At 33.4% G+C, this 288358-nt stretch overlaps 1 long non-coding RNA gene across 2 annotated transcripts; it reads right to left on the bottom strand.

Annotated features, from left to right (window-relative positions):
* Positions 1–91440: 91440 nt before the first annotated feature.
* LOC147825865 (uncharacterized) lies at positions 91441–253493 on the bottom strand. 2 transcript variants are annotated; one of them, XR_015439954.1, is made up of 3 exons: positions 253397–253493; positions 239737–239910; positions 91441–91545 (listed from the first exon to the last, which is right to left on the bottom strand). It is a non-coding gene; the product is annotated as an uncharacterized LOC147825865 (long non-coding RNA). The 2 variants fall into 2 exon arrangements; XR_015439953.1 differs by lacking the exon at positions 91441–91545 and adding an exon at positions 213408–214211.
* Positions 253494–288358: the final 34865 nt, after the last annotated feature.

Here is a 288358-nt window from a genome sequence, read left to right as displayed (position 1 = left end):
TTGTATTGATCCCTTACTCTGTAGGCACTGTTGGATACAATGGTGAAAGAAATGTTGCTGTCATGGGATGTATCTTCTGGAGTATAAACCAAAGAGAAAAAGGCCAAAGGTGGAATTTTAGAGAGCACTGAGGGATAGAAAATTAAAGAGGATCCATTTTTTTTTTTATTTTAGTTTAGTGCATGGTGAGAGATATGGGTCTGGTTTTAGTCCTTGACATGTACAGAGTCAGTTTTTCCAGCACCACTTATTGAAAAGGCTATCCTTCCAGTGCATGAGTTTGGCTCCTTTATCAAAGATAAGGTGACTTGAGTGTGTTTGGTATTGTTTTTGTGTCTTCTAGTCTATTCCATTGATCTTCAGGTCTCTTTTGTGCCAGCACCATGCTGTTTTCATCAAGGTAGGTCAGTAGTATAATTTCAAATCAGGAATTGTAATGCACCCCCTACCTTGCCTTTGTTTCCCAAAATTGCCTTTGCTGTTCTAGGTCTCTTCTGGTTCCAAATGAATTTTACAATTTTTTTTTCTAAGTGATTAAAAAAAAAAGAAAATGAAATGTGAGGAAGAGCAAAACAGCAGACAGAATACTGTCTTAGATGCCAAAGGAGAGATTAGTGAAACAATGAGTGCAAGTATTGCAGATAGAATTCTCTTGTTATACTGATTCCATAAGCACATAAACGTGCATTCCTTGAGCTTTGTAATCATTGGAGATTCAGATGAGGACCAGAAAAGGAGTCTGGGGGAATTGCAGTTTCAGTGAAAGGAAGCAAAGTTTAACCAAAGAAACAGGATAATCATCCATTGTTAAGTACTATAAGTTAATAAACAGAATGTGAAACAATTACGGAATGCTGGAAAAAGTAGGAAGTCTTACACAAGACTGGCAGGTGAGCTTTCCAAAAAAAAAACATTGAACTGAGACTTGAAGATCGTAAAGTAGTCCCACTATTTCTAGTAGAAAGAATACTCCAGGCAGAACAACAAGTGTAACCATCCAGAAGTCAGAAAGGTTCTGTGGTTGAATATAGTGTGTTCTTATTGAGGTTTAATTCTTCATGAAAACAATCTTGAAAAGGGGGAAGTGAGTAGGGAGGAATGGAGGAGTTGAAAGGAGGGCTGGGCAAGGGTGAAAAATAAGAACCAAGAGAGATTATGTAAAGGTGCAAATTTCCAATGATGAATGTCATTATATTGTATACCTAAAATGTACCAATGATTAGAATGAATGATTGATAATGCAAAATAGGAAGAAAAGGTCCAAAGGGGTAGGGGTAGTGGGAGGGGTAGGGAAAGGAAAGAAGGGAAAGGAAAAATGATGAGAAATAGAAAAAATGTAAATAAAGTCTTTGTAAATGGGGAAGGGTGGAGGTGGTGAAGGGAGGGCTAGGAATGGGGAAAAAATAAGAACCAAGATGCATTATGTAAAGGTACAATTCCCAATGAGAAATATAATTGTGTTGTATACCTACAATGTACCAATAAAAGAATTCAAGAAAAAAAAGGGGGGAAGTGTTAGGGTCATGGGAGTAATCCCCTTGTGAAAACTAATGACATCTTTAGGAAATGAGTGAGTTCTTACTCTCAAGACTGAATTAGTCATAATAAAAGTAGGTTGTTATAAAGCAAATTTACCCCTTGTTTGTTGACCTGCTTGCATGTGCCAGCTTGTCCTTCAGCTTTGACAATTTGCATAAAGCAGTATATGGCCTTCACCATTGGCAACCATGCAAAGTTGGATTTATGGACTCTAGAAAGGTGAGCCAAATATTCCTCTTATTTATAAATTAAAGAAAAAGTCACTTGAGACTGACTCTTTTGCTTTGTTTGCAGGTTGGCATTCTCACTCAGGATGGTGATGGAGAGATAGGCTACTCACAATTTCTCAGGGATTTTCAACAAATTAAGAGAGCTCACTATCACTGCTACAGGTTATTTAAGGGCACAAAAATATTATTTTTGAATGATAAACATGTTTCCTATAAATGCTCAGATCATCAGGGAAATCACTATACAGTCATTTGCACTTAAAAAACCCACACATTTATGTAAATATAGCTATCAGTTACATTATTTTGAACATGTTCTTTCAGGACCTAAAAATAATTTAAAATGAAAAGAATCCAATTAATTTCTCAAGGACCTCACAAAGGTTAGACTTTACCAAAATTGATTTCTCAAGGACTTTTCAAGAACTTGACTAAAATGATATGGGAATATATATAGAAAAGTTAAAAAGCTGAAATTGTAAAACCAGATTTCATATTTAAAGTCTGAGAAGCAATAAGGCACTGGATAATGCCAGAAGAAAGACAGATAGGAGTCCAAAACTTAAAGAGATAAAATTAACAACATAAAGAACCCATGAAACTGCTCAACCAAATAATTTGTATTGGCCCAACTGTTGTACACACACACAGACACACACACACACGCACACACACTTTGATCTAGATGGTAAGCGATGGTTTATATTTGGAGTTGAAGAAAATACACTGGAAATAAGTAGTGAAGATAAAGTGTGAAACTATAATGATCGTCAATGCAAATAAAGGATTAGATTATGAAATAAATCTCACCTCCTTAATTATCCCAATTATTCTTAAAGATAACCATGGTAAGCATATTTACTAACAAAATTGTGCTTGCATTTTTCAAGAATAAAAATTAATATTTATTCATAACAGGGTATTGCAGTGAGTACACTTTTCTATTGATCCTTTTATTTGTATTTTTCTCATTTAATACTTATCCAACAATAACTCTGACAGAAATTGTGGAGAGAGTATTTATTTTTTTAAAAATTGAAACAGATACAAATGAAATATTTACGGTAAGCTATAGGCTTTGGATTTTATGTATTACATATAAAATATAAAACTATATTTGGGGTAGTTTGGGGCATGTTTTGATCAATTTTCTTCTTTTTCACAGTTGATGGTCTCTTTCTTCTTTGATAATTGTTACTCTTTTATGCAAATATCTTCCATTGTAGATTTCATGGTGTTAATTAATATTTTCTATTCCTGCACCATGTCCTTGAGCTTTGTTTGTGAATAATGTCTAGTATCTTGAAAACAGATTCACCATTTTGAATCTTGTTTTATGACATATTAAGCCAGATCAGAACAATGATTGTGGCAAGGTTTATCAATTTCATCACAATTAATATTTTAGTGAATAATTATTTTATGTGAAAACCTCTTTGTATTGTACATGTTTATAAGTACATTTGGTTTGTACCCACTAGTTACCAGTGACACTCACTCTCTGCCCAGCTGTAACAACTAAAGCATGAACACTTTTTTGCCGGATTTGTGGTCCACAATTTCTATATCCTCCCAAAACTAGTTGAGATCTCTGGTTTAGGGCTATTTTTGATCCAAAACAGAGGCACTACTCTACTTACTACCTGTAGATGTGTTTTTCCAGTCTGGCCGGTAGAAACAGTCATGAGTGCCAAAGATAAGTGAGCATTGGATGCTGCTCCTTTCTATTCCTTTAGAGAAAGAAAGTTCTTTCCTTAACCTTGGACGGTTTTCTGGAAAATCAATATTATCTGGACCCTGTGGAGCTTGAAATTGGAACCTTCTTCAGCTTTCTAGTGTTCTTTCTCTGATGCTCTGTTTGGTGAAATCTAATCACATTGGACATCCCAGTCCTTTTGAATTTAGGTCTACCCCCTAACTATATTATAGGAGGCTCTTGGAATTCACTATCTGAAGTAGTTTGGGAACTCCCTTAAAACATTAATATGGGACAAATCTGGTATTAAATGCACTTTGCTCTTCTTTGTCTTGTGATCAGTTTCATGGTTACTATCTCAAGTACAGTTTTTTCATGTATTTTCTTTTATATTTGATTGGTTTGGGAAGGGAGATAAGTAAGTTCCATATCATTTTGTATAGGCTAGAAACAGAAGTTATCTCCTAAAACATTTTTCCTTTACCATGATGCTGGGGAACCAGACCCTTGTGGATCCAATGAAGGCACTTTCATTGGGCTATACCTCCAGTCTCTACAATACTTCCTAATCAAACAGATATCTTCCCTCTCCTAGGAGATTTTACATTAAGTATTCTGGATGAGGTCTCAGAAGGAAAATTTATAAAAGTTTTCAATTTATTCTAAGGTACACATATATTCAACATCTCAGCAGAGATGATTTGAGAGACTATTGTAAAATGAGAAAAGTCTTCAGGAGTGATTTTTCAGCTATCGTAATCACCTCAGTCATGTGATTATTGTATAGAAGAGTATCTCATGTAAAGGAATCTAGTAGAGTAAATGCTTTAGGTAAGGTTTTGTTTGACATGATATTTCAAAAATGCAATAACAAGCCAGAAAAGTTTCAAGCTAACACTAAGAAATCTTTTGGACATGCAAAAACAAAATGTAAAATTAGTAGTTACCCAAATGTCTATTTTCTTACTGAAAATGAATGGGTTTTGCAAATATTTCTTTCTGGCTCTAGGATCATGCTTACTTCATTAACAACTGATGGTGAAAATACCTATTGTCAAGACAATGAATAGCTTTCTAGGATAAAGCATTGTTGTATCTTCTATCCTTTGGTTTCAACTCATCATAAAGATCTCAGAGAAACATAATGAAATCCAGAAATTGTGTTTAAACTGTAGTTATGTTGTCTACAGGCACAAAAGGCATTTATTCTTTCATGATAAAGTTGTTATTGACAGAATCAATATGTAATTGAATTTGAGTAACAAAAATGGACTTTCAGTCAAGTAGCAATCACTTGAGAACAGTAGGCTTCCCTCAAAGTAGTTTGGTTCCTGTTCTTGTGCTATGAATCATAAAGTAGGTACTCTGACTTTCAGAGATTCTTCAAAACACATCTGTAGCTGTGTTTTCTATTGCTTATGGATCAATAAAATAACAACCACAAAATAACTTTAAACATTGAAATCTATACTATCAGAAAATAGTATCTGGGGAGATATTAGAAATGGCAAATTTAAAGTCTTAAGATAGAATCTCTGACAATGTGCACTCCAAGTTTGCCCTTCACAGGCCTTCAAATCAGATTATATTGTTAAGAAAATGTATGTTATGACTATCACTTTTTCTAAATCACTGTTTTCCTTTGACTGATTACAGCCTGTGTAAACATGTTATGAATAGAGGTTTATGATACTCCACTTTATTCTCACAAATGTTCCCCACTGGGCTAAGGGGAATATTTTTAACTTGTTTTTAGTTTTCACAAATGTTACTTCATCTTAAAACTTTAGGTAGCCAGATGTTTTGATTATTCTGTTTAAAGAAATAGCTTTACTTTTCATATATTTCAGGCATGTCCTTAAAAACATTAATTTTTCAAGCACAAGGTCCCGAGTTTGATTCCCAGTACCAAAAAAAAAAAAATTAATTTTTAAATTTTATCCTACTAGGTTTTGGAGGCAGTGAGAGCTCATAGGCTAAACATGTGGGAGGCCCTGGATTCAATCCCCAGCAACCAAAAAGAAACATCTTGCCAACTGTATTGTTTTATGAAATTTATCAGGCTTATGCTGAGAATAATTTCACATGGTATAGGTTTTTATTTCTTTTATTAACAGCTGCAGTTTTCTACTCACTGATGTGAAAGTTAATGTTATTTTAAAACATATGATTAAGTGTTTTTAAATAGATTAATTTGACACTTTTTTCTCTAACTCTTCTAATACTAGACCAATTTCATTGACAAATCCAGTTTTTCTTAATCTGTACTTGTAAAATGTATTTGAAAGATCAGAAAGTTCACATTGTCTCCTCTCACCCTGTCCGTTTCTATAAAATAAAAGAGGTCAACTACTTCCAATTTCTTCTATTTCCTATATTAAAACCTGTGCAAGTTGTACAATGCACATGTAGTACTTGAAAATGCCTTATATTTACTATATTAATTTCACCCCATGTAGCCTTACATTCTATATGGTTCTAGTTGGTCATAGTTTTGGAAAAATTGTAAGATTTATTGAATAAACTATCTTCATTGGTGCTTCATTTGATCTGGTAACTTATATAATTCCTTGGTCATTCATTCTAGATTTTCCTCAGACTCAACTAGTTCCTCTTCTAGTCTAAGTTATTTCCTTAGTAGGGTGACCCAGACTTTTAATTCTGAATGATCTGCTGTTCACCTATTCCATGATGTTATTATTTGCCCTTGTTTTCTTTGCTTGCTGCTTAACACTGGAAATGGGAGAACAAAAAGCTGGCCAACTGGATCAACTGCATATCAAACACATCTGGTCTTGCTTCACAAGGTAAGAGAAGCCCTGCCTCTCATGGTGGTTGCATTAAAGTAATTTCACAGTTATAGTAAACACTTTCTGTGTTTTCTAATTTAAAAAGACAAAAATGACCTTTTGAAAGTTAGATTTGAAGTTTAGTGGGTCTCTTCCTATGTCCTCAGTTAAAAGTATATCTCTCCTCGAAGATTGATATACTTACAGAGATTATATACCTATAGAATGAATTTTTCAGGTGAGACAGGAATGGTGGTGATTGGGATGACTCTTACTTTCTATCATATCAGTATCTTGAAGATAATGTAATATGTGAATAAAATCAAAGAAGCCTATGATCATATGTATGCTGTACATAGCACCTTTGCCATAAAGTAGGGTATTTGATCCTACTGTATACATTTTCAGATTCTACCTCAGGGGGCCATGTAACATCTAAGGTTTTGGATGTTAATGTTGAGTATAGGCAGGAAAGATCATTTATACTTGCAATATGTGTTAATCCTGTGCAGGATATATCTTTGTTATTTCAGGAGGAATAAGACTAATAGCACTGGCCACCAATTGTCTGGACTGGCTATTCTTTTTGAAGAGAAATTTCTATATCTGTGGCTTACTATAGTTCTTGATTCTAACAAGTCATATAATCAATATTGGTATTTTAAGTATATGTAACTATTCAGTTTTCTATTTCAAATTTCCTTTCTGCTTCCTTTACTCATTTACTGTTAGAACTTCACTAGAAACGCTAGCAAATTTGATATTTTCCCACATATACTTCATGATGGGTTCATTTCATTTTAACTTTATTCTCTGTTCTCGAGCTTAAATAATTTTTATTGACCTACCTTATGATTTTTAAAGCCTTTCTTTTTTTTGTAATGGATATCGAACTCCAAACCTTGCACTTGCGAGGCAGGTGCCGGAACCACTGATCTAAATCCCGGCCCTAAAGCCTTTCTTTTGAAGTATCCCTTCTATTATTATTGCGAACCATATGATTCTTAACTTTAGATGTTTTATTTTTTATTCCAGAATAACACAGTCAATGCTATCCATCCATTTCTTAGTTTTTCAAAACATAAAGTCCTCTTTGATATTTTATACCTGGGATATTTTTTATATACTTTAAAAAACATTTTCTCTTTTTAACTCTAGATCACATTTTTCTCCTTATTTGGGTCTCATATTACATAGTGCAAACTGGACATTATTACTTCAGGAAAAAAATTGTATAAATATAATATTTCACAGACAGGGAATATCCTTATTCTTTAATTTTTATTATTTTGTTTGTAATACACAATGAATGCATTCACCATGAACAGTTGGTACATATAAATATCACATCTTAATCCATTTTTTAAAGTTTCTCTTTATTATGGAGTACTACTATTATAGTAGTATGAATTCCATTTTCTTTATTCATTTACTTGTTGATGGACATATAGGCTGCTTCCAAGATTTAGATATTATGAATTATCCTGCTATACACATAGATATGCATGTATCACTGAAATGATATCTTTAATAGTTTCTGGAAGATACTAAAACAATAGATGAGTATAATGGAATTTCTAGCTTTATTATTTTTATGAACATCCATACTTATTTTGAGAATGTTTTTACTAGTGTACATTCCCACTGACAATGTAAAAGACTTCATTTTCCTCCACATTTTCTCCAACATTTGTTATTATTTGATTACTTTATGATGGTTATTTTTCTGAAGAAAGAAGGAATCTCAGTGTTTTTAATTTTTCTGTAATAGCTAGAGATGATGAACCTTTTTTTTGTATTTATTGACCATTTTTACTTATGAGAAATGCCAGTTCATCTCAGTTGCCCACTTTTTTATTGAATCATTTATTTTTAGAGGTCTGATTTTTTTTTTTAGTTCTTTATATATTCTAGATATGATCTCTCTGTCTGAGGAATAGGTGGAAAAATATTCAACTTTATGCTCCTTTTCCATCCCAGTTCACCACAAAGCAATAAAAATAGAGTATAGCTAAATAGCCTCAACATGAACCCATAAATATTCTAGTCAGAGGAACTTGAAGAAGAGTTATTTACCTACTCCATCAACTAAATCACAGCCTGCTCACAAACTGTCAGTGAAACTATGTTGTAACTGATTTAAACTATGTATTTCTGGATTGCTTGCTATGAATTTTTTATTTGAAAATTAATCATCAATATTGTTATAGAAAGGAATGGAATTAATATGAGAAAAGGACAAAATAGAAACAAAGTCTTTGTAAATAGGGAGGGTGGAGGGGTTAAAGGGAGGGCAAGGGAGTGGGGAATAAATAAGAACCAAGATAGATTATGTAAAGGTGCAAATTTCCAATGATGAATGTCATTATATTGTATACCTAAAATATACCAATAAAATTAATTTTAAAATATTGATATAGTAGATAGAATACTATCTGTTTAGCACAAGTAAACATTTACTGCTCAAATCAAGGGTGCAGTGGTCAAAGTACTAAGTAGGGGGAATATTTTAAAAACTCTGATAGAATGAAGTGTTTTAGATAAATGTCACTGCCACAGGCAAGTCTACACAATTTGTTTTCATCCAGGTGACAACTTGGCTGCTCCTTACATCATCCTCTCCCCAGGTTAATAGTGGAAGAAATAGATGTTGGACAACCAAAAATATACATTCATAATTCACTTTATAATTTGACTTTTATCAACATTGTGCTATTGATATATTCTGAATTCACATATTAATCATTCATCTCATTTGACATAAACAAAGGTGACATCTATTTTCTGATATAAAAATTAAAATCATGGGAAATTTTCAATTTTTTATCCATGGACTAGAAAGAAATAACCTCCATAGAAGGCGTTTGAGCAGACAATGTGATGAATAAATCTATTTTTTATTAGTTTCAAAGTGTGCCTCTATGAAGACTCATTATTTATATTAAACTGTCATCCTACTCCAACTGTCATTTATTAATAATTAAAATGTTTAGTAGTTTATGAATAACAAAAGTAAATTGTTTGCAAATGAGAAGGCATCCCAGACACCAAGGTCAAAAGAAAAAGTGAACTGTAAAAAGATTTAAGAAACATCATGTATATGTACCAAATGCTCGCAATGAATGTAAACATTGTATGCTGTAAACATGAGCTAAATAATAAAAAACTAATAATGAAAATGGGGAAAAGCATCTAGAGATGGAAAGGGGTGGGAAGGGAGAGGAAGGGAAATCAAAAGAATCAAGATATTTTATGTACATATACCTACTCCCTAAGATGAATGAAAACATCATGTCCTTCAAAAATTATAGCTGATTCTATTTTTTAACAAAATTAATTAAATGTGAAAATAATTTAAGTGAATAAACATGAGAAGTGATAGAGTTCCTAAAAATTTAGGGATGATCTATGTACATTCAGTTTATTTCTTTCTCTAAACTACATTGAAGTAAACAAAAATACTACACACATAAGTTGGAATTTCTAGTAGTGATTTTAGAAATCTTGGTTGTTATAATGATTAATTTGACTGTCAATCAGCATAAACGACATTATGCAGATATTTTGCCAAATACTGGTCTAGCTATCATTGGAAAATGTTTCTAAATGATATTAAAATTTTAATCAGTACACTTTGAGAAAAGGTATTATCCTGATTGGCCTTCACTAATCATTAGAGAAACAGAATATAATGGTTCTGTGAGAATGTAGGAAACCTATCCCCAATGGCACAGTGCCATGCACTGTAAGTCTTCCAACTCATCCTACTGAATTGTCACCACAAGGCCCCATAACCATTGAATCAATTCCTCAATATAGACAATGGAATATTATTCAGCCAAAAAAGAAATAAATCATGTAATTTCCAGGAAAATGGATAAAATGAAATTATCATGTTAAATGAAATATACTAAATACAGAAAGACAGCTGTCATATGTTCTCTCTTTCATGAGGAATTTTAGAAATATGATGAAAATATAAAATTAGAAGAGAGACTAATAGGTAAAGCAAAGGGAATGAAGAGCAGAAAAAAACGGAGTGAGGGCAAGTCACAGCATAAGGGAGGGTGATTTGAACAAAGTATGATATATGAGTGTTTAAATATAGAATGACAGAAAATCATTAATCTATACAATTAATATGAATAAATAAAAATTAAATCATATATATGGAGAGAGAGAATACTATCTTTTCCCAATTCTATTGGGTCTGCTTTCTCTGAACAATACTAACTAATACAAGTGTCGCTAGTGCACTAAAATTTTTGAGGCATTATAGAAAACATAATGTTAATCTGTTTGAATCGAGAAACAAATCAGAATGAGAAATCTTCAAAACAACAAAGTTTACAGAATGGGCTCTTGAAGCAAGCAGTAACCACTCTCCAACCTAGCCCCGAGAAAATCTTAAACTCAGTAAGGATAGAAGAAAAAACAAAAAGAAAAATCACACTGTGCATTTAGCTGGTACATGATAACAATGTTCAATCTTACAAAAATATTAAAATGGAATATTAACTTATTGGAAAAATAAGCACAATGATCAATGTCAAAACTGCTTTACTATGAACACTGTGATTTATTATTATTATATTTGTATTAAATTAAAATATAAAAAAATTGGAAATAATTCTAAATAAATTTGCAGTTAATAGTGACACTTGAAGTCATATATTCAAGATAATATGATTTTGCCTTGGGTAAAATATATCTTTTTATGGAGAGAAAACTAAAATGATGTGGAAAAAATAAAACTCAAGTAGGCTTGAATGCAGGGCATGTTTTGTTCATTTTATTGAAAGTTTAAAATGACATTATAAGTAGAATATTATTTTGTAGTAAATGTTACACAAAATTGTATAGGTAACAACTTAAACCAGCATCATCTTCCGATTCCATTGAGCTCCCTTTAGTTTGTTACTCTAGAAACTGGATCGATATTTCTTCCCTTATGATGGAAACAGCTCTGTAACAGAAGAGACGAGATATACAATAGTGTTATTTCAGCTTCTGAAACCAAATTTAAGTTTTATAACTAACACTCTTCAGTTTCTGTTAAACTTTATGCTGGAACTGAATTTTTACTACTAGAACAACAGCTATTCATATCATTCTATAAAAGATTATTTCATTATTATTGTTGATTTTGTAGAAATGGAATGGACAACATGCACTAGATACATCTAGATCATGCTTCATCATCACAACATCACAAATATTTTGCAAATTTTTCTAACAGTTCATGTATATCACGTTGCTTTGGGAAAATCTTATGTCTGCATTTGAGTTATTAGCGTTCCAAAGAACTTTTCCTCCTCTAAGGTTTATAATTTATTTTTTAAATTTCTGATGCTGCCAAACTGTACTATTAAAACATATTAAAAAGAGAAAGTAATGAATTAAAATTTTTTAAAAGCAGACATCGAAATATTCTTTATAATCTTTTCCCTGGATGGGAAATATAAGGAAAGTTATCTGAGAATGTTCTAATAACAATGGAATGATGAACGGAAAAGGAAGAACTAGTACAATATGTAGACCACAGAAATTTCTCTGCAAAGGCTAGTTTATTTCTCTCCCATTGTATACTGGCATAGTATGAATAAGTAACCTACAGAGTGGACAAAAGTTATTAAATTTTAGAGGAGAGACACAGAAACATATTAATTCACTTCAAAGAGTAATATTTGAGGTACCTCAGCATCATTTTTTATTCATTGTATTATTTATTTGGAATATAATAGTAAATGTGAATCAACCCTAGGTCAATAGTGACAGTCAAGAGAGGTGATCGAATAAATTTTGTCCAATTTATACCTACTGAGGACCCCTGAAACATTACCAGAAACCTCTGCAGTAGGCTCCAGTCTCCTGTTCAGTGCAAAATGCAGGCCTGAGAAAAAAAACTAAAAGGCAGAACTAAGAGAGACAGAAAGCAGGGTGTAAGGATGACCAATGCTGGTGAAACTGAGAAAGGCACTGCCCAGTCCAAGCCACTCATTATTGTTAGTAAATGTAAGTCACATGCAATGGGATTACTCTGCTTGAAGATAGACACTTTGCAGTTTCTATGGAGATTAATGTAAACAAGGCTAGTGAAGGGCAACACAAAACATTCTCAAATTAGGAACAGAATAGACAAAATATATGGTTGTAATTAGAACATTGTCCTTCTAGTAAGAAGGTTTTAGTTGTGGGAACAGAATTTGGGTGTGAGTTACTCTGACCTCAGCACATAGGCTTCGGCTGGACTCACTTCATAAACAACCCAATTATGGGGTTAACTCTTGACAGCCTGCTTTGGATATCACCAATATTACTGTCCCCTGAACAGACTAATAACTAGGTATAATCCTATTTTAATCACTGTAGTGAACAGAAAGGGTTAATAGATTGCATATTATCTCTAAAAGAAAGGTCCTAGTCATGAGATTTACAGAGACACCTAGGTCATACAACCATGCACAGATAGATGTATAGAAGGTGGAATTCATTTCCTCCTGAATTCTAATTGCACATTTTTCAATAAATAAGAATGGTAACAATAAACAAGGCACATACACGAGAAATTTTACAACAAGAACATTTCAAAGTGATTATCTGTAGTTAGATTATTCTAACTCCTCTACAAGATGTTTGAAATCAAAAGTTGACAATTTCCTATTATTAGTAGCATAAAGTGGCAAGGATATAAAAGACATGCAATGTATATTGTGATCTATACTATATAATGAAAAATGTGTAAATAAAATAAGAAAACTAAAGAGGTTTGTAATCAACTAAGGGCCTACATTTTAGAAGAAATATACTTAAATTCTAGAATCAAAATATTTATATTATAAAATACTAACCAAAATAATTTAATTACATGAGATTAGTATTTATTAATTATATATCATTTCCTCAGTTTATCTTTATTAACATTACCACCATTGATTTTAATCAATTACTCAGTTATTAAAACAAATGTGTATATGCATACATACACAAGCTCATATGTATATACATATACCTATATTAACATTAATATGTACATACATATACTAACAAATATATGAATGAGATAGATAATCAGAAAGGAAATATTCATTGATATAATATTCATTAAATGTATCAAAAATAGAAATTTATTAAAAGAAAAATTTGAAAATTTATAGATATTGAAAGAGAACGGAATAGAGAAAGAACCCAAAAGGTTTATAAAATAGTTTCCATTCTTGAAGCAATAATTGTGAAAGGAGCCAAAAATTCAGATATAAGCTGATTACTAAAATTTAAGGATTGAATAAAAACTGAAAGGGCTCATTTGACTTTGTTGTCTTAGAAGCTAACATCATCTCTATAATACTGAAACTTATTAATATAAAATATTACATGAAAAGCATGTTTTAATATCATATGAAAGATTTTGAGTACACAGAGTACCATTTTGGGAAAATGTTACAAACGGTACTTGTTGGTATTTGAAATGCAATACAGTTTCAAAAATTGAATTAAGTATCCATGTATCAAATTGAACGTGAAAACTGAGTAAAGACAACTTGCTAATGTATCCTCTGTTCATATTTTGACTAAAATATGAAATTTAATACCTGTAATACATCATCTGATTGGCAGCAGAAACTGTATGGAGATTTGATCAAGTACAAACTTTGATCTGTGTAAATATGCTTTGGAGAAGGAACATTATATATAGAAATTGGGGTGATTTTTAGATTTTTTTTCTCTATCTTCTGGCAGTAGTCAATTAGAATGATTGACAGGAATACAATAATGAATCAATGTGAAAATGATTTAACTCTTCTCTTGATGTTGAAATGAGGCAGAGGTCCTACCTGCCTTTCTTTGTTGCCTTAAGAAACCAGATCAACAAAAAGAAAAAGTCATGGCAATGACAAGTCAATATGTTTCAGTTAAAACCATCAATGTTAATGGTCTCAATTCACCAATCAAAAGAAATAGACTGGCAGAATGGATCAAGAAGCAAAATCCAACAATAGGCTGCATAAAAGAAACACACTTAATTCAAAAGGAAACTCATAGACTGAAAGTTAAAAGGTGGAGAACAATGCTCCATGCAAATGCAACAGGAACCCGAAAAAAGCAGGAGTAGCTATCCTCTTTGCAGATCAGGTAGATTTCAAACCAACACTGATTAAGAGAGATGAAGAAGGACACTACATCCTTGTAAAGGGAAGAATCCAACAGGAAGAGATGACAATCATGAATATCTATGCACCAAACCCTGGTGCACCCAACTATATAAAACAAATACTAATGGACAAGAAAAGTCATATATGCACTAATACTATTATAGTCAAGGATCTCAACACCCCACTGTCACAAATAGATAGATCAACTAGACTAAAAATAAGTAATGAAATACTAGAACTCAATCAAACTCTTGAACAAATGAACTTAACAGATGTTTACAGAGTTTTCCATCCCACAAAATCAGAATACACATATTTCTCAGCTGCACATGGGTCATTCTCCAAAATAGACCACATACTCACACATAGAACATGTTTAAGTAAGTGCAAAGGAATTGAAGTTATCCCCTATATATTATCAGACTATAGTGCGATGAAATTGGAGATCCATAGCAAAAGAAACTCAAAAAATTTCATAAAGACATGGAAATTGAACAACACACTTCTGAATAACCAATGGGTCATTGAGGAAATTAAAGAAGAAATCAGATTGTTCCTTCAATTAAATGACAATGACAATACAACACATCAGAATCTATGGGACACAATGAAAGTAGTCTTATGAGAGAAATTCATAGCAGTGTATATGCAAATTAGGAAAACAGAATGAGCCCAATTAAACAACCTGATGCTGAACCTCAAGCTTCTAGAAAAAGAAGAACAGGACAACCCCAAAGCTCATACAAAGGGGGAAATTAAAAAGATTAGAGGAGAAATCAATGCAATGGAGACTAAGAGAACAATACAAAAAATCAACGAAGCCAAGAGTTGCTTCTTCGAAAGAATCAAAAAAATTGACAAACCTTTAGCCAAACTTGTCAGAAAAAGGGAAGAAAAGGCCCAAATCCATGCAATTAGGAATGAAAAGGGTGAAATTACAACAGACCCAGCAGAAATCCAGAAGATCATCAATACCTACTTCCAGAATCTGTATGCCAATAAGAAGGACAACACAGAAGAAATGGACAGATTCCTAGATACATATGAATTACCAAAGTTGATTGAAAAAGACCTAAAAATTCTGAACAACCCAATATCAACCAATGAAATTGAAAATGTAATTAAAAACTTATCAACTAAGAAGAGCCCGGGCCCTGATGGCTTCACTGCTGAATTCTACAAGACATTTAGAGAGGAACTGCTGCCACTACTGTTTCAACTCTTCAGTGAAATTGAAAGGAAAGCAATACTCCCAAATTCATTCCTGGAAGCAAGCATCACCTTGATCTCCAAAGCAGAGAAAATCCCAACTGAAAAAGGAAACTATAGGCCAATCTCACTAATGAACATAGATGCAAAAATCCTTAATAAGATAATGGCAAACAGAATGCAGAAGATTATCAAGAAGATCATACACCCTGATCAAGTGGGATTCATCCCAGGAATGCAGGGATGGTTCAATATACACAAATCAATCAATGTAATACACTATATTAATAGAGCCAAGGACAAAAACCATATGGTTATCTCCATAGATGCAGAAAAAGCATTTGACAAAATCCAACATGCATTTATGATAAAAACCCTACAAAAAATTGGAATAGTTGGTCTCTTCCTCAAACTGATGGAAGCCATCTATGAAAAACCAACAGCCAATATCACACTAAATGGTCAAAAACTGAAATCCTTCACACTAAAATCAGGAACAAGACCAGGATGTCCACTATCACCACTCTTGTTCAATACAGTTCTGGAAACATTCGCCAAGGCAATTAGACAACAGAAAGAAAAAAAAGGGACAAAGATAGATAATGAAGAAGTCAAATTATCATTATTTGCAGATAACATGATACTCTATATAGAAGAGCCCAAGAACTCCACCAAAAGTCTTCTAGACTTAATAACCAAATTCAGTCAAGTAGCTGGTTACAATGTCAACACACAAAAATCAATAGCTTTCCTCTACAGCAATGATAGACTCACTAAGAGAGAAATAGGGCAAATAATTCCCTTCACAATAGCATTCAAAAAACTGAAATGCCTTGGAATCAACATAATGAAAGAAATCCAAGCTCTCTTCTCTGAAAATTATCCCACTCTGTAAAGAGACATTGAAGATGATATTAGAAAATGGACAGACATCCCCTGCTCCTGGGTAGGAAGGATTAATATAGTGGACATGGCCATACTTCCAAAACTGCTATATAGATTTAATGCAATTCCAATTGAGATCCCAGCAGCATACTTCATAGATCTTGAGAAAACAATCCAAAAATTCATTTGGAACAAGAAGAGACCCAGAATAGCAAAAGCAATTCTAGGTAACAGAGACATGGCAGGGAGTATCACAATCCCCAACCTGCTACTCTGCTACAAAGCTACTGTGATAGAAACAGCATGGTACTGGCAAAGAAACAGACTTGAGGACCAGTGAAACAGATTAGAACATGCAGAAACAATGCCAAACACACTCAGCCATCTCATCTTCAATAAAGGAGCCAAACACCCTCACTGGAGGAAAGATAGCCTCTTTAATAAATGGTGCTGGAAAAATTGGGTTCAACTTGTCAAAGATTAAAACTAGACCTGTATCTCTTGCCATGCACTAAACTAAAATCAAAACGGATTAAAGATCTAAATATTAAAATAGAAATGCTGAACCAGTTGGAACAGAGGTTAAGTAGAAGTGTTGAAGACATCGGTGTAGGAAAAGATTTTATGAACAAAACCTCAGTTACCCATGAACTAGCACAAACAATCAACAAGTGGGATCTCTTCTTATTAAAAGGCTTCTGCACAGCAAGCGAAACCACCAGCAGTGTGAAGAGACAACCCACAAGGTGGGCAAAAATCTTCAACTGCTCTTCCTCAGACAAAGGTCTACTATCTCGAATCTATAAAGGACCTAAAAAGGTCAGACCTCCCAAATTTAAATACCCAATTCAAAAATGGGCACCTGAAATGAACAGACATTTCTCAGAGAAAGAAGTAGAAATAGCAAATAAATACATGAAAAAATGTTCAACATCACTGGTCATTTGAGAGATGCAAATGAAAACAACACTGAGATTCCACCTCACTCCAGAAAGAATGGCTGCTATCATGAAATCAAGCAATAACAAATGCTGGTGGGGCTGTGGAGAAAGAGGAACCCTGCTCCACTGCTGGTGGGAGTGTAGACTGGTGCAACCACTGTGGAAATCAGTATGGAGATACCTCAAACAGCTAGGACTGGAAGTCCCATTTGATCCTGCTATTCCACTGCTGGGGATCTTCCCCCAAAGATTTGAAAAAATCATACCACAGTGATATATGTGCACCCATGTTCATAGCAGCACAGCTTGTGATAGCTAAAACTTGGAAACAGCCCAAATGCCCATCAACTGGAGACTGGATAAAGAAAATGTGGTTTTTTTTATAAAATGGAGTACTACTCAGCCATAAAAATTGAGAAATTAGAGACATTTAGAGCTAAGTGGATGCACATTGAGGTGATACTCTTAAGTGAAATAAATAGGACACACATGAATAAATTCCAAATAGTTTCTCTGCTGTGAGAAACTGAAAGTGTAAATAAGGACTAAATGTATAATAGGTAATATGAAATAGGAAGAAAAGGGGCAAAGGGGAAGGAAGTGGGAGGGCTAGGGGAAAGGATAGAAGGGAATAGGATTAATATGAGAAAATGGAAAAATAGGAACAAAATCTTTGTAAATAGGGAGGAATGGAGGGGTTGAAGGGAGTCCTGGGCAAGGATGAAAAATTAGAACCAAGAGAGACTATGTAAAGGTGCAAATTTCCAATGATGCATGTCTTTATATTGTATACCTAAAATGTCCCAATGATTAGAATGAATAATCGATAATGTAAAATAGGAAGAAAAGGTCCAAATGGGTAGGGGTAGTGGGAGGGGCAGGGGAAAGGAAAGAAGGGAAAGGAAAAATGATGAGAAATGGAAAATATGGAAATAAAGTCTTTCTAAATAGGGAAGGGTGGAGGGCATGAAGGGAGGGCTAGCAATGGGGAAAAAATTACAACCGAGATGCACTATGTGAAGGTGTAATTCCCATTGAGAAATGTAATTGTGTTGTATATCTACAATGTACCAATAAAAAAATTTAATTAAAAAAAAAAAAGAAACCAGATCAGTGGAAAATATGACTTGAACACTCCACAACTAATTTTTATAATAAAGAGATAAACACATGGTGTATTTTTTTTAGCTGTTAGGGGAAAATTAAATACAGAAATCACAGAAAAATGCAAAAATAAAAATGCCATTTAATTACTTCCCAATATATATACTATGTTCTCTCTTCCTGGGTGTGGGGGGAGTTCTGTCTGCTTACTTCTAATGCAGAATATTATAACTATACATTCACTGTTATATATAAAAACATAAATATTATCGACAATCCAAAGTTTTTATGGTCCTTCAGAAGTAGAAATATGGGGTTAAAATTGACTAAAATATTTTCCAAAGTCTGTATTTGTTATTCATTATAGATATAGGAAATACTTCTGATGTTTTATTGAGACTGAGAATTTAATTGAGTACATTAAAGTGTAGAGGTCTTATGGAACAAATCTGAAAACCCCTAGGATCTATAAGTTTTTAAAAGTCTTTGGAGAGGGGAAAATTGTAGTTCTAAGCAGCATACTCTGGTACACATCTGGAATAAGAAAAGAATTAGGCACACTGCTAGTTTTAAACTTATTTGGCAACAGGGATGTATGACTGTGATTTCAAAATTTAAGGTAATACAATATGATATATTAATGAAATTATTTTTACAATGTGATGAACAAACATGGACATATAGTCTTTAGCAACATGAAGATTTTTCTAAAATGGCATATTTTTACTTTGTCTCTTCAAAATTTCAAGACCTATTTCTAACCATGTGATACTCACCTCAATGTCTCTCTGATAGGAACATCTAAACCTTTATCTTCAGCTCTCTGCTTCTAATTCACCACTTAATATGTAATAATTTCATGCTTCATTTCTGCAAATTTTGCAATTAAAATTATGAAGTTGGGAGAATTAGTCAAATTGGGGAGATGAATATCTAGGAAACTTCATTTGTATTGCAAATTGTAGAAATGACAATTAGAGTAATTAGTATATTAATTCCCTTAAATTTATTATTTACTTTTGGTGAGCACATTCAAAATCATCTGTTCTATTTAGAGGCATAAAATCTATTATTATTATCATATAAATATATGTGTGAATCAAAACATCACAGCTTACCTCATGTATAAATAATGTATCAATCAATCAATCAATAAATAAAGTAATTGTAAGTTTAATCAGCTGTAGAATTGGAAACAGGACTCAGAATCTGGAAGATGAGTTGGCAGAAATAATACAGAAAAGTAGAAATGTGAGTACTCCTTTCTGCAGTCATAGTTCATAGAAAATCTGTACACATAGTTAGGTTAAAATAACTGTCCATGAGTTAGTGGACCTTTTGAGTTAGTCAGTCTTCTAGTAATCTAAATTTTCTTTTGTGACACTACTATAAACCCATTCCTTTCTCATTCATGAAATATTTAATATGTTCATTGACTCAAGTATGTCATTGTGTATTAATAGTGAACACAAGTAGCTAAAATTATAACCTAATACAACATGTGACTCAAGGGCATTGAGTGAGGTGAACTCTAGCCAATAACTGCAGAATGGGATAAGTAAATTTCCTAGCCAATCACAGACTTTCAGAAATTTTAAGCCTCTGCTTACATTTATTGGTTGTGGGATAATTACTTGACCCAAGGTAGATGAAAAGGACTTAAGAGAATTTGTTTAGAATCACTGTGACAAAAAATCTTTACATCCTTTAAAACTACTAACTATAAAAGTAACACCTATTTAGAATTCTGAAGGGTTATTAGCTAGAAAAGCTTATCTTAACAAGGAATCCCTTCAAAGGAATTATCAAGAAGGAAATATAGAGAGATTCAATTGACAGCATTATTGAAGCCTATTGCTTAATCTAAATTCAAAAGCCAACTAAACATAAAAGTTTGTTTTATAAGGTTATAGTATATATTGTTGGCTAAACAAATTTGACTTGATTTTCCAGAAAGAATAGCCAGAAAATCATGAATAATTGATTAAATAATTATTGACAACAAAATAATTGTAAAATCAATTCTCTTGGCCTACCAATAATAAAAAATATATATATTTAGGAAAGCTCAACAAAATTAAACCTTGGTGTAAAGTCAAAGATATATCTACATTTCATAATAACCATTTTAAAACTGAAAGAAATATTTATTTTAAAGACTTGAATATTTGTTCAAAATGTTTATCTTTGAAAAACCTGTAAATATTATGCCTTCATGATATGGTACCTATAAAATTTTTATAAATACTAGTATTTCATATTCCAGTAACATGGATGACAATGTACTCATGAAAAAGTAACATTATATCCCCGGTACCAAAAAAAAAAAAAAAAGAAAAGAAAAAGTAACATTAAAAAAAAAAAAGTAACATTATCTTATATTTTAATTATTCAAATCAAAAACACTGAAAAATATATGTAAGTGCACTGACTACCCAAATATATTCATTTTAAAAATTTCAATTAATCAAAGTGCTTCTAAAGTATGCAAATAGCCACTTTAAGTCAGGGAAAGTACTTTGGTAAATTTAACAACTACCAACTTCAGAAAACCAACATTTAAAACCAGTATTAACATATTTTAGATTGTAGGTTAGTTTGTGAACTTGTGCTTTGAACCCAATCAAGGCATAATTTCTAAAGTCAATTTACTTGTAGTTTACACTGAATTAAGTGCCATATGTAGTTGGTTCAGGTCCACTAGTTTGTAAGAATATTGTGTAATATACGAAGTTCTTGATGCTTTTTTAGTATCTAAATAAAATTTTGTTGCCAATTAAATATACCTAACATAATTTTCTCTTCACAGATGATGTTACCCTTATAGACTTATAAGCATTTTGTAATTCAAACTTCATTAATAATAAAGTATATGACAATGACATTAATCATTCACCAACTTTTTTTTGGTTTTTTACTTAAAATAAGCTAGTGAGAGCTTCTAAGATTTAATTGTCTTAATTTTCTTTTATAATACATATAAAATTGGTATTTTATCATTCAAATACACTTTGGCAGAATTAGCATTCTTCTTCTTAGAGTCTTTGAACTTCTTAATGCAGGGTTTTTATATGTTCTTTTGTGTCTCTCCATCCTCAAACAGTTCTTGAAACATCTAATGCTGCGATACATACATTGAATGAATAAATGAATGCCTACTGGATTACATACATTCATGAGTCTTTATTATACATTGTTTCTGTGTGTTTGTTCAAAATTAATAATGACCTCATAACAACAATGTCATCGGCCAGACAACTTGCTCTTTGATGTATGACTAAAAGATCCCTATTCCTCTATGTGTGTACTGTTATTTACATTTATTTTATTGAAAGCTGTTTTCCATTTATATTAAAATACAAGTACCAGGGGAAAGCATTCTAAAATCATGGCAAGGATGAAAGCTAGCTTCTTTTACCAAGAAAAAGGCAGATTAAAATTGAAATTAAACAAGGGCTGCATGCTAACAAAAGCTGTAAACAGAAATCTTGGTTTGTTTAGAAAAATAAAATAACTTTAAAAATGCAGTTTGAAAGCCTCCCATAGGTTTATACTATGTCATATTACTAAGTGTAAAGCTAAAATGTGTAGTAATATTGGAATTCTTTCTCTCTCCTTCTCTCCTCCCCCCACTTTATTCCTTTCTTGTTTCTGTCTTGCTTCTTTCTCTCATTTCATTACATAGCCCATTGGAATAAAAATCTCCCATGACTGGACTGGTACTTAGAAAAATTAGACATAATTATGATTTTGTACGTTAGTAGATTGGAAACTGACAGTTCCTATCAAAAAGACTAATATTTTTCTTTTTTTGTAAGTTAAAAATAACAGAAGAACAATAAAATGGCAATTATACTTTTATTGTTTGATCTGCCTAATTTAAATAATAAGTTATAATGGCTTAATAGCTGCATAATCAGATAAATTACTGACATTAATATAAATGAACACTCTGTAAGATTCTAATAAATATATTTATTTTAGAAATAAATTTATTTGTTATACACACATTATAAGTTCATTGGAAAGAATTATACATCCGTATGAACTTCATATTTTTGCTGAAAAAGAGAGGAGCAAAAGTTATAAGTTTTAAGTAAATACTTGTTAGTTTTGTCTCCCATACAGATGTTTTTCTTGAAGTACGGTTATATTTATCAATTACAAAAAAATTGTAGCATTTAGTGAGATATATGAAATGGCTTTCTTTTTTTAAATTAATGTATAACTTTATTATCATTCACTAAACGCACATATATGCAAAAATTAAAATTATTCAAAGAAAAAACATGCAAGGAAAAAAAACTATAATAATATTCAAATATAATAGAACTCAATCAAAGCAAAACTGAAAATTACTTAAACATTTTTCCATATAATTTTAAAAAAACATCTCAAGCATTAACAAGACATCAGAAGATGTGATTTGTTTTAGAAAAGTTTTCAAAACTAATATTGAACAAATAGTAGTCTGGAGAAAAAATTCTAATTAACTAGTAGACTCCACGTAGGCCAAAATTTTTTTATTTAAATTTAAATATAGTCATGTGTCAGGGGATGGAAATATAACATGAGAAATATGTTATTAGACAATTTTATCCATGTGTATCACAAAGTAACACACAGAGTGCCAACTTCTAAGTGCAAACTGAAAAGGTATGCGTCAATCATCTCTGATGGCCCCTTGATATTATCCAAATACACAGTTAAACACGAGATACATGAGGCTACCACTCCATAGCAGCACAGTTTTACAGTAAACTCTTTTATATAAATAGGATTAGCCTCTAAAAGATGAAAAACACAGCATGTTATGATAAGTACCTAAAACAGTAACAATCATTTATCACACTATCGAGTACTGTGTACTATACATAGCTGTATGTGCTTCTTCTGGAAACACACCCTTCTCTCCTTTGATCTCAGCGAGTCTTCCTTCCCAACCCACTGATGAACTCAAGCCTAGTCTCTATCTACATCTCTTCCTATAGTTTTAAACACAACCTATATATGAATTCTTTCCAGATTCCAACCTGCAACCTGATCTCTCCCCTTCCCCTTCTGCCACCCCTATCCCTTTGAATCTTTTCTTCATATTTCAAATTATCTATTATTAATTTTAATCATTTTGATCCTTAATTACACTTTCAGTTTCTCACACTAGAGAAACTATTTGGTATTTGCACATGTCTGTCCTATTTATTGCACTTAAGAGGATGGCCTCAACATGCATCCATTTAGCTATGTCTCTAGCTTCTCAGTCTTTATGGCTGAGTAGTACTCCATTTTATAAAAAATCCCACATCTTTATCCAGTCTCCAATTGAAATGGCTTTCTTTTAAAAAGTGAAACATAAAATGTACACAATGTATTTCATTATAAGAATTTTATTAGTATTTATAATTCAGGAAATTACAAATGGATAAAAATTAAAATTTTAGTTATTCCCTCACATAGAATAGCTTAAAAATATCTTTAATTGTATATTACAGAGATTGTTAATATAAATGAATGCATAATTTATTTAGCTTCTTTTTATAACATACCATAAGGTGCCTATAATATTCACTATTTTATACAGTATATATTGTAAACAATATATTGTGAACTGATTATGAGTAAGAGTACAAATATATTAATTATTGATATCAGAATGTATTTTTCCAGTTGGAAGACAGTTAAATTATTTTTAAATTTTCCTTGTAAAATTGAACTATGATGAAATTCTTTTTACAACTACTATTATAAAATTGTCTTTTATATCCATATTTTAAATTACTAATAGGCTTATCATGGTGATTGTTTCTCCACATTGTTATAAAAAATATGTATTATCCTTTTACTCTTTTTCAGTTAAATTATAATTGTAATGTTCATTTTTCAACTTTTAGTATGAATTATTTTTGAAAATTTCTAAATTTTATACATTTGTTATATTTTGAATTGCTTGTCTTAATATTTTAATTATTTATATATCTTATCTATACATTATAAACAAATTTGTGCTTGCTTGGGCTGCATATAGACCAAAATTTAAAGATTATAAACAAATTTATTTCACATTTGTAATCTATACTTCTTTTGCTGTTAATTTTACAATAGGTATGCTTCATAATTATTGATAATATATTTTATGTTTATAAGTTACATTTGTGTATGTGTTCAGTGCACTAGAAAGATGACTTTAACTTTTTTTACTCATTAAGTTTACTGGTACATGTTAGGTATACAATATGATAGCATTCATCATTGGGAATTTGTACCTTGGTTATTTTTTCCTCATTCCCCTGCCCTGCCTTCAACTCCTCCATCTCTTCCTATTTCTAAAAATTTGTTTCTATTTTTTCCTTTTCTCAAATTTTTTCTTTCCCTTCTTCCCTTCTTTCCTTCCCCTTTAGACCTTTTCTTCCTATTTCACATTTTCTATTATACATTTTGATCCTCATTTACACTTTCAGATTCTCACACCAGAGAAATTATTGGTATTTGAATATGTGTGTCCTATTTATTTCACTTAAGAGTATACCTTCAATGTGCATCCATTTAGCCAAAATGTCTCCAGTTTCCCATTTTTTATGATTGATTAGTGCTCCATTTTATTTAAAAAAATACACATCTTCTTTATCCAGTAACCAGCTGCTGGTCAATTGGGCTGTTTCCAAGTTTTAGCTATTACAATCTGTTCTGCTATAAACATGGGTGTGCACATATCGCTGCCGTATGATACTTTTAATTCTTTTGGGAAGATACCCAGAAGGGGAATAGCTGGGTCATATGGGACCTCTAATCCCAGTTTTTTTAGGTATCTCCATACTGATTTCCACAGTGATCGTACCAGTCTATACAAAGGAGCCAAACACCCTCACTGGAAGGAAAATAGCCTCTTTAATAAATGGTGCTGGAAAAATTGGGTTACAACTTGCCCAACATTAAAACTTGACCTATATCACTCACCATGCACTAAGTAAAATCAAAATTGATCAAAAATCTAAATAATAAAACAGAAACACTAAACCAGCTGGAAGAGAGTTTAGGTAGCGCTCTTGGAGACATTGGTATAGGACAAGACTTCATGAATAAAAATTTCAGTTGCACATGAAGTAGCACAAAGAATCAACAACTGGAATCTCATCTTATTGAAAAGCTTCTTTAGAGCAATAGAAACCACCAACAGAGTAAAGAGACATGGAAAAGTTTTGTATGAAAATGTAGGGAAAAAATGTAGGAAAAACAAGCAGGAAAAATTTTAACCAACTGTTCCTCAGACAAATGTCTGCCATCTGGAATATAAAAAGAACTTGAAAAAATCAGACTTCCCACATTTAAAGATTCAATAAAAAAATGGGGATCTGAAATGAACAGAAATTTTTCAGACAAAGAAGTAGAAACAACAAATAAACATATGAAAAATTGTTCAATATCACTCACTGGTCATTGGAGAGATGCAAATGAAAACAATGCTGAGATTCCACCTCATTCCAGAAAGAATGGCTGCTATGAAGATACCAACTAATAACAAATGCTGGCGGGGATGTAGGGAAAAAGGAACACTGCTCCACTGTTGTTGGGAGTCCAGACTGGTGCAAAATTGTACTTTTGATAGAAGAACAGTCATATTTAAGAACACGAGCACCATGATGTCTGCTATTCTTGAAGAAATTTTATATTTACAGCTACAAATCTCTACAAAACCCTTATTCTGAACTGGTAGGACTCAGACACAAAATACAGGGGATATCAAAGTCACTCATTATCACTTTTACTTTTTTTTTAGTATGTTGGATATTAGGTCATATTTTCCTCTGGGATTTTAGAGCTTGGAAGAAATAGACTTGTTGAAATTCTGTAAAGTCATGGAGGATCTGGCTTTTGATACATTTTTTTCAGGACACATCCTAGAAGTCCAGGATTAATCAAATTGCCAGCTAGTTTCCCTGTCTCTCTGGGATGGGGAAGTTTTGGAAATCATGCTAGGGAGTGAAGGGACAGATTTTATCACCTTGACTTGAATCTTGTTTGAGCCTTTTATAACTCAGTAGATTCTGTATATGATAGCTAATTTCTATGTGGTCTTAAGAGGTCAATTTCTACTTACTTTGCTGAAACTTTGTAAATATATTTTATTTTGGCTGCACATATTATTAATATTTTTGTTTGTTTTTGTATTAACTTCATGTTTGACCTTAGAAATGGTGATAGAGAAGTTAAAGCTACAACTATTTGCCATTAAATAACAACTTCATAACTGATTTTTATGACTCTAAAGACTAGTGGAATCATGCTGTTTGATTGAATCAGAATTAAATCCTATATCTGACAAATACATGTTACATTGCTGGCATGGAATTCTTTTATTGTCATCATCGTCTTCATCATCATCATATTATCTACAGCTATCTAATTTCAGTAGAGAAATGATAAACCAACCATCTGTCCTTTAGGGTGAAATCCATTACATATTCTCTGGAATTTCTGAAAAATATTTGGACAATTTTAAGCCATCTGTAGAGCAGTAGCTCTTATACTTTCTGATATCCATCATTTTCTGGTTAACCTCACAAAATCATAGGTTTTATTTCAAAAGAAAAATACATTTTCCAAAGGGTATGCTGTTATCCAGGAAAGCTATTTGGGGGTCTGATTCACTTTCAACCCTAAAAGATTTAGAAATTTTAGTTCATGAAATTATGGCAAGACAGAGGATATTGGTAAAAATATAAGGGCTCAATCTGTTCACTGTCCACCTTATCTGTTTCCCAGACTGGTGTGATTTCAGAGTTCATGATAAGAGTGGATCTTAGAGGTTAATAGAGAAACTAGAGTTTTAGATGTGACACTTTTCCCTATATCAATGATTATCACTAGCACCAAGAAGTTAAACATTTGGCAGAGTTCTAAATCAATTCTCTGAAAAATCATTTACTAAAAGTCAATTTGCCAAAAATCAATTTTCTGAAGCATCCAATTGCTCAGAATGCACAGTTCCTTAAATTGCATTTACCTTTGCCACTTTGTCCTGGGGGCAGGACAGGGCAGAGACAAGAGCACACACAGAGGTGACGGAACTATCTCAGGAAGAAACACAGATACAGGCAAGGGCAATGTAAATAAGAAGAGTAATATAAGAATCCTTTGCAGAGACTTGTATGCCTAATTTAGGGAGAGGGAAGCCTGGCCCAATAACACAGCAGGAGCTATAGAACATTACTGAACCAACTGTTAATTCACTCATTCCTGGAAGAGGACACAATGAGAAAAAGAAAGTGTGGGAAACTGTGCTAAAAGTAAAGGCCATAAGAATAATACAAGTGTCATTGTCTCTCTTGGTTACAATCTTCCTGAGCCTAAGCACAGGCAAATAAATTCATATATGTACTCCTTAAATCTGATGTAGATGACCATATATTACCTTATTGACAAGTAATTAACATTACAAAGATCAAGAATGAACTGATAAGTCAATAAACAAATGTGAACAATTGATCAAAATGATATGAGATGTGAGAGAGAAAGAAAGGGGGAGGGGGAGAGACAGAGACAGAGACAGAGTGACAAAGACCAGAGACCCAGGTACATGGTGACAGAAAGAAAGAATAAATTTTATTTGGCATGCAACCAAAAAAATCCATTTATGATATGATAACTTTGAGGTTCCTCATATTATAAGAAGGGCTTTAATTTGTTTGCAATTGGATTTTGTTTTCAAGAACCTAGTATACATTTTCTATTTGATCATATTATTAAAATTTTTTCAATTGATAAAATCATATGTATTTATTGTATGCAGCACATATACTTCAAACACATATATATATATATAAAATGTATAAAGAATATTTTTGTTATGCTTTTAAGCGTCAATGATGGGCAGCAATTCTTAGGATTCTGATCCATTTCAGACCCTGAAAAATTGAGCAGAAGTGTATTTGAAGTCATTGTATGTGCATGTGTGTTTGGAGGGGTAGCTTAAATAATATGTAGTATTTCTTTGTGAGGTAAATGTAATAGCAAACAAAAGAAACGATTTTTCTCCGTTTTTAGTTTGCCATTTTACAGCCACCTAGGGAAAATTACTATTTTTAAATAAAGATTTTATTTTTTTTAATTTTTAAAATACACAAAATACAGTTTTATGCTTTGAAGTAACCAGTGGAAATGAGTTGGCATTTATCTTTCACCACACTTTCTATATTTTTAAGTGATTGCTGGTTATGCGCCGAACAAACTTATAAATGGATATTCTTTCTGTCAGTTCTACTACCGGGTCACAGGATCAAAATTTACCTCAAATTTCATGAGAACAAACAAGGCACCTATTATTCAAAAAGAGGCATCTCTTCATGTGTTGCATATATTAAAATCATCAGTATTTCTTACAAAGTTCACATGTGCATCATTTTTTTTTAATAATCAATGTCTTGGGCCAGGGATTTAGCTCAGTGGTTTCGCTGCCTGTTGTGCAAGCACAAGGACCTGAGTTCGGTCCCCGGTACCAAAAATAAATAAATAAATAAATAATCAATGTCTCATATGGTAAGGTAAGGTTGAGGTCCTTTCTTGCAATATTGTAGAAACTTGGATGGTTCTTAATTCATGTTTTATTTTTAGAGTTGAAAATTGAAAGACACAGATCAATCTGAAGGATTAAGAATGGTATCATTATTTAAATATTGCCTAACCATAGTTCTGTACCATCAAATGAAAGTTTTTAGAAATTTCATATGCCTTTGATACAGATATCATTTTAATATACTAATATTTTCCCATTGTTAGTATAGCTAATAAAAATAAATGTTACAAAAAGACAACATTGACATATGCATGTAGAAAAGAGAATAATTATTTAGATTTTCATTAAGCTAAAAATTATAGAAAAAATGACAAGCAACAATTATATTGATAGCAATTTTTTTTCATGCAATAAGTCTGAGGTCAGAAAACCTAAGGATGACTGCAATTCATACAAAGTGTGTCTGAATATTTGTGCTCCATCCCCTTCACCAACTCGTGTCTGTATACACAGGCAAGGGTGGAATCTATGCACATATGTTGTAGGTTATATTCATGTTTCAAGAGCATAGGTTAATTAATGTTCCAAGGGGACTAGATGAATGTGAGTACTGTTCTTATTCATTTAGCCACAGTGGAATCACATGGTTATCCTAGCCCCAAGGCAATTGAACATTAGATTATTCCTTTTATAGCACGTATAGCACATATTAATGTAAAGTAAGGGAGGAAATGGTTTTCTAGGATGTTATATGTCTACCTACAAATATTTGCAGCCTTAAAACAATCTCAGTAAGCCAAATGAATTTTCTTGATAAAATTCCCTTCCTTTTGAGTGAATTTCAGCCATCTATGTGTTTTGCAGTTGAATTCTCAAATATGGCAAGTTAAATAAATGTTATAGTTATTTTTATTTTGTTTACAGAAATCATTATAAAAGTCAAGTTCTTATTTCAGAAATTTATGCACCATCTGTTCTTACAACTATAGTAATTTATATTTTTCATTTAAAAGTATAATATATAATTTCATTCAAAATGACCACTAAATATCATGCAGTTGAAAACAACTGTGCTTTTTCACTGTTTTAGTCACTTCTCATCAAGAAAATAAAATATCTGACTTACACTATTTTAAAAGAAATCATTTATTTTGCTTTACATTTTCAGAGGGTTCAGTCCATTGTTGGGTGTCTCCAAGTTAGAAATGTCAAGGTAGAGAGAAGCTGACTGATCTACGGCAGCTAGGAAGCAGAAAAGGCATGAAGAGTCACAATACAAACCCTACAAATGCATGACCCCAATAACTCATTTCTTCCAACTTGGCCCCATCTTCTAAAACACACTTAGCTTTGCACTTATTAGTGAATTAATCCAATGATGAGTTTAGCACCTCTAAGAACTAATCACCTGCCAAAATCCCCACCTCTGGACACATCACACTTTTCAGGCACATTTTAGATCACTACCATAATATTCATTCACACATTTATAAGTGAATCATTAAGAATTTTTACTAAATGCCAGATACCTATGTATATATAGGCAATACAGCAGAGAAAGAAGACTGATAATCCCATCCAAATGAATGTTATGCTTATCTAATTATTTATTATTAAGTATTTAAAAGCACATATGCTAAAATATAAACAAAAAACATTGTAATTTTAACACTACTATAATTAAGTATAAAAAAATATTTGTTCTATAATTATTTTTATTATAAAAATGCTAAAAAAATCTATGAGTTTTATAAACTTCAAAAGAAATTATATGATTTCATATATAATTTTAAAGAAAAAAGTTTTTAATGACATAAGCCAACAATATAAAATATCTTATAATATGTTAGCATTAAAAATGTTAGGTAGAAGATGCAACGGACATTTGGTGTATGAATATACAATAATGAAATATACAATAATATAATATATAATGAATATAATATGATAAAATAATAATTTACAATAGAATATATACAATAATATGCAATAATTTAGATCCAGAAAATATATTTTGTTTTGTTTTCCTTAGCTCCATTTCACAAAATTTATTGCATCTGTTGCATATCTATTCTTATTTTCACTGAATGTTTATATTTTATATATCATCATTACTTTATTTTTTCATAATACTGAAAATCAGAAATTTACTGCACCAGACATAATCAAAAGCACTATATTACTTAGGTTGTTTGTTAATTTTCAAAATTCTATATCTCTTTTCAAGCCAGAAGTTCTTAACTTGATATTTAGTAGTCACATTAGAAAACTTAAATCTGAAATGTTAATCACTGTTACAGTGATACTTTGGGAAAGAATTCATATTTGGCATTTAGATGTCTACAAACACTGATTATGCTTGCTAGGAGCCTAGAAACACTTTTTCAAAAGTCTGTATATTAGAAGACAATAATGGTGAAGATCTTGACTACACAGCTAAGATGTACTTGAGAATTCCATTGGAAATAATCAGTGATAAACAATCAAGCTTATAACATATGCCTTCTGAAGAGTTTTGTTCTACTAGATATATTTCACCCATTAATTGAGTTAGATTTTATATCAAAAGGCACAATCTAATATAAATACCCAGAAGGTGGCTGAAAAAGAATTAGTCTAGATTTCTACAGTTAGATCTAGTTTGAAAACCAGAGGTTTTTAAATCATCAGCATAGACATTGAGGTTATGAGTAAGGTTGAATCATTCAGATAATAGGAAAAAACAAGAAAGAATGTGAACTTGGGGATAAAATCCTGTTTTGATGAGGAAATTAGATGAATAAAATAGTTTTTCACCAAGCAGATAGATTTTCTTCAATATTACGCATTAACATGAACTTGTAAAATTTAAGTAAAATCAGTGTGCAGAGCTGTTACATTGCACATCTTCAGGGTCATATAGACATTCTACTAAAAACTAAAAGAAACACTAATATATATTCACTTCACCAGCTCTAACAACATTATGAACCTTTGTCGCTAAAATCCTACAGTTCAAACAAACCTGAAAGTGATTCTAGATTATATTTGATTCCACATCATAAACTACCTGTTTTGTTTTTGTTTATATTTTGTTTTATCAGCAACCTTTAGAATAATAATTAAGACTTAATGGATTCTTGAGAATCAGCTTTCCATGTCTCTTAAAGGTCTTTAAATTGCCATCCTTAATATCTAGAAAAATATAAATATAGATTTATCTGTAATATAAGCAACATCTCTGTATTTGGCCAACTTATGCTACAGTGTTCATATTATTATTATTTTTGCTTCTGTCTTGTATTAAGTTCCTAAGATCATAGAGTCAGTGAAAAGATTTTTCATGAATATGTGCACTAGAAATAAACAATATGTTTTCACCTAATTGCAATTATATCTATTCAGGAAAATACATATAAATATTCACAAAATGAAAAATTCTACAACAGAGACTTAACAGAAATTTGTTTCAAATTTTCTCAGATTCCAGTGTGGGTCATCAGGGACCTATAATCACACAGGATATAGGTTTCCTTCATTTTTTGTTATCAAATTGTTATATCAAATTGAGGATTCCCCATTTACTGTAGTAAATAAGGAGAATGACAAAGAAAGCATTAATTGATTAATTGATTTCTTTAAGTGCTTTAATCCATAAAGAGTACACATTATGTCTGTTTGCAAACATGGACAAAATTAGTCATAAGACCCAAATAAAATTATCAGGAATGGAAGGATACACTGAGAAGTGAAATATTTCCTGAGCACTAACTGATTGCTCCACCACTTCACTGTCTAAAATAGATTCTTACAGATATTTAACTTCTATAGACCTTTACATTCTAGAAAAAATTCCATCTACCTGACAATATCTGGTTAAGGAACAGGCATAAAGTTCTCTATCAGACTTCATTAATCTTCATTTTTTAATCCTACTGGAACAGGTGTACATTAAAAATTTATCCAACAATGTTGACTCAATAGCATTTTTTCATAATTTCATCACTTATTCATGTCAGGTTCCTTTTCTGCATCTGCTGTGTCATTATCTGAGTTGATTATACCATTAGCCTTGAAATTTAATAGATCATCACATAAGTGACAGAGGTATGAATTACAGAGACTTATTGTTGCAACATTGCTCATCTAAAGAATATTATTTGTATGGTTTTATCTTTTAAGTTAAAGAAGCTATACAATAATGATGTAGATGGCTCAGTAGAATAATCAAATTGTTTTTATTGTTTCATAATAACTTTCTTTTGTTAAGACTATGCTAGTTAATTTATTTTTTTAAATAATTTTATTGGTACATTTTAGGTATACAATATAATGACATTGATCATTGGAAATTTGCACCTTTACATAAACTCTTTTTGTTCTTATTTTTTACCATTCCCCTGCCTGCCCTTCAAACCCCTATCTCTAACTATTTACAAAAATTTTGTTTCCATTTCTTCATTTTATCATGTTAATTCCATTCCCTACTTTCCTTTCCCCTACCCCTCCCACTTCCCCTTCCCCTTTGTCCCTTTTCTTCCTATTTTATATTATGTATTATAGCTTTTAGTGCTTATTTACACTTTCAGTTTCTCACACTAGAGAAACTACTTGGTATTTACACATGTGTGTTGTGTCCTATTTATTCCACTTAAGAGCATCGCCCCAATGTGCATCCATTTAGCTATAATTGTCTCTAATTTCTCCTTTTTTATGGCTGAGTAGTACTCCACTTTATAAAAAACAGAAGCACCACATTTTTTTATCCAGGATCCAGGTGATGGGCAATTAGGCTGCTTCCAAGTTTTATCTATTACAAGTTGTACTGCTATGAACATGGGTGCACATGTATCACTGTGGTATGATTCTTTTAATTCTTTGGGGAAGATACCCAGCAGGGGAATAGCTGGGTCAAATGGGACTTCCAGTCCTAGTTCTTTGAGGTATCTCCACACTGATTTCCACAGTGGTTGCATCAGTCTGCACTCCCACCAGCAGTGAAGCAGTGTTGTTCTTTCACCACAGCCCACCAACATTTGTTATTGTTTGATTTCATGATAGCTGCCATTCTTTCTGGGGTGAGGTGGAATCTCAGCATTGTTTTCATTTGCATGTCTCAAATGACCAGTGATGTTAAACATTTTTTCATATGTTTATTTGATATTTCTACTTCTTTGTCTGAGAAATGTCTGTTCATTTCAGATTCCCATTTTTGGATTGGGTCTATAAGTTTGGGAGGTCTGATTTTTTAAAGTTCTTTATAGATTCTACATAGTACAACTTTGTCTGAGGAACAAGAGATGAACAATTTTTCCCACATTGTGGGTTGTCTCTTCACAAATGCTGGTGGTTTCTCTTGCTATGCAGAAGCTTTTTAATAAGAGATCTCACTTGTTGATTGTGCTAGTTCATGGACAACTGAGGTTTTATTCATAAAATCTTTTCCTACATCAATGTCTTCAAGAGTTTTACCTAAACACTGTTCCAGCTGGTTCAGCATTTCTGTTTTAATATTTAGATCTTTAATGCATTTCTATTTCAGTTTAGTGCATGGTGAGAGATATAGGTCTAGTTTTAATCTTTGGCAAGTTGAAACCCAATTTCGCCACTATCATTTATTAAAGAGGCTATCTTTCATTCAGTGAGGATGTTTAGCTCCTTTTTCAAAGATGAGGTGGCTGAGTGTGTCTGGAGTTGTTTCTGAATCTTCTAATCTGTTCCACTGGTCCTCAGGTCTGTTTCTTTGCCAGTACCCTGCTATTTTTATTACAGTAGTTTTGTAGTATAGTTTCAAGTTGAGTGTTGTAATACCTCCTGCCATGGCTCTGTTGCCTAGAATTGCTTTTGCTATTCTAAGTCTCTTATTGTTCCAAATGAATTTTTGGGCTGTTTTCTCAAGGTCCGTGAAGTATACTGATGGGATTTCAATTGGGATTGCATTGAATCTATATAGCAGTTTTGGAAGTATGGCCATTTTCACTATGTTGATTCTTCCTACCTAGGAGCAAGGGATGTCTTTCCATTTTCTGTTATTCTTCAATCTCTTTTTTCAGAGTGCCATCATTTTCAGAGAAGAGGTCTTTGGTTTCTTGTTAAGTGGATTACTAAGTATTTCAGTATTTTAGATGCTATTGTGAAAGGAATTTTTTGCCCTATTCTCTCTCAGTGAGTCTTTTGTTTGTGTAGAGGAAAGCTATTGATTTTTGTGTGTTGACCTTGTATCCAGCTACTTTACTGAATTTGGTTATGAAGTCTAGAAGACTTTTGGTGGAGTTCTTGGGGTCTTCTACATAGAATATCATGTCATCTGCAAATAATGACAATTTGACTTCTTCATTTCCTATCTTTATTTCTTTCTCATGTCTAATTGCTGTGGATAATCTTTCCAAGACTATATTGAACAGGAGTGGTGATAGTGGGTATCCTTGTCTTGTTCCTGATTTTATTGTGAAGGATTTCAGTTTTTGACCATTTAGTATGATATTGGCTGTTGGTTTTTCATAGATGGCTTTTATCAGATTGAGGTAGAGACTGTCTATTCCAAATTTTTGTAGGATTTTTATCATAAATCCATGTTGGATTTTGTCAAATGTTTTTTTTACATCTATTAAGATGATCATACAGTTTTTGCCTTTGCCTCTATTCATATAGTGTATTTCATTTATTGCTTTGCATATGTTGAACCGCCCCTGCATCCCTGGGATGAATCCCACTTGGTCAGGGTGTATGATCTTCTTGATGATCTTCTGCATTCTATTTGCCAGTATCTTATTAAGGATTTTTGCATCTATGTTCATTACTGAGATTGGCCTATAGTTCTCTTTTTCAGTTGGGTCTTTCTCTGCTTTGGGGATCAAGGTGATGTTTGCTTCCAGGATTGTATTTGGGAGTATTGCTTCCCTTTCAATTTCATTGGAGAGTTTAAACTGTAGTGGCAGTAGTTCCTTCCTAAATGGCTTGTAGATTTCAGCAGTGACACTATCAGGACATGGGCTTTTATTAGTTGGTAAGTTTAAATTACCTTTCAATTTCATTGACTGATATTGGGTTGTTTAGAATTTTTAGGTCTTCTTCATTCAACTTTGGCAATTCATATGTATCTAGGAATCTGTCCATTTTTCAGTGTTACTTAGGAACAAGAGCCAATTTTTACACTTCCCCTGTGCAGATCACATAAACTTTGAGCTTGAAATTCCCACAAGAGTCAAATCTCAGCCCTCTGTTTCAGTTTCTTTCTTCTGTGTTACTGTGAAGGGGGAAAGAGAACATATTTCAGGAGGGTTTTCTTTATATAGCTCTACACAGTAAGCATTTCCCATTATAGTACCAATCAATATCTCAAGAATACACATTCATACATAAATGGTTGCAACTCGAGAGCATAATCTTAAAATATTAAATGAAATATATCAGACGCAACCTTAAATTTCACATGGTTTCTTTAATATAAGAAACTATACATATTAGCATATAACTATCTCTCTCTCTCTCTCTCTCTTTCCTCTGACCCTAACATCAGAATTAGACACAATTATTCAGACACACAGATGAGTCTATTGTAGGCACATAACACCAGGTTCCTTTAAAGAGAATCTTGATATTGCACTCTAGTCCCAAAATGTCAAATGAGGCCAGCGAAATTTATAAGTAAAGGTCAGTAGAACTGTATAAATACACCACAAGATAGCACACATCAAAGAAGCAAAAACTAGGCAGTAAGCAAAGAAGTCATGCCAAACACTGCATGCACAAATTTGTACCCATTTATTAAATTAAGAGCAAGAAAAGAAAGATTGAAAGAGTGGTGGTCATACTTATAGCCTCCTTCTGAGTATGTCAATGGTTTTTAGGTTAATCAATGGAAGCAGAAGTAAACCCCACTTAAAATTTTGTTTTGACGTCAAGACTAATGTCAGTCTACACACATCTGAATGCATTTGAAAGAATTCCAGTTAGATAGAAGCAGGTTTAGGTTGGCTCAAATAAACTAGGAGAAAGTTGGGTCTTTGTAGCGGCAAGGTTGCACTGGGAACATAATTTCTCATGTATAGGAGGTTTAAATTCCATGTCATTGCCAAATGACATACATACGTACAAAAGATTTTTTTACTAGCTGGTCCAAATGTGGTGCCAAAGGGGAAAGGGAAAGGGAAGCTTTAAAAAAGTAGCTACCACCAAAATTGAAGTCAAACATAAAAAAAAATTCCAAATCTAAGGAAAAATAACTTTGCGTGCACTCATGTTACTATTAATATCACTACTATTTATAATAATTGTAATTATTTTGTTAATAGTAATGATATTTATTATATAGCGTACAATGCATTCTATATCCCAAGAAAGATGCCAAACCATAAAATATATACTATAGTACCATTTTCACAATTCTAACAAAGAGCTAATATCCTTATATCCATATATGAAGAAGATGTGGACCAGAAAAATTATTTCAACATGAAAAATTTATTCAAAGGATTTTAAGGATCAACAACTATTAACAACCACATTTTTATTTTGCCAAATTTCCTTCTTCTCATCTAATATACATATAGATTGTGGAACTCTATTTCAATCATTTAGTATCTTTCATACTTGGATTTTATCCACTCTAAAATTTCTCCTAATTTATAACTGCACAAAGTTTGGGTTTTTAACAACTGTTAGAAAAATATGCACATTCTATATGACTATTAAGGTGAATTTATATATACCTATATGAATTTTGATTTGTTAATTAAAACATTTCTTTTTACTCAGATTTCCCAAAGACATTTGCCTAAATAAAGATAATTATCAGGGTGTATTCAACACCAAGCAGCTACCATTCATATAATAATCTTGTCTCAATATTACTGACTAGTAGTCTCTTCAGGAGGCTTTGCTATACTGAATAAGAATAATTATGCATTTGCATTTTCTTTCTAAGGACATTTCATTTCCATTTATGGTTAGAAGCTATACCTTATTTGCACAATCTAGCTTATTTTTCCTGATAAAAATCCAGGCTGTTTATCTGCCTAATATCCAGCAGAGATGCTTAGAACCTGGACTATTGCTCACCTTTTTTTTTTTTTTTTTTTTTTTTTTTTAGTGAATGTGAGTATGCTAATGAGGCTAAGATAGTATTTATTTGCTATTGAGCTTAGTATTTAATTTTTCATGGTACCAATTATTCAGATGCTAATGAATATTAATTTAAACTAAATATGCTATAAGGAATCTATGAACTTTCTTATTGTATAAAATACTGAGGCATTTGCCATTGATAAAAGAAAATGGCCCATTGTTACGTCTATGCATAGGTCACAGTGACAGGCCAGGAAGTCAGAGAAAACTAAAAATCTGCAGGGCTTGCTTTATTAGTCTTATCCCCATGGCTAAAAAGTACTAAACTAGTAGGGTAACAAAATTAATTCAAGTCCCTGTTTGACTTTAAATGTTGTTCATAGATAACAGTGTCAAAAATATTGAAAAATAGTTTTCATGGGCAAACTATGTACAGTGACATGATAGTGTTGATAATGCTGGTAAGAATTATTATAGAATCTCTTACATTTCAAACTGTAGGCTAGTATTTAAGCTAAGGAGTAGCACAGATACTTGACACAAAGACAAATTTTATTTTTTTTTAATTTTTAATTTTTTTTATTAAATTCTTTTATTGGTACATTGTAGGTATACAACACAATTACATTTCTCACTGGGAATTGTACCTTTACATAACGCATCTTGGTTCTTATTTTTTCCATATTCCTAGCCCTCCCTTCATGCCCTCCACCCTTCCCTATTTACAAAGACTTTATTTCCATTTTTTCCATTTCTCACCATTTTTCCTTTCCTTTTTATCCTTTCCCCTTCCCCTCCCACTACCCCTACCCCTTTGGACCTTTTCTTCCTATTTTACATTATCGATTACTCATTCTAATCATTGGGACATTTTAAGTATAAAATATAATGACATTCATCATTGGAAATTTGCACCTTTACATAGTCTCTCTTGGTTCTTATTTTTCACCCTGCCCAGCCATCCCTTCAACCCCTCCATTTCTCCCTATTTACAAAGATTTTGTTCCTATTTTTCCATTTTCTCATATTAATCCTATTCCCTTCTATCCTTTCTCCTAGCCCTCCCACTTCCTTCCCCTTTGCCCCTTTTCTTCCTATTTCACATTACCTATTAAACATTTAGTTCTTAGTTACACTTTCTGTTTCTCACACCAGATAAACTATTCAGTATTTACACATGTGTGTCCTATTTATTTCACTTAAGAGTATCACCTCAATGTATATCCACTTAGCTATAAAGGTCTCTAATTTCTCATTTTTTATGGCTGAGTAGTACTCCATTTTATAAAGAAACTACATTTTCTTTATCCAGTCTCCAGTTGATGGGCATTTGGGCTGTTTCCAAGTTTTAGCTATTACAAACTGTGCTGCTATGAACATGGGTGCACATATATCACTGTGGTATGATTTTTTCAAATCTTTGGGGGAAGATCCCCAGCAGTGGAATAGCAGGATCAAATGGGGCTTCTAGTCCTAGCTGTTTGAGGTATCTCCATACTGATTTCCACAGTGCTTGCACCAGTCTACACTGCCACCAGCAGTGGAGCAGGGTTCCTCTTTCCACACAGCCCCAACAGCATTTGTTATTGCTTGATTTCATGATAGCAGCCATTCTTTCTGGAGTGAAGTGGAATCTCAGCGTTGTTTTCATTTGCATCTCTCCAATGACCAGTGATGTTGAGCATTTTTTCATGTATTTATTTGCTATTTCTACTTCTTTGTCTGAGAAATGTCTGTTCATTTCAGATCCCATTTTGGGATTGCATCTTTAAATTTGGGAGGTCTGATCTTTTTAAGTTCTTTATAGATTCAAGATAGTAGACCTTTGTCTGAGGAAGAGCAGGTGGAGATTTTTTTCCCACATTGTGGGTTGTCTCCTCACAGTGCTGGTGGTTTCTCTTGCTATGCAGAAGCCTTTTAATAAGAAGAGATCCCACTTGTTGATTGTTTGTGCTAGTTCACGGGCAACTGAGGTTTTGTTCAAAAAATCTTTTCCTACACTGATGTCTTCAACGGTTCTACCTAATTTCTGTTCCAACTGGATCAGAGTTACTATTTTAATATTTAGATCTTTAATCCATTTTGATTTTAGTTTAGCACATCGTGAGAGATACAGGTCTAGTTTTAATCTTTGGCAAGTTGAAGCCCAATTTTTCCAGCACCATTTATTAAAGAGGCTATCTTTCCTCCAGTGAGGGTGTTTGGATTCTTTATTGAAGATGAGATGCCTGAGTGTGTCTGGAGTTGTTTCTGCATGTTCTAATCTGTTCCACTGGTGCTCAAGTCTGTTTCTTTGCCAGTACCATGGTGTTTTATCACAGTAGCTTTGTAGTATGGTTGCAGGTTGGGGATTGTGAAACCCCCTGGCATGTCTCTGTTATCTAGAATTACTTTTGCTATTCTGGGTCTCTTCTTGTTCAAAATGAATTTTTGGATTGTTTTCTCGAGGTCTATGAAGTATGCTGCTGGGATCTCAACTGGATTTGCATTAAGTCTATATAGCAGTTTTAGAAGTATGGCCATTTTCACTCTATTAATCCTTCCTACCCAGGAGCAGGGGATGCCTGTCCATTTTCTGATATCATCTTCAATCTCTCTTTTCAGAGTGAGTTTTCAGAGAAGAGGTCTTTGATTTCTTTTGTTAGGATGATTCCTAGGTATTTCAGTTTTTTGGATGCTATTGTGAAGGGAATTATTGGCCCTATTTCTCTCTCAGTGAGTCTGTCATTGGTGTAGAGGAAAGCTATTGATTTTTGTATGTTGACCTTGTAACCAGCTACTTGACTGAATTTGGTTATTAAGTCTAGAAGACTTTTGGTGGATTTCTTGGGGGTCTTCTGTATAGAGTATCATGTTATTTGCAAATAATGACAATTTGACTTCATTACCTGTCTTTATTCCTTTAATTTCTTTCTCTTGTCTAATTGTCGTGGCTAATGTTTCCAGAACTATATTGAACAAGAGTGGTGATAGTGGACATCCTTGTCTTGTTACTGATTTTAGTGTGAAGGATTTCAGTTTTTGACCATTTAGTATGATATTGGCTGTTGGTTTTTCATAGATGGCTTCTATCAGTTTGAGGTAGAGACCATCTATTCCAATTTTTTGTAGGGTTTTTATCATAAATGCATGTTGGATTTTGTCCAATGCTTTTTCTGCTTCTATGGAGATAAGCATATGTTTTTTTGTCCTTGACTCTATTGATATAGTGTATTACATTGATTGATTTGTGTATATTGAACCATCCCTGCATCCGTGGGATGAATCTCACTTGATCAGGGTGTATGATCTTCTTGATGATCTTCTGCATTCTGTTTGCCATTATCTTATTATGGATTTTTGCATCTATGTTCATTAGTGAGATTGGCCTATAGTTCTCTTTTTCAGTTGGGTCTTTCTCTGCTTTGGGGATCAAGATGATGCTTGCTTCCAGGAATGAATTTGGGAGTATTGATTCCCTTTCAATTCCATTGAGGAGTTTAAACAGTAGTGGCAGCAGTTCCTCTCTAAATGTCTTGTAGAATTCAGCATTGAAGCCATCAGGGTCCGGGCTCTTCTTAGTTGATAAGTTTTTAATTACATTTTCAATTTCATTGGTTGATATTGGGTTGGTCAGACTTTTTAGGTCTTCTTCATTCAACTTTGGTAATTCATATGTATCTAGGAATCTGTGCATTTCTTCTGTGTTGTACATCTTATTGGGTATAGGTTCTGGAAGTAGGTACTGATGATCCTCTTGATTTCTGCTGGGTCTGTTGTAATTTCACCCTTTTCATTCCTAATTGCATGGATTTGGGCCTTTTCTTTCATTTTTCTGACAAGATTGGCTAAGGGTTTGTCAATTTTGTTGATTCTTTTGAAGAACTAACTCTTGGCTGCATTGATTTTTTTGTATCATTCTCTTAGTCTCCATTGGATTGATTTATCCTCTGATCTTTATAATTTCCTCCCTTGTATGAGCTTTGGGGTTGTTCTGCTCTACTTTTTCTAGAAACTTGAGGTTCAGCATCAGGTTGTTTAATTGGGCTCATTCTGTTTTCCTAATATGTGTATTCACTGCTGTGAATTTCCCTCGTAAGACTGATTTCATTGTGTCACATAGATTTCGATAGGTTGTATTGTTATTGTCATTTAATTGAAGGAACTGTCTGATTTCTTCTTTAATTTCCTCAGTGACCCATTGGTTATTCAGAAGTGTGTTGTTCAATTTTCACGTGGTTATGAAATTATTTGAGTTTCTTTTGCTATGGATCTCCAATTTCATCTCACTATGGTCTGATAATACACAGGGGATAACTTCAAATCCTTTGCACTTACTTGAACATGTTCTATGTGTGAGTATATGGTCTATTTTGGAGGATGACCCATATGCAACTGAGAAGAATGTGTATTCCGATTTTGTGGGGTGGAAGACTCTGTAAACATCTGTTAAGTTCATTTGTTCAAGAGTTCGATTGAGTTCTAGTATTTCATTACTTATTTTTAGTCTAGTTGATCTATCTATTTGTGACAGTGCGGTGTTGAGGTCCCCGACTATAGTTGTATTAGTGCATATATGACTTTTCATGTCCATTAGTATTTGTTTTATATAGCTGGGTGCAGTAGTGTTTGGTGCATGGATATTTATGATTGTCATCTCTTCCTCTTGGATTCTTCCCTTTACAAGGATGTAGTGTCCTTCTTTGTCTCTCTTCATCACTGTTGGTTTGAAATCTACTTGATCTGCAAAGAGGATAGCTACTCCTGCTTTTTTCGGGTTCCTATTGCATGGAGTATTGTTTTCCACCCTTTAACTTTCAGTCTATGAGTTTCCTTTTGAATTAAATGTGTTTCTTGTATGCAGCATATTGTTGGAGTTTGCTTCTTGACGCATTCTGCCAGTCTATTTCTTTTAATTGGTGAATTGAGACCATTAACATGGATGGTTATAACTGAAACTTATTGACTTGTCATTGCCATGACTTTTTCTTTTTGCTGGGTTCTCCCCCTTTACATTTAATTTCTTGTCATGCCAGATGGGTTCATTCTGCTTTGCTTCCTGGGCTTGTGATCCTCAATGTCTGTTCCTAGGATATTGTGTAAAATTCTTTGGACTGCTGTTTTGGTATTCACAATGTTCCTGAGGTGCTCTTTGTCATGAAAGTATCTCATTTCTCCATCAATTTTGAACTATAGTTTTGCAGGGTACATCAATGTGGGTTGGAGGCTGTTTTCTTTTAGGGCTTGGAATATGTCTCTCCAAGCTCTTCTTGCCTTGAGGGTTTGTGTTGAGAAGTCTGCTGTGATTCTGATGGGCTTTTCTTTGTATGTGGTTTGGTTCTTTTCTCTGACTGCTTGGAGAACCTTGTTCTTCTGTTGTGTTTCTGGAATCTTAACAATTATATGCCTATGTGTAGATTTTTTTTGATGAAGGCTATTTGGAGTCCTATATGCCTCACTTATCTGTATGTCAAGCTCTTTTCCCCTGTTTGGGAAGTTTTCTGCCATTTTTTCTGTGAAGAGATTTTTTATGTCATCTGCATTCTCTCCTGTTTCTTCATTGAGCCCAATCAGTCTTATGTTATTCTTCTTTGCATCGTCTAGCAGCTGCTGGATTGATTTCTCATGTTCCCTTATAATTTTGAAGCAATTTTTCTTTTCCTGGTCATTAATTGCAATCTTATCTTCTATATCTGAAATTCTGTCCCCACATTGGCTCTTTCTGCTGTGTAGACTTTCAGTGGAGTTTTTGATCTCCTGGAAATCTGTTTGCATCTGTTTTATGGATTCCATTTGTTTCCTATGTTGGGATTCCATCATGTTCCTGAGCTCCTCTCTAGATTTATTAATCATGTCTTGCACTAGGGGCACAATTTCTCCTGTTATCTGAGAAATTATTTCTGATTTCATTTTTTCCAGATCCCCTTTTGTTGCCAGCTGAGTGGGTCCAGGTTGTTGAGTATCAGAGTGTTCCATCTCATTTCCCTTTGGGGTTGCTGTAGGTGATCTGGAAGTCTGGTTTTGAGACTTATTTACATGTTTTGTCACGTCGATTTTGGCAGGGGGCTGTTAGCACCTGCAAGGATTACCTCCTCTGAGCTGGGAGAGGTCAGACAGGGGCCTGGAGCAGTGATAGGGATGGTGACCCAAAAGCCCTTTCCTGTGGGCTGGGAGCAGCAGGAGGGATGGTGACCGTGAAGCCCCTTCCTCTGGACCAGGAGCAGTGGGACGGCGGCTCAGAAGCCCCTACTTCTGGGCAGGGAGCAGCGGGACTCAGTACCTTGGTCTGGTGGTCTGGTGTCCTCTGTGTCTTTGTAGTGTGGAACCAGGTGGCTGCCGGTCTGTAGCGGGGTGATTCGGCGTGTTCAGTGTGACTGGGGACCTGGGTAGGGCGTGTGCAGACCTGCCTGTCTGCAGCGGTGTGATTCAGCATCTTCCAAGACAAATTTTATTTGTTTATACGGATTAAAAAGTGATTTAATTAGTGTTTGGGATAAATGTAATCTTTCTTAATTAAAATTATAAATAACCAAATATATGATAAACTTTATATTGAATTTTAATAAATATTTAAAGATCAATTCATAAGAGCTTACCTTAAAAGCTAATAAGATATTAAAAACCTATGGATTCAAATGAAAAGAGAAAAAAATATGAGCTAATGATAAATTCAAAAACAAAACCTAGAATTAGTAATCTAAGGAAGCAAATTTTTTCTTTCAGCCTCCTCAAATATAGTCAATTGTTTGTTTTGTTCCAATATGATTGTATGCTTGGAACATAATAATTTATTTTTACTTGTGATTGCTAAAACTTACACTTAGTTGGCTTTTGATTTTTTTTGGAGTGGATTTCTGATGTGTAATTTTCATATATCTGCTTATTTATCACTAAAAGACCCATTACTCAGTCTGGGCAATTTATTTTGCTTCTGCAAAAATTGTATATTTTCATAAATATCATTAATATTATGTACTACAGATTGGGTTAAACAAAATATTTACAGCCTAATATACATTTAAAATGTGGACAAAAACCACACTACTCATACATTATTAAAGAGTGGAGCATAGTTTGTATACATGAATAATATCAATCAGTAAAACTATTACAACCTCTATTATAGGGAATGGGAAAGAGGACATTAAGAGACATTATGGAAAACTTTGGCCGTGTGTCTTAGTCTCCTGTGAGACACAATGATTTCGGAGAGATAGGAAAGAGGAGACACCGACAGAGACCTGGAAGAAACTGAGTCGGGCTGACCTCAGGTGATCTAGGCATCAAAGACAAAGGACTTCCAGGAGCTCCAGTGTTTACTCATAATAAGTGTGAGAAGGGGGGAAGCTGGGCAGACACTGGGACACCTGCTGATAACAAGTATCAAGTAAGGCTGTAGAATGAGGGCATTAGAATATCCTTGCTGAAGAGAACAAATGGTTAATTCAGAGGGGAAAAATTTAATTGGAGCTGAGTTGACCTGGCCTGGAAGTGAACTCATCCAAGCTCTGCTACTTCTAATGTACACAGCCAAATTATGGAGGGGCAAGAAGCTTATGCCACTATAGCCTGCTAATACTGGGCAGAAGAATCTGCTGTACCCTATCAAAATATTTCTCTTGGTGTTGCTACCCATCTGTTTTCCACAATTCTCTTAATAACCTTCCCATTTATTGTCATTTTTTTTTCTCTAACATTTATACTTCCCCAGAGAATTAGTAAGCAGATATTGGCACAGCTGGTTTAGATGATAATTTTGCCTCTCTGGAAAAAGGGTTCTTTAAAATGCTGATGGCCAAACCCTTTCCATTCTTCTGAGATTAAGAAAGTCACTTTGGATTGTAGTCCTTAATTCATTATCTCAAAACTTATTTTAACATCATCTGATAATTATTATATTTTACATCTGAGATTATTCTTTATTTCCATTTGGCTAGATTCTAGAATATTGTAATTATTTCTATTCTTAATAAAATATATTAATTAATACTTTCAGATTGTCAAGGTTATTTTTAATAAGTATTTTCATACATAATGGAATTTTTCTCAAATTGTGATTTATAAGAGACTTATTCTGTTTATACCATATTTTTTTCTTTGTTACTGGGGATCTAACTCGGGTCTTTGCGCTTGCAACACAGGCAGAGTAACCACTGAGCTAAGTCCCTGGCCCTGTTTAAACCATTTGAAAAAAAAGAAAAAACCTCTTCTACCTTTCTGATTCCTTGTTCTCTAGTTTTTCAGTTCTCATTATTTTCTTCAGCACAAATAGTTTGATGAGTGACTGCTTTATAAAAGATGAAGAAACTATTGTGTTTACATGACTTTATAATTTGCACAAGGTTTTATTCTAGAAAATGGACTAATTTTAAGTAGTTCAGTGTGTTCTATAAATATGGATTATATAAATTATAATATAAATAGAATAGCCAATATTATTTAAACTCATCTTATTCTGAATCAACTGATATAATGGATACTTTGAGAAAATCAGACTCTATGTTTTTTGAAATCTATGTAATTTTTGGTTTACTATTTTCTTCTGTAATGGTTTACACATTAAAATGTTTTCACAAGCTTTTATTCTTTAATAAATTTATTTTCTCCTTTACATAGAACACTTTTTTTCTTCTTTAGAGTATCATCACATAGCTCTTAACATGGTTACTTCAATGTGACTCTACCCAGGTAGGAAAACAAAAACATCTTCTAAGTTCTGGTACCATGGAAAATAATTTCAGCCCAAAAATGTTTATTTTTTATGTATTTATCTCATTTTTAAAAAACACTATAAATTTATCTTCCCTCTAAAATTGAGAGTGACATTGTATGTGAAAATCCACTTATTACTTATAACATTAATGTCTGATTTAATCTATTAGATGAGTTTTGAAACAATTAGATACAAATTATTAGATAAAATCAATTGGATATATATTTTAAAGTAAGCATATATGCTGAAATAGACACAATGTAATTTATCTGCAAATTCTTTTCAAGACATAAATTTTCCATAATTTTATTTAAATAATAATGGGATGAATTGTGTCCTTAAATGTTGATTTTGTTTTCTCTGTTGCATTTCCTTTGACTGAAAATCTCTAGCACTACTTTTGTGTGAACTCTCTTACATTATGTAGAATAATTTTAGACAGATATAATGAGAGAAAACTTAATTAAATATTCATGGAAAAATGTCAGATTTTTGATGAGGTAGCATTTAAATACATATGTGCCTTATTATACAAAATTAACAATCTATTTGGTAGAATTAATCATGAATGAGCATTATCTCAAATTGTGGAAGCAAAATAGCAGAAAAAATCAGTGAAAGCTGGAAAGACTTTTAAAGAGGTAATCATTCATTTAAATGAACTAGCTGTTATCTCAAACTATAATATTTTGCTGGCCCTACTTTTAAATTTATTCATTAATTAAATATGAACTATATACTACAATGCATGGTATTAAAAAAAAGAGATACTACATGGAGACAACCACAGACACTTTACTCATGATGTGTTCAGCCTTGCATAAATAAACACATAACAGAATTTTATGCCCTACAGCACTGTAGAAGTGCTATGAAACACTATGACAAGGGATCCCAAATAGAGACTCATATTTGAGGATATGAAGTTCATTTAAAAACATTGTCTTCCAGAAGCAAAACGAGTCTGTGTTTTAAGGAAGTAGAAAGGAGCATGTGGGGGGAGCAGAGAGCTTTGTACCTAGAGGGTTCTGCTTCGTCAAGTTGGCTGAATTCACCAACTGCAGTACTGAGTGTCCACTGTCTGTACCTTTCCCATCTCTTTCTCTTCCAACTCTGAATCTCTTTATTAATATCCTATAGATTTTCAGCAACCTCCTCAGACATCTCTCTTCAATCATTTTTCCCTATCTCCCAAGCTATTCTCTATATAGCTGACAGGATTATATTTTTCAAAGTATCAAACAGATTTAAAATAAACCATGTCAGTATTCCACTTTAAAAATTCCCTGACTCCCTGCACTGTACAAAGTAAAATGTCAAACCTTACATAGACATTTTAGAGTATGAGTATCAATTTGAACCCAATTTACTTTCTGAGTTTGACTAATTCTCACATCCCTTGAATGGATATAATGGATATGACTTATGAAGAAAATCAAATATGTGAAACAATAGCTAAAGTGAATGTTGATAAATAGCATAATGATATATAAGAAGTCTTCTGGATACAGATGAGGGAGGATTTAATTTAACAGGGGCAAGAGATGGAGGAAGTGTTGGACAGGGATAGGTATGAAAAATAAGATATCAGGGCTATCCTTACCTACTTGATAATGAGAGTTATAGAAATCATAAATCCACAGCAGACATATGCTCTCACATGTTATTAATTGCACAAAAATAGTGATTGTCCCAGTGAAACAAGGAAGTCTGGTCTGGTCATTTTTATCAATTTACATCTTTCTGATTCCTGTAGTCATATGAAGTTTCTGACCCTTACTAAAGAAGGGACTGTCTCCAGGTCATAAAAAAAAGTGCATTCCATGCCCGGAAGTTAGGCATTAACCTGTGAATAGCAGGGTTGCTCAAATATTTGAAAAGAAATTGACATAGTCAAGTGGCTCCTTAGAAATATTGTGTGAAGCAGTGGGGACAATGCATTGCAAGAGGAGGATACTGATTGCTAGGAAAAGGTTTGGCAGTTTATTTCAAGAGTTCACAAGTTCAGTAAAGAGAAATAGAGCTTGACCTAGAGTTCTGACAGCTGTAATGAGGCAAAAGAAATAGAATTCATTACTGTAGAGGTAACATCCATCATACCTCCTAACCCATACTTGACAAGGTATAGGGAGGGGCAAAGGAGACTGAGTTTCTGTCTTGGACACCTGGGCCATGGCAATGGAATTAAGCTAAATAGAAACACATGGGGTATCACATTGAAAAGAAGAGGAATGAGAAGTTGAATCTATTCACACTACACACTTCTCTTTTCCATTTCATTATACATGTTACTATCTAAAAAGTTTTTTTTATCATTTTAATAGATATAAAAACATTTAACTTGATGATTAAATTAATTTTATTAGTATATAGATGGTTTGTAGGGTTCAATTCCTTTTACAAAACAAAATGAGTGCAAAAATAACTTGTGGCATAAAATCCTAGAAGTAAACATCTAAATCAAAATAAATGTGCATTTTTGATTGCCAAAGACTAAATTTTAGGGAGTAAGTTTTGTATAGTTGAAAAGAAGAGCACAGACAAAAAAGTTTAATTCTGTCATTTTATAAGTAAGCATTCATGTATGTTGCTGGATTATTTGACTCCTGATACATAGTCAAGAACAGAAGATATGGTCAAGAAGCTTTGACTTTCCAGTGTTGAATAGGATATCCCTCTTGCCTGTGCAGTACTTTCAAGTAAGGAAATTATAAGGATTATCATATAGCCAAGTTGATGTAATCTCAAAGCTATGTTTCATTATATAAAATTATATATGAATAACGTATATAATTGGCAACCTCAATTTTATAAATATCTCTCTATATTGAGTATATCTTATTTTTCAATGATGTTGATTTTTACAGGACTTTCATATTCTTGTAGAAAATGTCTCATATTCTTGTAGTTAAGAAAAGGCACATGGGCCAGGGATTAACTCAGTGGTGCCGCTGTCTGCCTAGCAAGTGCAAGGTCCTGAGTTTGATCCTTGGTACAAAACAACAACAACAAAAAAAGCACAAAGTTTGGAAACAAGCTTTTTCATTTGAGTCTCAGGATTGTCTCTAAAATATGTAAAATTAAATTCTCTTAAAAATTAATATTCTTACTTTACAGATTACATTTTTTATACTTTCACAATACAAGTATGCAAATTGAATATTATTGATTAAGGCAGAGGTCTATACATATATATTCTGTAAAAAGTCAGATAAGTATTTTATCCTTTGCATTACATTTCCTGTCTGTTAGAGCCACTCACTGCCATAATTCCAGTGCAAAAACAGCCAGGGACAAGACGCAAATAGATGTGGCTATGTCTTCATAATCTTTTACTAAAACAAGTGATGGTCTAGATTTCATCTGAGGCTAGTTTACTGATACTAGAATAAATGACTGAAAGCAAAACTTACATAATTTTCTTCAGCCTTGAGGTGTTATGTTCTCAAATAGTATATCTTTCAGCAATAAAATATTTTTGTTTACTATATTTACAAATATTTTTTGAAAAAAATGAACATGACCAATAATAAAGGTATCAAAATTAAAATTGCTAAATTTTCATTAAAAGTATTCTAAAACTCAATAAACATTCATAATTCTGTATATTTCAAACCCACAAAAAATCAAGAAGCACAAACTACACACTCAGTCACCTTTATAGATGATTTTGAAAGCTTGTTGCTGCTCTCTCACAACTATGTGTTAGAAGTGCAGGTTGCCTTTTTTGAAATGCTGAAATGAGCTTACAGAGACAAACTTCTTCAGAATTATTTAGTTTGAAATGGGTATAAATTCCTTAACTATTGCTACTGTTCCACTTTTGAACTGTAGTTACATCCTAGTTTTAATAAAGAAGTATACCTGGAAATAAAAAGGATGTGAGGTTTATAACAATCTCAAATGGCCAAAATAATTTAATTCTGTGACTTTTAACATACTAATAATAGCTCTGTTACATTATTTTCCTTCTAGGGAAAAGTACACTTTTACAATGTGTGAGTTAAAGTATTGAGCTACAAAATTAAATAGTATGGTTTATGAGGCTTATTAAGTTTAAAAAAAAGTATAATTAGTTTTCCAGTGCTAGAGGCAGGTCTGATTTATTTGAGTGGAATAGAGATGGTTATACGATAAACCTACAACTGTGGTTCAATGAAAAATAATTGGTACTTCTCTCATCTAATATATTTAGCTTTTTAAAAAATTATTATTGTTTATTTTCACTGTAAAATGGAATTGTTGAAGCTGTTCATTCATCTTTTGCAAGGGTCTGTGAGAAGAGAGTGAAAATACTACCTAGTTGACTCACTGGAGTCTATAGACAGTTTAATCTATCAGACAAAATTGGTAAAACTAATAACATTAAGGAAAATGACATTTTCAATTAACTTATTATGTTACCCTGCCAAGTTTTAGACTTACATTTATAAAATAATATAATTTAATACTAGGATTTTTCTTAAAAATTAAGGCTGACAACCTGCTCTCTGCTGAGTTTTTCTTTCTCCATGATGTGGGTCCACATGGCCTTGTTACTCCTCATCAGTTTCATTCTGGGGCTGAGACTGAAGAAATCATAGTCATCTATGGGGAATTGTTCCAGTGTTAATGCAAGAGTGGCATATATCCAAATTCCTCAGTGTGTGGGTACACACACACACACACACATACACACACACACACAACCTGCATCATTTGAGTCTCCCTTTCGCCTTGATTCATAACTAGTTCATTGCGATTTTTATAGACATGTTATTTGCCAAAAAAATAACAACAAAACTCATAATCCAGGATGGGAAAACATGCCCTGCACCAAATGAAACAACAGTAAGACTATAAATATGGGTAAAGGTGCACACTTATGGACAATTTTGTAACCTACCATAGTTATTATACAGTCAATGTGATTTACATTTTACCTGTTTATTTTTTCAGAGTAAAGAAAAATGCTAATATTGAATTTAAAAGCTTTATCAAGTCTATTTTATAACTTAAACGTAACTTATAAAATTAGTTTACAAACTTTAGAAAATGTATTTAATTTTATTACATTATTAATTATCATGAAAATATTGATATAATGTATATCATAATTATGCTGAAGAATACCACCAAGAAACAGTTTACCTTACCAAAGACTCAAATAATTAAGAAACAAAGAGAATTAAATGAATAATAATATATCAAACAAAACATCATGATATATCCTAACAACTGGGAAAGCTTTTTGGAATGTTCAAGGTGACTATTCACTGTGACAATAGGGTGTTGGAGAAAGATGGAGGAGGAGTTAACTTCTGAATGGAATCTTGAAGGAGGAGGACTCCAAAGAGTGATAAAGGGCATTTTGGGCATGGGGTGACACCAGAAACATTGGCAAAGGTACATGGCTAAGAGTTGTCCATCTCCAATAAAATGTAAGTCATGTAAGAAGCTGCAGATACCAACAATTTGTGACACCAGGCTAAGCACAGAGATGTAAATTAGCATAATCTGATCCAGAATATCAAATGACCTGGTGTGATTGCAATCTATGTTCCTGGGATGAGGAAAAGGTTAGAAATAGCACAAGAAATAAGTACATTAAAAACTTTTTATACCCGGAATGTCTCAGTATAGAGAATCCTGATGGTAGACTATCACACACATATATGGGGACAAGTAATTTACCTAGAAGATAAGCAAAGAAAGAACAGAGAACAGGAAAGTAAGAAAGGAAAAAAGGAAAGAAAATCAATATGAAGTATGTGAAATGTCTGTGCTTGTACTGTAGTTAACTCTTTTTCATTTCCACTAGAAGCCCTCAGAGATATTGTAGAATATAACTCAGAATCATCAGAAGAATGAATAAGCCTTTTATTTCTCAACAACTCCAATATTTTATTTGTTTAGGGTGCTCTTGGGATATTAACTCCTTAGGCTTTCCAGCTGCCCCAGTTAAATTGGCTATTTGCCATAGACAAACGTGCTCTCACATCCAGGTAAAAGATTCAAGTTATGTATTATCTAAATAAAATTTTAAAACATATGTTCTGACAGTGGTAATCATTTATGGACATATAAGAAGGTGGGGAACATTAAAAGACGTAGAGAAGTTTCCTAACTTTAAGACAGGAATACCTCTGAAGAAAAAGATGGAGAAAGGGGTTGTATATGTTTTAATTGAATCTCTGTATTTCTTTGTTTTTAAAATATATCTAAAATCAATATATAAATGTGAGATGTTTGTGAAATCATGACAGTGAATTGGTTTTTAAATATTTTATCTGTTCTTTACTGTATGTATTCTAAAATTTTCAAAATGTGCAAACTTAAAACAAATGTTTGAGAATAATGACAGAAATCTGCTGGAATTCTATGAATCAGCAACTTTTGACTTATGTTAGTGATTTGCACCCAAGAAAAACAATATATTTAAATGACAGTAAAATTCAAGTATAACCAATTATTCCACAGTTTAAATTATTGTAAGCCAATAAGTTGGCAAGTTTGAATATGATCATTGTATTACATAATATATAAGTGCAACAAAAAATTCCTTAGGCTTTATCAACATATGTGTAGCAATTACTCCCATCAGCTTTGCGTAAACCTCAACATGAATCAGATACATGTCACTGTACCCTTTAGCTACATTTTCTGAAAGAGGTGGTATTAGTGGTCAAGTAACTCCTGGGATAAAATTTTCACTTTTCCTCTGGCTTCATTTTCTGTTGTGTCAGATGACTGCAAGAGAATTGGGAGAAACATGAGCTCAGTGGGGCTAAAAACTTTTAAAATTCAAAATGATGAAATGTCACAGAATGACTTCATTCTTCTAGATTTTCCTAGATTCCATTGGTGCCTGGAATCTTACAATGGTTTTTTTAAAAATTGCTTCTGTGAGTCTTCATTTACCAACTTTCCTGCAAAAAGTCAGATGTAGTTATAGGGAGTGCTTAAAAACAGAAAACACAATGTCTTTTTTTTTGTTCCTTAATCAGTATTTGAGAATTTACATATTGTATCAATTTTAGGAAAGGATGACTAGAGGGAGGGGGGACATGCACTACCAGTTCACTAGATACTCATTACCTAGTTGGCCATACAGGCTTATCAGGTGTTAGTGTCAAGCTTAATACATACTTGATTAGCTTGGAAGACACCAGGGAATTTGCGTAGCACATTTCTCAGCATATCTGCTTTATTCATGAAGGCGTAACCTTGCGTACTATAACTGATCCCTCAACCCTTCCTCTCTAGTGTGGCTCCCCTGCTCCACTTCCCTGCACCATGAACTAAGGAGCTTTGCTCTCCTATGCCCTTCACCATGATGTTTCTGCCTCAGATCCTGTATACTATGGACTGAATCTCCTGAAACTGTAATCTATATTGTGTATGTTACACATTGTGTGTGTTAGGTATTATGAGCCAGCAAAGGAAGGCAGATTAATACAGGTGTGTTACTTCTCAATGCCTGATATTGTAATCTATGGTCATAGATTATATCTTATTTTTCTTTTACAATCAGCAACCATTTTCTAAAGGTGGGATGTAATTTCAGGGCAGTGCTTTGTGATTATAAACACCAATTTAATACACACTCTGGTAAATTCAAGATAGATATAATTAGCATAATGTCAGTTGGACATATTGGCACATGCCTGTAATCCAAGCACTTGGGCGGCTGAGGCAGGAGGACTGCCAGGAGTACAAGTCAAGCCTGCGCTCACAGTGAGTTCAAGGCCAACATGAACTACAGAGGGAGACCCTGTCTCAAAAAAATATAGCATAATGTGTTCAGATTAATTTATGTCTGACATTTTTTTCCTAATAATATTGATGTTAATACAGTGCACTAAGGAGCTTTAAATTTATGGCAGTTCAGTACTACAGTGCCCAAGTTCATTGCTGTAAAGCAAAAAAGAAGACTGGAAAGTGTAATAAGCCATTGTTTCTTCTTTCCAGAATTAATGACAGAGAATGAAGAACCTCTAATGCAAAAGCAAAGAATGTGTTATGGAATAACCTTTCTGAAATGGTATCATCACCGTTAAATCATTTCCAGAACTAAATAAAGCTTTGAGTTCTTCACTGAAGCTCTAAACTGAAATTATAGTATATGTGCAGAGGCCATTTGAATATTTCTGAAAAAGATAAGCAATGAAATGAGTTGATGCTTCTGTTGAAAAGGGATAAAAACCACTCTACTGGTGAAGCATTTATCATTACAAGAAAAAAAAGTACCAGTAATTTTATTCCCCATTCTGAGATTATCACTCACAACTATGGTCTCTGTTATTGCAATAACAAATTGAGAAATAATATTTCCCTCAGGAAAATGTGGGATGTTTTAATGTTTTATGGAAGAAAGACATTTTTGCAGACATTGTAGAAAGCTAATGTCTCCTTTAAATTGGGCTATAATTCAAAGAGAAGTATGAAATGCAGCTGCAAAAAGTCTGCTAAATAAGTGAGCTTATTTTTATGTTTATTCCTTTAATAAGGTAGAATTTTGTTATTGTTCACTTTGTGTTGACAAGATGTGATATAACTTGTTTATATCACATACATGTTCAGTTAAAGAAAAGTTAAACATCCTTAAATAAGGAAGCATGAGGTTCAATATAAGGAGAAAAAGATGATCATCTTAAGTTCTCCACTTGCATGTCATTATTTTTCTTGTATTCATTAATTTTAAAACATATGTCAAATATCATTTATCAGGCAATAATCTATGAAAAAATGTATATTTTGTTGAACAAAGATATGATGTGCTCCTTCATGAAAACTAAAGTTAGGAGAATGGCAAAAGCAAATAAAGAACAAATAATATATTATGAAAATCTGCAATAATGTCAAAAACAAAATAAGACTGGATTGTTTTATTAAAGATGCCTGGGTTACATTCTTACAATATCTACTTTGTCTCACAGAAATAAAAGTTTGGTTTAGTCATCTTACATTCATACATTTGTTACTTTAAAATACTTCATTGAAATACATATTATTAACTTAAAAATATAAAATGGACAGGAATAATTCAAAGGCATTATATTAGCATCCGTATTCCAAGCTTAAGAAATAACTGGTTACTAGTGCAGTTGATGACCCTCTACCTTCCCTACCCAGAGTGTTAGCTATTCTTCCTTAACAATGATGACTGCTATCAGAAATATTTTGCCATTCTTTTGCAACTGTTTAAAATTTTATTAATTGCATATTTTTAAATGAAAACATGGATACATAGTGTATGAATTATCCAGTGATCTACTTGTTTTCCATAATACTTTGCCTTTGCAATTTCTCTGCTTTTATAAATACAGATATGATTTATACATTTTGCTGATACTTTGTATAGCAAAATTGTGCTTTTCAAATTTAATTTTGAGGTGTGAATTGCTTTCCAAATTTTGTGAGGAAGGAAGGGGAAATATAGAAAATATTTCTGTGAACACTTTTATGAATGTTCCAGGCCATATGTACTACCATTTTTTCAGCATGTACTTATGAGTATTATTACTGAACGTCATGTTCATCTTTATTGAGTGATGAAAACAGTATAAAATAGAAAATGAAGATACTAGTAAGTAAAAAGATGAAAAAACAATCATCTTAATAAAGGAAAAATCATTTGATGAATTGTATTATCCATTCATTAATAAAAAACAACATTACCTTTATAAAAAATAAAGGAAGTGTTATCTGATAAAAGATACTTAAAAATTAAATTAAAATGAATTTAAAATTATCATTATTTTTACTCTACATTTTTGTGGAAGTTTTGGAGAAAAAAAGGCATTAAAAGGTATACAAATTGGGGAAATTAATTGATTCCTAGATATTTTTGGACTTTCTACATAACTAATTTCATCATTTCAAAATAGTAACAATAACCTGACATGGTGGTGCATACTTGTTATCTCAGCACTCAAGAGGCCGAGGTGGGAGGGCTGCCTCGAGTTCAAAGCCAGTCTGAGCTACATAGGTGTTCTTTAGTTTGATGTTCATGTAGCTATGACTATATAGCTAGACCTTGTCTCAAAAACAAGTTGTATTATTTCAACATTAACTATGATGCATATGGACGTATTTTATAAATGTTCCTTTTCTCATATATAGAGATGTTCCTTTTCTAGATGTATCACTCCGTGTACTTTAAATTTGTGTAAATTTAAATATCCTATCAATACCACATAGAAATTGCCAGTAAATGGGTGAACTTAGTGTTTCTGTTGTGAAACTTTAAATTGATCACTATGGGGTTGGGGATTTAGCTCAGTGGTTCTCCCAAATGCTTCACAAGTGCAAGGTCCCGAGTTCGATTCCTGGTACCAAAAAAACACAGAAAAACTGATCACTATGATTTTAAGGTTTACATTTAATAGTATTAATATATTCTCAAGCTATTTTCAAAATGTTGAATTTTTGAAAAGACTCATTGTTTTTAAAAGAATTATAATTTATTGGCTTAAATACATTCCCAATGTTATATATTTTTATTGTTTCTGTGGTTACGCCTCCTCTTGTACTTATATCATTGTTTATCTTTAGTTTGATATTCTTAAGACATTTCTCCAAAGGTGATGCTTGAGCTGAGATCTGAAAGGATGTGCTAGAAGAGCCAAGTATTTACTTGTACAGAGTGTGATCTAGCTAAGAGTAAAAGAATACAAGCCTCATGAGGGAGGAGAACTACCGACGTGTTCAGATTATAAGGAGAGCAGTAGCACTACATCAGAAGACCACTTTGAAAACTGAGATAAGTGGAGAAGTCTTTAATACCTCCAGAAAAGTATTTGTCTTTTGTTTAAAATTGTTGAAATAATTTTGGTGGCTATTTTTGGCTGGCCTTTAATGTTTAATAGAGAAAGGGAAATTAATTCTACTTGTTACTTTTGTAGAAAGCAGAATTGATCTGCTTGACTAATTTGTGAGATAATTTCTCAAATCTCAATAATTCATTCATCTTCTTCCTCATTAATTTTCCAAGGAATAAAATGAATGATTTTTTTTTTTCTTTTTTTTTTTGCTTTTGGTACCGGGGATCGAACTCAGGACCTTGAGCTCGCAAGACAGGCGGCGGCACCACTGAGCTAACTCCCGGACCCAAAGAATGATTTTTTTTACCTAGATATTTAAGTCATTTTAACAAAAAGGTAGTTTTGTTTTAACTTTTGTTTTCTGTTTCAGCTATTTCTGTGTACTTATTGGATTATTTTAACTGAGGTTGTGACTTTTTTCTCATTAATTTTTGCCTTTGATTAGTTTCCTCTTTCAGATTTTTCTCTGCTTTTACTGCAGCCATTCTAAGAGATTAATGGTTTACCTTCTAAAATTTCTATTTCTTTTTCTTTGCTTTCTTTTGAACATTTTGTGGCTTTTTTTTTTTTTTTTTTTTTTTTTTTTTGGTACCGGGAATCAAACTCTAGGCCTTGTGCTTGCGCAGCAGGCAATGAAACCACTGAGCTAAATCCCCAGCCCCATTTTGTGGCTTTTAATGAGACTAGTGATCATAACTGCATTTTAAAATTCTATATGTTATATTCTTAATTAAGCAAGTCTGTTTTGCAACCTGTTTCTTCAGATTCTCATCTTTGCTCTTTTGCTTGTTCCCTTAAGTTTCAGTACTATGGCTACACAGCAGTGTCGGTTTGTATTTTATGGAGAATTCAAAGTAGATCAAATTTAAATTTTTACTTGTTTTCTCAGCTATTATTTAGAAGCATTACTTTGTATGGCTTTATCTGCCAATGGTTTTCCCCATGCTGCAGTATGTTTTTCATTTACTTTATATTTTATTATTATCACTTATTCATATTTAAATGAGAAAATAAATGTTCAAATATTTATTTTCTAAATATCACAGTTATGAGTTTTCTGATTTTTGTTAAGTAATCTTTCCTTCTTTATATATTTACTCTGCTTATTAAGATTTGATCATGAACTGTCCCTGCAAAAAGGCAACAAAATAGGGTTGAGACATAAAAATAAAAAGGAGCTGAACAATTTTCTGAAACCATGAAACACTAGACTGCTAAAATGCAGAATTTTAACAAGCACTCTACCATCTTTGAATATTACAATAAAAATTGACTCTATTCTCATCATTAACACCAAATTAGAAGCATCTTATGATGGTGACAATTAGGACTCAGTAAAATGTGTTAATTAACTCACTGAAATATTTTCTGAATTTAAAACATTCATGAATGCTATTGCAGAATAAGCAAACATATGGAAATATTTCCCTTTTAAATGTAGCAGAAGTATAAATTCTGTTGAAATGGTCATTATACTGAAAGCCATCTATAGATTCAATGAATGGATTTTCTAAATTTTAATGACAGTTTTCATTAAAAATGTTAAAATTTACATAGAAACAGAAACACTTCAACTGGTCAGAGTGATATTGAGCAAGAAAACCACTGGAGGCATCCAACACACTTATAGTATTCAAAATAGCATGCTACTGGTATAAAAGAACACATATAGAAAAATGGAACACTATGGACAGCCCATAAATAAACCTAGAAATTTATAGAACATATAATTGAAAAAGGATAGAGTTTCCTCATGAAATAATTTTGGAAAAATAGGCTACTCTCTTGAAGAATAAATTTGGATCCTTCTCTCCTACCATTTGCATAATCAACTTGAAATATATTAGATCAAATGTAAGACCTGAAAAGGTAAAAGTCCTAAAAAAAGATAAATTGCTTTTTGGAATTTGTCAGAGAAATAAGTATTTGGATATAGTATGAAATCACAGGAAACAAAGCAAAATAGACAAATAGAATTATATAAAACTAAAATTATTCTCCACTGTCAGGGAAAAATCAACATTTGAAGAAACAATTTACAGAATGAGATAAAATATTTGCAAAATATAATAATCTAATAAGAACTTAATAAAGAAAATTTATAAAATAACTCATATCATTCATTATGAAGAAAATAACCCAATTTTTTAAATGGGCAAAAGATTTGAATAGATTTTTCTCAAAAGAAGATATACAAACAACTAACAAGTAAATGTAAAAATGTTCAGCATCACAAATCATTGTGGAAATGCTCAAAACTGCAATGAGACATCACCTTTCTGCATTGAAAATGGCCATTATCAAAAAAGACTAAAAGCAAGTGCAGGGAAGTGCACAGAGAAAACAATAAACCCTCACACAGATTGGTGGGGATGTAAATTAGGACAGTCAGTTCTCATTAGTACAAATAATTTTCTACTGCTTTTTTTCCTCTCCCACATAAGAATAATAGCTTTAAACTTTAAGACTCTGGCTCAATTGCAATTATTTGACAATAACTTAATAATCCTTTCAATTCTAATTTCCACTGATTTCATCTACTTGTTTTTGTTTTAGTTTATAACTTCAAAACTTGCTGCGACAACCTCAGATCATCTTTCTCCATGGTAAACCTCACACTTTGATGATATTCTTTGCAACTTAGTAAGTATGTAAATATTGAAACACTGGATTGGGTTATGTTAATTCTAGTTATTGTAACCAATTGACCCATGTCTCACTTTGCTGTCCCTGGAACACAGTGCTTGACACTCACAGTTTAAAATAAGAGAGGTTTAGTGTGGTTCATAACTGGTAGGGGTTTCAGACCATAGTCAGCTGGCTCTGAGGCAGGAGAAGCTGCTCGTGGCCCAAGGGTTTGGAAGCAGAGAGAGTCAAAGGAGGAGCCAACAAGGGAGATGTAACTTTCCAGGTGACTCCCATAGGGGCCTTGCCTCTTCCAACCAGGTCCCACCTTCTAACAGAAGGTCAGGTATAATGTCCTTCTATTCAGCCACCTTCCAAAAGAGATCTGAAGGAGCATGTGGAAGGTGTTTCAATGGCCACAACCTAGATGTCAAGCATATTATTTTATTACCATATGTGGCTTCATTTAACTGCCTAAAGAGTTAACAGTCTACTTTTTGGGCCAGGGAAAAGAAGAAACTAAATATGTGATCACAAGGAATTTCCTCCCACAAAACTGAGGGGAAAAATATTCAGATAGGCATAGTTGATCAATTGTGCCAAGTTGCCCAAGGCTATCTAATTTAACACTAAAAGTTCTCTGTCTTAAGAATCTCCTCAATCTTGGGTAAGCCAGTGCAAATTATTGCTGAACAGAGGAAATGGATAAATCTCCAGATATTAAGGAAAAGTCTTAAGACAAAATTTCATTTTACAATAACTTTCCTTACATATTCTGAAAATGAGTTACTAAAGGGAAATAATTCTTTATATTTTCTTCAAAATAAAATGAACAGTCTATAAAGTGATTGGGGATTTATATGATCAGATTTTAAAAGTAGACCTTGAAATCATTAAAAGTTATTAATATACCCTTAGTTTTGCACACACTGATAATTTTCACATTAAAATATATAAAATGCTCATATTTAATATGTGTGTGCCTTTTCACACAAAGCTAGTTACTTCATATCAATTTAATTTCTTTGCGCATTCATTAATCCTCAAAATTATAAAAATTGTGTTCAGACTGTCCAAAGATAAATAATTCTCCCACCAAAACATTATGTCTATATAAATAATATCTGTAAAGTACTTCAAAAATAATATAATCTCTTAATGCAAAGATAAGACAATGTTAATGGTATATTACAATTAATGTTACACAGAAAGGAATGTTTTTCCTGTGATATCTCCACTATCTGAAAGTTTGTGAATATATGAAATATGAAAATAAATGCATAGCAATAATCATAATGCTTACTTTTAGGTAGTGGATACATGAATTACTGAATTTTCCTTTTTTACTGTAAGACTATCTTATTTTTGTGATTTGTTGTTTGTTTGGTTTTGGTTTTCTGAGAGGGTTTCACTATGTCATTCAGACCGGCCTTGGGCTCCCTATGTAGCCCAGGTTGGCTTCGAACTCATAACAACCCCCGGCCTCACCCTCCCAAGTGCTGGTATTATAGGTGTGCACAATCATGTTGACCTGTATATACTTTCAAATTGTCAACAATGCATATAGTTACCACAAGTATTGATTGATAAGCTATTGATAAACAAAGGGTGATCATAATATATGGTGAAAGTTTAAATTTTAAAACATCTTTTCAATAAAAAATACTTACCATTAATCGCCAAATACTCAAAATACTCCCCATTGCTTTGAGCACATTTATTTCATTGTTCTTAGTAATGTGTCTTTTACTGCGATAAATGTTTTAAATTTTAAAATTTACCATATCTTTTGATCACCAAATGTATAAATACTATGTAGATATGGTGAAATTTCATTGTGAACAAACCATAAGTGTATTTTATAGAAACATTAGATAACTAAAAAGAAACATAGTCTTTAGAAAATATTCCCTGGAATCATAGTATACTTAATTCATTGCTTTTGATTACTATTTTTACCAAAATGTGTTATTTGTATTGTATTACATATTCATTATGGGTAAATATTTTATAATTCATTAATTTTTTTCTAAGGGTTGCTATTGAAAGAGTAAATGAACGGATCAGAAGGTATAAGCATTGCAGGCTATCTCTAATGATAATACTAATATATTAATAATAATGTATTAGTCTTGGTTAATAGATTGAAACAATTTTGAATAATTTACATTCCCAAAATATATGCATTTGTAAAAGGTTAATCAAAATCTAAAGAAAAAATAATGCCAAATGGCAGTATTATTAAAAAAAAAGTTAAATGCCTTGATATTTCATATCTTTTCTCAATACAAAATAAAATATGAAATAATGTGATTAATTTATATGACAATTTAAGAAGTTTCACAGATTTTGCAGTTCAACAAGTCTCTTTGTAAAGAAGAGAGATACTAACTGGATAAGGCCAAACATCTCACTACCACCAAGATGAATTAACTAGATAATTTTACCTTAGTCACTGTTCTCAAATTCTGCTTTTGACAGGTCATCAGAACTCAATCCATATCTCAGGGATAGGTTCCACTTATTCATGTGTAGATGACCAATGGGTGAAAAGAATATTCTCTTTCATTTACTTGACAGATCAAGTACACTCAAACATACAACTTCTGTAGGCTTTTTTAATTGTAAATCTGCTGATAGTGTCAAATTTCAAATAAAATAGAAATAATACTTTGGTAGGATGAGACTTGTGTGTCATACTTATTTTTCATGAAATCTGAGACACTGAGAAAGATCATTGCACAGTGAGTCCATGTATAGAATATGCCTCAGGGATAACAAACACTACTAGAAAGGCCAGGATTTCGGTTGTGTAAATAACTTCCGCTTTTATTTGTGCCATATGTTTTCAAGAAATTGTATGAGTTATGTCAAAATTTCATAAAGAAATAATACATTTTAACATTTTTAAGTAGTTCATATACAAAGAGTTTCAATATTGAATTACATATCCTAATAATACAGAGCATTTCTAACCTAATATTACACATTATGGTTCTAAGTCAAGGGAATGCAGCTTAGATAACATAGTCACCTAGGTATAATAAGATATTCATAAGACAAATATTGTGGGAACAGTTTTCCAAAGCATCATTAATGATTATTTTGCCACTCTTTTGAATTTTCTTTATTTCTTTTTCTTTTGGGGGTGGGGGGCTACCGGGGATCGGACTCGGGTCCTTGCACTTGCGCAGCAGGCAGTGAAATCACTGAGCTAAATCCCCAGCCCGTTTTGAATTTTCTACAACAGTGTTAGATTTAGTTAATATAGATTATAGAGTTAGCAGTACTGATTAGTAATGATGCCAAGAAAACAGAAATTTGCATGACTACAAATGAATTATGACAAACCTTTGTGTGTAAGAGTAAATGTTAAAGTCATTTTAAAGCAACACATTAGAGTAAGGTTTGAGGAAAAATTCTGTGTAAAAGATAACTGCATGATTTTTTCCACCATTTCATTTGAATAGTAACATCACTCTCCTTGGAAATCAATGGTTTACCTCTACAGTTGCGCCACTGAGAAGGTTACTGCAGTCATACATCAATCCATTATTATTTCTAGAATCAAAATTATCAGTTGGTGTTTACTGATTTCAGATTGTGACACAGATTGGTGAATATGATTTTGCCACAAATCTATTTTTGTAACATATTATAAAATGGTTAATCAAATTTAAAGAAAGATGGAGTTTATTTTATTTTAAAAGTTCAGGCATAGTGAATTCTGTTTTATAAAGGTTATTAATATCTCTGAAAAGCATTATTGAGAACTAACTACCCCATAGCCTAAAATTAAGAAAAATACGATTGAACCAAATAACTCTAGAAACAAATTAATGTTTTAAAGCAACTCATCAATTTTAGACAATAAACAATCTGTCAAAGGCTTCATTATACAATCTTGTGGCAGATAAATTACATGTAATAATGTTTTATTTACCAGAAAGAGGAATTCTCAAATTCCCATTCTTGTATTCATTGATCATGTTCTCTGGAAATGAATCAGAGGATCTTCTAATTCCAGACCTATCAATAGTTATTGATTTTTAGGTAGTAACAACACTAATTAGATAAAATTGTTCCTGTAGTAAAACTATAGCTTGAGGGGCAGAAAATATATGTAACTGCTTAATTGAAGACCAAAAGGAAATAAATTATATTTTGCACTATTTTATATATGTTTTTCATAAATTCCTGAGTAAGAAACTAATAAAAATGTTTATGCATTTTCTTGTTTCTCATGTACTACTAGTAACACATCAATGTATATATTTTATTTATACTTTACAATCATTTCTCTTAGAGCACATTTGTTTAGGCATTTTTTATTCACTTCTGCATGAGATGCTGTACTAGGTTCCTAAATAAAAGAATCCACTAATAAATATTTTTACTCTAGAGTTGAACTGTGAATTGTATAATTGTATTGTTGAAAACTGTGAAATCAACCAAGCATTGAATGTCTCACAGGGTAACTCAATAAGGCAAATTTGCCTCTCAGTTAATTTGATTTGCAATGCATTTTTATCCTACATATCAAGCCTTTTCTTTCTTATAGGGAAAATTAAAGATTATTTTTATTAACTTTATTTCGATTGAAAAATTATCTGTATACTTTTGCACATAATGCAATATATTGATAATGTTTATGCAATGTAGAATGATTAAATTAAGCTAATTCATATTTTTAAAGCACATTTATCATGTTCTGAGGTGAAGAATTAGAAATTTATTTCCTTAAAAATTTTGAAAAACATATTCCATAGATCCAGTGATCCAACTTCTGGGTTTGTGTACAAAAGAATTAAACTATCTGTACTTTCATTTTATTGCAGAATTACTCAGAATAGGCAGGCTAGTGAGTCACCGAAGGGTTTGTCACCAGGTGAGTGGTTATAGAAAATGTGGCATATAAACACAGTGGAATATTATTCTCCCCCCAAAAAAGAGAGTAATCCTGGCCTTAGAAAAAAATAGATCAACCTGGAACACACTGTTGTATTATGCCAGATACATGAAGACATATATCTGTAATAATTTACAAAATAAATATCTCTGAGAAAGTAAAACAAACAAAAAATACAAAAAGCAACAATTCGAGCCCATAAATCATTATGGCTATAGATTAAGGCTAGCTGGAAAGCAGCAACTTTTATTTTAAATAAAATAAAGAGTAAAATGAATGATGATAACTTGTATTTACTAAACTGTATGGTGCTATAATGTGAGAAGATAACTTGATTTTTCATTCTTTCAAAAGGGACAAAAACATTAACTTTAATTTCATACACTTCTCTTTATTTCAAACAATATATACATATTTGGTTTAAAAAATAATAAAGATATCTAATTCTGTTTAGTATTTCTTTTCACTACTTTTTTCCTGTTACTAAAGAGAATATTTACCTCTTTCTAAGGATGTATTTGACTAATCTCTGACAGTATAATTACTGACATAGAAAGTAAATAAATGTGACATTTCAATTTAAGCTTTACACAAGTTCTCATGTTGCCATCCTACAGTTCAGTTCTGAGTTATGCCTATAATTTTCTTTATACTTGAAAGAAACTCAGTTTAACCATAGTTAAGCAAAAAATATTGTGACATAAATATTAAACCAAAAATCAAGTCATCCCTACCATCTTTCCCATTTTCAATCCTTCTATTTTTGTTATGTCTTTGTTTGCTTGGTCTTCTTAAACTGCATTGGATTGATGGCAGTATGTGAAGCTGTGCTTGCTGAGAGCTCCTTGCTGTACCATTTCAACATACTCTGCTCCAAAGAAAGGGAGAGATTCTCTTTGAAATGAGCGGCTTGTGTCCATACATAACATCTCTTAGTATTCACATTTAACATCCAAAAGAAAACCCAAGATAGACTTCTTGTAACCATGGTTCACATGATTGTTCAGGACTGAATCACTGGCCTTCTACTCTGATTCTTTACCTTTTGATATAACAAGAAGTATACTGGGTAGTGAGTGGGTTATTCCAAAAAGAAGGGGTGCACATAGAAAAAAATGCCAAAATAATCTTCCACAAATAACCACAAATAACCACAATGTCTCAAAATATTGTCATCATTTTTATCTATTAGAATTTCTATACACTTTCAATTTTGTAGGCAGAGATATTAGACAATTTAGAAAGATAAACATAAGGAGTACTGGACCTTATTTCTATTAATAATATGCATTTGAATATCACTCTATAGTTTTCTAATGGATTAATAGTGTTGTCTTCTTGTGAATCCAGGAGACTGTTAAGTATCTACAGTATTCACAATTGAAAGTTTTTCTATATACAAAAGATAGTCAAAAGTAATCTCCTATTTTTATTTATTTATTTATGATACCTGAGATTGATCTCAGGACTTTGCTCTTACCAGGCAAGGCAGAGCCAATGAGCTACATTCCCGGCCTACTCTCCTATTATTTATGCAATCTTGGGCAAATTAATTAAAACCTCAGAGTTCAGTTATAAACTAGAGTTAACATTGGTTCCAAATTCAGAGAGTTATCATTGACTTTGGACAGAGAATTATATGCAAAGTGCTTTGAAATGTGTGTATCACACAGTAAATACTTAAGAAAGTTTGGTCATTATCATAAGCGTGTTTGTATTGCAATGATTTAGTCTTATGAACCTATTATGTTTGTCACATGGGACTGGAAAGCAGAAACCAACATATTTAAAGACTACCATTGACAAATTAGGAAACTGGTGTCTTTCTTTTACTAAGGTTTTTACTGATGTATATTCCCCCAAATTTGAGGTGACTGTACAGTAAGCCTCAGTGTGCCAAAAATCCAGAGTATGAATTAAACCCAAAAGGGAAGCAAATTTAGAATGAATTATAGAAACAGAAAGAAAAAGCTACTGACTCAGAGAGAAGTTGAAGAACATATCAGAGAACAGAGGAAAGTACATAGGAATAAAAATATACTTTAGGGGGCATAATAAGAGATGAAAGTTACCGAGCACACTGTTAGGTCACCAGATCTATCATGTAATCCTCAATAGAAATAAATTGTACTTTATTTCCTTACCTGACCACATAACAGTTTGTCCTTTTCTTATAATTAGACTTTTCCCTTGAAGAAAAGTTTTCTGTTTCATAAAATGCTATAAATCCAAACTTTAGTTAAATAAAAAATAATCCAAACAAATTATTTAATAATTTAAAAATCCAAACAAATTATAAATCCAAACAAATTATTTCATCACTTCTCACAGTGACCAAAGCATAGGTAAATGTTAAGGTCTGGATACCATATTACATTCATATATGCATGACCTGAATATTACATGTGTTGAAAACTCAATTCCAGGAAATCTCAAAAGTTTCTTTCATCCTTAAAAATATAAGTGATGACTGTAATATTTGTCACACCAAATCTCATCCAGATAACTATCACCTATTCTTGGGAAAGCACAAATATGGTTATGTTGCTTTTAAACAATTAACCACAAAATATTTTATTCCAAATGGTTTTTTTAACTTCTGAGTTGTTTTTTTAATAATATACTTCTATTTACAGAGGCATAAATAAATTTTAGAACAAACAGCTGTCCTCCAATCTGGAGTTGGAACAATATAGTCATAACTTAGCAGTGCACAGAGCACTGTAAGACAGAAATTCCCAAGGACATGCTGATTACTATCCACCTGCTGAAGATACCTTGAAGACAACTAGGCTTAGGATGGAAAAAATGAAAGAAACATTTGGCTTGTGTGTATTTCTATAAATGAAGTATAATGAAAAGAGAATATTAGAAGATAGAAATGTGTATATTACTAATTATCTCTCTATCACTGAGAAAATATTTTAATCTCCTGGTCATCAATTTGCTAACCCCTGATGAGATATGGTCATAAAAGATGGTCTGTAATAAACTCTCCAACTGTTCAAATCTATAAATTAGCTTGTTGGGCATTTGACATATCTGAATAATACTGAAAATGCTATTATGCTGAACATAATTTTATATCAAGGATTTGTTTAACTCAAGCATGGAATCACACATGGATTTCTGTGACTAAGGAGTGATAAATGTACTCAGCTGAGATTTTGAGAGTTGAGTTCTACATCTGATCATTGAAATGAGCACAGGTAAGGAAGTATTGAGTACCTCAAATATATTAATAAACTACAATAATGTGTAACTAGTAACCTGTTTCATTAATTTTTCAAAAATGTGGGAAGTTTGAAATCAACATTCATTTTCAACTGAGGAAAAGTAATTTCTTCTGAATTAGACACTAGATTTTGTCTGCTTGTTTGCTTTTCTCCACTGAGTGTTAAACTTGAAAAACATTTCTAGTTAAAATGAAGAGTTCACAATTCATCGTGCATATTTTGAAATGTTATGGAATTTCAAGCCCATGTGCAAAGCAATAAAAAGCCTAGGTTTAAATTCCAATTCTATGTTTAGTAATTTTTTCACTTGATGTAGAATATCTGTTTTTTTCAATCAATTTACCAACTGAGGCAAAAACTTCAGGGAATTAAAGCTTCAATTTATTGAGAAAATAAGAAGAGTTATATCAACAAAATAAAGCAAAACATGTACCTTCAAGCACTTTTTTTCCTTATCTATCTTCTTAAATAATCCCTTCTTTGTTTCACAAAATCACTCCAAAATAAAATTTGGAGGAAATCTCTGCAATTCTTGGTACTCTCTTGAAACTGGAATTTTGTTTCAACTGTAGTAACTATAAAAATAATACAGTACCTATATTTGTAGAAGTTTTCCACACTAGCTTATAAATTCATGGAATATGAGGAACAAATCCCATTCCTCAGTTAATTCTAGGATACTTCTATAGTAAAAATAAAAATACAGGAAATAATTCTTGAATTATATAAACTTGAAAAGTTAGAGGCTTAGTTTTCTTTGTTGATATTAAACACAGCTTTAGTGTCTGATTCAGTTCAGAAGACACAATACTTAATAGTTTGAGCAATGAACCAGGCTTATACATTTGTCAGCTTTGCTTTGTAATAAATACCTTCCCAAGCTTAGCTTCTTGCAAGTATGACTTCTTGCTCATCTTACATTTCACCACCTGAAGTCCATCTATAACAGCTGCCTCTCCACCTTTCTAATTAGTGCCTGTCATAGCTCAGTGAATCTTCTTTCTGGAGAGAGGGAAGCCCTCCTGTGAAACATGCCAATTAGCAAGGCAAAGGGAAAGAAACATGGCTGAGCTCAGCCACTAAATGACCCTTAATATTTCTGCCCAATGTATCATTTACCTCTTTTCTTATGTTCCATAAGCAGAGCATAGGACCAAAGTAATGGAGACAAAAAAGTAATGGCTGATAGTGTGTGACTCTATTACTGAGATTGATGTCATTGATAATTATTCCCAGTAATGTAATAGAATACTTTCCACATTCTTGGGGACACTCATTTTTATACATGCTATATTATAGCTATATTTCTAACTTTGTATAATCTAGACACTATTTCCTATTATCTATCTTTAATTTGTTCTTTATTTATATTATGTGTTTTTCATATATGAGAAACTATACAATACTGAAGCATGTGTTGGATTTATTTCACTTAATATTACAACACATATCTTCAGTACTTACTCTCTAATTTGTTTAAATTTCTATGCCATCCTAATTTTTTTCAGTGAGCTCTTCTCTAAAGAACATTTAAAAATGAATTTCTCTCTGAAAATACTTATTCTTCATTGTTGGGATATATATATATATGGCATAGACACATATGCACTGAGTTTTTATTCACTATCTAAACTATGATCATCCTTATAGAAGAGATGTGAATGATGGTCCCTTTACTCACCACTTCATCTCAAGTGCATGGCAAAGTTGTAGGCCCTTAATAAGCATGTAATGAAGGCAAAAATGTGTTAATGAATCTAAATTATACTATTACAGTTACAATTGCCACTAAACTAATAAGATCTCAATTTCTTTTTAGCTTCATTTTCAACAAAGTGACTATTTAAAATGCAAGAACATAAAATATATTTCTGAATTTCTGTGAATCATTAAGTCTTTCTAATATAGCAGAGATTAAATATCGTAAAACTTATTGAGGCAATTTTCTGAAATTACAAAGGATAAGTGAAGAAAATCATAATGTTGAAAATATTCCACAAACAAGAGCAGTGTGCCCACTGTTGACATTTAAAACTCTTCAGAGCTGCAATATTGAGTTTAAGTCAATAAACATATCTTCATAAAGTTTGTTTTGCCAATTTAACGTGTATACAATACTATGTACTAAGTTCCTCCCATATTTTTACAGCCATATCCATTGATATGAAAGTAATTGTTGGGTAAGACTCTAGTAGTCCTATTTTTTCATAACCAAATAACTAAACTATAATAGTAAAGAGCTAAAAGAATAATATAACATTTAAAAATCTTCCTCAACAGATATATAGATTAGCCACTGTTCCATATTAACTTGTCAACTCTAGCGTTATCAAGTATAATCTAAGTAAAGTTTGGTAAATCTAAAATAGGGTTTGATTCACAATATTTTATTTATCATCTTAGAAAGAAGATTTTATAAATTATACAAAAATTAAAGTGAAACAATAAAGAAAGGAAGGAGAAGGAATCACAGGCATGTATAAGAGAAAATTAGGGTAAAATGTAAGTGCTTAAATCTCTAGAGTCTACTATTCTAATTTTAGTTATTATTCATTTACAGCAAGGTCTATCTACTTGTATTAGTAATTCAATATAAGAATACAAAGAGCACTTATTTTAATAGAATTAAAACTAAGAAAGGAAATAAAACCAAATTGTTTGAGCTACTTAAATCATCTTTATCAGGCTATATCCCTAAAGGAGGATAATTTAATTTGAAAAGATCAGAGTATTGATTAAGGCATAGATCCCTAGGTAGTTATCAGATAAATGAAACAAATTAAAATGAAAGCTAACCAATGTGATAACACTGAGTGTGGATATTTATTGTTTAGGACTCTTTGTTTTAAGACAGGAGATTGTCTAGAATAAAACAACATTCAAGAGATTAAATTTCAATGTTTATAGTAAGAAATAATATAGTAATTGCTAACATTAATATAAATCTGTAGATTGTCATGTTTGCTGAATATCTAAATTTAAGGTAGATCATTTCTAAGTTATTTAATAATATAATTTTTCTCTATATGAATTAAGCAGCATTTTCAAATTTCCTTATTAGTAAATGAACACATAATTGTTAATAATTTGAATCCTTGTCTCACTAGCCCTAGAATAATCTTGAGTAAATTATATATTGCCTCCAAGCATCAACCTTTCATACATAAAATAATGGTAATGAAAATGCCTACCTCAGAAAAGGGTGAAAATATAATGATATAATACATCTCAAATATTTAGCAGTGTGATTGAAATAAAGTAAATACTTATGTAAAAAACATGAGAGCTTTTGTTTTTATTGATATTTTTATTGTGTCTATAGCTCATCTACCATAAAATAAAAAATTCACCCACAATATAATTGGTCTTTCTTATTTTTTCTCATCAATATTTCATATTAAAACAGCATAATTCTACAACAGCCTTACAAAAAATCATTTTGTCTGCCTTCATTCATCATAAGAATAAATCATTCATTCATTCAGCAAGTGTTCTATTATCTCTTCTATCGGTGAACCTAGAGATTAATTCTTGTGTTAGCAGCTCCTACATCACAACCATTTTTGTCTTTGAGTTCCAAGTGCCTAAAGCAAGCCCAGGGTAGAAAGAGACACAGTAAGAGTTAGGGACTGCTCACATAATGAAAGGACTTATGTATTAGTCAGTCTGGCTTCAAATTGCTGATGAAAATATGTGAAAGTCCAAGCCTGGTGACTTTGACAACATAAGATAAACTCTTAAAATTAGGACTGGGAGAAAGTAGACATTGATATGAGCCTTAGACATGAGAAAAGATGCAAACAATGTTCTTTGAAACTGGCAGAGTAGAATTACTCTGAATAGGGTGGGGGATTTAGCTCAGGGTTTCCACAGCCTGCCTCGCAAGCACAAGGTCCTGAACTCGATCCTCAGTACCAAAAAAAAAAAAAATTGCTCTGAATGGGCAGACAGTTTTGTTTACTCATTTGAATGAGATATGAGTGTTTGTGACCCTAAACATCAACATCTGGAGTTGTGGGATTTTCACCATCAATACTCAGCTGAGTAAAGACATGGAGGAAATAGATGAATTAGGAAAATGGAAGAACTTAGAGACAAGAGAGATAAGAACGTTTTAAAAACATTTTCATAATGATGGACCACTGATTATTTGCTAGATGAAGAGGGAAAAGATGCAAATATGTAAGGACAAGTTTACGTTTGTTTGTAAAGTAGTTTATTGAGGTCAGTGACTCAAATAATTGTTCTTAAGGATGAAATACAGTACAAAATATTGGAATTTATCAATTTGGAAATAATATACTTTCCAGTCATTTGGAAAAGTATACACATTAATTCTTAAAATGGTATTTAAATTGAGGAATATGTGATTGTGTCAATGAGATCAGTGATTTAAATTATAGATTTGAATGCTCAGTTGCCTGTGCTACTTCAGAAATTAAATATTAATGATTTTTTTCTGGTGGAGAAATTTCTTATCAAAAAGAATATTAAGGAAGTCTATAATTCAGGTACTGTCTTTTCATATAAAGTGATAATTATTAATCATTAATTTGTAATTATGACAAAATATTTCATTCTATTTCATGATTCAGTACATTGAAATATCTGGGTACTTTCTATTGAAATATTTCTATTTGAAAGTAACATATGATAAAAGTCAAGAACATATTTAGAATATCAGCATAGCTTCCAGTAACTCAGGGTGATACTATGCATGTTTAATTTTAAAACTATGTAAAGTGCTTTATAATAGGTATTTATCAAATGAGAAAATAAATATGGATGGACCTGTAACTTATCAGAGAACTTACACTTTCTCTCTCTTTTTTGGGGGGGGGGCTGGGGATTGAACTCAGGACCTTGTGCTTGCAAGGCAGGCAGTAGAACCACTGAGCTAAATCCCCAGCCCAGAGAACACTGTCAAGGTAGAAACATTTGAAACTGTAGATTCAAGATATTAAAATAATAAAAGAACAAAAGGTCATATAAAAGTTGCTGAAGACAACTATACAGTCCTTACAGTAATAGTAAGTGAAAGAGTGCAATTTCCACTACATGACATATAAGGAATATAACTTTTATATTCTGTACTGTTTTACTAACACATTATAAGAACAGCCTTACTTTACTATGACAAAAGGATAGCCTAGAATATAATAGTGATTAAGTTCTGCAATATAAATTTATGATTTCTTCAAAATGAAATCTTTTGGCAGAGATATGAAGGAAGAGAATAGAAAAGCTCCAGAGACAAGGGAATAAGTCAAATAGATTTGAATGATAACTCAGTGGAAGTTTATAGTTTAATGTTAATTTGTACTACAATGAGGTCCTTTACAAGGACACAAACTTTGTTTTTTATTAATAAGTGTAATGTTATATTGTTTGCCTATTTGAAAAGGACAATATGGACACTCTCATTCTTTCTCTAAGATGCTGGAGTAAAAGGAAGTACTTTGGCTAGAGGAGTGCTAAGGAGAGGAGATAATTCCCAGAGAATTCACTTTCATAACATAACCTATTTTCCATGCTGCTAAATGACAAGAGCTTCACCCAGAATAAGAAAATATTTAATTTGAAATAAAGTACTCTGAATTGTAGAATCAACTCCACAGTACTAAAAACGTGCTTGCTATTTCTTTCCTATTCAGGGAAAGGCAGTGAAAAAATCATCAAAAATATTTCTTTACTTCTAGAGAGGTTGATGATAAATGGGACAACTCAAAGTCTTCAATATCTCAAACTAATCCTGCTATACTTATGAAAATATACTCCTTGTCCTGCAAACAAAAAGATCAGCCTAAACATATGGATGGGGGAAGAAAACCTCCAAAAGTGCTATCATCTGCAAAAAAGAGGTAAAACATCAAACATCTAAGGATATGGGCTGTTTTGAATATGTCATCATCTAATTTCTTCCTGTTGTAATCAAGTTCCCCAGCTCTACAACCTATGTAATTACCTAGACACAGCTACTGAATGAACCTCATAGATTAGCAAACAGTTCTTTCTTGGATGTTGTATACAAAACCTGTAAGTCAAAAATTTCTTTTAAGTGGATTGTTTCCTGATAAGTAATAGACATGTATGCTCCTGAAATTTTTCTGGTAGGAGAACAAGGCAGAATTTGTGTAAAACCTAGTTTTTCTGGTCTGCTTTACTGTGAGAAAATGAGTAGAACCTACTCAGCACAGTTTCTATTTTTTTTTTTTTCAAACTCACTGTTGGCTCATTTGAATTTCTCAATTTTTATTTCTAGGCAGACTTCAGCATAGATTATATGATATATGTTTGTCTATTTATTCCTTCTTAATCAATACATTTTTATAAAGCTTGAGACTTCTAGGTAGTAGTAATATAGTTTTCTTTTACATACAGAGAGCATCAATCCAGCTTTGATAAGAAAATACCATTTGTTAGCATATTTACATATCTGCCAAGATTTCCACTTGATTTAGGCTTTATTTATGTGACTTTCTTTTTTACACAAATGGTGTTTGCTTCTCATGACTTTATTTTTTATTTTGAGTGGTGAGTTTGATGCAATTTAATGCTTTCAACTTTTAATAAAGAAGTTTCAAAGGGAAGCCTAACCCTTACTCTACCAGAACTCTTAGTCTATTTATTTTTCTCTAAAGTTATTGAAACTTCAATTAAGGAGAGAGTGCTTACAGCTTGCATAAACAACATGCTATTATTGTACTTCAGAATGCCATATCATTAAAACTACTCCTTGAAAAAAGTAATTGGAAATATTATAGATTAATCATGGATTCTCTGGAAAAGACCCATAAAACATCCCTTTTTTCAACTAGCCAGTCTTCATTGTTACTCAATTTGCAGAGAGGAGCAAGCTTCTATTGGAAGTGCAAACACGTGCATGATAAGTCAACCTTTGAGAGGATCTCGTTTAAAACACAGGAAAACTGACTATTCTGGAATCTGTTAGAGAAAGATAGAGAGAGTGACAATTACAAAATGGATATTATTTTGTAGACTGTAAACAATGAATATAGTGGTAATTAAGAAGTTTCTCTTCTGAGATCAGGATAAAAAAACTTTTTATGATACAATAGTTAGGTCAAATTTTTAAATTGCTTCTAAGTTTGTCTTACAATTTAATGTTGTCCTAAGTTTTGATAGAAGCATTTATTCCAATATATCATTGTAGTATTACTACCAAGTAACACATGATTGAGGGTCTTAAAAAGCAGTTTCATTAATTATTATTTTATAAAGCAAATTATCTTATCCTGTGGGTGGCATTAGAAAGAGTGGGGTTAATTTTGAATCTAAGGGTTAGAAGGAAGGAAAAAGTAAATAAAGGTATGATCAGTGAGCTACATAGTTTTCTCATTTTTGTGCTATGAAGCAGGAAGATTTTTGTTGGTGAAGTGCACTAAGGTATGACTGAAGATCAAATTTTTTATGTATGCTTCCTTGTTTGCTTTGTGTTTTCACATATTTCATGTAAGATACACCAAATGAAATTAAATATTGTTAAAACAAAAATAATCATATAGTATCCTCATTTCTTTATAAAACTGAAAGATTCTAAGGACAAAGTTAAAATCTTATTTTCTTCAAATTGACATCATTGTCATAAAACAGATACAAATAGATATCCAAATGATTAAAAATTCCATCAGTAAGAATAGTCTCAATTCACCAATAAAAAGAAACAGATTGGCAGAATGGATTAAAAATATGCTGCACATAAGAAACACATTTAACTCAAAAAGGAATAAATAGACTGAAAAATTAGAAAACAGTACTGCATGCAGCAGGAACACAGAAAAAGGCAAGGGTAGTTTCAAGCCAAGACTGATCAGAAGAGACAAACAAGGTCTCTACATACTTGTTAAGGAAAAATCCAAGGGAAAGAGATAACAATAACAAATACATAGGAACCAAGTACCAGCACACACAACTATATAAAACAAACACTAACAGATATGACAAATCAAATAAGCAGTTCTACAATTATAATGGGAATTTTCAATTATCCATTCTCATAAATAAACAGATCAGCTGGACAAACAAATCAACAAAGAAATATCAGAGCAGAAGCAAGCATTTGAATAAATGGACTTAGTAGATATCTACAGTTTTCCACCCAAAACAACAGAAGACACATTCTTCTCAGAAGCACATGAGACTTTCTCTGAAATACACCACATACTAGCTCATAGAACATGCTTAAGTAACTGCAGAAGAATTGAAGCTATCCCATTACCAGATCATAGTGCAAAAAAGTGGAAATAAATGGCAAAAGAAACCACAAAAAATACATAAACATATGGAAATTAAATAATACCCTTTTGAACAACAAATGAGTCTCAGATGAAATTAAGAAGAAATTAGACAGTCTCTACCATTAACTGATAATGTCAATATGACATGGAGTTCTTATGAGATGGATTGAAAGCACTTCTGTGAAGGAAATTTATAGCAGTGAATTCCCCTATCAGAAAAACAGGGCATGGTTAAATAAATAAGCTAATGTTGAACCTCAAGATTCTAGAAAAAGAAGAACAAGTTAAACACAAAGCTTGTACAAGGAAGAAATTATAAGGAAGAGAGCAGAAATTATTGCAATTGAGACTAAGAAAACAATAAAAAGAATCAATGAATGTAAGAGTTGATTCTTTAACAGGTCAAATAAAATATACAAAATTATCCAAAAAAGTTTTAAAAATGAAAGAAAAGCCCCAAATCCATGAAATTCAGGATGAAAAGGACAAAATCACAATGGTTCCTGAAGATCAACAGTACCTACTTTGAAAACCTATACTCTAATATGAAAAACTCAAAATACAATCAGATTCCTAGATCAAGAAAATATAAAATAAGAAGATATAAAAATTCTAAATAATGAAATATCAGTCAAAGAAATTGAAGAAGTAATAAAGAAACTACCAACAAAGAAAAGCACTGGTCCTAACAGAATCACCGCTGAATTCTACAAAAACTTTAGAGAAGATCTAATGCCACCACTCTTCAAAGCCTTTAATGAAATTGAAAGGACAACAATACTCCTAAGGTCATTACTGGAAGCAAGCATTACCTTGATACCAAAACAGAGAAGAATCCAAACAAAAAAGTAAACTACAGGCCAATCACTTTAATAAACATAGATGAAAAACCTCCAATAAGATAAAGGCAAACAGAATGTAGTAAATCATCAAAAAGACAATATCTACACCATGACCAAGTAGGATTCATTCCAGGGATTTCAGGGATGGTTCAATATATGCAAATCAATAAATGTAATACACCACATTAAATTAACTACACAATCATCACAATAAATACAGAAAATACATTTGACAAAGTTCAACACTCATTAAAGACAAAAATCCTAAAGAAAATTGGAATAACAAGGCTTTATCTCAATCTAATAAAAGGGATCTATGACAAACCAACATACAATATCATAGTAAATGATCAAAAACTGAAACCTTTCACTCTAAAATGGGGAATAAGACAAAGATCCCCACTATCAACACCCCTGTTCAATACAGTTCAAGAAACATTAGCCAGAGCAGTTACATAAGGGAAAAATAAAAGGAATATAGACAGGAAAGGAAGGAATTAAATTTTCATTATTTGCTGATGACATGATACTCTACACAGAAGATCCCCCAAAATTCACCAAAAGACTACTAGAATTAATAATTAAATTCAGTAGCATAACACAGTAGAAAGTCAATATGCAGAAATCAATAGCACTCCTGTACAAGAATGACAAACTCACTGAGAGAGAAATCAGGGAGATAACACCTATCGTACTAGTATCAAGAAAAATTGCATACTTAATAAGCAATCTAATGAAGGAAGTGAAAGATCTTTACATTGAAAAACTATGGGGCTGAGAAGCTGAAAAGCAGAGCTGCAGGGGCCACCTGTAGCACTGCCCATCACCCAGGGCACCAAGGAGCCCAGCCACGTGGCCGCCAGCAGCAACCCCCCTGCTCCCAGGCCTCTGGGCCAAGCCAGTACCTGGATCCACACTCTAGAGGTGCAGGAGGTCAATGAAGATCATTGTCCTGATCTCCAGAAGATAGAGAAGAAGTGAGCAACAGAAAGCAGGCCTTTCTGAGGCTCCTAGATGAAAATTGAAGCCCACTGGAAAAGAGAAGAAAATCTCTGCAATAAAAGCACACACTACCAAAAATTGTCATTTTCTAAGCTGTGATTGATGCTATTGTTGGTGACTGTATCACTTGGGGTAAAGTATTGTGATTGATCTAATCAGTTGTCCGTCCTGGTATACTGAAAACGAGATTGCCCAAGAGACTCAAAACCTAAAGACCAGCTACAGCTCGAAGACAACTCTGAGAAGCAATCATTCCATAAGGGTTCTAAATACAAGCAACAAAGATACTTACAATAAGCAATATTCAACCCAGGAATTCAATCAAAAACAGTACCAACAACAAAAATGGAAATGAGAAGACACCGAAGCTAGGTGCAAACCCAGACTTCCAGCTCACCAAAGGCAAATTTTAGGGGAAACAAGTTGGGAAATGTGATAATCAACCACCTGGACACCCTGAAATGATAGCACAGGAAGTAACAAAACAGATGGATGAGGCTCTAGAAAAATTCAAAACACAAATAATTTCCCATATAACTTCACAGATGGTGAACAGAATAAAAGACATGATTAGAGGCTCTAGAACAGAAACAGATAAAAAAAAAAAATAGATGAGCTCAAGACCATGATGGAAGCCATGAATGCCCAGTATAGGAAAGAAATGGAAACCATGAATGCCCAACATAGGAAAGAAATGGAACTCATGAAACAGATTCAAACAGATATCTGGGAAATTAAAAACTACTGAAAGTATTCACAGCACAATGAGCCAATGTGAAGACAGAATATCAGATATAGAAGACAGGATTTTGGCCAGTGACCATGAAAAGAGAGATCTCTTAAAAATAGAAAGGGACCATGAGAAATCAATCCAGCATCACTTAGATGATGCAAAGAAGAATAATACAAGACTTATAGGAATCCATGAAAAAGACAGAGAAATTACAAATGACATAAAAAACTGTTCACAGAATTAATAACAGAAAACTTCCCAAACAGAGCAAAAGAATTTGACATACAGGTAAGTGAGGCATATAGGACTCCAACTAGCCATGATCAAAAAGAGTCTATACCTAGACACATAATAATCAATCCCAGAATCCCAACAGAAGAACAAAATAATACAAGCAGTTAGGGAAATGAAACAAATCACCTACAAAGGAAAGTCCATCACAATCACAGCAGAATTTTCAAAGCAAACCCTCAAGTCAAAGACAGCCTAGAGTGATGCATTTCAGCCCTAAAAGAAAACAACCTCCAACTTAGACTGATGTATCCTGCAAAACTATCTTTCAAAATGGATGGGGAAATAAGATACTTCCATGACAAAGAAACCCTGAGAAACTTCATGAACACCAAACCAGCACTCCAAATAATTATGAACAATATCCTAGAAAAATTCAATGAAGATCACAACTCCATGAGGCACAATAGAGTAAATCCACCAGGATAGACAAGAAATTAAAGATAAAGGGGGGGAAATAAAAAATAAAAGCCAACAACAGGAAAATAATATGACAAGGAACAGTTAGTACATATCAGTTATAGCCATCAATGTTAATGGCCTCAATTCACCAATCAAAAGAAATAGATTGGCAGAATGGATTAAGAAGCAAAATCCAACAATAGGCTATATACAAGAAACACACCTAGCTCAAAAAGAAATTCATAGACTGAAAGTAAAAGGATGGAAAATAGTTTTCTATGCAATAGGAGCCCAGAAAAAAGAAGAGGTAGCTATCTTATTTGAAGGAAAAGTAGATTTTAAACCAAAACTAATTAAGAGAGACAAAGAAGGTCACTACATCCTTTTAAAGGGAAGAATCCAAGAGGACGAGATGGTAATCATAAATATATATGCACCAAATGCTAATTACCCCAACTATATAAAACAAATATTAATAAAAGTAAAAAACAAAATAAGCACTAATACATTTGTAGTGGGGGATCTCAAAACCTCACTGGCACAAATAGACAGATGAACTAGACAAAAAATCAACAACAAAATACTAGAAATGAAGAAGCTTTTGAACAAATGGACTTAATAGATGTCTACAGAGTGTTTCACCCCACAAAATCAGAATATGCATTCTTTTCAGCTGCACATGGGTCATTCTCCAAAATAGACCACATGTTAGCTCATACAACATATTTAAGTAAATGCAAAGCAAATGAAGTTATCCTCTATATATTGTCAGACCATAGTACAATTGAACTGGAGCTCAATAGCATAAGAAACTGCAAGAATTCCACAAACATATGGAAATTGAATAACACTCTCCTGAACAATCAGTGGGTCACAGAGGAAGTTAAAGAAGAAATTATACAGTTTGTACAATTAAATGATAATACCAATAAAACATACAGGAATCTATGGGACACAATTAAAGCAGTTCTATGAGGGAAATTCATAGCCTTGAATGCCCATACTAGGGAAACAGAGCGAGCTCAAATAAAAAACCTAATGCTGAAACTTAAGCTACTAGAAGATCAACACAAACCCAAACCTCATACAAGGGAGGGAATTATAAAGATCAGAGCAGAAATCAATGCAATGGAGACTAAGAGAACGATACAAAAAAATCAATGTATCAAAGAGTTGGTTTTTCAAAAGAATGAATAAAATCAATAAACTCTTAGCCACCCTTAACAGACAAAAGAAAAAAAAAGGCTCAAATCCATGCAATTAGGAATGAAAAATGTAAAGTCACAACAGACCCAGCAGACATCCAGAGGATCATCAATACTTCAAGAAACTTTACTCTAATAAAATGGAAAACACAGAAGAATTGGACAGATTCCTAGATACATATGAATTACCAAAATTGAAAGAAGAAGTTATAATTCTAAACACCCAAATTACAATAAGTGAAATTGAAACAATAATTGAAACTTTATCAACAAAGAAAAGCCCAGGTCCTGAATGCTACAAGACATTTAGAGAAGAACTATTGCCACTACTCTTTAAACACTTCAATGAAATTGAAAGGGAAGCATGGCTTCCAAATTCATACTTGGAAGCAAGTGTTAGTTTGAGAAGAACAGAGAAATACCCAAATAAAAACGAAACTAAAGGCCAATCTCTCTAATGAACTAGATGCAAAAAATCCTCACTAAGATACTGGCAAACAGAATACAGAGGGTCATCAAGAAGATCATACACCCTGACCAAGTCATATTTATCCCACAGATGCAAGGATGTTTCAACCTACATAAATCAATAAATGTAATACACTATATTAACAGAGCTAAGGATAAAAACCATACGATCATCTCAATAGATGCAGAAAAAACATTCAACAAAATTTGACATGCATTCATGGTAAAAATCCTACAGAAAATTGGGATAGATGGTCTTTATCTCAACCTGTAAAGGATATCTATGAAAAAACAATAGCATACATCATACTAAATTGTCAAAAACTGAAAAAAAAACCTTCACAGTAATATCAGGAAAAAGAAAAGGATATACACTATCACCACTGCTATTCAATATAATTTTGGAAACATTAACCATAGCAATCAGACAAGAGAAAGTAATAAAAGGAATAAAGATAGGAAAGGAAGAAGTTAAACTGTTATTATTTGCTGACGATATGATACTCTACATAGAAAGCCCAAAAAACTCCACCAAAAGACATGTAAATTTATTTGACAGATTGAGTAGAGTAGCTGGATACAAGGTCAACAAAAAAATCAAAGCCTTCTTGTGCACAAATTACAGACTCACTGAAAAAGAAATTAGGGAAACAATTCTTTCATGATAGATTTCAAAAAAATGAAATATCTAGGAATCAATCTAATGAAGGAAGCAAAAGACCTCTGCACTGAGAACTACAGCACTCTGAAAAAAGAGAACAAATAGGATATAAGAAAATGGAAAGACATCCCCTATTCCTGGGTAGGAAGAACTAATATAGTGAAAATGATCATTCTTCCAAAACTGTTATACAAATTCAATGCAATCCCAACTGAAATACCAACAGTATATTTTAAAAAACAAGAGAAAACAATCCAAAAATTCATTTGGAACAAGAAGAGACCTAGAATAGCAAAAGCAATTCTAGGCAACAGAGAAATGGCAAGGGGTATGACAATCCCCAGCTTGAAACTATCCCACAAAGCCCTAGAATAAAATAACCGCATGGTACTGGCAAAGAAACAGACCCAAGGGTCGGTGGAACAGATTAGAAGATGGATAAACAACTCCAGAAATACTCAACTACCTCATCTTTGACAAAGTAGCCAACCATCCTCACCGGAGCAAAGATAGCCTCGTTAACAAAACAGTGTTGGAAAACCTGGATTTCAACCTGTCAAAGATTAAAACTAGACCTATATCTCTCACCATGCACTAAACTAAAATTGAAGTCGATCAAAGATTTAAGTATTAAAACAGAAACACTAAACTTCTTGGAGGATGTTAGGTACAACTCTCCAAGACACTGGCATAGGAAAAACTTTATGAACAAATCTTCAGTAGCACAGGAATTCCACAAAGAGTCAACAACTAGGATCTCTTCTTATTAAAATGCTTCTGTACTGCCAGACAAACCACCAACAGAACTAAGAGACAACCTACAATGTGGGAAAAAAAATACCAGCTGTTCCTCAGACAAAGGTCTATTATCTAGAATATTTAAAGAACTCAAAAAAATCGGATCCCCCAAATATAAAGACCCAATTCAAAAATGGACATCTGAAATGAAGACATTTCTCACATAAAGAAGTAAAAGCAGCAAGTAAACATAAGAAAAAATGTTCAACATCACTGGTCATTCGAGAGATGCAGATGAAAACAACCCTGAGATTCCACTTCACCCCAGAAAGAGTGGCTGCTATCAAGAAATCAACCAATAACAAATGCTGGCAGGGGTCTCAGGAGAAAGGAACCCTTCTCTATTGTTGGTGGAGGTACAGACTGGTGCAACTACTGTGGAAATCAATATGGAGATACCTCAGACAACTAGGATTAGAAGTCCCATTTGACCCAGCTATTCCTCCGTTGGGTATGTTCCCCCCAAAATTAAAAGCATCATACCACAGCGATATATGCTCACCCATGTTAATAGCGGCACAGTTTTTAATAGCTAAATCTTGGAAACAGCCCAATTGCCCATGAACTGGAGACTGGATAAAGATGTGTTTTTTTATAAGATGGAATACTACTCAGCAATAAAAAATGAGAAACTAGAGACATTTATAGCTAAATGGATGTCCAGTGAGGCCATATTCTTAAGTGAAATAAATAGGACAGACGTGTAAATACTGAAAAGTTTCTCTATTGTGAAAAACCAAAAGTGTAAATAAGGATCTGAATGTATAATTGGTAATGTGAAAAAGGAAGAAAAGGTCTAAAGGAGTAGGTGAACTGGGAGGGGTAAGGGAAAGGAAAAAAGGGAAAAGAAAAAATATGAGAAAAGGAAAAAATGGAAACAAAGTCTTTGTAAATAGGGAAGGGTGGAGGGGGTGAAGGGAGAGCAGGGGAATAGGGAAAAATAAGAAACAAGATACATCATGTAAAGGTACAAGACCCCAGTGATGACTGAAACTGTATTGTATACCTAAAATGTACCAATAAACTTAATGAAAGAAAAAAAACTACGGTACTCTGAAAAAGGAAATAAAAGAGGGTATGAGAAAATTGAAAGAAATCCCCTATTCTTGAATAGGCAGAGTATAGTGAAAATGGCCATACATCCAAAACTTTTAAACAGGTTCAAGATGATCTCAATCAAAGTATCAGTAACATTTCAAACTAGAAAAAAAAAATCCTAAAGTTCATATGGAAACAGAAGAGACCTAGAATATCAAAAACTATTTTGGGCAACAAGGGAAAGTCAGGGGACATCACAATTCCTGATTTGAAGTTATACTAGAAAGCTAACATAATAAAAATTGCATAGTATTGCCAAAGAAACAAACCTCAGGATGAATGTAGCAGAACAAAAGGTACAGAAACAACTCCAAGCACACTCAGTTACCTTATCATTGACAAAGGGGCCAAACAATTTCTCCTCCCCTTTAATCAATACTACTAGGAAGACTGACTTTCCACATGTGTAAAACTCAATCTGAACTCCTATCTTTCATCATCCACTAAACTAAAATTGAAATATATCAAATATATAAATATAAAAACAATCATGAAAAATAGAATAGGTAAACCTCTCAAAAATATTTGCAGGCAAATAGTTTATGAACAAACATTGATCACACAAAAATTACTACAAAAAGTCAACAACTTGGATCATACCAAATTATAAAATTCTTGCACAGTGAAAGTAAACACCAACAGAATAAAGAAGCAGGGCCGGGGATTTAGCTCAGTGGTTTCGGCGCCTCCTTCACAAGTGCAGAATGAAGAAGCAATCCACAAAATGGGAAAAAAATTTTTACCAGCTACTCCTCGAAGGACTATCATCTAGAATATATAAATAACTCAAAAAATCAGTCCCCCCAAATTTAAATACTAAGCCCAAAGGTGGACATCTGAAATGAATACACATTTCTCAGATGAAGATGTACAAAGAACAAATAATTTATATTAAAAAAATTTCAACATCACTAGTCGTTCAAGAAAGGCAAATTAAAACAATACTGAACTTGCATTTCACTCCAGAAAGAATGACTACCTTCAAGAAATCAACCAATAGCAAATGTTGGCAAGTTTGTGAGGGAAAAAAAGAACCCTTTGTTATTGTTGGTGGAAATGTAAATTGGTACAAGAACTATGGAAATCAGTATGGAGATTCTGCAAAAAACTAGAACTAGAGATTATATTTTACCTACCTATTCCCCTTCTAGGTATCTTCCCAAAAGAATTAATTCTAACATACCATCATGATACATGTATTGTTATTTTTACAGCAGCACAATTTATAATAGCTAAATCTTGGTACATTTTAGGTATACAATATAATGATATTCATCATTGAAAATTTGCACCTTTACATAATCTGTCTTGGTTCTCATTTTTTTCCCATTCCCCTGCCCTCCCTTCAACCCCTCCATCCCTCCCAATTTACAAAGACTTCGTTTCCATTTTTTCATTTTATCATATTAATTTCATTCCCTTCTTTCCTTTCCCCTGCCCCTCCCACTTCCCCTTACCCTTTGCCCCTTTTCTTCCTATTATATTAACTAAATCTTGGAAAGAGCCCATATGTTCATCAACAGTTGAATGGATAAAAAAATACAGTATTTACATACAATGAAGAACTACTGTGCTATAAAGAAGTATAAAGTTGAGTCACTTTTAGGTAAATGGATGCATCTTGATACTATAGTGTTAAGTGAAATGTATAAGGCACACAGGTTTAAATATCTCATTGCCTCTATTGTATAAGAAACCCAAAGGGTAAATAAGGAGCAAAATGGAGAATGGATATTGGAAAATAGAAAGACCAAGTTCAAATGGGAAGGGGAACAAAGGAAGGGAAAAGTAAAGGGAAGGAAAGGAAAAGAAAGAAAAAAAGAGAATAGAAAGGGAAAAAATGAGAACAAGGCTTTAGTAAATGGGGAGGAGAAGAAGATCTGAAGGGAAGGGAGGGGAATGGGGAAAAATAATAATTAAGACATTATGTATAGGTACAAATTCTCTATGACTTGATCATTATGTATGCAAATATATACTAATAAAAATAAATTTAAAAAGCAAATTGACATCAAGTGTAGTAGTTATACATAGTTAAGCATTTAGCAAATATTTAATGTGCATTGAGAATATGTGTAAATGATTAATTGAAAATTCCAAGACCCAATTTATCTGAGAATACAGTATTGTGTATTCAAAAATATTTAAGCATTCTTATCTAGCTACAATTTTTTTTTAGTTTTTGCATTATGAATATTCTTTGGTAACACCATTCAAAAAAAACTTTAAAAATATTTTCACCATTATAGATAATTTCCTCATACCCTCCTCAGTTAATTCCCTCTTTTGATAGAAAATTCTATGCATACTAACAGAAATATAAGTAAATTTTTCAAGCTACATCAAATTTGTTTATTCCCCTATCAAGTAACATTTGGAATTCTTCTCTATTTGGATATAAAGAATAAAACTGTTATAGACATTCTTCTGTAATTGATTTTATGAACATGAGCATTATTTTATTAAATGTATGCTTAAGAGTAGAAATGAAAGTTTAACATAAATATATGTTAAAATATATAAGAAACTGAAAATAGTTTTTCAAAGTGATTCCTTCATTTACATTTCAAGCAGAAATATAAAATAGCTACTGTTCTGAAACATTTTTTTCAGCATTTGAAATTTTTAGTAGTTTTAATTCTATCCCTTTTAATTTTAATGCAGAAGTATTGCATTGTTTTACTTTGGATTTCTTTCATAATTAATATTGGTGAGTGCATTTTCAAGTTCTTTGGTCTCTGGGATGTCCTATATTATGAAATGTGTGTTTGACTAGCTTTGTCTATTTTCCAATAATTTATTAAAATGTCTCAAATACAAATAAAAGTTGAGAAAATTACACTGTATATTTATATACTCATAGCTTAACTTCAACATTAACTATACTTGATCTATCACATGTCAATAAGTCAAACCATCAGTTTGTCCATTTTTCAAGTCCTCTTGTAAAGGCATTATTTAGAAAATAACAGACATCAGTACCAACCCCAATATGTATACTGTTAGCTAGGTATGCACTTTCTTCATAATTTTCTGGCTTCAGTACACTGAAGTTCTTGGGTTTGTGCATAGATGTCTTTGCTGGGTTTTCAAATAATGTCATTTTGTGCACATAAATATTTTTTAGTTCCTCCCTTTTTTTCCAACTATTTTTCTGGCAATCCAGTTACAAATAGTCTATTCTGTCAGTTATTATCCCACATGACTTTTGTTTGTTTGTGTGTTTAAAATCTGTGACTCATTTTATGTAACTTTCATCAGATTACTTTCCAGTTGTCTATCTTAACTACTACATCTAGTTTGTTTTTATTTTAGATTTACTTGTGTTCATTTCTCTTTAATAACTTTGTAGCAGGAAAAGTCTTTTTACTATGTATCAATTTATGTATATTTACCATCCTACATATTATTAATCCCGATGGAAGAGCAATGTTCTCTGTGTTTTTATACATCCTAAATAAAACCGAAATACTCAAAAGTGAAATGTTGGCTTATGTACATTTTTATAGATTTCTAAATTTTGTGAGTCAGAAGTATTGATATATCTATGTCTATGTCTGACAGCTCTTACACAAAGATATGTGCTAAGTAGAAATTTAATTTTAAAATGTAAATAGTATATAACATTTATGTATGTAATTAATAAAATGTGTCTCCCTTAAATGTATATATGTTAATGTGTAATTTTACATATTTGAAAGACTGTCCAGAGGTAAATAATACAGTGAATGAGATACAAGACTTTGTAGCAAGGCTACAAATCTAGATTTTCATTTTTACCTGTTTCTAACTTTTATCTGGAAAAGTTAGTTAATTTGTCTTGTATTTATTTCCATATGTGCAAAATGGGGTAATATATTTACAATATAAACAGTGTTAATACATATCAAACACATAGAACATCTGAAAAAAATATGTTCTTTTAAAAAATATGTTCTCTTGTGCCTTCACTTTCTCATCAATGTTTAAGCACAGATAACCATGTATTTTGATTCTTTCCACAAAAAGTTGCTTTTGTCCATTGTAATCATTCATATAAGCAAAACTGTAAATTATCTATTCTTATAGTAGACTTCTTTCACTAATTATTCTTGTAAGACTCATCTCTTGTTGTGTCTATCAATCGTTCATATATTGTATTTGGCAGTACTCCATTGTTTAAGCATACCACAGGTGTTTGGAGTTATTCTTTTATTTTGTTAGCATTTGTATTTGTAATTTCATCTTGTTTTATATCCATTGCCCCATTGGTGGAGACAAAGACTGCTATGAACCAAATAGTTAAATAACTTTTTCTGTGGCCAGGGATTTAGCTCAGTTGTTCCACCACCTGCCTGGCAAGTGCAAGGTCCAGAGTTTGATTCCCAGTATCAAAAAAACCTGTTTTTCTATAGATATTATTTTCATTTCTATTAAGTAACTAACAGTGGCTTTATTGGATTATAATTATGTTTTTGATTGATATTGTATAAAATTGGGAGACATTCTCTCGTGGTTGTGCCCACTTAAACTACAATGAAAAATGTTTCAGAAAATCAGTTCATCCACTGTGTAACCAATATTGCTTTCTTTAATAGTTTTAATCCTGTCCATTTTTTATGGAGTATTAAGGAATATAACTTCTAAGACATGTCTGCCTTCTGCCTAACCACAGAAAATTAAAGGTACAAAATTCAATTTTTGTTATCATATTAAACATCTTCAATCATTTTTTCATGCAAATGTCATCTGAGTATTTTCCTTAAACTTTCTAGATTGTCTCTGAATCTATTTGGGGTTTACTTCTATGTCTCAAAGACTGGGTCTATAAATGTTTATGACAGATTTCTTTTTATCTTTATTATGATAGAATAATTTGTAACATTCTTGGAATTTTTAAAAGCACTTTAGTTTATTTATAATGGTATATTAATTGAAGCCTTAAAACTTTGTAACATACTCAAATATTTTTTGCAATCATGGAACAATTCTAGGCTGATTTTTACTTTGACAATGTTTGGCTCTGAGAGTCATTGAATATTGGAACACTATTTTTCTACTAAGTCCTACACACTTAATATTATTATAAATTATCTTTCCTAAGTAAACAATTCCTTCTTTACTTTATTTCAAATGTTATCTTATCACACACAGTTAAAAATTTAAATTGACACTTTCCATGTTATTCTGGAAAGCTTATTAGTCAGAACCCACATTCATTTTCTGTTTTTCAAGCTAGCTCAGTTGACAGTATTTTTAATATTTTCAGTGCTACAATCTGAAGTTACTATTCCCCAGTCTCCAGCAACAATGCCTGGACTATTATTCTCTGTTCTGCTAAAAGTTCTTTTTACTGACCTTTCAGCCTCTACTTGCTACTTTTTCCCTTAACAAATGTTATACATTACAGTATTTGTTTTTATTTTTGTTGCAGCAGCACTTCATCCCTAGGTACCTATTTCTATTTTTAACACTCTCTGCCACATAATATACCACACTGGAAATTGTTGGCTAAAATAACAAGTCTATTATTTCTCATGATTCTTTACAGTAACACACAAAATCACTCTCACATGGTTGTGGTTATCGGAGAATTTAATGAAGGCTGGTGTATAAAAAACTGACACACTTAAATGGAATAAAACTTTTCCATAAAATAAAAATTTCCACACAAAAATTTTTTATGGAATATCCAATAAACAAATCTCTTTTTTTATGATTTTACTATGACTGATACACTAGCTATCTTTAGATAGTAAGCACTAATGTCTACAAAATCTATATTGTCATGTTTTTCCATTTGTGAAGCCAGGAAAGAGCAAGAGGATACATGCTACCTATCTTTCTGGATATCTCAAAGTGCTTTTCAAAGTTTCTATTTATATTTAAAAGTGTTTCAATATAATGATTTGCCTTACTTAAAATAGCTCATATCTCAGTTATACTATGTATGTAAATCACTGCATTGTATGTTATGACCTCAGAGAAGAAGACTGGAAAGTTGTGATGAGAAGAAAGAAGATAAGTGTTCATACAATTGTCTCCACAATAATTATTGTGATTAAAAACAAACAGAAAACTACCCACACATTGGCCATCTACATAATTTATCATGAACTAGTTTTATTTCAATTGAGGTAAACTGCCTATTGAATTTATTATTTCTTTACTCATATTTTTCTATGTATCTGTAAAGTAAATTTTCCTTTCTTTGAAGCAGATATACACATCCAGGTATAGTGACAGAGACAGAGAAACAAAGAAATAGACAAAGACACTAAGAAGCACAAGGTGTTAAAACAGTAAGGCTCACTCTGAGTAACAGGACCATAATGGTGGTCTGGATATGTTCTTTATTATAATATGGCACTCTAAATTCTTGAAAAAAAAATATAGAATTTATAAACTCTTAAGACAATAAATAAAAATTTAAATTTGCTTTCTCATTTTTGAGGGTTATAGTAAAGCATTCTGAAGTAAGTTGCTTTAAATTACTCAAACATGCTTCAGAGTATAAGTTAAGTGTTTAAATTTATATACCTTTAAGATAGTTTTCAGACTTAACTGATTTGACAAGTACACTACTTGTACTTGTAGATTTACTATCCTTTGAAAACATAAGCCATTTAAATTCATGGTTAGACCACCTGATTACTGTGGTATAATTCTTTGATTGATACCTGTAAATTGTTGAATTTCCAAGTCCAAAGAAAATAAATTTCTCTCAGAGAAGCATATTTAAATGTTTGTATCATTTTTGTAAAACTAATTTTTCTTTACAATTATTCATTTAATTATAATTCAATGTTTCTGAAGCTAACTATGAAATATTTTATACGCATTACAATGAGACAATTCTACTCAGTTCCTTAAGTAGTTAACAATGAAAGAAACTTAATTGCACTATTGGTATTACAAAAATAATGATAGTGATATCCTTGGACTGATAAGTAGACCCAATGATATTCAGACTTAGATTTGCTTTTGGCAGAGCAAAACACTTACTTTTGAGTTTTTCTGATTCAGAAACTTGTTCATTCCCTTTTTTTAAACATCAGGTAGGTATGAAGTACTTCCCCTGATCCATGAAGGATACATTTCATGAACCCCATTAGACACCTGAAAACATGGATAGTACCAAACGCTTATGTTGACAATGTTTTTTCCTATCTATATACATTTATTGTAAAATTTAATTAAAAATTAGGCACAAGAGAAATTAATACTAATAATTAATAATAAAATAGAACATTTATTAACAATTGCATTGCAATAATAGTTAATGTATTTGTTTTTTCTCTGAAAAAAATCTTATTGAATTGTACTCACCCTTCTGTCATGTGATGTTGTGAGCTGATACATGACTCCATGGTACAAGGAGGTGGGGTGAGTGTCAGTGTTATGATGTAGCTTCAAGCTACTGTTGACCTTCTGGTAGACCTTTAAGAGAAGAGTATGTGCTTTGAGTGATCATAATTTCTGCTTTGGGTGATCTTGATTTATAATTTAAATCTTTAGTAGAGTGGCAAAATATTTCATTATAGTACTCTAAAAAGATTCAATTTAAATAATTTTTTCTGGAATTGTTTATTTGATGTTTTTAGAACATGCTTTACTCTGGGTAACAGAAATCACAGAAAGTGAAGTTGTAATTGACTAGCTTATACTCAGTAGACACCTTTATATACTTGGCTGTATATTATCCAGGAGTTAGCACTGGTATTATTCTACTCAAGAAACTTTAATTCATGGATAACACATTTTTGTAATAAAACAATCTTCAGGAACCACAAGGGTATTCGATGTCCTCTAAATGACTTGCTTGCTAAATTTAGTGAAGATTCTGTAGTATTTTGCATTTAAAATTAACTTTATACTTGAGCAAACAAGAATCTTATTTATCCAGGATAAAATATTTTATTTAAAAAATTGTATACATCACTTAGAGTAGACATCTGTTCATTCTATCTTTGAAGTACTGATGATTTGGCACATTCAGACGGAACTGGTCCTACATCTTAACCAAAAATTACAAAAGTAAAGTTAACCCAGTATAAAAATTTAAATCACTTAAAAGGGAAATGAATGAAAGTTTATTTTAAATTCCCTAATTTAGTTACTCTTTTCTCAATTTTTTATTATGAAAATTTTCAAGTGTACATGAAATTTGAAAGAATTTTATGGTGAATATATTTAAGTCCACCAGCTATATATGAACAGTAATATGTTTATGCAAATCATCAACTGCCACTTAATATTTGTATAACTTTTAAATATTGTAAAATTTGTAATGAAATACACAGATTTTAAATTTACATTTTAAGACTATCTGTATGTATACCTGTATAACAAGAATTGTTGTCTATATTTAGAACATTATTATAACAACCAAAATATTCATGCCAATTGGTATAATTTTCTACTCTAAGAAAAAGTGTTCTGCTTTCATTTTCTACCACAGATTAATTTTGTCTATTCTAGAATGTTATATAAATTTATTCAAGTAATGTGTACTCCTTTGTAAAAGACATTTTATACTTTGAATAATATTTCTAATATTTATTTATGACACTGGAGAGGGTTTATTCTTATTTTCTTAGGAAACTGTTTTAAGAGTATTTTTGAAAGAGAGTACATAGAAATGACTTACACATTATTAATAGTGCATTTGTCAACTTTATTACACTTAATTTTACAGAATGAGACATATGTCAGCTGCAAATTATAAAGGATAATTATTATTTTCCTTTTAAAATGATATAATAAGATATTTAAACACAGAAATTCAATCACATTGCCTTTCTGAATTTTTTATTTTTTGAACGACTTTAGGTTCACAGCAAAATTAAGAGAAAGGTACAGAGATTCCATATAAACTCCTGGCACCCACACAAGCAAAAATTTCCCATTGTCAACATTTCCCACATCAGTAGTGCATTTGTTATAATCAATGAACCTAAACTTACACATTTTTATCATTTGCAAACAACCAATTGCATAACCTTCACTCTTATATGCTATAGATTCAGAGAAATCCATAATGCTAATGTGCCATTACATTATCATACTGTTATGATTTAAATTGAAAATGTCCCTAAAATGCTCAACTGTTCATAAGTGGGGCTTTTGGAAGGTGTTTGCATTATGGAGCTGCTACACTATTCAGTGGATTAACCCATTAACAGTTCACAGCTGAATGTGCAGTTATGAGGTGAATACTTTTCAGAAGATGTGTGTAAATGCGAATGCGATGTGGAAGGGTGTATTCCTATCCTTGGGTCCTCCATTCTTCCTCTGTATCCTGGATGCCATGGTATGAGAAGCTTTCCTCTGTCATCTTTTCTCCTTTGAAACCAGCCAAGCTTACACTAAACTCTCTGAAAGTGTGAGTCAAAATAAACCTCTGCTCCTGTAAGTTTTGGGTGGCAACTATTTTGTACTAGTGATGGGAAAGTGATTTAGACACATACAGAATAGTTTCACGACCTTACATATCCTACATGATTTGCTCAATCATATCCCAGTCCTTCCAGGAAAAGGAAGTCATGGATCTTTTTTATTATCTCCATAGTTTTGCCTTTTTAAAAATATCACATTGTTATAACATTAAAGCACATACTTTCAGACTGACTTCTTTTACTAGTAATGTAGATTTAAGTTTCCCTCACATCTACAATTGTTTAATAGTTCATTTTGATTTAGCAATGAGTGCTATTCCATTGTCTGGATGTACCATAGTTTCCCCATTCATGTAATGGAAGAATTTTTCTCAAGTTTTGGCAGTTATGAATAAAGCAGCTATATACATCCTTTTGTACAGAAATAAACTTTCAACTCATTTGGGAAAATAACAAGATTATTGCTAGATCTTATGCTAATGCTATGTATATATACCAGTGTTATAAGAAACTCACAAATTCGATCCAAATGTTGGCATGCCATTTAGCATTGCAAAATGAATGAATAAGAATTTCTTATGTTCCACATCCACACCAGGATTTGATATTAGTTTTCTGGATTTAGAAGGTTCGAATGGTTGTGTTGTGTCATTTTCTTTATGTGTTAATTTACATTTGCTTGAGGATAGATAGATGAAGCCTCTTTTCATAGACTTATGTATTATATGTATGTATTTTGGTAAGGTATTTACTGGTCTTCTATTTTTTTTTATCAGCTTTTCTGTTTTGTTATGTTTGACTTTTAAAAATTCCTTACTATTTTGCATAACAATCTTTTATGAGATGTCTTTTACAAATGTGCCATGGTCTATGTGTGTTTCTTCTGTTCTCTTGACTCAGTGCATATTTTTAAAAATTTGATAAAGTCCAAATTATTAATTCTTTTCTTCACTGATTGTGCTTTTGGTGTAATATTTTAAAAATAGTTGCCAAACACAAGATGATCTATATATCTTCTTGTTATCTTCAAGGATACTTATAGTTTTTCATTTTATATTTAGTTTGTTATCCATTTTAGCTTTATTTAATTAATTTATTTATTATTATAATTATATGTCCAGTTGTTCCAGCACTATTTATTTAAATATCAATTTTTGCTCCACTGTATTTACTTTGCTCATCGACCAGTAGGCTATATTTATTCAAGTCTATTTTTGATTTCTCTATTTTTGACATTTATCTTTTTCTATTCTTTTAAAAATGCCACACTGTCTTTTTTTTAAATTATATTTTATTGATAGATTTTAGGTGCATAATATAATGACATTCATAATCTCTCTTGGTTCTTACTTTTTCCCCCTTCCCCTGCCCTCCCTGCAGCCCCTCCATCACGCTGTCTTTTGTAAAGGACCTACAGCAATAGCATGTGTGCATGTGTGTGTGTGTGTGTGTGTGTGTGTGTGTGTGTAGGACTAGGAACTGAACCCAGGAACTATGAACTGAGCTATATTTCAGACCTTCTTTTTTAACATGTTTTATTTGATAGAAGGTATTGCTCAGACACTATGTTGCCCAGACTGGACTTCAACTTGTTATCCTCCTGTCTCTACCTCTCAGAGAACTGGAATTACAGGCATGCACCACCATCTCTAGATCTACAATAAATCCTGAAGTTAGGTAATGAGGTAATGTCAATCCTTCAAATATGTTCATGTCCTTTATTGTGTTATTTGCAGTATACCAACTCTGTATATAAATTTTAGAATCAATTTATTAAAGACCATGAAATAACTTGCTGTTATTTTGCAAAAGATTGCATTTAAACTATAGGTCAAGTTCAGATAAACTGACGTTTTCACAGTACCCATGAACAGGAGTACCTCTCCATGTATTTACTACCTCTTTTATTTTTCTTTAGATTTTTTGTAGTTTTATACACATATATTTTGTAGTTTTTAAAGATACCTCAGTATTCCATTTAGAGGGCACTAATGTAAATAATAATGTGGTTTTAATTCCCCACTTATGTTTTTAAATTCCCACTTCTCATTCCTGGTAGACAAGAAAGTAATTGACTTTTGTAAGTTAGCAATGTACTCTGCAACATTGCTATAACCATTTATTAGTTCCAGGAATTTTTTATGTCTATCAATTCAGATACACTGCATAGAAAAACCATGTTACCTTTACACACACACAAAAAATTATTCCTTCCTTCCTGATTGGAATACTATTTATTTTATTTACTTATTTCATTGCATTAATAAGATTTAAACTATAATTTTTGAAAAGAGAATATTCTTACCTTTTTTCTGATCTTAATATGAACTTCCTAGTTTCTCACCCTCAACTATGACATTTTCTACAGGTATTTTGTAGGTAATTTGGTAGATATAACTTGAGAAATTCTGCTTCTATTCTTAGTTTATTGAGTTTTTATTGTGAATGAGTATTGAATCTTGTTAAAAGTTTTTTCTGAACCTATTCATATGATTATGTGATACAACTTTGTCATTGTGTATAATTATTTTATACATTGTGAATACTATTGTCTAATGTTTTGTTGAAATATTTCTGTCTGTATTTAAGATAGATATTGGTATGTTGATTTTTTCCTGTAATATCTTTGGCTAACTTTGGCATCAAAATAATGCTGGCCTCACAGAATGAGTTAGAAATATTGTGTATGGTTCTGCCTTATGAAAGATCTTATAATTTCTTCCTTAAATTTTGGAAAGAAAATACCATCTATCTGGGTGTGGTGATTTTGGTTTTTAAAAGTAATAATTGAGCCTGGGATTTAGTTCAGTGGTGCTGCCATCTGCCTCACAAGTGCAAGGTCCAGAGTTCAATCTCTGGTGCCAAATAATAATAATAATAATAATAATAATATTAATAATAATAGATTTGATTATTTAACACACATTGGTCTTTCATATGGTTTGTTTCTTTTTGTGTGAGTCTTGCCAAATTGTGTCTTTCAAGAAACTGACACATTTCATATGGGTTATCTAGTACTGTATTCATCCTCAAAACTTGTGAAGCAAAAGGAAAGTAGTCATGAAAGGAACATTTATAGAATTCATTTATTTTTCTAATACCTCAATATCTTTGATAAGTTTCCCTTTCATTTTGTCTTCTTTTAGTTAAAATATTTTTATATTTCTGTTGAGATATAAATGGAAATTTTGACTCATGTAATATTTAGATATATGTTTTTTAATCTCTGCATTTTGAGATTTTTCAAGTTATCTTCCAGTTATTGATTTCTACTTTAATTCTTTTATATATGAAGAATAGATATTGATGATTTCTACACTTTTTATTTTGTTAAGGCATTTTTAATGGCTCAGAGTATGGTCTTTCTTTATGAATATTTGATATGAATTTGAAAAGAATGTGTAACCTTTGATGACATAGTCTATAAATGTCATCTGTATACAGTTGATTGATGATGTTGAGTTCCATTGTGTCTCTACTGATTTTCTGCTTACTAAATTTGTCTATTTCAGAGAGAAGGGATTGAATTTTCCAAATATAATATGTCTCATCTATTTCTCCTCACAGCTCTATCAGTTTTCCACTCACATATTTAACACTGCTGTTATGAGTCAAGTTAGTACATAATGATTTATGTGCCTTTTGGAAAATTGACCTCTTTATCAATATTCTATGACTGGCTTTATCTATGATAACTTTCTTTGAAGTTTATTCTGTCAGAAAGTGCAATAGCTATTAAACTATCTTTTATTTATTATTATTTATTATTTATTTCTTCTTATTATTTTTTGGTACCAGAGATCGAACTCGAGTCTTTGTGCTTTTTTTTCCCCTTAAATTCTTTTATTGGTACATTTTAGGTGAACAATACATTTACATTTATCATTGGGTGCTTGTACCTGTACATGATGTATCCTGGTTCTTATTTTTTTCCCCATTACCTGTGCGCCCTTCACCGCCTCCATCCTCCCCTATTTACAAAGAATTTGTTTCCATTTTTTTTCTTTTCTCATAATTTTCCTTTCCATCCTTTCCTTTCCCCTTCCCCTCCCACCACCCCTATCCCTTTGGACCTTTTCTTCCTATTTCAAATTATCAATTATTCATTTTCATCATTTTAATTCTCATTTACACTTTCAATTTTTCACACTAGAGAAGCTATTCAGAATTTATACATGTGTGTCCTATTTATTTCACTTAAGAGCATGGCCTCCATATGCATTTATTTAGCTATAAATGTCTCTAGTTTCGCATTATTTATGCTTTTTGAGGCAGGTGGCAGAACCACTGAGCTAAATCCCTGGCCCCTTAAACTTTCTTTTGATTAGTGTTAACCGTATATCTTTCTCCATTCCTATACTTTGATTTATGTATGTTTATATTTAAAGTGGATTTCTTACAAATGACATGAATCAGGGCTTCTTAATCATACATTCTGACAATCTTGGTACTTTATTTGATGTATTAAGACCAATGACACTGAGTGATTAATAAAATAGTTGGTTTAATTTTAATGACTTTTTTACTATTTTTCATGTGAGGTGCCACTGGATGAAAAATGAATGATTAAAGAATAAAGTAATGTAATCATTTAATAACTGAGACAGTTAATTATCATTATATCCCTGGTGTTAATACAAAGCATAAAATAAAGTGGGCTCTTAGTACTAAATATTGAGAATTCAAAATATTGAATAAGAAAACATTCTCATTGTGCAAGCACAAGGACCCGAGTTCGATCCCCAGTACCAAAAAAAAAAAAAAAGAAAGAAAACATTCTCAGAACATCAATTGTTATATTGTCTTGAGCTGCTTAATCCCACATTTATTTACTAATGCATATTTTTGTATGTTAAAAATTGTAGGTCCAAATAGATCCTCAAATATATAATAACAAACACAATGAAAGTTTTATCATTATTCATTTAACCATCAATACTTAATATACCCATTCAGCAGTTATCTTTCTGCTACAAGTGGTCTTAGTAGGCTGCTGTAGCAAAGTACAATAAACCAGATTGTTTATAAACAGCAGAAATTTTGTGCTCAGAGTTCAGTGCTCAGAATTCAGTGATAAGTGTGCCAACTTGCCTGAGTTTTTGTAAGGTACCCCTTCCCAGTTTTAGATTGTGGCCTTAACATTACACCATTAATTTACAGGGAATAAGAAAACTGTTTGGAAATCCTATAAAGTATCAATCACACTCATGAGATCTCTGCCCTCATGAATTCATCTAACCATATTTATCTCCAAAGGCCTACTTCTTAATTCCACTATATTGGAAGTGATGGCTTCAACATATGAATTTTGGGGGAAAGAAACATTCAGTTCATAATGTAACTGTGGTCCCTAAAATTTGTGTTCCTTTCACATGTATCCCATCCCATAATTAGGAAAAGTCTTACCTCATTCCAGCATTAATTCTAATGTCTGAAGTTCAGAAATGGTTGATTTCCAGGTACAATTACTCCTGAGACAAAGTTCCTTTCTATTGATAAACCTGTTAAAACACACCTGTTATTTTCTTCCAAAATATGAAAGTCATAGAATAGACATTCCTATTCCAATAAAGAGAAAATGGGAAGTGACAGATATAATGGTTTTCAATTGAAGTCCAATCCTTGGTAAGGGAAAGTACATCAGACCCTAACCCACAAGAATAATCTTCCTAATTTCAAGGTTCTGCTTTGCAAGTCCATTGAGAAGGAAATTCTACCCAGCCACCTCATTAGAAGAGCTCACATTAAGTACAAAGGCACCAGGGACATAGCTGCTCACTTAGCTAATTTTTCATCACTGAGAAACAATGCTTGACACTTACAACTTAAAAAGGAAAGGTTTATATTGGTTCAGAGTTTGTAGATCTTTCAGTCAATATTCAGCTGACAATAAAGCACAGTAATACGGAAGAGAAGCATAGAAATGACTTTCTCAGGGCATTGCACGGCGGGGGGGAGAGAGAGAGGAAGAAGGAGAAGAAGAAGAAGAAGAAGAAGAAGAAGAAGAAGAAGAAGAAGAAGAAGAAGAAGAAGAAGAAGAAGAAGAAGAAGAAGAGAGTAGAGGAGGTGAACCTTCCAAGCAAGCATACCACAGCCTCCAGCTCTGAGGAGGTGAGCCCAACAGGTGCCAGCACCACACATGCCTCCCCCTCCCCACCGGTGAAATGAGAAGACATGTAAATAAGTCTGAAAACAAGACTTCCAGATCACCTGACAACCACAAAGGAAAATGAGTTGGAACACTCTGATACTCAAAACCCTGGAGTCCCTAAACTGTCAACAAAAGAGGATCTGGAAAAAATGAAATCAGAAATAATTTCTCAGGTAACAGCAGAGATTCTGTCCATAATGTAAGACATGATTAATAAACCTAGAGAGGACACAAATAAAACAAATAGAGGAGCTGAGGAACATGATGGAATCCCAACTTAGGAAACAAATGGAATCCATAAAACAGATGCAAACAGATTTCCAGGAAATTAAAAAATCCATTGAAAATCTACAAAGCAGAATGAGACAATGTGAGGATAGAATTTCAGATATAGAAAATAAGATTGCAATTACTGACCAGGAAAAGAAAAATTGATTTAAAATAGTAAGGGAACATGAAAAAGCAATCCAGCAGATGCTAGATGATGCAAAGAAGAATAGCATAAGACTGATTGGAGTCAATGAAGAAAGAGGAGAGAGTGCAGATGACATAAAAAAACTGTTCACAGAAGTGATGGCAGAAAACTTCTCAAGCAGGGTAAAAGAACTTGACATATAGATAAGTGAGGCATGTAGGACTTCAAATAGCCTTGATCAAAAAAAATCTACACATAGGAGTATAATTGTTAAGATTCCAGCAACTCAAAAGAAGAACAAAATTCTAGAAGCAGTTAGAGAAAAGAAACAAATCACGTACAAAAGAAAGCCCATCAGAATCACAGCAGACTTCACAATGCAAACCCTCAAGACAAGAAGAGCTTGGAGTGAAGTATTTCAAGCCCTAAAGGAAAACAGCCTCCAACCCAGATTGATGTACCCTGCAAAACACTCTTTCAAAATTGATGGAGAAATATGATACTTTCATGACAAAGAGCACCTTAGGTACTTCATGAATACCAAACCAGCACTCCAAAAAATGTTAGACAATATCCTAGGAAAAGACAACAAGGATCACAACACCATGAACCCCAACAGAATGAATTCATCTGGCATTATAAAAAATTAAGCACAAAAGGGGAAAATCAAACAAAAAGAAAAAGTTTTGACAATGATAAGTCAATACATATTTGTTATAACCATACTGTTAATGGTCTCAATTCACCAACCAAAACAAATAGACTGGCAGAATGGGTCAAGAAGCAAGATCCAACAATATGCTGTATACAAGGAAGACACTTAATTAAAAAAGAAACTTATAAACTGAAACTGAAAGGGTGGAAAACAATACCTCATGTGAATGGAACCCTAAAAAGTCAGGAGTAGCTACGCTTTTTGCAGATCAAGTGGATTTCAAACCAACACTGATTAAGAGAGACAAAGAAGGATGCTACATCCTTGTAAAGGGAAAATTCCAAGAGGAAGAGATGATGATCATAAACATATATCCACAAAGCAATAGTGAACCCAACTATATAAAACAAATGCTAATACTAATGGACATGAAAAATCAAATAAGTACTAATACAATAATAGTGGAGGACCTCAGTACCCCACTGCCACAAATAGACAGATCAACTAGAAAAAAAATAAGCAATGAAATACGAGAACTCAATCAAACTATTAAACAAATGAATTTAACAGATGTTTACAGAGTGTTCCACCCCCCAAAACAGAATACACATTCTTTTCATCTGCACACAGGTCATTCTGCAAAATAGACCATATACTCACTCATAGAACATGTTTAAGTAAGTGCAAAGGAATTGAAGTTATCCTCTGTATATTATCAGATCATAACGTGATGAAATTGGAGATCAATAGCAAAATAAACCACAAGAATTTTGCAAACACTGGAAACTGCAAAACACCCTTCTGAATCACCCATGGGTCACAGAGGAAATTAAAGAAGAAATTAGACAGTTTGTACAATTAAATGACAATGTCAGTACAACGTATCAGAATCTATGGGACACAATGAAAGCAGTCTTCTGAGGGAAATTCTTAGCAGTGAATACTCATTTTAGGAAAAACAGTGAGCCCAATTAAACAAACTGTTGCTGAACCTCAAGCTTTTAGAAAAAGAAGAGCAAGAAAAACCGAAAGCTCAAACAAGGACCAGAGCAGAAATCAGGGCAATGAAGACTAAGAGAGGGATACAAAAAGTCAATGAAGCAAAGATTTGGTTCTTTGAAAGAATAAACAAATTGACAAAACCTTAGCCAACCTTATCAAAAAAGGAAAGAAAAGGCCCAAACCCATGAAACTAGGAATGAAAAGGGCAAAATTACAATGGACCCAGCAGAAATTCAGAGGATCATTAATACCTACTTCAAGAACCTATATGCCAATAAGATGGAAAACACAGAAGAAATGGACAGATTACTAGATAACTAACTACAAATTACCAAAATTCAATGAAGACCTAAAAATTCTAAACAACATAATATCCGTCAATGAAATTGAAAAAGAATGAAATGAAAAACATACCAACTAAGGAAATCCCAGATCCTGATGGCTTCACTGCTGAATTCTACAAGACATTTAGAGAGGAACTACTGCCACTACAGTTTAAACTCTTCAATGAAATTGAAAGGAAGCAATACTCCCAAATTCATTCCTGGAAGCAAGCATCACCTTGATCCCCAAAGCAGAGAAAGACCCAACTGAAAAAGAGAACCATAGGCCAATCTCACTAGCAAACATCGATGCAAAAATCCTCACTAGGATACTGGCAAATAAAATGCAGAAGATTATCAAGAAGATCATACACCCTGACCAAGTGGGATTCATCCCAGGGATGCACAGATGGTTCAACATATGCAAATCAATAAATGTAATACATTATATCAGCAGAGCCAAGAACAAAAACCATATGATCATCTCAATAGATGCAGAAAAAGCATTCAAAAAAATCCAACATGCATTTATAATAAAAACCCTAAAAAATTTGGAATGAACAGTTTCTACCTCAATCTGATAAAAGTCTTCTATTAAAAACCAATAGCCAATATCATACTAAATGGTCAAACACACAAGTTCTTCACAATAAAATCAGGAAAAAGACAAGGATGTCCCTAATCACCACTCCTGTTCAATATAGTCTTGGAAATATTTGCCACAGCAATTAAACAAGAGAAAGAAATAAAAGGAATAAAGAAAGGATATGAAGAACTATAATTAGCATTATTTACAGATGACATGACTCTCTGTGTAGGAGACCCCAAGAACTCCAGCAAAAGTCTTCTAGACTTCATAACCAAATTCAGTAAAGTATCTGGATACAAGATCAGCACACAAAAATCAACAGCTTTCCTCTACATGAACCACAGACTTACTGAGAAAGAAATAGGGCAAACAATTCCTTTCACAGTAGCATCCAAAATCTGAAATACCAAGGAATAACATAAGAAATAAAAGACTTCTCTGAAACTATAGCACTCTGAATAGAGAGATTGAAGATGATATCAGAATATCGGAAGACATACCTTACTCTTGGGTAGGAAGAATCAACATAGTGAAAATGGCCATACTCCTAAAAGTTCTATGTAGATTCAATACGATCACAATTCAAATCCCAGCATCATACTTCATGGACCTTGAGAAAACAATCTAAAAATTCATTTGGAGCAAGATTTCTAGAATGGCAAAAACAATTCTAGGCAACAAACACATGGCAGGGGTATCACAAACCCCAACTTGAAACTATACTACAAAGCTACCGTGATAAAAAAAAAAAACAACAACAGCATGATAATGGCAAAGAAACAGACCTGAGGACCAGTCAAACAGATTAGAAGATGCAGAAACAACTCCAGACACACTCAGCCACCTCATCTTTGACAAAGGAGCAAAACACCCTCACTGGAGGAAAGATAGCCTCTTTACTAAATGGTGCTGGAAAAACTGAGTTTCAACTTGGCAAAGATTAAAACTAGATCTATATATCTCACCATGCTCTAAACTAAAATCTAAATGGATTAAAGATCTAAATATTAAAACAGAAACACTGAACCAGCTGGAACAGAATTTAGATAGAACTCTTGAAGACATTGGTGTAGGAAAAGATTTTATGAACAAAACCTCAGTTGCCCATGAACTAGCACAAGCAATCAGCAAATGGAATCACTTCTTATTAAAAAGCTTCTGCACAGCAAGAGAAACCAACAACAGTGTGAAGAGACAACTCACAATATGGGAAAAAATGTTCACCTGCTGTTCCTCAGACTAAGGTGTACTATTGAGAATCTCTAAAGAACTTAAAAAAATCAGACCTCCCAAATTTAAAGACCCAATCCAAAAATGGGCATCTGAAATGAACAGACATTTCTCAGACAAAGTAGAAATAGAAAATAAGCACATGAAAAAATGTTCAACATCACTGGTCATTCAAGAGATGCAAATGAAAACAATCCTGAGATTCCACCTCACCCCAGAAAGAATGACTGCTATCATAAAATCAACCAATAACAAATGCTGGCAGGGCTGTGGGAAAGGGGAACACTACTGCGCTGCTCGCGGGAGTGTAGACTGGTGCAACCACTGTGGAAATCAGTATGGAGATACCTCAAAGAACTAGGACTAGAAGTCCCATTTAACACAGCTATTCCCCTGCTGAGTATCTTCCCCAAAGAATTAAAAGCATCATACCACACTGATATATGTTCACCTATATTCATAGCAACACAATTTGTAATAGCTAAAACTTGGAGGCAGCCCAATTACCCATCAACCAGAGACTGGATAACGAAAATATGTTTTTTTTTTTTTTTTTTGTAAAATGGAGTACTACTCAGCCATAAAAATTAAGAAATTAGAGGCACTTGTAGCTAAATTTATGCACATTGAGGTGATACTCTAAGTGAAATAATTAGGACACGTATGTGTAAATACCAGATAGTTTCGCTTGGGTGAGAAACTGAAAGTGTAAATAAGCACTGAAATGTATAATAGATAATGTGAAATAGGAAGAAAAGGGGCAAAGGGGAAGGGGAAGGGGTAGGGGAAAGGAAAGAAGAATGGAATTAATATGAGAAAATTGAAAAATAGTCACAAAGTCTTTGTAAATAGGGAGGAATGGAGGGGTAGAAGGGAGGACAGGGAAATGGGGAAAAATAAGAAACAAGAGAGATTATGTAAAGGTGCAAATTTCCAATGATCAGTGTCATTATATTGTAAACCTAAAATGTATCAATGAAATTAATTTTTAAAAAGGGAAGGAAGGAGATATACTCTCCAGACCATGCCCTTAGTGACCCCTCTCTGACAAATCTTCACCTTCCAACATCACAACATCACATTTAGCTATAAACTAGTCAGTGGACTAATCCACTGATTAGTATCCCACCCCCATGATCTAATCACTTTGCAAAACCTTTACTTTTGCACACATAAGTCTTTGGGGGTGGTAAATTTAGATATAAATCATAACGGTTGCCTTCACTTAGATTTCACTGTGAGGGCAAGGCCCAGTTTGTACGTTCTTTCTGACTCACTATGGGGACAATATTATCTCTATTAGTCCTTCAAGATACATAAATTAAGACAATTTCTGATGACCTCATCAGAACCAGTTTGTACTTACTTTAGAAATTTTAGGTGATATATCCAAATGTTAATATGATTTGTTATTATGCATTATTTTATAATGTATGCAGTAAATTTAAATGAATAAATCAAAGGAAATGCACAATATATGTATCTAAGAATAATATAATTTAATATCACATTAGCATAATAAACACTTATGTTTTGTATACTTGCAATGTTCTCCAGTCTTTGTTCAGTCTTTAACCCATAATAGAAATGCAAGGTCTTGCTGTTTATCATTAATGATGAATGATAGAGGCCCTAAATACTCTTGGTCAGCCAAGACAATTGTTTGAATAAATTTTTTTATTTGATAGAATATATGGTTTAATTTTAGAAAAACAATGCAAAAGTTATTGCTAATATTTTCTGAAAATAATTTCTTTTTCAGGTGGATGTGGCCATACAAACGGTCAGATCACATCAGTGTAACTGCTTGCTCTTTGAGCCAGTTGTAAGATAAAGATGGAAAAGAAACAGTGCTCTCATTCCTAGATCAGGAATGGACTGAAGATCAATTCCTAGTTACTGGAGTTACTACTTTTGAAAAATCATCTCAGAAATATTATAACTATAAAATATTCTACTTTGTGTAAAATAGACAGTTAAAGAAATAAAACATACTCTTTTTAGTTGTATGGAGTACTTTCTTGTTTTTATTTATATCTTCTGAGTGTCTTTGGTACACTTTTTTCCTGATGTAGTTAATCTTTCAATGCTGGCAAGTTCATCCTCAGTGTTCTGGTTTCTAAATTGCACTTCCTGATAGGCTTAGTCCAATGCATTGTTTCACAATAAATTGATTGTTCCACATATTATATATCACTTAATAATGCCCATCTGTACCTTTATTCCTGACTCATTCTCATCCCATCTATTTTATATGCATCTCTGTTGGAATGCTCTGTAGATATCTGCAGTATGAACACATCCAAATCCAAAGTTTTAAGTACTGCTACATAAATACAGTTCATTATAAATTTTGCTTGTTTCAATAAGTGACAATGACATATTTCTAATTCCCTCATCTAAACACCTAAACTTACTTCTCAATTCTATTATAATCACAACAAAGATTTAACTCATAAAATACCCCACACATTCAGACTTCCATATCATTGTTTAATATCCAGAGATTCAATTAAAAGAAATAAAGATATTTTAAAAATCCATTTGTACTGAATATGTGTATACATTTTACTCATCATTTTTCTTTGAAGATACAGTACAACAACTTCCCTGACATTTACATTGTATTACACTACAGTAATTTAAAAATGATTAAATATTGCAAGAAAATACTATGCCATATTACAATAGACTTGAGCATTTGTGAATTTGTGTATCCTCAGAGGATCCTAGTAACATTTCTCCATGAATAAGAAGAGATGATTATTACTTTCAAAATATGTCTAGAAGCCAATCATATCTTATCATTACCAATTCTATTTTCTATGTAAGCAATGCTACAATATTTCACTGTATTTAATGTAATAACATTCAAATATTCACCTACCTTTTACAATTTCCTAGATTATCACCTTATAAAATATTTGAATTGATATGATATATTGTTGCCTTCTTACTACACATTTCTCAGTTGGTCTTCATGTCACTTGGAAACAAATATGAATAAATTTACATAGCCTACAGACCCTGTGCGACTTTGTATAACTCGCCTAACTTTCTGGTCTCATCTCCTGACAACATTCTTCACTCATTCTACTTCACCTCCATCTCCACTGGTTTTACATCTACTCCTAGTGTACCTAGTACACTCCAATCTTAAAGACCCACTCAGTGCTAGAATACTCAGAAACTCAGATGTCTGAAACCATATATACTAAACATATCAAAAAATGACCAATTGTCTTTTTGTTCCAAAAGTGTAGCCCACAAAGCATTTACATCCAAAAGAGCTGTTAGTAATATGCTGTTAAATATGTATAGTCTATTCTCCATTAACCTCTCTAGTAATATGATCCTAAAAACTTTATTTCTAGTATGGTGTTTATTTTCTTACCTAATGAAGTTTGGGAACCATTGATGAAAGATTTTTAATCATATCGAATACAAGAAATACAGCAAGAATTCCAAATCATAGTGGACTAGAGATTGTAACACTCACAAGCCAATACAAGATACTTATTCAAATTGACAGGTACATGACTGTATGACAAGATACCAAGATCATAGAAATTGCTGGAATACAACTTCTGGAAGTCAATGACCAAGTAAAATATTGGTATGTATAATATTGGTATGTAGTATAATAAGTGAAATGCAAGCAGTAGTGAGCATAGGTACTGAATGTGTAGCAGCTTAGTGGAGCAAGGAAGCTTCCCACTCAGCAGAGCTGAAAGAAAATTCCAGCATATTGATAAGAATAAAGACTCTGCGACCAGACAGAAACACAGACTGAGCATAAGAGTGACCTGAATTTTGCTAATTGTCCAAGTTTGGAAGTGGTAATTCAGATCATAACCTAGCAGATATGCACAGTACCAAGATTGGGAGCTATCTTAAATCTATTGTCTTGATAAAGTATGTATGAGGAGGGAAAAGCCCACATGTATTATATCAACAAGACTCATTAGCCACTTCTGCCCAGGGAAAAAGGAGCCACTCTTCCTAAAAATCAGTATGATATAAGATATACCCATTTCTTGGATTAATTAAAGAGCTTTCTGTATAGCTCTATGTCTAGATATACATACAATAACTATTTACAGTGAACAACAGCTCATCTATTGAGTTCTCATTACATAATATATAATACATTTCTGCCTACTATAAGTATGAACTAATAATTTTACTTCATAATATGAGAGGAAATTGAAATAAGCAAATTAATTTAGTCCAGGTTTCATTTATACTTAAAAAGTAAGGGAATTAGCATCCAAATTTTGGGAGTCTTACTTCATGGATCATGTCTTAATGTCATGATTATTTGCATGGAGTTATAATTCTGTATATTTGTGTACATTATATGGCTGTAGGAATATTTAAGTATTATGTACTCATCCATATTTAAATTTTTGTTTCTTTTTGTTTTCGGCCTTGGTGAAGAGGCAGTAACACATTGTGCAGGAGATTGGAAAAGTTTGCAAGTGAATTTTATGAAAGCATATATTTTCTATTTCCAAATTCAAATTAATCACAATAAGAAACCATACCAACTAGACGACAGTAGAAGTTTGAATATCAGCCTTAAAAGAATTTTACTTCCTCCAATGAAAGAAAACAAGAGGCCTCACTATATATTTTTCAAAGCACACTAAGTTGGATCTTCTTTCAAAAGGTAAACAATGGCACTATTGTCTTCAGCTCACAGGGTTTAAATAGACCATTCTTACTCAAACTTCATAATATGATAAAATGGAAAGGCAGAATGTGACTTAAGCCAACATACTGAATTTTAAAGCTATCTCAAGTTGACTTAATGGATAAAATTAGTGTACACTTTGGCTATTTTCCAATATTGAGATCAATACATTTCACTAATGAGCATGATTCTTATTAAATTGTGTTTTTTACACCATGTGTTTATTTAAAATCTGAATTATATGTAGTTTGAATGATTTACACATAATAATCTGTGTCTTGTAGTAACTCTAATGCTTTCAAGACTGGAAAGCAATTTGATACATTGTAATAACATTAAGCCTAGAGGATTTTTACTTAAACCTTTAAAATGTTTTTATGGGGCTGGGGATTTAGCTCAGTGGTTTCGCCGCCTGCTGCACAAACACAAGGACCTGAGTTCAATCCCCGGTACCAAAAAAAAAAAAAAAAAGATGTTAATTTTGCCGGGGATTTAGCTCAGTGGTTCCACAGCCCGCCTCGCAAGCGGAAGGGCCCGAGTTTGATCCCCAGTACCAAAAAACAAAAACAAAATAAAACAAAAAATGCTTTTATGACTTATGTATCACTGCATCTATCCAAAGTTCAAATGCAAGGCATGATGATACACGGTATGAGAATAGACTACATTCTCCAGTATTATCCCCATTATCAAAATGTATAAATCTTTTCTATTTCACTGGAATTTAACTATATTTTTCTAAATTTCTAAATGTTTGCATTAAACCAAGAAGTTCATAAGATAATCATTGCACTCTCCTCAGGTCGGCCAAGCAGCCTGAGTCTCCTCGGCTGTGTTCCTGTGTTCCAGTTCCTGTCCACTGCACGGTGTGGTCCAGGGAGTTGCTTGGAGCCCCTCCTTCATCCTGTGCTCTGCTTAGCTGCGAGGGCTCCTGCAAGGGCCAATTCCACCCCCACCCCACCCCACCCCTGCCCAACTGCCTTATGGCTCTTCTGCTACATGGTCCCTCACTACAGAGAGGCAGAGGGAATTATACGTCATATAGTTAAATGTGATAGATTAATAACTACCAGAAACTGTCATTTTCTAAGCTGCACTTGATGCTATGGTATTGCTGATTACAACACTTGGCCTAACATGTTATGATTGATCTAATCAGTTTTCCTTACTGGTATGAGGAAAATAAAAGAGCCTGAGTCATTAAAGCCTCAAAACCTAAACACAAGCCATATCTGGAAGACACCTCTGAAAAGCAATCATTCCACAACAGTTTTAAAGACAAGCAAAAAATATACTGGCATTAAGCAATTTTGAAATATCAACCCAGGAATTAAACCAAGGACAGTACCAAAAACAAAAATGAGAAGACATTTAAGCAAGGCACAAATGCAGGCTTCCATGCCACAAAAAAGGAAATTCTGGGGGAAATGAGGTAGAAAAGTTGGATAATCAACCACCTGGACACTCTGAACTGATAACACAGGAAGTAACAAAGCAGATACATGAGGCTCTAGAAAAATTCAAAGCAGAAATAATCTCCCAGATAAATACAGAGATGGTGAGTAGAGTGAAAGACATGATTAGAGGCTCTAGAGCAGAAACAGACAAGAAAATAGATGAGAACAGGAACATGCTGGAAGCCATGAATGCCCATCATAAGAAAGAAATGAAAACCATGATCACCCAAAATAAGAAAGAAATGGAATCCATGAAACAGATTCAAACAGATATTCAGGAGATTAAAAACTCCATTGAAAGCATGCAGAGCAGACTAAGAGAATCTCAAGACAGAATATCAGATATAGAAGACAGGATCGCAGTTAAGGACCATGAAAACAGAGATTTCTTAAAGATAGTAAGGGACCATGAGAAATCAATCCAACAGCTGTTAGATGATGCAAAGAAGAATAACATAAGACTGATAGGAGTCCACGAAAAAACAGGAGAAAGTACAATTGACATAAAAAAACTGTTCACAAAGTAATAGTAGAAAACATCCAGACTGAAGTGGAGAATTGGACAAACAGATAAGTGAGGCATATAGAACTCCACCCAGCCACGATCAAAAAAAATCTACACCTAGGCATATAATAGTCAAGATCCCAGAAACCCAACAGAACAAAATTCTACAGGCATTTAGAGAAAAGAAACAAATCACCTACAAAGGAAAGCCCATCAGAATCATGGCAGATTTCTCAACACAAACCTTCAAATCAAGGAGAGCCTGGAGTGAAGTATTTCAGGCCCTAAAAGAAAATAACTTCCAACCTAGACTGTTGTATCCAACAAAATTATCTTTCAAAATCAATGGGGAAATTAGATACTTTCACGAAAAAGAAGACCTGAGAAATTTCATGAACACCAAACCAGCACTCCAAACAATTTTATGCAATATCCTACAAAAAGACAATGAAGATCACAACTCCATGAAGGCCAACAGAGACAAGACACCATGCGAGACAAGGCACTAAAGGGAAAGGGGGAAATATAAGAAAAGAGCCAACAACAATAAAACATCATGGCAAGAATGAGTCAATATCTCTCAATTAAAACCATCAACTTTAATGGCCTCAATTCACCAATCAAAAGAAACAGACTGACAGAATGAATTAAGAAGGAAAACCCAGCAATATGCTGTATACAAGAAACACACCTAACTCAAAAGGAAATCCATAGACTGAAAGTAAAAGGATGGTAAACAGTTTTCCACATGACAGGATCCCAGAAAAAAGCAGGGGTAGCAATCTTATTTGCAGACAAGGTAGATTTCAAACCAAAACTAATTAAGAGAGACAAAGATGGTCACTACATCCTTGTGAAGGGAACAATCCAAGAGGAAGAGATGACAATCCTAAATATTTATGCACCAAATACAAATGTCCCCAACTAACAAAACAAATATTAATGGACATGAAAAACCAAATAAGCACTAACACAATTATAATGGGGGACCTCAACACCCCTCTTTCACAAATACACAGATCATCTAGGAAAAAAATTAACAATGAAATTCTAGAACTGAACCAACCTAATGAACAAATAGTCTTAAGAGATGTTCATAGAGTGTTCCACCCCACTATTTTCAGCTACACAACAGTCATTCTCCAAAATAGATCACATGCTAGCTCATAGGGCAAATCTAAGTAAATGTAAAAGAATTGAAGTCATCCCCTGTATATTATCAGACCATAGTGCAATAAAATTGGAGAAAAATAACTTAAGAAACCACATAACACCCACAAACACATGGAAATTGAATAACACTCTCCTGAACAACCAATGGGTCACAGAGGAAATTAAAGAAAAATTAGACAGTTTCTACAAGTAAATGATAATGCCAGTACAACATACAGGAATCTGTGGGACATGATGAAAGCAGTTCTATTCGGGAAATTCATAGCAGTGAATGCCCATATTAGGACAACAGAGAAAACTCAGTTAAATAACCTAATGCAGAACCTCAAGGTCCTAGAAAAAGAAGAGCATAACAAATCCAAAGCTCATACAAGAAAGGAAATTATAAAGATCAGAGCAGAAATCAATGCAATGGAGACTAAGAGAATGATACAAAAAAGTCAATGAATCAAAGAGCTGGTAATTTGAAAGAATAAATAAAATCAATAAACTTTTAGCCAACCTTATCAAAAAAAGGAAAGAAAAGGTTCAAATCCATGCAATTAAGCACGAAAAAGGTGAAGCCACAACAGATCCAGAAGAAATTCAGAGGATCATCAATACCTACTTTGAGAACCTGTACTCTAATAAAATGGGAAACACAGAAGAAATGGACAGATTCCTAGATACATACGAATTGACAAAGTTAAATGAAGAAGATATAGAAGTTCTAAACACTCCAATAACAAGGAGTGAAATTGAAAGTGTAATAAAATTTACCAACAAAGAATATCCCAGGTCCTGATAGGTTCACTGCTGAATTCTACAAGACATTTAAAGAAGAATTAATGCCATTACTCTTTAAACTCATCAAGGAAATTGAAAGGGAAGCAAGGCTTCCAAATTCTTTCCTAGAAGCAAGTATTACTTTGATTCCAAAACCAGGGAAAAACCCAACCCAAAAAGAGAACTATAGACCAATCTCCCTAATAAACATAGATGCAAAAATCCTCAAACACTGGCAAACAGAATACAGAGGGTCATCAAGAAGATCATACACCCTGACCAACTCAGATTTATCCCAGGGATGCAAGGATGGTTGAACATTCTTAAATCAATAAATGTAATGGACTATATTAACAGAGTCAAGGACAAAAACCATATGATCATCTCAATAGATGCATAAAAGGAATTTCACAAAACCCAGCACCCATTCATAATAAAGATGCTACAGAATATTGGAATAGACGTCTTTATCTCAACCTGATTAAGGCTATCTATGAAAAGCCAACAGCCAACATCATACTAAATGGTCAAAAACTGAAAACTTACAGGCAAAAATCAGGAAGAAGACATGGATGCCCACTATCACCACTCCTGTTCAATATTGTTCTGGAAACATTAGCCACAGTAATTAGACAAGAGAAAGAAATAAAAGGAATAAAGATAGGAAAGGAAGAAGTGAAACTGTCATTATTTGCTGATGATATGATACTTTACATAGAAGACCCAAAAAAACTCAGTCAAAAACCTTCTAGACCTAATTGACAGATTCAGTAGAGTAGCTGGATATATGGTCAACACTCAAAAGTCAATACTCTTCTTATACACAAATAGCAGACCCATTGAGAGAGAAATTCGGGAAATAATTCCTTTTACAATAGCATCTAAAAAATGAAATATCTAGGAATCAGCCTAACAAAGGAAGCAAAAGGCTTTTACACTGTAAACTACAGCACTCTGAAGAAGGAGATTGAAGAGGATATAAGAAAATGGAAAGATATCCCTTGTTCCTGGGTAGGAAGAATCAATATAGTGAAAATGGCTGTACTTCCAAAACTACTATATAGGTTTAATGCAATGCTGATTGAAATTCCAACAATATACTTCACAGAACTAGAGAAAACAATCCAAATATTCATTTGGAAGCAGAAGAAACCTAGAATAGCAAAAGCAATTCTGGGCAACAGAGACCTGGCTGGGGGTATCACAATCCCCAACATGGAACTATACTACAAAGCTACTGTGATAAAAACAGCATGGTATGGGCAAAGAAACAGATCCAAAGATCAGTGGAATAGATTAAAAGATGCAGAAACAACTCCAGATATACTCAGCCACCTCATCTTTGACAAAGGAGCCAATCACCCTCATTGGAGAAAAGATACCCTATTTAATAAATAGTGTTGGAAAAACTGGATTTCAACCTGCCAAAGATTAAAACTAAACCCATACCTATCACCATGCACTAAACTAAGATTGAAGTGAATTAAAGAGCTAAATATCAAGACAGAAACAGCAAACTTGCTGGAAGATAAGTTAGGTAGAATTCTCAATGACATTGGCATAGGAAAAACCTTATGAACAAAACTTCAGTATCATGGGAACTAGCACATATAATCAGCAACTGGGACTTCATCTTATTAAAAAGCTTCTGCACTGCAAAAGAAAGTATGAATAGAGCTAAGAGACAACCTACCATAAGGCAAGGAATATTTAGCAGCTGTACCTCAGACAAAGGTCTACTATCTAGAATATATAAAGAATTGAAAAATATCAGACCCCCCAAATTCAAAGACCCAATTCAAAAATGGGCAACCGAAATGAACAGACATTTCTCAGACAAAGAAGTAAAAACAGCAATTAAATATATGAAAATATGTTCAACATCACTGGTCATTCGAGAGATGCAGATGAAAACAACACTGAGATTCCACCTCACCATACAAAGAATGGCTGCTAACAAGAAATCAGCCAATAAAAAATGCTGGTGGGGGTTTGGAGAGAAAGAAACCCTTCTGCATTGTTGGTAGGAGTGCAGACTGGTGCAACCACTATGGAAATCCATATGGAGATATCTCAAAGAACTAGGACTAGAGGTCCCATTTGACCCAACTATTCCTCTACTGGGTATCTTCCCCAAAGAATTAAAAGAATCATACCACAGCGATATATGTGCACCTATGTTTATAGCAGCACAATTTGTATTAGCTAAGGTTTGGAAACAGCCCAAGTGCCCATCAACTGGAACCTGGATAAAGAAGATGTGTTCTTTTTTTTTTATAAAATGGAGTACTACTCAGCCATAAAGAACGAGAAACTAGAGTCCTTTATAGCTAAATGGATGCATATTGAGACCATACTCTTAAGTGAAATAAATAGGACACACATGTGTAAATACTGAATAGCATCTCTAGTGTGAGAAACTAAAAGTGTAAATAAGGATGAAAATGATTAAAATGAATAATTGATAATTTGAAAGAGGAAAAGGTCCAAAGGTGGAGAGGTGGCAGGAGGGGAAGGGGAAAGGGAAGAAAGGAATGGAAAAATTATGAGAAAGAAAAAAAAAAGGAAACAAATTCTATGTAAATAGGGAAGTGTGGTGGGGGTGAAGGGCACATAGGTAATGGGGGAAAAAATAAGAACTAAGAAACATCATGTTCAGGTACAAACACCCAATGATAAATGTAAATGTATTGTATACCTAAAATGTACCAATTAATATATAAATTTTAAAAAAGATAATCATTATATTTTATCTTTCTGTTTTGCATTTTAAGTATATAATGGTAATAACAGTATATAATGGTATATAATCTATACAACAATATATGTATAAAACAATATATATGTACAAGAATATATATAATGTATACAATGTATATAAAGTATATAATGTATATAAAGTATAAAGTATATAATGGTAATAAGATAAATTTCTGCAATAAAAATAAATAATAAAAGCTTCAATAAAAATAAATTTTTACAAATTAATCTCATCTTTCTAGTTGTAAATCACTGCATATGCTAGAATTTTATTGCTAAATATCATGTGCTTCAACTTTGATGTTGGATTTTAATGAATTGCAAAATTTATGGTAAAGAGAGTAGTAATCATTCATTTTTTACTCTGCTTCCAAACTCAATTTCACTATAGTTTGAAATTTTCTCCATTTCAATATATATATATATATATATATTCCCTCTCTCTCTCTATATATATATAAATTTTCTCCATTACAATATATATATTCTCTCTATATATATATATTCCCTCTAAATCTATATATATATTTCATCTAAATCAGTATATAGCTTGTCTTTATAATAGCAGCATCATAATTTTAAAATATGCATTTCTTATAGGTATAAATTATTTCTTTGTGTAGCTATTAGCTAGTATATTATATGAAGTCCTGTATATACATAATTGTTAACTATTATTGATTTCTGTTCTCATGTGTCCATCTAACACTTGAACTACATTGATATCAGGATTTACGTATTCCTTAATTAATTTTCCACATCTAAATGAGGTTAGAACTAAATCTTTAATAAGTATACTGATTCCTTTTCAATATAATATTGATGCATAGAAAACAAACTAATCATGTAGCACAGATTAATGTCTTTGTTCTTGGAAAGACAACATAAAGTAAAAATGCTTAAAGGAGAGGGAATAAAAGGAGAAAAAATATGCCTTCTTGTTTACCATGCTCATGTCTTTTTCTGTGGAAAAAACATGTTTCTTTTCTCTGGGTCAGTTTCCTCATTAGGTTAACTACTTTTATTCTGGCAATTCTTTAATTCTCATCTTACATTCTGTTTCTTATGAGAAGCTTTTCTGTATTTCCAATATTAAGATTTTGTTTACTCAATGCTCATCAATCCCATTTTTCCCATGAGATTATTGTATATAAAATGTTTCTTTTTACCTGTATAATCATTCTTCAGGCAGAAATTATGTGAGAGAAATTAGTTTTTTTCCTGCTATATTCAATTTATGCTCCAAAAATTGTATAATAGATGCAAGGATGGATGAAAGAATTATTAAATAGGTACATAAACAGATGGATTATAAGTGAGTAAATTAATTTATATTTCTCCAAATTTTTATCTCCTAAGGAGACTTTATTTATGGAAGAATCAGGGGCTATTTTCAGAAATTTTCCTTTTTGTCTTTTATAATTTTCTTTCCCAAAGATTTTTCCTCTGTTCACATTATAAATTAATGTGGAAATTCTGGTATCTTCCATAAAATTAATGTGAATGGATAAGTCTCAGGTGCTCTTATTGAAATTTTCCCTAATTCTATAGATACTATAGACCATATTCTTTCAGAAATCCAAATATAGTATGTAAAAAGAATTTGATATCAAATATGTTATATGGACATATGAATATGCAAAAAGTCACTAGTCAATATAACTAATATCCTTAATAAATTTTTTAAATAAAAATAAATTTTAAAAAAAGTGAGGAAATTAACACACATTTCTCAAGGGCAATACAAATAGCCAGTAAGTAGTACAGGAAAAACACATTCAACATCTTTAGCCATCAACGAAATGCACATTTAGAATATATGAACATTTTACACCAAGCCACTCAGAATGGCTATCAATCAGTAGAAAAGAAATACTTTTGATGTAGATGTGAGGTAAAAGAAATTCATCCACAATATTAGGAAGGTAAACTAATGCAGTACTATGAAAATCACCATGACTATTCTTACAAAAATTAAAAATAGTGCTAGCATTTGACCCAGATACACTACTACTTGGTATATTCCCAAAAGAATAAAAAGTCAGTATTCTATAGAAATGTCTTCATATCAATGTTTATTGCAACAGAATTCACAATGTCTAAGCTATTGAAATAAACCTAGGTTTTTATCAACAGATTAATGGATAAAAGAAAATGTGGCATACACAATGGAATATTATTCGATCATAAAGAAGGATGAAATCATAGTATCTGAAGGAAAATAAATGAAACTAAAGCAAATGTAACTAACCAAAATAAAAATGGTGTATAGCATTGATTTGCTTACTTTTGTTAATAAAAATGTATAGAAATTTAAGAAAAAAATGAAATATAATGTCACAAAAATAGGAGTAACTATGATTTTATTTTACATATAAAATAAACTGAATTGTTTTACATACATTTTAAACTTTACTAGTTTCTTTTGGAAAGTCATTTGTTCTCATTACAGATCTAGTACATGCATTCTTGTTCATTTACAAAGAGTACAAGGCAATTTATTTGTAATAAAGAAAGATAAACTTTTGTGAATATTCCCCCACTGAGTGATCATATGATTATATAGTTCCAAGGCTTGTATGTGAATTTCAATTCATGCATAAAATAGAAATCAAATTTAAGGTTTGATGTACAATTTTAAAATTTGTTCTATTTTTTCCCGATAGTTTTTTATGTTTTTTTGTTTTTACTGAAAATTTATAATAATGTGTTCAGTAAGTTTGTAACTGTAAGTACAAGTTATTACTTTAAATATCTTCAGAAAACATGTCTGTTAAAGAATAAATTCCTTTTAGGTGTATCTCAAGAGAGAAAAGCAAGAATTATGTGAAAAGGAATTTAATGAAGTCTCTAAAGATTATGGTAATTCTTATAAAGTTTTAGAATGCATTAAAACATGCAAAATGAGATAAATGATAATCCACACAAGCATATTTTTAATTAAGATAGCACATAATTCAAAAATCTCATAATGAGATATCACTCAGTGATTTTTGTTCCTTACAAATATCAGTATGTATAGTGAATTTAAAATATGTTAATGGTTTCAATGAAGAGCAAGACAAGAATGAATACGTATTCAAGAGCTTAAAAAAGGAGACTGAAACTGTCTCTAGTTACCATTTATTGCTTTTATCTAATTTAAAATAGTTATAGCTCCTTTGCTTTCTTCTTTATGTATTTCAAATTCTTATTTCAAATAAACTAAAACATAACTCTAATTAAGAAAATACTAGAACTTATCTTTTTTCTCTGTTAAATTAGTGAGAAAAGATAAGTAGTATAAAAATAAAGTTATAATTTAAAATGTCTGGCTTAGATCTCTAGGTGAAATTAGAAAACTATATACATATGATTAAATTCTTTAAAAATCCATTCTGTGGACTATTTTTCTGATGATGGAAGTAAAGCCCATTCCTACTTTTTTGGTCAATTTCTCTCCTTCACCACCTCCATCAATATGTCTATTGATGTGTTTTCATCTGGATAAATTGACTAATTACTACAAGAAGTAATGTTGGCCTGACATTGGAATCTGCATACCTGGAAATATTCAATGTAAAATATTCAAGTGTTTCAGTAACATTGTTTACTAAAAAAGAAAGAAAAAGAGTCTTAAATTACTATAAAGAGCAACATATATATTTTTGCAAATACACACGCACTTCAAGTTTGAAATTCACATATTTATACATTTATATTTTAATATTTTAATTTAGTATTTAATTATGTATTTATTACATACAATTTAAGGGTGGATAGTCAGAAATTTTAATACTGACAAGGTGGTTCAGTCTGAAATGGATTCTTATTTTTGTCTTACAACATTTTTTCTATTGATGAGAGTTACATTTATTCACATATTCATTGATATTCAGCATTTCTTTTTTTAAATGTAAAGCTCATTCTTAAAATTTAAAAAAATTATTTTGTTTTATTATCTAGTTCGTATAACATATGAAATTTTTGCTTATTCTGAATATTATGCTTGTTAATCACTGAGCTGTAGGTTTTTAAATCTTTTGTCTACATTGTCATTTTTTGTCCAGATTTACCAATCTTGTTCACTATACTAGTTAACTACTGCAATTTATTTGCTAAATATTTACTAACTGCTTTATTTGCTGTATATCTCACAATTAACTTATGATTCTTATGGAATCAATTTATTTTTTCAATATGCAATTAGAAATCTTATAATTTCTGAGTCTTAAATGTATCCCCCAGTGTTCATGTGTTGGCAACTTAATCCTCAATGCAGCAGAGGACATCCTGTGTTTATTAGGTCTTGGAGGCTCTGGCCTCATGAATAGCTTCATGTCCTTATCATGGGTGTGGGTTTGTTATCCTGAGAGTGAGTTTATTTTAAAACTTACTTTGGGTGTGCTCTTGTTCTCTTGAATTCTCACTTTCTGCTTTGCAGCGATGTTTGCCCAGGCTGGCATCATGATATTGAACTTTTCAATCTTCACAACTACAAGGTATTTATTTTCTTTACAACTACCATTCTGATGTGTTCTATTATATCAGCACAAAATGGATCCAGATGGTGAATAACAAAGTAGCTCTCAGAGCATTTCATGTTTCTATTCCATCATATTTTACAATTATACATTTTGACTATGTTTTGTTTTTTTCTAATTTTTCCTTTTGTAAAGTGGCAGTGAATTATGTACAAATCTCCTATATTAATTCCTATTTTTGTTTTAACATTCAAGATTTAGTATTGCATTTTGGACCATATTTTCTTATTTGCATGTTTTATAGTCCTAAATAAACAAATATCTGGAGTGTGGTAATATTCCAATTAATTAATATATATTTTTTCTTTACTAATGTTCTATTTATTCCATTTTTAGAATTTTGACTAGGAAATTTTTTTGTGTTCTTTATTGTGTACTGTTTTACTTTTCTCTGTTAAATTTTTTTATTAGTGCGCATTTGTGATGCATAAAGAATACATTAATCCTGAAGAGTTGGTACAAATGCATATCAGAGCTTAATCATCATTCTCTGTTTTTGTTATCTTTTGGTTTTGTTTGTTTGCTTTTTACATTCAGCTTCTGGAATGTCCAGCAATTTGTATTTCATCATTGTATTTTAGGGTTCTGTGGTGATAATGAGGTTCTTAGATATCCCGCAAGGAAATTGGTTGGTTAAGTTCCTGTGGATAAACTCAAGTTCTTTTTTAGGCTTGGGATTTAATATACACTATAGAGGTAAAAATAGTCCACAATAGGTTTTTAATATTTTCAAATTTCTTTCAAAATAGAATAATGTCAACTTAATCAAAAATACATGCAAAAATATTGATTTTGATTCATTTGGGGACTACATTGAAAAGTCTTGTTATATATGTTGCTATAAACATTTTTGATAAGAAAAACAAGAATGTTTCAATCTCATTCTTCAACTTTTCAGCTTTTTTTTTATCTAGATTTTGAACCTAAGAATGTATTCATTTCTCTCTTTTTATACACTTTTGAAGAAAAAGATACAAATCAGTTAATATTTTCCAATATTAACCTCACTTATGGAACTTACTGTTTTTTTGTTTTATTTTGTTTTTTGTTTTGTTGTTGTTTGCTTCCTATTTACTAAGCATATTCAAATTCAGGGTCTGACAAGTTACTGATTTACTAATAATACAGAAAAAATTCTTCATAACTGTTCCAACTAAATATGATTCTCTGGATTATCATTTACTATTAAATAGATCAAAGAAATATTATATTTGATCATTCTTTATTCTAGAAATGAACTTCTTCCATGTGAAATCTGCTACAATGATTGCTTTACCTAGAACTGAGTTATAGATCCTAAAAGAACATAACATAAAAGGGAATTTCAGAAGTTCTTTATGTAAGTCTCACTACTAACATTTTTGTGCAATTTAACATTATTTAGACTCATGCTTAAGTTTATTTATTTTATGGTTTTTAGTAGCAAAGATATATAAGATCAGAAAAAAAATCTTTTGATTTTCAGGCAGGTGAAATGACTCTGGATAGATGTTAATACCGATCTGGAGAAACAGAACTGGGAATAAGGAGCAATCAAAAAATCCTTACTACCAGTAATCAATTGAAACAGGACATATATTAAGCTCAGTATCATTCTACTTATATGTGTAAAGAGGATATACTTGTATCATCTTGAACAATGCAATTTATACAGTCTTAATTAATTACAAATTATATATATAGAATTGAATTAAGATATCTAAAAATCATGTAGAAATAAAGATTGAACTTGTCTCCATTTCTTTGATATTTAATATACATAATGAAGTATATGATTGATTAATAAAATGCTTGGGAATTTCCTAGCATATCAATCACAGCACTGTTTTGTGTTTTCTGTCAAACATGGGCATTTTTCATAGGCCTGATTATATATTTTTTCTTTAATTATTTACATTTTGCATATTTTCTGAATTAAATTATAGAGCTATCACTTTAATTACTAAAATTCATTTTAACCAGAAGCACATGAAAATACTTGCATTACAAGAAATATAGTATTTTCATAAGAATGCTAACTCATTTTGTCAGAAGGGTATAATTTCTTATTTAATTAAGAAATGTTTGAGTAGATATATATCATACAAGTCAGAAATTAAGGTTTCATTTTTCTATTGAAAAAATGAGAGTTTTACAATATGTAATTTTGTTAATTTTTGGTTATAAAGTATTATTTCTGTAGACAGTTATTTATAAACAACATGAAGCATATTGCTTAACACATTATTCAAGTGAATTTATAATTACTTCTATACCAATTGTTGAAAGGTTGCTACATTTTGATATCATTCTATATTCTATCAAAACTGTAGCTATGCCAGTGTAAGGATAGTACATTTATAAATTATTGTTAGTAATTTTATCCTTGCTGCTTATAATGCATAATTTAAGGCCAATGTAAAGAAATAACAATGATAATCATTAAAAAACCTGAAAAACTGCAAAAGATTTACTCGGTTGAGTTTGCTGACATTTTACTTTATTGAGAACCAGAATAGTTTTGGCTACTTCCTTTTAATTTGAACCCTCAATTCTGTTGTTACAATGCTTTAACCTCAAGGAAACAGAAAAAAATCAAACAGGAAAACTCTTATTACCTTTTGTCATTCTCTGCTGAAAGTATTCTATTTCCTTGACTATAAGCACCTTTAGATAATAATGGTAAAGGAAAGTGTTCTTCATTTTTGCTTCCACTTGTCAGTTTCCCTTGATATTTTTGTATTTATTCATGCCTTCTTTATTTGTTGAATGGACTTTTCTGAATTTTGCTAAACACAATATTCTTTTCCCAATTTTTAGTTCACTGCAGTTGCATTCACTCAAAAAACATTTTCTTGAAACCATTTATTAATCAAGGTTACCAATGATCACTGAGCAACTGATTTTTGGAGGTGTTTTCTGATATTATTTGTCCTTTACCTGTGGCATTTTGCATCATACCTGTGTTGTACTTTGATTGTACCTCAGAAGTTGACACTCATCTTTCCATCCTTGTGTGTACTAGAAGAAAATAAAACATATTGACTTGTGTCTTATTCTTTGACTTCAAATTGAATTAAGTTACTGGAGCATGTGAGCAGAAGACTTGGAGCAGGAAAGGGAAGAAAGAGACCCAGACTCTCAGATGGCCTCTTTCTAAGCTATGGTAACCACCCCTTCCATTTACGCCTTTATAAAAGAGTGTGGAACTTGATGTGGTGGTCCACACCAATTATTGCGATGCTCTACCCTAGAGACTGAGATAGGAAGATCAAAATTTGAGGCCAGCCTGGATCACTTAGTGAAACCCTGTCTGTGATCATTAATTGTGATATGTGAACTGCAGATTAGGAAACACAGCTCAAGGTGCATCTGTGAATGATTAACATGTAGGCCAGCAAAGTGCAGAAAGAAAACTCACCTCAGATGTATGTGGCACCAGTCAAAAAGCTTGCAGCCTGGATGGAAAAAAGAGAAAGTGTGGAAGTTTTCCCACTTTGGAAGAGCCCCAGTCTTCACCATCATATTTGGGCATCTGTGTCCAGTTCCTTCACCCTTCCAATGGAGACTTGTGTCAGCAACTGTACAGTGAGTACCCAGGCCTTGGGGACTGAACTGGAATTAAATTCTCAGTTCTTCTGGTTCTTTCCATTCCATATTCTCTGGCTGAATAGCTACTGGATCTTTCAACTCTCCACTGTGAAGACAGCCATTGTTGATTTTTCCTCCTCTGATCCTGAAAAGCTACTTAATAAATTCCTTGCATAATTATACATATACTTTCTTCTCAAAACTCAATTTCCTCTCATTTTTTCTAGTAGTTACCATTCCTGCTTTTCTTTCTGGAATTTTGCATGGAAGCCATCCTTTTTCATATCCTAGCCATGTCACATCACCATTTTCTATATGTATCCCCTTATATTTGTTCCAATTACTCACTATTCATCACTAACTTGTTGTTTATATAAAAATCATATGCAAATAATTGCTTACAACTCTTTTCAGCTTGTATGTCCTGCTCAGATTTCTTGCCCGAGATGCTAATTATAAAATGATACCACCTATGTGTTTCTAAACTGATTACATTATTTTCTTTCTCACATTGTAATTTCTTTCCATGTTCAAGAATGACACTACATCTTCCCAGTTACTCATTAGTTCTGACTAATACCTATCTCCAATCACCAAATTATATCAGTTTTATTACTTAATATCTCTTTAATCTTATTTGTTCATTGTATTGTTGTCATTATTAATTTAACTCAAAGACATACACACAAGTATTTTAAGGATTATTACACCAAATAATTTCTTAATGAAACATATTTGCTTTTCCATGCCTAAGGGTTCCACTCAACTTATTACTTCAGCCCTCAAATCTGAACATTGGTCTTCCTCTGATTGACTCCTAGTTTATGTGATTTGCATCTGTGGAGCCACCACCACTCCCCTTAGGAAACTGTTCCTTGCACTCTTGTTCTTGGTCACATGCTTTAAAGTGCTGCTGTCTCACTTATTCAGGTCTCTACTAAAGTCTTTATCACATATAGAAGTGGTACATAAGTAACTCATTAATCTGTGATATTATGTATACAGATTATCAATTACTAATACAGTACCTGGAACAGTGTAAGCAGTCATTTAATTTCTTATAATTCTATTTCTTATAATAAAAGAGGAAGAAAAAGAACTGGGCTTTGAACTTACATAGATTATTCCACTAGCTAATCAAATGCATTCCATTTGGTTAGTTGTTAAACATACAAGTTGAAAGGGCATAAGGAAATTTAAAATCATTTTGAGGTAAAGAATTAGATATTTAATAAAAATTTTAATCTAAATAGATTATTTTTATTTTTAATGTATAGCACACTCTGAAGTATTACATAAGAGAAATCACTACAGGGAACAGAGTTTTGGACTGAGCTAAGATTTTATTTCTCTTCAATGCTCCTACTAATGGGAAATATCTGTAACCTGTGGAAAGATAGACTGAATAAACTAGGGCTCAGATCAATTCTGCTTTCAGCCTGCAATAAAATTGTCATAGAGTTTTGCCAAATAAAATAAAATAATGATTGGCAAAAAACCAACAGAATCAGCAGCTCAAACTAATGATATTGAAGAGCCTTGCGAGCTGCAAGAAAGACACATCTTAGTGACAATAACAAAAAAGTTGCACTTATTATTATGTGTTGATTTTTTCCATTTTTTTTTCAAGCTATAAATTGCACAATTCAGACTTTTAAGTATTTGTAGATGAAACAAAGAATGTCACAAGTTTAAATACTTCTCCTTGGAGAAAAATCAATAATTACAGTGCTCTCTTTTAAGTCAATATTATATACTCTCCTGAAAAGGACAGCCATATCAATATTTTAACATCAATGCTGTACTCATTGCTTAGCCACTTGTTTGTAAGTGTCCTCTGGGTGATGATAAAAATGTCTATGCTGGTTTTCAAATAAAGCTCCAAAGTGAAAAACAAAACAAAACAAAAAACAAACCATCAACAGTAACAGTAAGAATATTTTTGTGACCTAAAGTTATAATTTGATGGTGACTTGATTATACAAACATCACCTATGTAAAACAAAAAAATGGCAGTAAATTTTTGATGGGAAATACATCTTTATCAATGGATGTTCATCTATATTCAATGAAAACTAAAAATATTGGCCTTGTGTTTATGTATTTACTTTCACTTAATACTTAAATAAAAAGAATATAACATCATGCCATTTCAGACATTTGATGTTATCACATAGTTATTATAAATTAAATACGTAATTAAAGTAGCCCAGAAAATATTTACATAATTTATCTCACTAAAGATATGTATTCATGTATATAGACAATTTTAAATACTTGATTAAATAATAGAGTTAAACAAATTCTTATTCACTAATCATCTTTGAATTTATTAAGCTGATTAGTTCAGGCTTTATTTATGTGGCATAATCTAGATAGGCATAGCCTGAAGGCATAGTGATTCAAAGTTCATACTAGTCATGCCATCTTTGTGTTTTTAAAGAGAGTTTGGTCTCCTTCTTTAAACTGAACTTTTCCTGTAACTTAAATATGGAATTTATATATATTCAGGTACTCAAATGGACTAAGACTTTTTAAAGACAAGTTATCTCATAATGTTGTCCAGTTTGCTCTGGAACTGCTGGGCTCTAGAGATCTTCCTGTTTCAGCTGCCCAAATAACATTTAAATTCTATTCCAAGAAAGTATTTCATTTCTAATAAAATAATCTGGCTACCATTTTAAAGCCTAAGATACTAATGATTGAATGGTTTCTCAAGAAATAAATTTTGACCTACAGTTTTACGGTGGTGCTTGACTGCTTTAAAACTCTTCATCTTTCTTCTCAACATATTTTGACATAAAATTTTAGTTCTAGTATACATCATTTGTTTTTTACTGAATAGGTAGGCTATGGTATGTCATTGTAGTTTGCTTTGGTGACTTGTTACACTTTCCAGCCAAAATAATTTTATATTAATCATTTTTGGTACTTGCTGTACCTCCCAGAATGATAAGTACTGAAGTATCATTATATTCTTTATTCCTGAGTCCCTTTTCTAGTTTTCAGCCTAATATCCTAGACCCTTTCTGTAAAATGGCAGGGTTCCACTTTTACTCTCTTTCATCCCAGATATGAGAGATTGACTCTACAATTCAAAGCCTCAAAATCTTACATATACTGACACACCTAACTGAATGCTTCTCAAAATTTCAAGATGTTCAACATTCCTATGATATATTGAGAAACACTTTAAAGGATATCCTGGAAGTAAAATGTAACATATTCATTTTGTATTCCTTTAATATGAGACAGTTACAAAATCACAACTGTTTTCTAAAGCATAGTCACCGTCGAGAGCTTAAATCAACAGGCTTATCTACTGCAGAGGAAAAAAAGTTTACTATATAGTATAGAAGCAGCCACAAGACCTGGATGTCAGTCCCTTAATCACAATAGACGAGGTCTGGCCTTCCTCCAATTATGAATTCCCAAAGGCCAGAATACTACAATGGTCAATTCCAAATCCTGTTTATGACAGGTACCAAGATGGTTCTTTCTTATTCAGCGTTTGTCAAATTGACCAAGCGGAGGTGCAGCCAAGATCCTACAATGTCTGTAATTGTGTCCTCATCGAGCTTAGTATTTTTTTTTTTTGTACCAGGAATCAAACTCGGGACCTTGTGCTTGCGCAGCAGGCACCGGAAACACTGAGCTAAATCCCTGGCTAGCTTAGCATTTTTCTATTCATTCAGGGTATAAAATCTATAGCCTGAAGAAAGAGGCCAGTCTCTTAAAGCCTTATGTTCAGCCTATATGAATCTTTGATTAGTTTCCTAGGAGTACAATAGGAAAAAAGAAACCAAGCACTGCCTACTGCTTCTACCTTCTCAACAAATGTTAATTAGGCCTACAGTGTTGTTGTATGGTTAGTTTCATTATCTGGTCCTCAACCATCTATTAATCATGCTAGACTTCATGCCTGGAAGTTCTGTAATAGTCAAAGGATTATACATTGCTTTCTTTAGAATGAATTTAAAGTGCATATTTTAAAATATACTTTACTTTTCTTTATGATGTGATTTAGATATAAAATGTTCCCAAAATGTCTCATGTGTTTAGAGGTGGGGCCTGGTTGGAAGAGGTGTGTCATTTGGGGCATACCTTTGGAGGAGGCATCTTCTTTCCTGACTACTTCCTTCACTCTGGGCTTCCCGCATCTGGATGTTAGTGGATGAAGAACTTTCCTCTGCCATGCCTTTTCCCCCATGCCATTGCTGTCCTGGGACTAGTCAACAGTAGACTGAACCTTCTGAAATTGTGAGCAAAATAAACTCCTCCTTCTTTAAATCATAGTTGTTAGGTATTTTGTCTCTGAAATGAAAAAGTAACTAATAAAAAAATTGGTACCAGAGAAGAGAAACTGATCTTGTGGTTTAGAAGCTTTTGGAACTAGTCTGTGAGAGATGTATGGAAAGGTATGGAGACACAAGCTAGAGAAATCTGTGAAATCTGTAAGCAGAGTTTGCTGTACAATTCTAGTCAGAGCTCAGAGAACCATAATAATGATAGGAATGTGAACATTAAAAGCCAGGCTCAGAAGGTTTTAGATGGAACAAAGATTCCTTTGGAATTTACACTACAAACCATCTGTCTTACACTCTCACAGAAAAATTGTCTACATTTTCCCCATGTTCTCAGCATATGCTAGAAATTGAGATTAAGGATGGTAGAACAATTAATCTGGCTGCTTTTGGCCAGACTTTAGTGAAAATCAGGAGCATGAAGCAGACCAGAAATATTTGAAAAACTTAAATTTTGTCCCAAAAGGAAACACATGTAAAGCTGGGGCAAAAGTAGGGTGCTGAAGAGATTAATGTCACTAAAAAAAAGCCAAGTACATGGCATGAAGACAATAGGAAAGACAACTGGCAGGTATCACAGAAAATAGCCAGACATCACCATGGCAGCCTCAAGTGTGTAAAAGAATAAACACTTGGAAAGACTGCTTTGAGAAGAATACCAAAGCACCCGTTCATAGGGTGAGAAATGCATGCTTTCCCTCAGGTAATCAGGCACTCAGAGATGGCTGTAACCATGGTCCAAGAGAACAAGCCTTGAGTGAGGTGGCAGCAGATCTTGGTGTTATCTACATGGTGCTGGTTTTTCCATCATGCAAAATATAAAAATTAAGAGTTATGAGACTTCCATCCAGATTTCAAAGGCAGACAGTGTCCCCTTGTGTGGGCAATGCATGAAGCTTTAAGAGTAAAGCTGAAGGTTTGTTGAAGCCCAAAGATTTTGGAGAACCCAGAAATATGGAATATCTGCCAAGGAAAACCACAAGCAAGGTGCAGTCTGTGCAAAGGAGGGCATATTGGCTGCAACCAGCAAGGACATATGGGTAGGGCTGCCCAAGTTCTTTAGAGTTCACATCCTACCACAACTTGGCCTGAGTTCTAGACATACAGATGCAGAATTTAATGTTTATCCTGCTAGGATTCAGTCTCACTTTGATCTTATTCTTTTTAATCCACTTTCTTCCCTTTTGGAATAGGAATGTTTACCCTCTATTATTTTATGTTGGAAATATTTTACTTTTCTTGCTTGTTTTGTTTTATAAGGATTTACAAATAATAGTTTGCCTTGAGTCTCAAGGAGGACTTTAGGCTTGGGCTTTCCAACAATGCTATACCAGTTAAGACTTTGGCAATTTTCATATATGCATTAAATACATTTTACATAAAGAGATGAACATGAGTCTTTTAGGGAATATGGAAAGAATGTTATGGTTTAGATTGAAAATATCCTCCATATTCTCATATGTTCAGAGGTGAGCTTTGTTGAAGAGGTGTGTCACTGAGGGCATACCTTCAGAGGGTGTGTCTTTTTCTCTGGTTTGACTTTTCAGTTTCTGCTGCCTGGCTGCCATTGGGTGAGCAGTTTTCCTCTGCCATGTCCTTCCACCATGCCATTCTTGCCTTTGTGCCTGTTAATTGTGGAGTGAACCCTATTCAACTGTGAACCAAAATATACTTTTCCTCCTGTAAATTGAAGTAACAGTGTTTTGGCCCCAGGAACAGAAAATGACTAATATACCTTATGTTAATCATATTCTAAAGTTACTTATTAATTATAATAGCTGCCTACAAATCTTGGATTATCAATATACAATAATATCATATAGAAATAATATCCAGAGATTTTTTTTTCCTTCTCATTTTTGTATCTACTCTGCTTTTGTTTTTATTTAATTCACTATTTAAGACTACCAGTTGAATGGGTAATGAAAATGTTCATAGTTTATATCTTTTAGTCACCTCAATCCTACTGTTTAAGCATTCCCATATAAAATATATTATTGTAAATTTTCCTGTGGATAATGTTTATCACATAAGAGAAGCCTCATTATATTCCCAGTTAACATTTTTTTATTTGTCAAGTACTGGTTTATGTAATTGAAAATTTGTGTTGAATTTTCTGAAATAATTAATTAGTTTTTTTAAATTATTGCATGATTTTTCTCTTCACTTACTTTTAATAAGCTAAATTACATTGATATTCTAGTGCTAAATCACTATTGCAACACTTGAGTAAACTAAACTGGCTGTGATGTATTATTCTATTTATATCAAATAGGATTCAATTTAGTAATAATTTGCTTGGATATTTTATATCTAAATTCATGTAACAGGATGTAGTTTTTGTAAGTATAAGTAGTTTTTGAGTAGGACTATAAAGATTTTTCAAACATTAAAATCTGTTGGGAAATACATCCTCTTCTTTTTGTTTTTCTTTTTTATTTTGGACTTCTTGAGAAAGATATTCAAGATTGGCAAGGCTAGACAAATCTTGATTAGTTGGGGAAATATGTTTTAAAGTAAACTTTTAAAACAAAGATATTACAAAGATACAAAGTTACAAAGATATTTTGCTTGTTCACTCATATTGATTCATTTTTTAAGTTTGGTTACTCAAATAACTTTTCCATGTCACCTAATAGAGAATACTATTAAAGTTGCTCCTAATAGTTTTACATCATATTTTCATAACAAATGATGTGATATTTAATTTCTGATATAGGAAGATTTATTTTGTTCTCTGGAACTCCCTATCTTCACCTATATTTTTTATTAGACCACTAAATTTAAACATCTTTCAAATCTAAGTTTTTTGTATTATCTTCTTTATTCGATTTTCTTCTGCTTTGTTGCTTTCTGCTTTTATTTTTACTATTTTCTCTCTTCTTTTATCAATTTGAATGCTATGATTTCTTTACACTTTTACAGAAGGAAATTTTTAACAACAATTTTCAGTGTTTGTATTTTTTAATAAATTCAGTAGAACTGCACAGTTTCTTTCAAGCAAATTTCAATTTGTTGAATATTTTAGTTTCACAAAGGTCAAAATATTTCCTGGTATCTGTTGTTATATTTTATTTGACTGACCAAGAATTTAATGTTTTGCAGTTCTCTGGTTAACTTTTTCTCAGTAACTAATTTAGGCTCACAGTAGTTGAAAAACTTTCTTTAATTTATATATAAATTATTTGAAGTTAAACAAGGATTAACTTTTTGGCAACAAATGAACAATTTTGAGAAAAATATTTTAAATACATTAGAATTTTATTTTTGTTTGTGGAGTTATTCACTAGAAAACTGGTTTTCTAGCTATTTCTTCTATCCCCATGCAACTGATGTATTAATGTATTCCATTATTATTGTGAATTTGTCAAATTTTACTTTTGTATCTTGCCAACTATTCTTTGAACATAAGATAATATAAGAGGAAGTGTCACACTGAGACAGGTGGGTTTATATAGTAAAAACAGTACCAAGAGGTGAAGACTAACTTTCAGGGATTGAGGTAACAGTCTATATTTGTAGAAGATTCATGACAACATATCTGAGTGTCAATCTCCTATGATTGATTCCATACTAATTAGATGTATACAGATTTGAAGTGTTGTGTTTTCCCAGATTAAACACTCCATTATATAAAATATTACTTTTTCTAAAACTAATGAATCATCACTTAGACATTATGTTACCTCATATTAATATTGGTATACATATATAATATTGGTATAACATGTACAGTTTATATTTTTCCATTATTTTTCCATTCATCAAAATCCTGTTTTTACATTTAAAGTCTATCTTCAGAAAACAATATATTAAAATTGTAGTTTGAAATATTAATCTTATTATTGAATTCTTAATAAATCTTACTTTTAATAATGATATATTTAGTTTTATAACAACTTTCTATTTCTTTTACATTTAGTCATGCATTTTCTGTACCTGTAGTTCTCCTTGATTACCTTCTTTTTATTTGATAAAACAGTTCCTTTTGGTTATTTTACTTTTCTACAATCTTTTGTATTAAACCAATTTTATGTGTTGTCTTATTTTATGAAAGAGTGGTATACTAGAGATTAACATCAGGGCCTTCTCATTAAGTTACACTCCAAGCCCCAGTTTTTATTCTTTTGATTCAGGGTCTTACTAAATTGTTATATTTCCCAGCCTCCCCTAGTGTTGGGATTACAAATATGTGCCAAAACTCTTGGCTTTATGTGTTGTCCTTTTACTGGATAAATGATTTAAACATAACCCCTTTACTTATTACAGTATAATATAAATATTAATTTTATCATTTATCATTAACAGAACTTGGAGCACTATATTGCTATAATTTCTCAAGTTTCAGAATTATCTTACACATATTTTACATGTCATAAATCTACATAAAATTTAAATTTAAAAATTAATTACAATTATTATATTTTTATAGAATTATTTCATTTAAAATTTTCATTTTTACCTGGAATCATTTTTTTCTGCATGAGCACTCAATTTAATATGTCTAAATGTGGGGCTATAAATAAATAATTCCTTAGTGTTTCTCTGCGAACATTTATTTTGTAATCACATTTCAAGAAGATGTTCACCATGTTTTTGTTTTCTCTTGTTTGGTACCGGGGATCAAACTTGGTACCTTGCACTTCCAAGGCAAGTGCAGGAACCACTAAGCTAAATCCACAGCCCCAACCATGTTATAAATTCTAGATAAGCAGAACTTAATTTAAGTGTAACATACCACTGTTTGTGCTTTCCATTTTTCCTTAGCAAAGTCAAATGTCATCCTTACTTTAAATTCTTTTAAAGTTTTACCTTACTTATATAAAGTTGGTTAACTGTCAGTGTTACTGTTGTTATATTTTTATATTCCTGATACTGCTGGGTATCAGCATGCATATTATTAAATGTAGTATTTCTCAGATCACAAATCATCATAGTTTTTATCCTTCTGTAATAATCAATAATTTTTTGGTTCTTAATATATATAATTATTATTTTTTAAATGTATTTGTTGGGTTATGATTTTTATAAAATACACCCATTTTAACCATACAGTTAAATAATTTTAATAATTATACACATCTACAAAATAATACCACTGGCTAAAATATAAAATATTTCCATTAAAAAATATTTCTACATAAATTGGAGTTAATGCTCTTCCTACCAACACCATTAAACATCACTATTTATTATTTTGTGAATAACATTTTTCTTGTTTAGAAGTTGGCATAAATTGCATCATGCATTATGTACTGCTTTATGGTTGTTTTTTCATAATAATGGGAGAGTCAAGAAGTTTAACAACATTTTAGATAAGTGAATATTTATATATGTGTATGTATATATATATGTATATGAATTTATATTAAACTGGTAAAAGTTTACAACCTGAAGGCTCAAAAAAATCAAATGTGGTCCCAAGTGCCAAGGAGTAGAGCCACCCCCAACACCAAGGATTTGAGCCTCCCTGGCTGCTGTAACACCACCCAGACTGCCAAGGAAAATAGCTTCCCTGACTGCTGAGGAGGTGCCTCCTGGGCCAATGTAACACTTACCCCAGCACTCAGGAGCAGAGAACTCCCCCCAACACTGCAGAAATGAGCAGCACAGGTGCCAGCAGTACACACCCCTCCCTCACCTCCTCCACTGAAATGAGAAGATACATTAATAGTAACTAAAGTTTTTACCATTAAAAGAAAAAAAAAGAAATGAGAAGATACATAAACAAGTCTCAAAACCAGAGCTCCAGGTCACCTAAAGCAACTCTAAAGGAAAACAAGATGGAATAATCTGATACTCAACAACATGGACTCCCTGAACTGCCAACAAAAGAGGATCTGGAAAAAATGAAATCAGAAATAATTTCTCAGATAAAAGCAGAGATTGTGCCCATAATGCAAGGCATGATTAATATATCTAGAGAGGACACAGATAAAAAAAAAAAAAAGAGGAGCCATGGAGCATAATGGAATCCCAATATAGGAAAAAAATGGAATCCAAAAAGCAGATACAAGCAAGTTTCAAGGAAATTAAAAAATCCACTGAATGTTTACACAACAGAATGAACTAATGTGAGGACAGAATCTCTGATATAGAAGATAAGATTGCATTTAATGAACAGGAAAAGAAAAATTACTTTAAAATAGTAAGGAACCATGAGAAAGCAATCCAGCAGCTGCTAGACAATACAAAGAAGAATAAAATAAGACCGATTGGAATCAACAGGAGAGAATGCAGATGACATAAAAAAAACAAAAAAACCAAAACTGTTCACAGAAGAGATGGCAGAAAACTTCCCAAGCAGGGGAAAATAACAACATACAGATAAGTGAGGCATATGGGATTCCAACAAGCCTTGATCAAAAAAATATATATATGTACACATGGGCATATAATAGTTAAGATTCCAGAAACCAACAGAAGAAAAATATTCTAGAAGCAGTTAGAGAAAAGAAACAAATCACATGAAAAAGAAAGCCCATCAGAATCACAGCAGACTGCTCAACACAAACCATCAAGAAAAGAAGAGCATAGAATGACATATTTCAAGCCATAAAGGAAAACAGCCACCAACCCAGATTGATGTACTCTGCAAAACTACCATTTAAAATTGATGGAGAAATAAGAGACTTTCATGACAAAGAACACCTGAAGAAGTTCATGAATACCACACTAACACTCGCAAAAATTTTTAACAATAACCTAGGAAAAGACAATGAGGATTACAACCCCAGGAAGCCCAGCAGAATGAATCCATCAGGCAAGACAAGAAATTAAATGCAAAGGGGTAGAATCCAACAAAAAGAACAAGTCATGACAATGATAAGTCAACACATATCAGTTATAACCATCAATGTTAATGGTCTTACTTCACCAATCAAAAGGAAGAGACTGGCAGAATGGGTCAAGAAGCAAGATCCAACAATATACTGCATGCAAGAAACACACATAATTCAAAAAGAATAAAATAGACTGAAAGTTAAAGGGTGGAAAACAATCCTCTATGTGACAAGTACCTGAAAAAAAGCAGGAGTAGTTATCCTCTTTGCAGATCAAATGGATTGGAAATGAATAGTGATTAAGAGGGACAAAGAAGGACACTACATCCTTGTAAAGGGAACAATCCAAGAGGAGGAGATGACAATCAAAAATATATATGCACCAAACACTAGTGCACCCAAATATATTAAACAACTATTAATGGACATGAAAAACCAAATAAAAACTAATACAATAGTAGTGGGGGACCTCAATATCCCACTGCCACAAACAGATCATCTAAACATAAAATAAACAATGAAATACTGGAATTAATTCAAACTTTTGAACAAATGAACTAAACAGATGTTAACAGAGTGTTCCACCCCACAAAATTAGAATACATGTTCCTTTCACCTACACATGTGTCTTTCTCCAAATAGAACCACATATTCGCTAATAGAACTTGTATGAGTAAGTGCAAAGAAACTGAAGTTTTCCTCTGTATATCATCAGACCACAACCTAATGAAATTGGAGATCAGTTGCAAAAGAAACTTCAAGAATTTCATAAACACATGGAAATTGAACAACACACTTCCGAATAATCAATGGGTCATGGAGGAAATTAAAAAAGAAATCAGTTTCTCTAATGAAATGACAATGTCAACAAAACATATCAGAATGTAATGAACACAATGAAAGCAGTCTTACAAGGGAAATTCATAGCAGTAAATACTCATATTAGGAAAATAGAGAGAGCTCAATTTAAAAATGTGATGCTGAACCTGAAGATTGTAGAAAAAGAAGAGCAGGAAATACCCAAAGCTCATACAATAATCAGAGCAGAAGTCAATGCAATGGAGACTAAGAGAAGGATAAAAAGTCAATGAAGCAAAAAGTTGTTTCTTTGAAAGAATAAACAAATAGACAAACTCTTAGCCAACCTTATCAAAAAAGGGAAGAAAAGACCCAAATCCATAAAATTAGGAATGAAAAGGGTAAAATTACAACAGGCCCAGCAGAAATTCAGAGGATCATTAATACCTACTTCCAGAACCTATATGCCAATAAGATGGAAAACACAGAAGAAATGGAGAGATTCTTAGATACATATGAGTTACCCAAGTTCAATGAAGAAGACATAAAAATTCTAAACAACCCAATATCAATCAATGAAATTGAAAATGTAATTAAAAATTTACCAAGTAAGAAAACCCCAGGTCCTGACAGCTTCACTGCTGAATTCTACAAGACATATAGAGAGGAACTACAGAAAATACTGTTTAAACTCTTCAATGAAATTGAAAGGGAAGCAATACTCCCAAATTCATTCCTGGAAGTAAGCATCACCTTGATCCCCAAAGCAGAGAAAGACTGAACTAAACAAGAGAATGATAGTCCAAACTCACTAATGAACATAGATGCAAAAATCCTTACTAAGATGCTGGCAAATAGAATGCAGAAGATCATACATTCTGACCAAGTGAGATTCATTGCAGGGATGCAGGGATGGTTCAAAATATGCAAATCAATAAATGTAATACACTATATCAATAGAGCCAAGGACAACAATCAGATGATCATCTCAATAGAGGGAGAAAAAGCATTCAACAATACCAACACACATTTATGATAAAAATCCTACAAAATTTGGAGTGGACAGTCTCTATCTCAATCTGATAAAAGCCAACTATGAAAAACCAACAGCCAATATCATCTAAATGGTCAAAAACACAAATCCTTCACTCTAAAAACAGGAACAAGACAAGAATGTCTACTATCACCACTCTTGTTCAATATAGTCTTGGAAACATTAGCTACACCAGTTAGACAAGAGAAATAAATAAAAGGAATAAAGATAGGAAATGTTGAACTAAAATTGTCATTATTCGCAGATGACATGATACTCTATGTAGAAGACCCCAAGAACTCGACCAAAAGTCTTCTAGACTTAATAACCAAATTCAGTAAAATAGCTGGATACAAGGTCAACACACAAAAATGAATAGCTTCCCTCTACACAATCTACAGCCTCACTGAGAGAGAAATAGGGGAAAAGATTCCTTTCACAATAGCATCCAAAAAAAAAAAAGAAAAAGAAAACCTGAAATACCTAGGAATCAACCTAACAAAGGAAATCAAAGACCACTTTACTGAAAACTATAGCACTCTGAAAAGAGAGATTGAAGAGGTCATCAGAAAAGGGGAAAACATCTCTTGCTTCTGGGTAGGAAGAGTCAATGTAGTGAAAATGATCATACTTCCAAAACTACTATATATATTCAATGCAATCCTAATTGAAATCCCAGCATCATGCTTCACAGACTTTGAGAAAACAATCCAAAAATTCATTTGGAACAAGAAGATTCCTAGAATAGCAAAAGCAATTCTAGGCAACAGAGACATAGCAGGGCAATCCCCAACTTGAAACTATACTACAAAGCCACTGTAATAAAAACAGCATGATACTGGCAAAAAAAAGACCCAAGGGTCAGTGGAAGAGATGAGAAGATGCATAAACAACTCCAGACATACTCAGCTACCTCATCTTTGACAAAGTAGCCAACCATCCTCACTGGAGGAAAGATAACCTCTTTAATAAATGGTGCTGGAAAAATTGGGTATCCACTTGCCAAAGAATAAAAATAGACCTATATTTCTCACTGTGCACTAAACTAAAATCAAAATGTATAAAGATATAAATATTAAAACAGAAATGCTGAACTGGCTGGAACAGAGCTTAAGTAGAATGATTGAAGACATTGGGGTAGGAAAAGATTTTATGAACAAAACTTAAGTTTCCCTTGAACTTGTACAATCAACATGTGTGATCTCTTCCTTTTTTTTTCTGTATTAAATTCTTTTATTGGTACATTGTAGGTATACAACACAATTACATTTCTCATTGGGAATTGTACCTTTATATAATGCATCTTGGTTCTTATTTTTTCCCCATTCCTAGCCCTCCCTTCACCCCCTCCACCCTTCCCTATTTACAAAGACTTTATTTCCATTTTCTCCATTTCTCATCATTTTTTTCTTTCCCTTTTTTCCTTTCCCCTGCCCCTCCCACTACCCCTAACCCTTTGGACCTTTTCTTCCTATTTTACATTATCGATTATTCATTCTAATCATTGGTACATTTTAGGTATACAATACAATGCCATTCATCATTGGAAATTTGCACCTTTACATATTCTCCCTGGTTCTTACTTTTCACCCTTGCCCAGCCCTCCCTTCAATCCCTCCAGTCCTCCCTATTTACAAAGATTTTGTTTCTATTTTTCCATTTTCTCATATTAATCCCATTCCCTTCTATCCTTTCCCCTAGATCTTCTTATTAAAAAGCTTCTGCACAGCAAGAGAAGCCACCCACAGTATGAAATCAGTATGGAGATACCTCAAGGAACTAAGACTGGAAATCCCATTTATCCCACCTATTGCCCTGTTGTGTATCTTCCCCAAAGAATTAAAAGAATCATAACAAACTGATATATGTGCACCCATGTTTATAGCAGCACAATTTGTAATATCTAAAACGTGGAAGCAGCCCTATTGCCCATCAACTGGAGGCTGAATTAAGAAAACATACTTTTTAAAAACATGGAATACTACTCAGACATAAAAAATGAGAAATTAGAGACTTCTATACCTAATGGATGCACATTGAGGCGATACTCTTAAGTGAAATAAATCTGACACACATGTGTATATACCAAATAGTTTCTCTAGTGTCAGAAACTTAAAGTGTAAATAAGGACTAAAAGCTATAATAGATAATGTTAAATAGGAAGAAAAGATGCAAAGGTGTAGGGGAGGGTGAAATTGCTGGGGTAGGGGAAAGGAAAGAAGGGATGGAATTAATATGAGAAAATGTAAAAATGGAAACAAAATCTTTGTAAATAGGGAGAGGTGGACAGGTTGAATGCAGAGCAGGGGAATGGGGAAAAAATAAGATCCATGAAGGATTATGTAAAGGTGAAAATTTCCAATGATGAATGTCATTGTATTGTAAACCTAAAATGTACCCGTAAAATTAGTCTTAAAAAAACTCAAATTCACCAAGCAGCATGAAAACAACAGTAGTAAAAGAAACCACCAAAACTCTAAAAGTATGTCATTATAAAATTTCTTATAAGAATTGAAATACAAAAACTTAAAAACAGCCCAAAACTATTAAAGTTGGTGAGCTAACAATTCTATAAATATATAAAAATAAAATATAAAACTATATTTTAAATATTTTACAACAGTAATGAAAATAAAACAAAATTTATGAATAAAATCTAACATCAAAATCTGAATTATATAGATAAACAATTTTCAAAGTAGGGAGGTCTGCGGACACCCTACCAAAGTAGTGAGTCACACGGAACATGCCAACTCAGCCCATGCTCCAGTTGCAATACACTGGACCCCCCGCCCCACTCCTCTGGCCTCTTCTCTGTACAGCCACCAGGTTCCACACTACAAAGACACAGAGGACACCGTATCACCAGACCACGGTACTGGGTAAGTTGGAGTCATCTTCACCTCCCATCAGGACCAGGTCTATCTTCAAGGGAAGGGCAGCTGGAACCTGCAATACAGCTCTGGAGAGTTCAACCCTACAGAGGACAGGGAGCTCAACTTAGGACTTGCACCCAGAAATCTGCCTGAATCTCATGGGTCTGCAACTAGCTTGCTGAGACTTATTGACTTATATCTGCACACTGCTACCCAAGTTGTCTATTGTGACAGTAGAGACATACCTTGAAAGAGGCCCTACATCTTCATTCTTTGTTTTATTCCCAAAATTAGTATTATTAGGTTTTTTTTCTTTTTTCTTTTCTTTTGCTCCTCTTATCTTTAATTTTTTCTACTCTTGGCAAATATTTGTTTTTCTTTCCTTTTTTTCTTTTCTTTTATTCTTTCTTTTCTCTTTCCTTTCTCTCTTACACTCACTCTCTAGCTCTCCCACATTGTTCATCTTCCCTTTTTAACCCTGTTTTGTCCTCATTCGGAGCTCTTCTTTATTTTACTATTATTCTTTTTTCCTTCTCACGTGTCCTCCGGCCACACTGCTAACCTTCCCCTATCCTTCTTCCCATCTGTCTCTCCCTCCCCAACCCCTTCTAATTCCCCATCCCAAAGGGTAAAGTTGTTATATTGAAGAGTTTATTCATTATACATTGGGTTGTTTCTTGATCTTGATATAATTCACACAGCTAAAGGTGATAGATTAATAACTACCACAAAAAGTCATTTTTGAAGATGTACTTGATGCAATGGTGTTGTTGATTGTATCACTTGGGCAAAGGTGTTGTTATTGACCTAGTCAATGAACCTTCCTAGTATAAGGAAAATGAGATAGCCTTAGAGTAATTAGAGACTCAAAATTTAAAGACCAGCTATATCTGGAAGACACCTCTGAGAAGCAATCATTCCATAAGGGTTCTAATTATAAGCAACAAAGATACCTACAATAATCAATTTCAAATTATCAACCCAGGAGTTAAACCAAAGACAGTACCAAAAACAAAAATGAGAAGAGATTTAAGCAAGGCACAAACTCAGACTTAAACCCCACCAAAGGGTAAATACTGGGGGAAATAAGATGGAAAAGTCCCATAACCAACCACCTGTATACCCTGAACTGATAACACAGGAAGTAACACAAAAGATGAATGAGGCTCAAGAAAAATTCAAAGCAGAAATAATCTCCAAGATATCTACAGAGATGATGAGCAGAATGAAAGACATGATTAGAAGATCTAGAACAGAAACAGATAAAAAAATAGATGAGCTCAGAAACATGCTGGAAGCCATGAATACCCAGCAAAAGAAAGAAATGGAAACTATGATTGCCCAACATAAGAAAGAAATGGAATCGATGAAACAGATTCAAACAGATATTCAGGAGATCAAAAACTCCACTGAAAGTATCCACAGCCAATTAAGGGAATCTGAAGATAGAATATCAGATATAGAAGACAGAATCATGGTTAGAGACCATGAAAATAGAGATTTCTTAAAAATAGTAAGGGATTACAAGAAATCAATCCAACAACTGCTAGATGATGCAAAGAAGAATAACATAAGACTGATAGGAGTCCATGAAAAAACAAGAGAAAGCACAATTGACATAAAAAAAACTGTTCACAGAAGTAATAGTGGAAAACTTCCCAGAAAGAGGTAGAGAATTGGACATACACATAAGTGAAGCATATAGAACTCCAACTAGCCATGATCAAAAAAAAAAATCTACATCTAGATATATAATAGTCAAGATCCCAGAAACCCAACAGATCCTACAAGCAGTTAGAGAAAATAAACAAATCACCTACAAAGTAAAGCCCATCAGAATCACAACAGACTTCTCAACACAAACCCTCAAATCAAGGAGAGCCTGGAGTGAAGTATTTCAAGCCCTAAAAGAAAATAACTTCCAACCTAGACTATTGTATCCCACAAAATTGTCTTTCAAAATCAATGGGGAAATTAGATACTTCCATGACAAAGAACACCTGAGAAATTTCATGAACACCAAACCAGCACTACAAACAATTCTAAACAATATCCTAGAAAAAAAGCAATGAAGGCCACAACTCCATGAGGTCTAACAGAGGGAAGCCACCAGGCAAGATAAGACCCTAAAGGGAAAGGGGGAAAAAATAAGAAATAAAAGAGCCAACAAAAGTAAAACATCATGACAAGGATAAATCAATATCTATCAATTATAACCCTCAATGTTAATGGCCTCATTTCACCAATCAAAAGAAATAGACTGGCAGAATGGATTAAAAAGGAAAATGCAACAATATGCTGTATACAAGAAACACACCTAACTCAAAAAGAAATTCATAGACTGAAAGTAAAAGGATGGAAAACAGTTCTCCATGCCACAGGAACCCAGAAGAAAGCAGGGGTAGCAATCTTATTTGCAAACAAAGTAGATTTCAAACCAAAACTAATTAAGAGAGACAAAGATGGTCACTACATCCTTGTGAAGGGAACAATCCAAGAGGAAGAGATGACAATCCTAAATATTTATGCACCAAATATGAATGCCCTCAACTATACAAAACAAATATTAATAGACATGAAAAACCAAACTAACACTAGCATAATTCTAGTAGGGGACCTTAATACCCCACTATCACAAATAGACAGATCATCTAGACAAAAAGTTAACAAGGAAATTCTAGAACTGAACCAAGATATTGAACAAATGGACTTAATAGATGCTTACAGAGTGTTCTACCCCACAAAATTGGAGTACACATTCTTTTTGGCTGCACACGGGTCATTCTCCAGAATAGACCACATGCTACCTCATAGGACATGTCTAAGTAAATGTAAAAGAATTGAAGTTACCCCTGTATATTATCAGACCATAGTGCAATAAAATTGGAGGTCAATAACATAAGAAACCTCAAAACCCCAACAAACACATGGAAACTGAATAATATCCTCTTGAACAACCAAGGGGGCATAGAAGTAATTAAAGAAGAAATTAAACAACTTCTATAAGTAAGTGAAAATGCCAGTACAACATACAGGAATCTGTGGGACACAATGAAAGCAGTTCTATATGGGAAATTCATAGCAGTGAATGCCAATATTAGGAAAACAGAGAAAGCTCAGATAAATAACCTAATGCAGAACCTCAAGCTCTTAGAAAAAGAAGAGCATAATGAAACCAAAGTTCATACAAGAGAGGAAATTATAAAGATCAGAGCAGAAATCAATGCAATGGAGACTAAGAGAATGATACAAAAAAGTCAATGAATCAAAGAGCTGGTATTTTGAAAGAATAAATGAAATCAATAAACCTTTAGCCAACCTTATCTAAAAAAGGAAAGAAAAGGCACAAACACACGCAATTAAGAATGAAAAAGGTGAAGTCCCAACAGACCCAGCAGAAATCCAGAGGATCATCAATACTTGCTTTGAGAATCTCTACTCCAGTAAAATGGAAAACACAGAAGAAGTGTGCAGATTCCTAAATACATATGAATTGGTAAAGTTAAATGAAGAAGATATAGAAATTTTAAACACCCCAAATACAATGAGTGAAATTGAAAGTAGTAAAATATTTACCAACAAAGAAAAGCCCAGGTCTGGATGGCTTCACTACTGAATTCTACAAGACATTTAAAGGAGAACTAATGCCATTTCTCTTTAAACTCTTCAAGGAAATTGAAAGGGAAGGAATACTTCCAAATTCATTCCTGGAACCAAGTGTTACTTTGATTCCAAAACCAGGGAAAGAGCCAACTCAAAAAGAGAACTACAGGCCAATCTCCCTAATGAACTTAGATGCAAAAATCCTCAAAAAGATACTGGCAAACAGAATGCAGAGGGTCATCAAGAAGATCATACACCCTAACCAAGTCAGATTTATCCCAGGGATGCAAGGATGGTTCAACATTCATAAATTGATAAATGTAATACACCATATTAACAGAGTCAAGGACAAAAAACATATGATCATCTCAATAGATGTAGAAAAACCATTTGACAAAATCCAACACCCATTCATGATAAAAACCCTACAGAAAATTGGAATAGAAGGTCTTTATCTTAACCTGATTAAGGCTATCTATGAAAAACCAATAGCCAACATCATACTAAATGGTCAAAAACTGAAAACTTTAACACTAAAATCAGGAACAAGACAAGGATGCCCACTACCACCACTCCTGTTCAATATAGTTCTAGAAACATTAGCCACATCAATTAGAAAAGAGAAAGAAATAAAAGGAATAAAGATAGGAAAAGAAGAAGTGAAACTGTCATTATTTGCTGATATGATAATTTACATAGAAGACCCAAAAAACTCGGTCAAAAGCCTTCTAGACCTAATTGACAGATTCGGTAGAGTAGCTAGGTAAAAGGTCAATACTCAAAAAACAATAGCCTTCTTATATACAAATAACAGACTCACTGTGAGAGAAATTAGGGAAACAATTCCATTTATGATAGAATCCAAAAAAATGAAATAGCTAGGAATCAGTCTAACAAAGGAAGCAAAAGACCTCTACACTGAAAACTACAGCACTCTGAAAAAAGAGATCAAAGAGGATACAAGAAAATGAAAAGACATCCCTTGCTCCTGGGTAAGAAGAAACAATATAGTGAAAATGGCCATACTTCCAAAACTACTATATAGATTCAATGCAATGCCAATTGAAATTCCAACAATATACTTCACAGAACTAGAGAAAACAATCCAAAAATTCATTTGGAACCATAAGAGACCTAGAATAGCTAAGCAACAGAGACATGGCTGGGGGTATCACAATCCTCAACTTGAAATTATACTACAAAGCTACTGTGATAAAATCAGCATGGTACTGGCAAAGGAACAGACCTGAGGATCAGTGAAATAGATTAGAAGATCCAGAAACAACTCCAGACATGCTCAGCCACCTCATCTTTGATAAAGGATCCAACCACCATCACTGGAGGGAAGATAGCCTATTTAATAAATTGTGTTGGTAAAACTGGATCTCAACCTGAAAAGATTAAAATTAGACCCATACCTATCATCATGCACTAAACTAAGATTGAAGTGGATTAAATATATAAATATTAAGACAGAAACACTAAACTTGCTGGAAGATAAGTTAGGTAGAACTCTTGAAGATATTGGCATAGGAAAAGACTTCATGAACAAAACCTCAACAGCACAGAAACTAGCAGAAAGAATCAGCAACTGAGATCTCATCTTATTAAAAAGATTCTGCACTGCAAAAGAAACCATCAACAGAGCTAAGAGACAACCTACAATATGGAAAAAAAAATTTAGCATCTGTACCTCAGACTAAGGACTACTATATAGAATATATAAAGAATTGAAAAAAATCAGATCCCCCAAATTCAAAGACCCAATTCAAAAATGGGCATCTGAAATGAACAGACATTTCTTAGACAAAGAGGTAAAAGCAGCAAACAAATATATGAAAAAATATTCAACATCACTCATCATTCGAGAGATGCAGATGAAAACAGCACTGAGATTCCACCTCACCTCAGAAAGAATGGCTGCTATCAAGAAATCAACAAATAAATGCTGGTGGGGCTGTGGGGAGAAAGGAATGCTTCTCCGTTGTTGGTGGGAGTGCAGACTGGTGTAAACACTGTGGAAGTCAGTATGGAGATACCTCAAGGAACTAGGAGTAGAGGTCCCATATGACCTAGCTATTCCCCTGCTGGGTATCTTCCTAAAAGAATTAAAAGAATCATACCATAGTGATATATGTGCACCTATGTTCATAGTGGCACAGTTTGCAATAGCTAAAGCTTGGAAGCCACCCAATTACCCATCAACTGGAAATTGGATAAAGAAGATGTGTTCTTTTTTTATATAAAATGGAGTGCGACTCAGCTATAAAGAACGAAAAACTAGAGTCATTTATAGCTAAATAGATGCATATCGAGGCCATACTCTTAAGTGAAATAAATAGGACATACATTTGTAAATACCAAATAGTTTCACTAGTGTGAGAAACTGATAGTGTAAACAAGGGATTAAAATGAATAATTGATAATTTGAAATAGGAAAAAAGGCCCAAAGACGAAAGAGTGAAGAAAGGGGAAAGGGAAAGGAAAAGAGAGAAAGGAAAAACTATGAGAAAAGAAAAGAAAAGGAAATGAAAACTATGTAAATAGGGAATGGCAGAGGGGGCGAAGTGTGCACAGGTAATAGGAAAAAAAATAAGAACCAAGATATATCATGTACAGGTAAAAACACCCAATGATAAATGTAAACGAATTTTATACCTAAAATGTACCAATAAAATGTACTAATAAAATTAATTTTAAAAAATGTTCAAAGTAAAATGTTTTTAATCTGTTAATAAAATCATTAAGATAAATCCTTTATTTAAACATCATAATATTTAAATAACTTCATAAAATTTAACATTTAATGTGTTAAATGTTAAAATCATTTCTTATGATGCAACTACTCTTCTCCTAGCTACTTACCCACTGAAAATGAAACAAGACTTGTACAAAAATGTCCATGGCCGCTGTATTAACAATAGACCAAATTGCAAGCAACCCAGCCATCCACAAGTGAATAATTAAACAAAATACATCATATCCATTCAAAGGAATAATAACAACATTTGAAAGTTAACTATTCACTGATACATGCAACAACATAGATACACCTCAAAATGAGTCAGCAACACGCAAATTGTCACAAAGGGAAAAAATGATACTATGTGATACCTGTTATATCTAAAACCATAGAAATACAAGTTAAATGAATTAGCAGTGTTAAATATGCAGGAAGAAAAAATAGATTGTAAAAATGAATAAGAAATCTTTTCTGGGTAATGGAAATGTTATGAATTTTGATTATGATACAGTTTAAATGATTGAAACTATAAAAATTCATTCAATAGTGAAGTTTAAATGAATGGAGTTTATATCATCTCACTTAAACCTCAATTTTTAAAAAATAAAATGAAATTATGAAAATTAACTCTCCCATTTATTAAGAATCATTATAAACACACACAGTTAAAGGAAGCATTGTGCTGATGAACAGAAACAAATAATTCAACAGAAACAAATAATTGCAGGCTAAAATTTAACCAAAATATTGGAGCAGATTATATTCATATTAGTTATCAAATATCAGAGAAAAATTAAAACAAACTTCTTTGCAACAGTGTTGTGAAAATTAGACAGTCCTATATTAAAGAACAAGATGAATGAAGCCTATCTCAAAATATACTAAAAGATAAAATTCAATTTGAATTAAAGGTTTTATCTAAAATTTACTTGCATAACATTTCTGTTTGCTTTCATGCAATTAAAATATGAGGACAGCATACATTTAAACAGATTTCACCTTATGAAATAATCTTTAACTTCATGTGATATGTACCTGACAATATTTAAATATGATGATTCAATTTAGTATATTATACTAACATGTGTAATATAATTACTTATACATAAATGTAAAGATAAATATAAAAGTGTATATAGAAGATATATGATTATATTATACATATGGCTATGTCTTCATATCAGAATTGTTATTTTATAATAGTTTCCCTTTTCCCCCTACATTTAGGCTTATTTAATTATAACATATCATATATTCTGATTACAATTTAAAAATTTAAATACATTTTTTAAACTTAAATTTTAGGTTACAGTATTTACAAATGGTATGAATTTTCAGCACAAATTTAGACCACATTTTTATTTAGGAGGATATTATCAATTTCAACTTAGATTTAGCAATAATTAATAACAATTCCAAAAGACTATTAGTACATGAATCTAAGCCATTTGAACTTATCCTTTTATCATATCTATCATACCTCATTGATATCTAATAAAATACATTTTAATTGAGCAGTTTAAACTGTTTTGTTATCAGGATTACTTCCTAATAGAAACAAGATATTTCACCTAATTCATAAATACATTTCACGATGAAATTCCAAAACTAATTACCTTTACAAATATTTCTACCATGATCTCCCTAAGGTGTTCCTTCATTGTCCATTCTCACTCTCTGTCTCTGTTTGTCTAACTTTCTATCTGTCTGTCTGTCTTTCTGTCTCTCTCTCTCTCCCTCTGATATAAGTCATGTAATTATTCAGCCTTACCCACTCCCCCAACTAATTTATCACTTCTTATGTAAGGCAACTTAAACAATCATGCATAGAATTAAGAAGAAAATAAAAGAAATACCTTTTAAATTGCAATAAACTAACTTAAATTAAAGGTTTTTTATACTCAAAAATATTTCATTTTTCTTATAAATTATCAAATATAAAGAAAGAGAATATCCCAGATTTTTCTATATTATTTTTTGCATTAAGTTTTTTGGTACATTTGCGGTATAAAATACAGTTACATTCATCATTGGGATCTTTTAACTTTAAATGAGTATCTTGGTTCTTATTTTTTCCCCTTCCTTTACCCTCCCTTCACCCCTTCCACCCTTCCCTATTTGCAAAGACTTTGTTTCCATTTTATTTCCTTTTCTCATATTTTTTCTTTTCTCTTCTTTCCTTTCCCCTACCCTCACACTTCCCCTACTCCTTTAGACCTTTTCTTCCATTTACACAACATCAATTATACTTTGTTTTAATTACAATATCAAAATTTAGAGGATTTTACCACAGATTTTACAGAATTTAAAAGGATATAAAAGCATATTATAAAACTATTTTTTTGAAATAAATTTGACAACATCTAAGAAGTGCCTTAGAAGACAATGAAACTGACTCTGGAGGAAATATAAAATTTGGATAGCACCTATTAAAGAAATTATATTCTTAACTTGAAAACCTAGCTATATGACAACAACAGGCTCATATACATTTTAACTGATGAATTATATCAAATATTTAAAGCAGAAAAAAGAAGGAACACTTCTCCATTTTAGGAAATTGACATTGCGGTAATACTAAAACTGGATAAAAATAATAGAGAAAAAACTATGAATATAGTTAAAAATTTGTTTAACAAAGTAAACTATTAGGAGTCAGATCTGGGAGTATGTAGAAAGTGGTTTTATAACAGGGATGGCAGTGTTGGTTCACCATTGGAAGATCATCGCCATAAGTCAGCATTTTAATAGAGGAAATGAAAAAGCCATATGATCCTGTCATTAGTTGCAGAAAAAGTACTGCAATAAATTCTACAGCTGTTGACGGTAAAAGCTATCAGGAGACTAGAAGTAGAACAGAACCATCTCAACAGATAAGCCATGTACTCCATACTTCCAGCAAAAATGCCTTATATGAATGGAAAAGATACAATGCTTTCTCCCTAAGGTGGGGAACAAGGGCAGATATGCCTATTCTTCATCTGTCCATTACACTTTGAAACATAGCCCCAAAGCAAAATAGTCTGACAATAAAAAGAAACAAATAGCATAGGATTGGCAAGGTAGAAGTAAAATTTTTATATGTAGATGAAATGATCATCTACAGAGAAAATACTAAGAAATCTCTAGGAGCCCCTAGAACTTGTATCTGAATTTAGCAGGATTAGAAAACACAAGGTATATATAAGAATTCAGGTCTATGTATACTTGCTATAAATGGAGAATTGGATATTGAAATTTGAAAGTTATATAGGCATACAAAGGACCTAGAAAAGTAAAAATAAAAAATACAGTGTTGGAAGACATTTATTACCTAATTTTAAGACTTCCTCTAAAGCTACAGTAATCAAAGCAGTGTTGGTGTAAGGAAAGACATATAGTTCAATGGAATAAAACAGAGAATCTAGAAATAGAACCACACATATGTGGTCCACTGAGTTTTGAAAGATTATTTAACATAAACATTTTATAGAACATAAACTCAATTCAAGAGCAGAGTAAAAGATAGTGTTTTCAGCAAATGCTACTAGAATACCTGTTATCCATGTGTAAAAAATTAACCTCAACCTTTTATTTCCATACATAAAAGTAACTTGAAAGGATCTGTGAACCTAGATATGAAAGACTAAAACTATAAAACTTTAAGAAGGAATTATAAGGGAAAATGTTCATGAATTTAAGGTAGGCAAGAATTTCCTAGGATACAAAACATATGATGTATAAAAGAAAACAATTGATAAATGAAATTCCTTCAAAATGTAGAACTTTAAATGACATTGTTAAGAAAATAAGAAGTCCTTAAACAGACCATGTTTATAATATATATAATCTATGACCAGAATATATAAAGAACACTTACAGCTCATTAGTAGACAACCAAATTAAAAAGTAGACCCAAAAAGATGATAAATAGCCAGTACAGCACAAGGAAATATGTACAGCAATAGAATCAGAAAAATACTAATCAATACAATAAATAACAAGATCATATTATACACTCATTAGGGAGATGAAGTTAAAAGTTTTAAAAGAACAAATGTCAGCTTAGGTGTGAACCAGTTAGAACTTTCTACTACTGCCAATATGAATGTAAAATGATAAAACCAATTTGAAAAACAATATAGAAATTTCTTTTATTGCTTTTAAGAACCAGCAGTTCTGTTCTTAAGTTTTTAGTTAAGAGGAATAAAAACACATGTTCACAGTAGATTTATACATACAAGTTGACTATCCCTTATCTGAAATTCTTGCAACCAGAAGTGTTTCAGATTTTGGATTGAAATCCACTTGATCTGCAAAGAGGATAGCTACTCCTGCTTTTTTTCTTCATGACTTTTTCCTTTTGTTGTATTTTCCCTCTTTGCATTTAATTTCTTGCTGAGGCTAACAGATTCATTCTGCTGGTCTTTCTGGGGTTGTGATCCTCAATGTCTGTTCTTAGCATATTCTCTAAAATTTGGGGGGATGCTGGTTTGGAATTCATAAAGTTCCTAAGATTCTCTTTGTCATGAAAGTATCTTATTTCTCCATCAATTTTGAAAGAGTGTTTTGCAGGGTACATCAATCTGGGTTGGAGGCTGTTTTCCATTACAGTTTGAAATACATCAATCCAAGCACTTCTTGCCTTGAGGGTTTTTGTTGAGAAGACTGCAGTGATTCTGATGGACTTTCATTTGCATGTGATTTGTTTCTTTTCTCTAATGGCTTCTAGAATTTTGTTCTTCTGTTGGGTTTCTGGAATCTTAACTATTAACTATCCCTATGTGTACATTTTTTTATCAAGGTTAGTTGGAATCCTATATGCATCCCTTATCTGTATGTCAAGTTCTTTTCCCCTGCTTGAGAAGTTTTCTGCCATCACTTCTGTGAAAAGATTTTTTATGTCATCTGTACTCTCTCCTGTTTCTTCGTTGAGTCCAATCAGTCTTATTTTATTCTTCTTTGTATCATCTAGCAGGTGCTGGATTGATTTCTCATGGTTCCTTACAATTTTAAAGCAATTTTTCTTTTCCTGCTCACTAATTTCAATCTTGCCTCTATATCTGGAATTATGTCCTGTCATTGGCTCATTCTGCTTCATAAACTTTCAATGGATTTTTTTAATTTCCTGGAAACCTGCTTGCATCTGTTTTATGGATTCCATTTGTTTCCTGTGTTGGGATCCCATCATGTTCCTTGGCTCCTCTATTTTTTTCATCTGTGTCCTTTCTAGATTTATTAATCATGTCTTGCACTATGAGCACAATCTCTGCTGTTATCTGAGAAATTATTTCGGATTTCATTTTTTCCAGATGCTCTTTTGTTGCCAGTTCAGGGAGTCCAGGTGGTTGAGTATCAGAGTGCTCCATCTTGTTTTTCCTTTGGGGTTGCTTTAGATGATCTGGAAGTCTGTCCTTGAGACTTGTTTACATGCCTTCTCATTTTGATGGGGGGGAGTGTTGCTGGTGCCCATACAGCTCACCTCCTCTGTGCTGAGGGTGGTGGTTCAGTGGCCTGGAAACCTTCTCCTGGGCACTGGGAGCAGCTCACCTCCTCTCAGATTTTTCTATATTGTTCACAATGAATCTTCCTATGCTCAAAATTTAAAAAAAAATACACCTTAAGCCAGTCTAGTTTTACATACATAATTTTCATATTTTGGAACAAATACAATCTATACATTTAGATGAAATTTCATAAGGATTTCAAACAGTAATTTGATTTAAAGTTTAGGTCTGCCAAATAACTGAACTCTTTCTGACACAAAAATCAGAGTGATGAGTTTTGGTCCATATGAAAGCTAATGCCAAATTAAATCACTGTTAATGAACCATCATGAGGTAAAAAATAAGCTCATTGTAATTTTATAAAGAAATTTAAAGATCTAAGGCCATTACTCTTAAAACTCTTTAAAGAAATTGAAAGAGAAACAATATTCCCAAACTCGCTGATAGCAAAACCAGAGAAGGACCTAACCAAAATAGATACAGGACAATCATTTTAATGAATATAGAGGCAAAAATACTAAATAAGACATTGGTAAACAGAGTACAGCAAATCATCAAGAAGATTATGCACCATGACCAAGTAGGATTCATCCCAGGGATGCAGGGATGCTTCTACATATGCAAATCAATAAATGTAGTACACCATATTAACATAACCAAGGACAAAAACCAAATGATCATCTCAATAGATGCAGAAAAAGCATTTGACAAAGTAAAACACCCATTCATGATCTTAAAAAATAAACCTACAGAAAATTGGAATAGAAGGTCATTATCTCAGTCTGATAAATGCCATCCATGACAAACCAACAGGCAACATCATACTAAATGGAGAAAAACTGAAAGCTTTCACTCTAAACCAGGAACAAGACAAGCATGCCCACAATCATCAGTCTTCCTCAATATAGTTCTAGAAACATTATCCACAGCTATTAGACAAGAGAAAGAAATAAAAAGAATAAAGGATAGAAAAGGAAGAATTTAAATTATCATTATTTGCTGATGACATAATACTTTATATTCACAACCCCAAAACTCCACCAAAAGACTCCTCCATTTAATAACCAAATTCAGTAGCTTACCAGTATACAAAATCAACACTCAAGAATGAATAGCATTCAAACACAAATAACACACTCACTGAGAGAGAAATTAGGGAACAACATGTTTCACAATAGCATCATGAAAAACTTATGAATCAATCTAATGATGGAAGTGAAAGACTTTTACATTGAAAGTACAGTACTATGAAAAAGGAGACTGAAAATGATACTAGAAAATTGAAAGATATTCCATCTTCTTGGATAGACAGACACAGTATAGTGAAAATGGCCATTCTTCCAAAACTCTTATTCACATTTAATGCAATACCAATTAAAATATCAATAGTATACCTCACAGAACTAGAAGAAACAATCCTAAAATTCTTTTGGACTCAGAAGACCCCTAGAATAGCAAAAGCAATTCTAGGCAACAAAGGTGAAGCAGGGAGCATCACAATCCCCAACTTAAAAATACACTACAAAGCTACCATGATAAAAAATAGCATAGTACTAACAACAACAAAACTGACCAGAGAATCATTGAAACAGAAAAGAAGATGCAGAAACAACTTGAAACACATTTAGCCACCTTCTCTTTAACAAATGATCCAAACACCTTTACAGGAAGAAACATAGTCTCTTTAGTAAGTATTTCTGGGAAAACTGTGTTTTCACATGCCTAAAACTCAATTTAAACCAATATCTGTCATCATCCACTAAACTATAAAAATAGGTCAAAGATCCAAATATTAAAACAGAAACACTGGAAGACAGAAGAGCTGGAAGACAGAATAGCTAAAACTTTTAAGACATATGTGTAGGTAAAGACTTTATTAAAAAAAAATCTGATCACACAGGAAATTTTACAAAGAATCAACAACTGGGATTACATCTTATTAAAAAGCTTTTACATGGCAAAACAGGAAACCACAAACAGCGTAAAGAGAAAACCCACAAAATGAGAAAAAGAATTTACTACCTTTTCCTTAGATAAAGGACTAATATGTAGAATATATAAAGAACTAAAAAAACCACATCTCTAAAATTTAAAGAACCAATCCAAAAATGAGCATCTGAAATGCATAGATACCACTCATACAAAAAAAGGAAAAATAGCAAATAAATATATGAAAAATTTTTCAACATCACTGGCCATTTGATAGGTGCAAATTAAAACACAAAAATTCCACCTCACTCCATAAAGAATGGCTATTATCAGGATATCAACCAAATGCTGGTGAGACTGTTGGAAAAAAAAACCCTTCTCCACTCTGACAGGAGTGTAAATTGTTATAACCAATATGGAAATCACTGTGGAGATTACCCAAAAATTTAAAATTAAATTTCCACTTGACCCAGCTATTCCACTTCTTTCTATCTTCCTGATGCACAGTGTATCATATCACAGTGATATATGTACACCTACATTTATAGCAGCACAATTTATAATAAGTACATCTTGGAAATAACCCACATGCTAATCAAGAGATGAACAGATAAAGAAAGTGTGGTTTTTATATACAATGGAGTACTACACTGCCATAAAGATGGATAACCTTGAGATATTTTTAGGTAAATGAATGAACTTTGAGGACATAATTTTAAGTGAAATAAATCAGACTCATATGTTTAACTATTGCATTGTTTCTATGTGTGAGAAACTGAAAGGATAAATAAGGACCAAAATGGATGATAGATGTTCGGAAGCAGTAAGAATTGCTCAAATAAGAAGAGGAGCAAGGTGGAGAGGGTGAATAAAAGGAAGGGAAAAGGAAAAAAAGAGAAGATCAAGAAAAAATGAAAACAAAGCTTTTATAAATAAGAAGGGGAAGAAGGGTTGAATAGAATGAGAAAAAAAGAAGAATCCAAATATATTATGTACGAGTTCAAATTCCCTGTGATGAATGTGACCATTATGTATATCAAAAGTGTACTAATGAAATTATTTTTAAAAATACATTGAATTTTATTAAGAAGAGCTAAAAATGTGAGTTTAAAACTATAGGGCTAATTCAGTTCTACTAGGTGGTACTTTCAGTATATTAACATTTTTCTCTTTCGTCAAATTCAGCCTCTTTGATTCTCCCAAAATCCAGTTCTATAAACACAGAAACAAAACAAAACAAACAAAAAAACACTACCAAGAAGAAAACCAACTTGTAACAACATGATGTACATAATTCTTACAATGTGATGTAACATTATTGTTAATAAAGCTTAATATTAATTTGGAGGAGTCTTTTGGAGTATATTTTTGTTGTTTTAGTATTTTTAGAGCAAACTATATCTGCTATTCTATACTATCTGCCTACTAAGTTAATCAAATACAATATATCTGTAACAACCCTATAATGGATACTAATTAATGGATGAAAACATGGCAATAATTTTGATGAAATAATAACACAGTTGAAAAAATTGTCCTTCCCTAAAACTTCTTTTCAGTTTTACAAAAATGTAGACAAGCTACTAATAATTTCATGTCATTTTAGATAATGGGCTATAATTACATCTATTCATCTCTGAGCATATCATATATTCTTGAGCTTTTAAAATAAAACATTATGAACACTTTTTAGAAGGTATATATGGCAGATATGAATACACAACCAAATATGAAATTGTTTTAAAGCCAATTGCTATAATTATTTTAGTTAAATTAAATATCTGAGCATATGTTTTTAGTAAACAAATAATATTCCAATCTGAATATGTCAGGCATTCAAAAATACAAATTTAACATATAAAAGAATACTATTTATACTACAATCATAGAGGAACACCTGAATGATAGATGATGTAAATAATAACCATTGCTCTGTTATGGACCAAGTAAATCTACAATTACAATCATTTTAAATAATATTTTTTCTTCCAAACCTAAAGAACCAGCCAAGCCATTTACCCCTGCCCAATAAACATACATTTATCTTTACATGAAAAGTGGATAACCAAGTTAAACATCACACATTCCATCCATTGTGAGGGTTATTTTCACTCATATTTTAGAGCTATCTTTGAGAGGGCCTACAGTATGTCTTAGTTTGCAGCAACATAGAAAACTTACCCATACATGAATCTAATTTGGTATATTTCTTCTATCACACATTCATAATAAACTCACTCTGCCCCACTGCAGCCATATGTTTATGTGAGAGGGGTATCAGTGTTTGTCTGGTCTACCTGCTCTTAAAATTTTTATTTGTTTTCTGTCTTTGTTCAAAATGAATGCAATATTTAACATGTATATATTATTTAACATGTATGTATTATGTACATATATATGTACATATTAACATGTACATATTATGTACATCTTCCTAGGTCCACTCAACTTCAGACACAGTTAAACTGGCACAATGATCATTTAATATTCTTTTTTTTTTTACTTTAGTGACAAAGTATTTTTACAGCTTTTAAAAAAATTAATTTTATTGGTATACTTTAGATAGTCATAATGATCTGATCACATTCATCATAGTGATTTAATATATCTTGATTCTTTTTTCCCACAAATCCCTCCCCTCCCTTCAACCCTCTTCCTCTCATTTACACGTTTTGTTTTCATTTTTTCCTTCTCTTCTCTTTTTTTCTTTTCCTTTCCTTCCTTTTCCCTGCCCACCCCCCTTATTCCCCTTCCCATTTATTAAGATGATTTTTCTGTAGGAAGGCCTTATTGCATCCCAGCACTTCATGGATCCATTACTAATGGGCTTGTAGCAATACAATATTTCATTACATGGTGCTCATATGCCTTCTTTAAGGGTAGGACAGTGGTGATGGGGGAGTGACAAAACTTTAATGTTAACATAGAACTTTGTCTCCAACACTACAGTTGTATTCCGCTTTCATTATTATTCAGTTTCCATATTACATGCAAGGAGATTCCTTTGGGGAAATCATAATCCATGGGATCTGGTTTCTTCTTCAGTCGATGGACCTGGATTCTAAAAATAACCTCAAAACTGAAAACTGGACCAAGGATCATAATATTTTAATAGAGAAATAGATGCTAGACTTTTGATCATCTATTTTTGATGGCTTTTAATGCATTTTATTGACCAAATCTTGACTACCCACCTATTTGGCTGCCAGACATGCCTTCATCCATTGAGTATCTATACAATTCTGACTTTCATCAACCACACTGACCCTGCTGTATGACATTTTTGTTTTTAATAAATTACTTTGAACAAGATTCCTAAACTTGGGTACCCTCATGTTTTTCTGTCAAGCATGCCTTTGTCTAGTAAGGATCTACATAATTCTTAGGCCCCCATTTAGCCATCTTGGCCTTACTGTTCATTAAGAAATCACATTTACTGTGCCTGGTTATTAATTACAAACACTTGGCCTCTATTATGTTTGGATCTCATCATCCCCACATATCAGCACACCTGATTTCTTTAAAATAATCACTTACTGTTAGAGTCAGCCAACAATAAGTTACACAATGATGTGGGTATGCTCTTGATCAATACGTTACTTACTACATGATTTAGAAAATTTTCCTGCAGGCAAGTGCTGTGAAACATAGTTGATACCTAAACTTCTGTTTCAAAGTAAATTACCCTCTTTAACAAGCCTAATACTCCCTGCAATTACCAATCTTACTCCATACGCCATTGAATTTCTAACATTTCTCCCTCATTTACTGTGGCATATTCAATTTTCAGGCTTTCAAGAGCAAAGCTGACAATCATTCAGCATTATTTACTGGACTGCTTATCAGGGTGTATATTCCTATATCATAATAGGAATATAAATGTATCATATATAATAATGTATGTCTATTTTGATTAATTCCTTCTTATCTAACATATTTTATACCTGGTTCTTCTTGTTTATTCCTGCTGACACATATTGAATAGCTCCTTCAGTCAGTTCTTATAGGCTATATTTCTCACCTAAGTTGCCCAGCATTTTCCTGACCAGAGTTATAACTCAGATTTAAGACTGGATAGTAAGGTAGATCTTCAGAAGTTCTTGTTGTCTTGAAACACGGAGGCCTCTGTAGCATTATTAAGCACTAACCTTTAACAGGGAGAAAAGGTCACTTCTGTAAGTTTTACGTAGAATCTGGGACAGATTCCATATACAGTATTACCCATATTATCTACATTTCTATTTACTCTCTATTTCTCTCTATATATTTTTATTATCCTTTGGATAGCTATCATCTATCTACAACTTATCTTCTCTTTTTCAATCTATCTTCTATTCTATCATTTTATAAATCTGCTATTTTTTTCAGTTCCCAGTCCAAGATGATTGAAACATCTGAGTTTTAACCAAGTTACCTGTTGATTCTTGACATTCTAAAACTTTTATTTACTAAAATATACTGTCTCCTTGCCACTTGCACACGTGTCCTGTAGAACAGTTGTAACGTTCAATGTCCCTTAAGGCACAAAAGGAAATTTTATTTATCGGTATGAGACAGGATTGAAGAAAATTTGGAAAATTGGAGATAACAATCAGTCATTATAGATTATTCAGTAGTTATTGTTACAAAGTGATTGAACATAATGCATATTGGCCCTTGACTTTATTATGCCATTTTCTTTGCCATTTATTTTCATTATTATATATTATTTTAAATGTTTAAATATTTTCATTCCATACACTTATTAGGAAAATAAAATTAACTATTTTGCAAAAACTCCTACAAGTTTCAACCTAGAAACAACCTTGGAATCACTCTGTACTTTTCCTTTACTCTAATTCCAGATTGCAGTTATGAGGGAATTATTGCTGATCTTATGATTCTGAGTTATTCTTAGTGGAATATGTCTAGGGTTAGTACTGCCATAATCAGATATGCTGTAAAATCTTAAAGACTTCAGAAATGAATGTAGTGCACTAAGGGGAGTCAATGGTTGATTTTCAAATTCAGTGGCTCTTTTGAAGGTAACACTGTAGTCAGTGAAAGAAGTAAAACTAGGACAATGGTGCAAGGCATTAGTATTTATGTGTAATCTATATCTCGTTTCATCAGTAATACAATCTAAATGTACTTCTGTCCCTTTAAACTGTGTTTTTACAATTCATATATAATTTGAAATTTTATGTATCATCTATATATTTGTATCTTCCTAACTATAAATCTATTTCATTACTTTTAGGAAAGGAGTCATTTTATATGTTAAGAAAACACTTTTTAAGAAGAGTTTCTAATTATTATTTTTCTAGAGGGTGATTATCTTTAGAAAAGTAGGTAAATGTCAATGTAATTTGTAAGATGTGAAAAAAGTAATTATAAAATAGGTTAATTGAAATTTATGAAAATATACTGACATAAACTCAGAAGAGCCAGAGAAAACTTTAGAAATAAAAGTCAACTGTCCTAACTTTACATACCATACTGCTATAGGTGGTAATCTGTTCACATACAAAAATATCATGTTATTCCTAGAAGTGTGAATATGAGTTTATTTTTATTTGTTACTTGTATTTTTTTTTAGTTTGCATTATGAAACATTTTAATACACATAATAGAAATAATCTTTTCAAAGAATAATTAATAGCTTTTCCTTTATAGTTTGTTGTTGTTATTAATACTGTTGTCGATTATGAGGGCACCAAGACAGTTCTATTATCAACGAGCATCCATTACAAACCTATATTTTGAAATTTTACAAGGCACTTATGCATAGACTAAAATTATTTGTGTTTTAGATTTTTGCTCACTTTTTCTCACTTTCACAGGTTTCATTCCTATAAGTAATTAGGTATAAATAATGAGATTTTTGCTATCCCATTTTGAAATAACAACTGGGAGCATGCAAGAGTAGGAAGCATAAGATTGGTGAAACATAAAGTGCTATCTGTTGAAAATCTGAGACGAGGGAAATTAGAGTTTATTATAATATTCTTCTTTTTTCCTTGGTACTGGGGATCGAGCTCGGGACCTTGCACTTGCAAGGAAGGTGCCGGAACCACTGAACTAAATCCCTGGCCCTATAATATTCTTTATACTTATGCTTATTTGTGAAACTTTCCATAATAAAAAAAAATTTAAATGTCTGTCTTTGATAATTTCCCTTCTTTCTTCCATGACGAAGAAGTCTTCTCTTCCCATATTGTCCTCAGGATTCAGATTTATTTTATTACTAACAATCATTTAAAAATGAGCACTGCAGTAGTTGACCTACTCTTCTCTATCTGCACTAATGGATCATTAATGACTTAGGTGCTTCTAAATGTATTTATCTTTTTAAAGCTTGAGATGCAGTATTCAACATGCTCATTTTCTCATTTTTGCCTTACTGAATGCCTTCCAAATTCAGAATCCATTCCACAAGTTGATCTCTTATTTCAAGAAGATGCACATATACAAGCAAATTCTTTGATAAAATCTTCATCCCTATGTTAGTAAATTATGCAATATTATTTCTACATTAGCAAAGGAAACTAACACAAATGCATCTGTCATGTAATTCTTTCCCTCACTCTGCCCATTTAATTTTTAAATAAAGTGTGTATATTTCTACTTATCAACTACTCGGATTTATTCAGTTATTTCTATATCAATTTCCAATATTCTGATCTACAATATTATTATCAAATATCTACGTTATTCTTACAATCTCTAAATTGTTCTCTGATTCCAGGGTTGGCTCATAACCTACAACATCAATCCATTTTCCTCACAGTAGCCCCAAATTATTTTTCCCATATTTTTATCAGTGAATATTATTTATACAGATCAATAGATTTCATTTGGCAGGTTTCTACATTCACATAATATACTTTAATCATTTTGCCCCACTTTCCCCCTAGTTTCACATTTTGTGGGTTTTCAATGTGTGTAATATGTTTTGATTATTTTTATGTTCCTATTCCCTGACCTTACACTCCTCCTTATCTTCCTTCTTCCTTTCTATTTGTCTAATGATTTCTCTTCTAATTTCTTGTCATATTTTTTAGATTCCACATATTAGGAGAAATATAATATTTGTCTTTTTGAGTCTGGTTTATTTCATTCAATATGATAATCATGTCAATTCATATTTCTGCAAATGACAAAATTTTATTCTTTTTGTGACTGAATAATAATCCAATAGATAGATACATAGATAGATTTCACATTTTCTTTATCCATTTATCTGTTAATGGACACATATGTTGGTTCCATATCTTGGCGGTTCCATATCTTGGCTGTTACATATTGTACTACAATAAATATAAGTATGTGGATATCTCTATAGTATGATGACTTTAATTCATTTGGATACATACCAGCACTTGTATAGCTGGATTAGGCAGTAATTAGGTTTTGCAAGTAGGCTTTTCACCTTTAATACTATGAGATCTTCATTTTTCATTTTCTTTTATTCTAATTCTAAATTCTAAGAAAGTGAAAATAATGCAAAACTTTATTCATAGATATGCATATTTCAGGAACAGATAGAATTGTTTACTACCCATTTGAAAAGGTGATTTCAAATATTGTATTTTATAACCTTATTACCTTAAATATTTTGCAACTCTTGGCAAATTCACTTGATATTCCTAATTGTCTATACATGTGTTGATGTCAGATATTCCTTTGAAATGTTATGATATCTTGTTGGTTCCCTCATAGGTCAAGTTGATTTTTTATTAAGTTTATTGGTATATTTTAGGTATACAATTCAGTTATATTCATCATTGGAAACTTGTATCTTTACATGATGTATCTTGGTTCTTATTTTTTCCCCATTCCCCTGCCCTCCCTTCAACCCCTCCACCCTTCCCTATTTACAAAGATTTTGTTTCCATTTTTAGGGTTAATTAGTGATCATTGTATAAAAGTCATAATTTTGCATTTAAAATAATTTATTGTCTTAGGATCAGCACACAAATCTTAACTCTGAGAACCCAGGTGTTCTCATTTATACTATTGGTCCTTTATTTTGTGGGCTCTTTTCCTTAGGAATGCTGTCTGGAATGTGATGGAGAACTATTGAGGAGATTTTTAAAGGTCAGGAAAGAAAAGAGAGTACATTCCATTTAATAGCTATTGTACGTGCCATGCTAAAAATCTTCTGTATGTGAGTAATTCCTGATTAACTAGAAATATGGTTCTGAAACTTAGCGTAATTATAACTTGGAAACTGGTACATTTATAATTTTATATTAACTTTTAAATATGTTTCCATCATTGAAAATTATGGAAATACTGTCTCTAATGATGGCAAAACACAATATGCCCCATAAAGCAAATTTTAAGTAAGATGTCTGTTAAATGTGGCTTAAATATGAAGTATCTCCCAAAGAGTTGTGAATTAATGGTTCTAAATTCATTGATAAATGTTTCAGCCACTTTTCTGTTGCTGGGACAAAATAATATCCAACACTCAAAACTTAAAAGAGGATTAGTTTATTTGACTAACATTTGTCACTGGGTTCAATCCTAAGTCAGCTTGCTCCAAGGAAAAAACAGCATAGTGGAATAACAAGGTGAAAGAAAGTTGTCCAGCCTAGGACAACAACATAACAGCAAGAAAATGGAGGAGTGAGGACAAGAATACATCCTTCTAGGTAACACCCTGTTGATTTATCTCTGTCCAGGTTTCATTTTCTAACAGCACATTCAGCTTCTGAACTGATAAATGGATGAACCCACTGATAAATATAGTTCCTCCATAGTCAGTCAACTTCCAAACACATGAGACTTTGGGGGGGACATATTAGCTTGGAACTATAATAATGGATTAGTTCATTGAGAATTCATTAGCTGAATGGGCTGTTAAGAAGTAGGGAATAATTAGAAGAAATATGTCACTGGAGGCATGCATTTAAAGGGTATATATCTTCTGAGTATCTTTGTCTTTCTTTGAGCTTCTTAGCTACCATCAGGTAAATAGCTTTCCTCCACCGGCCTCTTCTGCCATGATGTTTCTGTCTTGGAGCCACACAACCACGGACTAAAACCTTTAGCCAAAATAAACCTTTTCTCCTCTAAGATGTGTATGCCAAGTATTTCATACCAGCAAAGAAAATCTGGGAAAAACAGTTCTTGTGATTTCACAAAGCAAGTAGAATTCCACTAGACTGTGTTATTTGAAAGTATAGAAGAGGACATTAGTTCTGATTTAAAATAGCCCATCTAGATGACATAAAATTTCACATTTCCTTAAAATACCCATGAATTTATTATTTATAATCCTTGTATGTAACTCACTTGAGTACATGAAGAAACCTCCCAGAGTTGTGGACACTAGTACCATCACTGAGGCTGGCTGCTTGACTGGTAATTCACAGGTATCATCCTTATTAAGAATTCCTGCTATCTTCCAGGAGTAGTGGTGCATGCCTTTAATATCAGCACTCTGGAGGCAGAGGAAGGAAGATTACTGCAAGTTCAAGGCCAGCCTGTGGTACATAGTGAGGTCAAGACAGCCTGAACTATAGACCTCTCTCAGAAAACAAAAAATAGCAAAAAATCAAAGCAAAAAAGTCCTGTTATCAAATAAGATTTAAGTAGCCATACTGAGATTTTATAATTTTGAAGTCTTTTTTCCATATGATTTTTTCCTTATGTTCTTTTTTGTCTCACCCTATCCTTCAACTGAAAAGGCTTTTCCTAATTTTACACCTATTCCTAACCAAGTCAACCTAAAAACATGTGTGAAGGAATGATGTGATAATCAGAGAGGCCCCATGCTGTCTGTAAATATTGTCACTTCCCAAGGAGCCTTGCTAAAATTAGTTTATCTTGATACTCTAGCAAATTTTCTCATGTTGGTAATTTAAAACAATACAACAACTTTACTTTTATTTCTAGAGACCAGAGGTCAAATCATAGTTTCAATTAGCCTGACTCAAAGTACTGACAAGGCCAGGTTTAATTTGGAGGCTTCAGCGATATTATTTCTTCACCTGTTCCAGCTTCCATGTTCTTTGGCCCATGCCTCCTTTGTCCATCTTCAAAGTCAGAGACAGGTTGTCAGGATCATCTCTCCTCTTCTATATGTAGTCAAAACTCCTTCTAACTCCTTTTTAGAAAGACAGTCAAATTTCATTTAGGGTTCAACTGAAAAATCCAAAATAATTTCCTCATCTCAAAACCTTTAACTTACTCAAAAATACAAAGTCACTTTTGTCAGATGAGTAAAAATGACAAATTCTAGAAATTGCTACCAGGCATCTTTGGAATCCATCTCATATTTTAACCTATCAATGCATCAATAACAAATTACAAAACAATCCTCATTGGTTTTCTGGAAAAATATTGAGAGAAGATCAAAGATAAATTTAAGAAAGTAAAAATTGAAAGCAAAACTAATAAAAATAGGGCTGTACAGTACCAGAAATATGTTAATTAAAAATTATGGTAAAGAAATATGATGGTTGACATTTGTGTATGGAACATAAATAGTAATTCAATAATGGAAAATTATTTTAATTGCTGAAACATATGTTGTTAAATAATATTTTGGTGAACAAACAGAAATTCAAAAGGTTTTCCAAAATGCCAGTAGGAACAATATGCAAATCAGAAATACCAAGTAATGAACAAAAATCTGACTCATCACACGCAAGACCAAAATTGAACACAGACCTAGAAATAACTCTTAAGAAAAATGGAAGCTCATATGCAGAGTTATGTAAGAAATGAGAAAAAATTCAGTGAAAAGAATAGATGAAGATATGTTACCACAAAACTTATTTGAAAAATAACTCGTTACCAGAGATATGTTCCAAAATAGAACTATATATATAGATTACTTGAATACATTCCAAGCTTTCACATAACATTGAATCAACTTCCCCAGGTTTTGTCTTAAATAGAAAAATATTTTCTCGACATCCCCTGTTCCTGGGTAGGAAGAACCAATATAGTGAAAATGGCCAGACTTCAAAAATTACTATTAAGATTCAATGCAATCCCGATTGAAATCCCAATAGCATATTTCACAGAACTACAGAAAACAATCCAAAAATTCATTTGGAACCAGAAGACACCTAGAATAGCAAAAGCAATTCTAGGCAACAGAGAAATGGCATGGGGTATCACAATCCCCAACTTGAAACTATACTACAAAGCTACTGTGATTAAAAAACGGCATGGTACTGGCAAAGAAACAGACCTGAGGATCAGTGGAATAGATTAAAAGATACAAAAAAAACTCCAGACATTCTCAGCAACCTCATCTTTGACAAAGGAGCCAACCATCCTCACTGGAGGAAAGATAGCCTCTTTAATAAATAGTGCTGGAAAAACTGGATTTCAACTTGTCAAAGATTAAAACTAGACCTATATCTCTCACCATGAACTAAACTAAAATAGAAGTCAATCAAAGATCTAAGTATTAAAACAGATACACTAAACTTGTTGGAAGATAAGTTAGGTAGAACTCTCAAATATATTGACATAGGAAAAAACTTTATGAACAAATCCTCAGTAGCATGGGAACTAGCACAAAGAATCAACAACTGGGATCCCATCTTATTAAAAAGCTTCTGCCCTGCAGGAGAAACCACCAACAGAGCTAAAAGACAACTTACAGTGTGGGAAAAAAAAATTTTACCTGCTGTTCCTCAGACAAAGGTGTACTATGGAAAATCTATAAAGAATTCAAAAAAATCATACACCCCAAATATAAAAGACCCAATTCAAGAATGGACATCTGAAATGAACATTTTTCAGACAAAGAAGTAAAAGCAGCCAATAAACATATGAAAAAATGTTCAACATCACTAGTCATTTGAGAGATGCAGATGAAAACAACACTGAGATTCCACCTCATCCCAGAAAGAATGGCTGCTATCAAGAAATCAAGCAATAACAAATGCTGGCAGTGGTTTCGAGGAGAAAGAAACCCTTCTTAATTTTTGGTGAGAGTGAAGACTGGTGCAACCACTGTGGAAATCACCTCAAAAAACTAGGTTTAGAAGTCCCATTTGACCCAGTTATTCCTCTGCTGGTCATCTTCCCCAAAGAATTAAAAGAATCATACCACAGTGATATATGTGCACTCATTCATAGCAGCACAATTTGTAATAGCTAAAACTTGGAAACAGCCCAAGGTCCATCAATTGGAGACTGGATAAAGATGTGTTTTTTTAATAAAATGAAGTACTACTCAGCAATAAAGAATGAGAAACTAGACATTTATAGCTAAGTGGATGCCCAATGAGGCCATACTCTTAAGTGAAATAAATAGGACACATGTGTAAATACCAAATAGTTTCTCAGGTGTGAAAAACTAAAAGTGTACATAAGGATAAAATGTATAATTGATATTGTGAAAGAGGAAGAAAAGTTCTAAAGGATTAGGGGAAGTGGGAGTGGTAGAGGAAAGGAAAGAAGGAAAAAGAAAAAATATGAGAAAAGGAAAAAATTGAAACAGTTTTTGTAAATAGGGTGGAGGGGGTGAAGGGAGGCCAGGGAATGGGGAACAAATAAGAACTGAGATACATCATGTAAACGTACAAGAGCCCAATGATGAATGTAACTGTATTTTATACCCAAAATGTACCAATAAACTTAATGGAAAACAAAGAAAAATATTTTCTCTAGAATTTTTGACTACTTCCATGAGTTACAGTAAAAAGTATTTGCTAATATTCATGAAAAATTGACAGAAAAACCCTACTGAGGATAATTCAACAACTACAATATGAAGCGTGTTTATTATACATTAAAATATTTTATTTCAACTTAGTTTTTATATACATATTAATGTGATTTTAATGTATAAGTTTCCTGGGGCTGTCTTAACAAAGTACCACAACCCAGGTAGCTTAACCATCAGAAATTGAGTTTCTCACAGTTTTAGAAGTAGAAGTCCAAAATCAAAGTGGTCCTTGTTTTGATGAGTTCTTTGGAAGGGTGACTATATTCTAGCTTTCAGTATTTTGAGGGGCAATACTTGGCTTGTAACCTGTATAACAAATGGCATAGAAGGATAAGACCACCCTAGCAGAATAGTGAAAGCAAAGAGGTACAGACTATATTCACCTGGGGGGAGGTGGACTGACAGAAAGCCAGAGGCCATGAACCCTGAATAAAGAAAAGGCAGAAAGCTTTATAGGGCATTGGAAGTGAGGTCTGGCATGTTTATCACATATAGGGGTCAGAGTAAGTATTTGTAGTCAGGGTCCATGCAGCAATCAAGGTAGATATATTTTTAGGTAACTTGGTATTGAAACGAAGCTGTACTTTGTAGTTGTTATCTCTATGTTGGGAACATCCAATCCTGTGTTCTGTGTTTAAGATAGCATGGCTTTTATCAGGTAGAGATTCCACCTGCATTGGCTGCCTGTTTTGTTGTAGTGTTTTGTATCTTGTCAAACTGCAGCTTAAAATTAAAGAGCATATTCATTAACAATTTCATGACCATGTCAAACCTGACAACTGGTATTTTCCTGGTGTCTTCATCTCTTCCTCTTTTTATCCATGTCACCCCCTGCATCCAAATTTCTTTATTTCATATAAGGTGTCTCAATAACCTCACTTTTATTTATCGCTTGCAATGATCCTATTTCCAAAGTAATTCACAGGCCTGTTACATTCACGGGCACCGATTTAGGAATCCTTTTTTTGAGGACAGGCAAATCTTTTTTGTTTGCTGGACATTACCCAGGTCTCACTATCAGACAAAGCAATATAGCCAACTTTTTATATAAAAATCTTAAAGAAAAATATTAAAATTAATTGTTAAGTGTTTCCACTCTACTCTCAACCCCTAGGAATGAGGTAAGTTCAAGACTAATTTATGTTAGATATTGACATATCAGAGTTTATCTTATTAAATATAAATGTTAAAGAATTTCTTCATGGAGGATTGTTCTTTCTTAACCTAGATTTAATATTAATTTAATGGACTAATTATAAATAAATCCACAAACAAAACTCTATATGAGTCTGTATATATGTGCTTACTTATATGTTTGTTGTTTGATTAAGATATTTTCCCTTTAATTATTTCATAAAGTCCACTTGAAAAAAAAGGAAGAATGTGTAATTCAATTTCCAACACTTTTTTAAAACTAAAACATATCTAACATATTTGCCCTTATGATTCATTCTATACATTTCATTTAAATATATTTTTACAATTGTATTCTTATTTGTTCTATAATCCCTCCTACTATATGATTCTCTCCAATCTCCCCTCACATTGTTTCTGTCAAATCAGTTTTCTTGCCTAATCTGTTAAGAACATTAATATCTGATCTACATTTAGTTCTCCATCTATTTCTATGGATTCAATCGCTTTGTCTGTTTGCATCTTAGATAACTTCATTTGCTTGTTTTCTACAGCTGATATTTTTATACGGTATAAACTGGAGAATGAAATTACCCACTGAAGTTACCACTGATGTATCTTTTTTTTGTACCAGGGATCAAACTCATGACCTTGTGCTTGTGAGGCAGGCACAGTGGCACTAAGCTAAATCCCCAGCCCTACCACCAACGTATCTTTAATACAGGAAAGACTGTAGGTACTCCTCTGAGTCTCTATTCTATATAGCATCTTATTAATGGATCAAGAATTGGTTATTTAATATTTACTGGTATTTATTAGATAAATATTATTAGCTATTCCTTTCCAACTATTGGTTTTATTTCTTTCTTCTTACAGATAATTAAAATAATATTGATGGAGATTCAAACCATAGGATTGCTACCCAAATTTGCTCATGATTTATACCCAGCATGTGGTCAGCTGGTGTAAGTGACCATGTCCACTTAAAAGTGAGCTGTCATAATCCATTGTTTTGCTCTAAATCCAAGCAGGAAGGTGGAGCCTATGTTAAAGTAGAGAATAGAGTTTGCATGTTCAGTTGTAAGTGGTGATAATTTTAGACAGCAAGACAGCACTCTAAAAACTTCTGCTACACAGCATCATGGATATAAATAGACATTAAACCACTAGTGAAAGTCCTTTCATAGACTCTAGGAAATGTGTTGAAAGTCAAAGCACAGACAAAATTGGGTACTATTAACTATTTTATGAATAAAAGGTAACATTTCTCTTTTTTTTGACCCAATGATTTTTATCAGGCCTAATGAAAATGCAAAAGATTCCTGAACAAAAGGTAGTATTTCTCTTTTTTGGGGAACAGTGGTCTTTACTGGGCTGAAGGAAAGTAAACTTCTAGGAAATGTACACCAAAAGTATGGTCAATAAAAGGTAGAATTACATAATTTCATAATCATGATATTTTGATTATCAAGTTTTTAATTATCTAATATAAGAACACCTCAGAGCTAATTGGGAAAGGCAAGAGTTTCCAAACTATTCACTTCTAGTGAAAGAGTCTTCAAAATTTTCAGCAATGAATCATTATATCTAAAATAAGACATCAGATCAGCCTGCTGCAGATAGACAGGACTGTGCATGCCCTACCAAGGTCCTGAGTTGTGCAGAAGATGCCAAAAAACCCCACTGCAGACAGGCAGGTCCCTCCCGCTGGTCCCAGCCCACAGGAAAGAGCTTTTGGGCCACAAACCCTACCACTGCCCTGGCCCCTGGCCCACCTCTCCCAGTTCAAAGAAGGTGGTCCTCCTCGTGGGCACCAACAGCACCACCCTCCCCGGCCCCCAGTCAAAATGAGAAAACAAGTAAATAAGTCTCAACACCAGACTTCCAGATCACCTATACCAACCCCAAAGGGAAATGAGATGGAACAATCTGATACTCAACAACCTGGACCTACTGAACAGGCAACAAAAGGGGATTCGGGAAAAATGAAATCAGAAATAATTTCTCAGATAACAGGAGAAATTGTGCCCCTAGTGCAAGACATGATTAATAAATCTAGAGAGGAGCTCAGGAACATGATGGAATCCCAAAACAGGAAACAAATGGAATCCATAAAACAGATGCAAATAGATTTACAGGAGATGAAAAACTCCACTGAAAGTCTACACAGCAGAATGAGTCAATGTGAGGACAGAATTTCAGATACAGAAGATGAAATTGAAATTAGTAACCAGGAAAAGAAAAATTGCTTGAAAATTAAAAGGGAACATGAGAAATCAATCCAGCAGCTGCTAGACAATGCAAAGAATAATAACATAAGACTGATTGAAGTCAATGAAGAAACAGGAGAGAGTGCAGATGACATACAAAATCTCTTCAGAGAAATAATGGCAGAAAACTTCCCAAGCAGGGGAAAAGAACTTGACATACAGATAAGTGAGGCATATAGGACTCCAAATAGCCTTGATCAAAAAAAATCTACACATAGGCATATAATTGTTAAGATTCCAGAAACACAACAGAAGAACAAAGTTCTCCAAGCAGTTAGAGAAAAGAACCAAATCACATACAAAGGAAATCCCATCAGAATCACAGCAGACTTCTCAACACAAACCTGCAAGGCAAGAAGAGCTTGGAGTGACATATTGCAAGCCCTAAAAGAAAACAGCCTCCAACCCAGATTGATGTATCCTACAAAACTATCTTTCAAAATGGATGGAGAAATGAGATACTTTCATGACAAAGAGCACCTTAGGAACTTCATGAATACCAAACCAGCAGTCCAAAGAATTTGACACAATATCCTAGGAACAGACATTGAGGATCACAACCCCAGGAAGCAAAGCAGAATGAACCCATCTGGAACAACAAGAAATTAAATGGAAAGGGGGAGAACCAAACAAAAAGAAAAAGTCATGGCAATGACAATTCAATACATTTCAGTTATAACCATCAATGTTAATGGTCTCAATTCAAAAATCAAAAGAAATAGACTGGCAGAATGGGTCAAGAAGCAAAATCCAGCAATATGCTGCATATAAGAAAAACACTTAATTCAAAAGGAAACTCATAGACTGTAAGTTAAAGCATGGAAAACAATACTCCATGTGACAGAAACCCGAAAAAAAGCAGGAGAGGCTATCCTCTTTGCAGATCAAGTAGATTTCAAACCAACACTGATTAAGAGAGATGAAGAAGGACACTACATCCTTGTAAAGGGAAGAATCCAAGAGGAAGAGATGACAATCATAAATATCTATGCACCAAACTCTAGTGTGCCCAACTATACAAAACAAATACTAATGGACATGAAAAGTCATATATGCACTAATACAATTGTAGTGGGGGACCTCAACACCCCACTGTCACAAATAGATAGATCAACTAGACAAAAAATAAGTAATGAAACACTAGAACTCAATTGAACTCTTGAACAAATGAACTTAACAGATATTTACAGAGTCTTCCACTCTACAAAATCAGAATACATGATATTCTCAGCTGCACATGGGTCATTCTCAAAATAGACCACATACTCACACATAGATCATGTTTAAGTAAGTGCAAAGGAATTGAAGTTATCCCCTGTAGATTATCAGACCATAGTGTGATGAAATTGGAGATCCATAGCAAAAGAAACTCAATAAAGTTCATAATCATGCAGAAAATGAACAACACACTTCTAAATAAGGAACGGGTCACAGAGGAAATTAAAGAAAAAATCAGACAGTTCCTTCAATTAAATGACAATGACAATACAACATATCAGAATCTATGGGAACACAATGAAAGCAGTCTTATGAGGGAAATTCATAGCAGTGAATACGCATATTGGGAAAACAGAACAAGTCCTATTAAATAATCTGATGCTGCACCTCAAGCTTCTAGAAAAGGAAGAGCAGGACAATCCCAAAGCTCATACAAAGGAAGGAATTATAAAGATCAGAGGAGAAATCAATGCAATGGAGACTAAGAGAATGATACAAAAATATCAATGAAGCCAAGAGTTGGTTCTGCAAAAGAATCAACAAAATTGACAAACTCTTAGCTAACCTTGTCAGAAAAAGGAAATAAAAGGCCCAAATCCATGCAATTAGGAATGAAAATGATGAAATTACAACAGACCCAGCAGAAATCCAGAGGATCATCAATACCTACTTCCAGAACCTATACACCAATAAGATGGACAACACAGAAGAAATGGACAGATTCCTAGATACATATAAATTGCCAAAGTTGAACGAAATAGACTTAAAATTTCTGAACAACCCAATATCAGACAATGAAATTGAAAATGTAATTAAAAACTTATCAACTATGAAAATTCCGGGCCCTGATGGCTTCACTGCTGAATTCTACAAGACATTTAGAGAGGAACTGCTGCCACTACTGTTTAAACTCTTCAATGAAATTGAAATGGAAGCAATTCCCCAAATTCATTCCTGGAAGCAAGCATCACCTTGATCCCCAAAGCAGAGAAAGACAAAACTGTAAAAGAGAACTATAGGCCAATCTCAATAATGAACACCGTCAAAAATCCTTAATAAGATACTGGCAAAAAGAATGCAGAAGATTATCAAGAAGATCATACACCCTGATCAAGTGGGATTCATCCCAGGGATGCAGGGATGGTTCAACATATGCAAATCAATCAATGTAATACACTATATCAATAGAGTCAAGGACAAAAACCATATGATTATCTCCATAGATGCAGAAAAAGCATTTGACAAAACCCAACATGCATTTATGATAAAAATCCTACAAAAAATTGGAATAGATGGTCTCTACCTCAAACTGGTAGAAGCCATCTATGAAAAACCAACAGCCAATATCATACTAAATGGTCAAAAACTGAAATCCTTCACACTAAAATCAGGAACAAGACAAGGATGTCCACTATCACCACTCTTGTTCAATATAGTTCTGGAAACAGTCACGGCAATGAGACAAGAGACAGAAATAAAGGAATAAAGATAGGTAATGAAGAAGTCAAATTGTCATTATTTGCAGATGACATGATACTCTATATAGAAGACCCCAAGAACTCCACCAAAACTCTTCTAGACTTAATAACCAAATTCAGTCAAGTAGCTGGTTACAAGGTCAACACACAAAAATCAATGGCTTTCCTCTACACAAATGATAGACTCACTGAGAGAGAAATAGGGCAAATAATTCTTTTCACAATAGCATCCAAAAACCTGAACTACCTAGGAATCAACCTAACGAAAGGAATCAAAGACCTCTTCTCTGAAAACTATGGCACTCTGAAAAGAGAGATTGAAGATGATATCAGAAAATGGACAGACATCCCCTGCTCCTAGGTAGGAAGGATTAATATAACGAAAATGGCCATACTTCCAAAACTGCTATATAGATTTAATGCAATTCCAATTGAGATCCCAGCAGCATACTTCATGGACCTTGAGAAACAATCCAAAAATTCATTTGGAAGAAGAAGAGACCCAGAATAGCAAACACAATTCTAGGTAACAGAGACATGGCAGGGGGTATCACAATCCCCAACCTGCAACTAAACTATAAAGCTACTGTGATAAAAACAGCATGGTACTGGCAAAGAAACAGACTTGAGGACCAGGGGAACAGATTAGAATATGCAGAAACAACTCCAGACACACTCAGCCATCTCATCTTTGATAAAGGAGCCAAACACCCTCACTGGAGGAAAGATAGCTTCCTTAATAAATGGTGCTGGAAAAATTGGGCTTCAACTTGCCAAAGATTAAAACTAGACCTGTATCTCACACCATGCACTACACAAAAATCAAAATGGGTTAAAGATCTAAATATTAAAATAGAAACTCTGAACCAGTTGGAACAGAGGTTAGGTAGAACCCTTGAAGACATCAGTGTAGAATAAGATTTTATGAACAAAACCTCAGTTGCCCATGATCTAGCACAAACAGTCAACAAGTGGGATCTCTTCTTATTAAAAGGCTTCTGCACAGCAAGAGAAACCACCAGCAGTGTGAGGAGACAACCCACAATGTGGGAAGAAATCTTCGCCTGCTCTTCCTCAGACAAAGGTCTACTATCTCCAATCTGTAAAGAACTTAAAAAGATCAGACCTCACAAATTTAAAGACCCAGTCCATAAATGGGCATCTGAAATGAACAGACATTTCTCAGACAAAGAAGTAGAAATAGCAAATAAACACATGAAAAAATATTCAACATCACTGGTCATTCAAGAGATGCAAATGAAAACAACACTGAGATTCCACTTCACTCCAGAAAGAATGGCTGCTATCATGAAATCAACCAATAACAAATGTTGACAGGGCTGTGGGGAAAGAGGAACCCTTTTCCACTGCTGGTGGGATTGTAGACTGGTGCAACCACTGTGGAAATCAGTATGGAGATACCTCAAAAAACTAGGGCTAGAAGTCCCATTTGATCCTGATATTCCAATGCTGAGGATCTTCCCCAAAGAATTAAAAGAATCATACCACAGTGATATATGTGCACCCATGTTCATAGCAGCACAGTTTGTAATAGCTAAAACTGGGAAACAGCCCAAATGCCCATCAACTGGAGACTAGATAAAGAAAATGTGGTTTTTTAATAAAATGGGGTACTACTCAGCCGTACAAAATGAGAAATTAGAGACATTTATAGCTAAGTGAATGCACATTGAGGTGATACTGTTAAGTGAAATAAATAGGACACACATGTATACATACTGAATAGTTTCTCTGGTGTGAGAAACTGAAAGTGTAAATAAGGACTAAATGTATAATAGTTAATGTGAAATAGGAAGAAAAGGGGCAAAGGGGAAGGAAGTGGGAGGGCTAGGGGAAAGGATAGAAGGGAATGGGATTAATATGAGAAAATGGAAAACTAGTAACAAAATCTTTGTAAATAGGGAGGACAGGAGGGGTTGAAGGGAGGGCTGGGCAAGAGTGAAAAATAAGAACCCAGAGAGAGTATGTAAAGGTGCAAATTTCCAATGATGAATATCATTATATTGCATACCTAAAATGTACCAATGATTAGAATGAATAATCGATAATGTAAAATAGGAAGAAAAGGTCCAAATGGGTAGGGGTAGTGGGAGAGGCAGGGGAAAGGAAAGGAGGGAAAGAACAAATGCTGAGAAATGGAAAAAATGGAAATAAAGTCTTTGTAAATAGGGAAGGGTGGAGGGTGTGAAGGGAGGGCTAGGAATGGTGAAAAAATAAGAACCAAGATGCATTATATAAAGGTACAATTCCCAATGAGAAATGTAATTGTGTTGTATACCTACAATGTACCAATAAAAGAATTTAATATAATAAATAAATAAAATAAAATAAGACATCAAATCTTTAGTTAATTTTTCACTTGTTAATTATCTGTAATTCATTTTGCTTATTTCATATGTGTGCATATACATGGAAAAGGTGATTTAAGATATTTTTTCCACAGGACTGTTGGGATTGGACATTCTGAGGTATGAAGGCAAGTCTGCAGACTGCAGAAAAAGTTGATGGTGCAGACCAAGTCCAACCTAAAAGGCAGAGATTTTTCTTCCTTGAGATCTTCAATCTTTTCCTCTTGAGGTTTTTAATGGATTCAATGAGGCAAAAACATATTATGAGGGGCAATATGCCCTGCCCATATTTTACCAATTTTAAAGAATGGTCTAAATAATGGTCTAAAATTATTATTAGAGTATAGTCTAGATTGATGTTTGTAGAAAAATCTTCACACTCCATGAGCCCCAACCAAATTGAGAAATAAAATGATTAATCACAGATGCTTATTGTCTTTCTTACTTGTTTCTATAGGGTAATGGTATTTTATGATACAGTATTTTTATCTGTACCAAGTCACTATACCAGACAAATAACAAGCATATAAGAATTGGATTATAAATATGCAGGACATTCTGATTATTTGCACATTTTATTTTTAAGAAATTTTATATTTGCAAAAAATTATTTGTGTCTCCAAAATTAGTACTCATGAGGCTTTCTCAGTCATTCATAGACTCAACTACAAGGGTGATATGGTGAACGTTTAGTATTAAAATTTTATTAAGTACAAGATAAATGCCCATAATGTGCCTCTGAATATTTTGCCCTACTACACACTTATTCCATCATTACTTCCACTTCCAGAAGTAGTATATTTACAAGGTGTGATCAAAAATAGTGATTGCTGATGGACAGAAACCTCTACAAATTTCTTTGGCATACAAGAATTTTTACCCCACCTGGCCCAGAGGAAGGAGCTTCTAGGGCTGTCATCTGTCCCACTGCTCCCACCCCAAAGGAAGGGGCTTCTGAGCTGCTGTACCACTGCTCCCAGCATAGAGTAGGTTAGCCACGTGGGCACTGACAGCCAAAATAAGAAGACACGTAAATGAGTCTCAGACCCAGACTTCTAGATCACCTAAAGCAACCCCAAAGGGAAATGAGATGGAACAATCTGATACTCAACCACCTGGACTCCCTGAACTCGCAACAAAAGAGGATCTGGAAAAAATGAATTCAGAAATTATTTCTCAGATAACAGCAGAGATTGTGCTTGTAATGCAAGACATGATTAATAAATCTAGGGAGGAGCTCAGGAACATGATGGAATCCCAAGATAGGAAACAAAAGGAATAAATAAAACAGATGCAAATAGATTTCCAGGAGATCATAAACTCCACTGAAAGTCTATACAGCAGAATGAGCCAATGTGAGGACAGAATTTCACATATAGAAGATGAGATTGCAATTGGTGACCAGGAAAAGAAAAATTGTTTCAAAATTGTAACGGGCCATGAGAAATCAATCCAGCAGCTGCTAGATGATGCAAAGAAGAATAACATAAGACTGATTGAAGTCAATTAAGAAACAGGAGAGAATGCAGATGAAATAAAAAAAACTGCTCACAGAAGTGATGGCAGAAAACTTCCCAAGCAGGGGAAAAGATCTTGACATACAGATAAGTGAGGCATATAGAACTCCAAATACCCTGAATTTTAAAAAATCTACAGATAGGCAGATAATTGTTAAGATTCCAGAAACTCAACAGAACAAAGCTCTACAAGCAGTTAGAGAAAAGAAACCAATCACATACAAAGGAAAGCCCATCAGAATCACAGCAGACTTCTCAACACAAACCATCAAGGCAAGAAGAGCTTGGAGTGACATGTTCAAAGCCCTAAAAGAAAACAGCAACCAACCCAGAGTGATGTGCCGTGCAAAACCATCATTCAAAATTGATGGAGAAATAAGATACTTTCATGACAAAGAGCACCTTAGGAACTTCATGAATACCAAACCAGCACTCCAAAAATTTTTAGACTATATTCTAGGAACAGATGATGAGATTCACAACCCCAGGAAGGACAGCAGAATGAGCCCATTGGGCTTGACAAGAAATTAAATGTAAAGGGTAAGAATCCAACAAAAAGAAAAAGTCACGACAATGAAAAATCACTATGTATCAGTTATAACTGTCAATGTTAATGGTCTCAATTCACCAATCAAAAGAAATAGACTGGCAGAATGGGTCAAGAAGCAAAATCCAATAACATGCTACATACAAGAAACACACTTAATTCAAAATGAAACTCATAGACTGAAAGTTAAAGGGTAGAAAACAATACCCCTTGTGACAGGAACCCAAAAAAAGCAGGAGTAGCTATCCTTTTTGAGGATCAAGTAGATTTCAAACCAACACTGATTAAGAGAGATGAAGAAGGACACTACATCCCTGTAAAGGGAACAATCCAACAGGAAAAGATTACAATCATAAATATATAAGCAGCAAGCAACTATATGAAACAAACACTAATGGACATGAAAAGTCATATATGCACTAATACAATTGCAGTGAGTGACCTCAATACCCCAGTGTCACAAACAGATAGATCAACTAGACAAAAAATAAGTAATGAAATACTAGAACTCAATCAAACTCCTGAACAAATGAACTTAACAGATGTTTACAGAGTTTTCCACCCCACAAAATCAGAATACATATTCTTCTCTGCTACACATGTGTCTCTCTCCAAAATAGACCACATACTCATGCATAGAACATGTTTAATTAAGTGAAAAGGAATTGAAGTTGTCCCCAGAAAAATTTCATGAAAACGGGGAAATTGAACAACACACTTCTGAATAATCAATGGGTCACAGAGGAAATAAAAGAAATCAGACAGTTCCTTCAATTGAATGACAATGACAATAAAACATATCAGAATCTATGGGACACAGTGAAAGCACACTCATGAGGGAAATTCATAGCAGTAAATACACATATAAGAAAAACAGAGCTAGCCCAATTAAACAACCTGATGCTGAACCTCAAGCTTCTAGAAAGAGAAGAGCAAGACAAACCCAAATGTCATACAAGGGAAGAAATTATAAAGACCAGAGCAGAAATCAATGCAAAGGAGAATAAGAGAATGATACAAAAAATCAATGAAGCCAAGAGTTGGCTCTTCAAAAGAGTAAACAAAATTGACAAACCCTTAGCCAACCTTATCAGAAAAAGGAAAGAAAAGGTCCAAATCCATGCAATTAGGAATAAAAAGGGTGAAATTACAACAGACCCAGCAGACTTCCAGAGGATCATCAATACCTACTTCCAGAAACTATACACCAATAAGATGGAAAACACAGAAGAAATGGACAGATTCCTAGATATATATGAATTACCAAAGTTGAGTGAAGAAGACCTAAAAATTCTAAACAAACCAATATCAATCAATGAAATTGAAAACATAATTAAAAACTTACCAACTAATAAATCCCCAGGTCCTGATGGATTCACTGCTGAATTTTACAAGACATTTAGAGAGGAATTACTGCCACTACAATTTAAACTCTTCAATGAAATTGAAAGGGAAGCAATAGTCCCAAATTCATTCCTGAAAGCAAGCATCCCTTTGATCCACAAAGCAGAGAAAGACCCAACTGAAAAAGAGAACTATAGGCCAATCTCACTAATGAACATAGATGCAAAAATCCTTAATAAGATACTGACAAATAGAATCAGAAGATCACCAAGAAGATCATACACCCTGATCAAGTGGGATTCATCCCAGGGATGCAGGGATGGTTCAATATACCTAAATCAATCAATGTAATATACTATATCAATAAAGCCAAGGACAAAAGCCATATGATTATCTCCATAGATGCAGAAAAAGCATTTGACAAAATCCAACATACATTTATGATAAAAACCCCACAAAAAATTGGAATAGGTGGTCTCTACCTCAAACTGATAAAAGCCATCTATGAAAAACTAACAGCCTGTATCATACTAAATGGTCAAAAAGTGAAATTTTTCACACTAAAATCAGGAACAAGACAAGGATATCCACTATTAACACTCTTGTTCAATATAGTTTTGGAAACATTAGCCACAGCAATTATGCAAGTGAAAGAAATAAACGAATAAAGACAGTAAATGAAAAAGTCAACTTGTCATTTGCAGATTACATGCCACTGTATATAGAAGACACCAAGAACTCCACCAAAATTATTCTAGACTTAGTAACCAAATTCAGTAAAGTAGCTGGATACAAGATCAACACACAAAAATCAATAGGTCTCCTCTACACAAAAGACAGACTCACTGAGACAGAAATAGGGCAAATAATTCCTTTCACAGTAGCATCCCAAAAACTGAAATACCTAGGAATCAACCTGATGAAAGAAATCAAAGATCTCTTCTTTGAAATCTGTAGTACTCCAGAGATTTAGCTCAGTGGTTCCAGCCTAAATTGCAAGTGCAAGCTCCCGAGTTCGATCCTCAGTACCAAAAAAAAAAAAATTAAAAAAATTAAAAACTATAGCACTCTGAAAAGACAGATTGAAGATGGCATCAGAAAATAGACAGACATCCCCTGCTCCTGAGTAGGAAGGATCAATATAGTGAAAATGGCCATACTTCCAAAACTGCTATACAGATTCAATGCAATTCCAATTGAGATCTTAGCAGCATACTTCACGAACCTTGAGAAAACAATCTCAAAATTCATTTGGAAGAAGAAGAGACCCAGAATAGCAAAAGCAATTCTAGGTGACGGAGACATGGCAGGAGGTATCACAAGTCCCAACATGAAACTATACTACAAAGATACTGTGATAAAAACAGCACGGTACTGGAAAAAAAACACAGACCTGAGGACTAGTGGAACAGATTAGAAGATGCAGAAACAACGCCTGACACAGCCAGCCATTTCATTTTCAAAAAAGGAGCCAAATACTCTAAATGAAGGAAAGATAGCCTCTTTGATAAATGGTGATGGAAAAATTGGATTTCAACTTGTCAAAGACTAAAACTAGACCTATATCTCTCACCATGCACTAAACTAAAACTAATAGATTAAAGATCTAAATATTAAAATGGAAATGCTGAACAGGCTGGAACAGAGGTTAGGTAGAACTCTTGGAGACATTGGTGTAGGAAAAGATTTTATGAACAAGCCTCAGCTGCCTGTGTACCAGCACAAACAATCAACAAGTGGGATCTCTTCTTATTAAAAAGCTTCTGCACAGCAAGAGAAACCACCAGCAGCATGATGAGACCACTCACAATGTGGGAAAAAATCTTCACCTGCTGTTCACCGGCCTACTATCACGAATCTATAAAGAACTTAAAAAGATCAGACCTCCCAAATTTAAGGACCCAATCCGAAGATGGTCATCTGAAATGAACATACATTTCTCAGACAAAGAAGTAGAAATAGCAAATAAACATATGAAAAAGTGTTCAACATCACTGGTCATTCGACAGAACCAAATGAAAACAACAATGATATTCCACCTCACTCCAGAAAGAATGGCTGCTATCATGAAATCAACCAATAACAAATGCTGGCAGGGCTGTGGGAAAGGGGAACACTGCTGCACTGTTTGCGGGAGTGTAGACTGGTGCAACTAACGCGGAAATCAGTATTCAGATGCCTCAAAGAACTAGGACCGGAAGTCCCATTTGACCCAGCTATTCCCCTGCTGAGTATCTTCCCCAAAGAATTAAAAGAATCATACCACAGTGATATATGTGTACCCATGTTTATAGCAGCACAGTTTGTAGTAGCTAAAACTTGGAAACAGCCCAAATGCCCATCAACTGGAGACTGGATAAAGAAAATATATTTTTTTAATAAACTGGAGTACTAATCAGTCATCAAAAATGAGAAATTGGAGACATTTATACCTAAATGGATGAACATTGAGGCAATACTCTTAAGTGAAATAAATAGGACACACGTGTAAATACCGAGTGCTTTCTCTAGTGTGAGAAACTGAAAGTGTAAATAAGGGCTAAAAGCTATACTAGATAATGTGAAATAGGGAGAAAGGGGGGGAAAGGGCAAGGAGAAGTGGGAGGGGTTGGGGAAAGGAAAGAAGGGAATGGAATTAATATGAGAAAATGGAAAAAATGGATTAAACTTTTTTTGGGGGGTACCAGGGATCGAACTCGGGTCCTTGTGCTTGCGAGGCAGGCGGCGGAACCACTGAGCTAAATTCCCAGCCATAGAAAATGGAAAAATGGAAAGAAAGTTTTTGTAAATAGTTAGGGATGGAGGGGTTGAAGGGAGGGCAGGGGAAGGGGGAAAAATAAGAACCAAGAGAGACTATGTAAAGGTGCAAATTTCCAGTTGTGTATGTCATTATATTGTATACCTAAAATGTGCCAATGATTAGAATGAATAATTGATAATGTGAAATAGGAAGAAAAGGAAACAAAGGGGCAGGGGAATTGGGATGGGCAGGGGAAAGGAAAGAAGGGAAAGTAAAAATTATGAGAAATGGAAAAAAATGAAAATAAAGTTTTTATAAGTAGTGAAGGGTGGACGGGGTGAAGGGAGGACTGGGAATGGGAAAAAATAAGAACCAAGATGCATCATGTAAAGGTACAAATTCCCAATGAGATATGTAAATGTATTGTATACCTAAAATGTACCAATAAAATAATTTTTAAAAATAGTGATCGCTGCTATGGAATGTCATCCAACAGAAAGGTAGGTTCATAAAATATTAAAATTATCCTCATCTGCCTTATTAGCCAGATGTGGCATCTTGTGAATTCTGGTTCTTCCACAAAGTTAAAATTACCATAAAATATCAGCACTTTGAATGAATTCAGGACATCAAGGCTGTAAGGACAGTGCAACCACAGACACTCACAAAAGACTTCTGGAACTGTTGTAGAGAGTGGTAAAGTGACAAGATGGCATAGGGTGTTGGAAGGGAGAGGGAGTATTTTTGAGAGAAATTAATGGCAATTCATCTTTTATTCCAGAATTTTTTTTCTTATTATTATTTTAACAATCATTCTTTTTCAGTGGCAAAAAATGGATACATGTTCCAAGAAAAGAAAATAATATCTTTTTTTTCAAAAGATGGTGTTACCTTTATATGGGGGACCCTAGAGGATGCCGTATGTCATAGAAAACCACTGCACTGCCAGCCTCTAGAGAAGGAATTGAAAATACATGTGCAGCAATGTCAAAGGCCAAGTTTATCCAAGTGGCAGTTTGCCATAATAAATGTCTGGAAGCTAATGGCCATCAACTTGAGCACCTCTTGTAATTGCAGAGGCCAAAGGTTACTTATATTAATCTCATGATGTCTCAAATTTAGTATTAAAAATTTTGTAAAAGTTTCTCTTTTCCTGAAGTGTGTATAAATTTTTTGGTGGACTTTGCATATATATTCAATAATATATCTGTATATATTCAGTAATGTATCTTTGAACACCAACACACATAAAATAAGGTTATATATTAATACACTGATGAATATGTAACCAGAGATTTGCAGAAAATGAATCAATGTTTCTCCTACAAGCAAAACTTTTGTATTTATCAACTCACTGTTTGTAATGATCTTATAAAACATAACTACTGTGAATAACAAATTCCTTATCTAATTTTATTAGTGTTCTTTTTATTCCTCAACCTGTATTATGGTGAGTTTTAAGAATATAAGCTGCTATTATATTTTCTAAGAGATTAGGTAGATATTATAGCTACATCAGCACACATATAAGGAAACAGCTACATATATTTTTGTTTTTATTCACAGAAAAACAAACATTGACACCTAGAAATACTAAGTATACATATTCTTTCTTTCTTTTTTTTTTGGTACTAGAGATTGAACTCAGGACCTTGCACCTGCAAGGCAGGTCCCAGGACCACTGAGCTAAATCCCTGGCCCAGCATACCTATTCTTAAAACTTACTTCAAAATGGGGCCGGGGATTTAGCTCAGTGGTTCCGGTGCCTGCCTTGTAAGCACAAGGTCCCAAGTTTGATCTCTGACACCAAGAAAAAACACAAAACAAAAAACTAACTTCAAAATGATTTTTACCAGTAAAAGAAATGTACTTCTTTCATGGAGAAATAAGAGTGACTCTAGAATTGGGAAAGGGAAAGCATAAAATGTACCTGTCAGATCTTGTACCATAAATCAGAGATATATTCAACCAATGATAGAGACAGAGCCCAATTTTTTTTAAATGAATTTGGGTCCTTAATATCTATTTTTACAGCTGATATAAGTTGCTTGAAACCTAGCTACAGTCTGTCACCTTTGACCTCACTAAAACTCCCCTTCTGATTGTTTACAATGATCCACAAACTGACATATTCCTTAGGTTCTGACTCTTACTATTCAGCCTGACTCTTACTGTTCAACAGACCTACTGTTCAACTCCAGGACTCTGTAGATTTAGTGTCTCACCATACATGAGTTTTCTTTAAAGGAGCCAATGAGTTTCTTTAAATGAGCCAATGCATAATTTCTACTGGAAAGTCTAAGAGATAATATCTGTGGGCCTTAACAAAATCAAGCTTTCACTTTTTCCTTTCTTATTCATCACTCATTGGCTGAGCTCATTGCCCCACTGTACATCTTGATCCAAGAATTAGGTATTTAGGTGAAAACAAAGAACATGAAAACAGTTTATCACTTACATATCTCACAGAAGATTGTGATACCAATGGGAAAAAAAGGCAGCAGGGAGCGCAACTATTTGCATGTATTTAGGCTTCAGCTTCTCATATTGTCTCACTTGATCAGTGTACTGAAACCTAAATCCCTCATAACCCTCAAGGTTTGCCTAGAGAGTGGTTAGCTTGACTAAAAGGGCTACAGACCAAATTATAAAGAATGAATAACAATAAATGTATTGACATATGTATTGAAAAATTATAGGAGCTAGCTTGAAACTCCTCCACTGAGAAAGCCTGTGATAATATAACAGCAAAATAGTGATGGTAACAGGTTACAAGTCATCAAATCAAATTAGAATTATAAATCAAATTTGACATAAATTATTAAATACATGTGAAAGAGTGGAAACTTTTTACACAGGCATGCCAACAGATCAATGGAAAGTAAACTATGGAGTTTGAAAAATCTCCATACAACAACTGTTATAATAATGATTTGTGCCATAAAAAATCTATAAATATAAAGCCAATAGGTTTAATAAAGGAAATAATATTTATTTCCTTTTCAAAGCATATGCCATAAACTATTGATTAATAAAAATAAAAGTAGTGCATATTCTATGTAAAGCTGTCAGAAAAATCCACAAGTGATAAATTTGACATTACCAATTATAAGAGAAATCATGTGCCTCCAGACATGCTATACTGGGAAGAACATAAAATAATTCTAAGACTCTTCTTCAAGAATGTATGAGGAATTTCACTGTGAAGAAATATCAGGCAAATTTAAATCTAAAAACATTCTATGAGTATATTCTACTATCATCAAAAATTAAAGGATCATAAAATATAAATAATTTCAATTTCTCTGTTTTTACTTAAGCATAATCTATGGGCTAGAGCATGGTCTATTTTGAATAATATTCAATGTGCAGCTGAAAAGAATGTGTATTCTGTATTGTGAAGTGGAACACTGTAGACATCAACTAAGTCCATTTGTTCACAGGATTGGCTCGGTTCTGGTATTTCCATGTTGATTAATTTTTGATCTGTCTATTTGTGGCAGTGGAGTATTGAGAGCTATGATGATAAAAACAGCATGGTGCTGGCAAATAATAGACTTGAGGATCAATGGAATGGATTAGAAGATGCAGAAACAACCCCAACCATGCTCAGCCACCTTATATTTGACAAAGGAACCATACCCCTTCACTGGGAGAAAGACAGCCTCTTTAATAATGCACGCTGGAAAAATTGGCTTTCTATGAGCCAAAGAATAAAGGTAGATCCATCTGTCACCATGCACCAAACTAAAATCAAAATGGAACAAATATCTAAATACTAAAGCAGAAACACTGAATCTTCTGGAAGAGAGAATAGGTAAAATGCTTGAGGACATAGGTGTAAGTAAAGACTTCATGAACAAAACCCAGGCCACATAGGAAATACTACAAAGAATCAACAACTGGGATTTCATCTTATTAAAAAGCTTTTGCACAATGACTGGGGATTTAGCTCAGTGGTGCCGCCAACTGCTTCAAAAATGCAAGGTCCTGAGTTCAATCCTCGTGCAAAAAAAAAAGTTTTTGCACAGCAAAAGAAATCACCAACATAGTGAAAAAACAACTCTCAGAGTGGGAAAATATTATAGTCAGTAGTTCCTCAGACAAAAGACTAATGTCTAGAGCATATAAAGAATTGAAAAAAAAATAGACTCCCAAATTTAAAGACCCAATTCAAAAATGGACCTCTGAGATAAATACACACTTCTCAGAAGAAGAAGTAGAAAAAACAAACAAACAAATGAATCTATTCCACTGATCTTCGGGTCTGTTTCTTTGCCAGTACCATGCTGTTTTTAATCACAGTAGCTTTGTAGTATAGTTCCAAGTTGAGGATTGTGATACCCCCAGCCAGGTCTCTGTTGCCCAGAATTGCTTTTGCTATACTAGGTTTCTTCTGCTTCCAAATGAATTTTTGGATTGTTTTCTCTACTTCTATGAAATATATTGTTGGAATTTCAATCAGTATTGCATTAAATCTATATAGTAGTTTTGGAAATACAGCCATTTTCACTATATTGATTCTTCCTACCCAGAAACAAGGGATATCTTTCCATTTTCTTATATCCTCTTCAATCTCCTTCTTCAGAGTGCTGAAGTTTTCAGTGTAGAGGTCTTTTGCTTCCTTTGTTGGGTTGATTCCTATATATTTCATTTTTTTAGATGCTATTGTAAAAGGAATTATTTCACGAATTTCTCTCTCAATGGGTCTGCTATTTGTGTATAAGAAGAGTATTGACTTTTGAGTGTTGACCATATATCCAGCTACTCTACTGAATCTGTCAATTAGGTCTAGAAGGCTTTTGACTGAGTTTTTTGGGTCTTCTATGTAAAGCATCATATCATCAGCAAATAATGACAGTTTCACTTCTTCCTTTCCTATCATTATTCCTTTTATTTCTTTCTCTTGTCAAATTGCTATGGCTAATGTTTCCAGAGCAATATTGAACAGGAGTGGTGATAGTGGCCATCCTTGTCTTGTTCCTGATTTTAGCATGAAAGTTTTCAGTTTTTGACCATTTAGTGTGATGTTGGCTGTTAGTTTTTCATAGATAGCCTTAATCAGGTTGAGATAAAGACCTTCTATTGCAATTTTCTGTAGGGTTTTTATCATGAATGGGTGCTGGGTTTTGTCAAATTCCTTTTCTGCATCTATTGAGATGATCATATGGTTTTTGTCCTTGACTCTGTTAATATAGTGTATTATATTTATGGATTTAAGTATGTTAAACCATCTTTGCATCCCTGAGATAAATCCAACTAGGTCAGGGTGTATGATCTTCTTGATGACCCTCTGTATTCTGTTTGCCAATATCTTGTGAAGATAAGTGGAATAGATTAGAAGATGAAGAAACAACTCCAGACGTACTCAGCCACCTCATCTTTGACAAAGTAGCCAATTGCCCTTATTGGAGAAAAGAAGCCTGTTCAGTAAATGGTGTTGGAAAAGCTGGATTTCAACCTGCCAAAGATTAAAACTAGACCTATACCTATCACCATGCACTAAACTAAGATCAAAGTGGATTAAAGAGCTAAATATCAAGACAGAAACTGTAAACTTGCTGGAAGATATGTTAGATAGAACTCTCAATGACAATGGCATAGGAAAAGACTTTATGAACAAAACTTCAGTAGCATGGGAGCTAACACAAAGAATCCACAACTGGGATCTCATCTTATTAAAAATTTTCTGGACTGCAAGAGAAACTACCAACAGAGCTAAGAGACAACCTAAATATGGGAAGAAATTTTTAGTAGCTGTACCTCAGACAAAGGTCTACTATCTAGAATATATAAAGAATTGAAAAAAATCAGACCCTGCAAATTCAAAGACCCAATTCAAAAATAGGCATCTGAAATGAACAGATGTTTCTCAGAAAAAGAAGTAAAAACAGCAATTAAATATATGAAAAAATGCTCAACATCACTGGTCATTCAAGAGATGCAGATGAAAACAACACTGAGATTCCACCTCACCACACAAAGAATGGTGGCTATCAAGAAATCAACCAATAACAAATGCTGCCAGGATTGTAGAGAGAAATGAACCCTTCCCCATTGTTGGTGGGAGTGCAGACTGGTGCAACCACTGTGGAAATCCGTATGGAGATTCCTCAAAGAACTAGGACTAGATGTCCCATTTGACCCAGCTATTCCTGTACTGGGTATCTTCCCCAAAGAATTAAAAGAATCATCCCACAGCGATATATGTGCACCTATGTTTATAGCAGCACAGTTTGTAATAGCTAAGGTTTGGAAACAGCCCAAGTGCCCATCAACTGGAAACTGGATAAAGAAGATGTGTTTTTTTATAAAATGGAGTACTACTCAGCTATAAAAAATGAGAAACTAGAGTCCTTTAGAGCTAAATGGATTCATATTGAGGCCATACTCTTAAGTGAAATAAATAGGACACACATGCATAAATACTGAATGGTACCTCTAGTGTGAGAAACTGAAAGTATAAATAAGGATGAAAATGATTAAAATGAATAATTGATCATTTGAAATAGGAAAAGTTCCAAAGGTGGAGGGTAGTGGGAGGGGAAGGGGAAAGGAACGAAAGGAAAGGAAAAATTATGAGAAAGAAAAAAAAAGGAAACAAAGTCTGTGTAAATAGGGAAGGGTGATGGGGGTGAAGGGCACATAGGTAATGGGGAAAAAAATAAGAACTAAGATACATCATGTTCAGGTACAAACAGCCAATGATAAATGTAAATGTATTGTAGGCCTAAAATGTATCAATTAATATATAAATTTTTAAAAAATGAAAAAATGTTCAACATAAATGGTCATTTGAGAGATGCAAATGAAATCAGTGCTGAGATTCCATCTCCAGAAAGAATGATTATTATCAAGAAATCAACCAACAACAAATGCTGCAGGGGTTTTGGGGGAAAAGGAACACTTTTACACTATGGGTGAAAGTGTAGATTGGTGCAGCCTTTGTGGAAATCAGTATGGAGATTCCTCAAAAAGCTAGAATCATAGGTCCCATTTGACTCTGCTATGCTCCTTCTGTGTATCTTCCCAAAAGAATTAAAAACATCATACCACAACTATATATGTGCACCCATGTCTGTAGCAGCAGATTATAATAGCTAAATCTTGGAAATAGCCCGAATGTCCATCAACCAATGAATAGATAAAAAAGATGTGGGTTTTTTTTATATAATCAAGTATTATTCAACCACAAAGAAGGATACATTTCAGACAATTCTAGGTACATGGATGCACCTAGAAGTGCATCTTAAGTGAAATGAATCATACACACATGTTTAAATACCATATAGTCTCTCTGGTGTGAGAAACCGAAAGTACAAATAGAGACCAAATGTATAATGAATATTGTGAAATAGGAAGAAAATTTCAAGATTATACCAAGTGTGAAATACTTTGTTAATAATTAAAATGTTTTATGCAAAAAAGGCATACTATTATTAGGAAATGAGTTGAGAGATAGATTAGCAAATGAAAATATATTCTTTTAAGATCATGATGCATGGTATATTTACCATTGTTATCCTCTAATCACTTTTGTTATAAAAACTTATTTTTTCATAGAACTGTATTTATATTTTCTTTATCTGATGCAGAGTTTTCAAATGGAATCAACATTTTGCAAAATTTTGATTCACAACCAAACTGTTTCCAAACAGAAGAGTTAATAAACAGAGGTTTTCCTGTATTTTTTTCTTTCAGGGAATAATTAACATTGCCAAGAAAATCTACATACTTCAATCTCCAAGAACTTGCACTGTTCCATGTTAGTGTTGGTTTGAATTAGAATATGTACAGTAGTAGAATTTTATCTCAGTCCTCAAATTGTAAAAAACAATAATAGCATATGGCCCAAATTTATAGTTGATATATCTCCATAGCAGATATCAATTATGATAGTATTCCACATCTCCATTTTATTTAAAAATGATTTGAAGATATTGAAAGTAAAGAAATTTTATATTTGAAATGTCTAATTAGATGCTGATGGAGCACAGTGTCACATCAGCTACTTTCAGACAAATTAAATAATGTTAGGGAAGAACCAGTAGGAGAATTCGACATATTTTGGGAATTTGGAAATTATGAAAATTGAGACCTAGAATCAAAGACTAAGAGTTAAAAACTGCAAGCAGGGTGATCTGCAACTGCAGAACATAAAGAATGGGAAATGTTTGGAAGAGATCAGTCATTTTTGTTGCTTTCACAAGGGATCAGCCACAAGTCATTACAAACCATTCCACTCTAGAAGGCATAATGTTGAGAACAGCATAATTCAATTAACAATTGCTTTATGTGTACTATGGAATCACAGGTAGAAGTCATCAGCAAGGATATTTTCAGAAAATTCACACAAAGTTCCTCATGATACAAAGATTTCTTTTATACATACATACAATCACAAGGCATCAATTGTCAAGATACAACTATAAAACCTTTATTGTCTCTTCCTCTTTTCCTTCCACTCAAAGCAAAACAAGTATGTTTCAATTATTTATGACCATGTAATAAATAACTTCCAGGAAGAGTAGCTTCAATTAGAAACTGTTGTATTATTTCCTTTGTTTCTGTGAGTGGCTTTTCTATTGTTCTCTCTTGAAGTCATTCAAGGGTTGCAATCAGACAACAACTCAGAGACCTAAGAAGGAGCACCTTGCTTTGTATATTCAGTATTGTAGTGTTCCTATGTTTTGTGACTTTATCCACATAATATGCCTTTGTAGCACAGTAACTTGAACTTCTTTCATATCAACTCATAGCATCGAGAGCATGGAAGAGGTTGGCATTGGACCTTCTTAAGTCTTTCACCTAAAAGCAGATGTCTCTTCTACCATATTTGACTGATTAGCTTACATTCTAAAGTTATCCCACATAATAGTAAAGGATACAATCTATACATCTTAATATGAGGAACAACATGTGGATACGGGGGAGAATGAATTTAGGAGATAGTTTGAAGAAGATCTATCATGCATTGTTATTAGTGAATGGAAATGAAAATGCATTACTAAGGAGAGAAACAAGTAAAGAAATCAAGTATTAAAATGTCATCACACATACACACAAACACACACACACACACACACACACACACACTCATATGTCTTCACATATCACCAAAGCAGATTCTCAAGTGTGAAGTATACTTGAGGTAGGAGGAATTTTATATTAAGTGAGAACAACAAGAGTTTAAGCAGACCAGTAAATTTAATACATATGATAATGAGACACCTAATATTATACAAGTGAAATGGAGACTTTAAGCTAAATGCATCAGCCATCAATAAGGAAATAAAAGTTAATAAAGTTTGAATTTAGAATTTTCAAAAATAAACCTATTTTAAGTGCATCCTTTTTAAAGTCAATTTAATTAATAAAGTAATACATTCAAAATACTTAAAAGAAACTATTCTTGCTTCATTTTTTAAAACCTTCATAGGGCCACTCAAATTAAATTCTCTACCATCCTCCATTTTTAGTGTAGTACTTAAATGATCTGTAAAATATAAATGAGGATAATACAATTTATGTATGCTTTGTTTAAAAAATTCTCATTAACCTTTAGAACAAGTTATTCCTTTGATGAAGCAGATCTGTGTACTAACCGAGCCTACACACAGAAGTCCCATTGATTAATTTTGACTTTAAGATCTTATTTGTTATTATTTTTATCTTTCTTAATGTTTTCTGTCCTTTAAGAATCAGTAAATACCCATAACTTCCTTAAATTTCTTATATTGCTCTGATTTAATGCATTAAAATATATAGGTAAAGTGTCATCATATAAATTTATTCCTTTCTGTTAGACTTAATATAGTTAACTTGGCACACATAGAGAATAAATCCCATGAATTCAAACTCATTTTCTCCAGTTCCCAGTGAAATAGTTTTGAGCACATAATAGGAATTCCATATTTTTCAGTAACTGATATTTTGATTGACAACTTATAATCATTGCTAAGAATGTGCATTAAAGAAAGACCTTAACAACTTTACATATATAAATATATATATATATATATATATATTTTGTTTGTTTGTTTGTTTTTGTACCAGAGATTGAACTCAAGACCTTGCACTTGCGTGGCAGGCAGTGGAACCACTGAGCTAAATCCCCAGCCCCAAATTTTTAAATATTTTATGATTCTACTTTTAGTTTTTCACAATTTCAATGCTTGCAAATAACTTATTTAAACAGAGATTATGAAAACTTCAATACATTAGCAGGCTGCATTTTTAAGATATATATATATATATATGCAAACAAATTACCCAGAGGAATTTTAAATCCTCCAAAATACACTGGCATTATTCCTAAGGTCTAGGCATAGCATACATTATTAATAAATTCCCAGAATTGGTAAGTTTTATGAAATATTTCTATAGGCTTTTTATACCTTCAGGAAGTACATAGGTAATAAGATAAAGTAAATTAAAATGAGGGGATTATTGACCTTGAAATAAATGTTCATGAGATGAAATTCAGTTATATATGTTAACCCTATCTAGATACAACAAATACTAGATCAATGTTAATTTTTTCTTAAATCCTTGTACTAGGGATAGAATAGCTTATGCTAATGCAGAAATCTTATAGTATGTGAAATCTGAATAAGATACAGAATGAAAGTGCAAACTTGCTAGGCAAATATTAAATAAATCAATAAATGTGATTTATCCAGTTGTTTTAATTTATCAATTAGTTCTTCTATGTATCCACAAATTTATTCCTGTAATTAGGAACATATATGTAAAGTATATGTATCCTTATTTCCTAAGAATATACTTAGTTGAATGCATAGTTGAGGTGTACATTCTTTTTAAAATAAAATATATAATTCATGTTTTGTGAGCTTAATATTTATGTATTGCCTATTTTCACTACCCTGATAGTTTTGATTAAAGAAGACATACTAGTATATCATTTATCATTATATTCTCTATATTAGGGACCATGTTAAAGAAAAGCCATCCAAATGATATCTGCAAATTGAGTATATTCATTTGAAAACATTTTAATTACTCTGCTTGCAGATAAACAAATATCAACCTGCAAACACGATTCCCAAAGGCAAAGGCTTTGAGGGTTGGAACATGAAGGGCCTCATCTCAGCCTACAGATAAAGAAATTGAAATGCAAGGGATTGAATGATCATCTCAGAAAAATGTAATTAAATTTCACAATATTTTGGAACATCTCAACAATATTGCCTAAACAAAACCATGTGATCAAGCAATACAAGATAAAATTTACTATATTTTCAGGCCGGTGAAAATTTTGGGACAGATCAGAACTAATTGGTGAGGTGTATATTTGGGTATTATAGATCTATTTTATTAGCTTGAAAATATTTCTCTGTTATGGTGGGAATACTTACGTCCCTTCAAAATTCATATATTAAAATCCTAACCTCAAGGTGACGATATTAGGAGGTGTGATCTTCAGGAGGCAGTTAGGTTATGGGGCCAAAGCCATGACGATTAGAATTAGAGACCCTACAAAACAGTCCTCAGAGAGCTAGTCATTCTCTATTGTCACATGAGGTTACAGTAATAGGACAGCTTTTCTAAGAGGAAGACAGCTTCTGCCCAAAATCTGAATTGGCAAGTGCCTTGACATCTGAAATCCAACCATCTAGAATAGTGAGACATAAATTTCTATTGTTTATAAGTTACACATTTTATGGTATTTTGTTATAATAGAGTGGTTGGGTTAAGTTCTTCCCTAAAAAATTAACTTTTCATCTAAAATTATTCCCAAGTTATTTAGTTTATGATGTTTTGTTTTATAACAGTGTGAATAGATTAAGTTCCTCCCTAAAAAAATTCTTAACTTCTTGTGTAAGATTTTCCCAACCTAATGAATGAAGAAACTCAGGATTCTGTTCTTTTCCAGAATCACCTATTATATTTCTGGTTATTTTTCCTAAGAAAAAATTCTATTATTACAGTTCTAAAACATAATTTAAATACTCATGAAAAATCAATAATTTAAAAACTATTCACATTTCTAAGTATGCATCATCAAGTTAATGCTACCATTCACAAGTGTCCATGGCAATTGGCATAGTTACCATAAACTTGGTAGGCTAAATAGTGCAAATTTATTATCTGATAGTACCTTAGGTCACTTCAATATACAGTATGCCATCAACAAATAATGACAATTTAACTTTTTCATTTCCTAACCTTATTCTTTTTATTTATTTCTCTTGTCTATTTGCTGTGGCTAATGTTTCCAGAACTATGTTGAATAGGAATTATGGCAGTAGACATCCTTGTCTTGTTCCTGATTTTAGGATGAAAGATTTCATTTTTTGACCATTTAGTATGATGTTGGCTGTTGGTTTTTCATAGATGGCTTTTATCAGGTTGAGATAAAGACTATCTATTCCAATTTTCTGTAGGATTTTTATCATGAATAGATGTTGAATTTTGTCAAATGCTTTTCCTGCACCTATTGAGGTGATCATACTGTTTTTGTCCTTAACTCTGTACACACCAAAAACTCCACCAAAAGACTTCTAGACTTAGTAATCAAATTCAGTAGAGTACTGGGTACAAGATCAACACTTAAAAATCAATAGACATCCCATACACAAATAATAGACTTACTGAGAGAAAAATTGGGGGAAAAACTTCTTTCAAAAGAGCAACCCAAAAAATAAAATACCTAGGAATTAATCTAGTGAAAGAAGTAAAAGACCTTAACTTTCAAAACTACAGCACTCTGAAAAAAGAGATCAAAGAGAATATCAGAAAATGGAAAGACAGCCCTTTTTCATGGGTAGGAAGACCCAATATAGTGAAAATGGGCATACTTCCAAAACTGCTATATAGATTCAACAGTCCTGATTGAAATTCCAACAGCATATTTCATAGAACTAGAGAAAAAATCCAAAAATTCATTTGGAACAAGAGGAGACCTAGAATAACAAAAGCAATTCTAGGCAACAAAGAAAAAGGAAGGAGTTATCAAAATCCCCAACTTAAAACTATACTACAAGGCTAGTGTGATAAAAACAGCATAATACTGGCAAAGAAACACACTGGAGGATCAATGGAACAGATTAGAAGATGCAGGAACAACTCAAGACAAACTCAGCCATCTCATCTTTGACAAAGAAGCCAAACACTTTCACTGAAATAAAGATAACCTCTTTAATAAATGGTGCTGACAAAACTGGGTTTCAAATTGCTGAAGATTAAAACTAGACCCATATTTTTCACCATGCACTAAACTAAAATTGCAGTGAATCAAATATCTAAATATTAAAAGAGAGACACTAAACCTGATGGAAGATAGGTTAGATAGAACTCCTGAAAATATTGGTATAGGAAAAGACTTTATGAACAAAGCCTCAGTCTCATGGGAACTAGCACAAAGAATCAACAACTGAGATCTCATTAAAAAGCTTTTGGACAGCAAGGAAGCACCAACAAAGTGAAGACACAATGTACAACGTGGGAAAAAATTTTTACCAGCTGTTCCTCAAAGGACTACTATCTAGAATACATAAAAGATTTTTTAAATTAAGACCTCTGAAATTTAAATACTTAATCCAAACATGGACATCTGAAATGAATAAACATTTCTCAGATGAAGAAATAAAAACAGCAAATAAACATATGAAAAACCTTCAACATCACTGGTCATTTGAGAAATGCAAATGAAAACAACGCTGAGATTCCAACTCACTCCAGAAAGAATGGCTATCAAGAAATCAACCAATGAAAAATGCTGGCAGGACTGTGGGGAAAAACACATGCTTCTCCACTGTTGTTGTGAGTGTAGACTGGTGCAGCCACTGTGGAAATCAGTGTGGACATTCCTCAAAAAACTATGATTATAGGTCCCATTTGACTCAGCTATTCCCTGCTGGGTATCTTCCCAAAAGAATTAAAAGAATCATACCACAGCGATATATGGACACCCATGTATATAGCAGCACATTTTGTAATAGCTAAATCTTGGAAACAGCCCAATTGCCTATCAACCAGTGACTGGATTAAGAATATGTGTGTGTGTGTGTGTGTGTAGGGAGGGTTTGGTTGAATAGAGTACTACTCAGCCATAAAGAAAGATAAACTAGGGACATTTATAGCTGAATGGATGCACCTTGATGCCATACTATTAAGTGAAATAAATAAGACACACATGTGTAAATACTGAATTATTTCTCTGGTGTTAAAAATTGAAACTGTAAATTGAGGACCAAAATGTATAATAGATATTGTGAAATAAGAAGAAAATGTTCAAAGAGGGAGGGAAACTAAGGAGGTGATTCAGGGGAAAGGAAGGAAGGGGAAGAAAAATATGAAAAATGAAAAATAAAGAAACAAAGCTTATGTATATAGGGAAGGGATTGAAGGGAGGCAAGGAGAGTAGGAAAAAATAAAAACCAAGGTATGTCTTGTACAAGTATAAATTCTCAATAATGAATGTGATCATAACGTATACCTAATGTATATAATGTATACCAGTTATTAACTATATATATACATATATATATATACATATATATATATATATGTGTGTGTGTATATATATATATGCAGTATGTCTTACCAGGCTATATTGGGTGTTATCAGGGCTGTATTCCTTTCTAGAGGATGCTGGAGAAATACCTTTTCCCAGGGTTTGCAGCATGGAAGACAGAAAAATGCCCATCTCAATACCTCTTAATTAAAGTTCATGAATGAAAGATCTTAATGAAAAATCATGTCTAAACCCTCTGATCGTGAATACATAATATTTTATAACAATGTAAATTAAGGTTGCAGATAAAATTAAGATTGCTATTTAGTTAATGTTGAGATGAAAAACTATTCTGACTTATCTTCAGTGGGTCCAACTTAATCACTACGTTATTATAAACAAAAGAAGCAAGAGAATCAGACAAAGATTTTAAGATTTCTACCTGATTGATTTGAAAACAAAAGAAAGGCCCACCAAAGAATTCAAACAACCTCTTGAAGTTGGAAAAGTTAAGGAAATGGATTTTCCCTTAGAGCATCTAGAACAAAAGTTGTTCATCAATGACTTGACTTTAGGCTAGTAAAACTAACTTTGTATCTCTATCCTACAGTATTATAAGAAAATAAGCTCTTAAATTTGAGATAAATTATTACAGCAGCAATGGAAAATTCATATATCCATGTGGAAGACTGCAATACTGATTATACCCCAAAGTTGGATGAAAATAGTACAAGCTATAAAGAGTTATACCCACTATTGGCTTGTTTTGAGAACAGAGTTTGACCAAATCCTATGTGCCAAGGTCAGAGTAACTCGCACTCAAATTTCATTCCCACAATTAAAAGTTTCTTACTAGAAGGACAGTGTTCTAATTACAACTGCATATTTTGTCTATTCTGTTCCTAATTCAAGAATGCTTCATCTTTTTTATTACTAGATTTGCTTACATTAATTTTCATAGAAACTGTATGACTGCACATCCTTGCATGTAGCTTGCCTTTACCCTAATTGACTACTAATCAGTGGGTTGGACTGACAAGCACCTTTGTCAGTTGCACCAGCTTTGGTCATCCTGGCACCTTACTTTCTGTCTCTCTTAGTTCCGTCTTTTAGGTTTTTTTCTCAGGCCTGTGTTATACACTGGACAAGAGACTGGAGCCTACTAGAGACATTTCCAGCAATGTTTCCAGTATATTCACCTTCTAAAGTTCATGTTCCTTGGCTGGTGTTCCCATTCCTCCATGTTCAAAGCCAGAAGTACAGCTTGAGTCCTTCTTACATTGCCATCACTCTCCTTTTCTGAAGCTGGAAAATGACTTGGGTGATATCATTTGACTCACCTGCTTAAAACAGAAAGACCTTACCATTTCAGTATCCCTAACCTTGGTCACATCTGCAAAGCCCCTTTGCTCTACATGGTAACACAGATACAGGTCCCAAAGGTTAGTGCATATGCATCTTCAGGGACATTATTTTGACTGCATCCACAGTATCCTTCCATAAGTAAAAACATAAAATTATCTGCCTCTCTACTCCAACATATAATGATCTCTATTAACTGACAGGAACTACTCTAGCTATGTTCCATGGATTAATTATGTGATTTTCAGAACTACTTCCTAAGACAAAAGTGCTTTTTAATAGATATTGTAAAGATGAGAAAATGGCACTACTGTAGATTAAGGAATTCCTGACGACCAAGTGCTAGAAAGTGTCAAAGCCAGGAATTTATTCAAGGATTTTGATAGAACCATAAAATATGATTGTTAATGATGTTTTAAACGTATGTTGACAATTTTTATCTCAAAATTATTTTTGTGACTAAATATGACCAATCTTTATAATTTGTGCTGTCACAAGAAAATAAAATCTTACTGGGTAACTTGTGTGAAAAATAAGTTATTTGAAACAACAACAACAACAAATACTCACAACTACAAGAGCAAAATACACCCCACTTGAAGACATTTGATCATTGAATAAGTGACAGCTAAGATTGTTGCTCCTATTTCTAGCTTCAAGATGAAAACACAAAACATGGTTCATTATAATGCTAAGATTTGAAAGTGAGTATTTAAACACTTTCATGGACTTGGCAGTACTTATCATTTCCCCTCCGTAATCAGAAGTAAAATGGAGCAAGCTAACTACCTGATATCAATATATATTACTTTTCAGATATGCTGTATGTTTTTGCTTCAATTTGTAAATGATTCTGTTTTCAGAAATCTTTTAATAATTATTTAATGAATGCACACATGAATTAGTCTGAAAGTACAAATCTTTGTATTCCTTTATCAGAGATCCAAACTCAACAAACTGATATTTTTGTATGATTTAGTCAGCAATTTAAAAACTTCTTTTTTTTCCTTTTTTATTAATTTTATTGGTACATTTTGGGTATACAATACAATGACATTCATTATTAGAAATTTGTACCTTTACATAATCTATCTTGGTTCCTATTTTTTCCCCATTCTCCGATCCTCCCTTTAACTACTCCACCCCTCCCTCTTTACAAAGACTTTGTTTCCATTTTTTCATTTTCTCATATTAATTCCATTCCCTTCTTTCCTTTCCCCTACCACTTCCATTTCCTCCTCTCCTTTGCCCTTTTTCTTCCTATTTCACCTAGTTATCTATTATACCTTTTAGTATTTATTTACACTTTCAGTTTCTCACACCAGAGCAACTATTAGGTACTTATACATGTGTGTTCTATTTATTTCACCTAAAAGTATGGCCACAATTTACAACCACTTAGCTATAAATGTCTCTAATTTCTCATTCTTTGTGGCTATTACTCCACTTTATTTTTTTAAAAAACCCAAATTTTCTTTATTCACTCTCCAGCTGATGGGCAATTGGGCTATTTCCAAGTTTTAGCCACTATGAACATGGGTGCACATGTATGGCTGTGGTATGACTCTTTTAATTCTTTTGGGAGGATATCCAGTGGAGGAATAGCTTGGTCAAATGGGACTTCCAATCCTAGTTCTTTGAAGTATCTCCATACTGATTTCAACAGTGGTTGCACCAGTCTAAATTTGCAGCAGCAGTGGAGCAGGATTCCTTTTAATGGACATCCCCAGCAGGATTTGTTATTGGTTGATTTCATAATAGCAGCCATTCTTTCTGGAGTGAAGCAGAATCTCAGCATTGTTTACATTTGCATCTCTCAAATGAACAGTGATGTTAAACATTTTAATATGTTTATTTGCTATTTCTACTTCTCTGTATGAAAAATGCCTGTTTATTTCTGATGTGCATTTTTGTACTGGGTCTTTAAATTTGGGAGGCCTGATTTTTTTTAAGTTCTTTATAGAGTCTCAATAGTACACCTTTCTCTGAGGAAGAGCAGGTGAAAAATTTTTCCCACATTGTTGCTGGTTTCTCTTGCCATGCAGAAGCTTTTTAATAAGAAGAGATCCCATTTGTTGATTGTTTGTCCTAGTTCATGGCCAACTGAAGTTTTGTTCATAAAATCTTTTCCTACACCAATGTCTTTAAGAGTTCTACCTAACCTCTCTTCCAGCTGAATCAGTGTTGCTGTTTTAATATTTAGATCTTTGTATGTTTTGATTTTAGTTTAGTGCATGGTGAGAGATATAGGTCTAGTTTTAGTCTTTGGCAAATTGAAACCCAGTTTTTCCAAAACCATTTTCTAAAGAGGCTATTTTTCCTCCACTGAGGGTTTTTGGCTCCTTTGTCAAAGATAAGGTGGCTGAGTATGGCTGGAGTTGTTTCTGCATCATCTAATCTGTTCCACTGGTTCTCAGGTCTGGGGGGGTTTTTTGGCCATTACCATGCTGTTTTTACCACAGTAGCTTTGCAGTATAGTGTCAAGTTGGTGATTGTTATCTATATACATTGTCTTTATTGCCTAGAATTGCTTTTGCTATCCTAGGTCTGTTATTGTTCCAAATGAATTTTGGATTCATTTCTCAAGGTCCATGAAGTATGCTGCTGGGATTTCAATTGGTATTACATTGGATCTATATAGCAGTATTGGAAGTATGGCCATTTTCACTATGTTGCTTCTTCCTACCCAGGAGCAAGGGACATCTTTCAATTTTCTAATATCCTCTTCAATCTTCTTTTTCAGAGCACTATAGTGGTCAGAGTTCTTTGATGTCTTTCATTAGCTTGATTTCTAGGAATTTCAAATTTTTGGATGATATTTTGAAAGGAATCTTTTGCCCTCTTTCTCTCTCAGTAAGGCTGTTGTTTGTGTAGAGGAAAGCTATTGATTTTTGTGTGTTGACCTTGTATCCATCTACTTGACTGAATTTGTTTATTAATTCTAGAAGATTTGGTGGAGTCCTTGGGGGCTTCTAAATAGAGTATCATGTCATCTGCAAATAATGACAGTTTGACTTCTTCATTTCATAACTTTATTCCTTTTATTTTTTTCTCTTGTCTAATTGCTGTGGCTAATGTTTCCAAAACTATATTGAACAGGAGTGGTGAGAGTCTTGTTCCTGAATTTAGTGTGAAGGATTTCAGTTTTTGATTGTTTAGTGTGATATTGGTTATTGGTTTTTCATAGATGGCTTTTATCAAATTGAGGTAGTGACCATCTATTCCTATTTTTTGTAGGGTTTTTATCATAAATGCATGTTGGGTTTTGTCAAACATTTTTTCTGCATCCATTGAGATGATCATATGGTTTTGTCCTTGGCTCTATTGATATAGTGTATTATATTTATTGATTTGCATATGTTGAACCATCCCTGAATCCCTGGGATGAATCCCACTTGGTCAGTGTGTATGATCTTTTTGATGATCTTGTGCATTGTATCTTATTAAGGATTTTTGCATCTATGATCATTAGTGAGATTGGCCTATAGTTCTCTTGTTTGGTTGAGTCTTTCTCTGCTTTGGAGATCAAGGTGATGCTTGCTTCCAGGAATGAATTCAAGAGTGTTGCTTCCCTTTCAATTTCACTGAAGAGTTTAAACTGTAGTGGCAGTAGTTCCTCTCTAAATGTCTTGTAGATTTCAGCAATGAATCTCTTAGGACCAGGGCTTTTCTTAGTTGATAAGTTTTTAATTACATTTTCAATTTCATTGACTGATATTAGGTTGTTTAGAATTTTTAGGTCTTCTTTGTTTAACTTTGGTAATTCATAGTTGGTTATCTAGGAATCTGTCCATTTCTTCTGTGTTTTCCATCTTATTGGCATATAGGTTTTCAAAGTAGGTATTGATGATCCTCTGGATTTCTGCTGGGTCCATTGTAATTTCATCCTTTTCACTACTAATTGCATGTATTTGGACTTTTTCTTTCCTTTTTCTGATAAGCATGCCTAAGGGTTTGTCAAATTTGTTTATTCTTTGGAAGAACTAACTCTTGTCTTCATTGATTTTTTTGTATTGTTCTCTTAGTCTTCATTGCATTGAGTTCTGCTCTGATCTTTATAATTTCTTCCCTTGTATGAGCTTTGGGTTTGTCCTGCTCTTCTTTTCATAGAAGCTTCAGGTTCAGTATTTGTTTGTTTATTTGAGCTCACTCTATTTTCCTAATATGAGTATTCACTGCTATGAATTTCCCTCATAAGAAGGGAAATTTCACTGCTTTCATAGTGTCCCATACATTCTGATATGTTGTACCGACATTGTCATTTAGTTGTAGAAACTGCCTGATTTCTTCTTTACTTTCCTCTGTGACCCATTGATTATTCAGAAGTGTTTTGTTCAATTTTCACATGTGTATGAAATTCATGCAGTTTGTTTTGCTACTGATCTCCAATTTCATCACAGTATGGTCTAATAATATACAGAAGATAATTTCAGTTCCTTTGCACTTACTTAACCATGTTCTATTATCAATTATGTGGTTTATTTTGGAGGACGATATTTATGCAGCTGAAAATAATGTGTATTATGATTTTTGTGGGTTGGAACACTCTGTAAATATCTGTTTAGTTCATTTTTTCAAGAGTTGGATTGAGTTCTAGCATTTCATTGTTTACTCTTTGACTAGTTGATCTGTTTGTGAGACTAGGGTATTGAGGTCCCCCACTCCTATTGTATTAGTGCTTATTTGATTTTTCATGTCTGTTAGTGTTTGTTTTATATAGTTGGGTGCACTAGTGTTTGGTGCATATATAATTATGTTTGTCATCTCTTCCTCTTGGATTGTTCCCTTTACAAGGATATAGTGTCCTTCTTTGTCCCTTTTAAACAGTGTTGGTTTGAAATCCATTTGATCTGCAAAGAGGATAGCTTCTGGATTTTTTTCAGGTTCCTGTCACATGGAGGGGTTAAAGGGTTTTGCACGCTTTAACTTTCGGTCAATGAGTTTCTTTTTTAATTAAGTGTGTTTCTTGTATGCAGCATATTGTTGCATATTGCTTCTTGACCAATTCTGCCAGTCTATTTCTTTTTATTTGTTTTTGTTTGTTTGTTTGTTTGTTTGTTTTCTGGTGTTGGGTATCAAACTCAGAACCTTGTGCTTGTGAGGCAGGTGCAGTGCCACTGAGCTAAATTCCCAGCCCCAGTCTATTTCTTTTGATTGGTGAATTGAGACCATTAACATTGATGCTTATAACTGATATGTATTGACTTATCATTGTCATGAATTTTTGGTGTTGGATTCTCCCCCTTTGCATTTAATTTCTTTTCATGCCCAATAGATTCATTCTGCTGGGCTTCCTGGGGTTGTGATCCTAGATGTCTTTTCCTAGGATATTGTTTAAAAATTTTTGGAGTGTTGCTGTGGTATTCTTGAAACTTCCTCAGGTGTTCTTTGTCATGATAGTATCTTATTTGTCCATCAATTATGGAAGGTAGTTTTTCAGGGTACATCAATCTGGACTGGAGGTTGTTTTCCTTTAGGCCTTGAAGTACATCAATCCAATATGTTCTTGCCTTGAGCATTTGTGTTGAGAAGTCTGCTGTGATTCTGATGGCCTTTCCTTTGTAGGTGATTTGTTTCATTTCTCTAACTGCATATAGAATTTTGTTCTTCTGTTTGCTTTCTGGAATCTTAACTATTATATGCCTAGGGATAGATTTATTTTTATCACAGCTAGTTGGAGTCTGATATGCCTCATTTATCTGTATATCAAGTTCTTTACCCCTACTTAGGAAGTTTTCTCCCATTACATCTGTGAAGTTCTTTATGTCATCTTCACTGTCTCCTGTTTCTTCATTGACTCCAATCAGTTTCATGTTATTCTTCTTTGCCTTGTCTAGCAGATGCTGGATTGATTTCTCATGGTCCCTTATTATTTTTAAGAATTTTTCTTTTCCTTGTTGCTAATTCCAATCCTATCTTCTACATCTGAAATTCTGTCTTCACATTGGCTCATTCTGCTTCATAAACTTTCGAAGGAGTTTTTGATCTCCTGGAAATCTGTTGGCATCTTTTTTATGGATTCCATTTGTTTCCTATGTTGGGCTTCCATCATGTTCCTCAGCTTCTCTGCTGTTTTATCTGTGTCTGTTGTAGTTTATTAAGTATGTCTTGCACTATGGGCACAATCTCTGTTGTTATCTAAGAAATACTTTCTGATTTCTTTTTTTCCAGATCCTCTTTTGTTGCCAGTTCAGGGAGTCCTGGTGGTTGATTATCAGATTGTTCCATCTCATTTCCCTTTGGAGTTGCCTTAGGTGATCTGGAAGTCTGGTTTTGAGACTTGTTCACATGTCTTCTCATTTCAACAGATGCAGCCTGCTGTGCCTTTGTTGAGTCAACTTTTTGCTCACCCAGTAGTCTTCAATTCTCAGCAAGCCATGGAGTGGCTTTTTCTCTGCTGCTCACCAGTGCACCAATACCTGGGTTCAGAAAGATTGCCTTCTGCATCCCTGAGATGACCTTTTGCCTGGGTGGTTTTCTGGCTGGAGCCTGTGCACAATTGGGATGGTATCTAGGTGTGCCTCAGGCTAGGGCCTGGCCCCCTATGTAGCTGGTGATTGGGAGCTGTGCACTCCAGTTCCTAGTGTCTGAGCAGGCTTATGGCTAGGGTCTCCCTGAATTTACTGATGGTATTTGAGTGAGCCTCTGGCTGTTGCTTGTGAGCTTATTCAGCTCTTTTCTGGTGGGCCTTTCTTTTTCTGGTGGACACACTAGTCCAAGCCATTGCAGTCTGGGTGGGGCCCTGGTTGGACCTGCCTGCAGCTGTGCTGTTCTGGTCCACAACACTGCTCACTGGGATCTACTGCCACTTACTGATGGTATTGGGGTACACCTCTGGCTGTTGTCTGTCTGCCTTTGCAGCTCTTTTCAAGGCATGGCTTTGGCTTGGGTCTGTGTGCCCATGCCACTGGCATCACGGAGTGGTCCTGGCTGGTTCTGCCTGCAGCCAGGCCACTCTGGTCCATAGTCAGTAATTTCTTTTTTTCAATTACTATTCTGGTGGATGCAGAAGATACCTCTGGCTTATTGGCAGAGAAGTACCTGGAAGCCAGGGTAAAAGTAAGGGGAGTCAGAAAGTGGTTATTGTTGGTGGTCTCTCGAGAGGGAGACCTGAGACCCCAGAAAGCACTGACTTTTAAAGAAAGAAAAGGAGACAGCCTGAGGGACAAACAGCAGTTTAATTCCTCTGGCACTATTCGACAATCACAAAGGAAAGAAGCAAGGCTTTTATACATGTAGGAAAGTAGCTTAGTTATTCTGGCTATTGTCTTTCTAATTTTTACATCTGATGGTAACCAGTGACTTTAAGTGACCCATAAAAGCTACAGGCAAATTTACAAGTCCTCCATTTCCATTCACCAATCCTGTACCTCAAAAAACACACTGGAGCCCTCTTCTTATCAGATGGTACCAAGAGAGCAGGGCAACTTCAGTCAAAATCAAGCCTACCACCCCACCACAAACATCACAGAAGTGCATAGTGAGTTGTATCTCTCTCACCACCCAGAGAGTCATTGGGTCGTGGTCCTCTGATCCCGGGCAATGGTAAATAAGAAAACTAGGAAAATGTGTTTTGCTCCCATGAAACTTCTACAATGTCACTTAAAGTTTTCTGGGATTCTTTTAACAAACAGATTTGTGAAGTTTCCCAGAAACAACTTAGTTTTCTCAGTTAACAAACTTCTTATGATCTATTCTTACAACTTTCTACAATTCCCACAATTCTACAATTTCCCACAGTTATGTCCAGTGGCCACAGATATTCAGGTAACAGAGGCACTCAGGATTACATGGCAGAGAGGGAGAAGATTCTTAGTATCTGTTTTCAGTGGTAATTATGAGCTGTTTGAAAAGATAAGGCAGGTGGCTATAGGCTGATAAACAAATGAGACAAAAAAATGAAAGGAGGCACATAGCAAGGGATATACTGGAGGGAGAGGAGAGGTATCTACCACTGTGAGGTGCCAAAATGGGAGTAGAAATGTAGGTGCCAAGGATTGAGGGATCTCTGCTCTAGGCCAGGGTGTGGAGGTAAAAGTTATTTGTGGGGTGGGATCAAATGAAAAGGATCAAGTGAAGGAGAAAAGATAGAGCTAAATAGGATACCATGAATGAAAAAGGGCCCTTGAAGCATCCTCATGGCAAGAGGCTGCTACACGGACAGTATTATACTCTCACAGAGAGGGTGGTAACTGGGCTTCCTGGGGAAAGGCCAAGAGGGTAGAAATATGTAAAGGATAGATTTCCTTTACAGGGGATGGGGACGGATCTCCAAAATGACTTGAAGCAACATCAGAGATGGAAGGTTGGTATTATACCACTAGAGATGCTCTGGACATCAAAGGGGAGATGGAGAGACCAATGTCTTTTACAGACTACCCAAGCATCAGGTACTCAGTTTTAGGAATCACCAATACACATAGTTTAAGAGATGCCTAGACAAAATCTTTGTTTTTCAAGATTTTTCCCCAAAGTGCTGCAGGATACAGAAGAGAGAAGCTGTAACTAGAAGCAAAATGGGGACAGTCAGGTCTGGAAGGTCTATCTGGCATGAGGACATCTGTGTCACATTTTGCCCACATATAGCCTTACATACCTCACTTTACAGAAAATATTCCACCAATACTTCATGACTTTTTAAAAGATTTTTTGTAGATGTGATTCTCTAATATCCACCTTAAATTATGTTTGGGTCTTTAGAGGAATATATCACAGTTAGAAAGTGGATCAGGGAAGAAAAGGAAGAGATGACCAAGGATTACAGAATAGAAAACATACTAGATGTTGGGTTATAAAAAAAAAAACCTGAGACTAGGTAACTTATAACAACAGATAATTTATCACTCATAGTTCAGAATGCTGGGATGTCCAAGAGCAAGACATCAGTAGATTTGGTGTCTGGTGAGAGCTTGTTTCTCATTGATGGTATCATGTGATTACACATGGCATAAAGGATGAAAAAAATACCATGAATATCTTTTATAAAGGCTCTCAAATCATTCATAAAGATTCCATGCTAATGATGTAATCACCTTCTAAATGTTTCCACCTCTCAATGCAGTTGCACTAAGGATTCATTTTCAACAAGTAAATTGGAATGAGGGAAAATTCCCATAGTATCATGTGTCATCAAAACTCCTTTCAAGAAAGTTCTTCAATCAAGAAACCAGATGAAATTAGCAGTTATCAAGGAAGATAGTACAGGAGCTTTTTGTAAATTATTTTGTAAATAATTATATTATTATACCTTAAGGACTAAAGAGTGATTATATAATGAAATGGAGATAATAATACATCTCATTATATGTACAGTATAGTACTTTTTATCTACTACGGTTTTCACATATGTTACTTCATACAATCACTACAAATACACTGTAAGGTGTACTGATCAGGTATTATCTCATAGGAGATGAATATTTATGTAAACTCATATTCAACTTAGGTTGAAATCCTGACCACCAAAGTGATAGCTTTGGATTTTGTGATGTGACTATGTCATGAAAGCAGAGCCCATAAAAATAGGATCAAAACGCTTATAAAAGAGACCCCAGGGGGAATCTCTTGTCCCTTATACCATGTGAGTACAGCACGAAAAATGTTCATTTATAACATGAAACAGGCTCTCACATGACACTATATCTGTTTGTGCCTTGATTTGGACTTTGTGAAATTCTAAATGTGTATTTTCTTTTTTTTTTGTATTAAATTCTTTTATTGATACATTGTAGATATACAACACAATTACATTTCTCATTGGGAATTGTACCTTTATATAATGCATCTTGGTTCTTATTTTTTCCCCATTCCTAGCCCTCCCTTCACGCCCTCCACCCTTCCCTATTTACAAAGACTTTATTTCCATTTTTTCCATTTCTCAGCATTTTTCCTTTCCCTTCTTTCTTTTCCCCTCCCGCTCCCACTACCCCTACCCCTTTGGACCTTTTCTTCCTATTTTACATTATTGATTATTCATTCTAATCATTGGTACATTTTAGGTATACAATATAATGACATTCATCATTGGAAATTTGCACCTTTACATAGTATCTCTTGGTTCTTATTTTTCACCCTTGCCCAGCCCTCCCTTCAACCCCTCCAGTCCTCCCTATTTACAAAGATTTTGTTCCTATTTTTCCATTTTCTCATATTAATCCCATTCCCTTCTATCCTTTCCCCTAGCCCTCCCACTTCCTTCCCCTTTGCCGCTTTTCTTCCTGTTTCACATTACCTATTATACATTTAGTCCTTATTTACACTTTCAGTTTCTCACACCAGAGAAATTCGGTATTTACACATGTGTGTCCTATTTATTTCACTTAAGAGTATCGCCTCAATTTGCATCCACTTAGCTATAAATCCAAATGGATTAAAGATCTAAATATTAAAATAGAAACTCTGAACCAGTTGGAACAGAGGTTAGGTAGAACCCTTGAAGACATTGGGGTAGGAAAAGATTTTATGAACAAAACCTCAGTTGCTTGTGAACTAGCACAAATAATCAACAAATGGGATCTCTTCTTATTAAAAAGCTTCTGCACAGCAAGAGAAACCACCAGCAGTGTGAAGAGACAGCACACAATGTGGGAAAAAATCTTCACCTGCTCTTCCTCAGACAAAGGTCTACTATCTCAAATCTATAAAGAACTTAAAAAGATCAGACCTCCCAAATGTAAAGACCCAATCCAAAAATGGGCATCTGAAATGAACAGACATTTCTCAGACAAAGAAGTAGAAATAGCAAATAAATACGTGAAAAAATGTTCAACGTCACTGGTCATTTGAGAGATGCAAATGAAAACAATGCTGAGATTCCACTTCACTCCAGAAAGAATGGCTGCTATCATGAAATCAACCAATAACAAATGTTAGTGGGGCTGTGGGGAAAGAGGAACTCTTCTCCACTGCTGGTGGGAGTATAGACTGGTGCAACCACTGTGGAAATCAGTCTGGAGATGCCTCAAAGAACTAGGACTGGAAGTTCCATTTGACCCAACTATTCCACTGCTGGGGATCTTCCCCAAAGAATTAAAAGAATCATACCACAGTGATATATGTGCACCCATGTTCATAGCAGCACAGTTTGTAATAGCTAAAACTTGGAAACAGCCCAAATGCCCATCAACTGGAAACTGGATAAAGAAAATGTGTTTTTTTTAATATAAAATGGAGTACTACTCAGCCATAAAAAATGAGAAATTAGAGACATTTAACTGTGTATTTTCTGAAGGGGAATCTTTTCTATTACACTTTCAGAGAATGTTAAAATTATGGCTCATCCTTGGAGAAAGCCAGTTGAAAGAACATAACTTGACTCAGTGCACTCTGCATTTCTACCTCATTGTCTTTGTATTAACACTGCCCAAAGCAAACACACAAGACCTTATTCTTTTTTTTTTTTTTTGGTACTGAGGATCGAACTTGGGACCTTTCGCTTGTGAGGCAGGCGGCAGAACCACTGAGCTAAATCCCCAGCCCAAAAAAACCCTTTTTGTTTTTTTTGGTACCGGGGATCGAACTCAGCTCCTTGCGCTTGAACAGCAGGTGGCAAAACCACTGGGCTAAATCCCCATCCCTATAAGACCTTATTTTTAATCTCCTTCTGGAGGAACCTCTATATTTCATTATTTATGGATAATATCCCATTCTATATTGAATAATTAGATACTTTATTATTTTTATTGTTTCATTTTAATATATATTAGCATACATTACTTTTCATCATATTCTTAATGAACATTTAGCTTAAGATCTTGGCTTAGATTTCCTTCACTTTATTTTTTTTTTCTTCTAGATTCTATTTATTTTTTTTAGAAAAACATTTATTGATACATTTTAGATATAAATAATGACAACATTCATCATAAGGAATTTGTACCAGCATATAGTATATCTTGCTTATTCTATGCTCCCCCATCCTCCACTTAGAAGCCAATTCAAACTAGAATTTCTCCAAGGAACTTTTGTTAAATTCTGTTCTTGTATCCTGAATCACCACTGCTGTCTACTCCATTTTCCTTTATTACTTTCTTTGCTTCACATACCTTTAGATCAGAGTATCTCAATCTTGACACTGATATTTGGGGCCTGGGAATTACTAACTGGGAATAAGCACTGCTATCCCATGCACCATAATATGTTCAGCAGCATCGTTGGTTTCTATATATTGCATGCCAATAGAATATTCCTTCCTCATATGTGACAAACAAAAACATCTGAAGATATTAACAAATGTGCCCAAGGGGAGGGAAAGGAGGGTAAAATCTTCTCTGTTGAAATAAAATTATTCTCTATCAAATTTTGACAGCTCCCTGTCCAATTTTCTTCTAAGAATTTATTTTCACTTAAAAGAATTAGTGAGAATTCCACCTTTAATTATTGAGAATTAAACAGTGCAATTCTTCCCAAATGATGTAAAATTCATTATACCTTTTGTTGTTCTTTTTGTTCAAAATCTGCTTTATGCTTCTCTATGCTGATGACTCTCAGCAGAGCTCCTTCAGGGGCAGTGCCCCACCCTGCTGGGAACTCTTCTCTCCCAGATCCTATTCTCCCAATATTTGGATTACTTCTCCTCCTGCTAGTCCTATAAATTCATCTTTTTCTTGTCCTCACTCTAATTCTCAACTACAGTTATAAATAATTTAGGAGTGGGATATGCCTTCCTCTCAGCTATTTAGGGAAGAGTTGGGAATTAATACAATTTTATATACAATATAATGATGTATATATAGATATAATTCAAATATATATATATATTTAAATTTTATCACACCAATACCTATTTCCTTTATGAAATATTTTCCTATTGTCCATTTTTCTAAGTTTGCAATGAATTTCCTACTGATAGTTTAACAAAATCTTTCTTGTATATGTATATAACAACATTTTTATACAAGAAATGAGATCCATATATATTAGAGAGAAAAAAAAGAGAAAAAGAGATTCTTGCCCAGTGTTAATGAAATATCTCATCAAACTATGATAACTGCATCTAGATTTCTAATTTGTTTTTGTTAATTTTTAAAGAAGCATTAGTATGTGAGCAGGGCATGGTAGCACACACCTTTAATCCTGCACTCTGGGGGCTGAGGCAGAAGGACTACTATGAGTATGAGGCCAGTCTGGTCCACATAGTAAGTTCAAGGCCAGCCTGAACTACATAAGAAAACTCTAAGAGAAAGAAATAAAAGCAGCAAAGATAGGAAATGAAGAAGTCAAATTGTCATTATTTGCAGATGACATGGTACTCTATATAGAAGACCCCAAGAACTCCACCAAAAGTCTTCTAGACTTAATAACCAAATTCAGTCAAGTAGCTGGTTACAAGGTCAACACACAAAAATCAATAGCTTTACTCTACACCAATGACAGACTCACTGAGAGAGAAATAGGGCAAATAATTCCTTTCACAATAGCATCCAAAAAACTGAAATACCTAAGAATCAACCTAACGAAAGAAATCAAAGAACTCTTCTCTGAAAATGATGGCACTCTGAAAAGAGAGATTGAAGATATCAGAAAATGGACAGATATCCCATGCTCCAGGGTAGAAAGGATTAATATAGTGGAAATGGCCATACTTCCAAAACTGCTATATAGATTTAATCCAATTTCAATTGAGATCCCAGAAGCATACTTCATGGACCTTGAGAAAACAATCCAAAAATTCATTTGGAACAAGAAGAGACCCAGAATAGCAAAAGCAATTATAGATAACAGAGACATGCCAGGGAGTATCAAAATCCCCAGCCTGAAACTATACTACAAAGCTACTGTGATAGAAACAGCATGGTACTGGCAAAGAAACAGACCTGAGGATGAGTGGAACAGATTAGAAGACACAGAAACAATGCCAGACACACTCAACCATCTCATCTTCAATAAAGGAGCCAAACACGCTCACTGGAGGAAAGATAGCCTCTTTAATAAATGGTGCTGGAAAAATTGGGCTTCGACTTGCCAAAGATTAAAACTAGACTTATATCTCTCACGATGCACTAAACTAAAATCAAAATAGATTAAAGATCTAAATATTAAAATAGAAACTCTGAACCAGTTGGAACAGAGGTTAGGTAGAACCCTTGAAGACATCGGTGTAGGAAAAGATTTTATGAACAAAACCTCAGTTGCCCATGAACTAGCACAAACAATCAACAAGTGGGATCTCTTTTTATTAAAGGCTTCTGCACACCAAAAGAAACCACCAGCAGTGTGAACAGACAACCTACAATGTGGGAAAAAATCTTCACCTGCTCTTCCTCAGACAAAGGTCTACTATCTCAAATCTATAAAGAACTTAAAAAGATCAGACCTCCCAAATTTAAAGACCCAGTCCAAAAATGGACATCTGAAATGAACAGAGATTTCTCAGACAAAGAAGTAGAAATAGCAAATAAATACATGAAAAAATGTTCAACATCACTGGTCATTCAAGAGACGCAAATGAAAACAACGCTGAGATTCCACTTCACTCTAGAAAGAATGGCTGCTGTCATGAAATCAAGCAATAACAAATGCTGGAAGGGCTGTGGGGAGAGAGGAACCCTGCTCCACTGCTGGTGGGAGTGTAGACTGGTGCAAGCACTGTGGAAATCAGTATGGAGATGCCTCAAAGAACTAGGACTGGAAGTCCCATTTGACCCTGCTATTCCACTGCTGGGGATCTTCCCCAAAGAATTAAAAGAATCATACCACAGTGATATATGTGTACCCATGTTCATAGCAGCACAGTTTGTAATAGCTAAAACTTGGAAACAGCCCAAATGCCCATCAACTGGAGACTGGATAAAGAAAATGTGGCTTTTTTATAAAATGGAGTACTACTCAGCCATAATAAATGAGAAATTAAAGACATTTAGAGCTAAGTGGGTGCACATTGAAACAATACTCTTAAGTGAAATAAATAGGACACACATGTATAAATACCGAATCGTTTCTCTGGTGTGAGAAACTAAAAGTGTAAATAAGGACTAAATGTATAATAGTTAATGTGAAATAGGAAGAAAAGGGGCAAAGGGGAAGGAAGTGGGAGGGCTGGGGAAAGGATAGAAGGGAATGGGATTAATATGAGAAAATGGAAAAATAGGAAGAAAATCTCTGTAAATAGGGAAGAATGGAGGGGTTGAAGGGAGGGCTGGGCAAGGGTGAAAAATAAGAACCCAGAGAGAGTATGTAAAGATGCAAATTTCCAATGATAAATGTCATTATATTGTATACCTAAAATGTCCCAATGATTAGAATGAATAATCAATAATGTAAAATAGGAAGAAAAGGTCCAAAGGTGTAGGGGTAGTGGGAGGGGGAGGGGAAAGGAAAGAAGGGAAAGGAAAAATGCTGAGAAATGGAAAAAATGGAAATAAAGTCTTTGTAAATAGGGAAAGGTGGAGGGCATGAAGGGAGGGCTAGGATTGGGGAAAAATAAGAACCAAGATTTATTATGTAAAGGTACAATTCCCAATGAGAAATGTAATTGTGTTGTATACTTACAATGTACCAATAAAAGAATTTAATTTAAAAAAAAGAAACCTCTGTCTAAAAATTTGAAAAAGAGGAAGAAAGAAAGAAACATTATTATGTGTTTGCAGTACATAATGATTACATTCATTGTGGGGAGTTGATACATTTACATCACACATCTTAACTCTTTTTATTTCTCCTTCCCTATCCCCTCTCCTCCTTACCTCTACCTTTAGGTCCTCCTCCATTTGCATAAGCTCTATTAGCAATTCAGATTATACAATAAGATTATATAATACATATATACTATTGTAGTTAAATACTATTACAAACCTTTATTTTCTCTAATCCTTTCTGGAATCTAATGAATTAGCCTTAGTCCAGCACACCTAATTCTTTACAAGAGCATGAAAATCTTCTTTGTTTGTTTTTTCTCTTATATCCGCAGTTTTTCCATCACACCATACATAAATCCTGGTAGGTCTGGTGATGGCTTAATTCTGGCTCTGAAAGATTCTAACCCAGAGTATTAAATTATTATCCAAAGTTCAAGCAAAACTAAACTCTGCAATTATAATTTTCCAGGTGAATAAGACATTTTATAAATTGTACTTTGACAATATTTCCCAAACTTTCAGGGGCATTAAAAAATGAAAACAAAACAATGGCAAAGAAAAGATAATTAAAGACATTAAAATGAAGACATGAAACCAAATATAACATGGAAACCTACTAAAATGTAGTGACTGGGAAAAAGAAAAACCAAAAAACTCATCATATATGCATGTTGACAACATTTTTATGCATATAAAGTAATAAGAAAATTTTATACCAATTCTAGAATTTATAGATTCTGGTAACTATAATGTTATATGTAATAGATACTAACATTTAGAAAAAAAGGTTTTTTGCATATGCAACTTGTAGTCCCAAATATATATTTAAAGAGACATCACAAGCTAGGGGCAGCACAAAGTAAAATTTTTTAAAATGGGTAAATCAAATCATCAATAAATAGGTATTCCTTCCTATTCTTATACATTTTCTTTAATTTTTTTGTTCAATCTATTAAAGATCATTTGAAACAACTTAACTTATCATAGGCAAACTACTTAAGTAGATAATTTTTAAAAGAAAATATACATATTGCCAATTAGAAGGTGTTGAATAACACTAATAATTAGGAAAATGCAAAGCAAAATCACAAGATAGTACAACATATTAGGATGTTTGTTGTCAAAACAAAACAAAAAGCAACAGGTGTTGGTAAGGATGTGAAGCAACCAGAAACATGCATAGCTGGGAATGCAATGGGGTATAGCCACCATGGAAATTAATATGATAATTCATCCATAAAAATAGTTTCGCTGTATGATCCAGTGTTTCCACTCCCAAGTGCGTACACAAAGGAACTGAAAGTACGATTTTAAAGAGTCAATTGTGCATCCATGCTCATTATAGTACTATTCAAAATAGATTAAATATGGAAACAACTGATACAGATGTGATGTATGTATACAATGCAATACCATTCTGCCTCAAAAAGGAAGGAAATTCTGACCTACTGCAATGTGGACAAATTTTACAGACTTTGTGTTAAGTGAAATGTGCCAGTCAATACAAGACAACACTGAATAACTCCATTTACATGAGATACCTACACTGCTATATTCTTAGACAGGAAATAGAATGGTGATGTATTATAAAGGAAATGCAGAGCTATTTAGGCTACAGAGTTTAGTTTTACACAATGAAAAGAGTTCTGGAGGTGAGAGATGATGATTGGTATATAACCTAAATTTACTTAATGCAGCTGAACTGTTAAGGTTTAAATGGTTAAGATTGTAAATTTTAAATTATGTGTATTTAACCACAATTAAAATAACAATAGATTAATCAACTTAATCTTCCCCTCTTCAAGAGACACATACCTTATTTTAAGTGGATGATTTTAATTCTTTAAAGTTTCAAATATGGGAAAAATAGAAGATAAATACGATGAATATTCATATAAAATAACCATCTCTAATGTTAACAATTACTGACATTTCAATTTTCTCTTTTGAAATATTAGTATTATGAAGCAGTTCAATCGAACAGCTCTAAGAACCTATGATAAATTCACTTGGTCAAAATTCTATAGGCCTAGGTTGGGCATAGTGGTGCATTCCTATAATCACAGCATTCAGGAGATTGAGGCAGGAAGATCATTGCAAATTCGAGGCCAGTGTAGACATAATGTGTTCAAGGCTGTCCTGAAGTACATAGTAAAACTCTGGCAAAAAAAAAAAACAACTCCAGCCTTAGTACTCTTCCAATCCTGTGACTTCCACTGTCTCTTATAGGTTGAATTGTGTCCAGCAGGAAATATGCTGAAATCCTAACAAAAAAACCTATTGCCTCAGAATGTGTCTTTATTTGGAAATAGTTCTTCTAGATGTATTTTGTTAAAATGAGCATGTGGTTGGTTGAAAGGACTCGTAGTCCAATATAGTTATTGAATATAAGATAAAACAGTCTGGAGAACACACAGGGAGAAAGCTATAGAAAGAGGATGGTAGAGATTGGAGTTGCTACCATAGCCTAGGATGTCCAGACTCAAAAGAGGCTTGAAATGATTATCTCCTAGAGACATCAAAGATGACACTGTCTGCCTGCCTTCCACACTCTGGAACTGTCAAAGGAAATCTTCTGCTGTTTTAAGTCATCCAAGGTTGATAAGAAAGTTGATCCATTCGTGTCTAAAATTTAAAAATAGGACTGAAGTTAAGCATTGTCACAGAACATGCATTTATCTATTTTCCCTTCCAAATTATTACTAAAGTTAATAAATACTGAAAATATAAAGAGATGTTCAATTCTATCTCTCATATTCATCATGTTTATAGCATTTTATAGGTAAATTTATAGCAATTTATAGGTAAATCTTGATGAATGGATAAAGAAAATGTGATATTTATACACAATGGAGAACCAAGATTCATTATGTAAAGGTACAATTCCCAATGAGAAATGTAATTGTGTTGTATACCTAAAATGTACCAATAAAATAATTTAATAAAAAAAAGAAACATTTCAGTAGAGTCTGAAGGAAATAAAAGAATACACACTCAAAAAAAATAAAAATAAAGTGAATGGTTACACTTTATTCAGTAGTCACCTCTGAGGACTGATTTAGGGAAGTCACCCCATAATATACATGAAAGTCATCTGATAAGAGCAGTTTCAGGGCAAAATAACATATTTTCTCCATTTCCTGTATTAACTGTATGCAAAAATATTATTAACTGTATTAATATTAATAATTATTAATTATTAATTATTAACTGTATTAATATTAATTGTAATAATATTTAACAAATGAGTAAAATTAAAACACATTTAATAAGGAATCTACATGTATCCATACATGATTTCCCACTAAATACACATCAAGAATATATCTACGTGATTGATTTACCATCTAAGTTGTATTTCAAAACTTTTCTCCTCCCTCATTAAAACTAAATGAATGAAAACAACATTTTCTTAATTATTTTAGATACCAGCAAGTTATGTTAATGTCTATAATGTTCAAGGTATCAATATAATGCTTTTGATACTAATTCTCCAAAACATAAATCTCTTGACATTTACTCTACTTAGTAATAGGAAAAGAGAACGTAACATATAGTTTTGTCTGTCTCCAGCGATACATGCAAAGTTTTCTAACCTATAGGGTTATTTATTTTAAACAATGTGTATATAATTCCCAGCCTATTTTTTCTTACTCTTTTTTTGTTGTCTTGTTTGAAAATCCCATGTCTGTGTTTGACATTGTATAAAACTATGTTGCAGTCACAAAATATTATATATCACCACGTTTTGGCAACCAATAAGTTATATTCAAATATTATGCAATTATGATAGAGGACACTTTCTGTTGAGTGAGTACAAAAGTATAATTAATACGAGTAAAAATAATCTATAATTGGTATTGGATGTGGGCAAAAAAACCAAAATTATGAGAAGAAATGTTTTATTAAGTTACAGGAATTTACAACAGGTAATTTGCTTACCTAAACTTCTATACTTTTTAATCCTTAAGAAAACAGTACCAGGAAGCTATTACTACTCTAAGAAAAGCCTAAATTTGTCCTTTTAAGTGTAAAATCAGTTTTTTGTGAATAAAAAAATGAACAAGTATTTGTCTTGCTAGTATTTTTTAAACCAGTAATAAGTTACTGGATATATTTGTAAAAGCTTTAAACCAGCATTATTTCTCAACACAGCTATGTAAAATTACAAAAATAGAAACCATTCAAGTAGGAAAATACAAATAGAAATAATTGAACATCTTACTTTGGTAATTAAAAGGAGTGTACACCGGAAACAGGTAAGCATCTGACCTCTCCCACCACAAAGGTGGCATTGTATGCCCAATCATTACAGTTAGAGGAATGAGGTTGTTGCTAAGCAACAAGCCTTCTATAATCTTGTGAGGCTTTTGTGTCTGAGAAAAATTGAGGCAAAGAAAAGTTTGAAAAGCTAATGAAGAAGAAATGGCTTCAGGGAAAATCGATCAATAGTGCTCCTGACCAGAAAATCAACTCTTCATGGGGCTAGAGGAAGAAAAGCTACTTAGAACTACTTGAGAGAAAATGTATTATCACCGGGTGTGTTTAATTGTCTGTACCCTAATCCTTTGTTATCATGTTGTCTTTGTGTGTGTGTGTGTGTGTGTGTGTGTGTGTGTGTATGCTTTCTTATGTGAAGTTCAGTAATATGCACAGGATGTCTCCCCAGTAGGCTTAACAATAACCCCAAATAATGTTTTGATCACTTCATTTTCTGTATCATTTAAGAATTCAATAAGCTGTAATTGGCCTACTTTCATGGTATGGTTACATGAATGACAATAAACTATCACATGAACTGGACTCCGTTGCCTGCAAAAATATAGTCATGGTATTGACATTACAGGAAATAAAACTTGGAATTTTTTTCCTCAAATAAGAAATTAAGAACCTAGTGGTGAAGATTGGGACAGAAAGCTATAAGTAAATTCTGTAAGGTACTCTTTGTTCTGTTTGTGATGGATAAAGTTGTATGGTCAAATCTGAATCTCCAAATTGTCAATCAGTTGCAGAGGGACACACAAGGGAAATACACACATTCATATTTGCTAAGATTTTTCTTTTTCCTAAATTAGTGAGCTTAGCCGAACCACGTCAATTATGATAACTCTATAATAGTAGAAAGTACAGTGGTGTTAAGGAAACAGAAGGTCTAAAGGGAATATTCAAGTTCTCCTTAATGATTTTAAGCAACTTGATAAATTAGCATATTTTCCTAAGGAACATAAGTTTATGCTTACATTAGGTTTTTTGGCTATTGAATAAAACTGTGATATGTTGTGGGCTACAGCCTTCTAAATATATAGAATATATGAAAATAACCTATAATCTGGACAGTACCATGATTTTTGGGATTAGACACAGGAAGTGATCAAATGAGAAGTTAGGAAAACACAGAATCCAAATGAGACCTAAGAGTTTGAAAAGCTGAGGAAGGTTTCTCCTCTGTCTGATCTCACTAATAATTTGATTCACACTCTGATGAGTAGAAACTTTGTCTCAATGTGCACTGATACAGATCACTGATAGAATTTAGGTCACATCCAACTTCCCAAATAACTGCAAAGCTGCATTTGTAGTGTTATGTGCACCACCAAATTTGTTTTTTCTTTCATTTAAATATAGTGTTTAATCCTAATGATATTAAGATGCAAATCTGCTTAATGCCACACAGAGACCTATTTCACTAAATAGCATTTTACTGATGGGATGCATTTATCATTTTTCTTTTACCTAGTACATAACTTAATTGTATGAAATCCAATAATCCATATATTAAACACCAAAATCAATTTAGCATCACTGTTTAAGATTCACTTAAAACATGCAGCTATTTGCTTATTTCTGTTTGTTAATGTCTATAAGGCTTATTTGAGTTCCCATCTCAGGAGAAACCATTGAGCTTCAATTATTGTTACATATGCAGCTATCTCTGGCCTCTGCTGGAAAGTGCAGGCTGTCACTGAAGGAACCTACAATTAAGCTGTGCAGCACTCTCCATGAAAACACCATCAAACCTTTCATACATGGATGAAAAATCCCTGCACAAACCCAACAACCATCAACCCTAAACACTCACATTCCAAAGTGTTTGATTTACAAATGGGTAAATAATTCAAACTCTTTCATATATTACCAAATAGAGATAATTTTCCACAACTTAGGAAAAAATCCTGTTTTCAATTTCTGGCTCTGCCAAGTGGATATTTTGATTTTTTTTTGTAAATTTCTCATAGGTACTTATCCTCTATAAAGTGAATAGTTGGACTAAATGATTTCAAAATTCCTTTCCTATCCAAATTGTCTATAATCTCTTGCAATCCAGAACAATAAAAACACAATATTTTTCAAAGCACACAGAAAATATGAAGGAAGATATCTGAGTATCTAAGGAGATAAAAGACAGCTCCATAACTTTGTAAATGCAACTTAATTTGCATAACACATTTAAATTGTAGAGAAATATTTAAAACATATTTCAAATACATATTTTAACAGATAGTCCTAAATAAAGTGTAAAAATTATGCATTTTGAAGAGTAAAGTTCAAAATAATTTCATAAATGATTTGTCTATTATATTCCAAGGCTGGTATTTTTACAAACATAATAGTAAGCAAAGATATTTACTTCATCAAATTTTTATCAGTGTATTCTTTGAATATGAGCATTTCATCTTAAAGTACTCAGGAGATAAATAATGCAAGCTAACTTTGAAATTAAGATATTGTGTGTGCATGTGTAAACTCATTCATTAAAAAAACGTTTTGTTTTGAAATACATAACAAAATGGCAGCTGGCCAAAATATTTCATAGTCTGAGACCATATAGGCTATGAAAATAGTTAGACAGGCTACTATTATGTTAGTTATCAATAGTGATTTTATGGATTTATGCAACATTAATGAATTCTTAAAGTAAACACAAGATTCATTTTCTAAATTACTATCATTTCTCCCGAAGCTGTATGCTGGAGAAATAGAAAATTATTTATCTGAACTAATACAACCATACAAATATGAATTGTAGCTTCTTTTAATTACAGAAGCAGTATTTAATTTTATAAATATACATGTATATAATGATTGGAAACCAAATTACTCTAAATTATCATAAATATTCTAAGAAATCTCTCCTGTTCTTGAATCTTTGTTTAATCTGGTGCCAAACACAGGTAATAATTTATTGTTACTTATTATTACATATCAAATTTATGCTCAAAATCAAAAGGAATTATTTTATACCACCCACATTATAATACAACTACTAAACTAGCTTTATATTTGTGTATTAAATTAATTTCCAACAAATCTATTTGATAGGTAATATCAATATCATCACATAGGTGAAGATACATAAGAATGGAGAAGCTAAGTCACTATCTATTCATGATAAAAACCCTGAAGGATATAGGTAGAGAAGGATCTTATGTCAATCTGAGTAAAAGTCACCTAAGATGAGCTTACTGCCAAATTGATGTTAAATGGGGCTATGTCAAATTAAACAAAACTGCTGCATAGCAAAGAAAACAACCAATAGAAGGAAGAGACAAACTACAGAATGGGATACAACATTTGTCAGTTACTCCTCTAATAGAGTACTGATATTTAGAATAAATAAATAAATGGACTCCCTCAAAAATAAGAGACCCAATCAAAAAATGAACTGAAATAGACAATTATCAGAAGATGTGCAAATGGCCAATAAATATGTCAAAAATATCCGTCATTGCTGTCCATTAGAGTAACACAAATTAATACACCACTGAAATTCTATCTTACTCCAAAAAATGGCTATCACCAAGAAATCAAATAATAGCAAAACCTGGTAAAACTATGGGGGGAAAAGAAACCCTTGTATATTATCAGTGGCAATGTAAACTAGTAATTAAAAATAGAAATTCTATTTGATCAAGCTATTCCCTTTCTAGGTATCTTCATGAAAAATGTAAGATAAAAATTATATTGAAACATTCATGACCATGTTTATAGCAGCATAATTCATATTAGTTAAATCTTAGAAGCAGTCTTTACTTGCATCAACAGATGAATAGATAAGAAAATGTGGTATATGTACACAATGAAATAATACTCTTCCACAAATAAACATAAATTGGAGTCATTTGATGGAAAATGGATGCACCTGAGACAGTAATGTTAAGGGAAATAAGTCAGACATGCAAGCTTAAATATCAGATTGTTTTTCCTATATGAGAGATAAGTCACCAATAATTTGAAGAACAAGTAAAGGGTAGAAAAGTAGAGACAAGCACATAGAACTTTTGCAAATGGAAAGGGAGTTTAGAGATAGAGAAAGATGCTTTAGTACTGCAAGACAAATTAAGATGTGTTAATATCTTCTAGAGACAATGTAACAATAAAATGAGTTATTGAATACTTAGCATTGTGGATGTCACAATTTTTAATCACAAAATTTTATTTTTTAAACTTTTGTCACCTGAAGAATATCATAATAATGTTAATTCCCACATCTATGGCTTTTACTTTCAGTGCTTATCCTTTGTCACTTTTAATCAATTAATACTATTGTATTCACATCCACTCACTCATATTATGACATGATTAAATATTGTGCTTTATAGCATGTCATTTGAATTGGAGCAAAAAATATGAAATGGCAATTTTTTTCTTCCACAAACACATTAATATTTAAATTTGTCATTTTCTAAAGCAAATGAAAGCAACTGTGTTGGATATGCTTCACTGTGCACACTTGATTGGCTTGGAAGCCACCAGGGAACTGGTGAAACACACTACTGAGTGTGTCTGGGGGGGCTTATGCAGGGATGACTTTGGGCACTATGTCTGGTTCCTTGCCTCTTTCTCTCTGATGTTGCTCCTGTGCTCTACTTCTCGGCCACCATGAAATAAGCATCTTGGCTCCCCCCTACCCTTCACCATGATGCTTCTGCCCTGAGCCAGCAGACTGTGCACTGACAAACCTGAAAATGAGTTAAATTAAAACCCGTATCCTGTAACTGGTGGGTGTTGGGTACTGTGTTCCAGCAATAGAAAACTAATGCAACATGTGAAACCACTGTAATGTGCATTTTCTTTCTAGTGTATATTTATGATTTTGTAATTATGGGGAAAATTTAATACACAGAAGCAAAATGGAGATTTATTAGGAAAAGACCATTACTCTTTTACTGTGAAACTTTCCAATATTTAAAATTATTAAATTTCAAATAGACTAGTTATATATACATTTCTGAGTTTCCAGAAATAAAATTTATATTTAAAATAATTAATTATGTCTTCTTTAAGTGTCAGTTCTCTTTTCTCCTTCTTTAAATCATTTTATTTGCAGGTTATTCCACATGAGATGAATTGTGATGGTTGTCCTCTTCCAGGATCATATATAACAGTATAAACAAACAAATTTTATTTTTTCTGAATGAATGTGGATAAAAAATTGCTCATCAAGAATTTTCTAAATATTGTTCTATATTTTTGTATACCAGGATTATTCCCTGCTGCATAGTATGATTTTTATCCTAAAGCCATTTTGGTAATTCTCACATAAATATACATTTCACAATGGGAGTTCCCCCTTGATAATGATCCTTAAATTCTGGAGCAGACTTTTCTCAACTACTACAGTTGATGAGTCTCAACTTTCTGTTTGTGGGGGCTTCCAATCTTCCCTAGTCTTCTTTCCCAGTCCCACCACCTGCTACTTTTTCCTCTCCAAATTCTTACTCCCCAAGTAAACCTCATGTTCTCTCCAGTATCCAGAATTAAGTTGCACTTTAGTTTTCTTAATCATATAATCATCCACAGCAAAACGTCCTGATTACTAAAGAAAATTAGGAACTTTTAAAGACTAATTCCAAGTTATAAAATTGCAGTGTTTGGTTATAAATTATGAAATTAATGCAAAGGTATTGCTTTATTTCCTTAATTATAGTTCCTGGATTATATATCACTGTATTTGAACTTACCCTGATATAGCATTTTCTATCTAAATGTACAATTTATTTTAGATACAGTGTATACAAACCCTGTTTTGCTGATATAAAGCAAAACTCCACTAAAATATTGTCTGATTTTTAAATTAAAATTATATGAAATAAATATTAAACACTAAAGCAAACTAATGATTAAGTTTTGGTAGTTGTTAACACTTTTATAGAAACTACAGTGCCATAGCCTTTATCAAAGACTTTTTCTCCATATCAAATAAAATGAAAGCCAAAAATTTACTTTTATAACATAATTTTTGGACCTGCCTTAGATTAGTGAGAAAGAAAATAAACATGACTAAAAAAAATTTTAAAAAAGAAAATAAACATGACTGTTTTGATGATATATTGCTGTAATGCATCATCAGAGTACTGCTAGTGTGATAAACTACAATATTAGTGTAATACATCATCAAGAGGGCTGTCATTCCAAAACAGTATTAGTGTAATACATCAGTAGCTATCACCACGCACTACCACTTCCCACAGTGTTTAAAGAATGTTATTGTTCTACCATATGCAAGAGAGGAAAGAATACCCTTCCAAAATATGAGCACAATGGAATAATATGACTTTACAATTGTCTTGAGAAACCCACTTGTGTCTTCAATTTCATTAAATCATCTGCCCCTTCTATTTTTTTAATGTATCTTACTTACATATTAATGTGTTAAATATAGCATTTGATAGATGCCATAGCATCTTGCTTTTGTATTTCGTCATTCTTCTAGTTTTCAGACAGTGAGTAGCCCTCTATTCTTCAACAGATAGGGACATGAAAGACAAATGATAGGTACCAGATTTATTTGTTAATTATGTCACTGGACATTTTCTTAATATGTCTATATAACAGTTTCTAGTGTTCCATAATAGATTCTCAAAAAAAAAAAAAAAACAACAACAGAAACTTTCTAAGGTCATGGACACATATTTTACATAAATTCTTCCCTTCCATACATGTCACCAAACTTCCCCCCACTACACTATCTCACCCTCCCATAAACAGTTTCATCTCTAATTTCTTCTAGTCTCCCCTGAAAAGTTTAGTAACTAACATCATTATTTTTCATTTTCCTCCAATTACTAATGTCTTTTATCTTCTCATTATGGTCTAATACTGTAAGTGATGTGCTTTTGATTATCTATTTCATTTCTAAGATTTTGGTAAGGATTTTGCTTCCTATCTGATTTGCACAACCATAAAATTCATACTTGTATGTGAAGCTATGGTACCCAAGGCTGAAAGCAGATTCATATGTACCCTATGCTTTAAAAACAAATAACCACTCATTATCCACTGTATGACTCTTTGCCTTTCTTCCCTGGCAGGTAATGACAGCTCAGAAAACTTAAATAAGCTGGGAATTATTTGGAATTATTTTTAGGAATTTGTGGAATCCAGAATGTATTGAAAAAATGGATTTTTTATTGAGATGTGTTATAAATTTTTAAAGATGAATTTTACACATTTTTGGAACATAGTTCAGAATGGTTGGCAGTTATAGTAAATAGATATTTAGATATATGCAGACATTAATCAAATATACAAAATGCTGGCAATTAATAAATCCAGTTGTCAAATAAATAAGTATCCATTTATTATTTTGTGTTTTTCTTTATGTATAACTTTTCAAAAATGTTTCACAAAAAATAGACATGAGAAACATATGAAAAAATAATATGGAGTTCTTAAGAGAACTGATTGAAACACTAACAAAACAAATTTACAACTATTCTCCAGAAAGTAAAATCTGAAAATATATGGACTATTCTGGGCAGTTTCCTGCTGCTGAGGAGACTGAGGCTGAAGAATCACAAGTTCAAGGCCATCCTAGGTGACTTGATGAGACCCTGTGTCCAAACAAAATAAACATGGCTTGGGGGCCGAGGATTTAGCTCAGTGGTTCCGCTGCCTGCCCTGCAAGGTCAAGGACGGGAGTTTGATCCCCGGTACCATAAATAAATAAATAAATAAATAAATAAATAAATAAATGGCTTGGAACAAAGTTCAGTGATAACAGGACCTTGGTTTCAGTCTGTAGTGCTATTTTTAATTATTTGACCAATAGTTAATATTGAAATTTCTGAATATACATGAGAGTTGTTTTTTATTATTCATCAATATTTTCTGAATGCTAAAATTCACAGATGAATACTGAAGAATATTGTGGAATCATTTTCTTCCAGCTAAATTTCAAACATTAAAACAAAGATTTCCAGTTATTACTTATACACTAATCTCGATTTGTCTTATTTCTTCTTATCCATTTAAAATCTTTTTAATTATGAACAAAATTGACATTTTGAAAATATTCCTCATGTCCCCAAATAAGAAAATCAAAGCTTTGAAAGGTTAAGTGGTGAGCTAAGATTTATATAGCTACTGAGGAAGGATAGCAAGTGGGTCAGCTGCATTTTTGCTTCATGCCACCTCTTGAGAATGCACAGTGTTGTAGCAGCTCTATTTGGAACATTTTTGGTCTTGGCACAGGGGTAAAATATAAAAATTTCTTCCATTTCTCAGAACTTCTGCTCAAAAAAGACAGAATCTCCATTACTTATGCTTCCAAATTCATTGAAAAAATTAAGTCATATAAGCAAGAGTGACTTTGGGGAGCATAACATAGTATAATCCCATAAAAGAAATGTCAGATGGGAATCAGGAATATTTGATATAATAGTTCTGTTACATATTACCTACAAGCATATTTTACAAAAATTCTTTAGCATAAGCCACACAAGCATTATTACCAATGTATGTAAAGTCTACGTAGATAATGTAAAATATTGGTTTAAGCACTTTTGCAGTGCTACACACTTTGTAGAAATAAGAAATACTGTCCTATTATTTATAACCTTAAATTTGTATGTCAGTTACATGTCAAAATTTGAAATTTAGGAAAAAGGAGATAAAAAGTTTATAAATTTCTAAAGTTATTTTCTTTAAAGTATGAGCCATTCCCTTATATGTAAAAATACTATTTAAATATGCACTGAGTGGTAAAACTCTTCTGCCAAGAAATGCAAGCATTCTGAATAAACATTATGATGAAATATAATAATTATTTTAATAAATCTTACCAGTTTCAGAATGAAAGATTGAATTCCACAAAGAAAATCGGTGGTTCAGATTCATGAAATATGTTCTTTATGTATTTATTTAGTTATTTGGAAAACAGATATTCTTGGATCTACTTATGAATTTAAATGATTAAAATGAATTGCACTTGTAGATTGAAACAAATTTTATATATGAGAATTAATGAAGAACGCATGCTTTAATTTAACCTATAAGAAAGAATTTATTTTAACCTATATGAAAGAATTGTCATTGTCTTAAAATCATTCAGTCTAAAAAATATGCTGACAGGAAATAAATTAGAATTATAAATGTCTGCACACATTTATTAATTGTGTCTATTCTAAGTATCAAGCTGTGTCTACACTTTAGGAATAAGATAAGACAAAGTTCTGTCCTTAATTATATAGTGTAAGGAGGATGCAAGATTTGATCATGTTCAATAGCAGGTGGTGAGTGCTATGATAACAGTTTACTTTGAGAAATATATATAAGCAGACTCTAACACAATACTGGTTTGCTTATTAAAGCTGCTGTCCCAGACAACAGATTTAAGAAGTAACATAAAGAATGCATAGAAATTGCTACTGTGAAAATTAAAGAAATAATTAGGTTGTTATTAAGGTTAAAGGAAATAGATTTTGCAAATGTGCCAAACTAAAATAAAGAATTCTAAAAATTTCAAACAATTTCCTGTGCTAGCGGATTTATTGATAAATAGTCTGGAAGAAAACAAGGAAAAAAATTGGGTTGTGTTAAATAACCTATGGGTTGTGGTTGCACCATTGGAGGGAAAAGTAGCCATGAAAAAGTTTTAAGGTAGGCAAGGAATTATCCTATTTGAACAAATATAAGCAAGCTTTCTTTCAGTCTACAACCTAGTCTATGTAGCAAAATCTTATGTGACAAAGTAGTACAGACTAGATAAAATGTGGCCTAACTGATATGAGGTTTTCCAAAAATGCTTATATTTAACCATTAACATGCTTTTTGAGCCCTTTCTTAATCCCTGTTGACCAATTAGGAAAATATGATTTCTAAATTTTTAAAATTTCTACAATCTGCATATTTTAGGACACAAAAGAACACTATATTGATATTTTCCTCAAGGATATCATTTGCAATGATATGCTGAGTGTTTTCAAATGACTAAAATAATTCTAATTATTTTCTTTGTACATTTCTATATTTCCACATTTTTACTTTGCTTTCTATAATTTTAGAGTTAGATGATAATAAAATCTTACATTATGACAAGAAAATTTTTAAAAGCTACAACTGAAATGTGATCATGATAGTACTTCTTTAAATGTATTTATTATCAATGGGAAATAATGTGATTTTAATTGAACTATTTTCTTGATTACATAATCAGGAACATTTATACATAAAAATATATTTACTTTTTTCTGAAATATATATCACAAAGTACAGTATCTCTAACAAGCTGTGCTAAAATAGCATAGTTAATTTTTCACTTTATTATTCATAGCATAGAATCATTTATATATATAATTTATATATCATATTTATCAACTAATTTATATATTATTAAAATTCATGAGATATTCCTTCCCCTTATTTGTTGTTTTTTTTGTATTAAATTCTTTTATTGGTACATTGTAGGTATACAACAAAATTACATTTCTCATTGGGAATTGTACCTTTATATAATACATCTTGGTTCTTATTTTTTCCCCATCCCTAGCCCACCCTTCATGCCCTCCACCCTTCCCTATTTACAAAGAATTTATTTCCATTTTTTCCATTTCTCAGCATTTTTCCTTTCCCTTCTTTCCTTTCCCCTGCCCCTCCCACTACCCCTACCCCTTTGGACCTTTTCTTCCTATGTTGCATTATTGATTATTCATTCTAATCATTGGTACATTTTAGGTATGAAATATGATGACATTCATTATTGTAAATTTGCACCTTTACATAATCTATGTTGGTTCCCATCTTTCAGCCTTGTCCAGCCCTCCGTTCAACCCCTCCAGTCCTCCTTATTTACAAAGATTTTCTTCCTATTTTTCCATTTTCTCATATTAATCCCATTCCCTTCTATCCTTTCCCCTAGCCCTCCCACTTCCTTCCCCTTTGCCCCTTTTCTTCCTATTTCACATTACCTATTATACATTTAGTCCTTATTTACACTTTTAGTTTCTCACACCAGAGAAACTATTCGGTATTTACACATGGGTGTCCTATTTATTTCACTTAAGAGTATCGTCCCAATGTGAATCCACTTAGCTATAAATGTCTCTAATTACTCATTTTTCATGGCTGAGTAGCACTCCATTTTATAAAAAAGCCACATTTTCTTTATACAGTCTCCAGTTGATGGGCATTTGGGCTGTTTCCAAGTTTTAGCTATTACAAACTGTGCTGCTATGAACATGGGTGCACATATATCACTGTGGTATGATTCTTTTAATTCTTTGGGGAAGATCCCCGGCAGTGGAATAGTTGGGTCAAATGGAACTTCCAGTCCTAGTTCTTTGAAGTATCTCCATACTGATTTCCACAGTGGTTGCACCAGTCTACACTCCCACTAGCAGTGGAGCAGGGTTCCTCTTTCCCCACATCCCCACCAGCATTTGTTATTGCTTGATTTCATGATACCAGCCATTCTTTCTGGAGTGAAGTGGAATCTCAGCATTGTTTTCATTTGCATCTCTGAAATGACCAGTGATGTTGAACATTTTTTCATGTATTTATTTGCTATTTCTACTACTTTATCTGAGAAATGCCTGTTCATTTCAGTTGCTCATTTATGGATTGGGTCTTTAAATTTGGGAGGTCTGATCTTTTTAAGTTCTTTACAGATTCGAGATAGTAGACCTTCGTCTGAGGAAGAGCAGGTGAAGATTTTTTCCCACATTGTGGGTTGTCTCTTCACACTGCTGGTGGTTTCTCTTGCTGTGCAGAAGCCTTTTAATAAGAAGAGATTCCACTTGCTGATTGTTTGTGCTAGTTCATGGGCAACTGAGGTTTTGTTCATAAAATCTTTTCCTACACCAATGTCTTCAAGGGTTCTACCTAACCTCTGTTCCCACTGGTTCAGCATTTCTATTTTAATAGTTAGATCTTTAAACCATTTTGATTATAGTTTAGTGCATGGTGAGAGATACAGGTCTAGTTTTAATCTTTGGCAAGTTGAAGCCCAATTTTTCCAGCACCATTTATTAAAGAGGCTATCTTTCCTCAAGTGAGGGTGTTTGGCTCCTTTGTTGAAGATGAGATGGCTGAGTGTGTCTGGCGTTGTTTCTGCATCTTCTAATCTATTCCCCTGGTCCTCCAGTCTGTTTCTTTGCCAGTACCATGCTGTTTTTATCACAGTAGTTCTGTAGTATAGTTGCAAGTTGGGGATTGTGATACTCCCTGCCATGTCTCTGTTACCTAGAATTGCTTTTGCTATTCTGGGTCTATTCTTGTTCCAATTGAATTTTTGGATTGTTTTCTCAAGATCTATGAAGTATGCTGCTGGGATCTCAATTGGAATTGGATTAAACCTATATAACAGTTTTGGATGTATGGCCATTTTCACTCTATTAATCCTTCCTACCCAGGAGCAGGGGATGTCTGTCCATTTTCTGATATCATCTTCAATCTCTCTTTTCAGAGTGCCATCATTTTCAGAGAAGAGGTCTTTGATTTCTTTCGTTAGGTTGATTCCTAGGTATTTCAGTATTTTGGATGCTATTGTGAAAGGAATTATTTGCCCTATTTCTCTCTCAGTGAGTCTGTCATTGGTGTAGAGGAAAGCTATTGATTTTTGTGTGTTGACCTTGTAACCAGCTACTTGACTGAATTTGGATATGAAGTCTAGAAGACTTTTGGTGGAGTTCTTGGGGTTTCTATATAGAGTATCATATTATATGCAGATAATGACAATGTGACTTCTTCATTACCTATCTTTATTCCTTTTATTTCTTTCTCTTGTCTAATTGGCCTGGCTAATGTTTCCAGAACTACATTGAACAAGAGTGGTGATAGTGGACATCCTTGTTTTTTTCCTGATTTTAGTGTGAAGGATTTCAGTTTTTGACCATTTAGTATGATACTGCCTGTTGGTTTTTCATAGATGGCTTTTATCAGTTTGAGGTAGAGACCATCTATTCCAATGTTCTGTAGGGTTTTTATCATAAATGCATGTTGGATTTTGTCAAATGCTTTTTCTGCTTCTATGGAGATAATCATATGGTTTTTGTCCTTGGCTCTATTTATATAGTGTATTACATTGATTGATTTGTGTATATTGAACCATCCCTGCATCCATGGGATAAATCCCACTTGATCAGGGTGTATGATCTTCTTGATGATCTTCTGCATTCTGTTTGACATTATATCATTTAGGATTTTTGCATCTATGTTCATCAATGAGATTGGCCTATAGTTCTCTTTTACAGTTGGGACTTTCTCTGCTTTGGGGATCAAGGTGATGCTTGCTTCCAGGAATGAATTTGGGAGTGTTGCTTCCCTTTCAATTTCACTGAAGCATTTAAACAGTAGTGGCAGCAGTTCCTCTCTAAATGTCTTGTAGAATTCAGCAGTGAAGACATCAGGGCCTGGGCTTTTCTTAGTTGATAAGTTTTTAATTGCATTTTCAATTTCATTGGTTGATATTGGGTTGTTCAGAATTTTTAGGTCTTCATTCAACTTCGGTAATTCATATGTATCTAGGAATTTGTCCATTTCTTCTGTGTTGTCCATCATATTGGCGTATAGGTTGTGGAAGCAGGTATTGATGATCCTCTGGATTTCTGCTGGGTCTGTTGTCATTTCATCCTTTTCATTCCTAATTGCATGGATTTGGGCCTTTTCTTTCCTTTTGGTGACAAGGGTGGCTAAAGGTTTTGTCAGTTTTGTTGATTCTTTCAAAGAATCAACTCTTGGCTTCATTGATTTTTTGTATCATTCTCTTAGTCTCCATTGCATTGATTTCTCCTCTGATCTTTATAATTGCCTCCCTTGTATGAGCTTTGGGGTTGTCCTGCTCTTCTTCTTCTAGAAGCTTGAGGTTCAGCATGAGGTTGTTTAATTGGGCTCGTTCTGTCTTCCTAATATGCGTATTCACTGCTATGAATTTCCCTCATAAAACTGCTTTCATTGTGCCCCATAGATTCTGATATGTTGTATTGTCATTGTCATTTAATTGAAGGAACTGTCTGATTTCTTCTTTCATTTCCTCTGTGACCCATTGGTTATTCAGAAGTGCTTTGTTCAATTTACAAGTGTTTATGAAATTTTTTGAGTTTCTTTTGCTATGGATCTCCAATTTCATCACACTATGGTCTGATAATGTACAGGGGATAACTCCAGTTCCTTTGCACTTACTTAAACATGTTCTATGTGTGAGTATGTGGTCTATTTTGGAGAATGACCCATGTGCAGCTGAGAAGAATGTGTATTCTGATTTTGTGGGGTGGAAGACTCTGTAAACATCTGTTAAGTTCATTTATTCAAGAGTTCGATTGAGTTCTAATATTTCATTACTTATTTTTTGTCGAGTTGATCTATCTATTTGTGACAGTGGGGTGTTGAGGTCCCCGACTATAGTTGTATTAGTGCATATATGACTTTTCATGTCTGTTAGTATTTGTTTTATATAGTTGGGTGCACTAGTGTTTGGTGCATATTTATGATTGTCATCTCTTCCTCTTGGATTGTTCCCTTTACAAGGATGTAGTGTCCTTCTTTGTCTCTCTTAATCAGTGTTGGTTTGAAATCTACTTGATCTGCAAAGAGGATAGCTTCTTCTCCTTTTTTTCGGATTCCTGTCACATGCAGTATTGTTTTCTACCATTTAACTTTCAGTCTATGAGTTTCCTTTTGAATTAAGTGTGTTTCTTGTATGCAGCATATTGTTGGATTTTGCTTCTTGACCCATTCTGCCAGTCTATTTCTTTTGATTGGTGAATTGAGAACATTAACATTGATGGTTATAACTGAAACGTATTGACTTGTCATCACCATAACTTTTTCTTTTTGTTGTGTTCTGCCCCTTTACGTTTAATTTCTTGTCATACCAGATGGGTTCCTTCTGCTTTGCTTCCTGGGGTTGTGATCCTCAATGTCTGTTCCTAGGATATTGTGTAAAATTCTTTGGAGTGCTGGTTTGGTATTCACAAAGTTCCTAAGGTGCTCTTTGCCATGAAAGTATCTTATTTCTCCATCAATTTTGGAAGATAGTTTTGCAGGGTACATCAATCTTAGTTGGAGGCTGTTTTGTTTTAGGGTTTGGAATATGTCACTCCAAGCTCTTCTTGCCTTGATGGTTTGTGTTGAGAAGTCTGCTGTGATTCTGATGGATTTTTCTTTGTATGTGATTTGTTTCTTTTCTCTGACTCCTTGTAGAACTTTGTTCTTCTGTTGTGTTTCTGGAATCTTAACAATTATATACCTATGTGTAGATTTTTTTTTGATCAAGGCTATTTCGATTCCTATATGCCTCACTTATCTGTATGTCAAGCTCTTTTCCCCTGCTTGGGAAGTTTTCTGCCATTATTTCTGTGAAGAGATCTTTTTATGTCATCTGCACTCTCTCCTGTTTCTTCATTGACTCCAATCAGTCTTATGTTATTCTTTTTTGCATTATCTAGCAGTTGCTGGATTGATTTCTCATGTTCCCTTATAATTTTGAAGCAATTTTTCTTTTCCTGGTCACTAATTGCAATCTTATCTTCTATATCTGAAATTCTGTCCTCCCATTGACTCATTCTGCTGTGTAGACTTTCAATGGAGTTTTTCATGTCCTGGAAATCTATTTGCATCTGTTTCATGGATTCCATTTGTTTCTTATGTTGGGATTCCATCATGTTCCTGAGCTCCTCTCTAGATTTGTTAATCATGTCTTGCACTAGGGGCACAATTTCTCCTGTTATCTGAGAAATTATTTCTGATTTCATTTTTTCCAGATCCCCTTTGGTTGCCAGTTCAGTGGGTCCAGGTGGCTGAGTATCAGAGTGTTCCATCTCATTTCCCTTTGGGGTTGCTGTAGATGATCTGGAAGTCTGGTTTTGAGACTTATTTACATGTTTTCTCATTTTCACTGGTGCAGGGGGCTGTTAGTGCCTGCACGGATTACCTCCTCTGAGCTGGGTGAGGTGGGCCAGGGGCCATGAGCAGTGGTAGAGATGGTGACCCAAAAGCCCTTTCCTGTAGGCTGGGAGCAGCGGGAGGGATGGTGGCCGGGAAGCCCCTTCCTCTGGACCAGGAGCAGTGGGATGGTGGCTCAGAAGCCCCTCCCTCTGGGTCAGGAGTGGTGGGAGGGATGGTGGCCTCGAAGCCCCTTCCTCTGGGCCAGAAGCAGTGGGATAGAAGGTGGCCCAAAAGCCCTTTCCTCTGGGCTGGGAGCAGCGGGTGGGATGGTGACTGGGAAGCCCATCCTCTGGCCCAGGAGCAGTGGGACAACAGCTCAGAAGCCCCTACCTCTGGGCCGGGAACAGCGGGACTCAGTACCTTGGTCTGGTGGTCTGGTGTCCTCTGCATCTTTGTAGTGTGGGACCAGGTGGCTGCCTGTCTGCAGCAGGGCCATTTGGCATCTTCCGTGAGACTCAGGACCTCAGTAGGGTGTGACCTTTTTATGTTATTTTTCATCTCTATTTTATCATTTCCTACTTTGTTACTTTAAAATATGTTTGGAATTATGTCTCACTGTCCTTGATATGGGGTATGGTTTCTAGATTATTGCTATATTCATATTTTTCACATCATATGTTCCACTGTCAATCCATGTTGTGGATTTTATTTCACCCAAAAGGATATGTTGAAGTCCCATACCTTTTAGTTGAAAATCTGAATGTATTTGGCCACAAAGTCTTCGCAGAGTATCTTAGTCAATTTGGGCTGATATGTACCAAAATACCAAAAGTTGGGTAACATTTACACAAGAGACAATTATTTCTTCCAATTATTGAGGCCAGGAAACCAGAGATAAAATCACTAGTGTGGACTGGTAAGGGCTTGGTTCCTCAAAGTTAGTGCTTCTTTATTTTCATATGGTAGAAGGTGCTAGCTATCTGGCAGGTCTCCCTTATAGGAACAATAATCCTACCTCATGCTGTAATCACCTTCAAAAGTCACACTTCCTGATACCACCACCTTAGTGGGTAGGGTTCAACACATGAAGAGATAGAGTGTAGAATCACTTTGACTTTAGCACAGAGGTAGTCTAGTTAAAATTAGGTCATTTAAGTCAGCTCTGATACAACAAGACTAGTGTTCTAATGAAAAGGGAAAAATTTTACATAGAAAGAAATCAGAAGGAAGACGATGTATAGGTCACCAAGTAATGATGAAATCAGATTAGAATGATGCAGCTGCAGCATGATGACCATCGATGATTTATGGTCACCACTAGAAGGAGGAACAGGGAAGCAAAGAGCGTAACCAGAGTCTCAGAGGGACCGTGGCCTCACTTGACAACTTATTCTTTATTTTCATTTTTGGGGGGTTGGGGGGGGTGGTACCAGGGATCGAACTCAGGAACTTGCAGTTGCATGGCAGGCACCAGAACCACTGAGCTAAATCCTTGGTGCTTTATTCTTTATTTTCTATTTTCCAGATTGTGAGATAATAAATTTATGGGGTTTTTTTTGTTTTTTGGTTTTTGGCTTTTGGGGTTCTTTTTGCTTAAATTCTTTTATTGGTACATTTTCAGTATACAATACATTTATATTTATCAACGGGAGCTTATACCTGTACTTAATGTATCTTAGTTCTTATTCTTTCCCCATTACCTGTACACCCTTCAACCCCTCCACTCTTCCCTATTTACAAAGACTTTGTTTCCATTTTTTTCTTTTCTCATAATTTTTCCTTTCCCTTCTTTCTTTTCCCCTTCACTTCCCACTTCCCCAACCTCTTTGGACCTTTTCTTCCTATTTCAATTTATCAACTATTCACTTTAATCATTTTAATTCTTATTTGCATTTTCAGTTTCTCACTTGAGAGAAACTAATTGGGATTTACACATGTGTGTCCTATTTATTTCACTTAAGAGGATGGCTTCATTGTGCATCCATTTAGGTAAAAATGTCTCTAGTTTCTCTTTCTTTATGGCTGAGTAGTACTCCATTTTATAAAAAACAAATGAACAAACAAACAAACAAACAAAAAACACATTTTCTTTATCCAGTTTCCAGTTAATGGATACTTGGGATCTTTCCAAGCTTTAGCTATTATGAACTGTGCTGCTGTAAACATGGGTGGACATATATCACTATGGTATGATTCTTTAAATCTTTTGGAAAGATACTCAGCAGGGGATTAGCTAGGTTAAATGGGACCTCTAGCCTTAGTTCTTTGAGGTATCTCCATACTGATTTCCACAGTGGTTGCACCAGTCTGCACTCCCACCAAAAATGGAGAAGGATTCCTTTCTCCCCACACCCACACCAGCATTTGTTGTTTGTTGATTTCTTGACAGCAGCCATTCTTTCTGGGCTGAGGTGGAATCTCAGTGTTGTTTTCATCTGCATCCCTCAAATGACCAGTGATGTTGAACATTTTTTTTCATATGTTTATTGGCTGCTTTTACTTCTTTGTCTGAGAAATATCTGTTCATTTCAAATGCCCATTTTTGAATTGGGTCTTTGAATTTGGAGGCTCTGATTTTTTTTTTTGAGTTCTTTATATATTGTAGATAGTAGTCCTTTGTCTGAGGTACAGAAGCTAAAAAATGTTTCCCACATTGTAGATTGTCTCTTAGCTCTGTTGGTGGTTCCTCTTGCAGTTAGAAGCTTTCTAATAAGATGAGATACCAGTTGTTGATTCTTTGTGCTAGTTCCCATGCTACTGAGGTTTTATTCATAAAGTCTTTCCCTATGCCAATGTCTTCAAGAGTTCTACCTAACTTATCTTCCAGCAAGTTTAGTGTTTCTGTTTTAATATTTAGATCTTTAAATGACGTTGATCTTAGTTTAGTGCATTGTGATAGATACGGGTCTAATTTTAATCTTTGGCAAGTTGAAGTCCAGTTTTTTCAACACCATTTATTAAGGAGGCTATCTTTCCTCCAGTGAGGATGGTTGGCTTTTTTGTCAAAGATGAGGTGGCTGAGTGTGTCTGGAGTTGTTTCTGGATCTTCTAATTTATTCCACTGATCCTCAGGTCTGTTTCTTTGCCAGTACCATCCTGTTTTTATCATAGTAGTTTTGTAATATAGTTTCAAGTTCAAGATTGTGATACCTCCTGCCATGTCTCTGTTGCCTAAAATTGCTTTTGCTATTCTAGGTCTCTTCTGGTTAGAAATGAATTTTTGGACTGTTTTCTCTAGTTCTGTGAAATATATTGTTGGAATTTCAATCGGAATTGCATTAAATTTGTATAGCAATTTTGTAAGTATGGCCATTTTCACTATATTTGTTCTTCCTACCCAGGAACAAGGGATGTCTTTCCATTTACTTATATCCTCCTTAATCTCTTTTTTCAGAGTGCTGTAGTTTTCAGTGTAGAGGTCTTTTGCTTTCTTTGTTACTTTGATTCCTAGATATTTCTTTTTTTGGATGCTATTGTAAAAGGAATTGTTTCCCTATTTCTGTGAAATTAGTCTATTAGTGAGTCTGTTATTTGTGTACCAAAAGGTTATTGTTTTTTGAATGTTGACCTTGTATCCAGCTACTCTTCTGAATCTGTCAATTAAGTCTAGAAGTCTTTTGGTGGAGTTTTTTGGTCTTCTATGTAAAGTATCATATCATCAGCAAATAATGACAGTTTAAATTCTTCCTTTCCTATCTTTATTCCCTTTATTTCTTTCTCTTGTCTAATTGCTCTGGTTAATGTTTCCAGAACTATATTGAATAGGAGAGATGATAGTGGGCATCCTTGCCTGGTTCCTGATTTTAGTGTGAAGGATTTCAGTTTTTCACCATTCAGTATGATGTTGGCTGTTGGTTTTTCATAGATAGCCTTAAGCAGGTTGAGATAAAGACCTTCTATTCCAATATACTTTAGGGTTTTTATAATGAATGGGTATTGGATTTTGTCAAGTGTTTTTTCTGCACCTATTGAGATAATCATATGTTTTTTTCCTTGACTCTTAATATAGTGTAATATATTTATTGATTTATGTATGTTGAACCATCCTTGCATCCCTGAGTCAAATCCAACTTGGTCAGGGTGTATGATCTTCTTGATGACCCTCTGTATTCTGTTTGCCAGTATCTTGTTGAGGATTTTTGCATCTAAGTTCATTAGTGAGATTGGCCTCTAATTCTCTTTTTGGGTTGAGTCTTTCCCCGGTTTTGGAATAAAAGTAAGAGTTGCTTCCAGGAATGAATTTGGAAGTAATTCTTCCCTTTCAATTTCCTTGATGAGTTTAAAGAGTAATGGTGATGGTTTTTCTTTCAATGTCTTGTAGAATTCAGCAGTGAAGCCATCAGGACCTGGGCTTTTCTTTGTTGATAAATTTTTTACTACATTTTCAATTTCACTCATTGTAATTGAGGTGTTTAGAATTTCTATATATTCTTCATTTAACTTTGACAATTCATATATATCTAGAAATTTGTCCATTTCTTCTGTGTTTTTCATTTTATTAGAGTACAGCTTCTTAAAGTAAGTATTGATGATCCTCTGGATTTCTTCCAGGTCTCTTGTGACTTCACCTTTTTCATTTTTAATAACATGGATTTGAGCCTTTTCTTTCCTTTTTTTGATAAGTTTGGCAAAGTTTTATTAAATTTATTTATTCTTTAAAAAAAACCAACTCTTTGATTCATTGATTTTTGCATCATTTTCTTAGTCTCCATTGTACTGATTTCTGCTTTGGTCTTTATAATTTCCTCTCTTGTACGAGAATTGGGTTTGCTATGCTCTTCTTTTTCTAGGAGCTTGAAGTTCTGCATTAGAGTATTTATTTGAGTTCTCTCTGTTTTCCTAATATGTGCATTCATTGCTATGAATTTCCCATGTAGAACTGCTTTCATTGTGTCTCATAAATTCCTGTATGTTGTTCTAGCATTATCATTATTATCATTTACTTGTAGAAACTAATTTCTTCCTTAATTTCCTCTGTGACCCATTGGTTGTTCAGGAGAGTGTTACTCAATGTCCCTGTGTTTGTGGGGGTTTTGTGCTTTCTTATGTTATTGATTTAGAATTTTATTGCACTATGGTCTGATAATATACAAGGGGTAACTTCAATTCTTCTACATTTATTTAGACATGTCATATAAGCTAGCATGTGGTCTATTTTGGAGAATGATCTGTATCAGCCATAAAGAATGTGTATTCTTATTTTGTGTGGCTGGACACTGTAAACATCTATTAAGTTCATTTGTTCAATACCTTGGTTCAGTTCTAGAATTTAGTTGTTAATTTTTTGTCTAGATGATCTGTCTATTTGTGATAGTGGGGTATTTAAGTTCCTCACTACATTTGTATTAGTGCTTATTTGGTTTTTTCATGTCCATTAATATTTGTTTTGAATAGTTGAGCCATTCATATTTGGTGCATATGATTGTCATCTCTTCCTCTTAGATTGTTCTCTTCACAAGGATGTAGCAAGCATCTTTGTCTCTCTTAATTAGCTTTGGTTTGGAATCTACTTTGTCTGCAAATAAGATTGCTACCCCTGCTTTTTTCTGGGTTCATGTCATGAGGTCAACTGTTTTCCATCCTTTTACTTTCAGTCTATGAGTTTCTTTTTGAGTTAGACATGTTTCATTATAGAGCATATTGTTGGGTTTGCTTCTTAACCCATTCTTTCAGTCTATTTTTTTTTGATTGGTTATTGAGGCCATTAACATTGATGGTTATAAATGATAGCTACTGAATCATCTTTGTCATGAAGTTTTACCATTGTTGGCTTTTTTTATTTCTTATTTTTCCCCCATTCCCTTTAGTTTTTTAACTTGCCAGGTGGCTTCCCTCTGTTCAGCCTCATGGATTTGTGATCTTCAATTTCTTTTTCTAGGATATTTCCAAGAATGGTTTGGAGTGCTGGTTTGGTGTTCATTAAATTTCTGAGGTGTTCTTTGTCATGAAAGTATCTCATATCCCCATCGATTTTGAAAGATAATTTTGCCAGACACAATAGTCTAGGCTGGAAGTTATTTTCTTTTAGGGCTTGAAATACTTCACTCCAGGAACTCCTTGATTTGAGGGTTTGTGTTGAAAAATCTGCCATGATTCTGATGGGGTTTCCTTTGTAGGTGATTTTTTTCTTTTCTCTAACTGCTTGTAGGATTTTTATCTTTTGTTGGGTTTCTGGAATCATGACTATTATATGTCTAGGTATAGTTTTGTTTTGTTTTGTTTTGTTTTTTATCATGGTTAGGTGGAGTTCTATATGCCTGACTTTTCTGTATGCCCAGTTCTCTAACTCTGTCTGGGAACTTTTCTACTATTACTTCTGTGAACAGTTTTTTTATATCAACTGTACTTTTTCCTGCTTTTGTGGACTTCTATCAGTCTTATGGTATTCTTTTTGCATCGTCTAGCAGCTTTTGGATTGATTTCTTGTGATCCCTTATTATTTTTAAGAAATCTCTGTTTACATGGTCTTTAACTGCAATCCTGTCTTCCATTTCTGATATTGTATCTTAACGTTCCCTTAATCTGCTGTGCATACTTTCAATGGAGTTTTTAATCTTCTGCATATCTGCTTGAATCTGTTTCCATTTCTTTCTTTCTTTCTTTCTTTCTTTCTTTTTTTTTTTTTTTTTGGTACCATGGATCGAACTCGGGTCCTTGCACTTGTGGGGCAGGTGGTGGAACCACTGAGCTAAATCCTCGGTCCTCCATTTCTTTCTTATGCTGGGCATTCATGGCTTCCAGCATGTTTCTGAGCTCATCTATCTTTTTATGTGTTTCTGTTCTAGAGCTTCTAGGCATGTCTTTCACTCTGTTCACCATCTCTGTAGTTATCTGGGAGATTATTTCTGCTTTGGATTTTTCTAGAACCTCATTCATCTGTTTTGTTACTTCCTGTGCTATCAGTTCAGGGTGTCCAGGTGGCCGATTATCAGACTTTTCCACCTTGTTTCCCCCAGAATTTGCCTTTTGTGGGGTGGAAGTCTGAGTTTGTGCCTTGCTTAAATGTCTTCTCATTTTTGTTTTTGATATTGTCCTTGGTTTCATTCCTGGGTTGATACTTCAAAGTTGCTTAATGTAAGAGTCTTTGTTGCTTGTAGTTAGAATCCCTATGGAATAATTGCTTCTTAGAGGTGTCTCCCAGATATAGCTGGTCTTTAAACTTTGAGTCTCTAATGACTCTCAGGTTATCTCATTTCCATTATACCATTAAGGGGAACTGATTAGATCAATCAGTTTAACAATAACCCACAACCTTCGGACTGACTTGATTAGATCAATCACAACACCTTAGCCCAAGTAATACAATCAGCAACACCATAGCATCAAGTACATCTTAGAAAATGACAATTTGTAGTAGTTATCAATCTATCACCTTTAACTGTGTGAATTAAATAAAAATCGAGGACCAGTCCAACATGTGTTTATAGGGAATAAACTCTTCAATATAGCAACTTTAACCTTCAGGATGGGGAGTTAGAAGGAGTTGCGGAAGGAGGGATAGGTAGGTGGGAGGATAGGGGAAGTTTAGTAGTGAGACTAGAGGACATAGCTGAAAGAAGGAAAAAGAAAAGGAAAAAAAAAATAAAGAAGAAATACAAATTAGGGCCAGAACAGGAACACAAAGGGAGATGAAGAACAATGTGGGACAGCAAGGGAGTGAGTGAGAGAAAGAAAAGAGAAAAGAAAGAAAAAAGAAAAAAATAAAAATTTGAAAAGAGTAGAAAAAGAAAACAAAATAAAATAAAAATTTAAAATAAGAAGACAAAATACTATTAATTTTGAAAATAACAAAAGATAAAAATGAAGGACCACCTTCAGGGTATGTCTCTGCTGTCACAATAGACAGTGTGGGAAGCCATGTGCAGATATAAGTCAATAAGTCTCAGAGAGCTAGTCACAGACCCATGAAATTCAGTCAGATTTCTGGAGGCAAGTCCCAAGTTGAGCTCCCTGTCCTCATGCAGGGTTGAACTCTACAAGGTTCCAGCTGCCCTTCCCCTGAAGATAGTTCAGGTTCCAAGGGGAGGTGATGAGCCCTCCAACTTACCAAGTATGGTGGTCTGGTGTGCCTTTATTGCAGAGATTCTCTTCACTTTTCAAGTTGGCTTCAGTTTTCATCAAGTAGCTGGCTCACTGGTTGCCACTGGCCAGGGACCTCTCAGCCCATGTGCCTCAGCTGCTTGTGGGTGGGCATGCTGACGGGTCCTCACTGTCTCCATTTCTGTTGGTTTAAATCACAAAGATTGTGGCACATTGCTATTGCAGTCCTAGAAAATTAATCTCATTTATTTATACATATTTCTAAGAAGTCATGCATTGAAAATTATATTTTTTAAAAGTCCCTGTTGTGATTCTTTGTAAGATAGTAATACATTGATTTCCAGTAAACTGAAGGGGATTTCTTACAAGCTATTTTCATTTTATAATGCAAATTCTGTAGCTTTCTTAATTTAAAGATTTCTCATTTCAGAAATGACAAATTTTAGAAAAGTATGATTTAATTAATTCCTATTGAAGTCAGTTTTAAAATCATTCCAAAGGGGTATAAATATGAAAGGAGAAAGGTTATCAAGCTATCAGAGTTATGCTTTTCAAAATAAAGTTGCCTTGTCCATTGTATAAAGTAATAAATATGGAATTAAACAAAGATTTGACAATTAAAATTGACATTTAAAATATATCCCTTGGCCAGTACTTTAAAATGTAGAAGATATTAAAATTTTATATGATGTTTTAGAAGTAAAATAATTTACTTCTAATAATGTCCTATAATTCTAAAGTTTGAGACAATGTACATTACCATATCACCCAAAACTAAAATGAAATTGAAATTTTCACCTCTATTTCTGGAATAAAATAAAGTCATACATAAAATGTCAGTACCTTAAAAATTAGGAAATTTCAAACAACCCATCAGGATTAACTAAGTCATTGGAGAACATTATATAGCTACAGGATTTACTCTAGTAGTTCCACGTCTTATACACTGGTAAAGATGGATGCATACACATATATGTATATATTGGTGGATATTTATCCAAGTACATACAAATTTATAGGTGTGTTAGATTGTTCTATTTATGCTGTTAAGTAAAGTGTCCTGGACAATTCAAACTACACCAACAGACTAAAAGAAGCTATATATTAAAGTGCCATGAGAGGAATGCAAATCTGTTTTGATTTAAAAGATTTGGAAAAGTTTAGTCTTCATCAGCAATTAGAAATAATTTTATATTTTAACATTATATTATAACTTCAAAAGTTTATTTTTCTGCTGGGGATGTAGCTTAATGATACTACACCTGCCTGGCAAGAGCAAGGTCCTGAGTTTGATCCCAGGCACAAAAAAACCAAACAACAAAAAACAAAAAAACCCCAAAAACTATATTCTTCTTTTTTTTTGGTACCAGGAATACAACTCGAGTCCTTGTGCTTGTGAGGCAGGCGGTGGAACCACTGAGCTAAATCCCCGGCCCTATATTCTTCTACTATAAAAATAAGTGACTATATTTTTCAAGCTCACTGGGCAAGGAATTCCTAACATTAATCTAGTGGACCTTTTTTTTCTGTTTTTTTTTTGTTTTCTTTTCATTTGTTTTGTTTTTTCCTTAAATTCTTTTATTGGCACAATTTATATATACAATACATATACATTTCTCATTGGGAACTTGTACCATTACATGACATATCTTGGTTCTTATTTTTTTCCCATTCCCAGCCCTGACTTCACACCCTCCATGCTTCCCTAATTACAAAGACTTTCTTTCCATTTTTTCCATTGCTCATAATTTTTCCTTTCCTTTCTTTCATTTCCCCTACCCCTTCCACTTCCCCTACAACGTTGGACCTTTTCTTCCTATTTTGAATTATCAATTATTCATTTTAATCATAGGTACATTTTAGGTATACAATATAATGACATTCATCATTGGAAATTTGCACTTTTCCATAATCTCTCTTGGTTCTTATTTTTCACCCTTGCCCAGCCCTCCTTTCAACACCTCCATCCCTCCCTATTTACAAAGACTTTGTTTCCATTTTTCCATTTTATCATATTAATTCCACACCCTTCTGTCCTTTCCCCTATCCCTTCCACTTCCCCTTCACCTTTGCCCCTTTTATTCCTATTTGATATTATCTATTATACCTTTTACTCCTTCTTTATACTTTTATGTTTACACACTAGAGATACTATTCAGTATTTCCACATGTGTGTCCTATTTATTTCACTTAAGAGTATTGCCTCAATGTGCATCCATTTAGCTGTAAATATCTCTAGTTTCTCATCTTTTACGGCTGAGTAGTACTTCATTTTATTAAAAATCACATTTTCTTTATACAGTCTTGAGTTGATCAGCATTTGGGCTGTTTCCAAATTTTAGCTATCAAGAATTGTGCTGCTAAGAACATGGGTGCACATATATCACTGTGGTATGATTCTTTTAATTCTTTGGTGAAGATACCCAGCAGGGGAACAGCTGGGTCAAATGAGACTTCCAATCCTAATTCTTTGAGGTATCTCCATACTGATTTCCACAGTGGCTTCACCAGTCTACACTCCTAGCATCAGTGGAGCAGGGTTCCTGTTTCCCCACAAGCCTGCCAGCATTTGTTATTGGTTGATTTCAATAACAAATTGAATCTCTGCTTTATTTTCATTTGCATGTCTCGAATGACCAATGATGTACATTTTTTCATATATTTATTTGCTATTTCTACTTCTTTGTCTGACAAATGTCTGTTCATTTCAGATGCCCATTTTCAGATTGGGTCTTTAAATTTGGAAGGTCTGATCTTTATAAATTCTTTATAGATTCAAGATGGTAGATCTTTGTCTGAGGAACAGCCGGTGAAGATTTTTTTCCCATATTGTGAGTTGTCTCTTCACACTGCTGGAGATTTCTCTTGCTGTGCAGAAGCTTTTCAGTAAGAAGAGATCTCACTTGTTAATTGTGCTAGTTCATTGGTGACTGAGGTTTTGTTCATAAAATCTGTTCCTACATCAATATCTTCAAGATTTCTACCCAACCCCTGTTCTAGCTGGTTCAGCACTTCTATTTTAATATTTAGATCTTTAATGCATTTTGATTTAAGTTTAGTGAATGCTGAGAGACATAGGTCTAGTTTTAACCTTTGGCAAGTTGAAATTCAATTTTTTCCAGCACCATTGATTAAAGAGGCTATCTTTCATTCAGTGAAGGTGTTTGGCTCCTTTATCAAAGATGTGATGGCTGAGTGTGTCTGGAATTGTTTTGGCATCTTTTAATCTGCTCAGCAGGTCCTCAGGTCTGTTTCTTTGCCAGGACCATGCTGTTTTTATCACAGTAGCTTTGTAGTATAGTTTCAACTTGAGGATTGTGATACCCCCTACAATGTCTCTGTTACCAAAAATTGCTTTTGTTATTCTGGATCTCTTCATGTTCCATGTGAATTTTTGGATTGTTTTTTTAAGATTCGTGAAGTATGCTGCTGGTATTTCAATTGAGATTGCATTGAATCTAGATAGCAGTTTTGGAAGTATGGCCATTTTCACTATATTGAACCTTCCTACCCAGGAGCAAGTGATGTCTTTCTATTTTCTGATATCCTCTTCAATCTCTCTTTTCAGAGTGCTCTGGTTTTCAGAGAAGAGATCTTTGATTTCTTTTGTTAAGTTGATTCCTAGATATTTCAGTTATTTTGGATGCTATTGTAAAAGGAGTGGTTTGCCCTATTTCTGTCTCAGTGAGTCTGTTATTTGTGTAGCGGAAAAATATTAATTTTTTCATGTTGATCTTGTATCCAGCTACTCTACTGAATTTGGTTATTAAGTTTAGAAGACTTTTGGTGGAGTTCCTGGGGTATTTTATAGAGAGTATAACTTCATCTGCAATTAATGACAATTTGATTTCTTCATTTCCTATTTTTCTTCCTTATATTTCTTCCTCTTGTCTAATTGCTATTGCTAATGTTTCCAAAACTATATTGCACAGGAATGGTGATAGTGGACATCCTTGTTTTGTTCCTGATTTTAGTGTGAAGGATTTCAGTTTTTGACCATTTAGTATGATATTGGCTGTTGGTGTTTTATAGATGGCTTCTATCAGTTTGAGGTAAAGACCATCTATTCCAAGTTTTTGTAGGGTTTTTATCATTAATGCATGTTGGATTTTGTCAAATTCTTTTTCTGCATCTATGGAGATCATCATATGGTTTTTGTCCTTGGCTCTATTGATATAGTGTATTACACTGATTGATCTGCATATATTGAACCATCCCTGCATCCCTGGGATGAATCCCACTTGATCAGGGTGAATGATCTTCTTGATGATCTTCTGCATTCTGTTTGCCAGTATCTTATTAAGGATTTTTGCATCTATGTTCATTAGTGAGATTGGCCTATAGTTCTCTTTTTCAGTTGGGTCTTTCTCTGCTTTGGGGATTAAGGTGATGCTTGCTTTCAGGAATGAATTTGGGAGTATTGCTTCTCTTTCAATTTCATTGAAGAGTTTAAAAACTATAGTGGCAGTAGTTCCCCTCTACCAGCCTTGTAGAATTCAGCAGTGAAGCCATGAGGACCTGGCATTTTATTACTTGGTAAGATTTAATTACATTTTCAATTTCATTGATTGATATTGGAGTGTTTAGAATTTTAGGTCTTCTTCATTTTGTAATTCATATGTATCTAGGAATCTGTCCATTTCTTCTGTGTTTTCCATTTCATTAGAGTACAGGTTCTTGAAGAAGGTATTGATGATCCTCTGGATTTCTACTGGGTCTGTTGTAATTTCACCTTTTTCATTCCTAATTGCATGCATTTGAGCCTTTTCTTTCCTTTCTTTGATAAGGATGGCTAAAGGTTGGTAAATTTTGTTTATTCTTTTGAAGAACCAACTCTTGGTTTCATTAATATTTTGTATCATTTTCTTAGTCTCCATTGCAGTGATTTGTGCTCTGATCTTTATAATTTCCTCCCCGGTATGAGCTTTGGAGTTGTCCTGCTCTTCTTTTTCTAAAAGCTTGAAGTTCATCATCAGATTGTTTAATGGGGTTTGTTCTGTTTTCCTAAAATGTGTATTCACTGCTATGAATTTCCCTCATGAGACTGTTTTCATTGTGTCCCATAGATTCTGATATGTTTTATTGTCATTATCATTTAATTGAAGGAACTATCTTATTTCTACTTTAATTTCCCCTGTGACTCATTGTTTATTTAGAAGTGTGTTGTGTAGTTTCCATATGTTTATGAAATTTTTGTGGTTTCTTTTGGTATAGATCTCCAATTTCTTTGCACTATTGTCTGATAATAGACAGGGGATAACTTCAATTCCTGTGCCCTTACTTAAACATGTTCTATGAGTGAGCATATGGTCTATTTTGGAGAACAACCTATATGCAGGCGAAAAGAAACTGTATTCTGGTTTTGTGGGGTGGAACACTCTATAAACATCTGTTAAGTTCATTGTTCAAGAGTTTGATTAAGTTCTATTATGTCATTACTTATTTTTTATCTAGTTGATCTATCTATTTGTGACAAAGGGGTATGGAGGACCACCACTACAATTGCATTAGTGCATATATGACTTTTCATGTCTGTTATTATTTGTTTTATATAGTTGGGCACACTAGTGTTTGGTGCATAGATATTTATGATTGTCATCTCTTCCTGTTGGATTGTTTCCTTTACAAGGATGTAGGGTCCTTCTTTGCCTGTCTTATTCAGTGTTGGATTGAAATCCACTTGACTGGCAAAGAGGATAGCTACTCCTGCTTTTTGGGGGGTTCCCATCACATGGAGTATTGTTTTCTCCCCTTTAACTTTCAGTCTATGAGTTTCATTTTGAATTAAGTGTGTTTATTAATATGCAGCATATTGTAAGATTTTGCTTCTTGACCCATTCTACCAGCCTATTTCTTTTGATTGGTGAATTGAGACCATTAATAGTGATGGGTATAATTGATACTTATTGACATCATTTTCATGACTTTTTCCTTTTTTTGAATTCTCCCCCTGTACATTTACTTTCTTGTCTCACCTGAGGGATTCATTCTGCTGTGCTTCCTGGTGTCATGATCATCATTGTCTGTTCCTCAGATTTTGTCTAAAGTTTTTTGGAGTCCTTGTTTGGTATTCATGAAGTTTTTAAGGTACTCTTTGTCATGAAAGTATCTTATTTGTCCATCAATGTTGAAAGATAGTTTTGTAGGGTACATCAGTCTGGATTGGAACCTGTTTTCCTTTATGGCTTGGAATACATCACTCCAAGCTCTTCTTTCTTTGAGGGTTTGTGTTGAGAAATCTGCTGTGATTCTGATGGGCTTTCCTTTGTATGTGATTTGTTTCTTTTCTCTAACTCCTTGTAGATCTTTTTTCTTCTGTTGGGTTTCTGGAATCTCAACAATTATATGCCTATGTGTACATTTTTTTGATCAAGGCTATTTGGAGTCATATATGCCTCACTTATCTTTATTTCAAGTTCTTTTCCCCTGCTTGGGAAGTTTTTGGCCATTACATCTGTGAACAGATTTTTATGTAATCTGCACACTCTCCTGTTTCTTCCAGGAGTCTTGTAACTCCAGTCAGTCTTATGGTATTCTTCTTTGCATCATGTAGCAGCTGATGGATTGCTTTCTTGTGATCCCTTACAATTTTGAAGCAATTTTTCTTTTCCTGGTCACTAATTGCAATCTCATCTTCTGTATCTGAAATTGTGTCCTCACATTGGCTTATTCTTCTGTGTAGACTTTCAATGAACTTTTTGATCTCCTGGAAATCTGTTTGCATCTGTTTTATAGATTCCATTTGTTTTCTATGTTGGCATTCCATCATGTTCCTCAGCTCCTTTCTAGATTTATTAATCATGTCTTGCACTATGAGTACAATCTCTGCTTTTATCTGAGAAATTATTTCTGATTTCCTTTTTTCCAGATCCTCTTTTGTTGCCAGTTCAGGGAGTCAAGGTGGTTAAATATCAGTGTATTCCATCTCATTTCCATTTGGGGTTGCTGTAGGTGATCTGGAAGTTTGGTTTTGAGACTTGTTTATGTGTCTTTTCATTTTGATGGGGGCAGGGGTGCTTTTGGCACCTGCATGGCTTTCCTCCTCTAAGGTGGCAGTGGTGGAATGGAGGCCCAGTAGGCCCTACCCCTGGGCTGGGAGAGGTGGAATGGTGACCTGGCTGCCCCTCCCTCTTGGCTATGAGTGGTGGAATGGCAACCCAGAATGCCCTTCCTCTGGGCTGGCAGTCATGGAACAGTGGCCCAGAAGCCCCTACCTCTGGTCTAGGAGTGGTGGAATGGTGACTCAGAAGCCCCTACCTCTGGGCTGGGAATAGTGGAAGGGCAGCCCAGAAGCCCCTTCCTCTGGGCTGGGAGTAGTGGAATCTGTAGTGGTCCTTTTAAAGTTCTTCCCTTCTTTAACTGCTGTGAACTCTAAATTTCAGAAATACACATTGTTGTAAAGCATAAATGGTTTGCTAACTCCCGCTCCAAAAGGATACCATGTGACAAAAATGATTTGGTTTTAAAAAAAAATTTACTAGATGTGTATAAAATTTTCCCTCAATGAAATAGTCTCAATTGAATTTCTTAAGTATACTGATTTTTAAAATTCAAATAATGATGAAAACTAATCCTGTAAAACCAAAATTGCCATTGTAATTGAAAATGTAAGTGCATTTTAAGGAACAGTATTCAGTAGATTTATGATTCATTTTTATGTCAACATTTAGGAAAAATATCTTTCATAAGAAAACATGGATCCTGAAACATTTCATACTGTATGAAGGTTTTATTGCTAGAAAATATGATACATTACAATGAAAGGAAGTACCATTTTGATTAGGATATGTCAAAGAAATGGCCTAGGATTTTCCTGTGATTAGAATACCTGTTATTCTGCACTACAATAACAGATTGTGACTTTTCAGTGGAAAACAGTTTGGCCTGAATCATCGCATGTCTGGTTTGGATGTAACTAGTTTACTTTGTGTCACCCATTTGCCACTGGAAATATGTTCCTATTCAGAGACTTGTATCTTCTTGGCTACAGTGATTGCTCAAAGACATATAGTAGCCTAATCCAAGTGAACATAACACCATGGTGAGAGTTTTGTGAATTTATTATGACAATTCATACTCTTAAGATTATTCATGATATTGGCATAGGAAAAGACTTTATGAACAAATATTCAGTAGCAAGGGAGCTAACACAAAGAATCAATAACTGGGATCTCATCTTATTTAAAAGCTTCTGCACTTCAAGAGAAACTACCAGTAGAGCTAAGAGACAACCTACAATATGGGAAGAAATTTTTAGCAGCTGTACCTCAGGAAAAGGTCTACTATCAAGAATATATAAAGAATTGAAAAAATCAGACTCCCCCAAATTCAAAGACCCAATTAAAAAATGGGCATTCAAATGAACAGACATTTCTCAGAGAAAGAAGTAAAAGCACCAAATAAATATATGAAAAAATGTTCAACATCACTGGTCACTTGAAAGATGCAGATGAGAACAACACTGAGATTCCACCTCACCCCACAAAGAATGGCTTCTCTCAAGAAATCAACCAATAACAAATGCTGGCGGGGTGTGGAGAGAAACAAACCCTTCTCCATTGTTGACGGGAATGTAGACTGATGCAACCACTGTGGAAATCAGTATGGAGATACCTCAAAGAACTAGAACTACAGGTCCCATTTGACCCAGCTATTCCTCTGCTGGGTAGCTTCCCCAAAGAATTAAAAGAATCATACCACTGCAATATATGTGCACCTATGTTTATAGCAGCACAGTTTGTAATAGCTCAGGTTTGGAAACTGCCCAAGTGCCCATCAACTGGTAACTAGATAAAGAAGATGTGGGTTTTTTATAAAATAGAGTACTACTCATCCATAAAGAATGAGAAACTAGACATTTACAGCTAAATGGATGCACATTGAGGCCATACTCTTAAGTGAAATAAATAGGACACACATGCGTAAATACTGAATAGTTTCTCTAGTGTGAGAAACTGAAAGTGTAAATAAGGATGAAAATGATTAAAATGAATAATTGATAACTTGAAATAGGAAAAGGTCCAAAGGTGTAGGGGTGGTGGGAGGGGAAGGGGAAAGGGAAGGAAGGAAAGGAAAAATTATGAGAAAGAAAAAAAATGGAAACAAAATCTATGTAAATAGGGAAGGGTGGTGGGGGTGAAGAGTGCATAGGTAATGGGGTAAATTATAAGAACTAAGATATATCATGTTCAGGTACAAACACCCAATGATAAATGTAAATGTATTGTATACCTAAAATGTACCAATATATATATATAAAAATGATTATTCAGGATAAAGGTGGTAGAATCTTAACCATGCTATGGCTATTATCTTTGGCCTGAATTAATATCAGTAAAAAGAAAACAACTGCTAGTGATGAAATAGGACTCTGCATAAGTGAACATCCTGTATGTCTTGAATTCATCTCATTCTACTGTAATAAATAATCTAGTATCAAATTTACTTTGTACACCAGTATCATTATACCTTTAAGTACAGAGTTCCATAAGGCTTGAAAGTTGATTGTATGGATTTATTGTAGACATTTTTTAAAAAAACATTGGATTTGTTCACACACAGAACACTAGAGACTGCTGGTTTTGTTTATTATTTATCCCTGAAAATTTTGAATAAATACTCTTTGCTTGAAAGAATCCAGGATCCATTTCTGAAGTATATTATAATTTCTGCCAGCCTACTTTCATGCTTAACTGTAAACTATTTCTAAAAGTTTGTGATATCCAGTACAAACAATAACAGTTAATCAGAATTTTCAGAATAGATGGCAGAAGTCAGTAGCAACTAACAATGACCATAAAATAGTAGAGAAAGGTTTTCAAAGTGGCTTTTCAAACCATCAAAATGTATCACTGGTGGGACATTCATTTTATGATCTTCCCTAGGCAGTTTCCTGGGTTTCACACAGAGGTTAATTCACATATAGTAATCACATTCCTTTGCTATATAATTTACTGGTATTAAAGTTACTTTCATAATTTTGGTTGAGTATTTTGACCATATTGTTTGAAACCCCTTGGAGAAAATCATGAGGTAATAAAGCCAGATTTTTTTCCACAAGGAAATTTTAATAGAAGGTAAATCTAACCAAGTGTAATTTTTGTACAGGTCTTAAAATTTTAAAATACATTTCTTTTTTTATATTGTCTTCAGTGAATATTACATAATTAAATGGGCTCTGAGAGGTCTACAAGTAAAACATTTTAAAAAGTTTAAATGTCAAAAAAAGTTTAAATGTCTTCAAAGATTAAACAAACTGATCAGAAAATATTTTGTTTTCTAAGATATCTTTAGGAAAGATTTTGCTTTAACTATTAAATATGCATTAACTCACCTAAAGTTCCAAGCATTATAACTATCATTCTGGATGATTTTTATAAACCATTTTGCCCAAGTGAAATATAACTTTTAACCAATTATAACAGTTGCAAACTATGTGTTCCTTTAGCTCTCCCTTTCAGAAGTATAGAAAAAAGAATGTCATGTTAAATTTAACTGTGTGACATAGTGTTAATTTAAATTTAAATTGAGAAGCCTGGTGAGGGGACACATGTCTGTAATCCCAGCACTCAGGAGACTAAGAAAGGAAGATCACTATGAGTTTGAAGCCAGCTTGGTGGAAGTAGTGAGTTCAAACCCAGCCTGGACAACATAATGTGACCATGTTTCTAAAAATTGAAAACTTTAAAAAAATTTACACTGACATATTAAGTCATTTAACATTCTTAAAACCATATTTAATCCCTGAAAACACAGTGATTTCTTTCAGCTTGGGAGACAGTCAAAAAAAAAATGAGAAGAAAAACATTGAAACTCCTATTTCCATCTATTTTATTTCTCTTTTGCTCATTCTTTCTAATGTTACTAATATATTCACACATTAGTACATGTACATAAAAATGCTAAATTTATAGTAGGATTATGTGCAGTTATTTATTTATTCATTACTAAGACAATTGATGATAAAAAGATTTTATAGAGCTCTCAAAAGAAAGAAAAATGTTTTCCCTTTAACCAAATTGGTATTTCCCTTTCATTTGATTACTCAATCATTTGATAAATATTTATTTAATTCATACTATGTACCAATAAGAGGTCATGTAGAATAGTTAACAAAAACCAAAAGAACCAGAAATTTTTTTTTAAATATCCAAATTCATGAAGCTTATAATCTGAGCCTTTACTTGTCAAATTCTTTTTTTTTTTCTTTACTTGGCAAATTCTTAAAAAGAGATGAGGTTAGGCATGCCACTTGAGCTATCTTTCTTCCTCACTGAAATAAAATTTCTACAGGATAGGAATCGTAAATGTCTTATGACTACCTCATGCTCCATGTTTACTGTAGCATTTGTCATTTGACAACTTAATAAGTCTTTAAGTTCTAGTGAAAAAATCTTTCTATTTCTCTGCCACTGAAAAATTTGGAATTTTTCATTCTGTTATCCTTTCTGAGCATTTAGAGAGATGGATGATATGGGAAGGTAATTCCTTGTGCAAGCTACCATGGTCGCTGTTATTCCTTCATGAAAGTGGTACCAGTTCATAATAGTTTCTTAATATCACCCAATTATACCAGAAAATTTTCCTCATTGAAGACCACTTCTTCATATGGAAATATATATTTTCATATTAATGATAATTGCTATCTAGACCCATCTTGTTAACCTATTCGGAGACTTCCAAAGACTGGATTTGTATTTTATGGCATAAACCATATATTCCATTTTGGTCTCCTCTTTGAAAACTTACTTTGGATGATGACAATTCTATCATGCTATTCTCTTGTAATTACTTATGGTGGATTTAGCATTTATAATTACACAGTTACTGAATTAAACAGGCAAAAGCTAATGAAGTATTGCAGAATCTTTAACAATAATTTGTTTCCAATTTCTAGGAAGGAATCTTGAGGTAAAAAAGGAAGGAGAAGAAAACTGTCTTTTATTTAGCACTGCTGTGAACCAGATATTATAGACAGTTTTGTCTTTTTAAGATAACCTAAAAATAAGAATTATAATCCTCTTGCTTTCAAGGAAGAAGCTCATCTCAGTTCTTTCAGTTCTGTAATGACTCCAAAGACCTCATCACCCCATCTATTACTCTGTCCTGCAACATCATACTAATCAAATTCACGGTTAAGAGATTGAATTTGACACAAGTGGCCATGCCTTTCAGCAGCTGTATTTCACTTTAAAACATTCTCTCCATTCATTTTGAACTGCTACAAACAACAGATTTTCTCCCATCTCCTTAATTGAAAGGTTAGGTCTGAACAATTACTTATTTTCTATGTCCTCTGGGAACAAAGTGCTCACTGGTGAGTGCAAGACTGTTTTCATTAAATTTATGTCTTATGAATTTAGTAACATTTGTTTATTTCTGTAATCTCACTAGCAATGTCAGGGACTGTTCAGCATGGCCGCCTAATTTTAGGAGACTGAATCAAATTTTGTGCATTCTAAATTTCCATTCACATCAATTCTGCCTTCTCTCCTTATGGGTTGTATTAGCCACAGTGCTTATTCCGTGCAAGCACAACAAGGAGCTAAGCTGTTACTGAAGACATCTGATTAGATACATGAGTAAAATAGGGCTTAACATAATGACTTTACTGCTACAAATATATATTTACCTTTCTTGACTTATTCATACAACTGCACTGCACACAAATAACTAATTTGTTTATGTGTTTTGATGGAAGAAAGAAAAAACAGCTCGATAATATAATACACACAATCTAAACTATGTGACGGAAGAAAAAGTAAGTATGAAATTTAGTGATTATTATACTGCTACACAAATGTATAAAAATATTTTAACTTGGGGCCAGGGATTTAGCTCAGTGGCCTGCTGCACAAGTGCAAGGACCCAAGTTCAATCCCCAGTACCAAAATATATATTTTAACTTACCTGTAGAGACAGTAAACTGTATCTTAACTTCATAAAATTTGCCTTCTTTGATTGAAACATGAAAAATATTTGATTATATATGTTTGTTGAATAAATAATGCACTAGTTATAAATCAGAAATTAATGAAAAATGAGATTATATCTGGATTAAGAGATATGAGCATAATCATTCAGATATGTAACCAGTATGCTTTGAAAGATAAGGTAATTCAATAAATAAAACTGTTGCATATTATTTATTTGAAAAAAAGTACACCACCAGAAGTTCATATATTGTGTGTATTACATGACATAATATATAAAATGTTTTATCAATATCCCCCTATTAACATATGTGCTAGACATAAAGATAAAAGTATTTGAATTTTTATCAAAATATTTTTCTTGCATAGCATCACTTCCATGGAGCCACTCTTAATCTCTAAAAAAGAATAATAGTAATAATAATAATGTTAGTAATGTTTAGTAATAGTAATGTTACTAATGTTTTCTTCAAGTAAAAGATCATAACCTGAGTTACTGAGTGCTGAGCAAATGCTTTTGTGTTTCAGAGTCTTCTTTCTCCCATTGGAACAAGAACTTTTTTAAAGCAAAGACTGGGTTTTATGCAGCAAGGATATAACTCTGCACTTAATAGAATATACAATTGTTTTTACAGTGAGAAAAAGAGATACATGTTCATGCACATGAAACTGAAGCTCATTCTTGATAATGTGGAATTGATGGAGATTTGTTAACCCTCATAGTATGTGACTTACCATACTGACATTTCTAGCATGTAACTTCTATTTCTCAGAATAGTCTCAGAATTGTTCAATTCCTTTCTCCAACCTTTATTCCTCTTCTTCACACTTCATCAATAATCAAAAAGAAGAAAGAATACAAATGTATTAATTGGTTCTTGATCATATATCTACAAACACAGAAGAGCCAATACAGCAGTATGAGAACCATCTTGAGCAGCACAGTTCTATATGATCATTTAAATGTACACTCTACTCCACTGAGAAAAGTTTTACTCAATTTACACCATTCAAAAATCTTAGTACCTTTCTAGTGGTGAAAGTGAAAAGATGTTTTTGCTTTGCATAACCAAGGAATCTACATAAATTCATGATTAAAATATTTCATTCTTTGTGTTCCCAATTCCTGATAGTTGGGGTTTCTTGTTCCAACATACATCATGATGTGTATTACATGAGAGGGTTCTTGGCTTTTCCTTTACATAAATGCTTTCTGCAATGTTGGTATATGACCTAGGTTTTTGTTCTAACTTGCATGAAGCTATTTCACTGAATATGTAATAAACTATGTCAGATTCAAATTCCCACACCACACACAATGAGAGCTTAATCCCATTCAGATAAACTAGTGTAGGAATGTTTTGTTTCTTTTTTTAATTCTCCTTTTGTTCCTTGAAAGCATTGCTCAAAGGAATACAAATCAATGGGTCATACACTGAAGTTATTTGCTATTCAAAAACCAATAGTTCAGGGGTTTTATTATATAATGTAGCTCATGTGTTTATCAGTTCAGATAATCCTAGTTTAATTCTAGGGAGTTATTAAATGATTGCCCAATCTCCCCAGTTACTATCTCATCTTCATACTTTCTATACTCTTATGTAGAATAACATAAATATTTCACTTGAAGTGAAATATAAGACTATTGAAAAACTTAAATTAGGGGGGTGATATTGACCTCTTTTAAACTGATCACAGTAGCTTCTAGTGAAATGGATTTGTGAACAGGGCAAATGGGAGAAAGGAAGCCACTAAGGAGGATACTTAAGCAGAGGAGTGCAATGTGAAATGGAGTTGAGGGACAGGGAAAAAGAGAAGCAATGGCTTCAAGATATATTTTGAAGGAAGAAAAAGACTATATAGGCAACTACCTTTTGAGGATAAACTGCCTTTCCATCACTTTTTCTTATGAAATAATTTAGTATTTTTCTCCAAATATCCATTCTTAGAAAACCCTCTCTGCACTGTCCCTGCTATGTGATGATTTTCTGGATAATTCCTTAACAGTTTATCTTCATTTAATTTTCACTTCCAGTGGCTTAAATAAGCATGTTCATAACTTTTATTTGTATAGTAAGAGTGTGTCAAAGTTCATTTAGTTGCTAAAGGTGTTAGTTCTTTCATATATATCATTATTGTTCCTTACCTTCCAATGGCAAGATACCCTCTAGCATCAAGTATAGTATTTGCATTAAAAATAAAATGAATTGGAGGATTTGGGAAAGTGACATTACCTATTATCAGAAAAAGCAGAACACTTTCCAGAAGCTCCTAACAGACAGTAAATAATGATAAATAAACCAAAAGTGTTTCATAGAAACTCATAGGCTCAAAGAAGTCAAGGAAAACAAGTATATAGTTTTTCTTGACTGGACGGGGACAAGGGTGAAGGGAATTTGAAATGCATAATAGTTGATGAAACAACCACGGTTATTGTACAAGATGCTCAAAACATATCCCAAGAGGCAGAGGAGGCTTCTGGGTCAATGTGCTGCAGCTCCCAGTGCAGAGGAGGCTTCAAGGTCAATGTGCCTCAGCTCAAAGCACAGAGGAGGCTTCTGGGTCGATGTGCCACAGCTCACAGTGCAGGGTAGGAGGATTATGGGCCAACCTACCACCACTCCTAGAGAAGAGGAGGTGAACCACACAGGCACCAGCAGGACCTTCCCCCCATTGAAATGAGAAGACACGTAAAAAAGCCTCAGAACCAGATTTCCACATCACCTAGAGCAACCCCAAAGGGAAAAAAGATGGAACAGTATGATACTCAACTACCTGGACTCCCTGAACTAGCAACAAAAGAGGATCTGGAAAAAATGAAATCAGAAATAATTACTCACATACCAGCAGAGATGGGGCCATAGTGCAAGACATGATTAATAAATCTAGAGAAGACAAAGAAAAAAAAATAGAGGTGGTGAGGAACATGATGGAATCCCAACATAGGAAACAAATGGAATCTGTAAAACTGATGCAAACAGATTTCCAGGAGATTAAAAACTCCAATGAAAGTCTGCACAGCAGAATGGGACAATGTGAGGACAGAATTTCAGATATAGAAGATAAGATTGCAATTAGTGAACAGGAAAAGAAAAATTGCTCCAAAATTTAAGGGATCATGAGAAATCAATCCAGCAGCTGCTAGACAATGCAAAGAAGAATAGCATAAGACTGATTAGAGTCAATGAAGAAACAGGAAAGAGTGCAGATGACATAAAAATTCTGTTCACAAAAGTAATAGCAGAAAACTGTGAAGCAAGGTAAAAGAACTTGACATACAGAGAAGTGAGGCATTTAGGACTCCAACTACCCTTGTTCAAAAAAAAAATCTACACATAGGCATATAATTGGTAAGAATACAGAAACCCAACAGAAGAACACAATTCTAGAAGCAGTTAGAGAAAAGAAACAAATCACATACAAAAGAAAGACCATCAGAATCACAGCAGACTTCTCAAGTCAAACCGTCAAGGCAAGAAGAGCTTGGAGGGATGTATTCCAAGCCCAAAAGGAAAACAGTCTCCAACCCAGACTGATGTACCCTGCAAAACACTCTTTTAAAATTGATGGAGAAATAAGATACTTTCACAACAAACAGCTCCTTAGGAACTTCATGAATACCAAACCAGGACTCCAAAAAGTTTTAGACAATATCCTAGGAAAAGGCAATGAGGAGCACAACCCCAGGAAAGCCAATAGAATGAATCCATCTGGCATGACAAGAATTTAAACAGAAAAGGGGAGAATCCAACAAAAAGAAAAAGTTCTGACAATGGTAAGTCAATATGTACCTGTTATAACAATACTGTTAATGGTCTCAATTCACCAATTAAAAGAAAGAGACTGGCAGAGTGGATCAAGAAGCAAAATCGAACAATATGCTGCATACAAGACAAACCTAATTCAAAAAGTAACTCATAGACTGAAAGTGAAAGGGTGAAAAACAATACTTCATGCAAATGGAACCCTAAAAAAAGCAGAAGTAGCTACCCTCTTTGCAGATCAACTGGATTTTAATCCAACACTGAGTAAGAGAGAGAAAGAAGGACACTACATCATTGTAAAATGAACAATCCAAGAGGAAAAGATGATGATCATAAACATATATGCACCAAACAATAGTGCATTCAACTATATAAAACAATAGTAGCAGACATGGAAAATCAAATAAGCACTAATACAATAATAGAGGGGGACCTCAATATCCCACTGCCACAAAGAGGCAGATCAACTAGACAAAAAGCAAGCAAAGAAAAACTAGAACTCAATCAAATGCTTGAACAAATGATCTTGATAGATGTTTACAGAATGTTCCACAACCCAAAAAAATAATATACATTCTTTTCAGCTACACACAGGTCATCCTCCAAAACAGACCATATACTCACTCATAGAACATGTTTAAGTAAGTGGAAAGGAATTGAAGTTATCTCCTGTATATTATCAGACTATAATGCAATGAAACTGGAGTTCAATAGCAAAAGAAACCGCAAGAATTTCATAGACACATATAAACTGCACAACACACTTCTGAATAACCGATCTGTCACTGGAGAAATTAAAGAACAAATTATGCAGTTTGTACAATTAAATGCCAATGCCAATACAACATATCAGAATCTATGGGATACAATGAAAGCAGACTTATGAGGGAAATTCATAGCAGTGAATACTCATATTAGGAAAACGAGTGAGCCCAATTAAACAAACTGATGCTGAACCTCAAACTTCTAGAAAACAAAGAGCAAGAAAAACCTAAAGCTCATAGAGGGGAGTAAATTATAAAGATCAGAGAAAATATCATTGCAATGAAGACTAGGGAAAAATACAAAAATCAATGAAGCCAAGAGTTGGTTCTTCAAAAGAATAAACAAAATTGACAAACTCTTAGCCAACCTTATCAGAAAAAGGAAAGAAAAGGCCCAAATCCATGCAATTAGGAATGAAAAGGATGAAATTACAACAGACCCAACAGAAATCCAGAGGATCATCAATACATACTTTGAGAACCTATATGCCAATAAGATGGAAAATACAGAATAAATGGGCAGATTCCTAGATAACTAACTATAAATTACCAAAGTTGAATGAAGAAGACCTACAAATTCTAAACAACCCAATATTAGTCAATGAAAATGAAAATATAATTAAAAACATAGCAACTAAGGAAAGCCCAGGTCCTGATGGATTAACTGCTGAATTCTAGAAGACATTTAGAGAGGAACTACTGCTACTACTCTTTAAATTCTTCAATGAAATTGAAAGGGAAGCAATATTACCCAATTCCTTCCTGGAAGCAAGCAATACCTTGATCCCCAAAGCAGAGAATGACCCAACCAGAAAAGACAACTATAGGCAAATCTCACTAATGAACATAGATACAAAAATTCTTAATAAGGTACTGACAAATAGAATGCAGAAGATCATCAAGAAGATCATAAACTCTGACCAAGTGGGATTTATCCCAGGGATAAAGGGATGGTTTAACATATGCAAATCAATCAAGGTAGAACAGTATATCAATAGAGCCAAGGACAAAAAGCATATAATCATCTCAATAGATGCAGAAAAATCATTTGACAAAATCCAACATGTATTTATGATAAAAACCACACAAAAAATTGGAATAGATGGTCTCTACCTCAAACTGATAATAGCCATCTATGAAAAACCAACAGCCAATATCATACTAAATGGCCAAAAACTGAAATCCTTCACACTAAAATAAGGAACAAAACAAGGATGTCCACTGTTACCATTCTTGTTCAATATAGTTTTGGAAACATTAGCCACAGCAATTACACAAGTGAAAGAAATAAAAGGAATGAAGATAGGAAATGAAGAAGTTGAACTGTCGTTATTTGCAGAGGACATGATACTCTATATAGAAGACCTTAAGAACTCCACCAAAAGTCTTCTATACTTAATAATCAAATTCAGTAGTGTAGCTGGATACAAGATCAACACATAAAACTCAATTGGTTTCCTCTACAGGAACAACAGACTCACTCAGAGAGAAATAGGGCAAACAATTCCTTTCACAATAGCATCCAAAAAAACTAAAATACCAAGGAATCAACCTAACAAAAGAAATCAAAAATCTCTTCTCTGAAACTACAGCAGTCTGAAAAGAGAGATTGAAGAGGATATCAGAAAATGGAAGGACATCTCTTGCTCCTGGGTAGCAAGAATCAGCATTGTGAAAATGGCCATAATTCCAAAATTGCTATATAGATTCAATGCAATCCCAATTGAAATTCCAGCAGCATACTTCATTTACCTTAAGAAAACAATCCAAAAATTCATTTGGAACAAGAAGGGACCCAGAAGAGCAAAAGCAATTCTAGGTAACAGAGACATGTCAGGGGGTATCACAATCCCCAAGTTGAAACTGTACTGCAAAGGTGCTGTGATAAAAACAGCATGGTCCTGGCAAAGAAACAGACTTGAGGACCAGTCAAACAGATTAAAAGATACAGAAATAACTCCAGACACACTCAGCCACCTCATCTTTGACAAAGTTGCCAAACATCCTCACTGGAGGAAAGATAGCCTCTTTAATAAATGGTGCTGGAAAAATTGGGTTTCAACTTACCAAAGACTAAAATTGGACCAATATCTCTCATCATGCAGTAAACTAAAATATAAATGGATTAAAGGTCTAAATATTAAAACAGAAACATTAAACCAGCTGGTAGAGAGTTTAGGAAGAACTCTTGAAGACATTAGTGTAGGAAAAGATTTTATGAACCAAACCTCAGTTGCCCGTGAACTAGCACAAACAATCAATAAGTGGGATCTCTTCTAACTAAAAACCTTTTGGACAGCAAGAGAAACCACCAGCAGTGTAAAGAGACAACCAAGAATGTGGGGAAAATTTTCACCAGCTGTCCCTCAGACAAAGGTCTAGCATCTCAAATCTATGAACAATTTAAAAAATTAAGACCTTCCAAATATAAAGACTGAATCCAAAAAAGGACAACTAAAATGAACAGACATTTCTCAGACAAAGAAGTAGAAATAGCAAATAAACATATGAAAAAATGTTCAACATCACTGGTCATTCGAGAGATTCAAATGAAAACAAGGCTAAGATTCCACCTCAGTCCAGAAGGAATGGATGCTATCAAGCAATTAACCAATAACAAATGCTGGTGTGGCTGTTGGGAGAAAGGAACCCTGCTCCACTGCTGGTAGGAGTGTAGACTGGTGCAACCACTGTGGAAATCAATATGGAAATACTTCAAAGAAATAGGAATGGAAGTTCCATTTAACCCAGCTATTCCACTGCTGGGTATCTTCCCCAAAGAATTAAAAGAATCACAAATGTATGAATACCAAATAGCTTCTCTGGTGTGAGAAACTGAAAGTGTAAATAAGGACTAAAATGTATAATACGTAATGTGAAATAGGAAGAAAAGGGGCAAAGGGGAAGGAAGTGGGAAGGGTAGGGGAAAGGAAAGAAGGGTATGGAATTAATATGAGAAAATGGAAAAATAGGAAGAAAATCTTTGTAAATAGGGAGGAATGGAGGGGTTGAAGGGAGAGCTGGGCAAGGGTAAAAAATAAGAACCAAGAGAGATTATATAAAGGTGCAAATTTCCAATGATGAATGTCATTATATTGTATACCTAAAATGTACCAATGATTAGAATGAGTAATCGTTAATGTAAAATAGGAAGAAAATGTCCAAAGGGGTAAGGGTAGTGGGAGGGGCAGGGGAAAGGAAAGAAGGGAAAGGAAAAATGATGAGTACTGGAAAAAATGGAAATAAAGTCTTTGTAAATAGGGAAGGGTGCAGGGGGTGAAGGGATGGCTAGGAATGGGGAAAAAATAAGAACCAAGATGCATCATGTAAAGGTACAAGTTCCCAATGAGAAATGTAATTGTGTTGTATACCTAAAATGTGCCAATAAAAGAATTAAAAAAAATGAAAACGAATCATACCACAGTGATATATGTTCACCCATGCTCATAGCAGCACAATTGTAATAGCTAAAACTTGAAAGCAGTCCAAATGCCCATTGACTGGAGACTGGATAAAGAAAATGTGCAGTTTTTTCTATAAAATGGAGTACAACTCAGCCATAAAAATGAGAAATTAGAGACATTTATTTCTAAATGAATGCACATTGTGGAGATACTCTTAAGTGAAATAAATAGGATGTACATGTGTAAATACCAGTTTCTCTAGTGTGATAAATTGAAAGTGTAAACAAGGAGTAAAAGGTATAATACATAATGTGAAATAGGAAAAAAAGGGCAAAGAGGAAGGGGAATTGGGAGGGGTAGGGGAAAGGAAAGAAGAGAATGGAATTAATATGAGCAAATGGAAAAATGGAAACAAAGTCTTTGTAAATAGGGAGGGATGGAAGGGATGAAGGGAGGGCAGGGGAAGGGGGAAAATATAAGAACCGAGAGAGTATCTAAAGTTGCAAATTTCCAATTATGAATGTCATTATATTGTATACCTAAAATGTATCAATAAAATAAAATTTAAAAAAAACCCCTCAATAAATTATATAAATTTTAAAAAGTCATTTTCAAATATTGCTCTTTATATATAAAAGACACTAGATGATTATTTTGTAAACTTTGATATAAAATTGCTGTCTTTGATATAAAACTGTATTTTGTGCTTGTAAATGTTAAGTCAGATTTGAAAATCACCCCAAAATTTTAAAGTTAATTTCCATCTTTTTTTTTTTTTTTTTTGGTACCAGGGATCAAACTTGGGTCCTTGCACTTCTGCAGCAGGCAGTGAAACCACTGAGCTAAATCCCCAGCCCAAATTTCCATCTTTTTGTATATACACACATACACATATATTGTCTCAGACTGCTTGGGCCATCATAACAAAATGCAATGATTCAGTGACTTAGACATCAAAAATTTATTTTTTCATAGTTTTGGAGGCTGGAAGTCCCAAACTAGAACATTAGCAAAATCAGGTTCCTAGAATGGCTTTCTCCCTGGAATCAGAGTGCTGCCTTCTGGTAGCTTCCTCAACCTAGTGGTGCAAATGATGAAGTCTCTTCCTGCTGCTAGGACACATTTTGATAGTGTTAATGTTGAACCCTGTGACGTCATTTAACATTATTTTCCTTCTAAAGTTCCCATTTATACATACATTGTCATAGATTAAAATTCTCATGATATGAATATGGAGAAACCAAATTCAGTCTATAACATTTATTTATCTACCCTACTAGATAGCTAGTGATTTTTTATGAATTTATGAAACATAATTTTTAGGCAGTCTATGAATGCATAAATGTGGTTATATTTATCTATAATATATATTTGACAGTTTTATTTGACAATAACATTTTTATAGCAAAACATTTATTGATACATTTTAAAGATACATAATGATAACACTCATCATAGGGAATGCACACCTGTACATGATACATCTTGCCTCTTCTTTCCCATTCTTCCCTTCTCCAAAAGCCCCCCTCCCTTCCTATGTACAAAAGCTTTGTTTCCATTTTATTTCTTCTATTTTCACTTTGTTTCTTGTCCCTTCCTTCCTTTCTCCCTCCCTTTTCCCTTGTTCCCCTTCCCATTTGAACATTGTCTTCCCATTTCCAAATATCTATTATACATTTTAATCCTCATTTCCACTTTCAGTTTCTCACACCAGAGAAACAATGTGGTATTTAAACATGTGTGTCAAATTTATTTCACTTAAGAGTATAGTGTCAAGGTGTATACATTTAATGATACGTTTTAACCTATATATATATACACCATTGCTGTAATCAATATAATTACTATAACCATCATTCCTCCTTGATTAGTTCATGTGACTGTACCTCAAGATATGGACTTTTGCATGAGGGTACATATTCAAAGTGTTTATTTTCCATCTGTCATAAATCACTGTCATGCATTATCTAAAGACCAATATCTTAAAAGGTATTTTTTTCATATATTTTGTACAATTGTTTAGTTTTTTCACTTGGGACGATAAACTAATCTATATTATTTAACTTTTCTTTGGAAGTAGAAATATCAGGATTTCACTTAAAATGAAATTTCATTGAACTTTAAAACACTGTTGACACCTTCTTCTAATAATCTGTACTTACACTGTCTTGCTTAATAACATGTCAACACATGTGCAACTATTTTAATCAAGAATTCTACATTTTCTCTTGACTAAAGAGATGCATTTTTTCCAACATGCATTTTATCTTTCTTCCTCATTAAGTGACTAGCAATCTAGCTGTGTTTTAATGAGTATGTTTGGCCAAGAAAATTAGGGAAGAGTTATGTGAGACTGTTTCCTGTTAGATTGTCACAAAATTTCTTCCTTTCTTTCTACTTGCCACCTAGAAAATAAAGGAAATGGGTAATAACCATATAACATATTAGTCTTCTTTTGTCCAATATGCTAGTCACTTATCACATTTTGACAGCAGTTGAATACTTGAAGGTAGGAAGTTCAAATTGAAATGTACTGCAAATTTCAAAGACATAAAATTTTAAAATTTTGGGTTATTTTACAAATTGGTATATTTTGAAATGATATTTTTTAAAATAAAGGATGAGTTATTCAAATTCATTCTGCCTGTTTATTTTTAAATTTCATATATTGTGGCTTCTAAAAAGTTTAAACTTAAGTTTGTTGATAATATATTTCTATTTGATAACATATTTAAATTATAAATTTGCAAACTAGTACATAAAAGATGAGACCACAAACATATTTTTTGATGTCTGTCACAATCATACTATGTTGCCACTGATAGCATGAAAGCTGCCATACACAACATATAAATGAGAAGACATGTTTTTGACCCAGTATAATTTTATATATACAATGTGGTGGACAGCAGATTTGGTTGACAGGCCTTAATTTGCTGACCCATTTTAGATAATAACTTTGAGAACTAAAGCCATGAATAATATATAAGAAGAAACAACCACAAAAAAGATCCTTAGTTCTGATGATATCGAAATCTATTTAGCAGCCTTCTTTGGTAAATTTTTAGCTATAACAACAACAAAAAATCAGCTATGTCACCTAAGTTACTTAGTTTTATTTATTAAATATATTCAGCTAAGCTTAATTTTAGCTACTTTCATCTATAGTTCCATTATATCTTTTTGTGAACTGAAATTTTATAATCCTTCAATCTATCCTTAGTCCCATCTTGGCTACTTCAAGTTCACATTCATATTTATATACATACTTAACATCTAACTTGTCCATTGAACTACAAAGTCTTTTTAGATTAGTTACTCTTACCTTTCTATATCATCAATGTATATTTTACTTATATTCTTCTAGTATTTGATAAATATGATATGTATTAGTCAAGCAACTAAAGATTACTACTACATGCAAGAAAGTGTCAAATTTCACCATTTCAGAAGTCAATCAGTGAAAAAAAAAGAAAAACTTGGTAAAATAATACTTAAAATATTAAAAAAGATTTTACTCAGACACCTACTTAAATCTGACTTTTATAGCTATTTTCCTTAAGAAAAATTATCAATAAATGTGATATTTGTAAGTAATTAATCCATTGATACCTTCATATGAAATAATTATTGTTGGACTATATTTTCAACCACAGTTATTAATACAAATTATTTGGCTATTTATATAATTTGGAATATATCACCCCAAACAAAAACTTACTTAGCAATTCTGGACAAATCAACTGTGAATGAATGGAGCTAGGATTACCATTTCCTAAATGATACAACACGAATAAAGTTTAACTGATAAATGAGTTATACAGTTGTTTATTGTATACTACTAAACAAGCCAAAAACAATTTTCCTTGTGCCCTCTTTCAATGTGTAAAATTTCATCCATCTACAATTAAACACAATGTGTGCTCAACATAGCTTTGTTCTATTAAGATTCAGAGAATTACAAGAATGTTCTGCCTCATATTTCTTAGGAATAATGTCTACAAGAAGGCAATAAGTGGGTTGTAGCAGCAACTCACTGCATATTATTTATTAAATTAGTTATTTAAGCCCCATGACACCCTTCCTTGCTAGATATTTCCATCTCACTCTACAGAAAATGAAATAATAATATCAGAAAGGTAAAGTCAATTGTAATGTGGTTGAACTAATACACAGATTTAAATTCAAGTCTGGCTAACATGAAAACTGATACCTTGACAACATAGCAGATAATAGATCTCTTTTTCTGTGAATTATAATCTCTTGTAGAAAAATTAATGATTTATAGGTACCAAGGAGGAAGAAAAGAATAATTGTCCAGTAGTTACTGTTTGTATGACAATGGTGTCAGTGTACTTTATATGTGAAAGACCCCAGTAGACTGGCTAGAAATTAGCTTAAGCAGATAGAAATATGACATCTATTATGCTGAACTCAGTTTTTGTGTGTCACAAAATTTCTGCTATTCCAAGTATTTCAAGAGTGCATTTGCTTTGAATGTCTCTCATAATTCCAGGAATAAAACTGAGTAAACTTTCCATCAAACCTGTTTCCTTTAAGTGACTCCAGGTTTCTTTTTGGGACATCAAACCATTCTATCTTTTCTAAAATATTCATCTTCACATATATATTTTAAGGAATCCAATTCTTTATAAAAAGTCCAACAGGGAGAAGCTGAGCCAGTCCCAGAACCCAGAAGGAAGCTCCCCTGATGCCAGCCCAAGCTCCTAGGGCAGGGAAGGTGAGCCGTGTGGGCACCAGAAGTACCCGACCCTACCCTGTGCAAATGAGAAGACACATAAACAAGCCTCAAAAACAGACTTCTGGGACACCGTACCAAGGTCCTGAGTCACACAGAAGACATTGAATCACCCCACTGCAGACAGGCAGGTCTGTCCATGTCCCACCAAGGTACTGAGTCGCACAGAAAAAGCCGAATCAGCCTGCTGCAGACAGGCAGGTCAGTGCATGCCCTACCAAGGTCCCAAGTCATTGGGAAGATGCCGAATCACCCCTCTGCAGACAGGCAGACACCTGGTTCCATGCTACAAGGATGCAGAGGACATTAGACCACCAGACCAAGGTAGTGAGTCCTGCTGCTCCCAGACCAGAGGTAGGGGCTTCTGAGCCACCATCCCACAGCTCCTGGTCCAGAGCAAGAGGCTTCCCAGTCACCATCTCTCCCGCTGCTCCCAGCCCAGAGGAAAGGGCTTTTGGGTGACCTCCTGTCCTGCTGCTCCTGGCCCAGAGGAAGGGGGATCCAGGCCACCATTGCTCCCACCGCTCCTGGCCCAGTGGTAGGGGCTTCTGAGCAACAATCTCAATGCTCCTGGTCCAGAGGAAGTGGCTTCCCAGCCACCATCCCTCCCACTGCTCCCAGCCCACAGAAAAGGCTTTTGGGTCACCATCCCTATCTCTGCTCCTGGCCATTCTCCCACCTCTCCCAGCTGAGAGAAGATAATCCATGCAGGTGCTAACAGCTCCCAGCCCCAGTTGAAACAAGAAAACATGTAAATAAGTCTCAAAACCAGACTTGCAGATCAACTACAGCAACCCCAAAGGGAAATGAGATGGAACACTCTGGTACTCAACAACCTGGACCCACAGAACTGGCAACAAAAGGGGATCTGGAAAAAATGAAATCAGAAATAATTTCTCAGATAACAGGAGAAATTGTGCCCCTAGTGCAAGACATGATTAGTAAATCTAGAGAGGAGCTGAGAAACATGATGGAATTCCAAAATAGGAAACAAATGGAATCATAAAACAGATGCAAATAGAATTCCAGGACATGAAAAACTCCATTGAAAGTCTACACAGCAGAATGAGCCAATGTGAGGACAGAATTTAATGTATAGAAGATAAGATTGCAATTAGTGACCAGGAAAAGAAAAATTGCTTCAAAATTATGAGGGAACATGAGAAATCAACCCAGCAGCTGCTGGACGATGCAAAGAAGAATAACATAAGACTGATTGGGCTCAATGAAGAAACAGGAGAGAGTACAGATGACATAAAAAATCTCTTCACAGAAATAATGGCAGAAAACTTCACAAGCAGGGGTCAGAGCTTGCCATACAGATAAGTGAGGCATACAGGACTCCAAATAGCCTTGATCAAAAAATATCTACACATAGGCATATAATTGTTAAGATTCCAGAAACTCAACAGAAGAACAAAGTTCTATAAGCAGTTAGAGAAAAGAAACAAATCACATACAAAGGAAAGCCCATCAGAATCAAAGCAGACTTCTCAACACAAACCTGCAAGGCAAGAAGAGCTTGAAGGGACATATTCCAAGCCCTAAAAGAAAACAGCCTCCAACCCAGATTGATGTACCCTGCAAAACTATCTTTCAAAATGGATGGAGAAATAAGATACTTTCATGACAAAGAGCACCTTAGGAACTTCGTGAATACTGAACCAGCACTCCAAAGAATTTGACACAATATCCTAGGAACAGACATTGAGGATCACAACCCCAGGAAGCAAAGCAGAATGAACCCATCTGGCATGACAAGAAATTAAATGTAGAGGGGGAGAACCCAACAAAAAGAAAAAGTCATGGCAATGACAAATCAGTATGTTTCAGTTATAACCATCAACGTTAATGTTCTCAATGCACCAATCAAAAGAAATAGAGTGGCAGAATGGGTCAAGAAGCAAAATTCAACAATATGCTGCACACAAGAAACACACTTAATTCAAAAGGAAACTCATAGACTGAGAGTTAAAGGGCGGAAAACAATACTGTATGTGACAGGAACCCGAAAAAAGCAGGAGTAGCTATCCTCTTTGCAGATCAAGTAGATTTTAAATCAACACTGATTAAGAGAGATAAAGAAGGACACTACATCCTTGTAAAAGGAACAATCCAAGAGGAAGAGCTGACAATCATAAATATCTATCCACCAAACACTACTGCACCAAACACTAGTGCACCCAACTGTATAAAACAAATACTAATGGACATGAAAAGTCATATATGCACTAATGCAATTGTAGTGGGGGGCCTCAACACCTCGCTGTCACAAATAGATAGATCAACTAGACAAAAAATAAGTAATGAAATACTAGAACTCAATCAAACTCTTGAACAAATGAACTTAACAGATGTTAACAGAGTCTTCCACCCCACAAAATCAGAATATACATTCTTCTCAGCTGCACATGGGACATTCTCCAAAATAGACCACATACTCTCACATAGAACATGTTTAAGTAAAAGCAAAGGAATTGAAGTAATCCCCCGTATATTATCAGACCATACTGTGATGAAATTGGACATAAATAGAAAAAACCCTCAAAATATGTCAAAAACACGAGGAAATTGAACAACACACTTCTGAATAACCAATGGGTCACAGAGGAAATTAAAGAAGAAATCAGACAGTTCCTTCAATTAAATGACAATGACAACTGCAACATAGCAGTCTTATGAGGGAAATTCATAGCAGTGAATACGCATATTAAGAAAACAGAATGAATCCAATTAAGCAACCTAATGCTGAACCTGAAGCTTCTAGAAAAAGAAGAATAGGACAACGCCAGAGCTCATACAAGGGAGGAAATTATGAAGATCAGAGGAGAAATCAATGCAATGGAGACTAAGAGAATGATACAAAAAATCAACGAACCCAAGAGTTGGTTCTTCGAAAGAATCTACAAAATTGACAAATGCTTAACCAAACTTGTCAGAAAAAGGAAAGAAAAGGCCCAAATCCATGCAAATAGGAATGAAAAAGGTGAAATTACAACAGACCCAGAAGAAATCCAGAGGATCATCAATACTTACTTACAGAACGTATACAACAATAAGAGGAACAACACAGAAGAAATGGACAGATTCCTAGATACATATGAATTACCAAAGTTGAATGAAGAAGACCCAAAAATTCTATACAACCCAATATCAACCAATAAAATTGAAAATGTAATTAAAAACATCAACTAAGAAAAGTCTGGGCCCTGATGGCTTCACTGCTGAATTCTACAAGACGTTTAGAGAAGAACTGCGGCCACTACTATTTAAACTCTTCAATGAAATTGAAAGGGAAGCAATACTCCCAAATTCAATCCTGGAAGCAAGCATCACCTTGATCCCCAAAGCAGAGAAAGACCCAACCAAAAAGGATTACTATAGGCCACTCTCCCTAATGAACATCAAAGCAAAAATCCTTAATGAGATAATGGCAAATAGAATGCTGAAGATCATCAAAAAGTTCATACACCCTGATCAAGTGGGATTCATCCCAGGGATGCAGAGATGGTTCAACATATGCAAATCAATCAATGTAATACACTATATCAATAGAGCCAAGGACAAAAACCATATAATGATTTCCATAGATGCAGAAAAAGCATTTGACAAAATCCAACATGCATTTATGATAAAAACCCTAAAAAATTGAAATAGATAATCTCTACCTAAAACTGATAGAAGCCATCTATGAAAAGCCAACAACCAGTATCATACTAAATGGTCAAAAACTGAAATCCCTCACACTAAAATCAGGAAACAGACAAGGATGTCTACTATCACCACTCTTCTTCCATATAGTTCTGGAAACATTAGCCATGGCAATTAGGCAAGAAAAAGAAATAAAAGGAATAAACATAGGAAATGAAGAAGTCAGATTGTCATTATTTGCAGATCACATGATATTGTATATGGAAGACCCCAAGAACTCCACCAAATGTCTTCTAAACTTAATAACCAAATTTAGTGAAGTAGCTGGTTACAAGGTCAACACACAAAAATCAATAGCTTTCCTCTACACAAATGACAGACTCACTGAGAGAGAAATAGGACAAATAATTCCTTTCACAATAGCATCCAAAAAACTGAAAAACCTAGGAATCAACTTAATGAAAGAAATCAAAGACCTCTTCTCTGAAAAGTATGGCACTCTGAAAAGAGAGATTGACGATGATATCAGAAAATGGACAGACATCCTCTGCTCCTGGGTAGCAAGGATTAAGATAGTGAAAATGGCCATACTTCCAAAACTGGTATATAGATTTAATGCAATTCCAATTGAGATCCCAGCAGCATACTTCATGGACCTTGAGAAAACAATCCAAAAATTCATTTGGAAGAAGAAGAGACCCAGAATAGCAAAAGCAATTCTAGGTAACAGGGACACAGCAGGGGGTATCAGAATCACCAACTTCAAACAATACCACAAAGTTACTGTGATACAAAACAACATGGTACTGGCAAAGAAATAGACCTGAGGACCTTTTGAACAGAGTAGAAGATGCAGAAAAAATGTCAGACACACTCAACCATCTCATGTTTGATAAAGGATCCAAACACCCTCACTGGAGGAAAGATAGCTTCCTTAATAAATGGTGCTGGAAAAATTGGGCTTCAACTTGCCAAAGATTAAAACTAGACCTACATTTCTCACCATGCACTAAACTAAAATCAAAATGGATTAAAGATCTAAGTATTAAAATAGAAACTCTGAACCAGTTGGAACAGCGGTTAGGTAGAACCCTTGAAGACATTGGTGTAGGAAAAGATTTTATGAACAAAACCTCAGTTGCCCATGAACTAGCACAAACAGTCAACAAGTGGGATCTCTTCTTATTAAAAGGCTTCTGCACAGCAAGAGAAACCACCAGCAGTGTAAAGAGACAACCCCTAATGTGGGAAAAAATCTTCACCTGCTCTTCCTCAGACAAAGGTCTACTATCTCAAATCTATAAAGAACTTAAAAAGATCAGACCTCCCAAATTTAAAGATGCAATCCGAAAATGGGCATCTGAAATGAACAGACATTTCTCAGACAAAGAAATAGAAATTGCAAATAAATTCTTGAAAAAATGTTCAACATCACTGGTCATTTGAGAGATGCAAATGAAAACAACATTGAGATTCCACTTTACTCCAGGAAGAATGGCTGCTCTCTCATGAAATCAACCAATAACCAATGCTGGTGGGGCTGTGGGGAAAGAGGAACCCTGCTCCAATGCTGGTGGGAGTGTAGACTGGTGCAACCACTGTGGAAATCAGTATAGAGATACCTCAAAGAACTAGGACTGGAAGTCCCATTTGACCCTGCTATTCCCCTGCTCGGGATCTTCCCCAAGGAATTAAAAGAATCTTACCACAGTGATATATGTGCACCCATGTTCATAGCAGCACAGTTTCTAATAGCTAAAACTTGGAAACAGCCCAAATGCCCATCAACTGGAGACGGGATAAGGAAAATGTGGTTTTTTTATTAAATGGAGTACTACTCAGTCATAAAAAATGAGAAATTGGAGACATTTATAGCTAAGTGAACGCACATTGAGGCATACTCTCAAGTGAAATAAATAGGACACACATGTATAAATACCAAATAGTTTCTCTGGTGTGGGAAACTGAAAGTGTAAATAAGGACTAAATGTGTAATAGGTAATGTGAAATAGGACGAAAAGCGGCAAAGGGGAAGGAAGTGGGAGGGCTAGGGGAAAGGATAGAAGGGAATGGGCTTAATATGAGAAAATTTAAAAATAGGAACAAAATCTTTGTAAATAGGAATGGAGGTGTTGAAGGGAGGGCTGGGGAAGGGAGAAAAATAAGAAACAAGAGAGATTATGTAAAATTTCCAATGATGAATGTCATTATATTGTATACCTAAAATGTACCAATGATTAGAATGAATAATCGATAATGCAAAATAGGAAGAAAAGGTCCAAAGGGGTAGGGGTAGTGGGAGGGACAGGGGAAAGGAAGAAAGGAAAGGAAAAATGATGAGAAATGGAAATATGAAAAGAAAATTTTTTTAAATAGGAAAGGGTGGAGGGTGTGAAGGGAGGGCTAGGAATGGGGAAAAATAAGAACCAATATTCATTATGTAAAGGTACAATTCCCAGTAAGAAATGTAATTGTGTTGTATACCTCCAATGTACCAATTAAAAAATTTAATTTAAAAAAATCCCATTGCAAGTTTACAAACCAGAATTAGCCAACATGTGGACAGAATTTCTGATATAGAAGATAGGATTGCAATTAGTGACCAGGAAAAGAAAAATTTCTTTAAAAATTTTAAGGGACCACAAGAAATAAATCCAGCAGCTGCTAGATGATGCAAAGAAGAATAACATCAGACCAATTGGAGTCACTGAAGAAACAGGAGAGAGTGCAGATGACATAAAAAACTGTTCACAGAAGTAATAGCAGAAAACTTCACAAATCGAGGAAAAGAACTTGAAGTGCATATAAGTGAGGCATATAGGACTCCAACTAGCCTTAATCAAAAAAATGTCTACACATAGGCATATAATAGTTAAGATTCCAGTAATCCAACAGAGCAAAATTTTGCAAGCAGTTAGAGAAAAGAAACAAAGCATGAATAAAGCAAATCACAGCAGAATCACAGAAGACTTCTCAAAACAAACTGACAGGGCAAGAAGAGCTTGGAGTGAAGTATTTCAAGCCCTAAAGGAAAAAAAAAAAAAACCTCCAACTGAGATTGATGTATACTCTAAAACTACCTTTCAAAATTGATGGAGAAATAAGTTAATTCCATGACAACACCTGAGAAAGTTCATGAATACAGCACCAGCACTCCAAAAAAAATTAAACAATATCCTAGGAAAAGACAAAACCCCAGAAAGCTCAGCAGAATGAATCCATCAGGCATGACAAGAAATTAAAAGCAAAAGGGGACAATCCAAAAAAAGAAAAAGTCATTACAAAAAAGCCATGACAGGAATAGGTCAATAAATATCAGTTATAACCATCAAAGTTAATGGTCTCAATTCACCAATCAAAAGAAATAGACGGGCAGAATGGGTCAAGAAGCAAGATACAACAATATGCTGCATGAAAGAAACACACATAATTGAAAAAGAAACTCATACAATGAAAGTTGAAGGGTGAAAAACAAGTGTTCATGCAGCAGGAACTCCCCCCAAAACCAGGAGCAGCTATCCTATTTGCACATCAAATGGATTTCAAAACAACACTGATTATGAGAGACAAAGAAGGACACTACATCCTTGTAAAGGGAACTATCAAACAGGAAGAGATGACAATCATTGATATATATGCACCAAACACTAGTGCACAAAACTATATAAAACAAATATCAAAGGACATGAAAAATCATATAAACACTAAAACAATACTGGGGGGACTGAAATAACCCACTGTCACAAATAGATACATCAACTAGACAAAACAATAAACAACAAAATCCTAGAACAAATTCAAATTCTTGAACAAATGAATTTAACAGATGTTTACAGTGTTCCAATTCACAAAATCAGAATACACATTCTTTTCAGCTACACATGTGTCACTCTTCAAATTAGACTACGTACTCACTCATAGAACATGTTTAAGTAAGTGCAAAGGAATTGAAGTTATCCCCTGTATATTATCAGAACACAATGTGATGAAATTGGGATCAATAGCAAAAGAAACCACAAGAATTTCATAAACACGTGAAAATTGAACAACATACTTCTGAATAACCAATGGGTAACAGAGGAAATTAAACAAATCAGAGAGTTCCTATAATTAAATGATAATACCAATCCAATATATCAGAATCTACAGGAACCAAAGAAACCAGTCTTAGGAGGGAAGATCATAGCAGTGAATACTCACATTAGGAAAACAGCAAGCCCAATTAAACAACCTGATGCTGAACCTCAAGCTTTTAGAAAAGGAAGAGCAGAACAAACTCAAACCTCATATAAGGGAGGAAATTAAAAGATCAGAGCACAAATCAATGAAATGGAGACTAAGAGAACAATACAAGAAATCAATGATAGGCCGGGGATTTAGCTCAGTGGTTTCACTGCTTGCTACACAAGCATAAAGGCCCGAGTTTGATCCCTGGTACCAAAAAAAAAAAAAAAAAAGAAAAGAAATAAATGAAGCCAAGAGTTGTTTCTTCCAAAGAATAAACAAAATTGACAATCCCTTACCCAACCTAAATAAAAAAGGAAAGAAAAGGCCCAAATCCATGCAATTAGGAATGAAAAGGATGAAAATGCAATGGATTCCTCAGAAATCCAGAGGATCATCAATACCTACTTCAAGAAACTATACACCAATAAGATGTAAAGTAGAGAAGAAATGGACATATTTCTCCATACCTGTGAATTACCAAAGTTGAACAAAGATGACCTAAATATACTAAACGAGTGACTATCAATCAATGAAATTAAAAACATAATTAAAAACTTACCAACTAAGAAATTCACAGGTGCTCTTGGCTTCATTGCTGAATTCCACAAGACATTTGGAGAGGAACTATTGCCACTACAGTTTAAATTTTTCAATGAAATTTGAAGGGAAGCAATACTCCCAAAATCATTCCTGGAAGCAAGCATTACCTTGATCCCCACAGCAGAAAAAGATCTAAAGGAAAAAGAGATCTATAGGCCAATTGCACTAATGAACAGAGATGCAAAAATCCTTAAGACACTGTCAAGTAGAATGCAGCAGATCATCAAGAAGATCATGCACCCTGACCAAGTGGGATTCATCCCAGTGATGCAGGAATGGTTCAATATATGCAAATCAATCAATGTAATACACTATATCAATAGAGCCAAGGACAAAAGCCATATGATCATCTCAATAGAAGCAGAAAATGCATTTGACAAAATCCAACATGCATTTATGATAAAAACCCTATAAAAATGGAATGGACTGTCTCTACCTCAATGTAATAAAATCTATCTATCAAAAACCAACAGCCAATATCATACTAAATGGTCAAAAGCTCAAATCCTTCACACTAAAATCAGTAACAAGACAAGGATGTCCACTGTCACCACTCCTGTTCAATATAGTTTTGGAAACATTAGCCACAGCAATTTGACAAGAAAAAGAAATAAAAGGAATAAGGATAAGAAATGAAGAAATCAAATTGTAAGTATTTGCAGATACTTTCTATAGAAGACCCCAAGAACTCCACCAAAAGTCTTCTAGACTTAATAATCAAATTCAGTAAAGTAGCTGGATACAAGGTCAACACACAAAAATCAATAACTTTCCTCTACACAAACAACAGACTCACTGAGAGAGAAATGGGGTAATCAATTTCTTTAACAATAGCATCTAAAAATTAAATACTTAGGAATCTACCTAGCCAAAATAAATAAATAAATAAAAGAAAAAAAAGAAAAAACCCAAAGACCTCTACTCAGAAAATTACAGCACTTTGAAAAAAGAGATTGAAGAGGGTATCAGAAAATGTGAAGACATCCCTTGCTCTGGGTAGGAAGGATCAATATAGTGAAAATGGACATACTTTCAAAACTGCTGTATGGAATCAATGTAATGCCAATTGAAATCCCAGACACATACTTCACAGATCTTGAGAAAACAATCCAAAAATTCATTTGGAACAAGAATAGATCTAAAATAGTAAAAGCAGTTCTAGCCAACAGAGACATCGCAGGGGGTATCACAACCCCCAACTTGAAACTATACTACAAAGCTACTGTGATAAAAACAGCATGGTACTGGCAAAGAAACAGACCTGAAGACCAGTGGAACAGATTAGAAGATGCAGAAACAACTCCAGACACACTCAGCCACCTCATCTTTGACAAAGGAGCCAAACACCCTCACTGGAGGAAAGATAGCCTCTTTAATAAATGGTGCTGGAAAAATTGGGTTTCAACTTGCTAAAGATTAAAAGTAGACTTATACCTGTCACCATGCACAAAACTAAAATTGAAGTGCATGAAATATATAAATATTAAAACAGAAACACTAAACCATCTGGAAGAGATGTTAGGTAGAACTCTTGAAGACATTGGTGTAGGAAAAGATTTTCTGAATAAAACATCAATTGCCTGTGAACTAGCACAAACAATCAACAAGTGGTACCTTTTCTTATCTCTTCTGCACAGCAAGAGAAACCACCTGTTGGTTTGAAGTTAAGAGACAACCCACAATGTGGGAAAAAATGTTCATCTACTCTTCCTCAGGCAAAGGTCTACTATCTATAATTTACAAAGAACTTTAAAAAAATCACACCTCCCAAATTTAAAGACCCAATCTAAAAATTGCATCTGAAAAGAACAGACATTTCTCAGACAAATAAGTAGAAATAGCAAATAAACATATGAAAAAATGTTCAACATCACTGGTCATTTGAGAGATACAAATGAAAACAATCCTGAGATTCTACCTCACCCCAGAAAGAATGGCTGGTACCATGAAATCAACCAGTAACAAATGCTGGTGGGGATGTGGGGAAAGAGGAACTATGCTCCACTGCTGGTGGGAGTGTAGACTGGTGCAAGCACTGTGGAAATCAGTATGGAGATACCTCAAAGAACTAGAAATGGAAGTCCCATTTGACCCAGCTCTTCCCCTGCTGGGTATCTTCCCCAAAGAATTAAAAGAATCATACCACAGTTGTATATGTTCACCCATGTTCATAGTAGCACAATTCGTGATACCTAAAAATTTGGAAGCAATTCATTTGCCCATTAACTGGAGATGGGGTAAAGAAAATGTGTTTTTTAAAAATAAAATGGAGTATTACTCAGCCATAAAGAATGAGAAAGTAGAGACATTTATAGCTAAATGGGTGCACTTTAAGGCGATACTCTTAAGTGATATAAATAGGACACAAATGTGTAAATACCAAATAGTTGCTCTAGTTTGAGAAACTGAAAGTGTAAATAAGGACTAAAAGGTATAATTGATAATGTGAATAGGAAGAAAAGGGGCAAAGCTGAAGGAAAATTGGGAGGGGTAGGGGAAATGAAAGAAGGGAATGGAATTAATGAGATAAAAAATGGAAACAAAGTGTTTGTAGATATGAAAAGGTGGAGCGGTTGAAGGGAGGCCATGGGAACAGGGAAAAATAACAACCAAAATCGAGTATGTAAAGATGTAAATTTCCAATGATGAATGTCATTATTTTGTATACCTTAAATGTACCAATAGAATTAATTTAAAACAATAATGAAAATTATGTGTCTTAATGTGGGAATTGTGGATTTAGGGTGGACTTTTATCCATATTATCTTTAGGTCAAAGGTATTTAGAATCTGGATTTGGACATTTGATAGAACTACTCAAGGTACTTAAGGCACCTATGATGATACTTCTTTGGTAAAAGTATGTTTAAAGGGGTTATAAAAATTAATGAAATAATAATAGCAAACATCTACCACAATATATTGGGCATTGTTCATTTGTTAACTCATTAAATTCTTATAGCAACCCTATGAGGTAGGTTTTATTATATCTTCATGTATACATGTTGAATTTGAAGCACAAAATCTAAAAAGCTTTCTCAACTTTCTATAGTATGGAATATCATCTTGATGTGACCCCAAGTATTTTACCTCCATGTAGATGACCCTGGAGCCACAAATTTGTAAGAATATTTAAATGGTGATTTTAATGAATTGGTGGAAGATTATTATGAACTAACTTGAAAGTGATTATGGGATGTCTTAGCACATTTTCTCTTGCTATTACAAAATACCAGGACAGGGAACTCTTGAAGATGAAAGGTTTATTTTGGCTTATGATTCTGGAATTCCAAGTGCATGGCAGGAGCATCTCCTCAGCTTTTGGTGAGGGTCTCATACAAATTTAATCCATGGCAGAAAGTGGAAGAGTAAATGGTTATATGCAGAAAAAATCACAAGGGTGAGTGAGACCAAAGGGATGATACCAAGCTTATTTAATAATAACTTGCTCCTGAGTAAATTAATATTTTCCAGTGAGAACTTGTCTAGTTTGAAAGAATTAACTCAGTCTTTGGAGAAACACATGCATCCACTTATAAGAGCAGTGGGCTCTGTGAAATAATTAAGTTTTAATAGTTCCACTGTTTTTTTGTTGTTGTTTTTTTTGGTACCAAGGATCAAACTTGGGTCCTTGATCTTGCATAGCAGGCTTTGAAACCACTGAGCTAAATCCCCGGCCCAAGTTCCGCTGGTTTTTAACCTTTTAGACATTAGGGATTAATTCTGACAATAAATCTTTACGGGGACAAATTATATCCAAGCTATGTAAGGGATGCCTACATTTGCAACCATTTATCCCCAATAAACCCACCAGTTGCTCAACACAAAGAGCAAAAAATGATTCCCCAGTTACATTGACAAGGAGTGGGGGAAACTAATTATTATAATATGCCCTTAGTGTTGTATACAACAAAGGCATACCAGCTATGTGAAAAGTCTTTACCAGAGTCTTATGTAAAGGAAAAACATTTGTCAAATTCAGGCCCTTTTAGTCTTCCTGTTTCACCTAAGGGTTGAGGATCTAAGAAACTCTCCCAAATAACATAAACCAGGCTTACTAGCCTACCCATTAAAGAGCTAAGATTGGATCATAGTTTATAGAATGTTTCCCACACTACACACCTTATCACCATACCAAGGAGACTTTAATGTAAAAATAGTGGCCTGCAACTAAAAAGCTACACACATAGACCCGATCTTAGGATCAAGGGTTGGAAAGAAAAAAGAAAACATCAGAGGTTTAGAAGCCTCTGGGATGTTTAACTATAGCACATATTAAATACAATCCAACTTCCAGCCAGTATTCTAAAATCTCAGATTAACCTGTAACCTCAGTTTTTGTTTTCCAGGCCTCAATGATTTGATTATCTATGTTATTAGTTCCTATATTGAGCTAAATGTTCACACTCACACATGCTCGCACACACCAAATCATAAGCTAAAGACCTAAGTACCAGTGTAACTAATCTCAGAGATATATGTTTCAAGAACATTGTCTTAATCACATTCTTCCTTACTAATACATTTTACCTAGTACCTACAATTTACAGGAGAGGTTTTATTTAGCTTACAGTTTCAGAAGCATCAGTCCATGTTTGTCTGGATCCAAATCAGAAATGGCATGATGTAAGGGCCTTTGCAGAGAAAAATTGCTCACATCATGGCAGCCAGGAAACAAGGAAAAGGGAGAAAAATATATACTTCCATGTCACACTGCTCAGTGACTCACCTCTTCCAACTATGAGACACCTCCCAACAGCACACTCAGCTGCTAAACTCACCAGTGGATAAATTCATCTGGGAGTACAATGGCCCCATGCACCTCTGAGTGCATAAGAATTTAGGGAGTCATTCTAGATCTAAATCACAAAATGGATTAAGTTTAAATAAGGTCTTAGGGTCAGGCCATGTTCTATTAGGTAGGACTGATGTTCTTTGGAAAAGAAGAGATATCGGAGATCCCTCTACATTCACAGACAAAAGCCATATGAGGACATAGAGACAGGGTGGTTATCTGCAAAGCAAGAAGAGAGAATTCACTAGAAACTAACTTTGTTGATACTTCGAACATAGATTTCTACTCTTGAGAAATGTGAGAAAATAATTATTAATTAAATCACATAGTGGTGGTATTTTGTCTGGAAGCCTGAGCAGACCAATTCTGTATATTTCCCTGAGAGTCACTCATGTCTACTTTGCAATAATGTGTATCCTTGTCTGATTGACTAATCTGGTCTGTATATATTCAATACTCCAACATACAATGTGATAATCGAGATGAAATATAAGTTCATTGTCAAGTTAAATGCAAATTACAACAAAAGGATTATAAGAAACTGATAAAAAGTTTTTGAGAAATTCTTTAATTACATGCAAAATCATTATCCAGTATAGCTAGACCATGAATAATGAGAAGCACAACATATTCTCAAAGGAATATTTTCATTATTAAAGGATTATGATTGAATAATCAAAATGTAATATTCTACCCAGAAGTTTTGTAAAATAACATTCTTTATATCATATTAACTGATAGAGGTTTTTTTCCTTTTTTTTTGGTACCAGGGATCAAACTCAGGACCTTGCACTTGCAAGGCAGGTGGTGGAATCACTGAGCTAATTCCCGTCCCTAAAAGGGCAGAGATGAAAGGTATTTTTTTTTTTTTTTTGGTACGGGGGATTGAACTCTGGTCCTTGAGCTTGTGAGGCAGATGGCAGAACCACTGAGCTAAATCCCCAGCCTCATACTTGTTTTTTATCCAGACCTTCTTTCTAATTAGGATAAGAAATTCTGAATTGGAAACATAAAACATATTGAAAATATAACCTTTTATGGTATAAAATTTTGGTAGATTTTATAGGAACAATAATAAAAGCATATAGAGATGAACATATCCTTTAATTTGTGCACTTGATAAATATTAAGCCAGAAGCAAATTTAGCAAAACCTAGCAAGCACTAAGCTGGAAGCCATTTAATTGGATAGCATCTTCCAAAGGTGGAAGTTTAGGAATTTTTTATGATACTATAATTTGTCAAATGTATACAATTAAGAGATTTTCACAGCAGTTACTTAAGACTCATACCTCTTTTTAAAAAATCCTTATCTCTCCCATATTTCTCCTTTTGTCAAGGAGCATTGAAGTGGCCAGGGCAATTTTGATTTCAATTAGTAGATATTAAATTAGAGATGCACAAAATTTGCATTCAAAAGATGTAATCCATTTCTTGCTAAGACACTGTGAACGTGCTGCACAACAATGACAGGTACTCTGAAGAGTCACTAGGTTGAATGACGTGGACATCATCATGACTCAAAGACTTAGAGCCAAAAGTCACAATTATTTATAAATGCATCCAAAAACACTCAACAAAACTATTCACATAGTGAAAAATAACAAAAACATATTCACATACTGAAGGTTTGTAAAATATTTTTTTGTGATTTTTATTGGAAAATTCTTGTAATTGTTCGAAGTATAAAATTGTAAACAAAGTATTTAGTTCTCATCAGTACTTAATTCCAACAGAAAGTCTCTCATTCAGACCTAAATGCTATTAGATAATTGGATACAAATGTATCATTCATTTATTTTTGAAACAGGGTCCCACTGTAGTTCAGGTTGTCCTTGAACTCATTATGTAGCTCAGGTTGGCCTCAAACTCATAGTGATCCTCCAGCCTCTTGAGTGTTGGGATTGCAAGTGTACATCACCACACTTGGAGGTTAACGTTCATTTTTAATGATGGAACTTATGTGAAAAAAAGTATTAATATTCCTTTGAATTTAAGGAACAGTTCTGTTGCAGTACCATACAGAATGTACCTGAATTATCTTCTATACAAATGAAGTAATGTGGGATTTTCCTGTCTGAACATAATGTTTAAAAATCTACACACACAAAAAAATTCTACACAACATAGTCAATACTAATTTGTGAAACTTACAGAACCTTTTCTAAACTGTCCTTATTAATTTAAAAATAGTCAACCATGTTAGTGGAAAGACCAAATTATGTTTCTATTCTCTATAGAAAATTGTGCTATAAACTCATATTCAAAGAATATACAGCCTAATAAATAGAAAAAAAAGCATCATTAAGGATGATTAGACAGTTAAAGAGTTTGGGTTTGTTTATATGTGAATCATCAGGCTTCTTAAAATTTTAACTTATTATAATTTGCCTGTTAGTTCTAGGTAAATGTTTATAGCCATAGCTATTTTTATATTATTTTCCTTAAAGAAAACATCCAAAAGTGTAGGCTTAGGGCTCATAATGTCTGAGTATGTCAACATCTCTGAGACAGTTACAGCTTTAACACTCCTGAAATTGACCTCTAAAAAATTTAGCATCTTACACAAACTCATCAGGAAAAGCATATTTAAGTGAAAATTTGACCCCCAAAATATGTTGTTCCAAAGCCTATGGTCACACTGCCACTCTTTTAGATGCTTGTCAGCTAAGATAAAAGGGATACTCACTCTACAGGAGAAATATAGAGAAAAGGTCAGGGTGTGTGTCACTGAATCACCTGATACACTGATACATGTTCCTAAAATAGATGCATTAGAGTATGGTCCAGGTAAAAAATTACTTGTATTGGAGACATCATTGTTTAAAATAATAGTTCCCATGTATATAAGTTCTTCAATTTGTTGTGTATCAGGTCTTGAGAAATAGATAAGCTGTAAGATTACTTTTCTTTCTTAAATGGATATCTTAATTCATTAAGTTTATTTGAACACCACTATTACCACTCCTGTTCAAAACAGTTTTGGAAACATTGGCCATAGCAATCAGACAAGAGAAAGAAATAAAAGGAATAGGGCCAGGGATTTAGCTAAGTGGCACCACACCTGCCTCGCAAGCAAATGTCCTTAGTTCAGTCCCTGGTACTAAGTAAATAAATAAATACATAAATAAATAAATAAATAAAATAAAGTTAGGAAATGAAGAACTTAAATTGTAATTATTTGTAGATTATATGATACTCTATATAGAAGACCCCAAGAATTAAACCAAAAGTCTTCTAACCTTAATAACCAAATAAAATAAAGTAGCTGGATACAAGGTCAACACACAAAAATCAATAGCCTTTCTGTACACAAACAACAGACTCACTGGGAGAGAAATGAGAAGAAACTCCTTTCATCGTAGAATCCATAAAAATGAAATACTTAGGAATCAAGCTAATAAAGGGGGTGAAAGGAGTGTTAGGAATGAGGAAAAAATAAGAACCAAGATACATTATGTAAAAGTACAATTCCCAATGAGAAATGTAACTGTGTTGTATACCTAAAATATACCAATAAAAGAATAATAAAAAAAAAGAAATCAAAGACCTCTACTCTGAAAACTACAGCAACCTGAGAAAAGAGGTCAAAGAGGATATCAGAAAATGGAAAGACATCCTTTGCTTCTTGGTAGGAAGAAGCAATATAGTGGAAATAGCCATACTTCCAAAACTGCTGCATAGATTGAATGCAATTCCAATTGAAATTTCAGCAGCATACTTTACAAAGCTTGAAAAACATCTAAATATTCATTTGGAACAAGAAGAGATCTAGAATAGCAAAAACAATTCTAGACAACAAAAACAAGGTAGGGGGTATCACAATGCCCAACTGAAACTATACTACAAAGCTACTGTGATAAAAACACCATGGTACTGGCAAAGAATCAGACTCAAGGATCAGTGGAACAGATTAGAAGATGTAGAAACAACTCCAGACACACTCAGGCACCTCGTCTTTGACAAAGAAGCCAAACATCCTCACTGGAGTAAAGATACCCTCTTTAATAAAAGGTGCTGGAAATATTGGGTTTCAACTTGCCAAAAATTAAAGCTTTACCTATATCTCTCACCATGCACAAAACTAAAATCAAAATGGATCAAAGATATAAATATTAAAATAGAAACACTAAACTGGCTGGAAGAGAAGTTAGGTTAAATTGTTAAAGACATTGTTGTAGGAAAAGATTTCATGAACAAAACCTCCAATGCATGTGAACTAGAACAAACAATAAAAAACTGGGATCTCATCTTATTAAAGATCTTCTACATAGCAAGGGAAACCACTAACAGTGTGAAGAGACAACCCATAATGCTGACAAAAAATTTATCAGCTGTTCCTCAGACAAAGGTCTACTATCTAGAATATATAAAGAACTAAAAAAATCAGACCTCCCAAATTTAAAGACTCAATCCAAAAATGCACATCTGTAAGGAACAGACATTTCTCAGACAGAGAAGTAGAAACAGCAAATAAACATATGAAAATGTTCAACATCATTGGTCATTTGAGAGATGGAAATGAAAACAATGCTGAGATTCCACTTCACTCCAAAAAGAATGGCTGCTATCAAAAAATCAACCAATAACAAATTTTGTAAATGTTTTTACAGAAAGGTCAACATTAAGAGTAAGTGAGACTTCAACTCATAATAGCTAAATCTCAGAAGCAGCCTATATGTCCATCAAAAGATGAATGTGATACTTATACATAATGGAGTACTGTTCCATACTGTAAAACAAACTTGAATTATTTATGGGCAAAGGGATGCACCTTGAGACCTTAATGCTAAGTGAAATCAATCAAACATGCATTTTCAAATATGGCATGGTTTCTCTTATGAGAGACTATAAATATATTAACATAAATAAATATTAATTATATAATTTTATATTAATTTTACATATTTACATGTAATTATATATTATTTATTCATATAAATATAAAGAATATCAATAAATTAAAGAGAAAAATAAAAAATAGGAAAAAGGGGACTAGATATTTTGTAAAAGGGAAAGGCACCAAGAGTTGGGGAGAGGGGGAAGGGAGGGAAAAGACGGGAACAAGAGGATTAAGATGTGTTATGTAAGCATAACAACTCCTCACAATGAATATAATCATTATGTGCTGCAAATATGTATTAATAAAAATAAAAGAGACCGAGTGAAACTTTACTTTAAAGAGTTACAACATACTTTGGGGGTTTTTATAGAGAGAGTATTTTGAAAATTTATTGTATGAGAATCTGTGATATATTCTGCTCATGCCTCTTAAGGTAAAATTATGCCACGATCCATTACAATCCTAATTGCTTTAATTAACCCATCAGTGCTACACTAATGTTATATTTTAATTATGCACACAGAAAGGTAGACATTTTCCATACGTAAACTAATTAGTTGTCAAAACAAATAAAAGGGCTTTGATTTTCTCCCTAAAATTTCTAGGAACATTTTTAAATAAAATTAATATAAACTGAAACTTTTAGTTAAATGTTATGATGTAGATTTTAGAAGTCTCATGTATCTTAAACAGTCTAGAGTGTATCATATTTCATTGATGTTAGCTAATAAAACTGGATTCCTGATGACTCTATAAGCTTCAATATGTCGGAGGCAGAAGGCAAATGCTAGGTATGAAATTAAAATTTATGGGTTTTTCTATAAATGCTTCACAAACTTACTTCATGATCATGAACACATAACCTTCCTAATCTCACATTCATCAGTTCTAAATAAGAGTAATGAGTTCACACCCATGCTGCTGCTGTTGTCTTAGCTATTCTAAACATTTTATAATATAAGTGAAAACATAAGGTAAGCCCATTTCTAGACTTTCTTGGACCAGTTTTGTACAAAAAAATATAATACACTTTCAGTGCACATGACTAACATCAAGAAAACATCAGAAAAAATTATATTCTTGATGTATTCTGTGAAAACTATACCTATAAGAATGTGCACCTTCTGCCACCTGCCCTGAAAGCACAAGGACCCAAGTTTGATACCTGATATCAAAAAAAAAAAAAAAAAATGGGCACCTGTAATCTTAGCCCTATTAGAAACTGAGGTAGGAGGATCTCAAAATGGAGCCCAGTCTGGGCACCTTAGTGACACAGCAAGACATTGTCTCAAAATAGAAGAAAGAAAGAAAGAAAGAAAGAAAGAAAGAAAGAAAGAAAGAAAGAAAGAAAGAAAGAAAGAAAGAAAGAGAGAAAGAAAGAAAGAACTGAGGATGTAGCTCAAGGAAAAGGCCTTTGGCTCAATTCTCAATATGAAAGAAAGAAAAAAAGAAGAAAAAAAAGCAAAAGAAAGAAAGAAAGAAAGAAGAAAGAAAGAAAGAAAGGAAAAGAAAAAAGAAAGAAACAGACAAAAGATTAATGATGAATTTCTTTACAAAATATGAAATCTTTTTTTTTTGCCAAAGTATTTCAATATACTGATTGTAATTTTATGCATATAATGCGGTTCTATTTTAGGTAGAAATTAACTTTTTGCTGCTTTATTATATTACATTAACATTTGGTGTTTTAAATTAGCAATATTGACATTAACATTTTACTTTTCCTCTGAGTATTATCCAAAAAATTTAACAGAAAAGTGAAAAACACATTTTCTGCTGTTTTTTAGTTTTATACTACAGGTATGCAAAAAGTTAAACAGATGGCTTATAAGAAAATAAAGCTAAATTTTTTTTCAAAATGAACATAATGCTGTTCAACATAATTAGTCATTAACAATTTATAAATTAAATCTACTCTGAGTTATAACTACTTTCCTATTACCATAGCTAGAATAAAAAATAATTAAAATACCAAATATTTGTGATCATAAGGAAAAATTGGATCTTTCATATGTCAGTTTGGGAAGGTGAAATAATGCAATCATTGGTGTTTTATAAAATTAAATATACATTTATGATATAACCCATACAATTATATTCCTTGGCACTTCTGATACAAAAAAAATGAAACTTCTGAAATGAAAATTCTGTATATGAATATATGTAGGAACTTTATTTGTAATACCCAAGAAATGGAAGCAACTCAATTACATATCGATGGGTGAATTGTTAAACTGTAATACATCCATATGACATTGCAAAGTAATAAAAGAGGCAGAGAAATTTACTGATGCATCTACAATCATCCATAAATGGATGGATTTTAAGAGAATAGTGCTAAGTGGTTTCAGGTACTATCTGCCAGTGGTCTTGGAATGTATCTCCTACAGATGAAAGGAAACTATTGTACAAATGTACAGTGAACCGTGAGACAAGTTCAAGTAATTTAACATTTGGGCAATTTGAGTCTTTACAGGACAGAGGGATTTCTTCTACAGCAGTAACAAAATCATGCAGAAAGGAGGAAGAAGCAAGGCAAAATTGAACTTATCAACTGATAAGTTGTAGGCAAATATGGAGAAGGAAGATGTAGGAGACTTTGTTTTTAAAATTAGAACCTAACCAATGGAAAGGTCATAACTTCAAGTATAATCTGGATCTAAATTGCATCGAATGACTGAAAAATCAAGCATATAAGAATTTAAACAATGCAGAGAATTGGAGGTTATACATCCATATAGATCTTGTATGGATTGCTCCTGCACTCAATTTAATTGTTTTTTGTTTCCAAACACTAATTACTGCCTAAAAGATTTAAGTGTATCAGAGACAAGTTTTCACATATTATACCCAAATCATCTGAGATGACTCTAAAGACTTTATTTATCAAAATATTTCTAAATTCTGAAAAAAGACATCTTCACATTTAACAGCATAAATCTACAAAAGGTCCCATCTTATTTTTTTCAGTTGAAAGAATAGAGGGTAAATTTGGTTTTAAATATTATAAACTTGTCTATCAAATATATTTGCTATTCTTAGATTTCCTGACTATACATACCTGTTGGGAGCCATTCTATATAATGTTAGGGGAAAAATCATTTCACAATTAAATTATGATTAGGCCTGTCAGAAGCCTTAGTAGTCCTGTGATGCTGTGATGCTCAAGAGCAGGATTACATCAGTTGAAGACATCCTAGGCCTTTGAGAAGTGAGTAGAAAGGTTTGACCTGGGGAGGGACAAGTTCCTTATCAGCTTAACTCATCCCACCTACCCTTGTAAGAACATTTTTCCCATCCCACTGTTCTCAGCAGTTCAAGCTTCTCATCAACCTAAGATCCTCATCAGAATAAAATTCTTATCAATTTAGGATTACCACCACCCTTGAGTCATCTGATGCTCCCTATGAGCTCAATAAATAGTGGCAAGCTCAGGATGTCTTTGTCCTTGATGCCCAAAGCAGCACTGAGCTCAACACTGAGCTCAGGGCCAAAGCTCAGTTTCTCTCTAAGTCTCTAAGGTCTGTCTATTTTTATTTTTTTAATTTGCTGTGTATTGTAGTGGCTCACAGGATACCAGGACTTAAGTAACTACACAAATAACCATTGTCTATATTTTGGTTCATTTTTTTTCAGATTCAGTCTGTTTTTGGTAATTTTGCTTGAATTTCACTGCATCAACAGAGAAAGATGAATTACACTTACTGTTTGGAAGGCCAACTGAACAATTTGGAAAGTAGTTTAGAATGGAGGAAAGTCTAGGAAATTCAAAATTATTATAAAACTAGGTGATATAGTATATAATAAAACAGCAAGCATCCAGTGGAGAGGAGGGGGAAATGTGATAGATATTTCTTCCATAGAATAAGAGTAAATCTCACTCTTCTGCCTTCCAAGTGCATTTTTTAGTGATTGGAACAAAGTTAGGGGATCAAAAAATGAACACCATAAAATAAAATACAATGAATGAAGAGACTGTGTTTGCAAAAATAGATGTCTAATTTGCATAGATACTTAGAATAAGAAAACCAACATGAGTTTTTTCTTTGTATATATTATAAAAATAGGAATCATATTCATATTGATATTTCAACTTGTAGGGCATACACACATATGTGCATATATATACAAACATATACATACATATATTCATATACATAATTCATATATAATGTATACATTACATTCCTTCTATGAATCTTTTTTATCTGTTCTTTAAATATTAATTTATTCTCATCCATATTATCAAACCTTATACTTTTAGATTCCATTCTGCTATAATGATACATTTTTCCTTTTTTGGATGAAGATATACCTGAAAACTAATATACGTTTTTCACATTTTTTATCTCCTACATTGCCTAATGTAATACCTTGCAGAGTATATAAATATTTTAAAATTTGTAAATGAGAAAATGTTTGCTACTGTGGTTAGTACATTACAAAAGTAATTGCTGCCATTGGTTATTTTTTAATAAATGTGTTACTTGTTTTTTTATCATTGTATTTCATGAGTTGAGAAATTATGTTTCTCAAACATTCACTTGGCTTTTGATTTATAGGATACTGAGTCACAGTAAGACTTCCCACAGTCTATGTTCAGGCACCCTTGTAATCAACTAACCAATAAATCTTATTTAGAAGCTAAAGGAGCAACAATAAAATGTGTGAGAGCATAGACAGAATAAAATAGTGCAAAAAGGAAGACACTGTGTACTTCCAAGATATTTCTTATTAGTAGATATTCATTTCTTAATTTAACCCCAGACTGCTGACTGAAGGTCTTGTATATTTCACTATGGAATAAATCAGAACAATTATGTTCACTTAAAGAAATGAATTGGGAGCCATATATGCTAATATTGCAGACTGGGACAAAGTATTTTATAAAA

The sequence above is a fragment of the Heterocephalus glaber genome, unplaced genomic scaffold (genome assembly GCF_053883595.1).
Source record: "Heterocephalus glaber isolate CG9 unplaced genomic scaffold, H.glaber_assembly_v1.0 deba00001481, whole genome shotgun sequence".
Taxonomy (NCBI): domain Eukaryota; kingdom Metazoa; phylum Chordata; class Mammalia; order Rodentia; family Bathyergidae; genus Heterocephalus; species Heterocephalus glaber.
Note: the sequence above shows the minus strand (reverse complement) of the source record. Positions and strands in the feature narration are given on the sequence as shown.